General features: G+C 38.7%; 2 protein-coding genes across 2 annotated transcripts; both read right to left on the bottom strand.

Moving 5' to 3' along the window:
* Positions 1-26,273: 26,273 nt before the first annotated feature.
* LOC120528737 (kelch-like protein 10) lies at positions 26,274-64,637 on the bottom strand. Its single transcript, XM_039752886.1, has 4 exons — positions 64,203-64,637; positions 28,163-28,783; positions 27,841-27,990; positions 26,274-26,648 (listed from the first exon to the last, which is right to left on the bottom strand). Exons 1-4 carry the CDS (start codon positions 64,620-64,622, stop codon positions 26,274-26,276), a joined length of 1,566 nt encoding a protein of 521 aa, XP_039608820.1. The 5' UTR covers positions 64,623-64,637.
* A 21,433-nt stretch (positions 64,638-86,070) lies between these two features.
* Positions 86,071-215,381, bottom strand: LOC120527562 (alpha-synuclein-like). Its single transcript, XM_039751128.1, has 6 exons — positions 215,041-215,381; positions 214,282-214,424; positions 213,901-213,930; positions 211,831-211,976; positions 92,973-93,062; positions 86,071-87,700 (listed from the first exon to the last, which is right to left on the bottom strand). Exons 2-6 carry the CDS (start codon positions 214,400-214,402, stop codon positions 87,668-87,670), a joined length of 420 nt encoding a protein of 139 aa, XP_039607062.1. The 5' UTR covers positions 214,403-214,424; positions 215,041-215,381; the 3' UTR covers positions 86,071-87,667.
* Positions 215,382-253,830: the final 38,449 nt, after the last annotated feature.

Genomic DNA, 253,830 nt, shown 5'->3' with positions numbered 1-253,830 from the left:
TAGTTGATTAGTTGAGAAGAGGTGTCAAGACAATATAAACTGAAAGGGCCCATGTGACTGATAGGCACAATCAAATGTATTGAACATACAGTACGTTGTGACATGGTATTAACATAACTGGTAATTATTTTAAAGTGGCCTAATCAACACTAAAGCTGTTAACTAAATATACATTGGGTAAAGAAGAAAAAAAGAATTCTAGTAACTTCAGCACTTGCTGGATTGAATGACAGTTCAAGTCAAGCTAATTTACATTGTATGTAAACTTATTTACACAAAAACTTCACTTTGAAATTGTAATCAATAATTATATAAGGAGGAAGTAGTCCAGTGGTTAGCACTACTGCCTAACCACTTCAGGGGCTTAACATATTTGCTGTTCTTGTCGCACACTTCCTACAGGAGTACAGTGGGATGCAAAAGTTTGGGCAACCTTGTTAATAGTTATTATTTTCCTGTATAAATCGTTGGTTGTTACGATACAAAATGTCAGTTAAATGTATCATATAGGAGACACACACAGTGATATTTGAGAAGTGAAATGAAGTTTATTGGATTTACAGAAAGTGTGCAATAATTGTTCAAACAAAATCAGGCAGGTGCATACATTTGGGCACCACAAAAAAGAAATTAAATCAATATTTAGTAGATCCGCCTTTTGCAGAAATTGCAGCCTCTAAACGCTTCCTGTAGGTTCCAATGTGAGTCTGGATTGTGGTTGAAGGTATTTTGGACCATTCCTGTTTACAAAACCTCTCTAGTTCATTCAGGTTTGATGGCTTCCGAGCATGGAAAGCTCTCTTTAACTCACACCACAGATTTTCAATTATATTCAGGTCTGGGGACTGAGATGGCCATTCCAGAACGTTGTACTTGTTCCTCTGCATGAATGCCTTAGTGGATTTTGAGCAGTGTTTCAGGTCGTTGTCTTGTTGAAAGATCCAGCCCCGGCGCAGCTTCAGCTTTGTCACTGATTCCCGGACATTGGTCTCCAGAATCTGCTGATACTGAGTGGAATCCATGTATCCCTCAACTTTGACAAGATTCCCAGTCCCTGCACTGGCCACACAGCCCCACAGCATGATGGAACCACCACCATATTTTACTGTAGGTAGCAGGTGTTTTCTTGGAATGCTGTGTTCTTTTTCCTCCATGCATAACGCCCCTTGTTATGCCCAAATAACTCAATTTTAGTTTCATCAGTCCACAGCACCTTATTCCAAAATGAAGCTGGCTTGTCCAAATGTGCTTGAGCATACCTCAAGCGGCTCTGTTTGTGCTGTGGGTGGAGAAAAGGCTTCCTCTGCATCACTCTCGCATACAGCATCTCCTTGTGTAAAGTGCGCATGGTTGAACGATGCACAGTGACTCCATCTGCTGCAAGATGATGTTGTAGGTCTTTGGTGCTGGTCTGTGGGTTGACTCTGACTGTTCTCACCATTCGTCGCTTCTGTCTATCCGAAATCTTTCTTGGTCTGCCACTTCGAGCCTTAACTTGAACTGAGCCTGTGGTCTTCCATTTCCTCAATATATTCCTAACTGTGGAAACAGACAGCTTTCTGCATCCTTCCCCTAAACCATGATGGTGAACAATCTTTGTCTTCAGGTCATTTGAGAGTTGTTTTGTGACCCCCATGTTACTACTCTTCAGAGAAAATTAAAGGAGGAGGGAAACTTACAATTGACCCCCTTAAATACTCTTTCTCATTATAGGATTCACCTGTGTATGTAGGTCAGGGGTCACTGAGCTTACCAAGCCAATTAGAGTTCCAATAATTAGTTCTAAAAGTTTTGGAATCAATAAAATGACAACGGTGCCCAAATTTATGCACCTGCCTGATTTTGTTTGAACAATTATTGCACACTTTCTGTAAATCCCATAAACTTTCATTTCACTTCTCAAATATCACTGTGTGTGTCTCCTATATGATATATTTAACTGACATTTTTTATCGTAACAACCAACGATTTATACAGGAAAATAATGACTATTAACAAGGTTGCCCAAGCTTTTGCATCCCACTGTAAGTATCCTGCTAGTAGTTCGGAAAAGACCAGGACCGGGAGTCAAAGCAAAATATGGCATAAAGAATGTTTATTACAACAGTCTCTTGGACATAAAAATTCTGGTGAAGAAATATGGGCAGTGCACTCACACACATACACACACACACACGCAGTGCACTCACACACATACACACACACACAATTAGAAAGGGGAAAAAGATATATAAATAATTTGAAGGAAACAAAAACCAAAATACCCAAAAATAGGACTTTATCACCAAAGGCAGTTTCTCCTGTCTTGGGGGAAAAAACTGCCTGAACACTATTTTAAAAATAAGTCTCTGAAGCAGTCTTAAATAATTCAGCTCTTCAAACCTAGAGAAATACCAGGAGTCTGAACTGACTAAAAGGAGTCTGTTACTCGACACTGAAGCAGCCAGACGCTGAGCCACTCTCTCACTATTGATGGCTCATCAACACCTCTCTATCCCTAAGTCAGATAACCAACCCCTAGCACACAATGTCTCAGACCTTATAAAGCCAATCCCATTTCTCTCTCGGACTATGCTAGTGCTGGACAAAACTAACTCTATTCCCTTAAAGGGGAAAAAGACCTAATTGACTCACAAACAAACTAAACCTAATCCTACCCAATAGAAACATTAACACCAAAACTAATATCACTTTTATACATCTGTGCTCACATAATACAAAGTAAAAAAAAAGTTAAACCATCATAAACTCAGTGCCTTTAAAAGACCTTCCAACTCCTGGCAGTCTTTTTCCTGCTTCATGAGCATGGCACATGCGCCCGGCCAAAGTGCCATGTTTAAGGTGGCAACTGGACTGGCACACACTATTTGAAAGGAGACGGCTGGAGAACAAGGAGTTATGGTAACCCCCTCCCTTCTGGTGCCAACAACTGACGTTAAGTCCTCTTATATAAATGCGTTCATTCTCAGCTTTTCCCTGTTACAATGACTGTGCTGTTTAGATACTTCGTTGTGCTGCTGTGCACTCAGAGTCATGCCAGTTTCAGATACATGTTTTTATGGGGACAGGTCTCCACGTCACCCAACCCCCACTGAAACTCTCTATGCCTTTGACACAGGATATATAATCAGCCACTTTGTTCTGACCCCCAGGAATGTACTTAACCTCAAACTTGTATGGTTGTAATGACAAATCCCACCTGCTGATCATCCTAGCATTAGAATCTCTCATCCGCACAAACCATTGCAATGCACAATGGTCTAACTCAATGACAAATGGGTGTCCTAAAAGGTAGTACTTTAGTGAGTCTACTGCCCACTTAATAGCTAAGGCTTCTTTCTCCACAGTGGTGTATTTTATTTCCTGTGGAAATAACTTGCAGCCAATATAAACAATTGAGTGTCTATCCTTGCCCTTCCCCTGTAACAAGAAAGCACCCAGACCTCCTCCTGAGGTATCTGTAGATGAAAAGGTAAGTTACAATCGGGACATTTCAAAACGGGATCTTCGCAAATGGCATTTCCAAACTTTCAAAACCCTTCTCACATTTATCAGTCCAACAAACTTCTATTTAGTTCTGCCTTGTGGAGAAGGTTAGTCAGAAGAATGACCAGTTCTGAAAACTGTGGAATGAACAGCCTGTACAATGCAATTAGACCTAGGAAAGTCAGAATCTGCTTCTTCGTAGTTGGTTGCTGTCGATCCTGGATAGCAGTGACTATCCACTTGTGGCTTAATTTCTCCACCACCTATGGTGTACCCTAGGTACTGTATTTCTTTACAGCACACACTTACTGGGATTTCCCACCAGACCTGCTTGTTTGAGCCTATTAACACTATAATCACTGAAGCCTACAAAAAAACAACTCATGATCCCAAGCCAACGTAAATTTCTTTGCACCTCTCCATTAGTGTCTTTTGATTTGCAAATGTGTCAATCAGCACAAGCAGCAAGTAGCCTACTATCCCATCCCCCCACCGCCACTGCTCAACTTGAGCAAAAAGTTCTCCCAGCTCAAGTCTTGTTTATCTGGGTGTGTGGAGCCTGGAGTTGTATAGGGTAAACAATATATCGGTATTTGGAACACATGCATTTCACAGGAAATGACAGGAAATGCGAGAAATGTTCAACACATACCTAAAATAGAAACTTTTTTCATGTTATAGTACTAATGACAGAATTTTGACATGAAGTGTATAATGTGTGAAGACTGAAGTCTAAATATCAAATAAATGTATAACAAAACAAGTGTGCGTTTATTCAAGAATATAACCAAAGGAAAAGAAATCAGGTTAGGGTACAACGCTGACATGAATTCTTGGGTGGTGCAGTAGTAAGAACTACTGACTCATAATCAAGAAATTGCCGGTTCGATTCTGGGCGCTTCCCAGAACTACCGTTTTGAGTAGTGAGCTGCTCTTATTGTTACTATTGTACAATAAAATCATACATTTGATTTGAGTCTGTAACAGACTCAATTTTTTTTTTATTCAGTTTTATCCTCTGTCATGTTCATGTATCCCTCCCCCCTAACCTCGATCTAACACTGCTGTTTTCAAATTAAACATGTGCTATAACAGAGGTGAACTCAGATGAGGATGATGATTCTACATTGGAGAAAGAAAACAGAATTTTTGACCATTCTTACAAGAGAGCATTTCTGAGGTCAGCACTGATGTTGGATGATAAGGTCTGGCTCGCAGTCTCCGATCCAATTTATCCAAAAACTGTTCTATCGGGTTGAGGTCAGGGCTCTGTGCAGGCCAGTCGAGTTCCTTCACACCAGACTCACTCATACATTTCTTTATAGACCTTGCTTTGTGTACTGGTATGCTGTCATGTTGGAACATGATCACACCATAATCCCCACCACCAAATTTTACATTTGGCACCATACAGTCAGGCAAGTACCCTTCTCCTGTCAACCGCTAAACCCAGACTTGTCCATCAGATTGCCAGACAGCGAAACATGATTCGTCACTCCAGAGGACATGTCTCCAACTGCTCTAGAGTGGAGTAGAGCTTTACACCACTGCATCCACCGCTTTGCATTGCACTTAGATACAGCTCCTCGGCAACGGAAACCCATTCCATGAAGCTCTCTACAAACTGTTCTTGAGCTAATCTGGAGGCCACATGAAGTTCTGCAGAAAGTATGTGACCTCTGCACGCTGTGCACTTCAGCATGTGATGTCCCTGCTCTGTGATTTTACGTGGCTGAGTTGCTGCTGTTCCCAATTGCTTCCAATTTGTTATAATACCACTAGCAGTTGACCATGGAATATTTAGTAGTGTGAAAATTTCACAAATGAACTTATTGCACAGGTGGCATCCTGTCACGGTACCACAGTTGAAGTCACTGAATGAGTGACCCATTCTTTCAGAAATGTTTGTAGAGTTAGTGCTTGAATTTATAGACCTATGGCCATGGAAGTAATTGGAACACCTGAATTCAATGATTTGGAGGGGTGTCCAAATACTTTTGCTAATACAGTGGTACCTCGGTATACGTCTGCTTTGGAATAAGTCCAACTTGGTATACGTCCTGTTTAGAGGTGAAATATTTTGCTTGGTATACGACCTTTGTTTGAAATACGACACGTGTGGTATATCGGGCGCGCGCCTTCAAAAAAAAAAGGCCAAGTTTTAACCTGTACATTAATCCCTCGCTATATCGTGCTTCGACTTTCGCAGCTTCACTCTATTGTGGATTTTATATGAAAGCATAACTAAATATATAACGAGGATTTTTAGCTGCTTCGCGGGTTCTGTGGACAATGTGTCTTTTTACTTCCTGTACATGCTTCCTCAGTTGGTTTGCCCAGTTGATTTCATACAAGGGACGCTATTGGCAGATGACTGAGAAGCTAACCAATCAGAGTATGCAGTTAAGTTCCTGCGTGCTGAATGCAGTGTTAACCATGAAGTCTCGTCTCGCTCATTCAGCATCAACGTGTTTCACTGTGTAAAGAGTTAACTTTTGTACTCTTTTGTGTTTATCTTTGTGCATAGTCAAGCCCTTCATTATGGCTCCAAAATGATCTGCTACTGCTTCAGGGGCCGTGCCCAAATGCAAACGGAAGATGTTAATGATTGCCAAAAAGGTAAACGTTTTGGATTTGTTGAAGGCTACAATTCATTTTATTTAAAAAGTAGGAAAGGAATATAAGATCTACGGCCGCAGTGTCCTTTTAAACAGGGTGCAAAACGAGTTGTATGTGGATGTAATAAGACAGTAGTTTGGATGGAATCTGCTTTAGGGATTTGGATTGAAGACTGCCAGAAGAAGAACAACGGCAGTGCTTCACAATCGCCTGAAGAGGCTTCTTTGGAAGAGCTGTAACGCTTTCTTTTGTTGTGCAGTAAAATTAAACTCATTGTTATCGGACAAGTCATTTTCATTTATTTAATCTAATTGCTTTTGTATTTATGTATTTTAGTATTAAGCGGTGTTTAAATTATTTTATACAACCCCATCAATGTATAATATGCCAATAACAGTAGGATTTTTTTTTCATGGGAACGAATTAATCATTTTCCCATTATTTCTTATGGGAAAAATTCGTTTGGTATACTGGAAGTCCTGTTTGGTATAAGCCCAAGGATCTGGAACGGATTAAGGACGTATACCAAGGTACCACTGTATAATGTATCTGCAAGATGACACACATGATCATTCCAAGAATTACTATATATAGCAATGTCATCCATATATACCTAAGCATATGTCTTCACCCCTCCTAAAACAATGTCCATAAACCTTCTGAAAGTTACCAGCAGTACCATGACCAGACCAAATGGCTTTACATTAAAATGAAACAAACCATCAGGCGCCTTTAAATATGGTAAGTGGCTCTGCTTCCCGCCATAGGCACTTGCCAGTATCCTTTACATAAGTCTAATGTGGTTAGAAATTTTGCAGGACCAAGATTTTCAATCAGTTCATCTACTCTATTCATAGGGTAAGGATCAAAAGATGAAATTGCATTCAGTTTCAAATAGTCCATGCAAAACCTGATCTGCCCATCCTTTTTGGGCACAAGTACAATGGAACTACACCACTTACTTGTTGAATGTTCAACAGTCCCAAGTTGGATCATGGTTTGCTATTCCTCCTGGAGGGTTTTTTGCAACCGCGCTGTAACCTTGCATCATGTCTGTCAGATAGGACCTGGAGAGGTATCTTACCAAACAATCTCTGCAGTACAATGTGCTTTACTTCAGCTTGTCATTCTGGAGACTGATGATCTAGCTCAGGAAGGCACCCTTGCAAGGTTTTTGCTGGCAAAATCTGTTCAGGTAGCTCCTCTTCATCATGCTACCTGCGGATAAAAAGCTGAATTAAAGTATTAGACTTCTTGTTCCATTCTTTTAACACAGGGGTTTGCAAACCCGGTCCTTGGGACCCACTGCGGATGCAGGTTTTTGTTACAATCAGATTCATAAACAATGATAAAACCTGATATCACTGATCTCATTTGATTAGCTGGTATTTTTTTCTCTTATTCTACATTCAGAAAAACTCAGCAGCATGATTTTTACATTTTTAAGACATTGAGAAATATTTCTGCTTTTGCTGTAGATTTAAATGCTTAACTCTATTTCGTTGATTTCATTATATTTTGCCCTTTCTCTGTGCAGTTTTCCCCCTTCGTTGTATCTTATTATTGGCAATTAAAAACCAGCAAAGCAGATACCCATGCAAACAACACTGAACAATAAAAGGCTGCAACTACTTAAGCGTCGGACCCACTATTTAGTAAATAATTTAATTTAAATAATTAGAAGACCTGTAAAAGCAGAATTAAAATCAAGATGAAAATATTGTTAATAAAAAAAACAAACATTATTCCCATATAACTGCTTGGTACATTTTAATTTTTTTTTTAACCAAACTTAGTTTTCTAATTTCTATATTGTGCCCAAAACATAGAACTTGGGAAATAACAGTTCACTTAATGAGCCCAGGAGTCCAATTAAAAAACAGAAGCTGGTTGGAACAAAAAACAGTAGCCACAGTGGGTCCCCAGGGCCGAGTTTGGGAACCTGTTTTAACAGGTTTTTATGGAAAATCTGTCTTTAATGACGAAGTCTGTCAGGCATGAAAACCTCATAGTTTACTGGACCCTTTTGTGCCACTATTTCATAAGGACTCTGACACTTAGCTAGCAGACTGTTGTTGGAAGTAGGTAATAACAATAAATCTTTTTGTCCAGGTTGGAAGAATTGGCTATGAGAAGTTTGGTCATACCATCATTTTTTGCTTTTGTTGGGCAAATTGAGACATCACTGTAAGCTTGTCTCTCATTTTAATTACGTAGCTTAGGATGTTCATCTGCTCCCTAGAGTTACTGTTCTCTAATGCCTCCTTTAATACAGCCAATAGCCCTCACACATTATGTCCATAAACCAGCTCAAAGGTTGAGAATCCTGTAGATGCGTGAGGAACTACTTATAAGCAAACACCAGGTAAGGATGCCATTAGTCCCAGTCAGCTCCCGTTTCAGACACAAACTTCAACATTTGCTTCATTGAAGCGCTCCACCAGGTCCTCAGTTTGTGGGTGGCAAGGTGTGGTTCTCAATCCCTCTATACCTAACAGCCTGCAAACCTGCTTAATCAAGCCTGCAGTAAGGTTAGTCCCCTAATCCGTTATCATTTCCCTGGGAATACCTACTTGAGAAAACAGTTAAAAAAGGGCATTCGCTACCTGTATGGATGTAACCTTCTTTAATGGAAATGCTTTGGAATATCTAGTAGCATAGTCACAAACAGCCAGAATATACTTGTGCCCATTCCTATTCCGGAGCACAGGACCCACAATGTCCATGGCCATTCTGCTAAAAGGTTCCTCTATTACAGGCAGTGGTATCAAAGGTGCCTGGTTTCCATTCTTTACAGGACCTACCAACTGACATTCTGGACAGCTTTTCCAATGATTAGCTACATCCTTTGACCAACCTGGCCAATAAAAATGTTTAGCAACTTGGTGTGCTGTTTTTGTTTGACCCAAGTTACCGGCCCATGGGATATCATGTTCTAGCTGGAAGACCCTGTCCCTATACATAAAAGGTAGCACTTACTGTTTGCCTTGGTCATCCTGGTGATACAATAGTCCCTGGACTAATGCAAAAACTTCCACAGTTTCAGATTTACGTTTCTTTTCTGCTCTATCAAAGCAGGATTGCAGACTGGGATCACCACGCTGCAAAGTCCCTATATCCCCTCAATTGAAAGATGGGCTATTTTGAGCTTCAGAGACAGGAGCAATGCTTTGTTCCATATTCGGGGTTCCCAACATTCTTGTTTTCTTTTACTATGGGTCTTACGGCCGGTACTCTCACCCTCCGAGGCAAATGGCAGTGTGTCCCAGGCCAGCTGGTCACTTTTAACAGCAGCAGGTGCTTGAGCTCCAATTACAATCCAGATATCCTTCACCTGGCTCTGTTTTCTGTTACAACTTTCTATCCAAATCCAGCACGCCCATACCAATAGGACAGGATAAGGCATTTCTTCAACAACCCCAACAGACATTGCATACATCTGATCTCCTAGCTCGATACCCAACTTCACCAGGGGGTAAGAGACTTCATTGCCATGGACACACCTCAGAACCACTCTACTAGCTGTCGGCAGTATCTTTTCATCAACCATGTCCCTTCTCACAAGGGTCTGAGTAGTCCCAGTATCTAGAATTGCTTTTCTGGAACGACTGGACATTTTGACATATACTTCCTTTTCCTGGGTCAATATAGTTAGCTTCCTAGGCAAGGGGCATGTATGTCCCTTCTGGCCACACCCATAAATTATGCATGCTAAGTCACTTCCCCTCCTGACAGTAGAGGAAAGAGAATCACAACCTACCCGAACCTTTAATGCACCTGTAAGGTCAGGAGGAGGTGATGGTGATGACTTCAAATCTTTTGATCTCCATCGCCGCAAGCAATCAGGAAGACCGCTGCCCATCATGTGGCCTGGTGTGATGGCTGTGGACTGTGTTCGAGAATCCAAGTGTTCATCTCCGGTTCAGCACCTGTAAAGAGCAGGTCCTCAGAAATTAACACGACGCGTGCACGAGTTGCAGTACCAGCAAAAAGTCGAAGGGCGCTGTGTGTTCAATTTGGAACGTGACGTCAAGTTTTTGTTTAATCAACATGGCTGAACGCTTTGAGGAAGAACTGATAGAGGAGGCAAGAAAATATTGTCATCTTTATGATGTCATGACCCCTCTCCACAGTGACAGACACGCATGCCAGAACAGCTGGCATCAAATCGCCAGGTCTTTGGAAATAGATATTGAAACATGCAAGACGAAGTGGAAGCAAATTCGGGATAGATACTTTTGTGCAAGCCGGAGAATGGCCAGGAAAATAAGTGCCGATTCTGTGTTTTGTCCTGAGATCATCGGACGTCTTGCATGGCTGCATAACTTCATGACCCATCGTACAACTGACACAAATTTCGATACTGTAAGTGTTAAAACTTCGTATTTAACATATAGTGTATGTTATAGTGTATAATATAGTATACTTTATGTTAATGTGATGCTTAGCTATCATCACCTAATCACAGAGCAATTTTCTGTTAACTCTGTTTTCTACATGTATACTATCCTAATTGTTTACTTTTTAGCAACATGATACTGTATATTTACACATAAGTTGTGTATACAGACAGTGTGGCGCCGTGGGTTTGAACTTCAATCCATGACGTTGTGGGTTCAAATTCCACCACTGGTACTGTGTGTCCCAAATCTGTGTGTCACTTCACCCACCTGTGCTCCGACTGGAAAGCAAAAGAAATGTGACCAACTGTATTTTAAAGGTGCTGGACAAAAAATAAATGTAAAGGTATATTACCTCCAAGTATTTTTTGCTCCTATGTTGCAGTCAGTACAGTTTATTGATAGAAATAAATTGTATTATATATTGTGGTTACAGACAAACAACCAGGAAATCCCAAGACCAAGTACAACACATGTGCCTTCCAAGTCCAGTCAGTCGTCAGCACCTTCAGAACATTCAGGGAAGAGAAAGTGAAACAAAGTCAATCCTGTTGATGCTGCTATTCTTCAGACTTTGTCTCAACTGCAAAATCAAAGTGTGAAATCCTCAAACATGTACAGTGCATTTTGTAACTACTTAGAACAGTCCCTTCTACAGCTTGCAGAACCAGATACCAAGAAACTAGTAAAAGAGATAAAGCAACTGATGCTTTCATATGAGTAGCATTATAAACCCACTGATGTTTTGCACTTACACCCTTATTTTTTTCTCCTTGGGTTTTATATATTGATGTTTTCATGGTTATATTTGGGAAACTGCATATATATTTGTGTTCATTTATTGGACTGTTACTTTTATTGGTTTATGTTTAAATAAACACTGTGTTCTGATTAATTACATATGTTTTTTGCATGTCACACTCCTTTAAAAAAATGTTTATTTAAAGATTTACACATATAATACAAATCCATGTTAAAGATCCTACATAACTGTTTAGCATTACTGCAACAAAAGTGAAGTATTTCTTCCAAAAATGTCACATAAGTTAAAAAATAAATGTACAATCTCCTAAAATCTTGTTGAATATTTACATTCTGGACCTTTGAGGGCCAAATAATAACAAAGAGCATAAAAATTGCCTTCATTGACTGTGCCTTAGTGGAGCACAGCATCCTGGAAAGTCACTTTCTCTGCAACAGTCTGAAAATATTCTTTAAGACAGTCACGGACAAGAGTGCCAGTCCTCGTAGCCCGGCTGGCAGTGAGGCAGGCGTCCTGGATTTGTTAAGTTGGTATCGCCATCAACTGTCCATCTCCATTCTTCTGGGATGTCACTCTCATCCACCAGTTTTCTAGACACATATCGTGCCCCATCAGGCTCCATACTGTCACCAGCGCAGAGGTAATTGTTTAGACAAATGCATGTTTTGGTGATGTCTTGTGCTTTGTCAACTGAACACTCCATGGCAGCAAGAATTCCAAATGCATTCTCTACAACCCGTCTTGCTCTAGAGTGCCGATAATTGTAGATGTGCTGCTCAGGAGTGAGATTGGTTCCTGTAAATAAAACATAAAACAAAATCATAATTACATTTCTATATAAGTATCTATTAAAAAGACAAATGCACACCAAAAAAGGAAACTGTGTGTGTGAGAGAGAGAGAGAGAGATCCAAAAAACACATTCCCAATCCTAATATTAATTTTCATTTAGGCAACTGAGAAAAAATATTTAATGTCTTAATTCACTCTCTCCTTTTTTTTCAAAATGTACTATGTGAAAAATGTGATAGAGAGCTGTATTCTTAATTTGGCTCTCCATCAACCTGAGATGCTAGATAAACCTCGCTTTTAAATGAAATTTTTGTATCTCTCCAATGTACAGTATACTGCTCCACACTCTGCACATTGAATTGCATAAATACAATTTTGAGTTTACATTTGGATTTTCTTTTTTATTATAAATATTGTTGTTGCTAACAAAAAGACTTCCTACAATAGTACATAAGGCATGCACTACAATATCTTTTAATTTTTTTTCCTGTGGGCAGCGACTTATTTGAAATTCTGTAAAGGTGAATAGGTCTGTTATAATTCTTGAAAGTGTGTACTCTCACAAAATGCTGTGTTTGGAAAGAAAATGTAAACACCACTGGAATATTTGTAAACTGGATATTTATAGGAGAATATGTATGACAATCAGGCTGTGGAACAAGAACATCCAGAGGTCTAATTCTTTCTGTTTGCTCCCTTTTCAAATCCATATCAATCATACTTGCTACCATTATTACATCCAATCTATCATTCCCCCATCCACTGATCAGGATTAGGTATGGATATCCTATCATCTGCAATTGTTCATACTGACCTGAATAGGGTTGCATCAGGTTATCCTTCAAAGGGAATGCATCATCTGCGATGAACACATGGGGGCTTAGGACTTCACTGCCAGGCAGAGTACATGGAGGCAACAGGCACAGGTTCCCTTGAATAAGCTATGAGTCAAATTGGCTTCTCACAAATACTCCTGCGTCATTGTCTCGGCCATATGCTCCCATATTCACAACAGTGAATCTGGCATCACACACGGCCATTAGGATGAAGCTAAAGTATCCCTTGTAATTACGTACCCTCACATTTCCCGTCTATTGCGCCAAGGCAGTTTGGAAAGTTCCAGAAATCTTGTTTTATGTTCTTCCAATGCTCTGTATCAGGGAAAGCCACAAACTCACCCTTTAGGACAGCCCATATGGCTTGGCAGACCTCGTGTTAGACCACGATGTTAGAAACTGTTACTGGGCCAAGCTTGTAGCTGGCTGCTAATGCTCATAGACTGATGCCTGTTGCAAGGTAAGGCAATGTAACAGCAAGCCGGACTGCAGCTCCAACAGAATTGATGTTTGATGGATGGCTTGATTTGGTGAACCAAATCATTAAACTTAACTGCTGACATGTGAAAGTGTTCGTGGTGTTTTTCCACATCCATTTGTCACAATAGAAGCGATACGTATTCCCCATCATAATGGCGCAATACATTTAAAGGCCTCACATTCCATCTCCTGTGTCTTTGTTTCCGTCTTTTTTTCACCCTTCACAACAGCATCAGAATGCAAAGAAGTTTCTCCATGGACATCATTTTTCCCCCTCAACTCACAACGCAATGAAACTGGACGTTGTTTACTCTTCGTGATGATTTCTCACACTGCCACCTGGTGGATTCCTCCAGATTTACATAAAGTACGCACACAAATATAAACAGTAAAATGCTTGCGTAGCAGGAGTGTCCACTGCAGCATGCGTCACGATGCGTTGTGTGAAGTATAAATCCGGCCTAAGTGTGAAGCTTCTGGCTATCTACCCACCTTAATCCACCTTCAGCAGCCCCAGTTGGATTGGCCTCCACTACCCATGTAATAGACAGACTTCCGCTCTATGCTGAAAGACAACCTGTACCTTGTACTGCTGTGTGTGCCTCCTCACGTCCATGTTGTATCTTCTCCTGTAGTAAAATAAATCAATGCTGCACAGCTTTCCATATTTCTTCCTGTTGCTTCTCCTTGTGCTCCTGCGCAGACAGGAATTGTTGAAACATCCTCTCCAATGCCTTCATCTCGGATGTAGTACATTCAGCTTTATCAGGGGATAGTAATTGAGCTCCTGTACCTTCATCTGCTCCTGAGACTGTTGTCACTGACTTTTTAGGTGCCATCTCTTCCAGGTACCTGAGTTGATCCCACCGCTACTACCAAAATGTCACACACTGCCTACAGGAGTAGGTAGCCTGCTAGTAGTTCAGGATCAACCAGGACCGGGAGTTGATTCAAAACAAAATATTATGGCAGAAAGGATGTTTATTACAACAGTCTCTTGGAAAGAAAAATTCTGGTGCAGGAATATATACAGTCTACTCACACACACACATTAGAAAGAGAAAAAAAAATTAAAAATAAATAAATTGAAGAAAAAAAAAATACCCAAAAATGGCTTTATCCCCAAAGGCAATTTCCCCTGTCTGGAAAAAAAATGCCTGAACACTAGTTTCAAAAATAAAGGTCTGAAGCATTCTTAAATAATTCAGCTCCTCAAACCTAGAGATATATCAGGAGACTGAACTGACAAAAAGGACTCTGAAGCAGCCACACACTGAGCCACTCTCTCACTATTGAAAGCTCATCAACACCTTTCTATCCCTAAATCCCTTAACCGACGCCTAGCGGACGATATCTCGGAGCTTATAAAGCCGATACCATTTTTCTCACGGATTACACAGCTGCTCGACGAAACTAACTGTATTCCCTTAAACGGGAAAATGACCTAATTGACTCACAACCAAACTAAACCTAACCCCACCCAACAGAAACAATAACACCAAAACTAATATGTTACTCACATAATACAAATTCAAAAAAACGTTAAACCAACATAAAGTCAATGCTTTTAAAAGACCTTCCCCCTCCCGGCTATTTCCAGCTTCATGAGCACGGCGCGTGCGCCCGACCAGAGCGCCAAGTTTAAAATGGCAACTTGACTGGCGTCTCTATTTGAAAGGAGATGGCCGGAGAGCAAGGAGCTGCGGTAACCCCCTCCGTTCATGCGCCGACAACTGATGGTAAGTATTCTTATTTAGTGATGGGCGGAGTGAAGCCTCACAAAGCATCCAAACGTTTGAAGCAATTGTGTCGGAAATCGTATCGAAGCTTCGAAGCATTTGACACCACTCTAGTGACCCCTCCTGGCCATTTTCATTAACATTACACAAACTCATGATCCACTTAAATGACGTCTGATATAACTATTATTGCTTTTATTTTTCGCTGCTACAGACTGACAACGAAGAGAAGGGTTCGTCAGCAACAGTGCCTGATGTCTACAAAATCTAAATAAATATTTATATTTTATATAACTAATGCTGACAGGCAGAATGCACTATGCAATAGCAAGAGTTAAACAAAATAAGATGCCTCACTCATGGATTCCCGGCTCTTTCAATTAGTATTTACTTTTGCACTGTATCACTATAATCGGTCCTGTTATTAGTATTATAATTAACCCTTATCTTTTCTTGAGATCACATTTAATAGCCTTAAATGTTTTCTGTGGCCTGACATAATTAAAACGGAGTAGACGGAAAATAAAAGTTTATCCCTGTACTTTGCCATGATATTTGTAAGCACATTTGAGAAAGAAAATATGAAATCCTTAAATCACAGTTGTTATTATTCGATCAAATATTGAAATATTTCATTTATTAATTTGTTACAATATTTTGTGGAGTTCAGAAATAACGAGTTTGCTACAAAAAAAACTGGCTTAACTAAGACGGTTGTTTTTTTTTCAAATTCTGAGCGTATTGTAAGCACGAGTTCGATCCTACTTAAAGACTCATCAAAATTAACAATAATAAAAAAAATGATCAGGAGTGAAATCTTTATAACCAATTTGAACTAAATAATTTTGAGAGATACTGTGGAAGGAACGCAAAAGAGATCTGTTCTGAAATCCTCCCCACTCAAAATCGCCATCCAAATACGATGTCTAATTGCGGACAGCAGTTCACTTATTTACATTAATCCATCTTCTGTTCATTGCCATTTGACGTCCATGAACCCCTTCATTGAATAAGGTGATAACAAACCCACTGTGGTAGAGCAGGTTGAATTTGCTCTGCTGCACCAAACATTCAAAGGTTTCAATCCGGAGCACATCAGATCAGTCGCCGGCACACAGACACACGAGACACTCTAAGACGAACATTGCACATATGAAGTTCGGCATTAAAGATCCTCTTGAGTGCTGAGGCAACAAAAAGCAGCGGGATAAACTCATCTGGACCTGCTGTTGAAAAAGCATTTGCTTTTAACAGCAGCATCCCTCCCTCGTGAACACATCTTCAAGGTCCGGATAGGTGATCAGTAAAACGTTGTCTTAGTCACAGCACAGTGCAATAATAAAACATTTCCTAAAACATATAGTTGTCCAGTCTGTATCATTCCTAAGCAATCTTCCAGTAATAGAGACGCAATCCCAGTTACTAACACATTTACTGTGTAGAAAACACTCAAAGAACACATTCCACCTTATTAATTTAATATTTAAAATTTTAAACCGCTAAACCCGCCATCAACAAGTACAAAGACAGTTGAAATCGTTACTCAAATAATTTTTTTTGTTACAGACTTAAAACAAGATGCACATTTCCACTTGATATATCTTTACTAGTGTTCTAGTCTTGCTCGCTCCCGGTCCACGTTGGAATTTGCTGCTTAATAAAAAAAAGAAAAAAAAAAGAAAAACAGACTCTTTTGGGTCATAATTCACAGTGGGTGGACGTGGGACCTGAACCCACATATGCCTTATTATGAAGCAGTACCGCTACCGTTGCACCACTACTATTTTCAGCAGATTAGATGTATATAATATATGTTTTTAATGTTTGCATGTATGTATGTAATGAAGACGAAAACAATTATATATAGATATATACTGCAAACTGGATTCCAAAAAAGTTGGGACACTATACAAATCGTGAATAAAAACTGAATGCAATGATGTGGAGGTGCCAACTTCTAATATTTTATTCAGAATAGAACATAAATCACGGAACAAAAGTTTAAACTGAGAAAATGTATCATTTTAAGGGAAAAATATGTTGATTCAGAATTTCATGGTGTCAACAAATCCCAAAAAAGTTGGGACAAGGCCATTTTCACCACTGTGTGGCATCTCCCCTTCTTCTTACAACACTCAACAGATGTCTGGGGACAGAGGAGACCAGTTTCTCAAGTTTAGAAATAGGAATGCTCTCCCATTCTTGTCTAACACAGGCCTCTAACTGTTCAATCGTCTTGGTCCTTCTTTGTCGCACCTTCCTCTTTATGATCGCCAAATGTTCTCTATAGGTGAAAGATCTGGACTGCAGACTGGCCATTTCAGTACCCGGATCCTTCTCCTACGCAGCCATGATGTTGTGATTGATGCAGAATGTGGTCTGGCATTATCTTGTTGAAAAATGCAGGGTCTTCCCTGAAAGAGATGACGTCTGGATGGGAGCATATGTTGTTCTAGAACCTGAATATATTTTTCTGCATTGATGGTGCCTTTCCAGACATGCAAGCTGCCCATGCCACACGCACTCATGCAACCCTATACCATCAGAGATGCAGGCTTCTGAACTGAGCGTTGATAACAACTTGGGTTGTCCTTGTCCTCTTTGGTCCGGATGACATGGCGTCCCAGATTTCCAAAAAGAACTTCGAACCGTGACTTATCTGACCACAGAACAGTCTTCCATTTTGCCACACTCCATTTTAAATGATTCCTGGCCCAGTGACAACGCCTGAGCTAGTGGATCTTGCTTAGAAATGGCTTCTTCTTTGCACTGTAGAGTTTCAGCTGGCAACGGCGGATGGCACGTGGATTGTGTTCACTGACAATGGTTTCTGGAAGTATTCCTGAGCCCATTCTGTGATTTCCTTTACAGTAGCATTCCTGTTTGTGGTGCAGTGTCGTTTAAGGGCCCGGAGATCACGGGCATCCAGTATGGTTTTACGGCCTTGACCCTTACGCACAGAGATTGTTCCAGATTCTCTGAATCTTCGGATGATGTTATGCACAGTTGATGATGATAGATGCAAAGTCTTTGCAATTTTTCGCTGGGTAACACCTTTCTGATATTGCTCCACTATCTTTCTGCGCAACATTGTGGGAATTGGTGATCCTCTACCCATCTTGGCTTCTGAGAGACACAGCCACTCTGAGAAGCTCTTTTTATACCCAATCATGTTGCCAATTGACCTAATTAGTGTTAATTGGTCTTCCAGCTCTTCGTTATGCTCAAATTTACTTTTTCCAGCCTCTTATTGCTACTTGTCCCAACTTTTTTGGGATTTGTTGACACCGTGAAATTTTGAATCAACATATTTTTCCTTTAAAATGATACATTTACTCAGATTAAACGTTTGATCTGTCATCTACGTTCTATTACAAATAAAATATTGACATTTGCCATCTCCACATCATTGCATTCAGTTTTTATTCACAATTTGTTTAGTGTCCCAACTTTTTTGGAATCCGGTTTGTATATGACATACGTTCAGTGTTGCATGAAAACGTTGCATGAGGCAAAGAATGGATATTTATGAGAGTATTATAGTGAGAGATGTGTCGTCACCCATATTACTAAAGCTCTTCTTTCCAGCATTATGCATTCTATAAGTTGGTATTGTATTATCAGGCACAATCATTTAACATGTATTGATCATCTACAAACATTCATTTCTGTCGAGTTTTTTAACTCTATTGATGCCATATGTACTTCAAACGGGAGCTCGATGAATAAATAATGAGTCGAAGCTTTAAGCAGACATGTGTAGTACTGAGATTGTGTCATGACAGGCTTCCAATGGGGCTCCGAAGCCTCAGACATGCCAAGTACTGAGATCACGGCGGAGCTCCAAAGCCTCAGACATGCGTAATACTGATATTGCATCGTTACGGGCTTCGAACGGGGCTTCGAAGCCTCAGACAATCCTGACGGGACTCCGAAGCTTCAGACATGCCTAGTACTGAGATCATGACGGGGCTCCGAAGCCTCAGACATGCGTAGTACCGAGAATGGCTCATGACGGGGCTTCAAACAGACATGGTCACGGGTTACTGAATCGTTGTGAAGCCTCAGCACACTCAAAGGCACTGACCTCTATATTTTCTGACACTTAACTCTCTAGTTATATTTTGTAATTCGTATTGACATTACACACTTCAGTTGATATAGTTAAACTATAATTCAGGTACTTAATGAGAATTAATTATTGTTCTTGTGGATTGCTGTGATTTCCTTTGTCTGATATATTGTGTCAAAGATATATTGTCATATATCAACTTTATATATATATATAAAAAGATTAGGTAAATCGTGCAACCTTTTTATGGAACGCTTAATTTTGTTCAAAACCGTACGTCATATAGTATACATCTATAAATATAATTTTTTCGTCTTCATTAGAAGAATATAACAATGATACTCTCATGTCAATTATACCAATTTAACGTGTATATGTCAAATAACATATTTCTATATCCGCCACAGTAAGAACAGTAGTAGTAGTTTAGTTGTGGGGAGCTTGTTAATTATCCCGATTAGGTGGCTCAATGGTATTGCAACTGTCTCTCAGTAAAAACACTAGGGATTCGCGTCGTTGATCATCCTCTTGTGAAAGTTTTTTTTCAGTTCCTCCATTTAACAATATTTTCAGCTTGGACGAATAGCGAGCGAATCGAGCTATCGAGGGAAGGTTGGGCCACCGTAGTCGGGCAGGGGGCACACGTCCCTAATTATATTGTGTATATAAAGAGTTTCACTGTAAAACGTAATAAGCTTCATATTTGTGTGTTTGGAGACCCTGGTGTCATACTGAATTTGTATTGTGCAGCATACCTCAATGTGTCTTTTCGTTTCTGATCACTATATGGCACTTGGGACAATTTGGAGAATTCCCTATAAACAGTTTCAGCCAATCAGCGCCTTCTAAACATGCAGAATGACAGTGTGAACTTTTATTGTAGCGGCGCAGCATCTTCGTTTCAGTCAGTCATTGTCCTGTTAGACTATTTACTGTTAAGTGCTGCTTTGAGCTACCGTTTATAGTACAACAGGTAGCCTACGTAGTTCTTAAATTGATATTGAAATGCACACACAAGTCTCCTAAATTATTTATTGAAATGCCTACATTTACAGTGTCTGTTTTAGGAAGTCGTAGTTTTTACTTGTTCCCGTTATTAGGAGTTATAATTTCTCAGTGTCACATATTATTCGTTACTACTCGCGAGTCCCGTATCATTGTGATTCTGTTTTATAATCTGTATAAGCAAACTTTTTAAAAGGAGCGTTAATTGAACTGACTATAGCAGACTTGTCATCTTCTTAAATGACTTTATTCATTTGATATTGACAATTAATCATAAGGTCAAAAATCAAGGAAGATTTAAGTTTGCATGGACTGTGCTGTTTCTTTTTTTTTCGTGACATCGCATTGCGTAAGTAGAGAGTGCGTCACGTTAACAATGCATTCTGTCCTAAATGACAGCGCACACGCTTTTTTACATTTTTCCTAAAGGCTAATGTGTCTCAATTTGCTCATTAATATATTTTGACAGTGTATTATAGTGAGAATGTGACAAAGCACATTCTCACCCTGATGCCGAGGCTGTTGTCATGAATATTCCCATCTTGTGCTTTTCCTCGTTCTTGCCAGTTTACTATTATTATTGGACACGTATGTAGAGGAAATGTGTGTCGTATTTTATGTCTATGACAGGAAGAACGGTAAAGCCTTGAATAAAACTAAGTGTTGATGCTTTGGGAAACAAGAAAGGTTAAGGAGCAGGGAATGTTAAATGTAACAGTGACTGCGGCGGATTGTGTAACTGGAAGATGGTTTAAGAATACAGAAACGACAAAAGCTTTGTCTTTAAATAATTCTATTTACATCAATGATTTACTCTGTTGTGCTACAGTTCGGAAGATTACTTATTTACCAACCCCCCAGCGCAGCCTTTAATAAGATGCATTCAGAAGGGAAGGATGTTGCTGACAAAGTCAGGTGCTTTTTTGAAAGTTTTGCTCAGATGTGCTTATCCAGCTGCTCCTTCTTGTCAGTTCTTGAGTGATTTTTAGGTCAACCTCTGAATGAATTCGCAGTTTCTTTACAACCTTTTTGTCTCATTAACACAGAAATCCCGAGGCTTTCCTAAAATTGGATGACACTGTTGATGGCGCTGATTCTGTTTTAAAGACAGTTGTGATTAGTTATGCAGCACACAGTTTTACTCACATTGCTTTATGGAAATCAATAATACAAATCAGCTACAGATCTGGCAATCAATGAATATTAAAAACTTTTAATGAGGAGTGTCTTGCGCATACACGTCGACTTTAGTGAAGCGTTTCTTAGCCTTTCTGATATGATCGACAAGGGGTAGAATTGATTCTGGATTATTATAATACGTGCTACATTACGTAAAATATGCTCATCAATTTGTTACAGATTCTAGGTGGACACAATTCCACACCAAGGAAAAAGGTGCCCAATGTAAATCGTTCATAATGTCTCCAAAATATACTGTATTTGTTAACTTACAGACAAGTACTACATAATTGTTTTATACAAAATCCTTATTTCAACATAACCGAGCTCCAATTAAGATTTGAACTCGTGTTAGCGTACCTTATCACCGTAGCACGAACAATTGCTTTTACGCTTTGAGCCAAAGCAGGGGCCTCATGTATAACGCCGTGCGTAGAACTCGCACTATAACATGGCGTAAGCACAAAAGCCGAAATGTGCTTACGCACAGAAAAATCCAGATGCAGGAAACTGTGCGTACTCCAACTTCCACGTTCTTCCACTACATAGATCCCGATCAGCATGAAAACTAACGCTCGTGCACGCGGTTTATGTAACGCCCCAACTCCTCCCAGAATTACGCCTCTTTGAATATGCAAATGGATATATATCACCCTTAAACCCAGCCTTCTGTGAAAAGACAATGGGAAAAGCACGGAGGAAAATATAAGAATTTCAGTGAATACCAAGTGGAGGCAAAGGAAAAACATACTATTTGTTCAAATAAACTGTGGTATAATCAACAAAAGGAAGTTGATCGAGTGACATAGCGTGCTGGAGAAACTTGAAAGCTCACGTTCACAAAATCGCACAGTGCTGGAAATAAAAAAGAAGTCACATATCAAAGTCGCCGTGAAAAGCCGAGTTGTAGCCCACTGTCTGAGTGTCATATGAAAGCTTATTAGGGTACAGAGAAAAAAAGGCACACAGTGGGGAAAAAGCACGAAATGTCAACTTCAATCTCGACATTTCCACTTTAATCACGTAGTTTATTTTGTCATTAAAGTACAGTAGAACATCATAAACTTCATCTTAAAATCGTTTAATTAACCAGTTTCTCAAATCACATCGTAATTAAAGTAGCACGTTAAATGCTTTGATCTTCTATGTGCCTGTTTGTGTGAATCACTACTTGCTTCTTAAACCGGCTCTCTTCCTCCAACTGGACACAGAATCCATTACATTCGTGATATTACAGCTCTCTGAATAACTAAAATACTGAGATGTATACGTGATATCATTTTCATGATGATAGGAGTTAAAGCACGTTATTAAACGTGTTTCACTTCGATGAAATAATTTATTGCAGCAGTACTCAGGGGTGGCTCTAGGCTTGTGGTGGCACTGGGCAGAGGAAGAATCGGTGGCTCCTTCGCCCGCCAATGTCAGTAAAGTAGCTTATGCACGGTGGATGGCCATGTCCGTTGTGGACACTGCATAGCTGCCTCGTGCTCATGACACAAGCATTTCACTTTTGCCGAAATTTGTCGCTGCGTTATTAACTGTGTTGTTATTTTCTCTTTCTGTGTTATATTCAATATATATTGGCGTAGCCGTCACTGCAGTCAGTGCTTCTCTTTCCCCAAGTAACCGATCGCCACACAATCAGCTCTGTAATAGAAGTTAAGCCATCTGTAAGCTTAGCGCCGATTCTTCAAAACGTTAAGGAACAGTGAAATATCTTCGTAGTACATGTTTAATTATTCTATCCTCAACGACACTCCCAGTGAAAAATATACATTATTTAAATGAAGTTAAAGTTTTATCTGTATAATTTAATAAACATGTTTTGCTGCATTTCACCTTAAAAATGATATCGTCATCATATGTAAATACGCGCTTTACAAAGTGGCTCAGGCTGTGCGATATTATAACTGTAGTGCAAGTTTACAGTGGGGTGATTGTACTTATAAGTACTAACAGTTCTACAAGGTGCAATTGATTGAGTGCATTTAAAGTTCTTGGGATGAAACTGTTTCTGTACAGGAAAGACTTTAAAACGTTTTGCAGTGGCTGAGACAGCGTGTCCTTGAAGCTGTATACCGATAATTCTCTTTCCGATCAGCTGCTGCTGTGATTCACACTCAGATACAGTGATATAAATACTCCGAGTCGTGCATAGAGAGTAATATGGAAAAAGATGATCCGCTGTGGCAACTCCTAACGGGAGGAGCTGAAAGAAGAAGAAGAAGAAGGAGAAGTGAGAGTAACAACGCTAAAGCAGTTATGGTATTTGGAATACTATGGCTGTTCCCTGGACCATTATATTGTTACAAGTTAATTACAATCAGATGCGTTACACTAATAAACAATATGCGGTTAGTTTCAGTGTATTTATAAAGCCGCGTCATGAGTAACCACACAGGAACAGTAGCATTGCTTTGACGCTGGGTGTTGCCAGTCTGCAAAACCGAGCGGAGAACTTGCGTACGACAAGGCATGAGGTACCGTGGAAAAGTGTGTGGCTTTACGCCAAGTGTAGGTTTTATACATCACGATTTGAATGTGGAAAAGTTCTTACGCAACATTTCTGTGCGTACGCACCGTTTAAACATGTGGCCCCAGGTCAGCGAACAAATGATCGACCAAATTGACTGCAGACTGCACGAATATCAATGACGTCATTACACTAGCGCGCCTCAAAATCACGTGACGGGTGCATTTGAAACAAGCCTTTGAAAGATCGATACAGTGTCGAAACCTATCGAGCGGCCCATCACTACTCTTATTTAAATGCCTTCATTCTCAGCTTTTCCCTATTTACAATGTCTGTGCAGTTTAGATACATCATTGAGCTGCTGTACACTCAGAGTCGTGTCGATTTAAGCTGAATGTCAATATGGGGACTCGTCTCCGTGTCACTTTTCTTATTAATATAAATGTGGCATTATTAAATGTTCTTTTTGACAGGGTCAAAGATTTCGGTTTGCATAATGCCCAGACATGTATCAAACTACTACAGGTGATTAGTAGAGTTGTTCACAGAATGGCAAAACAGACATGTCCTGTCAAAATGGTACCCGGTGTCTGTTTATGTGTGAGGCTACAATCTTAGCAATTGTTTTGTCTTGTTGCAAAAATGTTCAGCAATTTTATGTGTTGAATCCACGTCTGATACACGTCTGTTGAGTGCTTCTATGAGCAAGCAGCCCACGTTAATCTGTGGAGCGGTGAAATATCCCTCCTTAGATAGATAATTAAATGAATGGTAAGAAACGGGGGTGCTTTTTTTTCTTAAATAATTCATAGTCTAGTTAAAATGTATTTTGACTTGTCAAACTGATTTTTTTAAATATATCCTGTCCAAGATTTTGCAAGTTTCCCAGTTTATTGACTGTAGTCATAATCCATGTAGACTACAGTATTGAGGGGAAAGAAAGCTTTAAACAATATTTACTTTTCATTATCTGCTTGATGTAATCTGGCTACATACTATAGCCTTCATCTTCTTTATAGTGAATAGTATACCAGGATTTACATGTAATTATTATATTATCACTAATTCAGTATACAACATATAAATGAATAAGATAGCTGGTAATTTTGGAGGACTGAACAGTTTATTATTCAGTTTTTCTCTTTGTAAATTATAATGATTACACAGAAAATGCCCTCCACATTTGTGAACATTTCTGTCAGATACAATATAATTAAAATACAACATGATTATGAGTACAGCTTTGCAAAAATCTAAATATCAACTGCTCATATTCAGTCATCAAAATGTTTAGGCTTATGTTTGCTTGAATTTTGCTTCAGTTCTTTTGTTAGCAGTGCATAAAAGAAAAAGGTATTAATTGAAACAACAATAATGGCATAGAGAACAAAATAAGTGCTTGTTGATCAAACTTGATTTTCTTGTTTGTTTAAGTTTTGTAAAGACAATCATATTTATAGCAACTCATTTCTGATTCTCTCAATTAAAAATTCACACTTCTAGTTGGTTACATTTATTTTAAATGCTAAATTTTTGTAAAATCTTAAACTTTCCTAGTTTTGACACGTCTGGCCTCTTTGCTGCATGTATATACATTATTGTATTACCCAAGGGCCTTTTGTAAGTCTTGTAAAAATTTCCACAGATATCCATAGAAACAAATGAGTATCACACTAATTAAATATACATTGATAAGAGTAGTACTTGTTGAATGCTATATTTCTACCGAATATCTTGATTTTGATCATTCTACAAATCATCATTTGGAAGGCTTATTTTTGACTTTAAACAGTTTACTACTTGAACAAACCATAGTTATCTATCTGCCCCTTTCCTTAACTCACTCTTTCCGTTACAAGGTCACAGTGAACTGATGCCCATCCTGATTGCACTGGGCACAATGCAGGAACTAACTGTAAATAGGACACTAATTTACAGCAGTGTGCACACACACAGTCCAACTCATTTACTCTGCACTAATTTAGGTTTATTATCTAAACTAATAATAAGCATATCTTTGGGATATGAAAGAAAACCAACAAAAAAAAAACAGACTTGAGAAGAATGTGGAACAGCGCTTATATATGCCACCTCTTTCCATTCATCCCTACCTCAATACAGCTCTGATACAGTTATCTGCGACCTTGCATTAGATTAAGTGGGTAACACAATAGATAAAATAAAACTACAGCTTTCTGGAATTATTTAGTTCAAAATGTACATACACAAAGTAAACAGGACCTTAAGATCCCAGCTTGGTTATTGGCTTTCTTGCAATTTGTTAAAAAGTTTGTCATTGTAGGTTACTTTTCACCAGTATTGGGATTAATGAAAGTTGGTGTATAATCAGATAAAAGAGTTATTAGCTAGAAAAAAAGAATTTATTTTGTTTTTGTTACATTTTCCACTGATTTTAAAAGGATTTGGTCACAAAGGTGGTATGTTATAGAATGGGGACATCCTACTCTCTTCTGACTGTGTGACTGCTTCTGGGGAAACACGGGATATAACATATTCCCTTATATTTGGCAGTCCAGATAACACACAACAGCTTAGTGCACTTCGATCTATAGTCATATTTGGCACTTCTTTCCATTCATTTGTCTCTTTGTTGTAACATTCCACCTTCGAAGATGTAGTGTGCCCATCATATCCACCCACTGCATATAGGAGATCCTCCATCGTCTCAATTCCAAAGTTACTGCGTGGAGTAATCATGGATGCAATTGAGCGCCATGTTCCAGTCTGTGGGTTGAAGGCTTCTGCAGTTTCCAGGCGGTTCTCCCCATCAAAACCGCCTACCTAGTACGAAGTGTAAAAATCATTATGATCACCGAGTACTTATTAAGAGAATATTACTACATTCACATGCTATGGGAGTTTTCGGAGTTCCAGCTTGACATCTCAACCTTCCAACAATTATTATGTTGACAGTAATGTGTGATTATTGTTGGCTTATTTCCTCGTCACACAAAAAAAAAATAAAGCTCTCCTTAGCTTACGTTAAGTTCAAATTAAACATGTTTAAAGTGTTTCACATTACTCCTCATTCAATTTAGCCACAACAATGACATTTTTTTTTATGTTCATTTCTTGATTGATCTAAAAGATCAGTATTATGTCACATCTTAGAGAATTCAAGTGGCTTTGTTTTCTCCAAATTTAAGGGCATTCACGTTAAATTTCAGACTGGGGGACTATACTTTCAATCTGGCTGATAGCATGTGAATGCAGCATATTACAAAATCAGGATGAGCTGGTTGGATTTGAAAACCATTTTGTGTACCATACTGCAGCTTCAATCAGTGTTATTGTTATAGTGTTCACTCTGAAATAATGCATGCATGGATACAGCTGTTTTAACATAGCCTTACTCTTATTTCTGTTATTCTGTTTCCTTCATTATCAACAAGATTGAAAAAAGAATATGCAGGTTTTCAGAAAATGGTCACAACACTTAAGCCTCTCCACTTAAGAAGCTGCCGTTCAATTTCCAGCCTTGTGCTGCTGTATAGACATATTTTTCTTTCTCTTCTGTCCACACCTATTGTAAGAGATTGGCTTGGGTTTGCTTGAAATGTTCTGTAGTAAGCAAAATGAGCGAAGTATATTTACCAAACGATTGGAGCAATAATATGGTCAGGAGGTCAAAAAATCAAGAACATACAATGTAATAAATTTGAGAAGTGCAAAGGATAATCAGAAGAAAAATTTAAAGAAAAGAAAACTGAGTATGAGGAAAGAGTAACCAAGAATTCATAATTTTCTATACATCAAAGACAAAAGGGGCTGTCTCAAATTGGACTTGGACAAAGCTAACACCGTGCTTAAAAATACACCAGTTAAAGTAAGGCAAGTATGTTTTCTGTTTTGGTTCTACGTGTTACAGTGTGTTGAGAAACTCAGTCAGATAATTCCTTATGGTAAGTATTCCTGGCCCTGGTTTAATTCTAGAAATAAAATGTGAGGTGAGGTAAAATACATGATTACTCACTGCATATATTTCATCTTTATATGCAACCACTCCAACTCCACTTCTTTGGATCATCATTGGAGGAATCATGGTCCACTGGTTCATGCTCGGGTCATAGACCTCTGCTGTGAAAAGGTAATCCTCCCCACTGAAACCACCACAAATATAAATCTGTAAGAGGGTAAAAGAAAATATTTGTTTTCAAATTAACAAGCACATGGTAATCATGTGGATTACATGCATCCATTATGCCAGAATGTTTGCAGCTTCTTTTACGTAGACATTTGCTTGCTTTGTTTTCACCCATTAAGCCTGCATCCAGCAACTTGGAAGAGTACCTTACCTTTCCATGAAGTGTGGTAGCACTGGCATCACTTCTCCGCTCATTCATCGAGGAGAGCAGGGTCCACTGATTTGTTTCTGAATTGTATTTTTCAGCTGTGCTGAGGCGATTTAGACCATCAAAACCACCCATTGCATAAATAAAGTTATTTAGAACAACCACACTAATGTAGCAACGGCGAGAATGAGTAGGAGCCACCTCCTGCCAAACCTTCCGTACAGGGTCAAATCTGCACACTCTGTTGTAGTATTTTACTCTATCACAGCCTCCAATTAAATAAATGTACCCCAACACGAATGCAGTTCCATGATAGGCTCTGGGTGTTTCTTCTAAGCACATTACATCTGTCCAGGACTTTGCACGTGTATCATACACTTCAATGGCATTGGTGGGATGACTGTCTCTCCAGCCACCAATGGACAGAAGGATGTTGTAAGGCAGACGGGTTGAAGTTTTGGGAGAGCTGTGGTGTGGAGTGGCCGAATCGTTGATACCAAGATCATATATCATTTGTAGCAAGCATCTGTAAGCACACAGTTTATACTGAGGATCATCTTTCATGTACTCCGATTTCTTCACATTGCTCACAAAAACACTTGAGTCCTTCAAAATTATGCGCACCTGAAAGGGAAAACTGAATGTTAGTTTTGTAAATTTCATAAATGTTTCAGTTTGTAATGAATATGCAAGGAATAAAACATAGCACATAAGGATATTATACATTAATGCAAATCTCAGCTGCTTTTCTCCATAACCTTTCTTATTAGACTGAAGGTACCCAATAGCATCAGATATTTTTTGGGGTTGGTAACAAGCTGAACATTCACCCCTATGTACTGGGTTTGCATAACTTTTGACTGGTGGCAGGGGGGGTAATACCTTATACAGACAATAAACTAAGGCCCCCTTTGCATATATGTTCTGGCATTTTCCAACTTTAACAGTGTTGACATGTGAAACTCGCATTCCAAATGGGACAGGGATTCTGAAATATGCAAAAACAATTAATGACATCTGACTGCAATTTTTCTCTTAAAAGAAAATGAATTAGTGAACAGTAATGGTTGAGTGATGCATCTATTGGATGCCAGTTTAAATTTAAATGACTGTCTTTATTAAAGGTTTGAGAAAATAGATGTTAGCAGAGTTGGGGCCATTCATAAATTGAATTGAGAGTGTATGGTCAATTCAAGTTCACTTCCTAAAATGTGAATGTGATGTGGAATTGCACCCAATTCAACAGAAAGATAATTGCAATTGAATTGGAATAAATGGCTAATTGTCTTGATTTGTTAAATATTAGTACTGTATTAGTGAATGCACCTATCACAAAACACAGCACCTCAGGTCACTCTGCTGAAGCAGGTGAAATGTCTTTCATTGCCATCTGATGTTGCCACAACTATTTTCCTGACAGACATGCTTGATTTACGTGAAGCTCACTAATATGACGTAGAAAGTCTGCACCTCCAGTTCTTTGGATATGCATGCCTTTTAGTCAGCCTGTGAAATGTTCCTCACTGTGACAGTGACGGACACAACTGAGCTGTTCCTGTCAGTGCTCTGTGTGACTGTGCTGTTCCTGTCAGTTCCACATGTAGCTGTGCTGTTCCAGTTGGTGGAGCATGTCTGCATCACTGCCTGCTGTGAGAAGGAACTGAAGTCCATGCTGTGCTGTTTCAGTGTTGCAGACTGCCGAGAGAAGGATGTCTTCTGTTTGCCATGAGGCACGTGGCCACATCACTGCCTAATTTGAGAAGGACGCCAATCCACAGTTCTCAGGCAAGGTGGCCCACACATCTAATTCATGGGTTGTGTTACATGTATCATAGCATAGGCTGTCAAATGAGACCAAGATCAAGGCCTAAAACCCAGGGATGTTGAAATTTTGTGTATTACCATTAGCATTTTTATGTACTGTATTTATAATGAACACATAAAAAGCAAACACATCAAATACAGTCAAGCATAATGTATTACATGTTATCCAAGATAGTTGTGATGGCAAAAATACAGAGGCTTAAAAATTTTTGTCACACATCAACAAGGACAATGGAAATCATTAAGGAACATTTTAAGCTTCCAGCTGCAAATGTAACTAGATGGAATAACCAAATTACAATGATAAGATTATATCTTCACATGTATTGTCAGAACTGCAAACCCCTGTTCAGTTCACAGTAAACGAGATCAAGCTTATCAAAAGACCTCTAACACTAAAGCCTGGTATGTTTCAGCCAGGGTTCCTCCCTTGGTTATGGTTTCATTTCCTGTTTTGTGTATTTTTTTGTCCATTGTTGATTCTTTTGTCTTTAATATTGTTACTTTTGTTATTTATTTGCATTATTCTATAATTTTTTGTAGTTTTGTGTATAATGTTATTTCTCTGTACCCATGTCTGTGTTACCATCTTTCATCTCGGTGGTTCCCCAAGAGGCTGGGCCATCTTTCCACATCTGTCAAGGGACTGTCCTCATCCCTATGAACACTGGAAACAAGTAGTCCCTCAAGGTTCATCAAATGTGTGAAATAACTATTTTTATTTATGAAGATTGTTTACCCCTTTTTGCTTTAAAGTGAAGGTTCTCATATCCTTTCACTTGTAGGGTGATTTGCAATAGTCTTTTGATACTTTATGCTAAGGTACTACCAAATTCATAACAGGGGCTTTTGAGGAAAGAACAGATCACATCCAGGCTGATAAAGCTGTATCTAGAAGTTATGTTATGTCAGAGGTCTTTGATGTGCTGTGGCAACCATGAGACCAAGCAAAGTTGTCACAACAATAAAATGTTTAATTGTAAAATGCCTGGCTGAGTTTGAAGGTATGCCATGGTTTCAGGTGGCTGCTACCTTGGATCTAAGGTTCAAACCTGATTTGTGCATGAGTGGAGAAAGACATATCATCAAGGACATACTAGCAACACCCATCCAACCCCTATATAAACACATACAGTGCATCCGGAAAGTATTCACAGCACATCACTTTTTCCACATTTTGTTATGTTACAGCCTTATTCCAAAATGGATTAAATTCATTTTTTTCCTTAGAATTATACACACAACACCCCATAATGACAATTTTAAAAAAGTTTACTTGAGGGTTTTGCAAATTTATTAAAAATAAAAAAACGATGTTGACAAGCAATAAGCAAAAATGTATCACTGAAAACCACCAAAAACAAAAACATCAAAAAGAAAAAAAAATTAGAATGTTTCTGTTTGGGGGATCTGCTGAATGTATTTTGTAGTAATGAGATTTCAATAGACTCATGTCATATACATACACATATTATATAAAAAAAATATATATATATATATACACATACATACACATACATACACACACACATTTATATATATATATATGATATATATAATATAAAAGAAGGTCTGTGATACAGTTTGCATATTTTAAAATGAATCACGTATCAAAAGTAGTTTTTTTTTTTATTCCTGAGCTTTCAAGGTTGTGAATACTTATGTACATATGATTTTCTCAGTTTTTTTATTTTTAATAAATTTGCAAAAACCTCAAGTAAACTTTTTTTGTGTTGTCATTATGCGGTGTTCTATGTAGAATTCTGAGGAAAAAAATTAATTTAATCCATTTTGGAATAAGGCTGTAACATAAATATAATATATGGAAGAGAAGGTTTGTGATACGGTTTGCATATTTGCAGCTACAATAATAAACAAGACTTTACACCCAATAACCCCTCCCCCCGCTCCTGACCACACTGACTTAGACACCCCACCCCATGTAATTTTTTGCTATATATTGCCTTTGATTCTTGTTAGTCTAAGCATTATCCTCTGATGAAGACCCCTGGCAGGGGTTGGAAGCTCAGGAATAAAAAAAAAATACTTTTTATACGTGATTCATTTTCAAATAAGCAAACCGTATCACAGACCTTCTCACATATAATCTATACTAATAAAAGGCAATACCCTCACTGACTGACTGACTGACTGACTGACTGACTGACTGACTGACTGACTGACTGACTCACTCACTCACTCACTCACTCACTCACTCACTGACTCACTCATCACTAATTCTCCAACTTCCCGTGTAGGTAGAAGGCTGAAATTTGGCAGGCTCATTCCTTACAGCTTACTTACAAAAGTTGGCTAGGTTTTATTTCGAAATTCTACGCGTAATGGTCATAACTGGAACGTACTTTTGTCCATATATACTGTAATAGAATGCAGCTCGATAGCCATGGGAGGTGGAGTTTCATATTAAAATATTTTACCAATCACATTTCAGCCATCATTTGTTGCCAGGCAGAGAGAATAGACTGCAGCTCGATAGCCGTGGGAGGCAGAGTTTCGTATTAAAGCATTTAACCAATCACATTTCAGCCATCATTTGTTGCCAGGCAGAGAGGCTTTCAGAATCTGTTGTGGAGGCACTCTAACACAGAATAAATGTTGATTAACCTGTTGCTTCAACCAATCAGATTTTGAGTTGGTGTCAGTAGGTCCTTTTAGCAGGCGTACGGCAACGTCACCGTATTCAGACCCATTGATTGGATAGAAGCTGATATGAGGAAGTCTACGACGCCATTGAACGCACCACAAACGCTCCGAGCGAAAGATCGTCACGTGCACTACGGCCAACTCCATGGCAGGATTCTGGGCAATATTATTTGCCAGACACAGACCAGATTTTAAGACCATGAAAACCTAATGTTTGTCACGCTCCTTGAGCCCCAAAAGTTTCGGGAATACAAGAAAAATTTCACGCATGCAGCCTTCTACACTTTAACACAACAGCCACGGAGCACTTTTTGATCTGTCTCGGCTAAAAACAGAACTGACTGTAATGTATGCTATGGATGATTTTGCAGGAGAATCTCCCACTGATCTCCTTTGACTTCCTTCATCAGAAAAATCTGGGGCAGCTGTTCACATTGGTATATTTGGCGGTGAGCATTCCTATATAGATATAGATATATAGATAACAGGGACAAAAAATGACATTCATTACTTTGACAATGTTTCCTTTTCTTTTTCATTACTTCTTTAACACACTACTTCTCCGCTGCAAAGCGTGGGTATTTTGCTATATATGTATGTATATATATATATATATATATATATATGTAGATATGTGTAGATAAGTTTATATGTATATGTATAAATGTTTATATGTGTGTACCTGTGTGTATATATATATGACAGCAACACTCATATCAGTGACAAAACAATTACATTAACAATCATGTTACATTATTTTTAAAATGTTTCCTTTTCTTTTTCATTACTTCTTTAACACACTACTTCTCCGCTGCGAAGCATGGGTATTCTGCTAGTATATATATATATATATATATATATATATATATATATATACAGTATAGTATGTGTGTGTATGTATGTATGTATATATACATATATATATTTTATATAATATGTGCATGTATATGACATGAATCTATAGAAATCTTGTTACAACAAAATACATTCAGCAGATCCCCCAAACAGAAACATTGTAATTTTTTTTTTTCTTTCTTCGAACTTTCCTCATACTGCTTTTTTTTTTTTTTTTTTTTGCTGTTTTTGTTTTCGGTGGTTTTCAGTGATACCTTTTTGCTTATTGCTCGTCAACATCTGAAAAACATCCATTGGAATTTAACTCATTGTCACCCTCCTATAGAAATGGCAGACGCGAAAAAACGATAACAGTTCATATTAGTAAAAAGAAAAACTTTACATTTTTGCAGCTCTCGATTGCAGCAAAAAGAAAAAAAGACGTTGACAGTGAATTTGGAAATTCACCATCGATGCTGTCTACTTTCTTGAAAGACTGAGCAAAAGAAGAAGAAAAATCTCGGGTTGCAAACATTTGCAAACTGTTACATTTGAAGATGTTGAAAAAACAGTTTTTGTGTGGTTCAGTGATGTTCCTTCAAGAAACATTCTTATTAATGCAGCACTCATTCAAGAAAATGTGAGGTTTCTAAACTCTCTTGGGACCTCACCCAGTTGGACAACACGCCGAAGTGCCTTCACTGCTTCTGTGGAAGATTGTTTATCCATTGCCGAAGCAAACAGAAATGTCGTTGGGTGATGCAAGAAACATTGTAAATGCAGGTAACAGTATTACTTGGACACTAACCTGGCCACGACCCTGCCTGACTGCTGTGTCTGTGTATAGGAGAGTGGCAGATCTCGCTACAATAACCGTGCTGTTCCTGTTTCAAGCTGAATAAAGCTGGTTTTGCTAAAGTACAGAGACTAAGCCTCATGTTTTGGGGTGTGCGACCCCGATCTTTTAGGATTTGCTTCTGTGGCACTTCACTACACTACACCACTGTGAACCTGCTGTTGATGGACAAACAGTCTTCCACAGATGCGGTAATCGCGCTTCATATTAAATTAAATTAAATAAAATTATTAAACTTGTTCGGTTCTTGCAAAAGATCTGTGGAGTATCAACAAGCATCAGAGTTGACTTTTTTTTCTCAAAAAAAATAAAAATAAAAAAAGCATTTCCCTTTTTGGCTCAAAAATGGCATTTTTATTTTTTACTGTAAAACATTCAAAATAATAAAAGTACACAGTCAGAAGTATAAAAAGTATAACAAGCGTCACGTTCGGATTTATCAGTCACTGTCAATTTCAATTTTACTGCCTGAACACAGATTTACTTCATCATCACTGCTGATGAGAGGATCCCCCATATCACAGCTCGAATAACTGTCAAGAGCGTGCAACACTTTGGGTGGTGAAAATAGTTTTTTTTATAAGATGCCATTATTACTAGGCATGCCTACAGGTGAGAGGAGAAGACACACCTATACAGTTGCCATGTGACGCTCAGGACACTTGGAGTCTAATGCTAGGGAATGGGATTTTTTTTTTTATTTATTTTTTACACAATACATATAGAAAGTTTGAAAGTGTACTCTATGTACTCCACCCTTAAAACAGACACTGATAATTTTCTATTCAAATTATTGCAACAACCTTACATCAGTTTACAATGCTAATGTTACCTGAGTATTCCCTGCCTTTCCGGTAGTCTTCAAGAGTACAGTGGAGCCTGAATGTATATGCACTCTTCTGATTGCCTCCGTTATAACTCCTTGTGTTCGGCAGCATGACTGATTTTCATTTGTTTTACATGGTTTGTGGTGTTTCCATAATAAGTCTTCTGATGCATATCACATTTTGCTTATTGTTCTCTCTGTGGAGTTAAATAACACTAAACAGCACTTTCTTTCTGTCTCTGCCTTACATACACAGTCCTACTGCTTTGGCTGGTGGACTGCAGCACTGCCAGTGTGAATGCAGGGCAATGAAAAAGTGCACAAGGAAAAACAGCTTCTATTTTGCACAATTGTACAATTTTTAATTGAACTATGTTCTGAGCATCAAATGCTTTTTAAAAATAATCTATACTAATAAAAGGCAAAGCCCTCATTGACTGACTGACTAACTGACTGACTGACTCACTCACTCACTCACTCCCTCATCACTAATTCTCCAACTTCCCGTGTAGGTAGAAGGCTGAAATTTGGCAGGCTTTTTCCTTACACCTTACTTACAAAGGTTAAGCAGGTTTAATTTCGATACTCTACACGTAACGTTCATAACAGTCGACAACGTCCGCCATGTTGAACTTTCTTATTTATGGCCCCATCTTCATGAAATTTGGTAGGCGGCTTCCCTGTGCTAACCAAAACTGATGTACGTACTTATTTCAGAGGTATGACACCACTGTCGGCCACCATATTGAACTTTCCAACTTCACTAATTCTCCAACTTCCCATGTAGGTAGAAGGCTGACCCCATCTTCACGAAATTTGGTAGGCGGCTTCCTTGCGCTAACCAAAACCAATGTACGTACTTATTTCGGTGGTATGACGCCACTGTCGACTGCCATATTGAACTTTCCAGTGTCACTAATTCTCCAACTTCCCGTGTAGGTAGCAGGCTGAAATTTGCCAGGCTCATTCCTTACTGATTACTTACAAAAGTTAAGCAGGTTTCATTTCGAAATTCTATGCGTAACGGTCATAACGGTCGACAATGTCCACCATGTTGAACTTTCTTATTTATGGCCCCATCTTCATGAAATTTGGTAGGCGACTTCCCTGCGCTAACCAAAACCGATGTACGTACTTATTTCGGTGTTATGATGCCACTGTCGGCCGCCATATTGAACTTTCCAATGGTCTTTGTTACTTATGGGCCCATCTTCAAGAAATTTGGTACACGGGTTCCCAACGCTAACTGGATCCTACATACGTACATATATACGTCCATAGCCTGCAGCTCGGTCACCGTGTGAGGCAGCGTTTGGTCCCCCATCCCAACACCTCCCATGTTGTTGGTTGCCTGCCAATATAAGGCCATCCGTCGCTCCAGTCTCTACATTCCCTTCCTTGCTTCACCACGGGATTCATGTATCCCTCCTGATAACTACAGCCTTTTTATTTAATCCACGGCTTCTCTGCTGTTTTATTGTTCATTTATTATGATTATAGTTATTGTTTAGGTATTTTAGACTTACTTTACATTGTTCAGGTACCCATTTCCTTTATCATTCCAACCGTACTCCCATTAACATGTCTATCGAGGTGATCACCATCGATCAAAGAACTGTCACTTACCGAGTGGTTTCCATGCCCGGAGATGGCACCTGCCTTTTCCATTCTCTTTGTTACAATTTGCACGGCCATATCAGGCTCACTCTTGATATCCGGAGGAACATTTTGTATTGAATGACTGGGATAGGTTCAAGGTGTAGACTGATGACGGTACAGGAGATAATTATACTACACAGAAGCACAATAAGAGTGAAATGCTTAAGCCCTTCACCTATGGTTCTGCATGCGAGTTGATGGCTGCCGCTGAATTGTTTGGTTCTCGCTTTCAAGTGTACCAAAATGGCCAAATATTTTACACCTTTCGACAACCGCCAATGCCTCTTAAACATCTTAGATTCACAGGTGACGATTTCAGTACTGAACACTTTAATGTTTATGAATGTTTAAACTCTCAAAAGCTGGATGTGAAGTTATCGATGAAACCAATTCTATGCTTACAATGCTTGACAGATGCCAAATGTCACTTCAACACAAGTCCTGCAAATACTGTTGTAATTGAAACATACCATGAAACTCAAACCGATTATGACAGCAGCAATCCAAGCTGTGAGATTTCAGACAAGATTACTTTTCACATGGCCAACTGTACGTTGCATGCTCAAGAGTAAGCTCAGCGCACAGCTTGGTCAAATTACAACCGAAGGGCCGAACTGACAATGTGGTATACAAAGAGATCCTTAACAAATAATTATTGGTATATTTTCCCTCAGTTTAAAAAGGTTTAATTTTCTTCTTAATATAAATTTTAAGGCAGTACTTCGCCGCTGCGAAGTGCGGGTATTTTGCTAGTTAATAATAAACCTGCATATTATTGAAAATGTGTAATATTGATATTTTTAATGTAAACATCGATGTTTAAATTAATCAAAAGCATTGGTAGTTTTAGTATCAATATAACCATCCCTACTTGAGATGCCCTAGTACGTAGCTACACAAGTGAACAAGATTTGAACAGAATTGACAAAGGTGCTGGAGTATTGTGGGAGTAATTTATCTTGGTTTATGAATTTTCTCAATGTTACATGCTGGGTAGGGGACAGTATCTCTGTGTTAGCATTATCAGATTCTGTGATGTGCTTGAGGTTCTCCTGCATTTATTTTTTTACCTTTGGTTTGTTTTTGAACCTTTGATTAATTTTTATTGTTATTTTGTTATCGTTTCCACTTCATCGTTTTGGTATTTTATCTGAGGGCACTTTCACAATGACCTTTTTTAAATTACCAGTTGACAGAAATTTGGTATGTTGGTTGCAACTCCCACTTAGTTTTTTTTTTTTAACTTTGGGAGTCATTTTCCATCTCCTGATCTTGTTACATTTGTGCCTACTGGCCTGTCATTTCTATACTATGACACAATACTCAAAAAGAAAATGGGGATGATGGCCCCAGTTGAGAAGATGACTAATGGGGAAAATTTTGTTTTTATTAGCCTCCTTGATGTTAACCGTGAACTTGGGCTCAGAATTCTATGTAAGTACGGTAATGTCCGAATCAGATTCAGGTGACATGTAATGTCTTGCTTTACAGTGTTATGCCTGAATAACTCTTGGGACAGTATTCTGCTGTCATGTAGTGCAGTGGTTCTTAATCTGTGGGGCAGGCCCACCTAGGTGGGCACGAAGTAACAAAAAGGGGGGCACAAAGATGTGAAAAAAAGAAAAGAATCGAGAATATGAAAAATCTGGAAGTATATTAGGGCCACGGTGAATAAAAAAAAATGTAAATGTCGAGATTAAAGTCGACATGTTGACTTTATTCTCGACATTTCCACTTTATTCTCGTAGTTTATTTTGTCAGTAGAATGTCGCAAACTAAACTTCATCTTAAAAACACCTTAACATGCACACGTACCGGTCCTGGTACATAACGACGATTGGACGACGTCACAATCATGTCACAGCCATGTGTGCATGCCCCTCTGTCATGCACCTCGACATACTACACATCAAATTAAAATTCAGAGTCTCGTCTTTCCGATGATATAAACCATTTTGACACACAACAACCACAGCACTGACACTAAATCCTTTTTTACAGAGAAGTAAATACTTTTAAGAGCTGACTTTTCCTACCTTTGACTACCTTTGAAGGCTCTCTGCAAGTCAAACATCAATATTTCCGAGCAATATTGATCTCATTCTGTCTGTAAGGCTCCAGGGAATATAATCCAGTAAAACGATTAGGTCCAAAACACACGATACATCCTCAAAGGGACAAAAACTCCAGAAAACGTTTTTTAACTCGAGACTAGCTCCGACATTTTTTTTCATCTCTATTGGTCATATCAGACGTAATTTGTTTCTGTCGGCAATAACCATGCTAAAGCATGTTACACGGAAGTGTTAGCTTCTGATTGACACCTAAGTTGGCCAATTACGAGGGGTCTGGGGCGTGACTGGCACCTCGTATAGCCAACGAGTGTCACAGACAGCTGAACGATGACGCACAACTCCAAACCCTGGTAGAATCTACCAGTTTGATTGGACGCTGTGAGTGACACTCCAAACCTACAGCCAATGAGCAGCTGAGCACGCCGATATGTAACTTGCCATACCAACTTGTAAACAAAACTGATCGGAGCTGCGTGAAGCTGGCATTTGTGCCAGTCTGCAGACTTGGTGCGTGGTTGTTTATTGTGATTTCACCTAGTTTTTTTGCATTTTAAATATGGGTAAACGTACAGATAAACGTAAATACACTCTCGATTAAGTCGTAGACGAATGTACGCGGCGTCACAGTTTTCAATCCAACACTGGATATGTCTGAGGCAGAAAGCAACATGTGACACGCCCTTGTGCTTTCTATCTGCTAGGGATTGCTACAATCAGTGGCACATGGAAAAACACTGAGCTGTGTTGTAACAGTTTGTAAAAAATGTATATAGTTTGTGTGCATTTTATTAAAAAAAAAAGTAAAAAATAAAATATATATATTTTTTTGGCCCATAAGACTTGTTTTGACTATTTTTATATTGAAATGTATATTTTTTATTGTTTTAGTATGGAATATGAATTTCCATAACTAATAGAGTGACACTGTGTGTAGATATAGATTCCTTTAGGTGTAAGCTTTCAGTAGAGCCCTCATTGATATATGTGGGTTGAATCATTCAAAAGTTATTACACTTTTTCCATACGTTCCAAAATGTGGATAATGGATAAACCATAGGTCCCTCTAAAAAGCACCTGGACATGCCCACATAAAACTGGTGTAAAAATGTAATTTTTACAGGTATTCTTTTCAAATTTGAAATGTGAGTAGTCAACAAGTTATTCTTTTGGTACATAGTGTGTTTCTGTCCCCACCTACCTACTGCAGCTATAGAGGCCTTTATTTTCACAAAAAAACTTAGGCGAGAACAAAAAAATTCATTTTTTCTGTGAGTTCTAATGTGCATAACTTTTGATCAGTCACACCTACAGAGGGTGAAACTAGAGAATGTTACCTTTACAAAGAGACCAAACATGTGTTTATACGTACTCCAGATAGTTCAATAACAGCAATGATTCTAATTTGGAGAGGTCAAATTACAAGCGATTTAGCAAAAATGACCCCGCTTGATAAGGGGTTTTAATGAATGTTTAATTTACTAGATTCTCTCAAACCCCTTCATAAATTAATGTAGCACATTAAATGATTTATATTAAGTGTTCCCGGACCCAGTTGTTAATCTCTAAGCGCGTCTTAAATTGAGTTTCTCTTGCACTGAGGAAGCGCCAGCAGCGATCGCCGCACATTGACTTCATGATATTCCAGCTCTATGAATATTCAGAATGCTAAGATAAATACCTTGATATGTTTTTCACGATGAAATGCATTAAAGCATGTATTAAACATGGATGGCGGGGGGCATGGTGGCTGCTCCGTTGCATTAAGGGGTCCCCAGGTGTACGTTCAGTGCAGAGTTATGGCAGGTGTGACGAGGCTCCAAAAAACTGGATACAGGAATGGGTATCGCACAGGTTTAACTGACATATTGTGTAAATGTTGGGTTCGTGATGTGGTGGTCGGAGACACGAACTCAGAATTCAATTGATGTTCTTCTGAGTGGGGTTTCTTTATTGCATGCGTGCTGTCTGACGTACTAAACTCTTATTTCCTATTCTTCCTTTTTCTTTCTCCATATAACCAATCACCACGCGATAAGAGTCTTTGTGAAATTAAAACTAGTTATAAACCCAGACCTCAGAGTTTTCAGAACTTTAAAAAAAATCTACGTTATACATTTTTAATTATGTCATCCATTCAGGGTTGCGCCCATCCCAGCAAGCATCGTGTGCGGGGCAGGAGTAAATCCTGAATGGGGCGCCGGCATATCGGAGCATGAATACGAGCAACACATACAGTAGCAGGTTCAATAATACATAACAAAACCCCACATCCTACATTACTTTGAAAGGAAACTGAAGCACGCCGAGTAAACTCACCAGAAAAACGTGCAAATTCAAGGTAGAGAACACCCGGGACCCCATTGCTGCGAGGCAGCAGTGCAACCACCACGCCACCGTGCCCCCACATGGTTTAATACATTTAAAGTTCTAAAAACTCTGAGGTCTGAGTTTATAACTAGTTTTAATTTCACAAAGGCGTTTATCGTGTGGTGATTGGTTATGTGCAGAATTAAGAAGGAAGGACAGGAACTCTAGGTTTAGTACGTCAGATAGAGACAGCATAAATGCAATAAAGAAAGCCCGCTCAGAACAACATCCATTGAATTCTGCGTTTGTGTCTCTGACCACCACATCACGAACCCAACATTTAAACAATATTTCAGTTAAACCTGTGCCATACCCATTTCTATATCCAGTTTTGTGGAGCCTCGTCACACCTACCATAAAGTTCACCACACTAAACGTAAACCTGGGAACCCCTTGCAAGCGAGCAGTACTACAGCCACGCCACCATAGACCCATGTTTAATACATGCTTTAATGTATCTCATCGTGAAAAAGATATCAAGTATTTATCTTAGTAGTCTGAATGTTCATAGAGCTGGAATATCATGAAGTCAATGTGCGGTGATCGCTGCCGGCGCTTCCTCAGTGCAAAAGGAAGTCAGTTTAAGAAGCGTTTAGAGATTAACAACTGGGTCGGGGAACACTTAATATAAAGCATTTAATGTGCTACATTAATTTATGACGGGGTTTGAGAGAATGTAGTAAATTAAACATTCATTTTAAGATGAAGTGTAGTTTGCGACATTCTACTGACAAAATAAACTACGAGAATAAAGTCAATATGTCGACTTTAATCTTGACATTTATTTTTTTTCTTCACCGTGTCCGTATTTTTTTTCACCGTGGCCCTAATATGCTTCCATAGAAAAATACATCTATTGAAACCAAAAGAAATGAACTTAAACTACATTCTGATACTAGAAAAATAAATATAGACTTAGATGAATGTTGATAAAAGTTAAGTAGGTATAATAAAATATGCATCTATGATATATCATCAATTTAAAAAAGAACAAATTGGTATTAGTTGGCTCATTTAAAAAAAAACGTTAGGTGGGAGCGATTAAAATTGTTATGAAAACTCGGGTCACAAATACTTAAAGGTTGAGAAACGCTGATGTGGATAAAATAACATAGCTGCAAAAAAATGAATATTTATGCTTTGTGGTACTTTATGGCAACTCTATGGTAATTCATCAATATTCATTAGAACATTAGGACACTCTAGAAGAGAACAGGCCATTCAGCCCAACAAAGCTCATCTATCCTATCCACTTGATTCTTTTAAAAAAAGTCATCTAGTTTTTAAAGTACCTAAAGTCTTATTTTCTACCACACTACTTGGTAGTTTATTCCAAGTGTCTATAGTTCTCTGTGTAAAGATAGACTTAATAATGTTTTGTGAAATTTACCCGTAAGTTTCCAACTGTGTCCCCTTGTTCTTGATGAATGAATTTTAAAATAAGTCTTGACCCACTGTGCTAATTTCCCTTCATAATTTTAAACAATCATGTCACCTCTTAATCTTTTTTTTTTTTTGCTTAAATTGAAAAAGCTTAGCTCTTTTAATCTTTCCTCATAATTCATCCCCTATAGCCCAGGAATGGGCCTAATTTCTCTTCTGTGAACATTTTCTAGAGCTTGTTTGTAGCCTGGTGACCAAAACTGTATACAGTACTCTAGATGAGCCCTCACCAGTGCATTACTGTATAAAGCTTGAGCATAACCTCCCTGGACTTGTACTCCACACATTGTGCTATATAACCTCTAACATTCTGTAAGCCTTCTCGAAGTCGATAGTGTGGAGTCCTAAATTCTTCTCATGAGGTGTACTGTTGATTTTAAGACCTCCCAATGTGATCTCAAACTTAATGTTTTTACTTCCTATGTGTAATACTTTACATTTACTTACATTAAAATGCATCCACTACAAATCTGCCCAAGCCTGTATGCTGTCCAAATCTCTCTGTATGGATGTAATGGACTCCAGGTTCCATCTGCCAAACCACCTATCTTGGTATCATCCATTATATTCCTATCCAATTCATTTATATATTAAAAATAGCATCAACCCTAGCACTGACCCCTGTGGAAGAACCCTTTTAATATCAGCCAATTCTGGCAACTTTCCTTGCACCATCACCCTCTGCTTCCTGTGTCTGAGCCAATTCTGCACCCATCTAAAAACATCACCCTGAACTCCCAGCTCTTTTAGTTTGATGCCAAACCTCTCTTGTGGCACCTTATCAAATGCTTTCTGAAAGTCCAGATAAATAATATCATATGCTCCATTTTGATCATACCCTTTTGCTGCTTCCTCATAGAATTCCAGCATGTTGGTAAAACATGATTTCCCTCTTCTGAACCCATTCTGACTGTTCAGAAAAATACTCCTATACTTGCCATGTTGCTGCTCAATCTTATCCTTAATAATTTCTTCCATTAATTTTCCTGTGATGGATGTTAAGTTTACTTGCCTATAGTTGCTTGGATCTGCCTGCTCATCCGTTTTACATAACGGGGTAATATTTGCAATTTTCCAGTTGTTTGGAATTTCTCAAGTGTGCAGTGACTTCCTAAAAATATGTGTCAAGGGTTTATATATGTACTTACTAACCTCCTTAAGAAGTCAAGGGTAAATATTATCTGGTCCTTGAGATTTGTTTGCTTTCAGTCTCTGAGCAGTACTTTTCCCTCTACAATTTCCGAATCAATCAGCACCTCCTTAGTAGTTGCATTTACCGCTTTCCCTATTGTAATCGTCCAAAGATTCAATGTCGAGATTGTAATGAATCTTGATGTTTTAGACCTCCCCGAATCCAAAAACGGTATCCGTGTGTGGGTGTGTGTATGTAAGTAAACAGGATGTACATAATATTAAAATATCATCATTGTCTTGCGGTTTACTCCTCAAATATCCATCCCCATATCTGAGTATACGAGAAAGTCTAGAGGAGACCACTCCCAATTTTATTATTTTTAATTTTTTTAATTTCTCTTTACTATTTCTGATGCACTTCACCTCTCCCTATCCTGATCTTTTACTACTAAAATACTGAAAGAATCTTTTTAGGGTTGTCTTTTACTGTATCTGCTATATTCCTCTTCAACTATCTTTTAGCCTCCCTAATATCCTGTTTAATGCTTTCCCTCATGTTCTCATAAGCCCTGCGATTCAAATTGGATTTATTAGTCATATATGCCTTATACAGCTGTTTTTTTTCCTTTGCAGCTTTAACTCTTTATTAACCCATACAGATTTTTTTTTAATTACATAAATTTGGAATTAGTAGGAATGTACCTCTCCTGCATTACATGTAAAACATTTTTAAATCTGTTCCACTACTCCTTAACTGTCTCTACACTTAAAAGCTTATCCCAGTCTATCCTCCTTAGACATTGCCGCGTTTGCTCAAAATTTGCTCTACCAAAATCTACTAGTATATGTAAGACATTCCTAAAATAAGGCCTTTTTCACTAATGCTTTCCAGGCAAAGCCACGTGTCCTCGCTAAGATAGAGCTCATCATCCAAATGAGGAGAAGTTCCATTTAAATTCTGTTTGTCATAAACCTGACATCCTTTTCTGTTCTGTCTTTCCTAAGAAATGTGTATCCCTCTGTTATACTCATCTCCACCTCTATTATTTAGCCAGATTTATGTTATTGCTATAATATCAATTATTCTCTGCTACATACAACTCCAACTCTTTTTTTTTTTATACTTCTAGCATTAAGGCAAACTATTTTTAATGTGCCACTCCTTTTACTTTTACATTTAAATGTTTTACCAGAATTTACATTACTATGCATTTTTACTTTTACACTATTGTTTATTCCTCCATGTACAGTTCTAAACCCGGCCTGTCCTAAAATCCCACTATAAACAATCCTCAACTAACCTACTTTTATGCCTCCCAACACACGGGTGCCCCTCCAGGTTCAGATGTAACCCATCATGGTGGAACAGGTCCCATCTGTTCCAAAAGGATCCCCAGTGCCTATAAACCTATACCTTTCTATCACCATCTATACCAAATTTCAGCCATGCATTAAGCCTTCAAATCTCCTCAGTCTTACCTGGACTGATGCGTAGCACAGGCAGAACTTCAGAGAAGACTACCTTGTCAGTTCTGCTCCTCAACCTGGCACCTAATGCCTTAAATTTGGATCACAGAACTGATAGACTACCCTTTATGTATGTCATTTGTTCCAACATGGACAATGACAACTAGATCCACCCTTGCTCTGGTTAAGGGCCTATCCACCCTTCCAGGGAGGTCTCCTACCTGTGCACCTGGAAGGCAACATACCATGCAAGACTGTTTCTAGAGCAAACCTGCATTACAAACCCCCAACTATCACTACTTTTGTTTTTCTGGGAACTGGTTTTGAGGTTGCCCAGTGGGGCTTCTCATCCCTCCCTATCACCTTAGAATCTTCAAAGATGCTGCCCAGCTCCCCAAGGACCTGAAAACATTTTTGGCACTTCAAATACTGGGGTTGCTGGGGTTGACCCCCCACCCCACAGTGTGCATCCTTTACCTTGTACTTTATGAGCTTGACCTATTTATCTCTAACTGTCTGGTCTGGATTGTCCTCCCGCAGAAATTTAGGGGTGCATACTTTCCCATGAATGGGGTGGAACCTCCACCTAAAAACACAATGACAAACAAAAGCTGTTTTACCAGTTTTAGAGAAAACTGCAACAGAACCATTCCTTGAATCGAGCGATAGTGATGAAGATGTGAATTGGTTATCAGACATTGACACGAAGAGTGAAACTTTCAATTCTTCAGTAAATACTGACCTGCCAAGTTTCATGTTTGTGATTGGTGTTGGCTTCATAGTATTGCTGATAATCTTGCACCTCGTTATTGCAATGAAGTAAGCAAGTGAAGCGAGGACAGCTGCTGTACAGGCTTTGAAACTGTTGACGCGCAGTGCGAGAAGCAGAACACTCCGCACGGCAAAAGGAGCAGTAAGCAAGCAGGTGATCCATCTGCATCTCTAAAGCGTTGTGACGCCCCGTTAGTGGGAAGTAGGGTCACCAGCCTATACTCTAGGTGTCTACTATGTGAGACCGAGCGTGAACAGGATGATAGTGTAAGACAGGGAGACACGGACCCAAAAAGGTTTGGGTTTTTTGAAAAATAAACTTAGGTTTTATTTACAGGTGCACTTAAAGAAAAACAAAAATAATATCCTGTGGAATTTATATATTAATACACAGTCCAATACCGCAAAGGACATATAAAAACGGTAATTAAATGGAGCCCAAAAATAGTGAATACAGTGGGATGCAAAAGTTTGGGCAACCTTGTTAATAGTCATTATTTTCCTGTATAAATCGTTGGTTGTTACGATAAAAAAATGTCAGTTAAATATATCATATAGGAGACACACACAGTGATATTTGAGAAGTGAAATGAAGTTTATTGGATTTACAGAAAGTGTGCAATAATTGTTCAAACAAAATCAGGCAGGTGCATAAATTTGGGCACCGTTGTCATTGTATTGATTCCAAAACTTTTTGAACTAATTATTGGAACTCAAATTGGCTCGGTAAGCTCAGTGACCCCTGACCTACATACACAGGTGAATCCTATAATTAGAAAGAGTATTTAAGGGGGTCAATTGTAAGTTTCCCTCCTCCTTTAATTTGCTCTGAAGAGTAGCAACATGGGGGTCACAAAACAACTCTCAAATGACCTGAAGACAAAGATTGTTCACCATCATGGTTTAGGGAAGGATACAGAAAGCTGTCCCAGAGATTTAAGCTGTCTGTTTCCACAGTTAGGAACATATTGAGGAAATGGAAGACCACAGGCTCAGTTCAAGTTAAGGCTTGAAGTGGCAGACCAAGAAAGATTTCGGATAGACAGAAGCGACGAATGCTGAGAACAGTCAGAGTCAACCCACAGACCAGCACCAAAGACCTACAACATTATCTTGCAGCAGATGGAGTCACTGTGCATCGTTCAACCATTCGGCGCACTTTACACAAGGAGATGCTGTATGCGAGAGTGATGCAGAGGAAGCCTTTTCTCTGCCCACAGCACAAACAGAGCCGCTTGAGGTATGCTCAAGCACATTTGGACAAGCCAGCTTCATTTTGGAATAAGGTGCTGTGGATTGATGAAACTAAAATTGAGTTATTTGGGCATAACAAGGGGCGTTATGCATGGAGGAAAAAGAACACAGCATTCCAAGAAAAACACCTGCTACCTACAGTAAAATATGGTGGTGGTTCCATCATGCTGTGGGGCTGTGTGGCCAGTGCAGAGACTGGGAATCTTGTCAAAGTTGAGGGACGCATGAATTCCACTCAGTATCAGCAGATTCTGGAGACCAATGTCCAGGAATCAGTGACAAAGCTGAAGCTGCACCAGGGCTGGATCTTTCAACAAGACAACGACCCGAAACACTGCTCAAAATCCACTAAGGCATTCATGCAGAGGAACAAGTACAACGTTCTGGAATGGCCATCTCAGTCCCCAGACCTGAATATAATTGAAAATCTGTGGTGTGAGTTAAAGAGAGCTGTCCATGCTCGGAAGCCATCAAACCTGAATAAACTAGAGATGTTTTGTAAAGAGGAATGGTCCAAAATACCTTCAACCACAATCCAGACTCTCATTGAAACCTACAGGAAGCGTTTAGAGGCTGTAATTTCTGCAAAAGGCGGATCTACTAAATATTGATTTCATTTCTTTTTTGTGGTGCCCAAATTTATGCACTTGCCTGATTTTGTTTGAACAATTATTGCACACTTTCTGTAAATCCAATAAACTTCATTTCACTTCTCAAATATCACTGTGTGTGTCTCCTATATGATATATTTAACTGACATTTTTTATCGTAACAACCAATGATTTATACAGGAAAATAATGACTATTAACAAGGTTGCCCAAACTTTTGCATCCCACTGTATATACAGTATTTATAGTGTTCACTGAAAGTCCCAAATGAAAAAGAATACTGCATACAAACTAACTTTCGCCTGGGTACGTCTGCGAAAAGTGGCGTCTCCTGCTTTGCAAAAATACTATAAAAGTTCAAGCAGCTGGCGCGCACGCGCATAGCTATGCCGGCTTTTGAGACGCAAACAGCACTTCTCCCAAAAGTGAAAGTAAGCATTTTTCAATGTTTCCTCCTTCCCTGAGCTACAGCTACAACTACAAACACGGGATCCCTTTGCTAGACTGTGTTTGCACTTATAGTGTTATGATACGTGTGGTATCACGCACAGGAGTGGAGGGCCGACAATGCCATCCCGGCCAGTCAATGGCAGGGCTGTCTCTCCAGTCTACACGAGACCCACCACAACGCTCCCTAAAAGGCGCTAATATGGTCAGCGAAGACGTCTCTCTACACTATATAAAAGAAAAAGGCAAGTTTCCTTTCTTTATACCTTTTTTCCTTTTATCCCAAACCAAAGCCTCCCTCTTAACACTGCAAAGGACACTAAAAAAATGTTATTTACTGTAATTACTGGTTATGCCAGTAAGGCATATTACCACAAGCGTGCATTTAGCCACCCTCTTCACAATGCTAGCGGCAGAGTCGTGAAGTTGCTGGCACGTGGCGCACTCTGGGGAGGAGGTGGGGTCATGAAGCGAGCAGTGGGCAAAGCCCCCCCATTATATATGAAAATAAATACTGTGCCTATTCTCACAATTTAAAATGGGATCATTTTATATATATATATATATATATATATATTGTCAGGGATGCCAGGAGCCACGACCCGGCTGGGACGCCATGAGGGACTGGATGTGGGTCTGCGCCCACTCTGGATCATGTGGGGGCCACCTTTCTGGTTGCTTTGGGGGCCACAGGTTGAGGGCATGGACCCTGTAGGGGCCCGTGGTCACCGCCCGGAGGTGCCCCAATGCCTTGGGGACCTGTTACCTCAGCACTTCCGCCACACCCTGAGAGCTGCCAGGAGAACAGCCGGCACTTCCGCCACGCTGGGGCGTGGCCAACGGGGGAGTGTCGGAAACACCTGGAGCTCATCCGTGGAATGGATAAAAGGGGCCGTCTCCCTTCATTCGAGGCTAGAGTCGGGTGGAAGACGACAAGGCAAGAGAGGAGAGTGGAGGCGGCCCGAAGAAAGGCATTTGAGTGGCCAGGACTTAATATTGGGGTTTGTGCACATGGGACTGGGTCTGAGTGACCATTATTTTGTAAACAATAATTGTAAATAAATACGTGTGGTGGTGAAATTCAACATGTCCGCCTGTCTGTGTCTGAGTCGGCTCCACAATATATATATATATATATATATATATATATATATATATATATATATATATATAAAATATGGCAAAGCCGACTCATCACTAATTCTCCCACTTTCCATATAGGTGGGAAGCTGAAATTTCGCATGCTCATTCCTTGTAGTGTACTTACAAAAGTTAGGTATGTTTCATGTCCTATTGCAACACACAAGGGGAAACGGGTGTACCCCCAAAACTGTGTATATATAGATAGGGGAAACCCCTCCTCACTATTTCTGTGACTTCTTCTTAAGTATGTTAAGTATGTTAAGTATGTTTCATTTTGCGTCATGCCCCGTAACGAAATTTCGAAAATAACGTCTTTTTGGCAGTTCCCACCATTATGCCATAAGGAACATTTGGAAGTGACCTCTCCTTTTGACGGTTTCATTCCTTATTTCCTTTAACAGAATTTATTCTGAGACGCACAAGGGCCGCCCCTGGTCCCCCTTCATTTATCTGCATAGCCGCTGTCCGCGCACCTACCACGTGGTTGGCTCCCTGCCTATATACATTAACGACATCCTGCTCTCATGTGCCTACTCACTCACTTCCTTACTTTCCTCAGCTGTTTGTCATGCTCACTGCTCCCTTCTTCTTTACTGCACCGTTTCAAGCCTGTTATTGTTGGCCTTACTTCACGTCTTCCTGCTGGTGACTCCTGCCTTTTTGTTTATTCCACTGCTTTACTATGATATTTACAACCACCAAAACTTTGTAACTGCATCAGGCTTCAGATCAAATCTCTGCACAAGAACCTCATTGAGACAACTGTTTTCACTGGAACTGGCTCAGGAGAGACTGTATTTATTCCTCGCATCCCTCTCATACCCTCTGACCTCCCATTCCAATTCAAATGCCTCCAATTTCCAGTAAGTGTCTGCTTCGCTATGACAATAAATAAGTCACAGGGCCAGACACTAAAAAAGGTTGTGATTGACTTGACACAAGATTGCTTCTCACATGGCCAACTGTATGTTGCATGCTCAAGAGTAAGCTCGCCAGACATCTTGGTCATTTTACAGACCGAGGGCAGAACTGCAGACGTCTTTTACAAAGAAATCCTTACATCCTAAAAATGTGCATTTCACATACACAACATTTACAAACATAAATTAAACTCTTTACAATCATCAGATTCACTTGTAATACTAAAATAAGCCTACGACAATTACATTAAAAATCATTTTGCATTATTTTTAAAATGTTTCATTTTCTTTTTCATAACTTCTTTAACACACTACTTCTCCGCTGCGAAGCACGGGTATTTTGCTAGTATATATATGTCTGTCTGTCCGCTTTTCACGAGAGAACTACTAAACGGATTTAGATCAATTTTTTTTCTATAATTCACTTGAACATTTCGGTTGATTTTTGTGACTTCTCTCATTTCACTAAGTCTCATAGTTCAGTTGCGGCACTGATTTATTCGCATGAATCCGAGAGACAGGCTGCGGGCCTAGGGGAAGGGGAGGCCGGACTTCAGGAGAAGGAAGCTGAGCAAGGCCATTCTCACTCATGTGCCAGCCTCTGTTTGAGTCTCTGTACCTCTCACCATGTGTTGGAGCATACCTTGCTTCCGCTAAGCTACCGATACCTGTGTGTTCAACAGACATTATCATCTATAGATTGTTAAAGAGTAACGTTTGAAGTTTTTGAGAGAAAGATCACAGCTACATGTGTTTTAGAGGGTATCTGCTCATTGGCATAGATATCACGGTTGCGTGCTCTTCTCCCCATGCGGGGGATGCTCCCCCATCAGAGCTGAACACGATCAGATACAGTGGCAATGTTTGATGTTGGAGCGTACCTACCTTCAGCTTGGCCAGTGATACCTTTCCAACTTTTTTACATTTTTGGCAAAGAGATCACAACTATATTCTTGCCCCAACAGCAAAACCTAAAATATTATTTTCAATATAAATTATTAAATTTAAAAAAAGCTGTTTTGATTGATTTTAAAGTTTGTCCTGTGTGGGCAGAGCTACGGGGGAAAGCTAGTCATTCATAAAATGGAGCATCAGTGCAAATTGTGGAAAAGCCTTAAAACCTGGCAATACTATATAGCACATTCACTTTAAAATAGCAAAGTTTTCAATTTTAGAAAATGGTGCTTCCTCCCAGGTTCCCAAATAAGCACTGGTTAAATGAATTGGCAATAACAAGTTTTTGTGAATGGTAATGGGTATGCATGTGAGAGGGTATAAAATTAGAACTACTCTTTCTACATTTTATAAACCCTGCCTAAGCCATGGCTCAAAAAACTATGGCAAGTATAGGCTTATTTTTTTTTTTTTTGTTTCCAAACACACATCAAGTTTAGGCTACCTTTAAGTGTACAGGCTCACTCACACAGAAACCCAACACAAATAAATGAATATATGGTTTTGTATAATGGAGGATTATGAAATGAAATAAATGAAGGCATACAAATTCAAAAATTACTCTTCAACAACTTAGTCTACCACTTCATGCAAGCAAAAAGGGATAATGCCAAAGATGAACTGTCTGCTTAGTGGCTAGCAAACATTTTCTCCCTAAATAATGCAGAATTGCACCAAGACAAATTATCACCGAGGGGTGATATAGTTTTTACCATTTATATACACACACACACAAAGTTGCTCACAGGGTCCCAAATGAGGCACATTACCTGCATTATGAGGGGAGAGTCAGTAACGACACTACAGCCACGTGGCAGGATTCTCCGAGGGTGATTTTCATTGATGACCTGAGCTGGACCAGTTCATGCTCCACAACCAGACCAGACCTGACACAATTGAAGACTTTTTATATCTGTTGTGTCTCAGTACTCAGGTCATGACTTCTGAAGACATGTCCTAACAATGGGTACCCAACAGCGTGGTGAAATTCACATTTGCCTTTAACAGAATAGTTCCTATCATAATAACCAGTCATGGACATTGGACACAGAACGTGTCCATCTGGCTTTAAAGGGATCTTTCTCTGGAGTTGAAGAAGTAGATGTGTTTCATAAAGGGCATCAAACCAAACTCAGGAACAATCCTAAGATCCATCGCTTTTCTAGTGCACAAGATACTGTTTTTATTCTCCTCTCTGCTTAGAAATAACAATGGCCTACACTTCATATTCCTCAGAGCCATCCAGAGACAAAGCTAGCGATGGGAAGGTAGAACAGTAAAGGACTGCTGTGAACCGTTCACAGCCATGAAATATGAAAAGTAGAGTGGATTTTCAAATGAATGGGCAGAGGAGGACTATATGACACTGAACCAACACATCTCCCAATGATGTATGATGCAATATAAGGGCGTGCTAATTTAAGTGAGAGTACCCGCAATCAAATATCTCTAGTCGCTAACCACACTCTTTGCCCTCTACTCTTATGGTCCACATAGAGAGAGTGAGTGAGTGACTGTCATTCTGCCTGTCTGTCTGTCTGTCTAGTTCACTTGCTGTGTTAAAGGTGATTTTCCATTCACTACCCTCTCAAATGTGTATAAGATTATAAGCACTCCTATGGTATAATTTGAAGAAAACAGTTGGCTCAGTTCAGATGTTTATGTTGACCACAATAATTATTGAGAATTTTTTGTTAAACCCTTATTTGTCTTTCAGCGATTGAGTTAAATTTTATGACTGTGGTGCATTCTACATGTTCTGTTAAATTTCAGCAGTATTACTGTGGTGCATTGTAAACATTTTATTAATTTTTATTAGTATTATTGAACTGACCCTTATTATTACTGTTCAGCATATTATTCCTGGCTGCAAAATTATTATATTTCACTAAATCTTAAAATTTCACAGTAAAATTTTGCAAGAGCCTATTAGTAAGGTCAGAAGCTCTAGATGATAAACACAAAAAAATGCATGTCTTTCTGGAAGTCATTAAGTGTAGGGGCTGTTTTTTTATTTATTTTAAGCATGCAACATATATTTTATTACTATTCCAGGCATGACAGATGCCCAGGGCTGGGTGAAAAGACCACATTTAGGATATTGTCTCCCCCAAGACACTAAAGGGCAGCCTCCCTGTGTTCATATAGCGCCATGGATATCTGCAGGGCATCTCAGAACTTGTACTTTGGAACAGCCCTATTGGGCTCCATGGGTGCAGCCAGGGGGGTGCTGCAGGTGATCAAGAAGGTCAAGAAACACCTGGTGCACTTCCAGGTGTGCTATAAAAGGAGACGTAACACCACCAATCGGGGAGCCAGAGTCAAGTGGCGAAGGACAAAGCTTGCGGGAGGAGTAGTACAGGAGAGAGAGAGAAAAACGGACAGACAGACAAGGACTGTGATACATTTGGTGCTTTGTACTGTGCTGCAAAGTGGGGAGCAACAGAAAACGCTTTCCCACTGAGTAATAAAAGTTTATTGTGTTGAACTTGTGTCTCAGCCTGTCTGTATCGAGGTTGAGGGAGCTGTACGCCCAACCCGGTGGACCACACAAGTGAAGCGGGGCAGAACACAGTATATGCTTAGTATATACACACTGTATATAAATTCAAATAGAATAAGTTCTTTTTTGATTGACAGGTGCCCTTCTATCAAATACGATTACTTTTCATACTCAGATTGGTTAGAAGCTGGTGGAAACTTTGTGTTTGCTTATGCAGGCACTTGTATTAATGTCCAACATTGTTAAAGGTCATTAATAATCACAAAATACCAACACAGAGACAGTATACAACAGCAGGCATAGTTGCCACTATTTCCAGAGGAGGTTGAGCTATTTGGTGTATGCAGGCCACTCTTGTATGTTTTCTACCAGTCTCTTGTGATCAGTGTATTTTTCAGTGAGATAATGTGCTTTGTAAATGACATTAGTGCATGTCATATCATCAGACTAAATAAACTGATTAAAAAGGCTAGTTCAATATGGAAATCAGGTTGAACAACTCAATGGAGAAATGGTAGAACTGAGGTCACTCAGGGAGCTGCTTACTATTCTTGACAATGACTTTCATTCACTGTATGAGGTTTTGGCTCAACAGAGGTGCATATTTAGCAACAGACTGAAACTACTTGAAACTGGATGGGAACAATTAGAGGTTAACTGAGTGCACATTTCCAAACCAATCCAACACCTCATGAAGGCAGTGCTCAAAGTAGCAACAATGAAGCAAACTTCTGATTATGATAAACTGTTAACAGACAAAAAGTCTTCTGGAAAAAATCCTATTAAACATATAAATGTGTGTCATTAAAAATAAACAAAACCTTTTTGTAACATCAGATTATTCATTGGCTTTCAAAGACATTAATGGATGTTTGGTGTCGTGGATGCCAGGGGCGATGACCCGGCCGGGATGCCTTGGAAGACCGGAAGTAGGCGTGCGCCCATCTAGGACCACGTGGGGGCTGCCTTCCTGGTTGCTTTGGGGGCCACGGGTACAGGGCATGGAAGCTCCACCCTGTAGGGGCCCGTGGTCACCACCAGGAGGCGCCCCAATGCCTTGGGGACCTGTTGCCCCAGCACTTCCGCCACACCAGGAAGTGCTGGGGGAGGACTTTGGGAGACACCCGGGGAGCTACCGGAAGGACAGCCGGCACTTCCGCCACGCTGGGGCGTGGCCAAGGGAGGAATGCCGGGAACACCTGGTGCTCATCCGGGAACCATATAAAAGGGGCCGTCTCCATTCATTCGGCGTTGGAGTCGGGAGGAGGCAGGACAAAGCACAGAGGAGGTGTGGAGGCGGCCCGAAGAGAGGTATTTGTGGCCAGGAATGTGTTTGGGGTGTTTTGTGCACTAGTGAATTGGGTCTGAGTGACCATACTTGTAAATAGTTTTGTAAATAAACGTGTGGTGGTTTGATGAACAACATGTCCGCCTGTCTGTGTCTGGGTTGGCTCCACAGTGGTAAATGTGAATGTTACATTGTTGCAGTTGTTATGTACAGTGGTGTAAAAAACTATTTGCCCCCTTCCTGATTTCTTATTCTTTTGCATGTTTGTCACACAAAATGTTTCTGATCATCAAACACATTTAACCATTAGTCAAATATAACACAAGTAAACACAAAATGCAGTTTTTAAATGATGGTTTTTATTATTTAGGGAGAAAAAAAATCCAAATCTACATGGCCCTGTGTGAAAAAGTAATTGCCCTCTTGTTAAAAAATAACCTAACTGTGGTGTATCACACCTAAGTTCAATTTCCGTAGCCACCCCCAGGCCTGATTACTGCCACACCTGTTTCAATCAAGAAATCACTTAAATAAGAGCTGCCTGACACAGAGAAGCAGACCAAAAGCACCTCAAAAGCTAGACATCATGCCAAGATCCAAAGAAATTCAGGAACAAATGAGAACAGAAGTAATTGAGATCTATCAGTCTGGTAAAGGTTATAAAGCCATTTCTAAAGCTTTGCGACTCCAGCGAACCACAGTGAGAGCCATTATCCACAAATGGCAAAAACATGGAACAGTGGTGAACCTTCCCAGGAGTGGCCGGCCGACCAAAATTACCCCAAGAGCGCAGAGACGACTCATCCGAGAGGTCACAAAAGACCCCAGGACAACGTCTAAAGAACTGCAGGCCTCACTTGCCTCAATTAAGGTCAGTGTTCACGACTCCACCATAAGAAAGAGACTGGGCAAAAACAGCCTGCATGGCAGATTTCCAAGACGCAAACCACTGTTAAGCAAAAGAACATTAGGGCTCGTCTCAATTTTGCTAAGAAACATCTCAATGATTGCCAAGACTTTTGGGAAAATACCTTGTGGACTGATGAGACAAAAGTTGAACTTTTGGAAGGCAAATGTCCGTTACATCTGGCGTAAAAGGAACACAGCATTTCAGAAAAAGAACATCATACCAACAGTAAAATATGGTGGTGGTAGTGTGATGGTCTAAGGTTGTTTTGCTGCTTCAGGACCTGGAAGGCTTGCTGTGATAGATGGAACCATGAATTCTACTGTCTACCAAAAAATCCTGAAGGAGAATGTCCGACCATCTGTTCGTCAACTCAAGCTGAAGCGATCTTGGGTTCTGCAACAGGACAATGACCCAAAAGACACCAGCAAATCCACCTCTGAATGGCTGAAGAAAAACATAATGAAGACTTTGGAGTGGCCTAGTCAAAGTCCTGACCTGAATCCAATTGAGATGCTATGGCATGACCTTAAAAAGGCGGTTCATGCTAGAAAACCCTCAAATAAAGCTGAATTACAACAATTCTGCAAAGATGAGTGGGTCAAAATTCCTCCAGAGTGCTGTAAAAGACTCATTGCAAGTTATCGCAAATGCTTGATTGCAGTTATTGCTGCTAAGGGTGGCCCAACCAGTTATTAGGTTCAGGGGGCAATTACTTTTTCACACAGGGCCATGTAGGTTTGGATTTTTTTTCTCCCTAAATAATAAAAACCATCATTTAAAAACTTCATTTTGTGTTTACTTGTGTTATATTTGACTAATGGTTAAATGTGTTTGATGATCAGAAACATTTTGTGTGACAAACATGCAAAAGAATAAGAAATCAGGAAGGGGGCAAATAGTTTTTCACACCACTGTATGCTCTCTGTTGTTCAGTTACAATGATAGTGTAGGAGCTGATGTAAGGTTAACAGCTGTGTTTGTGAAAATATGACCACCAAAATGCATGTTTGAAATAAAGAACTGTTGCACCCTGTCAAAAGGACTGCCATTAAAAGAGGTGATACTCAAAACACAGAAACAAACATGCCCAATTATACCAGTAAAGTATGGACAAGGCTACACAGTACTCACCTTATAACTGCACGTCTAAACAAGTATCTAAAGTAAGTTTACATGGCAGTAATTACTTAAATAAAGGTAATCTTTACAAACTGAAACAGAACACTTTGCCTATTATTGCTTGTAAAAGGTATTCACATTACCACTTACTATGTTACTTTATTAAACCATGCAAATACACACCAGTAGGACAGTACAAGTTCCCAAATGTCCTTTCAGTAAGAATTAACTCAATAACAATAAATGTGAATTCAACAGTTAAACTACATGACTTACATTAGCAATTTGCTATTTCAAATATATGATGCAGAAACTAGAAGCCTTTACTTCACAAAAAGTATAATAAATAAAAATGATTTAATCATGTGTAGACATGGAGTTGGTAAAATGATTGCTAGTGCAACAGGCAACAGATAACTTATTGCACTTCTTGATCAGGTGTGCTCAGCTACCCCCAGTACTTACTGTGTAACACAATAATGAATACTGTGTCTTAGTCAAATAAGCTAGTGGTACTTAAAAATAAAGTATTTACAATTTATAAATTAGTATTACATTCACTAGTAATTAAGATAAACATTCAGTTAACTTACCTGTATACAGACAACTGTATTCCAGCAGTAACATTAAAGAGATGCAACAAAAAAATCAATATGGAGATTGGGATATGGTACTACATTTTACAACTCCGTGCTTATAGTGTTTTGATTGGTTTGTGTATCACAGAGCTTTTTAGTGGCTGTTAATTTAATTCTTAATGAGCTATCACAATGATAAAAATATTAACATAGCTGTTGTACTTTTAATTACAAATATTGCGGATACATACAATGATTTTGCTTTTTTCCCGTAATTTTTAAACTAAAATTACATCTGTCTATTATTTAAAAAAATCCTGGGACGCGATGTGACTTTTTCAGAGAAAATACGTTCAAGTCCCATGAGAAGAGACTTTGTGCCAAGAGATTTTAACTATGCCCGGGGCCGGAAATAAGTCAAAGATTTGATGACAAAGTAGAACGTTATAAAGAGGTTCAAAAACGGCGCGATACACATGCAGAGCAGGTTAGAGGTAATGAAGTATTACAATTCGAGTCTCAGAAAAATGACACAGTAAAGATTGCATTAGCGCAAATAAATGAAAATGATTACACGGTGAAATAACAGAACAGTGAAAAGAGATCGAATAGATTTTTCAGATTTAAACTTTAAGTCGGAGACATGTAGATCGTCTAATTTATTTTCCTGTCAGGGAAAAGCAGTGTTTCTTCCCAATGAAGAGGCTTATCCGCGAGATAGTGAAATCCACATACGCGAGCAGCGGGTTAGGGGGGGTATGAGGAGAGATTTTGGGGGCGGGAAGGGGTTTGATTTTCGGGTTGGTTTGCTTGGTGAGCGAAGCCTCCTAGTTCTCCATTAATAAAATTCTTTCAATGCATTTAAAAAATGAAAATTTGTTCTCTTTCAATGTAAAGTAAAGCTTAAAATCTTTATTTCTGACCTTAATATGATCTCAAAGTAAATTGAACTTTCGTGTTGTAAAACAGCACATATCTCTGGTGCAACACTCAAAGAATATTTAGTTAAATAGTAATGTACTCTATGCCTGGTTGAAAATAGTGCATATTTTGTTTTAGTTAATATTTTGTGCTGTTCTAATCTGTAGGCATAATTTGTATATAACATAATAAAACACTTAGCTTGTGAAGAAAATACTCAATTGTTATAGGGAGCCACATTAGTAAATTATATGGAGAATAATGTGAGTCTAATTGCCTGAAATAAGCTTGGGGTAGAGTAAGATGGAATGTTTGAGTCTAAATCCAATAAAATATAGTATGAAATTGCAGCAGGAATCAAATAAAACTGGGCATTTTTATTGCATATATTTATAAGATTGCATATATATTATTCAATTTAATGTACTGTATATGTTTACTGATGAATTAATTTAAAACAAATAATTGTAGAAAACTATAAAACCGAGATCCTGAAGACAAGCCTGCAAAGGAAACATCTGCCAAACAACCCCAATTTATAATATCAGTAAACTGCCCAAGATGTCTGCTCAACTCTAGAATTACAATGGTGCTTTGGTAAAATCACGCAAGAAACAAAGAGATTGAAGACTTTCTTATCAGCATTTATTTTCATATAGGTTCTCTTTCGCTGTTGTTGTTGGACACTGGCATTTTCAACATTAAAAGAAAATAAGTTCATATTTTAGGAAGTATGAGTTCTACTTTGTGCTTGTTGTGTGTTAAGCTGCAACATCAGTGAAAACTTGGGACACAGATCGCATATTGAAACTTGCCTCCTCAGATGTTAATGTGAAATGAAACGGCTGCCTTCTAGACATTTATGATATTTACATACAGTATTATTCACTCACAAACATGTGTAACACGAGTAATAAAATTCTAATTAAGTTATCAACTATAATGTAATTATAAATCCATTGCATTTATTGGAAAATGTAAATAGGTTAAAGCGACATGTTAGTTTGTACCGTGCTTTCCCAAACCTGCTACCAACAGCTCAAAAACTGGATAAGACTCTATAAAAGAAAAGATGCAGGGAAACATTGCAAATGTTCTTTTAATTAAGTTTAAAAACTTAAATTTTAAAAAAGCACAATTTTGAAAGTAGATTGAAGGTAAAGACACATAATGAGATGCAGCAAAAAACGGACATTGATAGATGACAGTCTACAGAAATTGACCTAAGAACAACATATAAGTGTAATAGAATTGGGGAAATAAGAAAATACTGTGGGTAAAATATATACCCATTATAAATTGTTAGATGCACATGCATTGAAAATGCTGAGATTGAGATGGTTTACAGTGCTGCTGTTGATGGTCAGATGGCTCTCAATGTCCAGTATTTCTTTACGATTATATGTTTACAGTATGTAAATGTATGATTAAGTTCATATATATATATATATATTGTCATTGTTTCACCTTGGTTGCTTCAGTGAGATATCATGGAGGCAGGGGAAAGTTATTGGGAAAAGGTTAAGGGTTGCCTCAGAGTTTTTTCCTTCCTTTCTTTCTCTGGAAGGAGCTGGAATCCAGGAAACAAGGAATGTTTCAGAAAGACCACAGGATGTCCAGGAAGCTTGGATGCGCCCAGGAAGAACAAGACAGCCTCAGAAGAACTATCAACTTCTAGTAGTCCCCCATCCAGGACTATAAACTCTCAAAACTCCTTTAAATAGCCATGTATAACATAAGAATTTAATATTTCACTAACAGGATGCTACCTGTATTTCATCTACTCTGTTTTTTTGTGGAGCTGGGCATTGTTGTGCCTTGGAGCCAATGGAGATTTCTTTTTTCTAGTATCTCCAGTTTATCTTTTCTTCTCCTCCTTGGCCATGTGACCTTATGACACTGGACCTTGACTTTGCTATTCTAACTATTGTAACTACTGGAGACTTAAAACCATGCCTAGAGTGAACAGTAATTTAATTCATGCTTAATTCCAATAGGGCTCTTCTATTATGTATGTATTTGTTTGTTATTTTATTTTACTTTTTATTTTAAGCACTTACAGCTACACTTTGGGTTAAAATGTGCATAATAAATAAGCATTGTTATTGTTTTTGTTACATACTGAATCTAAATTTATAGCACCAAAGTCATTAGAGGTACAAAAAAAAAAACACCCTCAAAGGTTTTTCCTTGGGAAGGACTAGTACCACAGCCTGAGTTTATGGACAATAAAGATTAATAATGAATTTGACTTTAAGACATATTTTATTTTACCCCTGGCATCCAGAGTATTGGTGTAGTGAGTGCTTTTTATTATTTGTAATAAATGTAAATCAATAACAAAACTAATATGCATGTATTTCTTGTCATTTGATGGCTCTAAGAACATTCTTATGTCGCTGTTCTAACGACGACAGGGATTGTACATTCCTGGGTGGTCCTGAGTTTAATTGCTATAAGGTAACAGCACCAAAAATGATGCCACTTGTAAGAAGTAAACATGATGTCACAAGAAGAATATTTTCAGCAAAAAATTAAGAAATATTAAGAATCCCAGAAGTACAAAACCACTAAACAAGATGCATCTTTATTAAAAATCCATCCAGGAAAGGCTACGAAACAAATTGATGAAGACTGCCAACCATAAAACCAAAGGTTAATAAGTCACAGTGGAGAAAAGGCAAAGGTTCAACTTCACAACTGCATCATACAACGTGGTTTTGCACAGCTTGTAAATGAGTGAGGTATGTTGTTTTTGGATCAGTGCAGTGTTTTTTTAAGAAATTCTGCTTTACTGCGATTTCAATTTAAATTCACCCAGTTGGAGGGTGTAATGGTGTCTTAAAGTACAGTATATGTTTGGTATTTTTCAAGTCAAAGTTATTTCTTCACAATCATGGTATATATTCATTTGCCAAATGCAAGTGAATCATATCTTATAAATTAAAAAAATAACTAGCGCTCTCCTGCTTTTTATGATGGAGGTAAAGGGTACTAGAGTCTGATTACTAAGAGAAGCCTTAATATTTAATTTGTTCATGTTTCAAGCCAGAAATGTTATTGAGTATTGATCCATATCTCAAGATTACATGCACATTGCAAAACAGTGTATCCATGTCATTTTAAGAAGGTAAAAAAAAAAAGTTCAAAGCAGAACATTTTAAAAGGATACTTTACTCCACCACTTGGTTTACTCTGCAGCATCTTTCAGCCCCAGGGGTGTGGATTCATTTCTGAAAATAATCAAGCACCTTTATTGACATCATTTATCGTTGATGCCCAAATGTGAATTGCTGTATTTGTTTTGTATACAACTTGGCAATAATAACTGAAAAAATCACAATAGAATATATTTTTTTCACTATAAGGAACCTTATTTCATTATTTCAGAAAGATATTCCCTGCTTCTCTTGGACTGATAATGCACAGTGTGTTTCAGTCAGAGAGAATATTGTAATGACAGAGAAATGAAACTATCCACTTTATGTTGACTGCTGATAAGGTGGCCCTAAAAAAGAGTTTCTGGATTCTTCAGTAGCCACTTCCACCACACTACAACATCCAATCCTTAGATGCTTCATCCATTTGCCTGCTCATGCATGCCACCTTGCTCTACGTCACTTTGCTCACTCACGGTCAGAGGCTACCCATATGCTGATTGTTCCTCCCTGCTCTGTACTGGCAGCTACACATTAGGGTTGAAGTTCTCCCTTAGTGCTGTGTTTGTGTTCACCCACTTGCCTGCCTCTGTTCTGCTTGTGCTCGCTTTTATGCTTGCTTTTCAAAGTAGTGCAGAACTGTCATTTCTGCCTCACAGTGATAGGGTCTTCACGAGTTTTACATGTTCTCCCCATGTATTTAGTTAGTGATTTTAGTCACTCAAACATGCTATTCTAAGTTATTTTATTATTATATCAAAGGTCAGTCATAGGTGTGTGGCATTTCAATCTTTTCTGGTGCAAATTTTGTCTTTCATTTTTTTTGTGCATGTGCTGAATACATCAAGGAAACTGCAATATGCTGGTGGCTTGGCTAAGGGCTTTAAGTGGGCTAGATCGCATCATGTATACCCAACATCCTCCCATTCCACCCAGTTCTACGATCGACTTTTTTGTATATCACACCACTGTAAACTCCCAAGGTGTATCCCACCCTCCCCCTGCTCTTCAATCAAATGCAAGGGTATCGCACCACTTGAAACTACAAGGCAGACATGCCCACACTGTTCTTGGAATGAATATTGTTGAATTGCAGAGCTCAAAACATAAGGTACTAGCACATACAGTATGTGTATCCACCTGAGGCACTGGCTTGGCTCTTTCAAATATCAAAAGCTTTTATGAAAAATTCAATGCATCTATTGTTATTTGTACAAGTACAATGAAATTCATAAATATTTATATGTGAACTATGCTGTTACTTGGTGTAAATCTCGCTGTGTAGGCTATGTAAAATAATGACAGAATTCTTTGCATTTATATAGTGCTTTTTTTCTCACTACTCAAAGCGCTCAGCAATTGCAGGTTAAGGGCCTTGCTCAAGGGCCCAACAGAACAGAGTCCCTTTTGGCATTTTATGGGATTCAAACCGGCAACCTTCCGATTGCCAGTGCAGATCCCTAGGCTTAGAGCCATGGGTGAAAAGCAAGCAGTGCTTAGGAAAAAACAGCTGTTGAAAAAATAAAATTGCAGACGCAAAAGTAGGATTATGAGTAGAATAGAACTTGGTGCTGAGGGCTTGTTGGGGTTGTCGCACCTTCAGCCACAATGGAAGCTGTAAGCAGACAAACAGACAGAAAATGTATTCTTACCTCAAGAATAACAGTTCCAGGAGTCTGTGATAAAATAATTATTTCTAATTACCTTTCATTATCACAAGGAGTTCTTAATAAACATGGAAGGTATATTTTCTTAAATTTAAACCTTCAAAATTGACATATTTGGAACATTTAAGGCTTTTTCATTCAACCGTGTACCCTTCATACCCACTGTAAACGATGTGCAGACAAGTTATTTTTAAAATATATAAAGAACACTTTACTTTAGAACTCAATTTTAACTGGCAAATCAATATATACAATGACTAAGAGAGAAAAAACTTTAACTTGAAAAACACCAAACTTTAAAGGAATGTTTCTAGTGTTGTAAAATTTATGGAATAACTTGTGATAACACAAGGATTAACTGCAATCACAGTCATTTGAAAAATACAACATTCTTGTGTTTCTGGATGGCATGATGGTTAGTATTATTGCACCACACCTTCAGAGCTCTGGGCTTAGATCCCTGCCTGAGAACTACTGTATGCAGGTTTAGCATCTTCTTTCTATGTTTGTGTGATCTTTAACCTGGTTTTCCTTCCACATCCCATAGGAAGCAGACCTCTATGGTGGCTAAGAAAAGTACTAGTTTTTCAAGTGCATATATTCATGGAACTGTCATTATGATGAATATAACAAAATTAATTAAAACCCATACCTTTGGAAGAAGGTCAGCAAGGAACTTTTTACGTTCTGCAAACTTGTGATACATCCACTTCATAACAGCATTGAACACATGGCTCTCATTTCTAACATTGAGTTCATCCCTTTCAATGATTCTACACAGTTCAAAGCAGCTCAGCTGCAGAAATTCCTCTGACACCCTGACCAGTTCCTCAAAGTTATGCACAATGAATCTGAATGCTTTGAAATGCAGCTCAAGACAAGAGTAGCAATAGGCAAGCTTACAGATGCCAATACAGTTCTTCACAGAGAGCTGAGAGTCAAGGAAGTTACTGCAGAAGTTTATCGTCCCCAGGATGTTAAGCTGGTCAGCTGCAGCAAGCAGCTGCTCCACATTTTCAAATGTAACAGGTACTCTTTGAGTATATGCAAATGTAATGATCATCTCCATCATGTCAGGGGAAATTCCTGAAATATTATATACTTTCTTCTCCTTGTTGTTCCATCTCTTTGAGAATAGGGTTCTGCAAAAAAAAGTGTTATTTCAATATGAGAATGCAATCAATATGACAAAGTCCTGGTGATGTCAGGTTAAAATCGACATCTTCTAGAATGCTTGGTAGATGAAGTAAATTACTTCCCATCTAATATCAGAATTATTCGATAAGTAACATTTTCTTGATCCAAATGTATAAAACGTTTAAATGATTTGAGCTTTTCTTTTCTCTATGATGCATGTACTTTGCCACCTGAAAACACACTCTCTCCAATAACACACAAAATGTTTTTGCTCACCTGAAATAGGGGCTACAGCAACAGAGGACATTTTTATGAGCTGGGAACTCCACTCCATTAACGTTGATGATAACATCGAGGAATCTCCCTTCCAGCCTCAGCTCATTCAGCACATTGTAGTCCACTGAATGGATATTACTCTCCATATTATTAGTTCTGTGACACTGTTTGCAGGAAACTGCAAATCCCACATGGAGCAAAGAGTTTTTCAGACAATGTCAAGAGTCAAAACTGGGAAGTTGTCCAGCACCAGAGCAGCTTCACAGTCAGCCCAGATGCTAGATTTTGTTTCTGCTGTGACGCCACCATCAGTCTGATCATGTCAGAGTGAGGGAGAAACTGTATATTTGACAAATCTGTGAGGCATTCAATGTCAATACATTACTTTAATTAAATAATATAAATGATCCATTTCTTTTTAAATTTTTTTAAATAAACTATTACTAATACAGAGCCAGAAAGACTGCTGTGCTTTTCCTTTTGTACAAGTTCAGACATTTAAAATTTGAAGATCTGACTGTGTACCTTTTTAAGTGTGCCTATTCTTTCTATGAAACATTTTTGTACAATTTTTTTTTTGCCATTCATCTGTCAATACTCCTTATCTCTTGCAGATTTACAGGGAGCCAGAATTTTATTTCATATATATGACACTGAAAACATGCCTGACTTTCTGCTTCTTCCTTATATATAAATATTATGCTGCTGCTTAAATATTAATTTAATTCATCCATACATTATCAGATTTTGCTAAAGTCCACCTTGGCATTGGTGTAAAAGGAATCATACCAGCCAAGGCACTAGTCTATCCCAGAGCACATGTGCATACCAACACTTACACTCAGCCAGTTTACCACCAATCTATCATGCATGTCTGTGGGAAATGGAAAGAAAACCAGAGTATACATAGAAAACCCCACAGACACAGCTTACGAAGTAATGCACAACCTGGATCATATTACATGCTTTGTCTGAAATATTTTCTTAGTGGTTTGCTCAATTTCCCCACGTATGTAATGCAAAATGCACATACGGTAGAAACATGATACAGTAAACAATTATTCAGCCATGTATTCATTCATTTTTAACTTAACCATCTTACCCATTTTAAAGCAAACATTCATTCAAAATTATGGCTTCTTTATGACAAAAAAACAGTATAAATTTCTGAATTCTGTGAAAGAAAACACAACATGCTTACCTCAATGTAACATCAGGAATGGAACAATCTTAAGGGCGCAGAAAGGTTTTCTAGAGTTTTTTGGCATATTCTATTTTTAGCAGGGGTGTTGCAGTAAATTAATATAAATAATAGTGTTTATTTGTTTTAATCAAAATAAAATATCATTGCTTTTTTTTTGACTCACAGATATTTAAGATAATGTACTTTTTCTAAAGAAATATATAGTTTGGTGCATTTCAGGAAGACGATATGGACTTTTTAGACTACCCATATGAAGCAGTAGTATGTTGAAATGGCCAACCAGCTTTTAATACAGATTAAAATCAACCACAATGCTCCTCAACTGAAGCATTTTTATTATGCAAAAAGATATATCAACTGTTTACGGGGTCAATATTATCTAGTGTGTAGAGTGCAGTGAATTTCTTACTTGCACATGCTAGTCAGTTTTGTTAAGCGTTGGAAAATATGTATGACAGTATATAAGGGCTGAAATGAAGTGACACTGAGATAAAACTGTTGCTGAAAGAAATCTTAAATACTGGTCTGAAGTCCTTAATGTGATATCAATGATTTATTACATTATTACCAGCAGAGTAAGCCAATGTTGTTCAGGGAAGAGATTGGAAAGGTGGAATTACAATTACTAATTTCTGATTATTTATTACCAAACATAAAAAAAAAAAAACATTAAACCTTATTCCATTTTGCATCTTTCATTCCAATATTCATGGTTTTCTCTTCATGTGCAAAAAAAAAAACTCTTAATTGGAATACGCAGCTTTAGAGGCAATAAGGCCCCATCTGGGGAGGCTTAGAACCACGACAAAAATGGTTAGGGAAACTACTCAATTAATGAAAACATTAAATGGGATGGGCAGGAATCAAACCCTAATTTCTTGGTTGAAAGATAATTGTATTAACCCATTACACTACCACTATTTCTTAGTTGATAGATTACAATGTAGTATATCTGGCCTCTTGATATAATCCAACTGCTTTCTCCTCTTCTTGGGAGAAAATGCCAACAGGTGTATATCAAAACCTGATATCCTGTATGGTGAATAGCATCTATGTGCCAAATTTTAGGTCCATGGCTTGACAAAAAAAAATGTTCATAAAGAACAAACAACAGGCATTGTGCTTTATAGCTCTACTGTAGAGTATAACAATATTGTAATATTAAGTGCTTGGGGAAAGTATTCTGACATCGTGTTCATGGTCTTCTGTCTTTGCTGATCATATCTGATGATGTCTTCTAGCAGTAGTGTTTATTCAAAGTGGGAGAAAACAGAAAAGGTAGATTAAGAAGATGGGTAAGGATGCTGTTTCTCACCTTCTGTTGGCTCCAGGCCTTTTAGTACAAGCTGTTTAGTTTAAGGCAGGGTCTGATGTCTGACTTAAGTTAGCTCTCATTTTAAGTTTTTGTTGTTTATCAGATATTATTTTATGTTAGTTCTGTTTCTTGTTTAATTTTGTATTTTTGTTTAGTTTGTCCTGCGAATATTTTATGTGGAAAGCCAGAGATCACATGTTTATATGAAATTCACAAAATGTGTATTTTTTAGATGAAGGTCTCACAACAACTCAATGGATGCTTTACATCAAAAATCATGAAGTTGTTCCTCCAGATCCAAACTTTGTGACTGGGATTCAGTGGAGTGTACTAGGAACAGGCATCTTGGACACTTGAATTCATTGAAAGTTAACAATATGTTTGTTATGGCGTTCAAAGGTTAGTTTTATGGAACTGATTTGCAGGTGTTGAAGAAAAGAGCTCAGGGGAATTATAATATTGTATGTCATAGTGTGCAGATATTTAAATGTAAAAATATTTTACAAAAATACACTGATTTCTTAGGTTATTTGCAGCATTTTATTGGCAACTTGAATTGCCAGGTAAATATGGAACAATAAATCAAGAAGATTTTAAAATGAATGTAAACTGAATGAAAAGTACAATAACTGTTAAAAAACATCAGTTACAGGAAAAAAGGAGCTGTGTTTTAATTACATAAACAAGTTATACATTTAAATCCAATATTGCAATTCTTTTTGCTGTAATTAAGAACAGTTCTACAGTTTATTATTAACATTTTTGCCATTATCTGTAAATTCTACAGTATACTTTACAGTGTGCAGCAGCAAATTGATATGTTTTTAATTAGTTTTAATTTTTCGTATTTATGGCATTCTGTTGGAAACTCATGTTGCCCTGTAACTACTGTGAATAAAGAAAATTTCAAAAAACTGGTGTAAATGCTATTACAAGTATAATATATAATGATACTGTAAGAAAACAAAGCTGTATTTCAGTTGCAAGAAAAAGCTGTAAATTTGAATCTAGTAATATTATTCCTTTCACAGTAATTAACAATTTCATAGTATATTATTGGCAACATTTTTGCCTTATGCTTTCAGTGTGTAGTGTTTCTGTGTCACATCGTTTTGTGAACATCACTATATATATATATATATATATATATATATATATATATATATATATATATATATATATATATATATATATATATATATATAATTATTATTATTATAAATTACATGAGGAGCCATTCAGGAAAAAAAGATTGGTTTGTAAATATATACTGTACATTAGTTCAGATATATATCGGTTCAGATACATTGGTTTGAATATACAGTATACATTGGTTGAGATATATACATCGGTTTGAATACATCCAGTCAGATATATACATTAGTTTAGATACTGAAATACTTAGTTTGCTGAAAGGATGTTATGGAGGAAAACACTGGAGTTGCTCTGTTTCTTTAAATGTTGATCAGGGATCAAAATGACCAGAATATTCCCGCTTCACAAATAACTGATGTTTAACTGTTTTTATAGTAAAACTAACACAACCACACACAAGCAGTACACACTCACACACACACTCAAACTCACAAATCGTGGGTCGCACGCACTACTGATTAAGCGTATCTGTTAAGGACGATTATTTCTTCACCCCATAAAACAGATGCTTCTCAAAAGCTGAGTTACTAGGAAGCATTAATAGCAACCGCAGTACCTCCCATTTTTTCACCTCAACAGACGCTAGTTTATCATTGACCGAAAGCCGCCCGGTGATTTCTGTTATTCCACATGGGCAGCATTTCATTAAAGGGCGATCTGGTTCAGCAAGGAACTTAGTCCTGTTTGCTGAAAGGATGTTATGGAGGAAAACACTGGAATAGCGTTGTTTCTTCTGAATGTTTATCAGTGATCAGGGACCAGAATGATCAGAATATTCCTGCTTTACAAATAACTGATGTCTGTTTTTATTGTAAAACTGAGAAAACCACACACACACGCGCGTACACAACACAAACACTCAAACTCACAAATCGTGGGTCGCACACACTACTGATTAAGTGTATCTGTCACGGACGATCATTTTTATCACCCAATAAAACTTTAGTTCGTCAAAGTTAGAAAGCAGCGCGGTGATTTCTATTATTCCTTATTGGCAGCATTTAATTTAAAGATGATTTACGTCAACAAGGTGAAAGAGTCTCTTATTTTGACAGGACGATCTTTTTTTAGGCTTAATTTAAGTATTTTTGATTGACCTACAAAAGAAAATAGTTATTACTTACCCTCTTTGCTTCAAATTGGCTTTTTAAAAAACCTTTTTGATATAATTTGTTTATGACAGTATAAAAAAACAAAAGTAGTGCTCAAAATTATAATGCGCCTATCTAACAGGAAGAGGTGGTGGTAAGAGTAAGATTGCTGACTCGCAGTTAAATGATCACTGGTTTGTGTTGGGGGCGGTTTGGCTTCCTTTCTGTTATTTTATTTATTTATTTTTACAAATTGCTTTGAGTAGTAAGAAAGGCGCTATAAAAAGGTAAGGAATTAATAACAATAATAATAATAGTATTATTATTATTATTATTATTTACTATACGTGTGAATGCGTGATCAAATTCAGCCGCTGCGTAGTGGGGTATGAATAGAGACACTATGTGCTTGACAATACCACGAGTTCATTGAAATAATTACACAGCAAGGTGCACTAGCAATACAAACATAACGTTTATATTATTGAAGTAAAGGTTCATATAAGTTGATTATAAACAAATTTTTAACAAGTTTAGAGATGTCAACTGGTTAAAATGCACGAAATTATACATGTATTGCTTTATAGTCCACATATAGTGTATGTATATTATTAAAATAATGATATAAAAATCATACAAAATGGTATAGAATCTGCGTCGTAGACGTATTTTGTGTCATATTTCTTCAAATAAGTTTTTAATTTGTTTGCAAACGTGCAAAATGCTGTCATATCTGTTAGTAAACGTGCACGCGCAGCGATGTCCTGATGTCTGCGTTCTAAGGCTGCAGGTGTATTAAACGCTATTGCCGTTTTACTGGGGTGCTTTGTGATTGAGGGCGGACAGTAAACTTTGTTAAAATGACATCTAAAAATACCAGTCGTCAGTTGTGTTTTCAGTCGTTTTGGCGTGTTTACTGTTCTGTTACCAAAAAATTCTTCAACGGGGCTCATCAACAAAGAAACGTAGATAGTAAGGTTTAGTAAAATATCAGTAATAATAATACATTGCTCGACACCCAGTAACACTTTACAAAGACATTTAAAAGACAGCTCGTTAAAATAAATGTAGCAATCCATTGTCATGCTATAAGTGACAGCTTGCTCTTAAACATTTACACAGGAGGTTTTTCCTGGGAATAAAAAAGGGGGAAAAAATCCACGGGAAACGTTTTGTTGTTGAACTCAAATTTCACCTCCGCCATGTGAGTCATTAAAACTATTGGAATGAAAACGCCTGTCTCATCCACTGGTCGGGACGCTCGTTTTCCATGGCTGCTGTAGAGCCGTAAAATGTGTGCCCTCTGACTGCTGATTACAAAATGAACACCGGAGAGGTAAAAATATGTAAAATTGATTTTAAAAGGTTGTAGATATAGTTTTCTATATAATCTTCTCCATTATGTGTCTGCATCCTATCCCCTACAGGGAACACTAATTTCCTTGGCTAGAGCAGATCCATGGGCTTGTGTGCACACTGTCTGCTGCTTTCAAAATGAACCCTGGATAACTAATATTATCTGAAATCCATGGTAAAAGATTGTTGAAAGTCTTCTACATCACTTTCAAGTCTACTGTGTCCCATTGTCCTCTTCACTCAAAGGGACACTCACTTCTACAGCTCAGCGTTTGCGTCAGAGTTGTGAGCCCCAACTGTTGCTTGCAGAATGAACATTAGACAATTGTTATTGAATTGGCTGTTTTTTTCATTATATTAATATTAATTTATTTATTCATTCAGCCTCTGTTAAAAAAAGAAGCACATTTTCCCTTAGAGGACCAATTCTATCTATCTATCTATCTTTCTGAAATATTTGAGACTTAGAAAAATTAATATTATTTGTCAAATGAAGTACCAAATATCCACTGATACACATTTGTAGGACAAGTCAATTAAAGAGTCCGACAAACAGCAACTGAGATATTAAAACATTTTATTGAATGACAATTATAGTCTTTTAATTAAAATAATGATTATAATTATCAGAAAACGTAGCTATTTTAATGTCAGCATAAAACCAGGCCAGTAACATCTTTGTGAAATAATATCAGCAGTTTTATAAATTCCAGAATGTACACCGAATACACTGGCATGAACTTCCTTACAAGTATCCTTTGTCTCCTAAACTTAACAAATAACTTTCATATTCATCCTGTTGCCCTGCTTGTCTTTTTTGACAATAGTAAAGGTCATCCCCTTGAAAAAATTATATTCACGCAGCGATTAATAATATGGTTATAATGTAAAACACTTTAAACAAACCTGCAAAATGTACATTTTCTTTGTTTAAGTTGACTTCTTCAATGGATCTAACACTTACAACATGGGGCACTACAACACACATACACAAATAAATTTTAGTATTGTTTTAATATAGCCTTGAAAATTGTTAGTATCTGTCCTCTATACAAGCCACCCATTTACAAAAGAGATTTACAGGCTTGGGCCAGAAGAAAAAAAATTAAACGGACAGAAATGCCAGTCTAGTGCTTGCCATACTGACGCTCGCTCATACTACTACAATTTAAAAGTGCCACCCAACCTGATGCCAACTCTTTCAGATGGGTAGTGAAACCCGGAAAATGTATAAATGGATACAGGAAAAAAGTTGAAAGACTTATTCTGACAGTGACCATGTTGGGGATTGTTCATCTGTGAAGTGGCAGTAAAAATCCCCCAAAAAAATTTAAAAACCTGATTACAAAATATATCAAGAAACCTCAAAAGGTATATAATGATTAATTTATGAAAACTCCATGTGAATTTCCCCTTGGGATTAATAAAGTATCTATCTATCTATCTAGAATACTTTCTAATACATGTTTTTTTCTTCAACAGTCATACTAATGTCAGAATTTGTGTGTTTTATTACCTATACTTTGTACACATATTGAAGCTGTTTTATGGAAATCACAAGCACACGAGTAAATAATTGTCAGCGGTTACAATTTAAATGTATATTTGCAGTTTTTACTGTATCCTGAAATGCCAAATTAGAAATGACAAGAGGATGAAAAGTTATTTTTTGCTTAATATACTTTAAACAAACTGATCACAAAATTTCCTAATCAATTTGACATTGTTGGTACCCTAGAGTGGCACATATCTTGGAAGTCCTATCAGGTTTATTTGGATTTAAAAAAAAAAACCTAAATAATAATAATAATAATATCTTACATTTTTATATAGCATTTTTCTGGCTACTCACAGCGATTTTCATAGACATACTTGAAATAGTAGACATAGTAGACAAAAAAATGATATAGAAGACTTTCTTCAATCTCTTTAAATAAACTGTGGACAGTTTTGTAACTAAAGTATTAATTTACAAGCAGAAGACAGGGGGCACACATTTCTACAACATAGACCAAGCTGTGGAAATAAGTGTCTCCTCTACTAGAAGGGATTAAGAGACACACTCGATATGAAAGTGCTATAAAAGACTGTCTGATAGGCTTATTAAAAAAACTGTGCACAAATTTAACTGCCTGGTGTTCATTTTATAATGGACCACTGCAGAAGAGGAATGCCACAGGCTGCTAAAAGTTTTATAAATACATTTGATGAGTTTTAATCTCCAATGAAAAACGGTGCACAGAACTCCTATGCGTTTTATAGGATAATTGCACCTGCTGTGAAAATGAGATTCCTCTCCAATGTACAGGGTTGAAAGGGTGGGTGTGATAGGAAATGTATTTATTTATATAGAACTATATTTCATCCCAATAGTTTTAATGACTCACATGGCGGAGGTGAAATTTGAGTTCAACAACAAAACCTTTCCCGTGGATTTTTCCCCCTTTTTTATTCCCAGGAAAAACCTCCTGTGTAAATGTTTAAGAGCAAGCTGTCACTTATAGCATGACAATGGATTGCTACATTTATTTTAACGAGCTGTCTTTTAAATGTCTTTGTAAAGTGTTACTGGGTGTCGAGCAATGTATTATTATTACTGATATTTTACTAAATCTTACTATCTACGTCTCTTTGTTGATGAGCCCCGTTGAAGACTTTTTTGGTAACAGAACAGTAAACACGCGAAAACGACTGAAAACACAACTGACGACTGGTATTTTCCGATATCATTTTAACAAAGTTTACTGTCCGCTCTCAATCACAGAGCACCCCGGTAAAACGTCAATAGCGTTTAATATACCTGCAGCCTTAGAACGCAGACATCAGGACATCGCTGCGCGTGCATGTTTACTAACAGATATGACAGCATTTTGCACGGAGCATGCGTTAAAACAAATTAAGATCAGCGATTTTCAACAGTTCACATGTTTGCCGTAAGATTTTTTAAAGCAAACTAATTAAAAACTTCTTTGAAGAAATATGACACAAAATACGTCTACGACGCAGATTCTATACCATTTTATATGATTTTTATATCATTATTTTAATAATATACATACACTATATGTGGACTATAAAGCTATACATGTATAATTTCATGCAGTTTAACCAGCTGACATCTCTCAACTTGTTAAAAATTTGTATATAATCAACTTATATGAACCACACGTTATGTTTGTATTGCGTGTGCACCTTTGCTGTGTAATTATTTCAATGAACTCGTGGTATTGTCGAGCACATAGTGTCCCTATTAATACCCCACTACGCAGCGGCTGAATTTGATCACGCATTCACATGTATAATAATAATAATAATAATAATAATAATAATAATAATAATAATAATATTGTTATTAATTCCTTACGTTTTTATAGCACCTTTCTTACTACTCAAAGCAATTTGTAAAAATAACTAAATAAAATAACAGAAAGGAAGCCCCCGGACACAAACCAGTGATCATTTAACTGCGAGTCAGCAATCTTACTCTTACCACCACCTCTTCCTGTTAGATAGGCGCATTATAATTTTGAGCACTACTTTTGTTATTTTATACTGTCATAAACAAATTATATCAAAAGGTTTTTTAAAAAGCCAATTTGAAGCAAAGAGGGTAAGTAATAACTATTTTCTTTTGTAAGTCAATCAAAAATGCTTAAGCCTAAAAAAGATCGTCCTGTCAAAATAAGAGACTCTTTCGCCTTGTTGACGTGAATCATCTTTAAATTAAATACTGCCAATAAGGAATAATAGAAATCACCGCGCTGCTTTCTAACTTTGACGAACTAAAGTTTTATTGGGTGAAAAAATGATCGTCCGTGACAGATACACTTAATCAGTAGTGTGTGTGACCCACGATTTGTGAGTTTGACTGTTTGTGTTGTGTTGTGTTTTGTACGCGCGTGTGTGTGGTTTTCTCAGTTTTACAATAAAAACAGACATCAGTTATTTGTAAAGCAGGAATAGTCTGATCATTCTGGTCCCTGATCACTGATAAACATTCAGAAGAAACAGCGCTATTCCAGTGTTTTCCGCCATAACATCCTTTCAGCAAACAGGACTAAGTTCCTTGCTGAAACAGATCGCCCTTTAATGAAATGCTGCCAATGTGGAATAACAGAAATCACCGGGCGGCTTTCGGTCAATGATAAACCAGCGTCTGTTGAGGTGAAAAATGGGAGGTACTGCAGTTGCTATCAATGCTTCCTGGTAACTCAGCTTTTGAGAAGCATCTGTTTTATGGGGTGAAAAAATAATCGCCCCTAACAGATACGCTTAATCAGTAGTACCTGCGACCCACGATTTGTGAGTTTGAGTGTGTGTGTGAGTGTGTACTGCTTGTGTGTGGTTGTGTTAGTTTTACTATAAAAACAGTTAAACATCAGTTATTTGTGAAGCGGGAATATTCTGGTCATTTTGATCCCTGATCAACATTTAAAGAAACAGAGCAACTCCAGTGTTTTCCTCCATAACATCCTTTCAGCAAACAGGACTAAGTTCCTTGCTGAAGCAGATCGCCCTTTAATGAAATGCTGCCAATACCGAATAACCACCGGGCGGCTTTCCACCAATGATAAATCAGCGTCTCATGAGGTGAAAAAATGGGAGGTACTGTGGTTGCGATTAATGCTTTCTGGTAACTCTGCTTTTGAGAAGAATCTCTTATGGGTGGGAAAAGAGGGAGCGAGTGAGGCGGGTACAATGAGCCGGGGCGGGACGGAGCGAGGCGAAGAGGCGGGTATCTGTGCGAGTGTTTTAAATAATGAAAGGAAAAAAAGTGCTTTGAAATCGAGGACGCCCAACGAAACAAAACGCGACAGACAGGCATATGTTACTTGTATAAAATGTGCACAATAATTACAACAGTGTTGAAGCAAAGATGAAGCGAAAGGGAGATGCTAAACATGGGTGGCCGCGTTGTGCCTGCCCATAAATCTCAACCAATGTATATATCTGAACGGATCTATCTGAACCAATATATATATCAGAACGGGTGTATCTGAACCGATGTATATATCTAAACCAATCTATTTTAACCAATATATATATTTAAACCAATGTATATCAATCAATACTATATATATATCTCAACCAATGTATATATTTGAACGGATGTATTAAAACCAATGTACATATTCAAACCAATATATCTGAACCAATATAGATTTCTGAACCAATGTATATATGTACGAACCAATCTTTTTTCCCTGAATGGCTCCTCATAATATATATATATATAATATTTGTGTATTGTGAAAGAAACATTAAATTGCCATTACAAGACACATTGAAAAGGAGTTAATTATTAGCAAACACAATAACAGCCATTCACCGCAAACTGCAATTAGTTTTTAAAAGCAATATGAATGGCCCCTCATACATGTCTAATAAGAGTATGCTACTCTAAGAAAGACTGTGTCATGAGTCTTGATTTAAATACTGACACAAATGGGTTATCTCTTCTGCTGGCAAATAGATCATTACAGGATAAAGTTGTGGAGACCTATCTATCTACTAGAGATTCTGTCATGCATAATTGTATTTTATTTAACATAACATTCTCAAACTTGCTTTATTCAATTCAGGGCTACAAGGAGATGAAGCCTATCATAGCAGAACTGGGTGCAAGACTGGGAAGAAGCCCCTGTCCTCGTGATCTTGTGATCATGAGGCATAGACATGGTTTAGTCATGTAAAAAACAGCAATGAAAAGATCATTTGTAGTTTTATATCACACAGGATGTATTTTAATATTACCTTTATACTTCACTGTAAGCCAAAGGGTAATTGTCAGGAACAGAGTTATTGTGCTGTACTACAGTGTTAGTATTGAATAATCTGAATGTTAGTTCTATTTCATAAATAAAGAAAGGCTCCTAACATTTTACATCCATTTTCTTACCTGCTTATTCAGTTTAGGGTTGTGGGGAGCCAATGCTAATGAATAAACTAGTATTTAAATTTCTGACATACTAAGAAGCCATTTATTATATGGTGCTTTTCAGCTGTGGAAAGCAGATTTATAGAGTGGATATACAATGGCTAAAGGTTAGCTCTTGGTCAACAATAACATACATTTTTTACGGAATTTTTTCAACTGAACTTCAAATCCTTCTAATTAACCATTTGTCATTGTGGTTTTCCCTTTCCCAGAATTTCATCCCACTGAAAGAGCTTTTTTTTTCTTTAGTTTATTTTCATTTTAACAGAAATATGAGAGTGAGTTTAGCCTCACATTATAATAGTCACAGGGACCTTGGTCTAAACCCTGGTCTGTGTCTGTATGGACTGAGTACATTGCCCCATGTCCACATGGTGTCTTCCTTGAAAGCTTTCCTTCTACATACCAGAGAGCATGCCAGCTTGTAATTATGCAACTGCTGGCACTCTAAGTGTGGGTATGATTGTACCTTGTGCAATTTTCAGTGGTAAATATTTAGTTCATCTCATGGAGATGTGTTATATATATTGCCTGAATATCATATAGGCATTCTATTGATTAATGTAAGGATATATTCATTTGCAACAAAGCTGAACCAATTTATAGAAATGTAATGACATTTTACAGCACTTGCCAAGAGCACATGCACATATAGTTTGGATTGGCCACCTTGAACTCTTTTTGATAACATGACAATATGAAATGTTTGTTATTGTTGAATTATTTATTTAAAAAGTACAATCTAATTTTTCTTTAGACTTGAGATAAGTAACAATGGAGTTATGGTCAGAACTTTGGAAGAAGTTGTGGGTGATGTAGGAATTGTTGATATCCAGTAGATGGCAGAAGGGTATAGTTAATATAAAAAGACTCCTGTTAGAAATGGTGCGTAACAAGTCAGGCCAGCTTAGGTATATATAAAGCAGTGAATATCTGTCTATAAATAAACAGAGAGATGATTATTTACCAGCTTACGCTACCATTCTATTAATCGCTAAGATCTTATGGACTAAACTAAATCTAACAAATATACATACTTTACCTAGTGTGGTTTGTTCTAAAATTGATTCCAATACATTTGTTTTCAGCAAGCATCTAGACCAAGAAATATAAATTTGGTGCTGTATATGTTTACATGTAGGTTATATTGGCTTATTATCTGCTGCCAAGCTTACAATTTGTGCACAATGTATGGAATCCTGCCTCTTACTGGGAGATAAGTGTAAGGAACATTAAGTATAAATATGTGACTGGGTGCGTGGTCATATTAGGAAAAGAATAGAATAATATTGTTTGGTGGGTTGTATGTTTATTATTTCAAGCTATGAATGTTTATGTATTTCTAGATTTTCTTCCTGCTTTTCCTGTAATGTGTGCATTTAATAGTCTCAAGTGTGACCAAATAACACTGCATACTGATGTGACCTTGTTACATGAAATAAACCAAAATGGCAGTATATATTAATAGTTGTAGGAAATTTATCACATGGGGTGTAACTTCAGCAAATTAGAGTCTCCTAATTTATACTCTACATTTGGACACTGAGTACTTTAGAACAAGCTGAAATTTGGACTGGCCCTGTTTGTTTAGATCATTTGGCATCTGTTTATTATATGTTGGTCACTCTGGCAAACTAAATCTGCAGGGACATCATATGAAATGCTTTACAATCAACTTAAGGTCCATGGCATCACAAGCTAGATACTCAAAAAGATAAGTATGTTTCATCTCGAAAAAAAAGTAAAGCAGAGAACAAAAAATACATAAATTGTCCAACTAAATTATATCAATGTATTGTATGTTTCTTTTCACCAAACTCATCAGCATTACTTAGATAGATAGATACTTTATTCATCCCCCTCAGGGAAATTTAGGTTTCTAGTAGCTCAAACACATCAGTAAAAAGTGTTACAAATTATTAAAAAACAAAAAAACAAGGAGAACAAAATATTAGATAGATCGATACTTTTTTTAATCCCAAGGGGAAATTCACATACTCCAGCAGCAGCATACTGATAAAGAACAATATTAAATTAAAGAGTGATAACAATGAAGGTATAACAGACAGACAATAACTTTATAACTTTGTATAATGATAATGTTTAACCACCCCAAAGGGGTGGAATTGAAGAGTCACATAATGTGGGGGAGGAACGATCTCCTCAGTCTGTCAGTGGAGCAGGGCAGTGACAGCAGTCTGTCACTGAAACTGCTCCTCTGTCTGGAGATGATACTGTTCAGTGGATGCACTGGATTCTCCATGATTGACAGGAGCCTGCTGAGCGCCCATCGCTCTGCCACGGATGTCAAACTGTCCAGCTCCATGCCTACAATAGAGCCTGCCTCAGCAGTTTGTCCAGACATGAGGCATCCCTCTTCTTTATGCTGCCTCCCCAGCACACCACCGTGTAGAAGAGGGCACTTGCCACAACCGTCTGACAGAACATCTGCAGCATCTTATTGCAGATGTGGAAGGATGCCAGCCTTCTAAGGAAGTATAGCCATCTCTGTCCTCTCTTGCACAGAGCATTAGTATTGGCAGTCCAGTCCAATTTATCATCCACCTGCACTCCCAGGTATTTATAGGTCTGCACTCTCTGCACACGGTCACCTCTGATGATCACGGGGTCCATGAGGGGCCTGGTCCTCCTAAAATCCACCACCTGCTCCTTGGTTTTGCTAGTGTTCAGTTGTAGGTGGTTTGAGTTGCACCATTTAACAAAGTCCTTGATTAAGTTCCTATACTCCTCCTCCTGCCCACTCCTGATGCAGCCCACGACAGCAGTGTCATCAGTAAACTTTTGCGCGTGGCAGGACTCCGAGTTGTATTGGAAGTCCGAACTCTATAGGCTAAACAGGACCGGAGAAAGTATAGTTCCCTGCAGCGCTCCTGTGTTGCTGACCACAATGTCAGACCTGCAGTTCCTGCAGATAGATTGGAAAAAGTACAATGGTCAATTGTTACAGTGTTGGAATGCAGAGTGGTGACCAGGTCATAAATCACTTGTGTTGACGACAAAGTTGTAAAATCTCAAGGCAGAAGGAACAAATGATCTCCTAAAGAATTCTGTTGTAACAATATAATGAAAGAAGACAACTGCCACGTTTACTTCTCTGACCTGCCAAAATGTTGTGAAGAGGTTGACTACTGTTGTCAAGGATGGCCTGTACCTTCTTTCCCATACACATTTCCACCACAATTCCCTGTGAGTTCACAGTCCTACCTAGCACTGAGCCAGCCGTTTTCATCAGCTTGTCTAGCCTGTTTTTGTTCTTATCTGTGATACTGCCTCCCCAACATAAGGCAGCAAAGAAGAGGACACTGGCAACAACTGTCTGGTATAACAAATACAAATTTCACTACATATGCTGAATGCTCTGAGTCTTCTCAGGAAAAAGAGCCTGCTGTGCACCTTCCTTTAGAGGACATCTGTGTTAACAGATGAGTCCAATCTGTCATCAAGGTGGATACCAAGATATTTATAAGTTTGCACCAACTCACTTTTCACCCCTCATATGTTAACAGACTGAAACGGGAGCTTAGACCTGCAGAAATCCACAATCATCTCCTTGGTCTTCATTGTGTTCAGAACCAGGCAATTATTATTGCTCCAGTCACTGAAAGCTCCAATCAAATCCCTATAATCCCATTCCTCCTCACTCCTTGTACAAATACAATAGCTGTATCATCGGAGTACTTCTGAATGTGGCTATATATAGTGTGTACAGGAATCGGGCCAGAACAGTCCCTTGTGGGGCCCCAGCGTTGTTCACTACCACCCTGGAGACACACTTCCTCAGTTTGACAAACTGCAGTTGTCCATTCAGGTACTTATGAATCCAGGAGGTGAAGGTTGAATTCAAACCCACCTTCTCCAGTGTATCTTTAAAATGGAGGGTTGGATGGTATTGAATTCACTCAAACAATCAAAAAAACATAATCCTCACATAACCACCTGGTTGATCTCAAAAGGAATGAGTCTGGTGTTACATGTAGAGGACAGCATCCTCAACAACAATGTGCTTCTCATATGCAAACAGTGCATTGTGGACTTGTGGTCTGTGGTAACGCAGAAGAAGTCAGTCGCGTGTCTTCAAGATGTGTGATGAGAGGGTCACCGGTCTGTAGTAATTTATTTCAGTCGAACGCCCAACTTTGAGAACTGGCACAAGACATATTTTCCACAGAGCTTGGACCCTCCTACCTTGAAGACTCAGGTTTTACAATCTCTGTAGAGGCTCAGCAAGTTAATCTGCACATTGCATAAGCAGTCTGGGACACACATCATCCAGACAGCTGCCTTTCCAGTTAGTCGACCTCACGTCATCTGCTGTGAGGAGCAGGGTGGTGCAACCTGGTGTAGCAGATGATGGAGCAACAATGTCAGGAGTGCAGCAACATTGAGGAGCAAAATCTGCCTATGCAATGGTTGGAGACAGAACAGGTAACCCATTCTATGACACAGAGCAAGTGCTGGACCTCATGTCAAACCTGTTGTAAAACAGGTTAAACTCATTGGCCTTGTCCTATTCATCTGTTGTTGCCTGGCTCCTGTTTTCTTTATAGCCAGTAATGGTCTTAATTCCCCTCCACACCTCTTTGATGTCACTGTGTTGAAACCTCATCTCCAATTTTTCTTCATGGTCCATTTTTGCCTTATTTTAAGATCCTTTTCATGTTGTGCTATACCAGCTTATGCTTCTCCCTATCACCAGCCCTGAAAGCCCCCTTTTTAAGTTGGGTTTCTTGATGTTACTAGTAATCCAAGGTTTATTGTTAGGAAAGGACTAAACAGATTGTGCAGGTACAACAATATCCCTGCAGAAATGTACAGTAATGTCTGATGTGCAGAGAGCTGCCCTGTCAATATTAGTGTCTGTACAATTCTCCTGTAATTCCAGCAGTATATTCCAAGATGTTCACTCAATGCAGTCCCTAAGAGAATTTCTGGCCTTGGGTGTCGACTTCCTGAATGATTGGATAGTTACAGGCTGCCTAATTACACAGGGTTTGTATACTGGCCACAGCAAAAACAGATTGCTGTGTGATTTACTAAGTGGTGATAATGCAAAAGCACTGTAGAACAACAACATATTTTCATAATATTCTTATTATGATCAGCAAATGTATGCCACAAATGAAAATACTGCAAGTTTTTTTTTTTATTTAAATGCATGAGGGGTGCAAATGTAGCTGACATTTTGACATTATGCATGTACACAACAGATCAGGTAGCAAAGAGTAAGTAACCTTATAGTACACATATGTGAAAGTTCTGCCTGCAGTATCGACAGCTCTGTCATGTCACGCTAGCCTCATAAAGTATCATGAGGCGCTAGAAAAAAATGTTCTTCTAAACTGGCTACATGGTGAATTTCCAGGATATTATTCAGTGAACCAGGTACTGGCAATTACAGCATTTTCACTGCAAAAATTAATTTTTTTGAGTTTCACCAATCAATACTAATTGAGAATAATATTCCAATATTATAATAATACTATTATATATTATATTATTATATATATATATATATATATATATTATATATAAAATATAATATAAAATGTTTTATAGTAATAAAATATTACAGAAACACATTAACAGTAATTAGATATGGAATAACTTTTGGAGTATCTGTAGAATAATAATTAGATATCCATGTGAAATTTAATAAAAATTGTAGTCTTCTAATTGCTGCTTATCTTAAAACGCATATTACTGTCTATGGTTATAGTGTCACAATATTTAGATTATACACTGATCCATTTCTCCAACCAGCGTAATGAAATTCAGGGGCAAGGGTTGGTGGGCTCACATGGACCTGGGAGAGAAAAATGGTAAAAGAAACAGAGACATCCTGAGTAGCTTTAAAGAAGTTATTTGTGAATGTGTGTAAAAGTGTGTGTGTGCTGGGGGTTATCATGTACTTAAAGAGCAGCACTTACAAGATTTTCTTTGCAACTTAAATCCTTTGGCCTGGGTTCTTGGCCACTTTTGTGTCAACTTATGGAGTTGGGGAAATTCCCATCGGAGGGTTCACCCAGCAGCCCTTCAAAGAAACCTCATTTATGCCGCTCATACTCGTAATCTCATTCTTTCAGCCATTACCTGCAGTTCCTGGCCATAGCTAAGGACAGGAATGTAGAGTGACCTGTAAACTAAGAGCTTTGTCTTTAGACTTGGCTCCTACTTTATCACCATAGACTGGTACAGTGCCTGCAGAACAGCTGCCACTACTCCAGTCTGCTTCTTGTTCTCATGTTCCCTTCTACCATCAGTTGCGAACAAGATCCCGAGATACCTGAACTCCTCCACAAAGGGTAGTGTCCCCTTCTCATCTGAAGAGAGCATACCATTATTTTCCAAGAGAAAGAACCATGATCTCAGACTTGGAGACGATGATCCTTATCCCTGCCGCTTCACACTCAGCACTACATTGCTTGAGTGTGTGTTGAATGTAGCAGTTTAATAAGTTAAAGAAGAGAACATAATTTACATAAAGAAATGGTGCCACCCCAGCCTCCCCACCCTTGCATCCTCAGCTTTGTTTTGACATCCTGTGCATGAAAACCATAAACAGGAGTGGTGACAAGATGCAGCCTTAAAGCAATCCAACACCCACAGTGAACAAATTTGACTTAATGGCTATGTATTTGAACACAGTCCTCATTGTGTTAATATAGAGAATGAATGGCACTCAAAAAAGTCCTGCTACCACATGTTCCTGTAGCACATCCCACAAAACATGCCAAGGGACACAGTCATATGCTTTTTCCAAATCCAGAAAAACTCATTGTAGACTGGAATTGCATACTCACATGCACTGTCCAGCAAATGCACCATGGAAAAAACTGGTCTATTGTTCCACGGCCAGGATGGAATCCACATTGTTCCTTCTGTATCTTTGGCTCAACATTAGCCAGAGTCTCTTCTCCAGCACCTTGGCTTAGTTTTTACCTGGGAGGTTAATTATATCGTTGTATTAGGAACACTCCTTGTGCCTAGCTGGCAATATTGAATTTCACTTTCATAAGTGGAGCAGCAAGATAGATCAATTGTGTGCACTGTTTGAATGTCAGCCCAGTGCCTTCCTGTGTGAAGTTTGCATGTGCTTCTTGTGTTTGTGTGGGTTGTTCCTCTATGTACTCCTGTATTCTCCCACTTGCAAAGTGTGCTAGTTATATTACTTGATAACTATAAATTGGCTCAGAGTGAGTAGGTGTGTGTGAAAGTATACTTTGATGAACTAATGCCACATCCAGAGCTGGTTCTTGATTTTCATCCATTGCTGCAGAAAATAAGCTCCATCCCCACAATATATCCAATCAGGTGTGAAAATGTGGAGTATAGAGATTCATATGTATTTTTTGTTGGGATAGACAAGTCTAACAAAAACATAATTTCGGTAAAGAAGATTATGGTTGAACATCACTAGTTTAGAGATTTAGATAACCCCATAATAAGCTAATAAATAACATTCATCCATTCCATCCTTCCATTTTCTGATCTTATATTTACAATTACAGGATGGAATAGAGCAAAAGCATTTATTTATGCAGCATAGGCAGGAACCAACCTTGCATGGCATGCCACTCACACTAATGCATAATTGTGTAATTTAGATCTGGCAGTCACCCTAATACACAAGTCTTTGGGACAATGAAAGAAACCCAGCTACCAGGAGAACATCTGTCTGGACATAGAGAGGCTGTACATGATGTGGAAGCAGGCCACAGTTTGAATAAAAATATATAGGGCTCTTAGGTAGCAGTACTAACAACTGCATCAATATGCTCCCTAATGAGGTTAATCACACTATAATGGTCCATCTCATTTTATCTGATTTGAGTTCAAAATGAGAATGTTATACTCCAATGGTATGTCACTCCTTTAAGAACATGTGCCTGATTTGTCTTTCCTTGTTAAATAAAATCAACAACAGCAAATTAATGATGTTCAAGGTAGAAATAAAGTGCCTCACTGAACACTGAAATTGAGTTTTTTTTAATTTATTTTTTAACCTGAAACAATCCTCATTTAGACGCACAAGTTTTTAATGAAGCAAAGTGACATACTGTATTACCGATTCTGAGCAGTTGGATAGGTAAGCACTATTACAGGAAATCTGGTTGAATTTGTAACGAAAATGCTCTGTACAGGAAACACTACACATATCAACACAACTGTAGGACAAAGTGGGCAAAGTTTATCAATTAATTATATTATTTTGTATCTTAAATGAGTGTGCTTCAGTAACCTTGATATAAGTCTAAATGTTGGAGACCCCTTCCTACAACAGAGAAAGGTAAGGTAAGTAAACTAGGAGCTTTGTCAGATTATTGGATTAATTATTGCCAAAAATAAGACTGATAATTAGCCAAGTTAAAATTAGTCTTTTCATCCCCAACAGTTTTGGGGTCCCCTGGGTGGGTGTAATATTGATTATCAGTTATTAATTCCTATATTTTATTGGAATCCCTCTGGGTGGACACAAAAACATCAGACTCATTCCTACATTTATTGGCTTCCGTATTGGTGTGTGTTTTAATTATTAATCATCAATTAATTATCAATTCCTAGATTTAATTGGCATCCCTCTAGGGTGGACACGATAAATCAGACCCATTCCTACATTTTTTGGAATCCCCCTGGGTGGATGTATTATTGATTATTAATTATCAATTCCTACACAACCCTGACATGACAAATTGTTAAGTACTTAAACAGAGAAAAGATAAAGTGTACAATAAATGCAAATTTGATTTACTAAGCAGTATCAAATTATAGTCTTGACCATATAGCTGCATGCCTTCAGGTTTAAAGTCATCTAAACACAATACTGACCATCTTTAGAGAAGTGCTGAAAACATCAAGAAATCACTGTTTGAGACAATGTGCTGCCATCAGGCATAGCGTGAAAGTGATGACCATCAAAGACAGACTGTGGTGAATTTTCTTTAAACAATTCGAGATACAAGACAGGTGTTATATTGCTTACAGTCACTTCAGGTCTGATGTTTGTTTAACATAGACAAAAAACTGTTGTCAGCATTGTTAAAACATGGACTTTATTTAATGGGACAGACAACCAGAGAGTAACAGAGACATAGTCAATAGAAAAACCTCAAAATCAGTTGATTAAAAACAAGAAACAGGGAGAAGTTAAAGATGTAGTAGAAAGTACAGATAAAAGATCTAAACACATATCAAGCAATTTCAAACACAAAATATAAAACTGGTCATAAATATAGGAAAACCACAAAGCAAAGCTTAAGAAACTGACTTAATGAAGGAGTGCTGCATAAGTATAAAGAGCTTGCTTAAATGATAAAACAGATAAAGACAACACAACCTCGGGAGATGGCAAATGTAGCTATGTGAGGTATGGCATGGACAAATAGCAAGTGAGTGGCAACATCAAAATTTTAACTGTGAGAAAGTTTAACAGCATAAACATTACACAATAATCAAATGTTTAGTGAATTCATTATGAAAGAGGACAAAAGCATAAGGGGCATCAAGAGGAAAGCAGAAACATAGGAGTGGCTTGGACTCAAACTACAACTGTAACCCTTTAATAAGCAGTGAGTGAACAAAAAAGCTTGTTACAATACTTAGCCACATATTTATTTAATTATTAAAGGGTTTCAATGAGAGGAAATGAGCTGCAAGTTATATGACAGTTAGTGCTTGCCTAAGTTGGATGTGGCAAAGGGTAAAAACTGGCATAGTGTGTGACAGCAGAATTCTGCATTGGTTCTTAGTTAATTCCTATGACTTTGAAAAAAGAAGACAAAACAACACTTTGTGTTAACTTTTCAAACTTAAGTTGCATTAAAAGCTGTACTTTCATGAAAGGAATGGTAATTTTCACACCAGACCTTTTAAACTCATCACTATAATACTCTTCAAAGATTAATGTTTGAAAGAGAAATGCTGAGAGTGAACACACTTTCATTGCCAACTGCTGTGGTGGGAAACTATACAGAAGTAGGTAGAATAGAAGAAGCTGGAATAGGCTTCGGGCCTGCATATTTAAAATTACTTTCACATTTCTGTCCAACATCAGTTATGTATTATTTAACCCAAATTTCCTAGTATTTATTTCCTAGTGTGAAATCAATAAATCAATGCAAATCAAAAAATGTCATATTGGCTCCCCTAAAGTCACAAACAATATGCCAGCATTGCAGACGTGATAAAGACATGACAAAGTCAGTTTCAGTGTGTCAGTAGTCACAGAAGTATTAACACATATACATGTTTGGGTCTCATACATAAAAAACATACAAAATCAGCATTGTGTAACCATTTAAACAAATACAGATCACAAAATATTTTATTACATATTCTTTTTAGGATTTACAAACCATTTTACACTTAAATTATTATAATTACTTTTTTTTACTCTTAAAGCCACAATGTCCACAGCACAGAAAAATCTCTCCCTGATCAGACTTACATTTCAGTGGGAGGGAATCACTGAAATAGCAGCTGGTCAGAAGTGTAAAGACTCCATTTACCACTGATGGAAGACTTCAAAACACACTGTACGGACAGTATAATAATTCACTGCTGCACACCTAGAAATTTGTTAGAAGATATTAAATGTCTTCCTATTTGCTTTTCTGTTTTGTAGTCTTCATGCATTAGGCTGATATTCTTGACAGTCATCCTGGAAACAAAAATACAAGACTAAATTAATAACATTTTGCTTTATTGTATTAATTTGGTAGAACAATATTTCCTACTCTGGGCCACTTGTTTCAGCCATATATTCCATGCAGTTGAAAAGGGTCCATTAAATAGACTGACATTTAATCATTTATTCAACTGTCCATTCATTATAATAAAAAATTGAATTAACTTCAGGATAAGACCACCAGACCAGCTAACTGGCAGCATCTGTTGCAAAGCAGGAATCTACCTTGGATGAGAGTTAACACAAGGTAAATATTTATATTTGCATCATCCAATTAACCTTACATGTGTACATGTGGGGTGTGGGAAGAAAGCTGGAGAACCCAAGGAAAAGTCCATGCAGACACAGGTAGAACATGCAGACCCCACACAGACAGTGAGGTCTCTAAAGTACTACTTTGGGTCTGCTATTTTTAGATAGATAGATAGCAGCATACTGATAAAAACAATATTAAATAGTGATAAAAATGCAGTGCAAGTTAAAAAATGCAAAGTGGAGAGTACAAAGCAGGTATAACATACAATAACATAGTGTAATGTTAACGTTTACCCCCACGGGTGGAATTGAAGAGCCGCATATTGTGGGGGAGGAATGATCTCCTCAGTCTGTCAGTGGAGCAGGACAGTGACAACAGTCTGTCGCTGAAGCTGCTCCTCTGTCTTGAGATGATACTGTTCAGTGGATGCAGTGGATTTTCCATGATTGATGGGAGCCTGCTGAGCACCTGTCACTCTGCCACAGATGTCAAAATTGTCCAGCTCTGTGCCTACAATAGAGCCTGTCTTCCTCACCAGTTTGTCCAGGCGTCAGGCATCCCTCTTCTTTATGCTGCCTCCCCAGCACACCACCACGTTGAAGAGGGTGCTCGCTACAGCCATCTAATACAACATCTGCAGCATCTTATTGCAGATGTTGAAGGATGCCAGCCTTTTAAGGAATTATAGTCGGCTGTGTGCACTCTTGCACAGAGCATCAGTATTGGCAGTCTAGTCCAATTTATCATCCAGCTGCACTCCCAGGTATTTATAGGTCTGCACTCTCTGCACTCAGTCACTTCTGATGATCACGGGCTCCATGAGGGGCCTGGGCCTCCTAAAATATCACCACCAGCTCCTTGGTTTTGCTGGTGTTCACTTTTATTTGGATTGAGTCGCACCATTTAACAAAGTCCTTGATTAAGTTCCTATACTCCTCCTCCTGCCCACTCCTGATGCAGCCCACGATAGCAGCGTCGTCAGCAAACTTTTGCATGTGGCAGGACTCCGAGTTGTATTGGAAATCCGATGTATATAGGCTGAACAGGACCGGAGAAAGCACAGTCCCCTGTGGCACTCCTGTGCTGCTGACCACAATGTGACACCTGCAGTTCCCAAGACGCACATACTGAGGTCTATCTGTAAGATAGTTCACGATCCATGCCACCAGGTATGAATCTACTCCATCTCTGTCAGCTTGTCCCTAAGGAGCAGAGGTTGGATGGTATTGAAGATGCTAGAGAAGTCCAGAAACATAATTCTTACTGCACCACTGCCTCTGTCCAAGTGGGAGAGGTATGATGGCATCCTCTGCTCCCACCTTTTCCTGGTATGCAAGCTGCAGAGGGTCGAGGGCATGGCAGACCTGTGGCCTCAGGTGGTGAAGCAGCAGCCACTCCATGGTTTTCATCACATGTGACGTCAGAGTGACAGGCCTGAAGTCATTCAGCTCACCAGGACGTGATACCTTTGGGACTGAGGTGATGCAAGATGTTTTCCAAAGCCTCGGGACTCTCCCCTGTTCCAGGGTCAGGTTGAAGATGTGCTGTAGAGGACTCCCCAGCTCCAACGTACAGGCCTTCAACAGTCGTGGTGATACTCCATCTGGACCCACTGCTTTGCTGGCACGAAGTCTCCTCAGCTCTCTGCTTACCTGGGCTGCTGTAATTGTGGGTGGGTGGAAACTCTCTCCTATGCTGGTATCAGCAGAAGTATGGGTGGAGGATGCAGTACTCTGAGGTGAGAGTGAGAGTTGGTTAGGGTGATCAAACCTGCTAAAAAAGTTGTTCATCATGTTTGCTTTCTCCCTGTCTCTCTCGATGGAGGCACTCCGCTTTGAGCTGCAGCCAGTGATGATATTCATCTCATCCCACAATTCCTTCATGCTGTTATTCTGCACCTTTTGCTCCAGTTTTCTCCTGTATTTACCCTTAGTAGGATACATTTTGAACAAATACCTTTCCGGAAGAGTTCAGATGTTTTAAGGTAATGTTCATGTGTTGTATGTTGGTCAGATGTGTACATACGTCTTTTACTGTACTTTGTATATGTGATGATATGCTTGTTTTCATGGCAGCAACAGTATTCTATCAAGTGAGTCTTGATATCTAATGTGTTTATTGTTGTGTCTATTGCACAGATGCAAAAGGGCCACAGATTAACAACACATGCCTGTGACGATGTGGGTTCGGCTCCACACTCCCATCACTGTTTGGAAGCCCTTGAACCCTACACCATCGATAATGTCACTGAGTTCAGCTAGACAGTTGAGGCAATAACAATTGAGCAAGGGGATGGTTCAAAAAGTGCAAAAGTGCTTTTATTTAAAAAACAATCAAAAACAAAGTGTTCAATAAATAGTGCAGTAATTCAAAGTCTTTCAATCATTAAATAAATAATCCATTAAAAGAAATTGTGGAGGTTAAAAAATACTACAAAAAAAACACAGTCCTTTAAAACCGAGGTTAGAGCGTTCCTCAGGAAGCAGTCTTTAAAAAAAACAACAACGACAAGCCTGGTGCTTCTTTTCTGTTAGCGTCTCACTTGCTTCTCCCGACTAGGCTTTGCAGCAGGCAAGACGCTCTCTGCAGCTGCCCTTTTCTCATGCACACATACACAGTTCTGGAGACCTCCTGATCCTGGCTTCGGTCTGGCACTCATCCCAGACCAGAGACTTGGATTCCTTGGTCTCCAGGACGCCCATACCAAGGACTGTAACACCAAGCCTCGTGACTCCCGCTGCCTTTCCGGCCTTCTGCGGCCAGTCGCCTTTCCCTGGTCACTCCCGCTACCTGTTCGCTCAACGGAAGTGACTACAACTCCAACTCCTGGGCCTAACACCCAGGCCCTCGCAGCTGCCTGCGAGCACTCGTTAGCTCGCTCACCCACACGCTCTTCGCCGCTCTCCCTCTTGCACCGACATGCTTCCTCTCTCACTCCCTGCAACCTTCGTCCTTTTCGTTTCCTTTTTTCTCCTGTTTTTTTTTACTTTTCATCCATCTCAAGCTTCTTTTATATTGGGAGGGGCCATAGCAGCTGCAGCACATTAGCCACGGGAACAATCACGGATGTGGGCAGTTCCTCACCTGTGCACTCAGTGAGAATGCCCACACCGCAGATCGCCCCATGGCTTGCTATGGCCCAACACCCCCTCACTAAGCCGCGAGTGCGGTGATTATTTATTTACAAACGGCCTTTGCTAAGCGAGCTGTGGACCCATAACACCACAATGCCATCTTACTTTATTCAATATAGCAAGAGAAATAATTGAACCTTCCACAAAAAAAAGAACTACACCTTAATTGAAACACTGCAGCTTCCTGATTGTCAGAAACTGAGTTTCTCCCAAAATTCAGAACACATTTACAAATTCAGCCTCTCAGGGGCATGCACATTTCTTTTTGGCCTGCCTTTTATTGCCACTTCTGGTTCAGCACTTTTCTGGTCTGTCATTGTTTTCTATGCAACTGGGGACACTGCTGGCACCTGTCTTTGACTTATAGTCAGAACTTTTCTATATTGGTGGATCATCCCAGAAATTAAACTATGATTTTTTTCCAAATTTGTGCTAATCAGCTATTCCACATGTCTCTTACATATTACACCCTGTACTTCAGCCAACTACATTACTGAACCAAGTGCCTTTACTCACTTGCATTTCCCACATTTTCTTTTTAATCTCATCCTTTGAATTTTCAAACCTTAGAAAATGTCACTTAAACTGAACCTTTCTTTATACTGTATACACAAACACAGATAAACAGTAAAACATACATTATTATAGTCATTATATTAAACATAATCTAAAATATTATAAATATATACATGTACACTATAGTTGTTTTTTCATACATATCATTTTTATTGCTACAGGTTTTAAAAACTTAGACCAGATGCTTATATTAACTTGTCATTTACAAGCACTTGCATAGGCAAGACTTGATTCATTCCATTTAAGTATGTGTGGAAAGAATAAAGTTCAATCAAGAGAGAGAAAACGTGGATATGATTAAAGGAAGTTTCAGTCTGTAATTCATAAGCTTTTGTATGACTTTCGCAGTTTACATGCATCATGAATACCGCTGTTCTCAGTTTCTTTTTAGTGACTGTAGGAAACTTCTGTTGCTCTCCTGTGGACATTTCTTGTTTTTACAAGTCATTAACCTGAAATGCATTCCTTTGAACCTTCAGTAAATTACTGTGGTGATCCACAGTTTTATATTAGGAAAAGAGCAGATTATTGTCCTAGGCATTTAGCATTCCACACATTTTTTGATTAATCCAGTGCCAATGATTGCATATTCATGCAGATCTGAATGGAAATCTCTATGCATGTCACAATTTTTAAAATCAAAGTAATCCTACAATTTGTCCACTCTCTCTTTAGTTCTTAAAAATAACCATATTCCTTGCCAGCTTCATTCCCTGTGTGTAAAATAAAAGATACTGATTGTGGCAGGTAGCTGCTAATATGAGTTTCTTATTGGGACACAGCATGTCTAGCATAACAGTTGACATAATGTTGATATTCAGGGTAAATATTCCTTAAATCTGATTTTTTGAAATCCACAGCAATAGTAAATAATCTCTCAGGTTCAATAAGTAATTCAATAAGTAATACAACATTGACAAGTATTTGTGTTTTTCTTTCTTTTACTGCCATATGCTCATGCTTTTTATTTTGATCCCCAATGTTAGATTGATTTTAAATAAAACTGGATATCTGAGTTTTTATTCTGGGAATGATAACAGCTTTTCAATAATTAAAGAAAGACTTGGTAATAAAGATTAATAGCATTCCCAGTTTTCATTAACCTAAATGCCTTATGCATTTTATTTCATTTCACTTCATAATTTATGGTCTGCTGTATTTTTCCTTAACACAAACAGTGTCTAACCCATCAGAAAATACATAAGAAGAAAAAAGAATTCTTAAATATATGAAAGACACTGCTGGAAAGGAAATGATAACATATATATAATAACTATACCTCTGGTGGCATGTCATATGTATCATCAGGATCCAAAGGATAATCTGCTGTATTGTCCATTAGTCCTTCTTGGGAAAGCATATCTTCATTCTGTAGTAATGAAAGCAATGCATTTTAGAAATATAAACCCAGCTAATGTCTAATAATAATAAAATAATGCTGTGTCAGGGTACCACCAGGATGAGGAAGGGCAAGTTTGGGACCTTCCGACTGCTTCCAATAGAAAGCAAGAGTCATATTGACAGCAAGAGAAGTATTTGTACCAATAAAGGAATCATTTGAGAGCAGTAAGTTCAATGCATTTTCTGTGCTTCGGAATGGTAACAGGGCGGCCTTAGAAATATGTGAGAGAGGGAGACAGCCAACAAGAAAAAGAGAGACCAAGAAGAGACTGTAATGTTCATTTATTATACTGACCAGAATGCCTGATACTCTTTTTGTTAGAAAAGTGAGGAAGATAAATTCTTCCCACTAGAGGGCAAATGGTCTAATTGGGGAACATATGAAATCAGGCTACTTCTTTGACACAACAAGCAAATAGGTAACTGCCTTAGAAAGGCCCCTTTAGAGACAGTTAAAGGATAAAAGGTTGCAGGGAAATCAGAAGCCAAAAGAAGGAGTTCTAGCTTGATACCCCTGGTGCAACTATAATTCTGAGGATAATCAGAGATGGCTCCAGAATGGAGTTTAACCATCTCATAGAGGATATTTAAGTGCAAAGAGGGGTGGATGGTGAGGCAAATACTCAACTAGTAAGATGAATAGAGACCATGGTCTAGAAAGAATGAACGAGATTGATGGAATATGATGAAGGTGCTCTTTGGTTACTTGATAAGTCGATGAACTAACCACAGGATCTACAGGAGTTCAACATCATTTCGAAATGCCCAGGCTGGCAGCAGGTTTGTGACTTTGCGTCTGTTTATTTCTATTTTGCATTCTCGTTGCATCACAGAGCATACCCACAGACTCATAGTGTGCCACTTCAGAGTTACTAAATTACCTTAGTACCAATTGGGTGATCAGTGTGTCAGCAGAAAAAACATTGCATTAACATATTTCATTAATTCATATTTCCTTTCATTCAAATGTACAGTATTATGAATGAACTAGGTAAGGAACTGAGAAGTACAACTTAGTATCTTCATTATTTTCTGAAATTTTAATTTTGGCCTGTTGCACCCAAGGGAATCATTTGGGCCATGGTATGTGATGCCTGATTCCAAAGTATAAAAAACAGCTCTTACATGGTTTGACAAATCAAGGTCTGTTAAGGTTTCATGAATACTTGCAAATTTTAAACCACCATTTAGATGTGTATGGCCTGTAAAGGAGAAGGAAGGTAGGCAGTTTCCAAAAGTCAGGTCACTGTTAAGTGGTGACTCGAAATTAGGCCCTGTGTGACAGAATGTGGGTGTGTGAATTAGTGTGCCCTGTGAAAAAATAGCAGCTTGTCCAGGGTTGGTACCTACCTTGTTTTGGTACTACTGGCATAGGCTCCAAGACCAGTCTTTGTAAACTGGACGTGGATTCGATAATTGATTTAAGGATACATTTAAAGCATCTTATTGAGAATGACAGTGAAGGAACTCCATATCTGGCAAGCTCAAAATCTCTGTCAGCTCTCTGTTCAATATAATTTTTAAACTAGACTGGAAGAACTGCAGTAATTGTCACTCACAGTGAGCACTCCATTCTGAAGGTCCTAATTGGTAATAGTATTTCTTTTTTACTGTCAAGTACTGATGTTGCTAATTCCCATCTTTTTCCTTCTTATTTCCACCCAGATTTCCATTGGGATCATTGTCTAAAAAACTGGCTCCTAGTTTGAGAATAACTGTATACTGTATGGGGTTAGCAATTCTGCATAATCCTCTGTCTTCATACTTTGTCCTTTAATTTACTAAGGAAGACATCTGTGCTATATATTTTTAGCATGGTTGCAATGGTCGTTGTAGTGAATATTGTAAACAATTTATTACTATGTGATAGGGTTATTTAGATGTTTTAAACTGCATATTGTCATATAATGTATCATTTGTGAATTACAAAATAAGGCTAAATAACTACCTTAACCCTTAGTCCAAATGGATGGATATATTAGCAAGATCAATTTGCATTGATTATTGTCAGGTCTTATTGGCTACAGTGTACTATAGACTATATTAGGCTACAGTAGGTTAACATACAATTATTTACACAACAACAACAACATACCATGTCTGCTTTGGGGGAAGTCTGAGTGAGGTATAAGGAATCAAGCGATTCTGCTCTTTAGGTGCTCAGATAGGTCAGGTGTCCCTTCTCGGTCAACCAAAAAAGCTTGTTGGCAAATGCCAAAGACAGGGCTGACCCACTGATATTCTATCTCCCACTCCTTGCCTTGATGTCCTCATTTAGAAGCAGACTTCGATTAACAGACATCATTATAGTAATTTTTGCATTGAGTGTCATTGGAATGGCCACACTGCCTCTTTATAACAGCTAGCTTTCAGGATGCTGGTAACTAAGAAAAATAAGTTAATGATTTGCACATTTTATTAGTCATAAGGCTGGGAAGCTATGTTATCTTTTCGGATGCAGGTATTTAGCCACCTTCATTTTTTCATAGTAAATAATATAGACATTATACAAATGCATGCTTTACATCTGTGGACGCTGGCCCGGACAGACACAGTCGGACATCTTATGTTCACCCAACACACGTTTATTTTTGCAAATATTTACAGTTCAATGCACTCTCAAACCCCAGTGCCTCCAGCACCGATTCCCCCAATGTCCAGGCCTCTCAGTCTCTGTGCCTTTCTCCTGGCCGCCTCTAGTCCTCCCTCCAGCTCCGTCCTGTTCCACCCGACTTCTGCCGATGACTGGAGGGAGGCGGCCCCTTAAATAGGAACCCAGATGGGCTCCAGCTGCTTCCCGGCATTCCTCTGTAGCCACGCCCCAGTGTGGCGGAAGTGCCAGCTGCGCACCCGGAAGCCGTCCGGGTGTCCCCTGTCGTCTTCCCCCCAGCACTTCCTGGTGTGGCAGAAGTGCTGGGCTCCTGGGATATTCAGGCACTGGGGTGCCGCCTGGCGGTGGCCACGGGTCCCTACAGGGCTGGGCTTCCAAGCCCTTCATCCGAGGCCCCCAACATAACCAGGATGGATGCCCCCTCGCGGTCTGGAGGAGGCACAAGCCCTCCTCTGGTCCTCCTGGGCGTCCCGGCCGTGGGACCACACATCCTAAGAGCTGATCGTTAATTTTAGAAATTTTATATGTATTATATTTGTTTTAGATAATTTGCTTCTCTATACAGTCATAAATTAGAATAATTTATGAAGGGGCTGGAGTGGCAAGGTTGGAGCAATACAAAGCACTGTTGCCTCATGAATCCAGTGTCCTGGGTATGAATTACATGACCAGTTTTAGGTTCTGTTAAGTTTGCATGTTCTTCTCATGGTGGCACAAATTTTGTTCTGGGCAGTCTTGCTTTCTTATCATTTTGCCAAAACATACATGTTAGGTTAATCGATGATTTCCAATTGGCCCAGTGTACAAGTGGGTGTGGCAATGGGTCAGCATTGCAGCTGACTGGTGTCCTGTCCGGGAATTTCTCCAGCTTTGTACCTCATGCTTCCAAGATAAGCTCTGGCCTTTATTTCAAATAAGCTGGCTATTAGAGAATGATATGTGTGCTATGTTTCAAACTCCCACAGGCAAGAATGCTGCATAAAACATTTCAGTATGATTTTCTGTGCTCTGGTTTGCTGATTAGCCATGCATGAGTTGTTGATTACTATATTATATGCCCCATCAAGCACAATATGAAATTGAGAATGCTTTCAAATCCAACCTATGGTAATTCACATTGTAAAGCCCATACTAACAACTATCTACTGTTAAACTTATTAAAAATAGCAAAATCAAAAAATGCATTTAAAAATTAGTATTGGATGTTCTTGGAGGAGTAGGAGAAGAGTTCTTCTTTGTATCTAGCAAAGGTAGTAGATTTGACTCTTAGACATACAACAATCTAAGAACACAACTTATCACTTATCTCATCATGCTAAGTGCAGCAAACCACTTTTCATAATGGAATGGCTGAGAAATTTCAAAACCAAATCAAGCACCACCTTATGAAATAAATGAAGCTATACACAGAAGATAAAATGGTAAAGGACTTCATGTACTGCAGTATGTCCTGAGAAATATACTTCTGTAAGAGAAAACATTTCAACTTTAAGATTTGTGTTGATGGAGTTGGAGAAAAGCGTGGCAGATTGAGTTGGCAGTAACTCCTTGGTGAGTGGTGTGAAGAACGGTTGGTGGTAAGATTGTGCAAGGGAAGGATGAGAGACTCTCAGAGAGAAGATCGGGACCTACAGTGCCATTTACAACATCAGTTCAGTGAAGAAAGACTGCATAGAGACCGATACATCTGCAGACCTCTGCTTTACAAAATCCTCTGCTGTGCTACCTGAAAATGAAGCACATATGACCACTGTTCATGTGTCTTTTTCACCAGCAGTGACCGCAGTGAAAACGAAGATCAACCCACCATTTTAAAGACTTTGTGTGTCGTTAGAAGGACTTGGAATTGGTCACTTGAGACAGCAGCTTTGAACAGAGATCTATGTAACAGCACTGGCAAGGTGCATTAATCTGGGGAAGAGTCACCAGCAGAATAAAATGCCATTCTATCATACAAATGAGCCGCTTCACAACCTACTGCAGGGGAGCCTATAAAAACAACAGGTGTGCCAAAGTCACAGCTAAATTCCAACTTGTGCAGCAAAAGCAAGTGGTCCTTGAGGTCCATTGGCACCTGCCACTGGTAAGCTCTGCATTATGACAGCTACATCAAAAAATTTAATTATTATGATATACAGCCTCTTGTTCAAAGGGCTGTTAACACTAGAATTCCTGAAGCCCACGAAAAAACTTGTAATCCTGGCCCACCTTAAATCCCTTTGCACCTCTCCATCAGCGTCTTTTGTGTTGTAAATGTGTCGATCAGCACAAGCAGCAAGCAGCTTGCTATCCCATCTCTCTTCGCAAAGAAGGTTCTCAGTGCTCAGTGTTTATCTTGGAGTAAAGTGCTTGGAGTTGTAGAGGGTAAATAATATATCATCATTTGGAATACATATATTTCATATGTGTTCCGTGTTTACAACAATCTATGTGAACACATCGTTAAAACAAACGTTTTCATGTTTTAGCAATAAATGACAAAATGTAGTCATGAAGTGTATAATGTGTGAATCCTGAAGTCCAAATATCAAATAAACACTTTCACAAAAGGTACAAGTATAACAAAACAAGTGTGCTTTTATTCAAGAATATAACCAAAGAAAAAGAAAGTGGGTTAGGGTAGAGTATTGCTAAGATAGTTTCTGTGGGGCAGTGGTAAGAACTGTTGTCTCGTAATCAAGAGGTTACCGATTTGATCCTGGCTGCCTCCCATTTCGAGTAGTGAGCTGCTCTTATTGTCAATATTATACAATGAAAACATACATTTGATTTCCATCTGTAACAGCCGGTGTAAATTTATAGTACTTGTAAAAGTTAGAGTTTTTTTCAGTTTTATTCTCTCAGTCACGATCATGCTCCCACAAACTCCTGATGTAATGTTGTTTTCAGATAAAGACCTGGTATAACAAACTTGTTTTGTTATACCACCTCTTTATTTGAAAACAGTGTCAGATCTTGTGCTTAAACGAGACTGGGAAAACTGTGGACGTGGGTGTGAGTGGTGTGCATGACTGGGAATGACTGTGGATGTGAATTTTTTTTATTCGCTTTTATTCTTGAGTGTTCCTGCTCACACTGAATTAGTATGGACCTTCTGGTCCATGATGTCAAAGCCGCACTAACAAAAAAGAGAGACATAGGTATATATGGCATTCGTAATACAGGTAAAATTCTGTTCCAATGAACTTCCAGGGACCTAAAAATATTTTGTTGTAATGAAAATTTTGTCGTAATGAGATTCTGTATTTGTTGCTATAGTGCTTTATTTAACTTGCATTCAGGCGCCTGCAATCATTTCAATAGCTTCTTTCGTGTTAATTTTAATCTTCTCCTGTCTACAAGTTATGCTGACGAGAATTTGTCGCAGCATTTCCTTGCGATTACAGTATACACCTTCAGGGTGCGAATGATGCCCAAATCCAATGGCTTAAGCACTGCTGTGCAATTGGGTGGGAGGAATTCAACACGAACATTATCTAAATACGGAAGCATGTTGTGGGCAGCACAGTTATCAGTCAGAAGCCGAATCATCCTTTTCTTCTTCTTCATATTGTGAGGTTTCTGAACTCTTTTGGGATTCCCCACACCCAACAGCAACATCACGCTGAAGTGCATCCCGAACTGTGATTGCCGTGTCTGTGTAAGATTGTTTGTCCATTGCCGGGGCAGGGCAACAGCAGACTCACAGCGGTGCAGTGAGGCGCCACAGAAGCAAATCCTAAAAGATCTGGGTCACACTATAAGTCCCTGTCTTACACCCCAAAACACGAAGCTGGGTCTCAGTACTTTAGCAAAACCATCTTTATTCAGCTTGAAACAGGAACAGCATGGTTATTTATTGTAGCGGGATCTGCCACTCTCCTATACACAGACGCAGCAGTAAGGCAGAGTTGTGGCCAGGTTAGTGACAAAGTAATCCTGTTCCCTGCATTTACAATGTTCCTTGCATCACCCATCGAGTTTGCTTTGGTGGAGAGACACAGCAAAGCTATGAGCCTGCTGTTGCCCTGGCAACATAAAAAAAATCTTCCACAGACATGGTGATCACACTTCGGGATGCTCTTTGGCATGTTGTCCAGTTCGGGGAGGTCCCAAGTGAGTTTAGAAACCTCGCATTTTCTTGAACGAGTGCCGCATTAATAGGAATGTTTCTTGAACGAGCATCACTGAACCACATAAAAACGGCTTTTTCGACATTTTCAAATGCAGCAGTTCGCATACATTTGCAACCTGAGATTTTTCTTCTTTTTGTTGCTTGGTCTTTCAAGAAAGTTGACAGTGTCAATTTCAAATTCACTGGTAACATCTTTTTTCTTTTTGTCGCAATCGAGAGCTACAAAAATTTTACGTTTTTTTTTCTAATATGAACTCTTATCGTTTTTTTGTGTCTGCCGTTTCTATAGGAGGGTGACAATGAGTTAAATTCCAATGGATGTTTTTCGAAAGTTGATGAACAATAAGCAAAAGGTATCACTGAAAACAAAAACAGCAAAAAAAAACAGTATGAGCAAAGTTTGAAGAAAGAATTTTTTTTTTTTTTACAATGTTTCAGCTTGGGGATTGTTGTGCACAACTGAGCTGAGACCACAAAACTAACTGCTCTGTGGATGTTTTATTCAGGTATTTCAAGGTCTTTTAGGTACTTTGTTTTAATGAAAGTATCTGCTGAATGTACTTTGTAGTAACAAGATTTCTATAGACTCGTGTTATATGAGGAAACTGTAGGGACCATAAAAATACTTCGTTGTAATGAACATTTTGTTGTAAAGATATTTGTTGTAACGGAATTTTACCTGTAATTCATTTTATGACCTGTATAGTACATTTCGGAAAAAATTGTTGCACAAATGCAACACTATATTCATTCACATACCTTCATGTGGTTGTAGTCAGAGACCTTGTTTGTTTTTATTTCTGATCTTGCCCAGTCTCCACATTTTGGTACATGGTGGTGTTTCTTTTATACTCCAGGAGATGCATAAGTCAGAATAGTTCAGAGAGGTCAGTTCCGCACTATATACAATCATCAAATTCAAGTTCCCACACACCCAAGGACCTTCTTCCTACATTTATGACATGTGTAACTGTTGCAATGTACACACCTCTCTATGATCGCACATGTGCTGTACAAGGCATGCACAGGGTCCACTGAAAAAAGAAGCGTGTTCACCTTGTAGAGGAACTTCGTCGTTGCTTCTTATAAGAAAAGAGACAATGGAAAAAGAAAAGAGGATGCAACATCGACAAGCTTCTGTTCCAAGACCTCCTCTTCCCCCAGGAAAGAAAGTTCAGTGTTAGGTACTCCATCAGTATAATAGGAACCACAGCACAGAGAGGTGTATAATATTAGATTATTTACCCTCTACAATTCCAGGCACTTCACTCCAAGATAAACACTGAGCACCGAGAACCTTCTTTGTGAACTGAGCTGCGGTGGTGGGTGGAGGGGTAGGATAACAGGCTGCTTGCTGTTGGTGCTGATAGACACACTTACAACACAAAAGACGCTGATGAAGAGGTGCGAAGGGATTTAAAGTGGGCCGGGATTACAAGTTTTTTCTTAGGCTTCAGGAATTCTAGTGTTGAGGAATTAGGTTTACAGTTGAAAAAAGTCTTTGATATCCAGTCTGATGAAAGTTAAATAATTGTCATGTGTCATAAAATGTAGCACTATGTTAAAACATGTATTTCTTTTTTTGTTATAATCTTAGCTTAGTTGTTAGTGAATGTAAACACTTTTTTTGATTCCCATATAAGCACCAAGACATGAAAGACCCAGGCATATTTATTATGTTACACTATAAGCATTGCAAGAAGCTGGCTCCTCCTGTTCAATAGGTGCTCTCATCTGTTTGCTGCTGCATTAGTAATTTTACATTTATAGTCACCATGTGTTGGAGTGGTTAAATCAGTTTTATTTTTAATTATTGAGATTTATTTTGTTATTAAAAATGCTTTTTAAGTAAATGGTTCTGCTTTATAATTCATATGTTTGAAATGGTGCAGTGCTAAGGTACTGTGAATCATGCACTTATTTAATTGCTGAATTCACATTCACAGTTATTGGTTATTTCATCCTTACCAAAATGCTGAAAGGACATTTGGGTGCCATCCTTGTACTTTTCAACTGATATTTATTTGCAAAGGTTTGGAGAGTAACAAGTAAAGTAATTCAATTAAAAGTTGAGAGAAATTATTACAAATTTGTAATGGATTACTTTCTTTAAGTAACTACCCCACTTCTGGTCTTGGACAAGCAGATTACAGTTGCATTTTTAATGATAAAGACTGGATAAAAGGCCTGGCATTTTTATAAAATTTTATGCAACAATATAAGAAACTGTATATGGTTTTCATTTTGCTTAGGTTCAAACAATTAGTCAGGGAATCAAAGTCCAGCCCCTAAGCTACAATACATACAGTACAGCCTATGCCATGAAACGGCAATGTGTAAAAGTTTTTTTTTATTTTACCTTTTTTGTGCAGTACAAATAAGAATCTTTTCCAAAAGTCAGTGTTGTTTATGTATAGTATGCTGACAAAAATCTCTGTATGTACTTGTGACCACCAGGGAGTGCTGCCAAGCCCCCAAACCCAAAAAACATCTATGCCAAAACTGTCCCAGGTGCAAATAAACATTTTCTTATTCATAAAATACCTTTTCACAGTTCACACCACCATGTTCAATTCATGATACTCCTTCCCCTCCAGTTGAGTTTTGTTATCTGCCTACCAACTCTGAGTCAATTTTGCTTGGATTTGCTTGGATGGCTTCATTTTATGTTGGACCTGGGAGTACTTCCATTGCCAGGTCATAGCCCAATGGAAACACTTCTAGGTCAAGCGGAAGCCCCCTTAAACAGGGAGTCCTTCTCCCCGCAGCAACATCTGGTAGCATCCAAGGACCCTGACAGGGTTGTCCCTCAGGACTATGAATCCCATGAATCCCTGTGAGTGTCCAAACTGGGTCTAAGCCAGGGGAACATTACCATCTATTGTACTGGAGAAGGAACCACTCTTGATAAACAACCTCCACCAGCCTATCCATTAATGTTTCCCTCCAACTGGGGTAATTACCTAGTTATATCAGGGCTGGGCTATTCCTTCTTTCATGTTTTCCTTCTGTTATGGCATCCTCAGCCTGACAAAAATCCACTTTCCATTCCAGTCAGGATGCCAGTCCATCCACCATGGCGCATACAGTATATCTGAGGTTAGTGTGCAATTGTTGATCTCTTAAATTATTCAGTGATATTGTGTTATGTAAAATTTGATGGTCGTCAATATATCTGCAAAAGATGTGCTGAATGGAAGTGACAGAACCTATTAACAAAGTGAAGTGACACCAAAGATACCAGAGTCAGAGAGGAGTCAAGTGAATGTTATGAGACCCTGTCTCCAGGGATTGTTGTGTGACATAGAGAAAAACCAGGAGATAATAATGAGAGACAAAAAACATTGTGAGTGCTAAGTGGGGAGAAAACCGGAGATCAAAAAAGTACATGACAGTGTACACAGGGGTTCAAAAAAAGCTCAAGAAACTGAAACTAAACCTAGCACTTGGCCTTAAACTAACTACCACTAGCAGGGATAACATAATAACATAAATCCCAAATGATAAGAAACCTTGAAAAACTAGTCTTTAAAAGGAAAAAACCTCTAACAAGTATATTAAATTGAGAAGCAACAAAGCCTTAAATCTTCCAGAACAAATCTTCCTTACAATCCCGATCTGGAATGGAGTTTCAGCATTTGCACAATAGTAAATGTGCACGTGATACACAAGCACACCAACATCCTGTTTACTTGTCTGTTGTTACATAATGTTGACTTTGCACAGCTCTTTAGATTTAGCTGATGTGTTAGTTTTATTGCCATATGTCAAGTTTGCTAGAAAGGTGTTATTTTTTGGTGTGCAAGCTCCATTATCTTTAGTAAATTTGCTACATTTTTGGCACTGCTCATAAAAATTCCTCAGCTGCTTCAAACACCTACAGATATTTCACAAGGACATCACAAGAGCTGCAAAAAAAGCTCACTAAGGTAGCAAATTACACACTCATGTAAACTTTAAAAATATAACAATACTTTGGAGAACATAATTTAAAGTTTATTTAAAGAGACAAAATCTATTTATAGAAAAGAATAATTATGAGAAGCTACGTCTACACGCACACCTCAGAATACACTTCTGAAAATTCAGAAAATAGAACAGAGCTTTTTCATGAGGCCTGAGGAGAAAAAGCAGGAAATTAGATACAACTGAAAGGAAACTGTGTTGAGAGAAGAAAGAAGAAGCAAAATGAATTCTGGGAATAAGAAGAAGAAACTGGATAAAAATAAAGCAAGAGGCAATGTGATTTTATGTAGCTTTATACGAAGTTGCAAACCCTCACATTAAAAAAAAAAAAAAAAGCTGTAGTACACGTTAAATGAATGTGTCAAAAATACACTGTTAGGGGACTGCTTAGGTACCAGGAGCAAACACCCAACCAGGATGCCACAGGGATGAACTAAAACCCCCTGTAGACTCTGAATACAGAGAAAGAGTCACACTTGCAATACCAAAAGATGTCTGTGAGAGCACAGAGATGGGAACATGACCCAGACATGGATGTCTGGTTCTCTGACCAAAGAGAGTGAGGCCAGGGAGGAAATGCCAGAGGGTTGCTCTTCTAGAAGCTTTACTGTCTCAGAAGAGAACACGTGGGATTGGATTGTTTTTAATAGAATGGGCAGCATGCAGACTGCACTGAAAACTATGTTTTTTTTATAGCTGAAGGATGCTGGGTCACATGGATCCACTGGAGGGAGCCTGGTGTCCATGGAGTGAATGGCTATACCAGTGACTATAGGAGTGTTTCCCAGGTGCTTCCATAAATGACCCTTGTAAACAGTTTAAAGCGGCCTCACAGCCAGGAGCATTCTGAGATTTTAGCTGTGGTAGTTTTGTTGAGGGCGGCACGGTGGTGCGGTGGGTAGCGCTGCTGCCTCGCAGTTAGGAGGCCTGGGTTCGCTTCCCAGGTCCTCCCTGCGTGGAGTTTGCATGTTCTCCCCGTGTCTGCGTGGGTTTCCTCCGGGCGCTCGGTTTCCTCCCACAATCCAAAGACATGCAGGTTAGGTGGATTGGCGATTCTAAATTGGCCCTAGTGTGTGCTTGGTGTGTGGGTGTGTTTGTGTGTGTCCTGCGGTGGGTTGGCACCCTGCCCAGGGTTGGTTCCTGCCTTGTGCCCTGTGTTGGCTGGGATTGGCTCCAGCAGACCCCCGTGACCCTGTATTCGGATTCAGCGGGTTAGAAAATGGATGGATGGATGGATAGTTTTGTTGACCAAAGGAAGAAAATCTAAGGTCTAAAAAGGAATGAGAGGGAGATGGAAAAGGGAATGTTTTGGTGAACAAGTAAATAAGTGGGTAAGCCAACCATTAGATAGACAGGCATCCAACAGCTATATAGGCAGGTCCAGAGAAGCTGACAGCTGGTTTATTTGAGTTCTATATATTTACTTTTTAGATTATACCTTACAGTATAAGGGTGGAGTGGTAGATCAGAGGCTACGGATCTGTACCAGTAATCAGAAGGTTGCTGGTTTGAATCCCGTAACTGCCAGAAGTGACTCTACTCCGTTGGGCCCTTGAGTAAGGCCCTTAACCTGCAATTGCTCTGTCCTGGGTATGATGTTAATCTGCAAGCAGCTCCTCCAATTTACAGGGAAAACTTGGGGTTTGGTGGCAGGATTGACACTCAAGCCACCGTAAAAATAACCTCACGCTGTTCCAGTGTGGTGCTGAGGTGTCACCTGCTGCACTTGGGTCCCATGCAAAGTGATTCATTGTGTGGTGGGTGAGACAATGCTCTATCAGCACATGCTCCCAACCTCTCTGTATACATTTTCCCCTTGACTCACCTTGCTAACAAAGGTATCATGTATTAATTTATGCTTCCTGAGTATTTTTTTGGTTGAATAAGGTACCAGGTAGGCTCTCACAATATCTTTGAGTAAAGGATGTCACTATTCTTGCTGTCCCTGGTGGAAGACTACTCTTACATGGCCATTTGCATAATTCCAGTCAGGATTTAGGCATGGAGACTTAGCTCAATGATTAAAATAAGTGTAACATCTGATGACTAAGATTTCACAAGAGCAGCTTTCCATCATTGAAAAATCATACACATAAGAGTTGTGAGAAAATACTTTTCTATAAGTGGTTCTAAAATTTTTATTCTTGTGACCCAATTTTGTGTCTTCATCACCCGTAATCACCACAGAACATCAGTTAATCATCATGCTGTTGTTCTGGGATCCCCTTGAAGAATTGCCGGTGATCATTGTCTATTGGGCTGTACCACCTTGGAGAACTGATGACGAACAGTGTTGGGGGTTTGTTTCAGCAATGCAAGCGGCAACCCATAGTTTACTATCCTGACTTGGTCTTTAAGCTTTATTTTATTTAACTTCAGCCAAATGTGTTATTCTTTTATTTATTTAAACAGCTTAAATAAAGAGACAGTCTATGAAAGGAACATTGGAAGCAAAATAATATGCCGATGGAAACAATCACTTTATAGGAAACATGTAAAGGTAGCTCTTTCAGTGTCACAACTGGGCCACAAGGTCCATACCCATCCACCATTAATCAAACAGTTTAACAAACACAAAATGAGCCTGTTATAAAAACACAATCCATCACAAAGGATTTAAAGAAACTTATAATATAGTTACACCACTTCACACATGTGTGAAGCCTTGTCTCTTTTCAGGTGAAGTCACTTTCATGTTGTGAAAAATATTTGTAAATACAGTACACTTATAACCTACAAATATTATAGACAGAGCTACAAAATGCAGTCAAAAGTAATCTAAATCTACCACATTGTGAGAATTAAGGGAGATCTTGTGTTGTCTCTACTCATACTTGTCATTTTCTACTAATTTTTACAATAGTGATTCTACACACTTTAAACTGCATGGGCTGTATCTAGGCTTGCAAACAGAAAATACTTTGATTTTTGTGGCCAAGTAAATGACAATAATATAATTTTTTTACACTTTTCTCACTTTAGTTCTTTACATGGGGAGGGGGGAACCACTTCAACCACCACCAATCTGCAACATTCACCAGGTTGATGCAATGGCAGCCATTTTGCACCAGTACGCTCACCACACATTAGATATTAGGTGGTTAAGGGGTGAGAGATATAGCCAATTAGCAATAGGAGATGATTAGGGGAACAGAATGCCTAGGGCATGGTGGGAAACTTAGCCTGGATATCAGGATGAACATTACTCTTTACGAAGGATGCCCAAGGACCTTTAATGAACACAGAAAGTCAGAACCTCAGTTTTATGTCTCATATTATGATGAAAACCTCAAAAAAAGGTTCAGGGACACTACTCATTCAAAACCAATTGGCAGAGATTTTAAGGTTAAGCAAAAGGACTGTCAGACATTGTCAAAGTTATAAGATTCTGTTTGGCAAAGTGAAAAGAGTTCAATAAATTGTAGTCAATAAACAAAATCTAAGATGTAACCAGAATGCTTCAAAACATAGGTTGCTCAGGAACAACATTTCTCATTAAGGGTTTCTTTTATATTGTAACAAAGTTCAGACGCTCCTTGAACTGCACAGCCATTTTATATTACAAGGTCGCCATGATGTCAAAGGTCACATGACAAGCACTTGTCTAGCAATTATCTAGCATCACAGGAACTAGACGCACAAAATTGCAATACCTTTAAAATAAATAAACAAAATGGAGGTGCTTATGAAATATTAATTTTACAACATGGCAATGACAATGATTTCACAACTGCAGGTATAAAATTATAAACAATCTTTACAAAAAAAAAAAAAAGATGTTTACTGTATTTATGCATTCCTGGCGTTACCTACTTTCACATAAAATGGTGTTTTTCTAGGACAGGGTCAACTGGAGCCTACCCTAGCAATCATCCAGGCAAGGACAACAACTGGACAGGTCACCAGTCTATTGCAGGGTGAGCACACAGCATAACCAATATACTTATCCTGCATATTTTGGACTGTGCACCTAGAGAAAACCCAAGTAGACACGTGGAGAGCATGCAAACTCCACACAGGGAGTGCCTAGCAAGTCAACCCTGGGCTCATAGTTACAAAGCAGCAGCACTGTCACCACATCATCTTGTTTTATTTATCTCTTGATTAAAATGTGTGATTAAAATGATTGACACTGACACCTACAGGCATCTTCCTCCCAGCTTTATGTGTGCTTTGTAATTTGCCAGCTAATGCTGCTTATCTTCTCCTAAATGATGTGTATCTTATTTATGACAGCAAAGGTAGCCATCTCCCTCAACAGACTCCAATCATTCACATCATCACAGTTGTCATCTTCAGCTCAAAATATAAAATGTTGCCATCATCTTTGACTGTACTGCATATGATAATAAAATTGCCATATAAAACTATGGCTCATAATAGTGTAAACTGTGCTGCCATACCCATGGGTATTGTAGTAGGCATTTTTTAAATAATTGGTCATCAGTGTCAATTTGTTATTGAACAAAATAGGATATTCCAAATATTTTGTAACTGACCATTTTTAAATTGCTTGTCCCTGTAATTGAAGACTTTGCTGCCTACAATATATATTTTTAATTTATATTAGGGTAATAATAACATAAAATCTGGTGCAAAACGTAACTGACTGAAGAGACGTAGGAATTGGAGTGATGTGTTTATAATTTTAGTGCTTGTAATTTAATTTTCCATCAGTTCTTTTATTATTTTAAGGCCAAAAATTACTTGAGGTGTCTCACAGTAAACCATTATACATGTAGTATTCAAGTCTTTTCAGTATAAATATAAGAATTCATTTCTTGCATATTTAGCAGAGACAATACTCTTACATTTTAAGAAGCAGAATGATGAAAAACTGTCCCAGTACATTGATGAAATTTAGAGATGACAGTAGTTGAACACTTATTCCACGAAAGACCTACTCTTTCTACATGACCTCTCAGTTCAGCTTCCATTACCTTTTGTATATTTTACATTTTTTGCAGTCCATTGGTCACAAAAAAAAATAACTGTACCAGTCTAATGCATTCTCTACCCAGATGGCTTCTGAGCTGCAGTTTAAAAAAGGACACATTACTTGGCATTTAAATACTTTTAGTAAAGGATAATGAATGCCTAGAGGGATGTGAAGCTAGTTATAGAGGAAAATTAGCCTCTTTATAAATCTCAGCAAAAAGTAGAAATGACTGGAAAAAAACTAAATATGCAGCCTGTCAGCTTCAGTGGTGCTCCTCTTTTGCCACAAGAGCCATGCCCAGTATCAGCAGAAGCTCTAGAAGGGAGCTACTCATTGAATCAGTAGTAGAATGGTTGGAGAAAGATGGCATAATTTTGAAACCACAATCACCATGTACTAGCTCCATATTGGCAATAAGGAATCCAAATAGCTCTTGGAGAGTAACTGTAGATTACTGAATTTTGAATAAATGTGTGGATAACTTAACATCACTATTGGCTAATCCTTCCACTGTATTAATGGTTTTGAAACCAGGACATACTTTCTTTTGGGTAATGGACATGTCTAATGGGTTTTGGTCAATACCATTGCCAATGTACAATCATGATTTGCCTTTATTATATTAGATATGCAGTATACATGAAATTGTTCACCTCATGATTTTCATAATTAAAAAAAAATTGATCAATGTATAGAATAGGCAATGATTCAGTAAGCAGATGACATTTAAGTAGCCTCTGTGCAGATCATATTCTTTGTTTGGAAAAGCTGTAACAACAGCTGCAAAACAAAGAAAATTAAGCTAGCTTGGATAAAGAGCAATTGTGTAAAATGGAGGCTGTTCATTTAGGCTGATTGACTTCATAAGAAATGATGGATAGAAGATGTGCTATTGCAGCAGTTTGTTCAGACAATTCAAGAATTACAGTCCTTTTTAGGATTGGGGAACTTTAATATAATGTGAATTGATGGTGTGGCAGAAAAGTAATGAGACTGGCAACACTGCAAGCGATCTGGCAATGCTGCGCTGTTGTCCTTGATAGAGCACGTGTATCAGTACCTTCCCATAGCTCAGTGCGAGTTTCAACTCCTTCCATTAACTACGTGACTGCTATTAGCGAAGTTGTGTTTTTGGTTGTGCGTCACGCAAAATGGAACAGCAGAATTTGGAGCAACGTTGTGCCATTAAACGGCAAGTGTGACGTTTGAAAAGTTGAAACAGGCCTATGGGGAACTTTCTTTATCCCGAGCTCAAGTTTTTCGCTGGCACAAATCATTTTTGGAAGGCAGAAAACACGTTGAAGATGAACACCGTTCAGGGAGGACTTCAACTTCGAAAACCAATGAAAACATCGAACGTGTAAACACTCTTGTGAGATCAGACCATCGTTTAACATTAAGAATGTTGAGTGAACAATTAAATTTGAACAGATTTACCGTTCATCAAATTTTGACTGAACATTTGCACATGCGAAAGGTCTGTGCCAAAATGGTGCCGAAAAACTCCCCTCTCCATAACAGAATTTTTGACCTCAAAAGGCATTCCTGTGGTTCCCCAGCCCCCTTATTCACCTGACCTCAGTCCGTGTGACTTTTTCCTTTTTCCTAAACTGAAAAATGTCCTCAAAGGACGTCATTTCGGGACTTTAGAAAACATCCAAAAGAGTGTAACGGACATGCTGAAGACCATACCAGTTGAAGACTTCCAGCGCTGCTACCAACAGTGGGAACAACGTCTCCATCGGTGTGTAGCTGCCCAAGGGAACTACTTTGAAGGGGATAACATTGATGTTTGAAAAAAATAAAAACTTTGGTAAATAAAAATCAGTCTCATTACTTTTCTGCCACACCTCGTACACCAGGAAAACACAACTACTGACTGTCAAGTTACAGTATATGGCGATCTTGATTCTAAACAAACAATTGTATTTTTCTGTTAAAGAGATATACACTTTTGAGAACCTTAAAAGGGAATTTGGTTTCAGTACTTGGTTTTGGAATTATGGAAATTAAAAACCTATTCACCCTCTTGAAAATGACAGATTTATAATAATGTAATTGTTTGCTGTGTCAATGCTTATTTAAAAACTATCTCTCACAACTTCAGGAATGTGATAGCAATATCATTCTAACTGTTTGATGTGCAAATGTTGATTACAACCTGTTTAACTACTTAGACTGCTTCACAATAAAATGTTTTCTTTTGGCAAAAGAGTTTTGAGACAATGCAACAGTATTCTTTACTGCTGGCTCCAAAAGCACTTTGTAAATAAATCTTGGTCAAAGTGGGTGTCATAATCTCTTTCAATAAAGACTCTGAATGACCTCTAATCTACTGGTGATTCAAAAGAACAAGAACATTTCTCACATATTTTTTGAGGCTACTTGTACCAACATTAGAATTGTATACTGACAAGTCTGTTTATACTGTACAGTGGGATGCAAAAGTTTGGGCAACCTTGTTAATAGTCATTATTTTACTGTATAAATCGTTGGTTGTTACGATAAAAAATGTCAGTTAAATATATCATATAGGAGACACACTGAGTGATATTTGAAAAGTGAAATGAAGTTTATTGGATTTACAGAAAGTGTGCAATAATTGTTCAAAGAAAATCAGGCAGGTGCATAAATTTGGGCACCGTTGTCATTTTATTAATTCCAAAACTTTTAGAACTAATTATTGGAACTCAAATTGGCTTGGTAAGCTCAGTGACCCCTGACCTACATACACAGGTGAATCCTATAATGAGAAACAGTATTTATGGGGGTCAATTATAAGTTTCCCTCCTCCTTTAATTTTCTCTGAAGAGTAGCAACATGGGGGTCACAAAACAACTCTCAAATGGCCTGAAGACAAAGATTGTTCACCATCATGGTTTATGGGAAGGATACAGAAAGCTGTCCCAGAGATTTAAGCTGTCTGTTTCCACAGTTTGGAACATATTGAGGAAATGGAAGACCACAGGCTCAGTTCAAGTTAAGGCTCGAAGTGGCAGACCAAGAAAGATTTCGGATAGACAGAAGCGACGAATGGTGAGAACAGTCAGAGTCAACCCACAGACCAGCACCAAAGACCTGCAACATCATCTTGCAGCAGATGGAGTCAATGTGCATCGTTCAACCATTCAGCGCACTTTACACAAGGAGATGCTGTATGCGAGAGTGATGCAGAGGAAGCCTTTTCTCCGCCCACAGCACAAACAGAGTCGCTTGAGGTATGTTCAAGCACATTTGGACAAGCCAGCTTCATTTTGGAATAAGGTGCTGTGGACTGATGAAACTAAAATTGAGTTATTTGGGCATAACAAGGGGCGTTGTGCATGGAGGAAACAGAACACAGCGTTCCAAGAAAAACACCTGCTACCTACAGTAAAATATGGTGGTGGTTCCATCATGCTGTGGGGCTGTGTGGCCAGTGCAGGGACTGGGAATCTTGTCAAAGTTGAGGGACGCATGGATTCCACGCAGTATTAGCAGATTCTGGAGACCAATGTCCAGCAATCAGTGACAAAGCTGAAGCTGCGCTGGGGCTGGATCTTTCAACAAGACAACGACCCGAAACACTGCTCAAAATCCACTAAGGCATTCATGCAGAGGAACAAGTACAACGTTCTGGAATGGCCATCTCAGTCCCCAGACCTGAATATAATTGAAAATCTGTGGTGTGAGTAAAAGAGAGCTGTCCATGCTCGGAAGCCATCAAACCTGAATAAACTAGAGATGTTTTGTAAAGAGGAATGGTCCAAAATACCTTCAACCACAATCCAGACTCTCATTGGAACCTACAGGAAGCGTTTAGAGGATGTAATTTCTGCAAAAGGCAGATCTACTAAATATTGATTTCATTTCTTTTTTGTGTTGCCCAAATTTATGCACCTGCCTGATTTTGTTTGAACAATTATTGCACACTTTCTGTAAATCCAATAAACTTCATTTCACTTCTCAAATATCACTGTGTGTCTCCTATATGATATATTTAACTGACATTTTTTATTGTAACAACCAACGATTTATACAGGAAAATAATGACTATTAACAAGGTTGCCCAAACTTTTGCATCCCACTGTATCTGCTTGCCTTTCAATATGTATGATCAAAGTCTTGTTATAGCAACAATAACGTCTGTCTTATTTTATTTTTTGGAATTTATATAGAGGTTTGTGCTTTCATGTGTACTGCCTGTAAACACAGTATCAACTGGAATTCAGACTGCATATGGTACAGAGAGAAATACTGCAGAACGTACTGTATCTTTTTGACATGAGGATGGACTTTAAAACAATTGTTTGGTGTGATTTGCTTTTATATTTTATGTATAATATTGACTAATGTATCTTTTGTAGTGATGAAACATGTATTTAGAAAAACCTTTGCTTATAAGAAATACCTTTATTTGTAACCTTTCTTGTCTAACAGAATAGAAAAGGTCTATTTGTTCTAGTCAGAGATACCAGGTCAGAACCAGTAAAAATAATAAACTATGAACTAGGGACTTCTATGTGCACATTGATCACAGGCTCAAGTCTTCAAGGTCAAAAACAACTAGAAGATTTAAAGATGTAAGTCGTGTTTAGCCAGGATTAGTCAAAGAGCGTAAGGTATGGACATGAAGGAGGAGTTGGCCCCTGCACTACAATGTTCTATTGGTCCAAGAAGTGCAACAAGGAAGTACAAGACACATACATTCAGAGCTATTTAAGCTCCAGATGCACAAAGCATACAATTATTCAACTTAAAATCTTTTATCAAGCATACCTGTCTTGTTTAAAATGTTTCCAGGGCAAGATCCAACCTGTAAATGTTGCAATCAAGTTCCATCCTCATTAGGCCACATGTTTTGGGTGTGCACCAAATGAACATCATTCTGGACCAACATTTTTAAATGTCTTTCAGACAGCCTTGATGACACAATCCCTCCTAATCCATTAACAGCTGTGTTTGGTATACTGCCAGATGGGCTTAAAGTGGAGAAGGACAAACAAACTGTAATTGCCTTTACTTCACTATTGGCACGTAGACTTATCTTGCTCAACTGGAAGAATCCTAACTTACCTTTACTACTACACCATTTGAAATGGGAAAGAATCAAATTCTCATTTAGAGAATATGTTACAATTTTTTTATACCTGGCACAATCTAACCAATAACATTTTAGAATAAGCATGTTATTTTTTTCTACTCTTAAAGTTTTATTCTGGCAGCTGGCCTTGCTCTCTTTCTCAAGGGTGGAGGTGGATTTGAATTTATTTTTGTCAAGCTTGACTTGTTTGTATGGAATGTTTAATACAATGTTAAAAATCTAAATCAGAGCTATAGAGAAACTGGAGATATCTTATTCAACCAGTTCTCTCCAGAGACAATGTCAGTTCAGGAGACTGATCAACTAGCTACATAATGGAAGACATAGAACCACTTGACCATTTAACAAATTGAATGCCCAGACTCTTAGCAAGAAAAACTGCCTGCTCTCCATCTAGGTTTGTATTGTTATAATGCTGTTGCACTGAACTTCCTTTGCGCCTGCTTTAGACACATTAGGAACTTAAGTTAGAGAATGTAAATCATGAATAAAAAATGCTGAACATGGATGAAACTGTAAACCTTCTCTCCTTTATGTTTTGGTGCTTTATGTTTTTGCTTGAAGTCATAAATATAGGAAAAAGTAAGAACAGAGTCACCCAAGGATTCTTCTTCCATAAAATACTTTTTCTTATCAGTTTCCAAAACAGAGATGAATACAATACCAGCAGTTTTATAGTCTTCAGCTTCCACTGTTTGTGTGAGAGAGTGCTTATGAGAGAAAGTAAGATGCTTTCAAATCTGTAGTTGATTTGAGAAAACAGTGAGCCCATGCATTATTAACATTTGGATAGATAAGTAAATAAGTAAGTAAATAAATAAACAACAAGATTATAATTTTCATTGTTCTGAACCATTCATTTAAAACTAGGAATACATGAGTATATTTGCTTTATTTTTTACACACTGGAAATCTATCTCCCTCTTCTTTAAATAAATGTCTTATGCTGGCTTCTTATGCCACATTTATCGATTTATATATTGTTCTAAAGGAGCCAAACTGTGACACTGCCAAAAACTCAGACATTTTTAACCCGAGAGAAAGGGATTAATTTCCAGCACAGAGGACAGTTACAGTAACACAACTTAGTGAAATAATAAAGGCATCACTGTTGTGCGTGGGCTTAATTACATCCAAATAGACATTTCTAAGTGGCCTGCCTGCCCACTCAGTGCACAGTAATTCTCTTTCTTTATCTTGCTTCCACTGTTTCCCGTTACCTCTGGTCACACTTCCTATTAGCAGTGTGCTGTCAAACAGATCCCCCTGAATCTAAATGTCAAGAATCCTGGCATTTAGTTTCTACCTATGGGGCATGAGTCACATGAAAATCCAATGATTCTACCTTTTGTCCTTCCTAAAACACATTATGCCCATTATAACCAGCTATACTGAGGAACAACCTTGACCTGCTTAATCTCCGACCTATTTATCAGGTCCAAATGAATCTTTCAATAAATTACTGGGAAGAAGATGGAAAGTATGATGACTCCTAGAACCTTCATCTTATAGGAACTGTAAATCAAGCTGTTGTTTTCTAAGCTAAAAGATGACCAGCAGGCATTTATCAGTGGAACCAGATGAAAAATTAAGTGAGCAAGAACTCATCTTTCCAAGCCTTGATGCAATTCACCACTTACACATGGGTGGGTAGAATACTATCTATCACAATGGAAAGCAGAAGCTCACTTCAAAATGAACACCTTTAGTGCACAAAAAAAAACAAGTAAAAAAAGAATACAGTAGATTTGGAAGTTGAAATCATAAATCTAAACATCTCTCATTTCTGGAAGATAATCTCCTTCTCTACAAGGAGAGACATTTAATGAATTTAAGATTACAAATTTGGATGCCAATCTTGAGCAAAAGTACTGAATGAAAAATCTTGGTTTCAAAGGAAATCAATTAAGAATGTTACTTTCTCCAAGAAAAGGAACAGTTGACCATTGTTGAAAAACCAAATACTTGTGTGTTTTTGTTCCATATAGAATAATTCAAAAGAAGCAATTACATGGTATGTTGAAAAGAAGTGCAGAGTCACAAAAAAGGCTATTGTCCTTTCATAATCTGTAACTTTTCAAAAAGAGGATCGTGTCTAGTCAGCAAAACATTGTTGAACCTATGACCTAATTTATGCTAATGTCGCATCTATAGGAACCATTGTGAAATGTGTTGATGCATTTGTTCTGTTAAAGGAATTTGAGTGAAGATTAGTGTATATGTTGTCACAATTCACTCCATTTTAGATTTGTTTAGCATGCTTGAGAGTGGCTCAAGTGTATGAGGAAGTAGCAGAACTGTTCAGAAAGGAGCAGAACATTTCCTGTAACATTTAACCTGTGACTAAAGACTTTTACAAACACACTTTATTCGTTTAATTTGTTGATACTTAGGAAAGGAATGTAGTTTTCTGTTAAAAGCAAAATGTATCTTGTCTGTTAATGCTTTTGTATTTAGATAAGAATTGTTTGAATATTTTAGCAAGTAGTTTAAGTAGAAAGTGTCAAAGACCCTGTGACACTAAGTGTCCAGTGATGTTTTTAGGAATGTTGTGTAGAGTGCCACTTGGTTACTGATTTGAGTGGAAAATTACCCCAACACGTTACACTATAGCTGCCCCGTTTCTGTCACCACAAGCATAAGTTAGTTTTATAAGCTACAAATGGCCAAGCCCACCACCTTTGGAGATAGAAAACTTTTTAAGAGCCCTGGGTTAAAAATTCAAATGGTGCCTTTAGGGTCAGATAAGATTTTTGAACCCCTCTGCGACAGAATGACCACACCAAACCTTGGATTAACTTTGTAGGGCTAATAAGGGTGTACCAGCACCATCAAGAATAAGATGCCAGTGTAGTGTAGAAGTGGCTAAGGTAGAGAACAGTAATGAAAGAACATAGCATCATGGAAGATTAAATATCTAGAACTACCAGGTTGTATGCTTGATTGTCACATCTTTATTTGCTTTTGCTTTGGAATATATGATTATATAGTATTAATATTTTTAATTATTTTGAACACCATGATTTTGAAAAGAGTTAACTGCCTACTTCCCTGGCTTTCTGTTTACTGTACCATTGGGGCCTAAGAACATTAGTTAGGTTAGTTGGGTGTGGGATAAAATCCAGAATTGTAATATGACACATATTAAAGTGTAGGTTGTATAAAATGGATACCATAAGCATAATCTATACTAATAAAAAGGCAAAGCCCTCACTCACTCACTCACTCATCACTAATTCTCCAACTTCCCGTGTGGGTGGAAGGCTGAAATTTGGCAGGTTCATTCCTTACAGCTTCCTTACAAAAGTTGGGCAGGTTTCATTTCGAAATTCTACGCATAATGGTCATAACTGGAAGCTGTTTTTCTCCATTTACTGTAATGGAGATGAGCTTGAACGCCGTGGGGGCGGAGTTTCGTGTGACATCATCACGCCTCCCACGTAATCACGCAGTACATAGAAAATCAGGAAGACCTCCAAAAAGCGCTGAAGAAAACATGCATTATATAATTGAGAAGGCAGCAAAACAATAAGAAGCGAGCGAGTGACATATACAACCATATTGATGAGTTCTGCTACTTCAGAAACAAAGCACGATGTAAACCTACACTTTAAATTAAGTTCATAGACAGGCTGCCGCTGGCGTTTGTAATTTAGTGCCTGCCCATATAAGGCCGTCCGTCAGCGGCAATCCAATAGCAAACTCCCACTAAATATTCACGGATTAAGGACTGTGCTTATGCAGAGGAAGATGAGATGGTCAGCGTGGTGTTTGGCACAAACTCAGCGAAACTGCGAGAGAAAGTTTTAAGTGCCACGACTAAGGTAACATTAAATACAGCCATGGACATAGCACGAGATGGCACCAGCACAACTGGGGAACTTCGATGCATGTACACCGAGCGGCTCAGCGTGAACTGGCGCAGTGCACTGATAAAAGCAACAGTTCCAAAGAGCGCTGAACAAAACCGAATTACCCAATTGAAAAGGCAGCAAAAAATATGAAGCGTCTGATACATACAAGCATATTCATAAATGCAGCTACTGTGGAAACAAAGCACACGGTGGAAAAAGTCAATGTCCCGCTAAAGGAAGACAGTGTAAAAAAAAAAACCTGTGCATGCAGTGTGTCAGGTCTCGGATAAAGAAAAAGACGAGCTGTTTATTGATGCAGTAAGAAACGATTTGATGAATGAAACCTGTCATCTTTACAACGATTGACAAACACGGAATGTAACTTGAACACAACACATCCTACAAATACGAACCTGATTGAAAGAAATAATGATAATCAAATCATTGATGACAGCAACACTCAGTAACACTCACAAAACAAATACTGTATATTGACAGTCATGTTACGTTATTAACACACTACTTCTCCGCTGCGATATGCGGGTATATATATATGTATATATATATCCCGATCTACATACTCGAATAATGGATACTTTATTCGCCATCAATGATTGTTTTGGTAAAGCCATACTCAGTGTATTCATTAGATGAACGGTAAAAAAGTAAGAGCGAGGGGAGGATGACTTATTGAGGCATGCAGGCTGTAGTGCGTCAACTCTATCTGAATTGCGCAATCACATTTGAAAAATATATCTTTTCAAGTTCTATTTAGTCCATATGTGTCAAACTCAAGGGGCTGGCCACATCCGCCCGGCGTGTAATTATATCCAGCCCGCGAGATCATTTTATATACTGTATTATTGTTATTAATGGCCCGGGTATATGAAGCGCTGGTAACACAATAAACTACAGATCCCATAATGCAGCGCTTCAGCTGCCTTGCCGAACACTTACGCGTTAATCAAGTCTAGCTTATGATGCTGCAAGTTATTGCAAAGCTAGCTCACACGATGCTGAAGAGAAAAGTTGATTCTGAAAATAGAGCCTTTAAAAACCAATGGGAGGCTGAGTATATGTTTACTGAACCCGTGTGTCTCATTTGTGGAGCTAATGTGGCTGTAATTACAGAATTTAATCTAAGACGGCACTATGAGACAAAACATCAGGGAGTTCTGTGTTGTGGAGATTCTCAGGATGGATTACAGGTGCTCATCAGTGAGGCTGAAAGACCTGAATGCAATGCAGAAGATACAGAAAGCAGAAGAATTAAATTAGAATCTGACACTTCAGCGGACGCTTTTACCGTGCACAATCACAAAGTGATTTCAAGTGAAGTTGCTTTTATGGGAGACACAAATGCACCAGTGCAACTTTCCCTGTTGCCAAGTAATGTTAAACCAAGTCGTCACTACGGTGTTCCCAAATACGCACTTTGCTGATAAACCGAGCGCACTGAGTTTGCACGCCGCTTTGGTGACTTTGAAGAACAAAAAAAGTCCGTCTACATGCGGCTCGAACCTTGTGCATGTTTGGTAGCACATATCTGTGTGAGAAGCTCTTCTCAGTGATAAAGAATAACAAAACAGCACACAGGAGTCGCCTCACTGATGAGCACCTGCAATCCATCCTGAGAATCTCCACAACACAGAACCTCACACCAAACAGAAACGAACCTGTGGCCAAAAAAGATGCCAGGCGTCCAGCTCTAAAATGACATATGAGCAAAGACAACTGAATGATTTGATTTGTTATTGCTGAAAGGAACACATTTTATTTATATTTCCAGGTTTTGTTATGCAGCATGTTCATATCTGAATTTGTATAATTTTGAAAGGATATATTTTTATGGAGAGCAAAATCTTTGGGATATTTAAAATCTAAGTTTATTTTTTATATAAATTTACATAAGAGTAAAAGAAATTTGAATGTTTGTTCTTTTAACGTTTACTGTATTTCTAACTTGTATAATTTAGACAGGATATATTTTTATGGAGAGCAAAATATTATAAGTTGTTTAAGGTTTGAGTTGATTTATTCACGAATAATATTCCTGTCTGTTTTTACCATTCCTACCAAAGATATTTCTGTCGACTAAATAAAAATTCCTTCTATTTAAAATTTAAATAGAACTTGAACAAATACGATAGTTCATAATATCCACGCAGACTTGCACGTAAGAGCGGGAGTTATCCGTTTTAACAAGCAGCGTATTGCACTGATAGCTGTGTGTGTATATATGTAGATATATATGTATATGTATATATATGTTATATGTGTGTGTGTATGTATATATATATATATATGTGTGTGTATGTATGTATGTGTGTATGTATATGTATGTGTATATATGTAGGTATATATATATGTATGTATATATGTGTATGTGTATATATGTGTATATGTATACATATGTATATATATATATGTTTATGTGTGTGTGTGTAAATATATATATATATATATATATATAAATATATAAATATATATATATATGACAGCAACACTCATCACTCACAACAGTGACAAAACAATTACATTGACAATCATGTTGCGTTATTTTCAAAATGTTTCCTTTTCTTTTCATTGCTTCTTCAACACACTACTTCTCCGCTGCGAAGCGCGGGTATTTTGCTAGTATATAATAAAGTGCAGGCTGTATACTGTACCATAAGTGCTGTTAACATTACACTGTGGGTTCACATTAAAAATAATCTGTGCAGGTAAATAAAGATATATGTTTTGAGAAAAGATGTGCTCCAAAACCTTTGTTTGATAAAGCACAAAGGATTATTGTGAGCAGTAAAATAGACTGGAACATGAATACTGTATAAAAGAGTTTACAAAAATAAATGTCAAAAAGAGGCAAATGTCTAAAAACACTGTGGAAAAAGTCTTTTAGAGGGGAAAAGGGCAAGTTGGAGGTTTTAAGTCAGAAAACTAAACCAATCCAACATTAACTGAATATTATTTTGCTATCTAGCACATATAGATTTGAAGAGGTTATTTCTTCCAGAGTTACTTAAAGTGAAGGGAGTGACCATTTTATACCCGATGGCCTTCTGAAGTCATGATGTACATTTATCCTGGTCTTGGGTAGCAATGAGCAGAATGTGTCTAAGCAACAAATATTTAAAATGGCGACAATGTAGAAAAACACATTATGTTGATGAAATAAAATAAATAGGCCTTAAATAAAACAAAAGTATCAAATAAAAAATGAAAATATATGATACAAAACCAAAAAAAATTACAAGGAAACAAAAATTCCCAAAGCAACAAAAAAATGTATATTTGCAGAATTATTAAATGTTTGAGGTCTGCAATGGAAACACAAGAGAATCTCTAGGGTTACTGATATAGAACCTGGAATGCCTTTAGGTAAGTTTAACTTTCTTTTCAGGTGAGGACCAGAAGTCCCCTAAGAAAGTCCACAGCGGGTAAGGAATGAAAGCACACAATTTAAGGTCTCAAGTAAAAGAAAAACATTGCTTACAATCATGATTGTGATTCATATTCAAAACAAACTGAGAAATGGCAGTTCATTTCTGCCAATTTTTTTTGGTGAGAAACTCCACATTATATCATCAATGGTGTCATTGTTGGAATGGGCCTACTATTCTACTAAATGAAACCAATGCCAGCCTTGTATGTACACTTTTATGAGATTAACCTCAAACATCACAACTATACATCTCTCACCCCACTCACAGTGTATACATAGGCCCTTCATGGGATTGTTCCCATCCAGGGTTATTACATAACAATAGGCTTCATTCCCCCCTTGAATCTGTAGTAGATTAAGTAGATTTGTTAGCGGACGGATGGTACTGTGACATTGTATGCCGAACCAATATTTACTCAACATAAACTTTTCATACTGAAAGTCAGGGAAAAAAGAGACAGCGTTTGAAGAATTGTACAACATTGTGTTTGGAAAATTTTATGGTTCAAGAGGCTCCACACACATTTGCACTCCAAAAGAGAAAAAAAGTAAACTTTCTTAAATTAGATGAAACATGATTGCAGATTATAGGTTTGTGCCTTTAGTGGTTAATGAAGCCAGGAAAACCCTATAACAATTCCATCAGTTAACTGGATCTTCAATGATATTTGACAAAGGTTTAATTCGATGATGAAAAGTTAAAGAGAAAACAAGCTTACAAGACTGTGCACTCTTAAATGGAGAGAAGAGCTGGAGGGAGGCAGATTACTAAAACGTCATTCACTGTAGTTTATGGTGTTTGGTTGCTATTATTGTATAAGTATATTATAAAGAACTTTTATAATCCTTTTTGTAAAAAAAAATTAATGGTTCTTCTTGAAACAAGCTTGATTGAATTATGTTTAAACCACATAACAGTGTGTGAAAATGTTGTATAGACACTGAAATATATAATTAATTAATAAATCTCACTAAAAACGAAAATCACAAGCCTCTTACACTACAGAATTTTTCATATGTTAGGTTTGTGAACTTTAGTAATGGAGAATGTAAACATGAAGGAGCTGGGAAAAGTCATAAAACAAGAGGAACAAAAATCTGCTTTTCTAAAATGTTAGCAAAGGCTTAATCTTTAAGATGTTTCCGCTGGGACTGAAGAAAAGGAATAACAGGTGAACCTCATGAAGGAGATCAATGGACCTACATGTCTGTCTGCTTCTTCTCTAGCTCTGAAGCAATCAACCTAGAAGAAGACCCATGACCCCAGGTATTTTCAGCGTACTTGTGCTCACCTGCCATGATGCTTACCTTTTTAAATAGCTTTAGGAAGACATGTTTTCTATCGTTCAACTAAGGGTGAATGAATACTCATTTTCCAACAGTTCTGTGTTTGTTGTGAGAATGCTGGCAGAGTCTTTGCACACCCCTTCCTATAGCTCACCATTAAATGGGATTTCCAATGTGGAACCTAATGTCTTTCATTGTCTGTTCTCTGCTGTTTTAACAACACCAACGCACACACACTCACACACACACACATAAACACACTCTCTCTCTCTCTCATAAATAGTGACTCACTGCTAAAACAAAGCAAATTTTTAAAAAATCATAAATATCTCATTTGTGCATACAAAGTAAGCCTTACAGAAACAGCAGACTTTTTTATTCTCTTTATAATCCTTAAAGGATCCTTCTATTGTTCTTTCTCATGAAGCAGGTTTTGAGTAATATGAAACATAAATGCAGCTACTCTTAGACGTCTCCTAACTTTTGTCTCATGACTGAAATGTGTAATTTTTAGGAACCCATCTGCATAAATCCATTTCTTAATAGAATTATGTTCAAGTCTCTCCCTCTCTCTCGTCTTCAGAGTTTTAAGGCCATAAAAGTACTACATCATATAGGAATATTATTTATTTTTGGAGTTTTCAATCAGGTTGACATTACTATAGTAGTATTTTCTCTGGAATATTGATATTACTAAGCCACCATGCTTTTTAGGTTGAGCTACAAATCCAATAAATGTCTACATTGGCCAATGGCCTAACATACAACTCCTGTAATTAAAAGTTTCTGGCCATCCATGGCTAACATTTGGCTTTCAGTTTAATTTGTAAAGTGCTGTTTGGGAAAGTAAGAATCCAGAGGTTTCAAGGTTATGTCAATGTTTGACTTTAACATTAACCCTTCACGTAATTCATACAAGTTACAATAACAGCTCAAACATCAAGCATCATTTTAAATCAAGCAGCTGGTAGAATTGCTTATTAGTGTTTAACAATAAAGACTCAAATAAAGTAGGAATTTAAAAAACAGCTTAGATCCATTTTTGGTTGTTACATTACACATTTTAAAAATCTTTCCTTCAAAAATCCTTTGAGATGGCTGTGAGACTTCCAAATTAGTTATCACGTCTGTCCAGTAATCTAATGCTGTTACACCTGGTTTGTCGTGTACTGAACCTTCTTATGGAATATAAATATTGCGACAACATGCTTAACTGGGAAGGAGAAGTGTGAGTTAAAAGGAACAGAAGGGAGGGAAAGAATATGAGGGACTTTCAAAAGTTCTGTACTTTTTTTAACTCTATTTATTAGGAATTTTGAAAACAACTTACATCACTTTTCTACATCACCTTCGTTTGTGATGCAGTTTTCCCAGCGTCATACCAACTTTTTAGTGCCCAATTTCTACTACTCCCACCTTCACTGTTTCCAAAGAAAATATAAGAGTGTGGAAACCTTTTGAACATCCCTCGTAGATGGTAGACTAGTGTGGTCTTTGCCTTGCTATGAAGTCCCATAGTACTTATTATATTATTTGGGTTGGTAGTGACTACAGGAGTTGAGGGGTATACCATAATTGTGGGTTACAGCCATTAAAAAGCTGTGTACTGGGGAGTTGGTCTCGTCCGATGCGGGAGATGGACGTCTGAAGTGGAGCTCCGCTAGCAGTGGTGCTATTTTTCATATTATTTGCTTATTATTCTGAGATATCCTGTATTTATTCGACCCGAGAGGGACCGCTACAGTATATGTAAACACATATAAACATGGCCAACAAGAAGGGGAATCCGAAAGAATCGAAGACTAAAGCTACATCCAAGCTGCGATCAGCAAGCCCTAGTTCGAGATACGGCCTCTCAGAGACAGACCTGGATCAGATGGGCGAAAGTACAGACTCCTCGGGACCACGGTCCGCTACATCGCGTCGCCGCTGAGAGCGAAAAGGGGAGCGAAGGTGCGATCGTGAGTGCAGATGTGGATAGCTCGCCGATTGGAGAGGATTACCTGAAACTGGAAAAGGCCGGGAGGTCCGCGGCTTCAGTTACGCAATACGCGGGACTGGAGCAGCGGGACACCGCTTCAGCAGAGTCTGCTGCTTCATCTACGGTACAAGAAGGCACATTTGAGCTATCTGAACTGAAAGTGTTGCTCGCTGAGCTCAGGCAAGATATAAAGAAAAGCGAGAAGGCTAATGAGAAAGCAACGGCAAAGGCACTTGAGAGACTGAAACAGGAATTAAAACAGGAGATGAAACAGGCCAATGAATGTCTGCGACAGGAAATCCAACAGGCAAATGAAAGGCTGCGTCAAGAGGTACAACTTGAACTTCGACAGGTGCTGGGTAAAATTGAAGAGCGCATTGAGAAAAACTCGCTAAACTGAGCACGCTTGCTGATCGATTGGAGCATCTTAGTGAGACATTCACGAATCGGATCGAAATACCCGAACATCTAGCTGCCAGTGCCGAGGAAAGAGCAGTAAATGTCAGTTCGGAATGTAAAAAACTCGGAGAAAAACTTGGAGACAGACTGGCTGCTTTAGAAGATGGGAATAGAAGGTATAATGTCAGAATTGAAGGCCTGCCGGAGAATCGAGAAAGTTTAAACCCGTGAAATTCGCAACTGAACTTTTTCTAAAATAATCGGGGCGACTTTAAAGCAGAATCTGAGATAGCAGCGCTTACGCGTCACAGACGCGGATCAAACACCGTCAGACCCCGACCAAGATCTTTTATAGTTCGTTTTGAACGATTATCATTTAAGTTAGAGGTGATGGAACTCCTCAGGAAAAAAGGGGAAGATATTATATATGAAGACTGCCACATTCGCGTCTTCCCTGACTTCTCTCCAGCAACAGCTATTAAAGCGCGCCTTCTATAATATTAAACAGCTGCTACGGCAAGCCAATGTCAAATACGGCCTCCTGTATCCGCAAAACTGAAAGTGGAATGGCAGGGTCATTTCTATGTTTTCGCTAGCAAGGAGGAGGCAGAAAATGAGTTAAGAAAGCTGATCCCGGACTATTCTGATACATAATTGTGAGTCATGGCGGTAAATGATAAAGCTAGGATTAATAATCTACTGTCTGATCTATTTGTTTTAAAATACGGGTTTTTATCAGCATATATTCTCTATATTCTTATTATTATTATTACTTACTTATTACTTATCATTACTTAGTATTACTAGGGCTAAATGTTTATGTTTTATTGTGCTTAATTACGTTTTCCTCCTCTTTTTTCTTTTCTAATTATTTCATGTGTACCCTAAATGAGACTGTTCAATATCATACCCTTGGTTTGCTGTTATTGCTATTACTGCATTAAGACTTGTTATGCTTGTTTTGGACACATCTTTAACACCATCACCTGGGTTTATTATCTGGGGATATCATCTTAATGCACTAAAATTGATGAAGATTATATGTATGTATGTATGTATATATATATATATGTATGTATATATATATATATATATATGTATATATATATATATATATATGTATATATTAAGTGCAAAATTCTTTTCTTTTTTTCTTTTTCCTCTTTTAAAGACTATATTGGTAACAGATATCTCTATCTTTTAACCTTAAAGCGCCACTGCATGGGGGCTTGATGTGCTTTGGACGTGCTCTGTCTCTGGGTATGTCAGAGGACTGGGACTGCATGAAGTGGGTTTTAGCCTCACCTGGGGAGGCAAAAAGGGAGGGTGGGGGTTAAGGGGAAGAGAAAGAGAGCAGGCTTGATCTATATCTAATCTATCATCTCAATCTTTATAATTATAACTATCAACGTAATAATAAGCTGCATGGCAACAACTCTTGGGGAATAGGAAATTAAGACCTAAACTATTTCACTTCCAGTTAAGACTATAATATGACACCAAAAACTCAGAATCAGTGTCTCCATGATGGGACAGTTAACTCGTAAGCTGGAATGTTAAAGGCCTGAATCACGAATTAAAGAGAAAGAAAGTACTTTCTCACCTAACAGGTCTAAATGCTAAAATAGTATTTTTACAGGAAACCCACTTACTAAGTAAGGATCAGTTCCGCTGCAAAAGACTGGACTGGCCAAATGTTCCATTCTAGTTTTACAAAGAAAACTAGAGGGGTGGGAATTCTCATACATAGAACAGTACCATTTGTAGCATCAGATGTAGTATTGGATCCTGAAGGGAGATATGTGATGGTCATGGGAGACTTATCTAACTGTAAAATGATTTTGATAAATGTTTATGCACCTAATGTTGATGATAAGGAATTTATACAAAATTTATTTGCATCCATTCCCAATCTGAACACTCATAAACTTATAATGGCTGGGGACTTTAATTGTGTTCTAAATCCACTTTTAGATAAGACTTCCTCCACAGGGGAACGCAACTAACACCGCAAAGATAATTACAAAGTTTATAACTGATCACAACTTATCAGATCCCTGGAGGTTTTAAACCCAAATTCAAGAACATATTCTTTCTACTCACCAGTACATCATTGCTACTCAAGGATTGATTACTTCTTTATAGATAATAACTTCTTGCCTAAGATTAAATCTTGTAAATACGATGCTATTGTTATTTCAGACCATGCTCCGAAGATCTTGGAGCTGAAATTACTAAGCCCCATACACTCACCCGCAGATGGCGCCTCAATCCGCTTCTATTAGCTGACGAGAATTGTACTGAATTTATATCCAAACAAATTGAATTCTTTCTAGAGACAAATACATCCCCTGAGATCTCTGCAGGAATACTCTGGGAAACTCTTAAGGCCTTCTTAAGAGGACAGATTATCTCATATCTTTCCCACAGAAATAAATCCGAAGCGAAGAAAGTAGCAGAGATAAAAAGCGAAATTACTAAAATAGATGAAGAACATGCCAGACTACCAAGCGAGACTCTACATAAGAGGAGGCAGGCTCTACATTCAGAATTAAACCTCTTGACAACTAAAGAAACCGAACAACTAATTTACAAATCCAGACATCATTATTATGAACATGGAGAGAAAGCTAATAAGCTTTTAGCGAAACAAATTCACAAGCAAGATGTAGCGCAATCTCGTAATTACTAACACGAATGGAGATAAAATCATCGAACACAAAAATATAATGTACACTTTTAGAGACTACTATAAATCCCTATATACTACTGAGTTTAAAGAAGACAATATACAATCTAATGCATTTCTGGATAAATTACAGATACCACAAATTGACGCTTTAGTGTGGAGGAGCTCGATAAACCTCTGTCATTATCAGAATTACTGGATGCTATAAAGTCACTCCAAGGTGGAAAAGCAGCAGGCCCTGATGGCTACCCTGCAGAGTTTTACAAGAAATTCTCCGCTCAGCTAGCTCCCTCCTATTAGCAACATTTACAGAAGCCAGAGATAACCAATCTCTTCCACAAACCTTTCGCCAAGCACTAATCACTGTCTTTCCAAAACAAAATAAGGACTTATTACAATGTGCATCATACAGACCAATTTCACTTCTGAATAACGACGTTAAAATACTCTCTAAAATCATAGCTAGAAGGATGGAGAAAGTGCTCCCTCAGTAATATCACAAGACCAAACTGGATTTATTAGGGGCCGACACTTATCTTCAAATCTTCGACGCCTGTTTAATGTAATATACTCACCAACTAAATCAAACACCCCAGAAATATTATTATCATTGGATGCAGAAAAAGCATTCGACATGATTGAATGGAAATACCTTTTACTATTTTGGAGAAGTTTGGGTTTGGCCCAACATTTGTGCATGGATTAAATTACTGTATACTAACCCAGAAGCTTCAGTTTGCATCAATAACATTTGCTCAGACTACTTTAAACTAGAACGTGGCACAAGACAAGGATGCCCTTTGTCACCACTGCTGTTTGCAATTGCCATTGAACCACTGGCAATACATTGTCGAAATACTGATCAGATAAAGGGGATTAGCAGAGAAGGACTGGAACAGAAAATCTCATTATATGCAGATGACATGGTACTGTATATATCGGACCCAGAAAATTCTGTGCCTGCAGTCTTAGCAGCACTCACAGAATTTCAAAAGCTCTCTGGTCTCAGAATTAATCTGAATAAAAGTGTACTCTTTCCGTGAATTCGCAAGCATATAATATTAGATTAGACACCCTTCCTTTTATCATTGCAGAACAGTTTAAATACCTCGGGGTAAACATCACAAGTAAACATAAAGCTCTTTATCAACAAAATTTCGTCGTCTGCATGGAAAAAATTAAACAAGACTTGCATAGATGGTCAACCCTTCATCTCACACTAGCTGGAAGAATTAACACTGTTAAGATGAATATTCTTCCTAAGCTCCTTTTTATTTCAAAACATACCAATATACATTAATAAATCGTTCTTTAAGCAATTAGATTCAACAATAACCTCATTTATTTGGAATTCTAAACATCCACGCATCAAAAGAGCGACCCTACAAAGACAAAAGGCAGAAGGTGGCATGGCTCTACCTAACTTCCAGTTTTATTACTGGGGCAAATATACAGTCGATAAGAACCTGGACACAAATAGAAGAACATACACAGGCATGGACCGCAATAGAAGTAAAATCCTGCAGTACTTCTTTGTATTCCTTGCTTTGTGCTCCAATAAACACACGCTATCGGCAATACACTAATAACCCAATTGTGCTCCACTCACTTAGAATCTGGAACCAATGTAGAAAGCATTTTAAGACGGAGAAGCTTCTTTCTGTGGCACCCTGCAAAAGAACCACCTCTTTCAACCCTCACAAACATATGCAGTTTTAATATCTGGAAAAATTTGGAATTAACTTGCTTAGAGATCTTTATATAGACAACGTCTTTGCATCCTATGAACAATTACATTCCAAATTTAACATTCCAGCTACAAATTTCTTTCACTATCTTCAAATCAGGAACTTTGTTAAACAGAACCTTCCAGATTTTCCTCATCTTGCACCCTCATCCACGCTGGAAAAATTATTGCTCAATTTCAAGGAGTTAGACTCCATCTCTACAATATATAAAATCCTTTTACAATCCCTTCCTTTCAAAGATCCAAGAGGACACTGGGAAAATGACCTCTCAATTAATATATCAGAAAAGGAGTGGAAAGTAGCAATGCAGAGAATTCACTCAAGCTCCATATGCGCAAAGCATACAATTATACAACTCAAAATTATATATCGAGCACATCTGTCTCGACTAAAACTCTCCAAAATGTTTCCAGGGCATGATCCAACCTGCGAACGTTGCAACCAAGCCCCAGCCTCACTAGGTCACATGTTCTGGGCCTGCACCAAATTAACATTATTCTGGACAAAAATTTTTAATTACCTCTCAGACAGTCTTGGACTCACAATCCCTCCTAACCCATTAACAGCTGTGTTTGGGGTTCTTCCAGAGGGTCTTAAAGTGGAGAAAGACAAACAAATTGTGATTGCATTCACTACACTGTTGGCACGCAGACTTATTCTGATAAACTGGAAGAACCCAAACTCTCCTCTTTAAGTCAGTGGGAAACTGATGTGTTATATTATTTAAAATTGGAAAAAATCAAATACTCAGTTAGAGGATCTGTGCAGACTTTTTTCAAAACATGGCAGGATCTAATCAGTAATATTTTGAAATGAGTTTATAAAGCACAGAGAATTTGTTGATTTAGGTATTTTTAAAGCCTTAAATTTTACACCTTTGGCTTGCTCTCTCTCTCAAGGGTGAGGATCGATCTGTTCTTAACATAATTCTTTTTTTTGTAAAACTTGATTACTATGTATTGATTATAATAAAAAATTAAAAAAAAAAAAAAAAAAAGCTGTGTACTTCAGACATTAAGGATGTGCCCAGACAGTAATTACTAGCTTACCTGGAAGTTTATGCAAGACAGACAGAAGGCCTTAAATTTCTGGGTAAAAGCAGGAGACCTTTATGCAAAATGGATCAGTCCTATTTCAGAGTTTATAGGATAAAAAAAAACCTACTTGTTCCACTAAGCATGGCAGGGACATTAACTGTACTGTAGGGCTTAGCAATGCAAAGAGACCTTGGGATCGCCATTAAAGAGAAGGCCATAAGACTTGTTGAGATCACTTCCGACTCTAGAATTAGCTCCAGCTGTAATATATTGCTGACTTTTGGCCAAAGGACCTCTGAGCTTAGAATTGTAAGCTGAGTTGGGCAGAGGATTTTCTGATAGGGAGGCAGTGCCACCAGAATGGGAAGGAAGGAAGACTGGCAGTGCCGCCAGAATAGAAAGGAAGACTTTTTTTCTTGCATGGGCGCCTGTTCAGTGAATTTTGGATGGAGTATCCATCCCACATGGAAGACAGTGGTCCAAAGGTTCAGTAGTTTCTGTCTGTTTTTTTTTTGATGTTTTAGAGCTCCCCATCAATTTATCCTTGTGATTTTTGATAAAAAAAACATACCTTTTAATTAAGGTTCTTGTTTTGGTAGTTGTCCTAAGCTGATGTGGCACAAAGTGATGGCCACTATCTCAATGGCTATATTTTATTTGTAATGTTTAATCTATGTGATTGCATAATTGTCATAATGTTTGTTTAAATAATATATTGCAATAATTTATATAATGACTAGTGATTTTTACTAAATTACACAGCATGGAGCAGTACATCACATTGCCATGTACTATACCAGCAATTATGGCCGCTCATGTAATAAAAAATGAGCCCTTGAGTACATCCATCCATCTATTTCCTAACCCGCTGAATCCGAATACAGGGTCACGGGGGTCTGCAGGAGCCAATCCCAGCCAACACAGGGCACAAGGCAGGAACCAATCCTGGGCAGGGTGCCAACCCACCACAGGACACACAAACACCAAGCACACACTAGGGCCAATTTAGAATCGGCAATCCACCTAACTTGCAGCAATCTTTGGATTGTGGGAGGAAACCGGAGCGCCCGGAGGAAACCCACACAGACACGGGGAGAACATGCAAACTTTACGCAGGGAGGACCCGGGAAGTGAACCCAGGTCTCCTAACTGCGAGGCAGCAGCGCTACCACTGCGCCACCGTGCTGCCCTGAGTACATCATATTCTTAATTTAATTTGAGGTGTTAGACTGCCTATATTTACTTGTAAATGTGATTATTCTATACTGTAACTATTAAACTAAAGCAAAATTGAATAACTATTAAAACAAAGCAGTGGGGGCCAGATTCTGAGTAATAGTGTCAGCTACATTATAGCACTTGAAATATTTGCTTTGTACCACAAAACTAAACTGCTTGGCTGCTATAGCTACTGTGTGTCTGGTTAAAATGATGCATCACAAAAAGATTGAGCTACATTAGCAAAGCCATTTAAATGTGTTAACAATTCCATTTTGATGTTTGTTATTCTACACTGATTAAAAACTTAAAGCTAATGATTAACTATATGTATAGTCTAGTACATCTCTTTTTTCTTAATAAGGAAGCCTTAGAAATTTGAGGAAAATGTATTTAATACTCTTATTAAAGCTCAAAACAACAACTTCATTTTTGTATGAAAGTAAAGGCTATTTGCAGTCTAGAAAGGAAACTCCTGTTGCTGAATGAAAACAAACTATATTGTTCTGTATTTTTCTTCTTGTCTTTGCATACTTCTAAATGTAAAAATAACTGTGATCATGCTGCTTATATAAATGTCCTACTGTCACACATTCATCTTCAACCCCATTTCTTTATTTTTTTGTCATCTAACACTTTAATGCATGACCCATAGCTGTTATCAGCCACAGTGGAATAGAAATGTAGTCAACAAACAAGCCAAGATATAAGCAACCATTTTCTAGTTGAATGGTGTAAGCACAGATCAATTTGACATTAGGTAAAAACAAAAAATGGCCTGAGGCTGCTACACAATGCTACTCTCTGAATATTTCAGGTGACAACGGACCATTTTTCAGTTAAACATTAAACTGTCAAGCTCTCATTTTGCTTGCAGAGCCAAATATTTTCAGCTTACAGACTCTACTGTAACCAGAACTGATCAAAGGTACTCCTGTTTCAAGTCAGTGGTTTGGATCCTTTTCTTTAAAAAAGGAAAACATTCTTCCTGACCACCTCTATTGTCAAAATATCATCTTTACTCACTTATGCCTTATCCACAATAACCAAAATAAATATGAAAGCACATTTTTTTTTTATTTACTGGGGGCTCTGCCCCCTGCTCGCTTCGCTCGCCCACCCCCAGGTTTGTTTAACTGGATATACAATTTAAAGAGATTGTTAGTTACATGGGAATTGTTACATATGCATTATTTTCACTTTTATTTAAAAATTTTTGTAAAAACAATACTTTATTTCCGGCCCTGGGTGTGGTTACATCTCTTTCTCGCAGGACATATAATGCTGCCCGCATTGTGAAGGGGGTGCTGCTGAACACATGCTAAGGAGATGCCGTCGGATCATCTGCTGTCTTTCTGCTACTGGTGAGCTGCCTGTTCTGCTTGTATCGCTGCCCGATCATTTCAAAGCCTGTACAGCAGCTGTCCTTTTGCCACTTCGCATCTCTGTTGCTAGCGTTGTGAAGGGGGGGAGGCAGGGTTAGGTTGGCTGAACGCATGCTAAGGAGAAGCAGTCTGATCATATGCAGGCTTTTTGCTGCTGGTGAGCTGCGCGTTTAGCTAGTCTCTTGTCATTGTTTTAAGAGCTGGGAGCACATGAAGTGTGTCTGCCAACAGCAATCCAACAACTGCTAGGTCAGATTCCGTGGACTTGTTTTAAATGATGTCTCACTGCCTTGTCTCTTGTGACGTTGTAAAAACAATACTTCTCCTTTATTTCTGGACCCCAGGCGTGGTTAAATCTCTTTCCCAGGAAGTATAATGCTGTTCGTGTTGTCAAGGGGGAGCGGCTAAGGACCATCTGCTGTCTTTCTTCTGCTGTCATGCTGCTATCAGTCTTCTGTGCTGTACTCTGCAATCCCTCAATCGGACCTAACAGTCACGTAAAACAAAAAAGGCTTCAACTTGGCTGGGACTCTACAATACTTTCGAATTTTACTGCTTTCATATTCTTTACCTTTCTCTGAATGTGTATCGTGCCATCGTTTGTTTGAGCCTTTTGAATTCCACTGCTTTAATAATCTCTTATCTGTCTTTACTCTCCAGTGCTTTTGGGTCTCTTTTCTCCATGCTGCTCGTTCTTCTTTGCTTAATTGTTGACGTTTCATGTAAAATGTATTGTCCTTATACGCTTTATATGTGCTGAGAGCACAGGATCTGTGTGTGCTACATGCCTTTACACGACTGAGTGCTCTTATTTGGGTCTTTTAAGTGTCTTCCGAGAATTTCTGAGAAGATCACGTATCGTTGCCCTTTCCAGGATTTTATTTTATAATAGAAAGATTTTGCCATTTTGTATCATTTTAAATATGCTCTCCAAAGTTTACTGTACAAATCTGAAGAAGCTGGGTCTCATACAGCATTGTGGCTGGGCAAAAATGGAGCTTTTCAAAGATACTTTACAAAAAAAAATCATCTGATCAGGCACTGACATCAGTCTGCTTTGATAATTCTCTTTGTGATCTCATCTTTACAATGGCAATACTCTTTTCCCAACTATTTTGCATCAGCTGATGCATACTGCACCTTGAAAGACTTGAATATTCTAATGTATTTATTTTGGCAGGACTCCCTAAATGCATTTTCATAGGCTTTGGCAACCTTATAATCTCTCGCAACTGTTAAAATGAGTTGTATTTTATCATCTGTCAAGGCAAAGAAGTTTTGTTTTTTTTTCCCCATTTTTTTGTCATTTCAATTTACTTTCTTTCATAAAGAAATGGTGTGCTTGGATGTTAAACCATGCTTCCCCCAAAAGGAAAGATTTGCACTTTTTTAGCATTTCGGTGTGGATGACAAACATTTACAAAACCATCTGAAAACAATTTTTCAAATTTATCTGTGTTAGTGAGGACTGAGTCTCATTTGACTTTATCAGAAATATGGTCTCCTGAGCCTTTACATTGCATTTTATCTTTGTAACAAAGTTGTAACTATTAAAGAGTTAAATACAAAAGAAAATGAACAAAAGAATAAAACAAACTTCCAAATAAATAGATGAAACAACAAGGTCTAACTAACATGTCACTTCCTGTTCCGGCATCTAGACTGATGCCACTTCTGGCACCCAGCCTGATGTCACTTCCGGTTCCGGCACCCAGACTGAAGTCACTTCCGGGTTACAGACTATAAAATCCTCCATCGTGCCTAACTAATATATATATACATTATATAAAAAATCTTGGGTCGAGATGTGATCATCTCGGAGAGACACTTTGAAGTCCTGGGAGACTATTTGCACATCACGTCCTACTTACAAACATGCGGAACACACAGTACGGTAGCAGCAGCTGTTCTGTCTGCATCTCCTTAGCGTGGAGATGTGGACAGAATAGCTGAATGTATGTATTTCTGAACTCACCTCCCTGATGTTTTGCTTTCTTCCTCTATATTTCTTTTTAACATGGATTTTTTTTGTCCTCCTAAATGAGCCCTGGCTCTTAAATTACCTTCTCACTCCAAGATCAGTAAATGTATGGGCTTTAAACTGAATTTTTGGTCAATCTGAATTATTTCTGAGGTCAGGGCTCATGCTACATTTGCAACAGGAGCTTCAAGTGAGAGATACATCTAGTTGACCCTGGAACACCTGCACCCTTAAACCATAACTTCAGAAAATCACATCTCCAGAGTAGACCTCTTGGATGCTTGACTACTTATAGGGACACCATGGCCTCCTGCTCTCATGGCCTTGGACCTTGTGCCACCCTGTATTGTCCAGTCTCTTATCATTTCCTCTGCCCTCACTGTATGTTTTACCTAGAATGCACGTGAACAATAAATTTAAACAAAGCCAAAACATGAATAAAAGTTGAAATGAGCAGATTGAGATATAGTCAATGACAGGCAGAAAGAAAAGAACACAAGAAAAACACAACTGATGAAATCAAACTGCAAGTGCAAGAACTGAAGTAAAAAAGTAATGGATCTGTATAATGACTAGGTTAATTCAGACAAAAGTACTTGAAACTTCAATAATCAAATCCCTTCACCCTTTAAGGAATCAGATTTGTTCTAATGCTAAGAATTAATGCAATGCTCTGTTTTAATCAATCACTTTTACAATCTTGCATTTAAGTGAAATACCAGAGCAGCCTATAATATATGCACCAGAAGGAGAAGCTGTGTTTGTGTGAATGGGTTTAGCCCTGCTGTGAATTGTCATTCAGTGTAAAATATAGTTCTTCACTGTATCTATTGCTTGTGGTCCTTCACTCACTGCAAACTCCAGTAGTATGTGTCCTTAGTATATGCTTCTCCATTTAGTAGTGTCTCAGACCATGACAAAGTTACTCCCAGCAAGTTTAGGCATACTTGTAGTAGAGTGCACTAATACATATGTATTGAAACAGCCATTCCTTAGCAACAAGTGACATTGCTTGAAAAGCAGGCTCTGGCCAAGGGCAAATCAAGCACAGGACATAACAATACCTGTTTTTAAAGTATAACCTCCTGACAGGTCTACTCATGTTTATTAAACAAATGTTGGCATCAGAGCCATCAAAAGCAAGGCCATATAAATCTGCACCAAAAATGTTCCAAAGAAAATTTTCCCTACCAAAATGTGAGAAAAGTGAATAATTTATGAGCATACTTGAAATATGACCATCCCAGAAAAATTGTTCTTTACTTATCAGAGATACACCTGAGCTTTAAGCTGAGTACTTCAACCTGAAATCTTTCTGTTCTCAAAAGACAAGTCATCCAAGTTTGATTCCTGCCTTAGATAGGCTTCAGCCCCTGTGGCTCAATTAAGCAGGATAGATTATGGATGGATAAAAACAGAGTTTCCGCTCTAACCTCTGTAACAGGATGTAGCTCTCATCTCTTAAATGGAGGGTTATCTGATTTTATTTTAATTCTGTGAGTGAAAAGGAAGTGTCTTCCATTATGGAATCTGCTAAACTATTACCTAGGAGTACATCAAAAGAAAAATAACGTTTATGAAGGAAGATGGAATGTCCTAAATAGCTGCAAAGTGACAGACATCACTGGGATTTCTGCATTGAGGCCCAGTGGGGCTAAGCACCATCAGATGTTTTGCAAAATAAGCAATTAGCTTCCCTCAGTATTTTAGGTTATTATCAGAATATGTATAACAAACCTCAGCTTTGTCATCCTGATAATTGTTTTCCAAATCGTCTATAACATGCTCAATGTAATTACTTTTCTACAAAAATATTGCTTCTTGTAGCATGTGAAATTGTCTTTGAGTCAAGTTCAGCAAGCCTTTTTCTCACTAAGGTTCTGGTCTAATTGGCCCTGTACTGTTCTCTGTATTCTTTGGTTGATATTTTTCTCATGTGCAATTTACTATATATAATATAATATACTTTCCAGTTTAGTAATGGGGATTGAATGTTTAATTTTTTTAAATCATGCATTCCTGTTTGAGCTTTTCCCAGTTGTGTCCATAGAGCTCAAATCACCTAAAGGTAAAAAAAAAGTCCAGTATCATTTTCTTCCTTAAAGGTAGCTAGAGCTATCTGAAAAAAGAAAGATACATTTTAGGAATGTATTGTTCACAAGGCATTATGCTGTATCTTGATTTTCTCCCACCACTGAGCAGGAATGTACAATTTTTGAAAAAGCCACCAAATTGACCTATGTGGAAGAGTAGCCCATAGGATGAAGAGGCTGAGTTGAACTGCTCAATACTGATTACTTGCAACACCAACTTGGTTGGATTAGCTCATTAAGCCTTGACCTTCATAGACAGGTGTGTCCAATCATGAGAAAAGGTATTTAAGGTGGTTAATTGTAAGTTGTGCTTCCCTTTGACTCTCCTCTGAAGAGCGACAGCATGGGATCCTCAAAGCAACTCTCAAAAGATCTGAAAGCAAAGATTGTTCAGTATGATGGTTTAGGGGAAGGCTACAAAGAGCTATCTCATAGGTTTAAACTGTCAGTTTCAACTGTAAGGAATGTAATCAGGAAATGGAAGGCCACGGGCACAGTTGCTGTTAAACCCAGGTCAAGAAAAATACAGGAGCGGCATATGTGCAGGATTGTGAGAATGGCTACAGACAATCCAGAGATCACCTCCAATAACCTGCAAGAACATCTTGCTGCAGATGGTGTATCTGTACATCATTCTACAATTCAGCACAAACAATATCTGTATGGCATGGTGATGAGAAAGAAGCCCTGTCTGCACTCACGCCACAAACAGAGTCGCTTGTTATATTCAAATGCTCATTTAGACAAGCCAGATTCATTTTGGAACAAACTGCTTTGGACTGATGAGACAAAAAATGAGTTATTTGGTCATAACAAAAACCGCTTTGCATGGGGGAAGAAGAACAGTGCATTTCAAGAAAAACAACTGCTACCTACTGTCAAATTTGGTGGAGATTCCATCATGCTCTGTGGCTAGTTCAGGGTCTGGGGCCCTTTTAAAAGTCAAGGGTCGGATGAATTCAACCCAATATCAACAAATTCTTCAGGATAATGTTCAAGCATCAGTCACAAAGTTGAATTTACGCAGTTGTTGGATATTCCAACAAGACAATGACCCAAAACACAGTTCAAAATCTACAAAGGCATTCATGCAGAGGGAGAAGTACAGTGTTCTGGAATACACACACTAAATCAACAGGACAAACATTTAACTGGGACAATGTACAAGTAAAATTTAAAGCCAGTACTAAAAGTGCCAGGGAGCTGGCTGAATCTTGGCTATCAAATGAGAACGCCATCAACAAACACTTGGACATAAATCCAGCATATGCAAACTTAAGATGAACATGTTCATAATAAATAAAACTTTACAACCAATACCCCTCCCCCGATCACACTGACTTAGCCACTTCAACCCACATACTCTTTTAGCTATATATTGCCTTTGATTCTTATAAGTCTAAGCATTATCCTCTGATGAAGACCCCTGGCAGGGGTTGAAAGCTCAGGAATTAAAAACTACTTTATGATACGTGATTCATTTTCTTCCTTTGTGGATCTCCAGCTGCAAATACGCAAACCGTATCACAAACCTTCTCTTCCATAACCTTCTCTTCCATACACACATATATATATATATATATATACATATATATATATATATATATATATATATATATATATATATATATATATATATATATATATATATATATATATATATATATATATATATATATATATATATATATATACTAAGAAAAGGCAAAGCCCTCACTGACTGACTGACTGACTCACTCACTCACTGACCCATCACTAATTTTCCAACTTCCTGTGTAGGTGGAAGGCTGAAATTTGGCAGGCTCATTCCTTACAGCTTACTTACAAAAGTTAGGCAGGTTTCATTTCGAAATTCTATGTGTAACGGTAATAACTGGAACCTACTTTCAACCATATATACGGCCATAGCCTGCAGCTCGGTCGCCGTGTGAGGCGGAGATGCATCCCGCATCATCACGCCTCCCACGTAATTGAGTGCCTGCCCATATAAGGTAAATATTCGCAGGTGAAGGACTGTGCTTATGTAAACGAAGATAAGATGGTCTAGTGTTTGGCACAAACTCAGTGAAGGTGCGAGAGAAACTTTTAAGTGCGGGGTCTTAGCTAACATTAAATAAAGCCGTGGACATTGCAAGATCACACAAGAGAGCGGCTCACGTGAACTGACTGTGAACGCAGTACGTAGAGAACAAGGAAGAGCGCCAAAGAGCGCTGAACAAAAAACGCATTACACAATAGAGAAGGCAGCAAAAGAATATGAAGTGAGTGACGCATACAAGCATATTCATAAGTGCAGCTACTGCGGAAACAAAGCACGGTGTAAACCGTAACTTTAAATTAAGTTTACAGAAACGCTGCCGCTGGCATTTGTCATACCTACAACGAATACAATATTCGCGAGATACAAGTTTAATGAGAAGACACAAGGTATAAACGAGACTGTTATTTTTAAAATGTTTCCTTTTCTTTTTCATAACTTCTTTAACACACTTCTTCTCTGCTGCTAAGCGCGGGTATTTTCCTAGTATATATATATATATATATATATATATATATATATATATATATATATATATATATATATATATATATATATATATATTGTCACGCACGCGCGAGTGGGAGACCGCGGAAGGATCTTAATACACCTGGGAAGACATTCGCCGGCTGGGAATGCCGGGATACTAACTTTCTCCCCCTGCTTTCTCATAGGAAAAAAGACACTCCGCCACCATAAGCCGGGTTTGCCCGCACTGCATTACTTCCGCCCTTCCTCCTCCATCTTTTCCTGACGCTGACTTTATATATTCCGACGCTGACTTTATATATTTAAATTTTGACTTTATATATTCCAGCGCTTACTTTATATATTCAAGTTTTGACTATATATTGAGAAACAAGTTTTGACTTTATATATACTGACGCTGACTTTATATATTCAAGTTTTGACTTTATTTATTCCGACAGTGACTTTATATAATCAAGGTTTGACTTTATATATTCGGGAATGACTTTATATATAAAACTTTTGACTTTATATAGTTAAATTTAGTCATCATTGCATAACTTTTTCTTTACCATAGAAATTTAAAGACTAAATTCAACTTCCATTCCTAACAAAGATATTTCTGGCGACTAAATAGAACCTACTTATATCCCAATTCGAGCTATTGAGCCATCGCCTGCCTGCCTGAATAAGTCACCCTCGCTTCGCTCTTACTTTTTTACTGTTCATTTAATCATGGCTAGTGGCGGAAAAATTATAAAATGGAAGGAGGATTACACTGAGTATGGCTTTACCAAAACAATTATTGATGGCGAATCGATTATTCATAAAGCTTCAATTGGTGATCTGTTTTTCTGTGTTAACCTCATATTTTGTCATACTTCTTCTCAAACCAAGGGGGTGCGAGGGTAAAATGAATCGGGAAGCGTTGATCAATGTAATCGGTGTACCAGGAAATCATGCATTGACAGAAGTTCCCCTTTGCTTGTATTGCAAAGTGTGATTAAATGCGTGATTGTTTAACGTGTTATGGAGCACATGCATAACGTAACACGATTGTCAATGTAAACTTTTGTAAGTAGTGCCTGGAGGATTCAGTGTGGAGAAACTGTAGAGACAGCGTGTGTATTAACTTGTGGATAGGATTACATTGAGTATGGTTTTACCAAAACTATTATTGATGGCGAATCGTATATTCATAAAGCTTCAATTGGTGATCTGTTTTTCTGTGTTAACCTCATATTTTTCATACTTCGTCTCAAACCAAGGGTGTGCGAGGGTAAAATGAATCGGGAAGCGCTGATCAATGTAATCGGTGTACCATGAAATCATGCATTGACAGAAGTTCCCCTTTGCTTGTATTGCAAAGTGTGATTAAATGCGTGATTTTTTAACGCGTTATGGAGCATGTGCATCGAAGCTTCTCAGCTGTGCTTGTGCTAAGAAAAGGAAACATTTTAAAAATAACGTAACACGATTGTCAATGTGACCTTTTGTAAGTAGTGCCTGGAGGATTCAGTGTGGAGAAACAGTAGAGACAGCGTGTGTATTAACTTGTGGATTTTTCTGTGAGTATTTGGTGGCAGCGTCACAAAGTCGCTTCTGTAACACTGCGTGCGTTTAGCTGTGGAGCTCAGCTCAGAGCGAAATGAGGTGAATGGGAGGGGAGATGATGACGTGACCCCCCCCACCCGCCTTAACTGTCAATCCCCCACAAACACAGTCTCTCGGAATTTGCATAAGCACAGCTCTTCACATGCAATTTTAACTTAGTTACAAAGTGATCAAAACTCTCGTTTATATCCTGCGTCCTCTCATTAAACTTGTATCTCGCATTACCCGTGGGCATGACAAATGCCAGCGGCAGCCTGTCTATGAACTTAATTTAAATTTTAGGTATACACCTTGCTTTGTTTCCGAAGTAGCAGCACTCATGAATATGGTTGTATATGTCAGTCGCTCGCTTCTTATTGTTTCGCTGCCTTCTCAATTATATAATGCATGTTTTCTTCAGCGCTTTTTGGAGCTCTTCCTGGTTTTCTACACACTGCGTTGACAGTCAGTTCACGTGATTACGTGGGAGGCGTGATGATGTCACACGAAACTCCGCCCCCCATGGCTTTCAAGCTCAACTCCATTACAGTAAATGGAGAAAAATAGCTTCCAGTTATGACCATTACGCGTAGAATTTCGAAATGAAACCTGCCCAACTTTTGTAAGGAAGCTGTAAGGAATGAGCCTGCCAAATTTCAACCTTCTACCTACACGGGAGCTTGGAGAATTAGTGATGAGTCAGTGAGTGAGTGAGTGAGTCAGTGAGGGCTTTGCCTTTTATTATTATAGATATATATACAATCATTTTTCAAATATCATCATTTTTTCATTGTTTGCTTTTTTACACCTGGACATTGATTCATCAATCACTATGCATAAACGATCATTGTCTGGCACCTGATTTTATGATGTTCTCTGCCAAGATGTGAATACGATATGCAGCTGTCAAAGGTACCTGTTTCACAGATTCAATAACATTATCTATTGATTTGCCACTAGGAAACTCAGATAAAATTACTGTAATGCACTCCGTTGATACCTCTTCATCTGCTGTGCCACCATACTGTATATGTACATTTAGGAGATACTCTTGTTGCTCAGTATTAATAGTTAGTGAATAGCTGATCATAGTTTGCTTTCAAGGTCTTGATTTTTCCACAATGAGTCTAAAAATATAATGGAATAGAGTCTTTGAAAGAGCCATACACTACGTCAAAGGGTTTCAGTTGCAGTTCAGAGAAGTTAGCTTAGTATTTTAAAATGATGCCCTTATAAAAGCATATCTTTTAATCCATTCAAAACTGAAATGTTGAGTCTTGGTATTGACTTTCCTCATTAGACATAGCAATATTTTTCCTAGATAACCTGTTTTGATAGGTAACTTGCAATGTGACTTTTAAAATCACTGTCTGGCTAATCAGAAAAGCTATAGTGAGGGAGTACAACCACTGGGGAGTTTCATGAGAAAAAAATAATTTAAATGATTATTCTTATTAATTAGTGATGGTACTAACACCATTAATGCAGAAAATGTTTGATGAATTCTTATCTTATGTAGAAATAAATTCAATAGATTTGAATACTTACTGTATATAATATGTATGTGATGTAAATGGCTTGGTGATCAGTTGAGAATGTTCAGGCGTAAATGGTAGAGTGTCTGTCAAATTGCATGTGCGAGTGTATGTGTGTGTGTGTATTTGGTTAGAGCTGGATCTGGCCTTAATGGCATTTACTCTGTGAAGATTAGGCTCCAGATCAAATTTAGTTAATGACCTCTAACATAGACATTTCTTTGCAAATGTCAGGAAAAAGTATTTTTAGTCATTGTTTTATCTCAAAATGTCACCAGAAAGTTCTTCACAAAACAGCACACAGGCCGTTGCTTATTGCTGTATGGTGAAAGCATCCCTAACTTACAGGAAAGTCAAGTCAGCATACCACACCATGGTACACCACCATTCTGTGGCACTGAAGAATGCTGTATGATTTGTCTATTTAATCTTCATGTCCAAATCCAGTGATGATCAGCCTTTAATTTACCTGTCCAAATTAGTGCTCATCGGTCCTATAAGGGTTTCTAAAATTTTGAAGGAATCTGGGCTGCTTAAGCCCAACATTAACCAAATTTGGCATTAGCAAATAGCCAATGTGACGGACAGCCGGGTCCCATGCCCGGCCGGGACGCCTCTGCTGCATATGTCCCGGGGGAGCCACCATGGACAGTGCAATGCCTCCCCTGGGGTGCCTGGGGGCAGCCTCCCTGGCTGTAGGTCCTTCCTCAGTCTCCCCCGTGGCTCCATGGGACATGGAGTCCACCACAGCCCGGTTGGGAGATGGGGTGGCCGCTAGGGGGTGCTGCGGAGAGCCAGCCGCCACTTTGTATGACTTACCAGCCCCACCCGGAGGTGCAAATAAGACCAGCTGGTCAGGCACCTGGAGCACTTCCGGGTGGGCTATAAAATGGGCCAACCTCCCTTCATTCTTGACCAGAATCGGGAGGAAGAGGAAGAGGTTGCCCGGGAGGAGTGGTGGTGCCAGAAAGGCTTGTTTATAGTTTGTGTTTTGTGCTTGGGACTGTGTATTGCCTGTGGGTCACGGGGAAGACGTGCTCCCACGGGGTGGACGAAAAGAATAAAGCCTGTGTGTTTTATACACGTGCCTCTGCGTGGTCTGTGCCGGGTCAGGCGCTATATAGCGCCATTTACACCAATCATACATGTCATTCAGAATTCTGTGAATGGAGTCTCTAGTGATCTGTCAGCCCAAACTCCAAAGTGTTACTTGATCTGTATGTAGATATTGCTCAGTCCTGCTTAACATATTGGAATTGGCTATAGTGTGATACTTTTGCTGTGCCATAGATTTGCTTCTGTGGGGCACTCACATACATCCCGATAGGTGTTAGGGCCTTCTTTCAAACACTATCAATAGTATCATACCACTGTCACATTTGTACAATATTAGGTAAAGCTCAAAAACAGACCTCTTGATAACTAATACTTTAATAATGAATGTATTGTTAAAAGCATTCTTAATTTGTTATTGTAGGAATACAAGCATTCAATACTGCAATCTCACATTTTTCCGATGATTCCAAAGCATGACCATGAATGTAGCAGTTGTGTAAACCTAATTGTTTATATATCTGGCTATGCCAATTTCCCATGTAGGATTTAATGAGGATTGTACAGGTACTTCTTTCTGACTATAACATTTTTTGTCAGCTACTATATTTTCAGTGTATGCGGTTATAACAAAAAAGTTGTTTACACAGGTTATGAATGAGCATTGATGGCACAATAATAAGCAACAAAAGTCTGATTATACTATTAAACAAGATTCCAATAAGGCGATATTCATTCTTTCCTATTTTATTTATTTAGAAGGATGTGACTATTCAGTTTCTCTTTTTTTTCATTATACGAAAATATGAGAAGAAATTTGCTACAGATAAAGGTATAACATCTATTGTCTAGAATCTATTGGCAATGTCAGGGCTGAAAATACAGAATAAGGTAGTTCGTGGGGAAGAAAGAATGATAATAAGTGGGCTGTAATTATTATCCTTGAGTGGGTAGGATGTAGCACTGATTAGAGGCTTTTTTATTCAGAAGCCAGGTTCTTTGTTGCCTGAACAGAATCTTTGCACAATGCTTTCTTAGTCAGCATGTTTTGGTGTTCAGGCTTAGCAAAGCACACAACATTATTTGCAATATGAGCATTAAAAATTTTGGATAGATGTAGATTATGTGCAGTATCTGATAATAAATACAAGTATTGAAGTCTAAGAAACCCATGCCAGTGTGTTATCTTTAATTCACAGTATAACTAATTCAGGAATAACTTTGAGTGTAAGCCACTTCTCAAGTGCCAAATATTGATTTGTAACATTTAAAGGGTTGCATTGATGTTAGTGCCATATTACAGATTATGTGTCCAGAAAAAGTATAGGGATGTAAATTATTCTATGACATATAGAGAATATAGAAAGGGTAAGTGAAAATGAATCGGTCTATCTATCTATTGTGAGGAACAGCCGGAATCTTTACCCTGCCAGGATGCCCAGGTGGAGATGCCTTTTCAAGGGCGCTATCTTCCCCGACCTGCTACTTGGCGGCCCTCTTGGATTGCAACAGCACCTCGGATTCCCACAGGGCTGTATGGGAATTACTATTTGTCAGCAAAGCCCTGTTGGGTTCCATGGATACCGCCAGGGGGAGCTGCGGGGGCTGCAGAGCCATACTTTGGGCTTCAGCCACACCTGTTAGCAATTCCAGACTTCCCTAATGAGCCACCAGGAGTGCTCTCAGATGTGGCTTAAAAAGGAGCCAGCTGCCTCACAGAGATGAGCGAGAGTAGGGAGGAGAACGAGAAGGATGAGGATGAGGATGAGGACGAGGATGAGGACAACGACAATACTTGTGAGGAGGAGCAGAGGAGAAGGAAGGAAGGAAGGAGAGAGAAGAAGTGTTGTGGGCTGTAGTCCTGGGTTGTACTGTGATTGGTGCTAGTGAGAAATGACTGGTAAACGTTTCCCATGGAATAAAAGCCTTCTATATTACAGCACTTTTGTCTGTGTCTGTTGTGTCAGGTGTTTAGATGGCTGCTGCACCCCCTGGTGGTCAAGATTATCTATCTATCTATCTATCTATCTATCTATCTATCTATCTATCTATCTATCTATCTATCTATCTATCTATCTATCTATCTATTAATTTATGCAGTCACCATAAATTTGGCAAGACCTTGAATACCTTGTGTCTAAGTGATCCACATCTATAGCCATATACTTAAGGATGATGATGAGAAGTAGTTACAAAGGGCCGAGTATTTTTCTGCCAAATAAAACAATTAAAGATCTGCCATTTGATGGAAAGCTGAAAGCCCTAATTATGAATGGTACAAATAGAAGAATACAGTAAAGTGTAGTCTATGGTTTCACAAAAAAAGGATTGTTATCATTGCAAAAGTAAAGCCTATACGTGGTCCATAGTACTGTATTATTATTATTATTATTATTATTATTATAACAACAAAAATAATAATAATACTGTATATCTTGGTAATTGTCTCTACAAAAGGTGATTTGCAAGGCCTAAAGTTTTTTAACACATAGTTTTACTGAAATTGGAGCACAAGCAGGCTATGTGACTTGTTAAGAGTCATATAATGAATCAGACTGCCTTGAAGTTTACACTTGCTATCTGCTAAAAACAGAAACAGAGGTACTTGAACATTTAATTATCTTTTAGTCAGCTAAGATTCTAAAATCAATAGCCAGTTGTTTTAAAAAAAGTTTTCATAACACAGGAAAACAGTGTATAGTACAGTGCATGCATATGAGTTAGGTTTCATTCCACTGTAGTTAGGGCACATCAGCTTTTATATTTTGTTTGAAGAGTGCCATTTAAAGAAGAGACCATGGAGCATGGGTTAATAACATCAACAACAACATCATTTATTTATATAGCAAATATTCATACAACAATGTAGCACAAAGTGCTCTACTAGATGGAAAAGAGAATTACACAAAAAGAAAAACAGTTAAGATTAACCAATAATATTAAAGAATAAGTAACAACAAAACAAGGTAAAGTCAGATTTGTGGGAGGACAGAAAAAAACAAAGCAAATAAACTCCACAGGGGTTCCAAGGCCAAAAAGACCACCCAGCCCCCAATGGGCATTCTACCTAACATAAATGTTCCTGGATCAGTCCTTTGTGGATATGTGTGTGGATATTTTGGCTAGGCTGGGAACTGAACTCAAGTATCTGGAGCTGGTGAGAAAAATCACTGAACCACCATGCTCCATCCCACCTCTATTTAATTATTCCTTTTATGTTTTGTAATGACACCATAAATATAAGTAAGAATTACAGTGTAATAATTGCACATAAAAGTTGCCCTTGGAATATCCATCTATGTTGAAACCCACTTAATCTAGTTCAGGGTCATTGGAGCCTGAGCCTATCCCAACTGCATCTGGAGCAATGCAGGAACCAACTACTTCATAAAGGGTAAATGTATTGTAAAACATTATATTATTAATTAATTATTATACATATGAAACTTATTTTTAGCACAAACTATTTTAAATACATACAACAATATTACCCTATGTTGTTTACAAATATTTCAGCATATACCTTAGTGGAGGTTAGCAACGTTATTATAATAACATTAGAGTTTCTATATGGCGAGTGGGTTTTCAAGAGAGATCTGAACATTGTCTTTAGTGGAGCTGCATCGCCAGACAGACTCCAAGAATAGAGATTCATAAGGCAGGAGCCAGAGAGGTATAGAATTCTTTTCTGAGAGCTGTGTGCTGGGGCTTTAGGATAGTGTGAAGAGATCTCATGTGTCTAACAGGTCTATATAGGGTAAGAAGTGATGACAGGTGGGGTGTTAGAATTTACAGTTTTATCAGTTAATTATACTGTGGCATTGCAATGAGATGGCGAGGCAAGCTGCAGCCTTAAGGAAGACTTTGTGAAAAAAGAAAAAATTAGATTTTTGTCATGTTTTCCTTTTTTATTTCACAGGATAATTCTTCCTTTAGGCTGACATACATGCAGTGTCTTCTTGCTTATATAAAGAGGATAAGTTTTGATTGCCAGCAACTTAATTGAACTAACAATAGCTACCACCCAAATATTTAAGTATTTCAGATGTTTTTTTCATTACTAATCTGTTGGTTGATTAGACGCTTTGAGTAGAGAATAACGTATTTCTTTTATTATCCACCTACCAAAACAGAAAGCCAATTCTTATAAGTAAACTTTATAAATTATAAGCTAATTAATTGAAATGCCAAGAGAAAGAAGTTATTATAAATTCATTCAAAATGCATACTTCCAAAGCTAAATTAGTTTTCTAAGGTTTTGTGGGGCATTGTTAAATCGAATGTCACTTAAGCAGAGGTGACTGCAGAGTCAGGTCTGGAGACTTCAATCGTGATTTGTGTAAGCCTCTGTTCCTTCCTTGCACATAAATCACATCAGGAAATGACTGGTGTGATGCCTTCCTTTATGTGTCCTGTCTCTGTATTATTGAGTTAAAAAGTAAAGGACTGCATACCTTTAACACATCTTGTAAGTGGGAGAGGCCTCAACTGGCCATTAAGGTCTGTCATATTTGTAGGCTAAGAGTCTGGCGCAATTCATGAGCTTATGGTTCAGAATAAATAACACTGCTTTAATTCTATTTCACAGTTTTCAGCTTTATCTTTTCTAGTGCAGCAATATATTCACCATTTCAGAATACTATTAGATTATGCTTCATCTGCTCCTATACTTGTCAATAAAGATGCAGACTAAAAGCAGTACAGTATGACATCAGGTTTCTAATATTCAAACCCACTTTATTTCAATAAAAGCTTGTCGGATGTATTATTCAAATTCAACAAAATTCGTTGACATTCTGTTTAACTCAGACCTTATGCTCCAAATCAATAAACCTCCTCTCACATATCAATGCAACTTATCTTGGAAACAGGCTTCAGATATAGCAGCTTTTCTTAAATCAATGGTGGTTATAGCCAACAGTGAATATCACATGCACAATTTAACAAGAACAGCAAATATGTACACCATATATGGAGACCAAAATTAAATGAAGCTTTCAAAGTACTAAAATCTGAGAAAATTAAATATATAAACTGTAAAAAATCTCCAAGTACAGTATGTCCCAACATGACTGCAGTACTCCATTGCAAAGGAAGGAGAAATATTTTCAGCTGTTAGTTACTTTTCCTATCTGCTTTAGTACATGCTAATAAATTACTGTTAATATGAGCAGAACTATGATAATAGAATTCCATCATTCCTGTCTGAAATTGGATTTGATGTCCCAATGGCATTGTGCAGGGACCAGTACAATTTCAGCACTATATCTTTCAAGGATTGATATATTCAAAAACATGTTGTAAGTGACAATGTCGGCTTAGCCATTTGAGCTGCTTGTCTTTTTTGTCCATGACAAGGCTGTGAATGTAAGAGGTGGTGTAAAGTCTTAAGAGAGTAAGGAGGTATGCTGACCGTAAGAGCTAATCAGGTCTAAGTTAAAACCTAAAGTCAGGTTGTGATGTTATGAGTGAATGAATGATACCATTTTGTCCAATAACATAGTTTGCCACAAATTTGTTTGTGTTAAAACTGTAGGTATATTAGCATTAGCATTAGCACAGTATAATACAGAATTAATGACAACAACTTTAAAACCACAGTTCATTATAGTATACCTAGGGCACTCTGTTTTAGAATTTAAATATCTCTTTTCATTTATAGTTGCTTGCTGAGATCTCATAGCAGCAAGTAATTCAAACATGGGTGTTGTGATTAAAAGTCCGGAACAAAAAAACAAACAGGCCAGGAGCTTCACTGGCTGGTCCAAAGTAGCCTCATCCCAAACCAGCCAGCTTCCGACTACTAACAGTAGGCTTTAGCTTAAGCAGGCCCCACAATGGAGGAACTGGCTTTTAAACTTCAAAATATATTTTAAAGTTACAAAATATCACAAATGCCTCACAAGAGGGAAAACCCCTGTAGGGACAAACCAAAATGATTAATCTTTATATAACAAGGATTAATTATCACAAAAAGAAAAACAGGGAAACCTGGGAAAAATAAGCCAAAAGGAGTCACCTCAAAGCTGGGCAATCCACCCCAACTTGGCGTCAGTTCTAAGCCTGCATAAAGAAAGGATTAGTGTCAAGAAGGGCATCTGCCTGCAAAACATAGCCAAGACCAATCAACTAAATCAACCTTGTAAAATTCTAGGGCATACCCCATAGGTGACACACATGGGCCTACCTGACTCCTGTGGACAATGGGCAGACCTGGCTAAAGAAGTTAGCTCAGAAGAAGCAGAAGAAGAAAGGGAAGGGAAAGGGATGGGTAAGCTAAATTAAGAGTGGAGTTACTGAATGTGTGGGCAATGATTGGGGAAATAAGAGTTGGCATATGTGATGGCAGGGAGGACATTGAGAGTGTTGTTTGTGTAGGTAATTAGATGGAAGGGAAATAAAACAAGAGAACCGGGAGGAGGCTTAAAGTTGTTGTACACTGGAGCAAATGAGCATGAGTGAAACAGTGTAAGTATACAGGTATTGGTATATAAAAGTTAGTCTTGTCAGTGTGAACAGGAGGAGTGATAGGGTGATGAGTGTCAAGCTGGGCCTCAGTGAGAGTGAGTTAATGTACTATAAATTGTGCATATACTCCTCAAGGGCTGTGAGGAAAAGGAGAGGGATGCATTTTGGATACAAATGGATAAAGAGCTTAGGTATAAGAAGGAGAAAAGGTGATTGCTGGAGATGTTCAAAATAAGCACATAGGAGAGAGTAGAGATAATAGAGAGGGTAAATGGAGAGAAATGAGGACGGGTAGAGGATAGTAGATTTTGCCATAGCATCTGATTTGGTAATAGTTAAGACATTTTCTGAAAAGAAAGTAAATCAGATTGTAACTTAGAGCAGAGGAGGAAGGGAAAACCATAGAGATATTCAATGTGTTAATGATCTCATTTGAAATAGATTAAGAATTGTAAGGTCGTAAGTGTGGAAAGTGTGACAGTGCAACATAAAGTGATTGTGATGGACTGGGAGATCAGAATCAGCAGGAGAATAAAATCAGAGCAAGCAGCACCAAGAATAAAATGGTGGATGAAGGTCTTAAGAACATATTTAGGTAAGTTTTAAATTGAATATAGTCATTTGAGTGTGTGGTGGGAGAAAAACAGCAAAGTTGTATGAAGAATAGGTGAAGAGGTGGGTAGGACAACAGGAATGTGCCACTTGGGGACAAAGAGACATGATGGTGGAACAGAGAGATGCAGGATGTGATAAAGTAGGAGGCAAAGAAGACATGTTACCAAACAAGGGGGTGGTTAATAGAAAATAGGACAGGATAAAATACCAGTGGAAGAGTTTAGGAGAAGAGTTAGTAGTTGTGCTGTGGGATCTAATGCATAAGATCTATGAAAAGGAGAGAATACCAGAGGAGTGGAGGAACAATATTGTTTTACTCATTTATGAGAAGAAAAGTGATATTTAACTATAGAGGGATAAAGCTGATGTCAAACACAAAATTTAGGAAAGGGTTACAGGGAAACGGCTTTGGGAATAGACCACTATAAAGAAGGAGTGTTTGGTTTTATACCAGGGACAGGAACAACTAATGCAGTCTTTGCATTGAGACATCTCATAGAGAAACACTGAGAAAAACAGAAATAGTGTTTATTGATTTAGAGAAGGAATCAGGAGGTCTGGATGTGCGTGAGAGAGAAATGAGTATGAGAGAAATATTTCAGAATTATTCAGGATATGTTAAAAACAGTGTTGAAGGAACAGACAAGAAAGATCTCAGGTATGCAGAAGGGATCTTTTCTAAAATCTCTTTAATCTGGTTATGGATGTGTTGAGTCATGTGATAAAAGATCAATCAACCAAGTGCATGCTTTTTGCTGATGACATTGTGTAGCACAAGAAAAGAAAAAGTGTAGAGGAAGTTGGAAGAATGGAGAAGGGCTTTGGGAGACACATGATTGAAGATAAGCAGGAAGAAGAAAGAATATATGAGAATGAATGACAATCAGGATTCAGATGTTAGTCTGCAGGAAGAGCTATTGAAAGTAGTGGATACATTTAAATATCAAGGATCAGTGATAGCAAAAGTGGGAAATTAGAAGCAGACATAACCCATAGAGTTCATTATGGATGGTATAATCAGAAGAAGGTATCAGTAGTATTGTGTGATTGAAAATTAAGGTGAAGATTAAAGGTAAGGTTATTAAGACAGCTGTAAGACAAGCGATGGTTTATGGAGTTGAGACATGGACAGTAAAGGGAACACAAGAAAAGAAGTTAGATATTGCGGAAATAAGCATGTTGAGATGGTTTAAAAGGACAGATTAAATAAATTAGGCAAACAGACATAAAACAGAAGCAGGGGAAATATCTATGAAAGTACAGGAATGTATGTTGATGTGGTATGGACATGGGATGAAGAGAGACAATGAACATGCGTGCAAAAGTTTGATAGGAATGAAAGAGAAAGTGAGGGAGGCCAAAGTAGAGGTAGATAAATAAAGTAAAAGAAGACCTGAAAGAAAAATGTTTGACAAAAGAAGAGGTGCAGGATCAAGCTGTGTGGAGAAATTGATTTGGCACATCAACACCACATATAAGTGGGAAAAGATGAAGAGGAAGAAGAAGAACTAATATAACAGTTAGTAACGAAGAAGTCATTCCACTCAGCTGCCCTGATAATTTTTATATTTTCTTTATTAGATGCTGCCCAATATTTCAGTAATGAGTCATTTCATAAACTCATTGATGTAACAGAATCTAAATCACCTGATAGCTAACCAATAGACAGCATATTCTCACTAGACCTAGAATGAAAAAATTTAAAAAGTCAAACTTTTATTACTGAATCAAACACTAATTGTGGTACTAATTTATAGAGTTCTTGTGGCATGTTTGTTATTCAGGACTGTATTCAGTAAAAAAATTTTTCTGATTAAAGTAGTGGTAGGGATTTTATGTCAATGTGCATCTTAAAACCAATGTTGTATATCTGTAACATAGATGACATCTTCATAATCTTGTCTGCCAGTGAGAAGAACCTCCTCTATTTTCATAACGAATACAGTTCTTTCCACCCCAACATAAAACTGAAGCTTAATAACTCAAAAACCAAAGTCAGCTTCATTGACACCGCTGTTCACCTGAAAGATAACAGACAGATGGACATACCTGAGAAATGATAGCTTCCCCCCAAGCATATAAGGCACTCCATCATTTTTAACCAAGCAATACATTACAATCATATTTTCTAAGACCAGACAGACCGGGATAAACAACTACAGGAGCTTAGACAAGACTTCATTAGATAGGGATATACTCCCAAAACAACAGACACTCAAATAAGAAGCGCTACTGCCATACCCAGAGACAGCCTTCGGGAATATAAAAACAAGGAAAACAAGAACCAAATCCCCCTTGTTGTCACCTATAACCCACATCTTGAAGTACTTCGAAAAATTATAAAAGAACTTCAGCCAATTCTAAATAACGATGAAACGATAAGAGATGTTTTCCCAGAACCTCCTCTCCTGATATAGAGACAACCACCAAACCTGCAGGAACCAATTGTCCAAAGCTCCCTAAGTGAACCTATAGATAATGATACATCTCCCTGCCTGCAGAAAAGATGTAAAACGTGTGCTAACATTTATAATACAGATTGTGTAGTTATACCATACAGCCAACAAGAACTTCTCATAAAGGGATAATTTTCTTGCAGATCAGCCAATGTGGTCTACCTAATTCTGTGCATGAAATGTCCTGACACTGCACTCTATGTGAGAGAAACTGGATAAACACTCCACCAAAGCATGAATTTACACAGGTTCCACATCAAGCATGAGAGATTTTACTGTAGGAGCTCACTTCAGCAGCAATGGGAACTGTGAGAAGGACTTTAAAGTCACAGTGCTTAAGGGCAACTTCAAGACACAACAAGAGAGAAAGGAATAAAAATGTAAACTGATGCTAAAATTTAACATATTACAACATGGTTTAAATAGAGACAAGAGTTTCATGACCAGATATGAGGATTGTTTCCATTTCTCTGATTAGGCAGCTTGATTACAGATCCACATTGTATGGAAAACTCATCAAAATCTTCAAAAGACTTTGTTGGACAGTTATCATATCAAAAAGACTTGACTATACATCATTCTTGTCTCCTTCTAAAATTCAGCGGTTAAATGAATCTTAGGCTGAAGGGATCTGTCATTTTTTTACTTTGAAGGTGACCCACTTAATGGTTTTCCAATGCTGACTCTGTCCCTGTGTCTATATAAACACAGGGAACTGCAGTTTCTGTATTACAAAATGCCTGAAGAAGGGGCCTGAGTTGCCTCAAAAGCTTGCATACTGAAATCTGTTCAATTAGCCAATAAAAGGTATCATTTTGGTTGACTTCTGATTTAAGTAGCAATTCTCAGTATTTCCCCAAGAAACTCTTGTTTACTACGGTGGGCTGTCGCCCTACCCGGGGTTTGTTCCTGCCTTGTGCTCTGTGTTGGCTGGGATTGGCCACAGCAGACCCCCGTGACCCTGTAGTTAGGATGTAGCGGGTTGGATAATGGATAGATGGATGGATGAACTCGTTTATTTGTAGTTTTTTTGGATTGGTCTTACTTATCTTTAACCTTTTTATCAGTATGACGATGTTGTCACTTAAATGCCATTTTAGACTGTTGGGTGCTGCCATGATGCTGGTATCAATGGCACTTCATTATCACTCATTTGATTGCCATCATTGCAATGCATGATGTTATCACTCAAACCTCCTAGAAAATGGCAACTTGTTAACTCCTGTGTCCACTTATTGATCTCTTTTTCTAATCTCTCAACATTTTGCTTAAGTGTTCATTTATAAAAGCCTGGATGACCTACAATGTAAAGTAATATTCATCCGGGAAGCTGGCATGTCTATTTGAGTGAACATTTCTGTTTTTAACTCTTTACAGCTCAATTATAATATTAATGGATATTGTATTACCATGATTTCTGTTAATCATTGTGATTTATTTTATTTTACTATGTTTAATGTAATTATGCATTATATAATTTAGTATTAGTGCATTAGAGCTTAAATATGTGTTAACCTGTATTCAGTGAAGAGCGGCATACAAGAATGAATTGAACTGAACTGAATATGAGTGATTACAATAAATTGTAAATGTACGCACACCCTAAAATGTTCATTACTGCATAAAAAAAATAATTTCTACAGAGTAGAATACAAAAAATTAATAAATCAGCATCTATAATTAAGAAAAATAACAAATGAAAGTTCTGTGTCAATCATCTTTAGAATACTTCCACAAATTTGACTACTGTAATGCATCAGAAAGCTCTGCATTGACATGTCCCCTACATTTATGTAGTTTTTGTGTCAGTATGAAGTTATTTTCTGGTATCTGTTGTAATCATGGAATTAAACTGTCATTTGAAATGTTAATTTCAAAGTGTGATTAATCCCAAAATATGATATCTGAGAATCAAAGCAAAAAGCACCACTCATTCAAACTAGGTCAAATTAGAATTGATAAAAAACAAGAAAATATCTTTAGGAGGCAGGAGGAAACACATAAACGTATTTAGATACAGTATGAATAAATATTAAAACTTTTTGTGAATATACAGAGTAAAGTACTCTGAGCCTATCACCTTTGACCACATTCTACCCACCTCTTATTAACATGACATTTCTACCTTGAACAAACGGATGGTCCAAAATTCTGCTCTCTTTTTTATTGAAAAAATGGATATTAAAAGTAAGACTAAACTTTCTAATAAAATAATCATTTAAAATTAAACCAGTTGATGTAAAGTAGTATGACATTAACTAAGTTTTCAGTACACGTTCTGAACCCACTTATTCATTTCAGGGTGGTAGGAAGCCGAAGCCTGTAATGACACCCACCAAACACAAAAAAGTACAAATTTGTTAGAGGAAACGACAGTGCCATTATTTGGTCCCAGATGTGGAGCATGAGCAACATCACTGATCGCCTTGTCACTCTGCTGCCCATCTCATTAAATCTTTTAATGGAATTTAAAAAAAAAAACTGTTCTCATTTGTGCCCAAGTAGAGCTAGTTATGTAGATTCTCCCAGGACTATTAAACTGTTACTAATGTAAGCATTAAGAGCTATTTTTAATAGGCTGTATAGTTTATTTAGATGAAAATCATTGAGCGTCTACCTTGGATAGTTTGTTTTGTTTTTCAAGGCACTGTGCTGAGATCAGTGGACTGTATTTAATCCAAAGTGATGCATGTCTGTTACAATAAAAGTTGAAATAATCTGATGTTTTCTAGGAAAATCTATATTCATTTCACACGTACATAATGTATCTGTAATAATGACTAAAATAAAGCACATAACAGGGATTTCAGATGTTGTGCTTTTGTCATTAGAACATCTCATGCTATAACAACATGGTTAATACATTTTATTCAGAAAGAAGAAGATCACTAAAGATTAAGGTCATTCCTTGGTAGCATGTCCACATGATATATTCAGGTGAAGTACATAAAAATGTAAACCTTGAAGTTAAATTATTCTGGACAAAATCTATATATATAAAACTAGCCGACGCCAGGCGTAGCATACGGCGGTGTAAGAATAGGAACGGAAAACGGTGAGAAAGGAATCCAGAAATCAAGAAGAAAGAAATACTTCTTGAAAGATGCAGTTCTGAATAGGTGTTTTGTTCGAGACAACAGATAATCAATTCGAAAGATGTAAACCTAGAAAAAGCCGCGTACAACAATAGTTTTGTTGCATGTATCTTAGACATCCTGGAAATGTGGACAGTAATATGATCATTTTGTCTACATGTACGTTGTTATTTTCAGCCTTTGCTTGCAGTGTGTCTGATAGTCCTTTGTATTGTTCCACGCGCAGATCTTGTTGATAGTAATCTGAAATAGTTGAGACGCGCGCCCTCTGTTTTTAACATACGCATCTTACGATGTACTGTTGGGATAGTTTGCCGCTGGAGTGCAAAATACTAAATGTATTCCGCATTGATAATCTGTACGTGTAAAATTGGCATTGAGTAAGCCCGATTCGGTTGGTGGCTCTTTTATCGGAAACATGTTGTAAATCTTTGTGCCAGCCAATGTCTCTGTAAGGGAATAAAAGAGAGTAAACCATAGGATCGCAATTCATATTGAGCGTGGAAATCTGTTTACAGGATTTGCCTCTGGGATAGATTCAAACGTCCATTTCGACAGGGGGTTTGAAATTCGCTGCAACATCGGTGTGACATGTCGGGGCATTGTATCGTCGCAAATCTTGCCCAGGGTTTTCCTTGAAAACCATTCATACAGATGCTGTTGGATTGGACTGAGCGATTTCATACATGTGTTTGTATGATTTAGCAAAGGGGTTGATGGTTCTGAACATGGAATCTAGCTGGAGAAGTAAATTTTTGCCTCATCCAGAGTTTGCTTTATTTTGTAAGCGTACTTCAGGAGCTTGCGCTGTGTCAAAAACATACAACTGTCCATATCCTGAAGAGGTAGAAGTGTTGCCCGTGTATTTTAAAACAGTATGGTCCGTGGCCAGGAGGTTGAGTTATCTGTGCACCTATGGAAGAAAACGCTAGAGAAGAGTTGTATTCTCGAATGTGTTCACAATAATTATTACCTTCTGTTGTTTGCTGTGTAAGAAGCTGTTGTAAAGACACTGGTGGCTCCTGCAAAGGTGGTAAAACTACTTTACCGTCGTGGCAGCACCTCGAGTACTTGTTGGATGTATTACGTCCAGCAGGCTAGTATAGTGCATAGCAGTGTTTGCACTGCTGGTCTGGAGTGCCAATGTTGTACTCTTTGACAGGAAGACAGGAATGAGGTGAAGAAGTACCTGTGGTAACGGGAAGAGGACTGTGTGTATGTCTGCTGAGACTGTAATTGGTTTGGAAACATTGCTTTGCAGATGTCAACTTGTGAATGAGTTTTGTTGTGTTTAGACAGATAATCCTGTGTGGTGAACTTCTTATTACATTTCTGGCACTCATATACTGTAGTTGTTGGGAAGAATGCCTTTTCTTGTGTTTAGCAAGTGAGGTTCACGTTTGAAAAGTTCTGTTGCAAGAATCGCACTGGCAGAATGTGTTACTGGAGTGGGAGCAGTGGCGGCTGCTATAGCTTTTGAAACAGGGGAAGCTCATATTAGGCCTTCATCATAAAATTCATTATGTTATTTGTACGTAGATTCTGCCCTCCATTCCTTTTACAGAAAATGGTCTGTAACCCTGTTGGCCGTCTTTTCCAGGGACTTAACCAGTTTCCTCTCAATGGCCAGGAGAGCAAGGATGCTCAAACGATCTTGGCCCATCACGTTGTGGATGTATGACTTTATCCGTTTTAAACAGGAGAAGCTCCTCTCTACACCTGCTGATGTAGTGCCAATTGTTGCCACTAACGACAACAGCTTGTATAGCTGAGGCATTGCACTATCCAACTCCATGTCTTTAAAAAACACCAAGAAATCACACAGCTTACCCTTGCTCCCCTGTAAGTCATGATCTGAATATAGTACTTGAAGTTCAGATCTCAGTCACCCTGAGTCAAAGAAATGGCCATAACTTTTCAGCACATTTTCAAATGCCTCCTCTGGAAACACTTGTCTCACTTCATCAAATTTCCCTGGATTGACTAATTCTAAGAAGCTCATGCTTTCCAAATTTGAAAAACGCTGAGAAATCTGCTCCATGAGATTGTCTAAGATGGCCATGTACAAATTTCTGTAGCGGTCCTGGGGATCCTGTAATTGTGACAGCCGGCACTTTCTAATAGGTTCATCTTGATGGTCTGATGTGAGATTTGCTGCTTTTGTATAAACTACTTGATAAGCCTCCTCTGACCTCTTCTCCTTGACAAAAGCAAGGAGAGACCCAATTCTTTTCTTGCAGTAGAGAACATCCATACCCCTTTGCTGGACAATATCAAAGACAACATCTGTCTCAGAGAATATTTGTTTATATGTGTACAACATGAACACAAACTCAAAATCCTCCAATTTCATTATGAAGCCTTTGGCAGCATCTAATGTGTCATCATCCATACTCTCATCCTGGGTAATCTTGTCAAAAGTCTGTAGGAGGCCATCATAATTGTTTGCCACAGTGCTCACTATCCCTGATGTGAAATTCCATCGAGTAGGAGCGTTTCTGGGCAATCTTGAAGACCCTGCAGACTCAAGACAAGACATCCTTTTTGTGGACTTTGAAAAAAATGTGGTGAACCCAGAGAGAGATGCAAAAAATATTCTTGACTCAGGCAAGCATTTAGCACCCTGGGACAACACCAGGTTCAGTCTGTGTGCATAGCAATGCACAAACACTGCACTAGGGGCTATTACTTTAACTTTAGCCTGTAGGCCATTGAGAGATGAAGCAAAGACAGCAGCCCCATCGTAGGTTTGTGTCGCAAGTTTTTCTCTAAAACTGTAGCCCTGCATGTTCTCATTTAAAACTTCAAACACAGACTGAGCATCTCGACCCCCTGACACATCCAAAAATCCAATGATGCACTCATTGAATTTTGCCTGCACTATCCCCATATCTAACAATGACAGACAGTTGGGCATGGAAAGATATGTCAGTTGCTTCATCCACCTGCCATGCAAAAAAAGGAGCAGTCTGAATTTCACCTTTTATATGATCAGAAACAGTGGCTGCGAGAGCAGAGATCAAGTCATTTTGGATTGAGTGGGACATACCAGAAAACACAGCTGATGACTGAAATTGTGTGGCCAAGACAGAGTCATATTTAGCTAATGTTTCTGTAAATTCCCTGTAATTCCCCTTATTTGCTTATTCACTACTCTCATCATGCCCCCTGAATGCCAGCTCCTGATGGCGAAGCAAGGAAGTCACATCAATTAGACGGTTTGGGAAGGCCCTGTTTTTTTTACTGTTTCATTATGTTTTGCCACCTGAATGGGAAGACCTTCATTGATTGCATGTTCAACCCTGACCCTGCCCAGATAACTTAACCTTGCACATGAACTCACATGTTCTTTGCACTTTTCATGCCTTTTGTATTCCCTGTCAAAGTTACCCAGGTCCCCAAAACCCACGTTTGAAGAAACACATCCCATCCCCTGAGAAGGTTTTGTCAAGAGGCATGGCCAACAGTACATTTTCTTTGTCACAGCACTTAGAGTCAGCCAGTTCACCTTTGTCATACTAGAAGAGCTGAAAAGACCTGTTATTTTTTCCGGATTTTTGCACCAGATCAGTCTTGGGCGTTGGTCTGCCCTGCCGTTTAATTCTGAGTCTCTCCTTGTAAGAAAAACTACTAAATGGTTTTGCCAAAAGCAGGTCAACAATATTAGCACCGTCTGCCATTATGCACAGCTTGCTAGCTGGCTAGTTTCCCCTTCCACAAGCTACTTTAATTATATGAACGAACTAACTTTACAATGCTGAAACAAGGAGCAAAGTCAAGAACGCTATAATTTTTTTTTATTATTATTTAAAGAATGATTTGTACAAACAAAAATGGTTTATATCACCAGCAAACAATACAGAGTGCAGCAGTTTGTCGCACGACTTCACCTGCAAATCCGCATGGGACTGAACTCGAATCTCTGTAGTGCTGATGTATACTGAAGACATGCTGTCAATCAAAAAAGGGGTTCCGCCCTTTAAATAGCTCCTCCAATCATCATGCAGCATCCCAACGTCCTGGCCCGCCCACTGCTCCATTCACTCCCAGAGCAGCCGAGCTTCCCTGGAAGTGACGATTTAGGTGCATTTATCCAATTACCGTCCAACTTTTCTGCAGTGAAAAAAGCTCCTCTGTACTTGCCCATAGAGCTCCAGTGAAGCTGCTTTCAAGAGGGTTTAACACGCTGTGCTGCACGGAAATGCATGGCAAGAAAATCGCGTCAAACAATCTACAATAAATACCTGATTCTGAAGAAGCTAGTCATGAAGTTGAACGTGTTCTAGCGCACTTTTATTAAAAACAATATAAATACGACAGTGCATATATGAGCATTTATTTTCTGACATAGTAGAGGAAGTGGAGCTTCCCTTGTAGTCTTAGAGCAGTTGCCACTGAGTGGGAGTCAGGTAATTTTTCAGCAGAGTGACTTTTTGTGTGTTTGTGAAACATTTTCTGCAAGTGTGACACTGAAACAATTTGTTGTTGCAGTGAATTTTATTGTGTTTGGCAAGGCTGTGTTTTGTTTTGAAAGGTTTACTACAAATGTCGCAGAGGAAGGTTGTACCAGTAGATGAAACTGTAGTGTTTTGTGGAAGAGAAGAGTGACTGAGGACTGATGTGTTGGTGTTATCAGACAATATATGCTGCTGTGGAGACATGATCGGAATCGGTAGTAGGGCTTCATAGTGGTGAAGAGGACGAATAGGAATTGAGAAATGGCATGTCGGCTGCGTGTGGGCGTGACCGGTTTTGAAGCAGAGCAACAGGCAGCGTGGGGTAGGGTTTGGAGGAGGACGAATAGAAATTGAGAAATGCTGTGTCGGCTGCGTGTGGGCGGGACTGGTTTTGAAGTGGAAGCAGGACGAACCAGAGAAATATATATAAGAGATGGTAATCGTGTCTGTTTATCACAGGATTACATGCAAACCACTGGACCTAGAACCTTGTTTCTTGTCTCGATCGAAAGTTTATGACATGATATGTGGTGGTGAAGCAAAAAATACAACATCTGCTGAGTTTTTGGAGTTTGCGTATTCCCTGTGGCAAAATTCATAAGCAAACTGATTGAGAAGATGAAATGGCAGAAAGAAAAATAAGAGCAGTGACATCTGCTGAGCATGAAGCCAATATCAGAAGCTGATTATGTGATAGGAAGAAGAATAATAGCAACTCCAGCATCAACTGCACGTCAAGTACATGCAGCATGGCAACCTTCTCGTATTTGCGAATTGTAGGATCTAGAACCTTGATCATTGGAGGACCAGAGGTTCACTTGTTTTTAGTATTAGATTTTATTAGTGTATGCTTAATAAAGATGTGGGATGAGCCCTGTGGTCAACCAGCCATTTAATTTTGAAATATGATATCATCAACTGAGGTCTAACTTCCAACACTGATAATTAGGAATGTAATTTAGTGAGAGAAATCTGAAGAAACCTGTTTTGACCGGCATTGAACAGAATGATGATTTTTCTCAATTTATAAAGCAATTTATTAACACGATTTGTATATTTATTACATTTTTATGAGCATACAGTATATGGACAACAACAATAATTTAACCAACCCCCTTAATCCAACTCAGGGTTGTAAGGGACTGAATCATATCCCAGCAGAAGTGAGAGTAAGGAAGAAAGTAAGATGAATGGGGGTATCAGTCCAACATAAGGCCCATTCTAAAAGCAGGGTCAATTTAAAGTGAATATTTATCTCTGTATGCACATGCTTAGGTGCAGGAAGGAAATTCACCCACAGACAGGGAGAATGTGCAGAGAGACAACAATTGAGCAGAGATTCAGAGCAAAATTTGAAACTGAATAAATTGTTTAAAGTTTAGAATGTACAACAATGGTCAATAGGAAGTCCCGGTAAGAGCAGAATTGGCTCAGTTTTGTTCAGTTCAGTTCAGAATTGTTCAGTTGTGAAGAACGGGAGCTTAGCTTTGAGAATTACCAATCAAACTTCTTCAATAATAGGACTGCCATGGGGATCTGTTAATAACAATGTTATGACAAAGGTTTCAGAGACATCTGCCTCTAGTATATTCATCTGCCATTGGTTCAATTGGAGGGCATCCCATGACCTGGAAGGTGGTTTTAATGGGGACAAAAGATTTAAAGGACTTTCCAGCTATAGGACTGACACCTTGGGAATCAGAAGAGGAGTTAAAGAAGGAATTAACTGATAAGTGGCAATGTGATCTGGGAGAGTGTAAAGAAAGGCATTGTTGGAGATGAGAAAGGAGTGTTACAGGCTTCTCATCCCATAGGAAAGCAAAATCTGTTAAATCTGTTAAAAAGGCTATGGGAGCCAGCAGGATTATTGATTTTCTTTCTGTTTGATGCTTTGTTCTCTCCCTTGTTCTAACTTGTATTTAGTGTTTATTTAATAAAACACCTCTAATCCACTTCATATCTTGTGTTTGGGGACAGTTTGACAGCATCCTATTTAGGTAACAATAGTTATTATTTTAGGACATTTCCATTAACTAATATTTTTGCTTGTTCGTTATGAAATGTGTTTATAAAACAGATAAAATATATGTGACATTTACTGTTTCTTGTGTGGATATTTCTGTGCTGCTTGATTTATGTGTTTTTTCATGACATAAATGTAGTTATGAGTGAAAATAGAGTTCATGCCCCCAAACTCCTGAGAAGCCAAAGATTAGATGAGATAAACAATAAACATTTTAACAATTAAAAACAAACTGCCTCCCCTTCCACTGCACAGAAACTGACTTGTAGATATTTTGTGCTTACAGGTTTTTCATTCACAATAGGTCATAAGACTAATTTGCAGTTTCCCAATTGCTGTAACGTGATTTTCATTGTTTCCAGGTAAGGGATATTTTTCAAGATACCTCATGTAAGTTATCAGGATTTATGTGAAGTTTGCCATTGTTTCAGTATACACTTGGGACATACACTGAGCCATCCATCCTTCCACTTTTATAAGCTGTTTATCCAATTTAAGTGATACTCAGTGGCACAGTCTAAGATATATAGTATTCATAAAATATAAACATATTTGTCCTAGCAGAAACCATTTCTAGAGAAGTAATCCTATTTGCGGTGCCTCATTCACCTCATCTAAATCAAAGATAAAATATAACTATTTAGGGAAGCAGAACTTGAGTGATATACTGCCATATGACATTTTATTCACTATGCTATAGAAAAAAATAACAATCATTAAGCTGACTTAATGTAATTCAGTTTACCATTTTAAAGAGTTCACCATAAGCAGAAGTCATGTTTTTGGAATGAAAATTCAGGTGTGACCACATGAACAGAGAGGCAGTGCAAAGATGTCCGCACACCATGAGAAGGAGCAGAAACATCTTAAGAAGCCAGCCATAAAAGGAGCCCATGCAGAGAGTGTGTGAATGTGGGGGTGTGAATGTGTGAGTGTTAGAGAGAGATGATGGGGAACTTAAAGAGCTGTATTTGTGAAACTTGGCCTGGGTACATGGTCCTTGCTAAACTTCCTAAAGGATCCTGCCTTTGATTGGCTAATGTGATTGGGGAATGTGAGTGCAGAAGTTGTTGTCTATGACCTTAAGTGAGCCAGCGGTGCAATGTACTGACAGTGGGCATAACAGAAAAAAGATGGTACAAGCCTCATGGAAGGAACTGTGGAAGATCTGAGTGGTATATATGAAATAAATATTAAACAATATTCCATTTTTCATACAGAATAACAACCAAATGATAAATGATATCTCAGCATAAACATCAAATATACAACCCCGAAATGTAAATTATCTGTCTTTAATGTACAAAGTGTTAAGCTGTATTGTACATATTGGACATAAGTTATCAACTTGATTTATTATAATAATGGTGACTATCCCAAAATAGTGAGATGTACAATTTCATGTACCCACTATGTTGTATCACAAAATATCAGTCAATTGGTTGATTAAAACAGTTTGGTCCTTCAAGCCCTAAGGTGAAACTGAACAGTTCAGACTACCCGTATGTATACATGTTCAAATATAGACCAAGAACACTGTGAGGTCAAAGGGCCAGCCCACAACACCTGGGGCCTCATGTATAAACGGTGCGTACGCACAGAAATGTTGCGTAAGAACTTTTCCACGTTCAAATCGCGATGTATAAAACCTACACTTGGCGTAAAACCACTCACTTTTCCATGGTACCTCATGCCTTGTCGTACGCAAGTTCTCTGCTCGGTTTTGCAGACTGGCGGCACCCAGCGTCAAAGCAGTGCTACTGTTCCTGTGTGGTTACACCTTATTTTCCTGACACGGCTTTATAAATACACCGAAACTAACCGCATATTGTTTATTAGTGTAATGCATCTGATTGTAATTAACTTGTAACAATATAATGGTAGAGGGAACAGCCATAGTATTCCAAATACCATAACTGCTTTAGCGTTGTTACTCTCACTTCTTCTTCTTCTTTCAGTTCCTCTTGTTAGGAGTTGCCACAGCGGATCTTCTTTTTCAATATTTCTCTCACTGCACCACTCAGAGTATTTATATCACTGTATCTGAGTGTGAATCACAGCAGCAGCTGATCGGAAAGGGAATTATCGGTATACAGCTTCAAGTACACGCTGTCTCAGCCACTGCAAAATGTTTTAAAGCCTTTCCTGTACGGACCTCGCGGTTCAGAAACAGAAACGATATCATTTATAAGGTGAAATTCAGCAAAATATGTTTATTAAATTATACAGATAAAACTTTAACTTCATTTAAATAATCTATATTCTTCACTGGGAGTGTCATTAAGGATAGAATAATTAAACATGTACTACGAAGACATTTCAATGTTCTTTAAACGTTTTAAAGAATCAGCGCTAAGCTTACAGATGGCTTAACGTCTATTACAGAGCTGATTGTATGGCGATCGGTTACTTGGGTAAAGAAAAGCACTGACTGCAGTGACAGCTACGCCAATATATATTGAATATAAAACAGAAAGAGAAAATAACAACACAGCTAAAAACACAGCGACAAATTTCGCAAAAGTTAAATGCTTGTGTCATGAGCACGAGGCGGCTATGCAGCAATCCACTGAGCATAAGCTACCTTACTGACGGGCGGGAAGGAGCCACCGATTCTTCCTCTGCCCAGTGCCACCACAAGCCTAGAGCCCCTGATTGTATTGCTGCAATAAATTATTTCATCGAAGTGAAACACATGTTTAATAACGTGCTTTAACTCCTATCACCATGAAAATGATATCACGTATACATCTCAGTATTTTAGTTATTCAGAGAACTGTAATATTACAAATGTAATTGATTCTGTGTCCAGTTGGAGGAAGAGAGCCGGTTTAAAAAGCAAGTAGTGATTCACACACATAGAGCAAATAGAAGATCAAATACAAAACAAAGCATTTAACGTGCTACTTTAATTACGATGTGATTTGAGAAACTGGTTAATTAAACGATTTTAAGATGAAGTTTATGATGTTCTACTTTAATGACAAAATAAACTACGTGATTAAAGTGTAAATGTCGAGATTGAAGTTGACATTTTGTGCTTTTTCCTCACTGTGTGCCTTTTTTCTCTGTACCCTAATAAGCTTTCATAGACAGTGGGCTTACAACTCGGCTTTTCACGGCGACTTTGATATGTGACTTCTTTTTATTTCCGCACTGTGCGATTTGTGAATGTGAGCTTTCAAGTTTCTCCAACACACTATGTCACTCGATCAACTTCCTTTTGTTGATTATACCACGGTTTATTTGAACAAATAGTATGTTTTTCCTTTGCCTCCACTTGGTATTCGCTGAAATTCTTATATTTTCCCCATGCTTTTCCCATTGTCTTTTCACAGACGGCTGCGCTTAAGGGCGATTTATATTGAATTGCATATTCAAATAGGCGTAATTCTGGGAGGATTTGGGGCGTTACATAATGCGCGTGCACGAGCGTTAGTTTTCACAATGGTCGGGATTTATGTAGTGGAAGAACGTGGAAGTTGGAGTACGCACAGATTCCTGCATCTGGATTTTTCTGTGCGTAAGCACATTTCGGCTTTTGTGCTTACGCCATGTTATAGTGCGAGTTCTACGCACGGCATTATACATGAGGCCCCTGGAAACTAACTAGTTGTGACAGACACAAAAACTGTTTCACAAACTTCAAAAAGAAATATTTTTCTCTATCAGAAATTGCATGAAGTATGTAAGGCAAAATATGAAAAATGTGATTATGGTGACTGATTGTTATACCTCCTTCAATGTATACCTGCTTACAAGGAGAGATTTAACCAAAAGGCCAGAGTAGGCAAGTGCCTAGGCCCCCAAAGTAGCTCAGGGCTCTATGACAAAATATATTTATGATTTTTTTTTTAATTTCAAACGTATCAAACTTGCAGTTATAGCTGTTATTTTCAATGGCCTTATGGGGACTCGGGGCTCCACTGTGTAGTCCAGACTACAATGGACTGGACCATGTTCTTCCACACTACTGCAAAGCTCTAAGTGAAGCCTGAAGCTATGAAAAGAGGCCTGTAGTGCAGCAGGGTCAATTATGACTAGAAAATTAAACAAAGTTACCCAAGCGGAGCAGAAAAACCAGAACAAAAAAAAGTTGCAAAGCTTCCAAAGTTAATCTTTTTTACCTGAAATAACCTACAGTTTGATACTAGATCATTTTTGTAGAGAGCCTTTTTAAAATGTTGAAACAAAGGCAACAGCCAAAGAGATAAACAAAAAGCCACTGGCATAGTATGAAACATCATAAACCACCACATCATACACTTCTGATGGAAATAATGACGGCAATGCCTCGTACAGTCATGGATGGGCAAACTATGACCTGTTGCACAGGTGTAAACAGCCTACTTGAAGAAGTACCTTAATATTCTGTACCTCATGAGGTGCTCTTAACAGAATGATGCAGCAGTTTCTTGGTGTAAACTAAGCTTTTACCAATGGAATAAGGATAGTCTGAAGAGGAAGAAATGTTGATGTTTTTAGCTGGTTGCTTGCCGTTGCATGCTCATTTTTAAAGTACATGAGTTTATGCAGGGTGATTTTATCAAAGATGGATTTTGTTGGAAGCACCCAGAAAGTAGAACTTCATGTGTCACTATGGCTTTGTGCATACATTAGCATAATGAGCACCATTTTACAAATGTGAAGATCTTTTACAAAAGCAGATCTGTAGAAATGGATTATTCCTGTTCCTGCTAGATATGCAAGCTCAAGGACTTGTCATCCCTCATCATGAATTTGAATTTGGATTTCAGGACTTTTGAGGGTCACAAGACAACATGCCAAACCTGGGCAACAGGGCAAATTCAAAATAAGATTACCAAAATTTCTTTTCATGATTTCTGCAGACTACACATTGCTTAGGATTTTTTTTTTACTCTAAGGCTTTGCAAACCTACTGGCATGGCATCATTATGAGGCATTCATTTCAATTGTGCTCTGGTCTTTTAACAAATGGAATTACTAAAAGCATGTATAGAAGAAGTGACTAAAGGTTACTCATCTTCCCAATAAATTGTTGCAACATCCAGCATTTTATTTGACAGTAACCATTTGTGCAGAAGCAAGTAGCTTCAGGTTCATGACCAGAACATTGGCATAAAATTACTTTTACTGATTTGTTTCAGAGTGTTGCCCTTAAAAGCTTTTAATTACAAGTTTTATCATTCAAACCCATTTTTAGAAAAACTACAGTATTTATAAAGTTAATGTTTGAGACACATTTGCTACTTTGCCTGGGTTCGTATGAGTCATTATTAACAATTTGTCGTGCTCCAAAAAAGTTTGCCCCCACAGTTTTACACTAATAAGTACAGACATTTGATCAATGGGATTTATGAGGGCCCCATTCTATTTTTGCCTTAGGCCCCCAAATCATTAAATCTGCCTATGCTGCTTAAATACAGGTTTTATGCTTAAAGAAACTGGAAGCAGATATAAATATATTTAGTAGGAATGGGAAAAGACTAGGCTGAAAAAAAAATCAGTGGTGTTTCCTTACCTAATTTTCACTTTTGTTATTGAGAAGCAATTGCTTAGCCTCAGGGACTCTACAATACTTTGCACAGCTCATGCAAAAAGAGATTTAACAACCTGTTATTTTTTTTCTCCAAGACATACTTATCACACACTGCCTTGGAAAGGTAAAACAGTATTATTATACACCTCAGCAATTCAGCAAAGTCACTCTTCTTCTTCCTCCATTATTTTAGCAACCATTATAGGACACTAGCATTACACCATTAGTTTCAGAGACACTTTCCATCCCTAGATCATAAGGATACTCAATAGCCACTCATAGTGACACATGCAGGATATATTGTGGCCTGCAGTGGGCAGTCCTGCCACCGAAACCCAACACAGACAGGTGCATGACACAAGTTCAGCACACATGTTATTTATTTATTTTCTTGTGGGAAACACCTTCCCCCGTCTCCCACCTGTACAGCACAGTCCCAAGTCCCACTAATAAACACTTTAACACAGCACACAGCACTTTCTTTTCTTTGTTTTCTTCTGTCTCGTTTTCTTCCTTTCCCTCCTTCCTTTTCCCTTACTTCCCGTCTCTGGCTTCTGGAGTATTGGAGGCTGGCTCCTTTTATAGGGCACCCAAAAGTGCTCCAGGTGCTTAATGACCTTCTTCCACCAGCACTTCTGGGTGTGGTGAAAGTGCTGCCACACAGGGCTCAACAGTAACTGTAGCACCCCCTGGTGCTGCCCATGGAACCTAACAGGGGTGCACCAAAGTCCAACTCCCATGGAGCGAGCCCTGTGGGAATCCAAGGCACCGCTGCAACCCAGAGTACCTGTCATCTGTCACTATTTTCTCTCCTCTGGTCCTTCCAGTATAGGACTGTTGCATATTGTCACAGGCGGCTGGGGGTGGAGCCCAGCCGGGACGCCCGAGGGGATCGGAGGAGGGCTGGTGCCTCCTCCCTTCCACGAGGGGGCGACCGCCCTGGTTTTGTTGGTGGCCTCGGGTAGGGGGCTTGGAAGCCCAACTCTGTAGGGGCCCGTGGCCACTGCCAGGCGGTGCCCCGGTGCCTGAAGAAACCCTGTAGCCCAGCACTTCCACCACACCAGGAAGTGCAGGGGGGAAGAAGACAGGGGACACCCAGTGGGCTTCCAGGTGCGCAGCCGGCACTTCTGCCACACTGGGGCGTGTCCACGGAGGAATGCCGGGAAGCAGCTGGAGCCCATCCGGGTTGTGATAAAAGGAGCCGCCTCCCAACAGTTGAGAGCGGAAGACGGGTGGAAGAGGACGGAGCTAGAGAGAGAACTTGAGGCGGCCAGAAGGAAGGCAACAGAGACTGCTGGAGGCACTGGGTTGTGCACTAACTTCTACATATTGTAAATATAATAAATTGGTGTGTTGGGTGAGAAACCATTGTCCGCCTGTCTGTGTCCGGGTCCCGTTCCACAGTATATATATATATATATATATATATATATATATATATATATATATATATATATATATATATATATAGTGAAAGGTGCTATATAAGCGCCCGACCTGGCAAAGACTGACGCAGAGGCACGTACAAAGTCATAACAAAGTTTTATTTTTTCTTCAGCTGTGGGACATGTCTTCCCCGTGCCACACAGCCCAACACAGTCCCAAGCACAAATACCACCAAAATACTCTCTTTCTCCTGTTCCACCACTCCTCCTCAAGCTTAGTCCTCCTCCTTCCGACTGTGACTCCTTGAGTGGTGGTGGCTGGCACTTTTTATAACTGGGGCTGAAGATTCGTCCAGCCAGGCTGCTGAGTCATGCAGCTCCACCTAGCGGCCATCCGAGCCCCCAACCAGGCTGTGGAGGACTACATCTCCCATGGAGCCATGCGACAGGCTGAGGAATCACCGTCCGCCAGGGAGGCTGCCACCAAGTGTCCCGGGGGAGGTATTGGACTGCCCATGCCCGGAACATAAGCAGCAGGGGCATCTCTGCCGGGCATGGGACCCGGCTGTCCTTCACAATATATATATATATATATATATATACTGTATATATACTAGCAAAATACCCACGCTTCTCAGCAGTGAAGTACTGCCTTAAAATTTTTATTAAGAAGAAAAGTAAACCTTTTTAAACTGAGGGAAAATATACCAATAATTATTTGTTAAGTATCTCTTTGTATGCCGCGTTGTCAGTTCTGCCCTCTGGTTTTAATATGACCAAGCTGCGTGCTGAGCTTACTCTTGAGCATGCAATGTACAGTTGGCCATGTGAACAGTAATCTTGTTTCAAATCTCACTGCTTGGATTGCTGCTGTCATAATCGGTTTGAGTTTCATGGTTTGTTTCAATTACGTTACTTTTTGCAGAACTTCTCGTGTTGAAGTGACATTCGGCATCTGTCAAGTGTTGTAAGCATACAACTGGTTTCATCGATAACTTCGCATCCAACTTTTGAGAGTTTAAACATTCATAAACATCAAAGTGCCCACTACTCAAATCGTCACCTGTGAATCTAAGATGTTTAAGAGGCATTGGCGGTTGTCCAAAGGTGTAAAATATTTGGCCATTTCGGTACACTTGAAAGCGACAACCGAACAATTCAACGGCAGCCATCAACTCACATGCAGAACCATAGGTGAAGAGCTTGAGCATTTCACTCTTATAATGCTCCTGTGTAGTATAATTATCTCCTGTACCGTCATCAGTCCACACCTTGAACCTGTCCCAGTCATTCAATACATAAGACACAATGTTCCTCCGGATATCAAGAGTGAGCCTGATATGGCCGTGCAATATGTAACAAAGAGAATGGAAAAAGGCAGGCATTATCTCCGGGCATGGAAACCACTCGGTAAGTGACAGTTCTTTGATCGATGGTGATCACTTCAATAGACATGTTAATGGGGGTACGGTTGGAACAATAAAGGAAATGGGTACCTGAACAATGTAAACTAAGTCTAAAATACCTATACAATAACTATAATCGTAATAAACGAACAATAAAACAGCAGAGAAGCCATGGATTAAATAAAAAGGCTGCAGTTATCAGCAGTGAGACGTGAATACTGTGGCAAAGCCTTCTGCCTACACGGGAAGTTGGAGAATTAGTGATGAGTGAGTGAGTGAGTCAGTCAGTCAGTCAGTCAGTGAGGGCTTTGCCTTTTATTAGTATACTAGCAAAATACCCACGCTTTGCAGCGGAGAAGAAGTGTGTTAAAGAAGTTTTGAAAAAGAAAAGGAAATATTTTAAAAATAACGTAATATTTGCTTTCTATTCATTTGCATAAGCACAGTCCTTCACCAGCAATTATTTAATGTTAGCTCAGACCTGGCACTTAAAAGTTTCTGTCGCACTTTTGCTGACTTTGTGCCAAACATGTCCTCTCATTAAACTTGCATCTCGTGAATATCGTATTCGTCTTAGGCATGACAAACACCAGCGGCAGTGTGTCTATGAACTTAATTTAAAGTTAAGCTTTACACCTTGCTTTCCTATTTGTTTGCATAAGTACAGTCCTTCACCAGCAATTATTTAATGTTAGCTCAGACCAGGCACTTAAAAGTTTCTTTCGCACTTCTACTGAGTTTGTGCCAAACACTATTCTATCCGTGACCATCTCATCTTTGTTGGCATAAGCACAGTCCTTCAGCAGCAATTTTAACTCAGTTACAAAGTGATCAAAAGTTTTGTTTATACCCTGCGTCCTTTCAGTAAGCTTGTATCTTGTGAATATTGTATTCGTCTTAGGCATGACAAACGCCATCGGCAGCGTGTCTATGAACTTAATTTAAAGTTAAGCTTTACACCTTGCTTTCCTATTTGTTTGCATAAGCACAGTCCTTCACCAGCAATTTTAACTCCGTTACAGTAATTTTAAATCCGTTACAAAGTGATCCAAAGTCTCGTTTATACCCCGTGTCTTCTCATTAAACTTATATCTCGCGAATATCGTATTCGTTGTAGGCATGACAAATGCCAGTGGCAGCATGTCTATAAACTTAATTTAAACTTACGGTTTACACTGTGCTTTTTTTCCGCAGTAGCTGCACTTATGAATATGCTTATATGAGTCACTCGCTTCATATTCTTTTGCTGCCTTCTCAATTGTGTAATGCGTTTTTTGTTCAGTGCTCTTTGGAGCTCTTCCTTGTTCTCTGCGTACTGCATTCACAGTCAGTTCACGTGAGCCACTCGGAGTACATGCATCGAAGGTTCTCAGATGTGCTTGTGCTATCTCGTGCGATGTCCATGGCTTCATTTAATGTTAACTAAGACCCGGCACTTAAAAGTTTCTCTCGCACTTTCGCTGAGTTTGTGCCAAACACCACCCTGACCATCTCATCTTCATTTGCATAAGCACAGTCCTTCACCCACGAATATTTAGCGGCAGAGTGTTTCTATTGGATTGCCGCTGATGGACGGCCTTATATGGGCAGGCACTCAATTACGTGGGAGGTGTGATGAGGAACGCAACTCCGCCTTATACGGTGACCGAGCTGCAGGCTATGGCCGTATATATGTACATAAGTAGGTTCCAGTTATGACCGTTACGCATAGAATTTTGAAATGAAACCTGCTTAACTTTTGTAAGTAAGCTGTAAGGAATGAGCCTGTCAAATTTCAGCCTTCTACCTACACAGTACCTACACGGGAAGTTGGAGAATTAGTGATGAGTCAGTCAGTGAGTGAGTCAGTGAAGGCTTTGCCTTTTATTAGTATATATATATATATATATATATATATATATATATATATATATATATATATAAAACCTGGGACAAGATGACACTTTTTCAGAGAGATAATTTCAAGTCCCGTGAGACGAGACTTTGTGGAAAGAGATTTAACCACACCCACAGTTCAGTCACCTCTCATGCGTATGAATGCTATTGTCAGAGACAGTTCCTTTGCTCTCAGCTAGTATATTTTTATGTTTTCCTCATTATAATATAAGATATACAATCTATTTGTTTCCTTCGATGTAGTCGTTTTCTGGACAATAATTTTATATGTTCTAGATGAAATGTCTATGACTAAACGAAGAAGAAAGGGCAGAGCGTCAAAAAAAGGACAAAAAGCATTGGAGAGAAAAGAATTAAAAAAAGAACAATAATAATCTAAGTGCAAATCTGGAAAATAAGGAAAGTTATAATCAGCTCGGACCAAATGCAGCAGGTCAGATATTATGAAGGTACTAAAATTCGAAGGTCTCAAAAAACTGATAGTAAAGATCGCATTAGCGCTAACAAAAAGAAATTATTACTTGGTGAAATAATGGAACAGAGAAAAGAGATTGAATATATGGACATAGGTGATATGACAGAAGTATGTAGATATTGTTTGGCTTTTAAGTTTAAGTCGGAGAGTTGTAGATCATCTAATTTGTGCTGCTATCAGGGAAAAGTAGTGTTTCTTCCCAATAAAGAAGTGTATCCACAAGAAATAAAAGATTTGTTATTTGGTGAACGTGAAATCCACAAACACTACAGGCAAAATTTCCGCATCTACAATAATCTACAGTATTTGCATCATTCAATGCCCTAAACGTAGATTTACACGATTCAGGACCATATGCTATGAGAATCTGTGGTCCCGCAACATTTAAAATTACTACAAGTTTAATTTCAAAGAAACCAAAATTTGGTCAGGTTTATATTTATGATCATGGAGAAGCACTGCAACATAGACTCGAAAGAGTTAAACGATTGGACGTATTAGAAATTCTACAATCAATAATGGATACAAATCCATACACCAAAAGTATCACACTTTACACGAAATTTATCTGAAAAACACAGACAAAGAAATTTTCTTGGATTACTATATGAATCAGAAGGTTCACACTCGCATATATAATAAGCCAACATGTGATGAATTGTCAGCGATAATAGTTTCAAAAGATACGAAAGACAGAGTTAATACTTTTGTTTATCCAAAAGCACAGCACGATTCGTTGCAAGCAACCGGGAAATTACTAGCGTGTAGGGCCTGCACGGGGGGTTGGCAAGCAAAGCGAGCAGGAAGCAGAGCCCCATAGTATATATTGCGAAGGAAACTGGGGCAACAATGAGAACCAGACCCCATGATGAACACACCAAGAGTCCCAGATTCAAATAAAGGATGATTTATTAACCATAATTCCTTCTCACAATACTTCAAAGTACAACAAGCACACGTTTTTCTCTCTCTCTTCCCCACAATATTCTGTTCTCCTTCCAACTCCTCTCACCACTGTACTGCTCTCCTCCAGTTGAATGTTGCCTTCCTACCTCCCGGGAGTGTTTCCAGTTCCAGGACCACTGCCAAATGGAAGTACTTCTGGGTCATTCAGAAGTCCCATTTTAGGGGGTGCTTCTCTCTTGTGGCACCAGGGGCTTCAGCAGGGGTGTGTTGCTGGACTACACTCCCCAGCATGCCCTACTGGTTTCATACTGGACATCACTATCCAGGGTTGCTGCCATCTAACATGTTGGTGGAGTTCCGGTGTGCTATCTATCTATCCTGCCTGATCCCCTCTTCTGGGTCTGATCCCTTTATACACTCTCTATTATAAAAAAAAAATCCTGGAAAGGAAAAGCAAGGTGACGAGACGTGATCTTCTCGATGCAAACAATATCAAATAAGAGAGCACAGCCAGCAAACACTCAGTCGTGTAAAGCCATGTAGCACACACAGATCCTGTGCTCTCAGCACATGTAAAGCGTATAAGGACAATATGTTCTAGATGAAACGTCAACGACTAAGCAAAGAAGAAAGAGCAGCGTGGAAAAAAAGAGACCCAAAAGCGTTGGAGAGAAAAAAGGCAGGTAAGAGACTATGAAAGCATTGGAATTCGAAAGGCTCAACCAAACAATGGCGCGATACACATGCAGAGAAAGGTAAAGAATATGAAAGCAGTAAAATTCGAAAGTATTGTAGTGTCCCAGCCAGGATGAAGCCTTTTTTGTTTTAAGTGACTGTTAGGTCCAATTGAGGGAGGGCAGACTACAGCACAGAAGACTGATAGTGGGGTATTGACTGATGCGGTAAATTAGGGTAGACCCGGGGGATGAGGGGTTGGAGAGGGTGCTAGAAAGTTGTGTTTGGGGTTACGAAGTCGCCGATTGTTCAAGTAAAACTTTTGTGACACTTTATTACGTCAGTCGCTACAGTATCAAAAAGAAAGAAAGTAAAAATCGCATTAGTGCCAACAAAAGGAAATTAATCATCAGGACCAGGTGGAATTGAAAAAATAGGACAAAGCAACATCAGAAATAAAAGGCAAGGAGCAGAAAACAAAGTCTTTTCACCTTTGCATCATTCAATGCACAAAACGTAGATTTACACAATAATGGACCATACGCTATGAGAATCTGTGGTTCCGCAACATTTAAAGCAACGACAAGTTTCATTTCAAAGAAAACACAATTCAGTCAGGTGTATATTTATGATCACGGAGAAGTGATCACAACGCGAGCAGCAGAGACACGAAGTGGCAAAAAGGACAGACTGCAAGAAAGACATTTAACCACGCCCAGGGCCGGAAATAAAGGACAAGCATTGTTTTTACAACATCACACGAGACAAGGCAGTGAACCATCATTTAAAACAAGTCCACGAACATCTAACCTAGCAGTTGTTGGATTGCTTTTGGCAGACACGCATCATGTGCTCACAGCTCTTAAAACAACGACATGCGACAAGCAGAACAGGCAGTTCGCCAGCAGCAGAAAGACAGCAGATGATCCGACGGCATATCCTTAGCGTGCATTCAGCCACCCCCCGTATGGTCCATTATTGTGTAAATCTACGTTTTGTGCATTGAATGATGCAAAGGTGAAAAGACTTTGTTTTCTGCTCTTTGCCTTTTATTTCTGACCTTGCTTAGTCCTTCTATTTTTTCAATTCCACCTGGTCCTGATGATTAATTTGTTTTTGTTTGCGCTAATGCAATCTTTACTATCTTTTTTTGATACTGTAGCGACTGACGTAATAAAATGTCACAAAAGTTTTAGTTGGACAATCCTTGGACTTCGTAACCCCAAGCACAACTTTCTAGCAGCCTCTCCAACCCCATCATCCCGTTGGTCTCGCCCAATTTACCGCATCAATTAATAGCACGCTATCAGTCTTCCGTGCTGTACTCCGCCCTCCCTCAATCAGACCTAACAGCCACTTAAAACAAAAAAGGCTTCAATCTGGCTGGGACACTACAATACTTTCGAATTTTACTGCTTTCATATTCTTTACCTTTCTCTGCATGTGTATCGCACCATCATTTGTTTGAGCCTTTCGAATTGCAATGCTTTCATAATCTCTTACCTGCCTTTTTTTTCTCTCCAACACTTTTGGGTCTCTTTTCTCTGCGCTGCTCTTTCTTCTTTGCTTAATCGTTGACATTTCATCTAAAACGTATTGTCCTTATGCGCTTTACATGTGCTGAGAACACAGGATCTGCGTGTGCTACATGGCTTTACATGACTGAGTGTTTGCTGGCTGTGCTCTCTTATTTGATATTGTTTGCATCTCGCAGGTCTTTTAAGTGTCTTCCGAGAAGAACATGACTCGTCGCCCTGTTTTTTCCTTTCCAGGATTTTTTTTTTATAATAGAGAAATGTCCTCAACTAGCCAGCTTGTTTTGTAGCCAGCTTGATAAGCAGTAAAGCTTTATATTTCTCTTTCTCTCTAGTCCTTTTAGATGGGTCTGTGGGAAATGATTGGGACCTTGCTGTATGAAAATGAATATATGAGGAATTTTATGGCAATAACTGACCTTTGAATTCTTTAACACGTTATACTTATTTTTCTCATATCTAATATACAAATAAACGCAACAAAAAAAAGGTTCTTGAAAAATGATTTGAGTGATGCCCAGATATCATACAATACTGAAATTAAAAAAAAAAAAATCACAGAGACAGAGTGTTCTGAAACTAGTAAGACAACAAAGAAGAAAAAAATAAAACAAGACTTCACACTGACTACTGCCTAAAGCCCCAAGAGACAATAAAACTCTTATGGTCTAAATTACAAAGAAAAGGCTGAAGAAATCATTAAATCCTCAAATGCTGAAGGACTGGAGAAAACTCACAGATACTCTTTTTAAGTACTATAGGGTATTATGCAGAAAAATGCTTCACATATTTAAGTGAACAGGGGCATACACACATATATGTATATATATATATATATATATACAGTATATATATATATATATACAGTGGTGTGAAAAACTATTTGCCCCCTTCCTGATTTCTTATTCTTTTGCATGTTTGTCACACAAAATGTTTCTGATCATCAAACACATTTAACCATTAGTCAAATATAACACAAGTAAACACAAAGTGCAGTTTTTAAATGATGTTTTATTATTTAGGAGAAAAAATCCAAACTTACATGGCCCTGTGTGAAAAAGTAATTGCCCCTTGTTAAAAAATAACCTAACTGTGGTGTATCACACCTGAGTTCAATTTCCGTAGCCACCCCAGGCCTGATTACTGCCACACCTGTTTCAATCAAGAAATCACTTCAATAGGAGCTGCCTGACACAGAGAAGTAGACCAAAAGCACCTCAAAAGCTAGACATCATGCCAAGATCCAAAGAAATTCAGGAACAAATGAGAACAGAAGTAATTGAGATCTATCAGTCTGGTAAAGGTTATAAAGCCATTTCTAAACCTTTGGGACTCCAGTGAACCACAGTGAGAGCCATTATCCACAAATGGCAAAAACATGGAACAGTGGTGAACCTTCCCAGGAGTGGCCGGCCGACCAAAATTACCCCAAGAGCGCAGAGACGACTCATCCGAGAGGTCACAAAAGACCCCAGGACAACGTCTAAAGAACTGCAGGCCTCACTTGCCTCAATTAAGGTCAGTGTTCACGACTCCACCATAAGAAAGAGACTGGGCAAAACGGCCTGCATGGCAGATTTCCAAGACGCAAACCACTGTTAAGCAAAAAGAACATTAGGGCTCGTCTCAATTTTGCTAAGAAACATCTCAATGATTGCCAAGACTTTTGGGAAAATACCTTGTGGACTGATGAGACAAAAGTTGAACTTTTGGAAGGCAAATGTCCGTTACATCTGGCGAAAAGGAACACAGCATTTCAGAAAAGAACATCATACCAACAGTAAAATATGGTGGTGGTAGTGTGATGGTCTGGGGTTGTTTTGCTGCTTCAGGACCTGGAAGGCTTGCTGTGATAGATGGAACCATGAATTCTACTGTCTACCAAAAAATCCTGAAGGAGAATGTCTGGCCATCTGTTCGTCAACTCAAGCTGAAGTGATCTTGGGTGCTGCAACAGGACAATGACCCAAAACACACCAGCAAATCCACCTCTGAATGGCTGAAGAAGAACAAAATGAAGACTTTGGAGTGGCCTAGTCAAAGTCCTGACCTGAATCCAATTGAGATGCTATGACATGACCTTAAAAAGGCGGTTCATGCTAGAAAACCCTCAAATAAAGCTGAATTACAACAATTCTGCAAAGATGAGTGGGCCAAAATTCCTCCAGAGCGCTGTAAAAGACTCATTGCAAGTTATCGCAAATGCTTGATTGCAGTTATTGCTGCTAAGGGTGGCCCAACCAGTTATTAGGTTTAGGGGGTAATTACTTTTTCACACAGGGCCATGTAGGTTTGGGTTTTTTTTTCTCCCTAAATAATAAAAACCATCATTTAAAAACTGCATTTTGTGTTTACTTGTGTTATATTTGACTAATGGTTAAATGTGTTTGATGATCAGAAACATTTTGTGTGACAAACATGCAAAAGAATAAGAAATCAGGAAGGGGGCAAATAGTTTTTCACACCACTGTATATATATATATATATAAATATACAGTATATATACTCTCTTCGCTAGCCCACCCCCTCTCTCCGGGGAGGCGCTTCATGCTCGCCTCTTCGCATCTCTGCCACTCGCGTTGTGAAGGGGGGGCTGAACGCATGCTAAGGAGATGTAGACGAATCATCTGCTGGCTTGCTGCTGCTGCTACCGAGCTACGTGATCTGCATGTCACACTGCGCGATGATCATTTAAAAGCCTGTACAGCAGCTGTCCTTTTGTCTCACTTTCTTGTCTCCTGGGATGTTAAAGTGTCTCCGAGAAATTGTTTGTAAGTAAGGTGTGACGTGCAAGTAGTCTCGCGGGACTTCAAAGTGTCTCCCCTAGATGATCATGTCTCAACTCAAAATTTTTGCATATATAATATACATATATGTAAAACTGCTCAAAAAAATTAAAGGAACACTTTGAAAACACCTCAGATCTCAATGGGAAAAAAATCATGCTGAATATCTATACTGACATGGACTGGGTAATGTGCTAGGAACAAATGGATGCCACATTGTTTCATGGAAATGAAAATTATCGACACCCTCAAAATCAAAGTGAAAAAATGATGTGGCAGGCTAGTCTATTTTGCCGAAATTTCATTGCAGCAATTCCAAATCGTACTCAATAGTTTGTATGGCCTCCACGTGCTTGTATGCATGCCTAACAATGTTGGGGCATGTTACTAATGAGACAACGGATGGTGTCCTGGGGGATCTCCCCCCAGATCTAACCCAGGGCATACTGAGCTCCTGGACAGTCTGAGGTGCAAACTGGCGGCATTGGATGGACTGAAGCATAATGTCCTAGAGGAGTTCTCTTGGATTTAGGTCAGGCAAGCGTGGGGGGCAGTCAATGGCATCAATTCTTTCAGAATAATGTTCTCTACGGCTTCTCCTGTTACGTCTATCACACGTACTCAGGGAGAAACTGCTCTCTTCTGTGAAAAGCACAGGGCACCAGTGGTGTACCTACCGATTCTGGTATTCTATGTCAAATGCCAATCGAACTCCACAGTGCTGGGCATTGAGCGCAGGGCCCACTAGAGGACATTGGGTCCTCAGGTCACCCTCATTAAGTCTGTGTCTGATTGTTTGGTCAGAGACATTCACACCAGTGGCCTGCTGGAGGTCATTTTGTAGGGCTCTGGCAGTGCTCATCCTGTTCCTCCGTGCCCAAAGGCGCAGACACCAGTCCTGCTGATGGGTTAAGGACCTTGTACGGCCCTGTCCAGCTCTCCTAGAGTAACTGCCTGTCTCCTGGAATCTTCTCCATGCCCTTGAGACTGTGCTGGGAGACACAGCAAACCTTCTGGCAATGGCACGTATTGATGTGCCATCCTGGAGAATTTGGACTACATGTTTAATCTGTGTAGGGTCCAATTATCCCCTCATGCTACCAGTAGTGACACTGACTGTAGCCAAATTCAAAACTAGTGACAAAACATTCAGAAAAGATAAGGAGGAAAAAATGTCAGTGGCCTTCACCTGTTAAACCATTCCTGTTTTGGGGGTCGACTCATTGTTGCCCCTCTGGTGCAAAGCAGCTGAAACTGATTAACAACCCCCTCTGCTACTAAACTGACCAGATTGACTTGATGCTATACTCTGATTAAAAGTGTTCCTTTTATTTTTTGAGCAGTATATACAGGGTATATATAATTATTAGGTGCTCTTGTTCAACTATTTTAATGTAAATATCTAATCAGCCATTTAAATGGCAGCAACCCAGTTCATTTAGGCATGTAGACACTGTCAAGATGACCTGCTGATACGTATATTGAGAAATATCTGGCTAAGGCTGAGACATGCTGGCCGTGTGCTGACATCAGCTTTGCAAAGAAGAGCAATTGCTTAGTGTTTTTGAATTTTCTGTGGTGTGAGAGTTACTTAAAAATATATTTTCCTCTTATAAACTTGGTTTTGGTTGCTGCTAAGGAACTTTTTTTCCCTTTAAATTATAGGGGTTTTTTTTTGCTTTTTTTTTTCGCTGCTCAGGAGCAAAAGTAGCTGGGTGTTTGGAAGGTGCTCTTGGAAAAGTTACTTGTACTTATACGTATAGTTGTTCATGTATTTGTATTTGAACTGGCATCGAAGAGCCAGAGCAGAAAGCAGCAGTAATTGATACCCACAGTATCCACAGTAAGTAAATAACCGAGTTTTAGCAGTAAATAGTTAATAAGTAACTGAAACAACGATTACTTAGTTTAAAAAAAAGGCCATGGCTGACTTCAAAGCAATAAAGGACAAGGCTCAGCTATGCATAGGTAAGCGGCCAGCGTTAAGACACCCGATCATTCACTAGGGGTACAAGGGGCTGTAGGAGCAGATAACATAGTAAGAAATTAAGGAGCAGCTGATATTCACTAAGCAAGTTTTATTCATTTAGTTTAGACTGAATGGTTTTAGCGGTTCAGAAGTAGAACAGATAAGTGGGTAACATCGAAAGGGTTCGTTAAGATGGTGAAAAACAAACAGTGCGAGTGGAGAGATTTTAATTAAGGTATAAGAGAAGCGCAAAGTTAGGAAAATAGACAAGAGAAAAGTAAAGTTAATTTCATAGAAGGACAAACAGCTGACAGGCCAGAAGGTGTAAAATAGCAGTATCAGTAATGTGATTTCTTTGGCTTAATTTTTTTTTAGATTTACCTTTAAGTTAAATCATTTAATTTTAATTAAAAAAAAAGAAAACTTTATGGCAGTTTTAGCAATCCTACATCAAATTTAAAAAATAAGGCCAGTACAATGCAAGTCCTTTTGGATGTTGGACTTTTTAGATGATGGCTTGGAGGAATTAGTCATCTACAGGAGATGCCAGCTGATCCAACACCTCAAGCTCAGGGTTGCTGAACTGGAGGAGAAGTTGGCTGGCCTGTGTTGCAGTAGAGAATTCATTGATCTGGCCCAGGTGTCCTTTAGAGAGATAGTGTGCACCCCTAAAATGGCACGGGAGGAGGCTCCAGACTAGACAGGTAGAGATAGGTGGGTGATGGTTACAAGGCGTAAGATAAAGGGTGCACACTGTCCGGGGGCATCAACCGCAGAATTAGAAGTGTTAAACCATTTTCAGGTCTCTTTTGGAGCTGGATGGTGCCTCTGATGATTCTGAGGTGGCAAGCAGGGATTAGGAGCAGCAGCAGGCCACCACAAAGCCGCTTCCTAAAAAGAGAGAGTTAGTGATAATTGGGGACTCAATCATTAGGGGGGATCGAAGCATAGGTTTGCTCCAGAGGCAGAGAGTCTTGCACGGTGTGTTGTCTTCCGGGTACACAGGTGAAAGACCTCCCTGAAAGGGTGGATAGGCTCTTGGCCAGAGCGGGAGTGGATCCAGTTGCCATTTTCCATGTTGCAACAAATGACATACTGTACATAAAGGTAGTCTGTCAGTTCTGCGATCCAAATTCAAACAGTTAGGTGCCAGGCTGAGAAGCAGAACTGATAACATAGTCTTCGCCGAAGTTCTGCCTGTGCCACGCACCAGTCCAAGTAAGACTGAGGAGATTAGAAGGCTTAATGTGTGGCTCAAATATTGGTGCAAGGTAGAAGGTTATTTTTTTTATGGGACATTGGGACTCCTTTTGGAACAAATGGGACCTGTTCTGCCAGTGATGCCCTGGTCCAGGTTACATCTGAACCAGAAGGGCACCAATGTATTGCGGAGGTGTATTGTGTATGTTAGTCAAGGACCGTTTAAACTAGGGAATGGGGGGCAGAGAATTTAGGCAGTCCTGGTTTAGAACTATACATGGAAGAACAAGCAATAGTATAGAAATAAAAATGCACTGTAATGTAATTTCTAACGCAATGTTTAAATGTGGAAGGAGTAACACATTTAAAAAAGCTTTCCCTAATGTTAGAAGTATCAAAAACAAGCAAATGAGTTGGAGTTGCATGTAGCAGAGCATAATTATGATATTATAGCAATAATGGAAACCTGACTAAATAACAAAGATGGGGATGAGTGTAACATAGAGGGATACACATTTTTAGGAAGGATAGACAGAACATAAAAGGAGGTGAAGTTGCTGTTTATGCCAAACAGAATTTAAATGCAAGTCCTCTTCAGTTGGAATATGAGCCCCATCTTAATGAGGACATGTGGCTTTGCCTGGAAAGCATTAGGGAAAGAGACATTATTTTAGAAGTGTGTTATGGACCACCCAATGCAGACAGTAATTTCAACACACATCTTTTTAGTAATATCAAAAAGGCAAGTTTACAGGGGGATATTATAGTCATAGGGGACTTAAATTATCCAAATATTAACTGGGATAAACTTGGAAATGGTGGAGCACAAGAGCAGGAGATTTTAGAAGTAATCAGTGACTGTTTTTTTGACACAGTATATTAAAGCACCAATGTGGGGTGAAGCTTATCTGGATTTAGTATATTGTAATAACCAGGATAGAACTGAGGGGTAGAGGTGATTGAACAATTTGGATCAAGTGACCATAATATAATACAGTTCTCAGTGTTTTATAAGAGTACAGATGCAAAGACTAAAATTGTTAAGTTCAACTTTGGTAGTGCAAATTTTGACCAGATGCGGCAAAGTCTAAGAAGAATAGACTGGAATAAGCTTTTAAGTGTAGAGATAGTCGAGGAGCAGTGAAACAGGTTTAAAAATGCTTTACATGTAATGCAGGACAGATACATACCTAAATTTGGAAATAATAGAATTTTTAAAAAAATCCACAGTGGGTTAATGAAGACTTTAAAAAGAAGCTGCAAAGGTAAAAAAAACAGCTGCATTAGGTATACAAGACTAATAATTCCAAAGTGAATTGTAGGGCTTATGAGAACATGAGGGCAACCATAAAGAAGGATATTAAGGTGGCTAAAAGATAGTTGGAATGGAATATAGTAAATAAGGTAAAAGATGACCCTAAATGATTCTTTCAGTACAGTATTTAGTAGTAAAAGAATAGTCAACGAGGAGACGAAGTGTATCAGGAATAGTAATGGAGAATTAAAAGATACAGACAGTAAAATTGCAGACAATCTAAACTTTCATTTTTCTGAGGTCTTTACAAGTGAGGAAGTTCAAAGATGCGCGTACCAGGATCCCAGTGGTTTCGGCCAGCTGAGAGCCGTGCTGGACATCTTCTGATTTTGAAGGAAAGTAAACTTGAGATATTTCTTGTTTGCTGCACTCAGTTTCTGTGGTCAACCACTGCTTTTGTAGTCCTCAGCCTTGTCCATGCCTTTGTACTTCTGCAGAAGAGCTGGGTAGTACATAGGAAAGTCCTGTCTGCTGTGAAATTACTGTTTGGAAGAGACGTTGATAATGCACAATTACTACATTTTGTCTTGTTGCTATGCTTACTTTTGCCATTGTATAAGACCCCATGTCCTCTAATGGGCCCTGAGCTCACTGCCCAGCAGCATGCAGCTCGATTGGCATTCGCCATAGAATACCAGAATTGGCAGATGCACCACTGGTGCCCTGTGCTTTTTACAGATGAGAGCAGGTTCATCCTGAGCACGTGACAGAAGTGAAAGGGTCTGGAGAAGCCATGGAGAACATTATGCTGCCTGTAACATCATTCAGCATGAACAGTTTGGTGGTGGGTTAATGATTGTCTGGGGAGGCATATCCATGGAGGGTCACACAGACCGCTACAGGCTTGACAAAGGCACCTTGGCTGCCATTAGGTATCAGGATGAAATCCTTGGACTCATTGTCAGACCCTATGCAGGTACAGTGGCTCCTGATGCACGACAATTCCTGGCCTCATGTGGTGAGAGTATGCAGGCAGTTCCTGGAGGATGAAGGAATTGATACCATTGACTGGCCACCACACTTTCCTGACCTAAATCCAATAGAACACCTCTGGGACATTATGTTTTGGTCCATCCAATGCCACCAGGTTGCACCTCAGACTGTCCAGGAGCTCAGTGATGCCCTGGTCCAGATCTGGGAGGAGATCCTCCACAACACCATCTGTCATCTCATTAGAAGCATGCACCGATGTTGTAAGGCATGTATACAAGAACACAGGGGCCATACAAAGTGCTGCGTACAATTTTGAGTTGCTGCAATTAAATTTTTGCAAAATGGACTAGCCTGCCACATAATTTTTTCACTCTGATTTTTGGGGCGTCTTTGAATTCAGGGCTCTGTAGGTTGATCATTTTCATTTCCATCAAACGATGTGGCATCCTTTCGTTCCTAACACATTACCCAGTCTATATCAGTATAGATATCCAGGAGGATTTCTTTTTCCCATTGAGATCTAAAGTGTATTTAAAGTGTTCCTTTAATTTTTTTGAGCAGTTTATATATATATAGGTCCTTCTCAAAAAATTAGCATATTGTGATAAAGTTCATTATTTTCTGTAATGTACTGATAAACATTAGACTTTCATATATTTTAGATTCATTACACACAACTGAAGTAGTTCAAGCCTTTTATTGTTTTAATATTGATGATTTTGGCATACAGCTCATGAAAACCCCAAATTCCTATCTCAAAAAATTAGCATATTTCATCCGACCAATAAAAGAAAAGTGTTTTTCATACAAAAAAAGTCAACCTTCAAATAATTATGTTCAGTTACAGTATGCACTCAATACTTGGTCGGGAATTCTTTTGCAGAAATGACTGCTTCAAGGCGGCGTGGCATGGAAGCAATCAGCCTGTGGCACTGCTGAGATGTTATGGAGGCCCAGGATGCTTCGATAGCGGCCTTAAGCTCATCCAGTGTGTTGGGTCTTGTGTCTCTCAACTTTCTCTTCACAATATCCCACAGATTCTCTATGGGGTTCAGGTCAGGAGAGTTGGCAGGCCAATTGAGCACAGTAATACCATGGTCAGTAAACCATTTACCAGTGGTTTTGGCACTGTGAGCAGGTGCCAGGACGTGCTGAAAAATGAAATCTTCATCTCCATAAAGCTTTTCAGCAGATGGAAGCATGAAGTGCTCCAAAATCTCCTGATAGCTAGCTGCATTGACCCTACCCTTGATAAAACACAGTGGACCAACACCAGCAGCTAACATGGCACCCCAGACCATCACTGACTGTGGGTACTTGACACTGGACTTCAGGCATTTTGGCATTTCCCTCTCCCCAGTCTTCCTCCAGACTCTGGCACCTTGATTTCCGAATGACATGCAAAATGTGCTTTCATCCGAAAAAAGTACTTTGGACCAATGAGCAACAGTCCAGTGCTGCTTCTCTGTAACCCAGGTCAGGCACTTCCGCTGCTGTTTCTGGTTCAAAAGTGGCTTGACCTGGGGAATGCGGCACCTGTAGCCCATTTCCTGCACACGCCTGTACACGGTGGCTCTGGATGTTTCTACTCCAGACTCAGTCCACTGCTTCCGCAGGTCCCCCAAGGTCTGGAATCGGTCCTTCTCCACAATCTTTTACTCAGGGTCCGGTCACCTCTTCTCGTTGTGCAGTGTTTTCTGCCACACTTTTTCCTTCCCACAGACTTCCCACTGAGGTGCCTTGATACAACACTCTGGGAACAGCCTATTCGTTCAGAAATTTCTTTCTGTGTCTTACCCTCTTGCTTGAGGGTGTCAATGATGGCCTTCTGGACAGCAGTCAGGTCGGCAGTCTTACCCATGATTGCGGTTTTGAGTAATGAACCAGGCTGGGAGTTTTAAAAGCCTCAGGAATCTTTTGCAGGTGTTTAGAGTTAATTAGTTGATTCAGATGATTAGGTTAATAGCTCGTTTAGAGAACCTTTTCATGATATGCTAATTTTTTGAGATAGGAATTTTGGGTTTTCATGAGCTGTATGCCAAAATCATCAATATTAAAACAATAAAAGGCTTGAACTACTTCAGTTGTGTGTAATGAATCTAAAATATATGAAAGTCTAATGTTTATCAGTACATTACAGAAAATAATGAACTTTATCACAATATGCTAATTTTTTGAGAAGGACCTATATATAGGACCTATACGTACAAATATACGTATATATATATATGTATGTATATATGTGTGTGTGTATATATATATATATATATATATATATATATATTTATATATATATGACAGCAACACTCATCACTCACAACAGTGACAAAACAATTACATTGACAATCATGTTATGTTATTTTCAAAATGTTTCCTTTTCTTTTCATTACTTCTTTAACACACTACTTCTCCGATGCGAAGCGCGGGTATTTTGCTAGTATTTAATAACATTCAAAAATCTTATTGCCTCACTTTTTGCAAAAGGAATGTTTCAAATTGTAAAATATGCTCTTTTCTATTGTCACATTAATCCAGAAGACATAAAATAACCATATAGGAAAAATATTTGTGAGCTCTCTTAAGGTTCTTATGACTTTTACACAGTACTATATACACACACATAGATATATATATATATACCTGTATATATATACAGTAGTGGGAAACCAGCCCAGTCACCAACACAGACAGACACAGGAAATCCCGAATCACACACGTTTTTTTTAAGTCCTACACACAACACAGTGCCCCAACACCAAACACCCTTTCAACGGCATGAGCACCCGGAAGCACTCCAGTTGTCCCTGGTATTCTTTCCAGCAGCACTTCCAGGTGTGGCGGAAGTGCTGACATCCAGGGTTCCTCAATCCTCCGGGTGCTCCCTGGTGGTGGCCACGGGCCCCAATAGAGTTATGCTCAGTTCCCGAGGACCCCATAAAGACCAGGGCGGCTGCCCTTTCATGACCCATGGGAGGTATACTCCTTCTCCTGGTCCTTCCAGGCATCCTGGCTGGGCATAAGCCCCCAGCCGACTGCCACTATATATATATATATATATATATATATATATATATATATATATATATATATATATACTAAGTGGGGCAACCCCCCCCGGTGCCCAACCCCCATTTGCAGCCAGTCTGCCGCTTGCGTTGTGAGGAGTGGAGCTGAACACACCCCAAGGAGATGCGGACACTCCGAAACTCCCTCTTAAACGGTAATACAGTGGGAAACAAATAGTTTTATTTTTTACCTCCTCTTTGCTCGATCAACTGCTGGCTTGCTGCTGTTGAACTGCCGCATGATCTGCATTTTGTGTGGAGCTTCAAACATTTAAAAGCCTGTACAGCAGCTGTCCTACTCTTTGTCTTTTATTTCTGGCCCCGGGTGTAATTAAATCTCTGGGCGCTCTTGGTTAAGTCTCGTCTCACGGGATTTGAGTTCTTGATATTTTTTAGTTTATAATTTAAAAATGGAATAAGAATCTGAAAATCTAACAACATCACATTAAGGTTAGATGAACTCTGAAAAGAATGATATCAAACATATATATGTAGGTTTTAAAATTAGCCCGATTTAAAACGTGACAGAAAAGTGACACAAAAAATCACATAAAATCGTTGCACAAAATCATTGCACTTTTAGGCTTAAGTACCCAAAAATGATGGAATCTGTACCTGGCACGCAATCTAGACTTAGTTGCAAATTTTGCTGCTAGGTGTGGCATACTTTACAGTATTCTGTGGCAGTCTTCCAAGTGGTGTTGCTCTCTATTGTTCATACGGCATTCCATGTCCGTTTTTCTTGGTGCTTATTAAACGTGTTCTGCAAGTTTTGTGATGGGTGATCATAAAGAACAGCAAGTCTGCCTTAAATTTTATTTTCTCTTAGGGAGAACAGCTGCTAAAACTGTAATGATGCTTGAAACTTCTTTTAAAGAGGAAACTTTAAGTAAAACATAGGACTACGAGTGGTTTTCGTGTTTCAAAAGAGGGGAAATGTCACTTCATCTTGCTCTGTGTGACTTTTTCTTGTTTCTGCACATGGAAAAAGAACTCAAAGGAAAGTGCTTTTGTACCGTGGAGGAAGTCAAAGAAAAATCGCTGCAAGCATTGGACAATGTTCCTCTTCAGCAGTTCCAAACATTTTTCCACCAGTGGGAAAACCATTGGAACAAGTGCATTCATTCACATGGAGAGTACTTTGAATTTTTGGGTACCCCCTTGTTTATATATAAACACAGTATATAAACATCAATCAGCCACAGTGTTAAAACCTTCTGCCAAAAATGCTCTAACCTTTCGAGGCCTGAACTTCGCAAGACCTCTGAAAGTGTTATGTGGTATTTGGCACCAAGGCAAAAGTTCCTTTAGGTTGTTTAAGTCAGTGTTTTTCAACTGCCAGTCCACAGACCACGTCCGGTCCAGCTGGTCCATCAAAGTCATTGCCATTTATATGCCTGGATCATGTAGTGGGGTGCAGCAGGACAGTGTTACCCAGAACAATGAGCATAGGAGGCAGTGTGTAGGGATACATATTGTATGCCAAGGAAATATGGAGGGGACAGGTTCATTCTTTTGATTATAGTACATTGTTTTGCTAGTATTGCATCAGCTCACCTGTTGACAACATGTGCATATTGTTTGCAAATACTTTGTTGTGGTATTTCGGAAAGTAAGTTATTTCTTGTGTCATTGTGCTGCAAAATTTTAAACACTATAAAATTGAAGGAAAAAAGCAAATAACAAAACCTTTTAACCTTCTTTAAACCTGGGAACCTTGGACCAGTTTTGATAGGTACTAACCACTAAATACCAGGAACAACCCAACAAGACATGCAGTATTGAAGATGCTCTGACCTAGTCATCTCACTGTCTTCAGTTTGACCATGGTCAAAGAAGTTACAGATCCTTACACTTGCCCACTTTTCAGCTTCCGACACATCACCTTCAAGAAATGACTGCTCACTTGCTGCCTAATGATTCCCACCTATCACAGGTGCCATTGTAACAAGATACACAATGTTATTCCTTTCATATATATAGATATATAGAAGAAATGACTCACTATCATTGATCTATATGAACACTAAATCAACAGGACATACATTTAACTGGGACAATGTACAAGCAAAATTCAAGGCCAGTACAAAAAGTGCCAGAAAGCTGGCCGAATGCTGGTTATCAAATGAGAACGCCATCAACAGACACTTGGAAAAAAGTACAGCATTTGCAAACTTAAGAAGAACATATTCATAATAAACAAGACTTTACACCCAATACCCACCCCCGACCACACTGAATTAGCCACCTCAACCCCAACATAATTTTTTGCTATATATTGCCTTTGATTCTTGTAAGTCTAAGCATTATCCTGTGATGAAGATCCCTGGTAGGGGTTGAAAGGTCAAGAATAAAAAAACTACTTTTGATACGTGATTCATTTTCTCCCTTTGTGGATCTCCAGCTGCAAATATGCAAACCGTATCACAGACCTTCTCTTCCGGAAGTCAGCATTCATTGTGGATTCTGCTTGCATTGAGGACAGACCTCCAAGGTATGACAAGCTCCTTCATACCATTTGTTTTTGGTGCATGATGGACTTTTGTTGATTATTATTTTTCTTGTCCTTTACAGTGCATCCGGAAAGTATTCACAGCGCATCACTTTTTCCACATTTTGTTATGTTACAGACTTATTCCAAAATGGATTAAATTCATTTTTTTCTTCAGAATTCTACACACAACACCCCATAATGATAAGGTGAAAAAAGCTTACTTGAGGTTTTTGCAAATTTATTAAAAATAAAAAAACTGAGAAATCACATGTACATAAATATTCACAGCCTTTGCTCAATTCTTTGTCGATGCACCTTTGGCAACAATTACAGCTTTAAGTCTTTTTGAATATGATGCCACAAGCTTGGCACACCTATCCTTGGTCAGTTTCGCCCATTCCTCTTTGCAGCACCTCTCAAGCTCCATCAGGTTGGATGGGAAGCGTCTGTGCACAGCCATTTTAAGATCTCTCCATTGATGTTCAATCGGATTCAAGTCTGGGCTCTGGCTGGGCCACTCAAGGACATTCACAGAGTTGTCCTGAAGCCACTCCTTTGATATCTTGGTTGTGTGCTTAGGTTCGTTGTCCTGCTGAAAGATGAACTGTCGCCCCAGTCTGAGGTCAAGAGCGCTCTGGAGCAGGATTTCATCCAGGATGTCTCTGTACAATGCTGCAGTCATCTTTCCCTTTATCCTGACTAGTCTCCCAGTTCCTGCCACTGAAAAACATTCCCACAGCATGATGCTGCCACCACCATGCTTCACTGTAGGGATGGTATTGGCCTGGTGATGAGTGGTGCCTGGTTTCTTCCAAACGTGATGCCTGGCATTCACACCAAAGAGTTCAATCTTTGTCTCATCAAACCAGAGAATTTTGTTTCTCATGGTCTGAGAGTCCTTCAGGTACCTTTTGGCAAACTCCAGGAGGGCTGCCATGTGCCTTTTACTAAGGAGTGGCTTCCGTCTGGCCACTCTACCATACAGGCCTGATTGGTGGATTGCTGCAGAGATGGTTGTCCTTCTGGAAGGTTCTCCTCTCTCCACAGAGGACCTCTGGAGCTCTGACAGAGTGATCATCGGGTTCTTGGTCACCTTCCTGACTAAGGCCCTTCTCCCCTGATCGCTCAATTTAGATGGCCGGCCAGCTCTAGGAAGAGTCCTGGTGGTTTCAAACTTCTTCCACTTACGAATGATGGAGGCCACCGTGCTCATTGGGACCTTCAAAGCAGCAGAAATTTTTCTGTAACCTTCCCCAGATTTGTGCCTCGAGACAATCCTGTCTCGGAGGTCTACAGACAATTCCTTTGACTTTATGCTTGGTTTGTGCTCTGACATGAACTGTCAACTGTGGGACCTTATATAGACAGGTGTGTGCCTTTCCAAATCATGTCCAATCAACTGAATTTACCACAGGTGGACTCCAATTATGCTGCAGAAACATTTCAAGGATGATCAGGGGAAACTGGATGCACCCAAGTCCAATTTTGAGCTTCATGTCAAAGGCTGTGAATACTTATGTACATGTGCTTTCTCAATTTTTTTATTTTTAATAAATGTGCAAAAACCTCAAGTAAACTTTTTTCACTTTGTCATTATAGGGTGTTGTGTGTAGAATTATAAGGAAAAAAATGAATTTAATCCATTTTGGAATAAGGCTGTAACATAACAAAATGTGGAAAAAGTGATGCACAGTGAATACTTTCCGGATGCACTGTAGGTATTGGCAATATTAAATGGGGTTTCCCCAAGGACCCAAGCACTTTAGCTGCCTTCTTATCTTTATTTTGCAATATACATTTCAGCTTTTTTTCTGTTGCACTAATTAGGAACATGTTTTCCCTCCTTTCCTTTAGGAAAACAAATATAAAGTACCTGTTGTTGTATGCTCATTATGTTTTTTTAATTTCTTAAAGTCTCTGGCATGCAGGAAACCTATTCAGGACAGAAGCATTAAAAAAGAATAGTTGAAGTGAGGACATGAATTTAGTCATGAACAGATATAATCAGCTGCCCTCAGAATTCATGCTATATTGTGTGGTAATAGATAAAGAAAAACTGAATAAAGAGCTAGGACAGAGCAGAAAAGAGTTGCATACTAAACTGGGATTTGAACTGTTGCCCTATAGATAATTCACAGACAAAACAATAAGGAAAAACTGAGGAAAAGGAAGTAAATGGGAAAAATAGATTCTCTTTGCTGCTAATAAGGGTGTATTTATTCTGAAGGACAATTAAGCTGCCCTTTACCCGATAATTACAAGCATTGTGCTACTTTGCCATTTCCATAATCAAAGACTTAGATACAAAAACTCTGTCCTGTCTTTGAAGGAATATTTAAAACTTGAAACATACAGATACATTAATTTTTAAAAAACTAAAATTATTGACCTATGTTCCTAGGTGCCAGTTTCTCATCATTTTCTGTCATAATTTAGTTCAATTTTATTCTGCCAACAATATCTTTACATTTTGCAATTAATTTCTGTTCTGGTAAAGACATCATTTCCATTATATTGTATATATGATGTATTTTAAAAGAGTTTTTAAATAAATTGCTATGTTATTTATATAAATCCAGATATTACTCAATTAGCATAATGGTAATAAATCAAAAATTAACAGCAAATATACAGTACTGTATTACACTGTGTAGAGCAATACCTCTTCCCTGTATAGAACATAACCATAATGAGGAAGATATGAAAGAAGCAATGAAGATATAAAAGAACAAAGTTCTAATGACAGTCAAATACTTAAAATAAAATTATTTAAAAGAAGGATAAAAGAGCTCATAAATTTATTTAAGATAATTCTTTCCCGATCTTTCCATAAAAGACAACGTAGCAGAACATTGAACTAAATGCCATCCTAAAAATGCACATTCATCCTTAAAGAATACTTAAATCATGTTGTTGTGCTAGTCACAAAGAGGTAAAACAGATGCTTGAACAATTACAAATGAGAGATTCACTGGTGTAGTCCTGTAATAAAATGCAAAACTACACAGCTTCATACACATCTGTATTAACCAGACGTCTGAATAAAGCTTCACCCATATTCAGTAACACTTGAAGAACTCTGAAAAATAGAATTGAAATTAAATTCTTGAAAATGAGTGAGGATTTTTTATTTTATTTTTTGGATTAACATAAATAGCATGGCACTCACAATGTCACAAAATAATGCTTGCATCCATCTCATCAGCCCTACAAAAAACAGGAATTGATTAAAATGTTCCTCTAATTATCATCGCATCTCCCAAAGATGTGAAGGTTGTTTTTTGGAGATTGCAAACAGTGGGAGTGTGTTAATGGCCCATACAATGCTGGGTCCTGCTTTACTCCCTGATTCCACCAAAGTAATGTGCAACTCACAAAGCCCCAATAATGCAATAACTGGGCTCTGGAAATAGATGGACACACTAAATTAACTAAAACAGTCATTAAGGGCTTTTGTAATATATTCAAATGGAAATAATGACCATAAAGGCCTGGAAATTAACACACAGTAACTTATAATGCAGACAGGTTAGCAGCTATACAATAAAATATGCTTCAATGCAAAGAAATTTCTATAGAAATGTTTTAAAGGCAGATAAATATATTTGCAGATCTCTTTAAATGTATTGGGGTTAAGATTCCAGCTTGGAGTCTCACTCCCACACAGGCTACACCACAGATATACAAAAAATAGCCACACCATATAAAAGATGACTTTACCCTAGTCTAGAAAATCAGCAGGTGGCGTGAATGTTCGCTACTCTCTGCAACCTTTAACTATTATTTCAGTGTCAAATCAAAGAAGAATTTTCTTCTACTGACGTGAACATGAAGGCCTCAAAGTATTCCTGTGCAACAGAGGTCCTCAGATTTTTTTTCAGCAGTTTTAGTATGGAGAAATGTCATTCACAAGCTACTTGTGTCACAGACAAGGTCATCAGGTACTTGTAGGCAGAGCCAATGATATGGTACTCATCAGTCAATAGGTTGGAGTGAGACAGTATTACATGGCAGCACATGGCACAGTTTGTGTAAGCAGAACAATTTCTGATCATCATCTGCAGGGTCTCATCAGAGTCCCGAGGATTATTATCTGATCCTGAGAGCTCCTTCACTGCCCTCAAAAAAGCCAGCCCATTGTATAACATCAATAAAAACATTAAAGCACAAATTTCAAAGGAACAAACCCAAAAGATATCAAATAAAGTGCAAATATATATCAGGACTGTGCCCATAAATGGGATGTTAATACATTGTTATGTGTAGGCCATCTTTTAAAAGTGAATTTTAGGGAGGAACTGAAAAGCTACAGTGAGTCTATCATCCAATATGGTGACAGCAATTAAGCTAGGCCTACTACTGCTTATGAAAATGATTTTTATTCATATACACACAGTTCGTCTGAGAGACTATCTTATAAATATTCAATGACATACAGAACACATTATGCAAAAATAGGTTTAGTTGTATAATAATGGTTATTATAAAACCAGTTTTGCCTACTAAGAACTTAAAATGTGTTTAGGTTATATACATTACTCTTATTTTTAAGCATTAGTTGAAATATACTGCAATTTCCCAGACATTCCAACTAATTTGAGGGTGGTTTTCATGTGGGACTTGTGTTGATTTGGAGGGGGAGGGGCCAGGTACCTTCAAATCAATTCCAGAAATATAATTAAATAAATAACAGCTGAATCACTGCTCCCATTAACTTTGTTTTAAACTTTTTTTTATAATTATACATACAGCATGTTTAGATGGATAACAAATCGTCAGATACCAAAAAATCATAGTAGTATGTGACGATGAATTTATTGATTTTGCAAAACAGTAAATTCACAAGAATATAATGTCTGAGCTGACCTTTTCTTTAGACTTTTCTGTTGCTGTGTCATTAAGAAACATGCTGAAATGTCCTTACAGCTGCCCCCAAGCCTTGCCACCCTGCTTGATGAGCTCCCTGAAGACATACAAAATAATTAGGCATTTTCTAATATTGTACCAGAGTTTTTATTCATAATGCATCAATGGATTAAAATAGATCAATAGCATATTGTTCTTTCCATTTCTGCCATTACTGTTATTACTTTATCAAGGAAGTAAAATTCATTTGTTTCATTCATTGAAGCAATACATCTAACGCCTCACTCAAAAATATCTAAATCCTCACATCCCTCAGCATGTCTTATGCAAGTGCTTAAACACTTAAAGCAACACTGGCTACAGAAAAATCATTGCTACAAACAGTGCAATGAGCTAATGTAGTATTATTATTAACAGGTTGTCACACACATGCGCTTAGGAGGCAGTCAAAACGCCTGAAGGTGAGTGAAACATCGCAAGACAAGGGGTTATTATATGGTACTAACCTGATTCTCTCATTCTTCTCAGCAAGAAATCCGAAGAAAAATAAAAAATGTATTTCTGGGTTCTAAATTGGCCACTGAGACGTTACTTCCGGCGGCTGCTACGACACTCCCTGATGACATCACTTCCGGTCCTCTGTTGATGACAACGGTTCCATCTCACAGCATCTACGTCATATCCTGCCAACCATTTCCTGTCCCCATTTTGTTTTCTGTATATAAACACCATCTTGTCATGTGCCATTTATCAACTGCTATATAAACTTGCTTTTGATCATCCAAATGTCTTTTTTTGTGTTTTTTTTCTTGTCCTAAGGACAATATACGGGGACGGTCACCAAAACTTTGTTTTTGTGACGCTATCACAAGGTATAAAACAAGTATAAAACTTTGTGTGGTTTTGTATTTTGTTTTTTAGTCATGATTTATATGGGAGTATTGAAATAATAAAGTACAACAATTCAGATACATGGCAGGCATGCTATTTCCGTGAAGGTATTCATTTCGTGACAGGAAAGAATAGTGGAAATATTTTTTTTTTTGTCAGGGGACTCATGAAAATAATTGAGAAGAAGAGGGATTTCTAAGAGATTGCAAATCACTTGCAGGAATCTGGGAGAAGATGATGACTTTCGGATATGGGGTGTCTGATTACCTGTGCTTCATAGTGCTGCAGATTTAAATAAATTTGTGAATTTGCTGCATTTTTGCATCATTAACATGCAGGGCTTTTCTTCTCACTCTCTTTCAGCTTCCCCTGTCCATATTCTCTCCATCTCCTACCTTTTCAATTCATTTAGCCTACTGTCTTCCTGGGAAAAAACGTCACCAGGGTGCAGGCCAAATCAGTTAAAAGACAGGCCAGGCCATTAGGATGTCTATTGAACCTCCACGTGTACCATCTGGACCTACTTATAGGTATATATCAAAATTCAGATCTGATGCTCTACTAATGTTATTAGAATTTAAAATACAAACACTCAAATATATATGTAACTGTTTAGTAAAATGGTGCTAAGGCAACACTTACCTGGCATCAGTTTTGGGAAAATGCAATCATGAACATTTGGTCTTTTTGAATATTACTATGTATGTTAAATTTTGTTTAAAGAATAGTTTAAGCTGACAGCTATATAACCATTTAATACTACTGTATTTGACTGGCAATGGATTCAATAAACAGTATGGCCGCAGCTATCAAAGACAACCAAAAATTTATCACAGATAATGAATGTTCTGTCCAAAAATGGTACAGAAATAACTTCACTATGAAAATGCTAAAGCCAAAAATGCTGTATGTTGCGTGAAAGACAGCAAAAGTGCCTCAGGACTGGCAGAACAGAGAGTGTGTGTGTGTTTTATTTTTTTTTTTTAATTCATATGACTTTAAACACAACTAGTACATATTTACAAATTAATGTTTAGATTTTGCAGGTAGTATTTTTCTGGGGCTGGAGCTTGATGTAGGACATTTAGTCCACTATCAAATTGCCTATTTGGACATGCGTCTAATATGTGCTGAACTGTCTGCCTCTCAGCTCCATAGTCACAAAATATTGTTTCTGCAATGCCCCATTTGTGCATCAGATAAGTGCATCTTCCTTGGTCTGTTCTAATTCTATTCAGCAGTTCCCATTTACGTTGTCTTAGCTCAAACCCAGGCTCTCGGGTAGTTGGATCATTGATGAGGTGGGCAGTAATAGGGTTTGCAGAAACCCAAATTTGTTTCCACGTCTTGTCCAAACAAAACCCATCAACAGTCAAAGCTGGCTCTACTAACCAGGATGGTATATGTGAAAAGAATCAGAGGTCATGTAGATTTTGAATCTTTTCAAATAATAAAGAGTTGGCAAACTTTCAACATTTAGTAAACTCTCATATGGTGGCAACTTCATGCCTTCATTTCAGCGGTGCTGTATTGGTTAGCACTGGTAACCAAGCAAGCTGGGTCAATTTTACTGTTCTAGAGATAAGCCATATTGCATTATTTAGTTGAACGTCAAATGTTAAGTAACTCAACAGAGTGGCGATTCTTATTTGTAAAGTAGTGGACATGCTACCAAGATGTCAGACTTTAAACCAGGGAACATGGACTGAGATTCTTTTTTATGATGCTTGGATCCAGGAGGAACAATGTAAATTCTGTTCTGGGTATGGAATACTGAACCAACTCTTTACCTTTGCACAGATATTTGAGGGGACACAGGAATTACCTAATTCAATTTGCATTTTCTTCATCAATTGGGACAAAGCACATAATCATGTATCCTATAATTATGTTGTGGAAAGTTCTTCAATGTTTCAGGAACACAACAATATGCAATTTGGTCCAATAATTGCAGCACAAGAACTTATTTACTATTTGTTACATCATAACCATTCCTATTTCTGATTTACATGGACAAAATTTCAAGGTTCAGGTAAGTATTAGGGATTTTATGAGAACCTGAGACCTTCCTCTTGTTTTTATTGATGAAGTTGTACTGTTGACATTATCAGACTGTTATCTGTAATGCACAAAAAATGGTTTGCAGTGGAGTGATAGGTGATATTAGAATCATCTCCTCCAAATCTGAGTTAAATGTTTTCTCCCATAAAAGAATGGATTCTCCCCTTCCTGTAAAGGGGTAAAAAATTGCCCTAATTGGATGAATTCAACTACTTTGTTCACAAGTGAGGGAAGAAGTGATTGTGAGGTTGATCAATAAATCATTGTAGTGACAGTAGTTTTTCCAGAAAATGTGCTGGACAAAGTAGTAGCTATGTCACTGTATGAAATTTTCAACTTAGCAGTGAGTCTATTCCCACCCTGACCTATGGGCATGAGCGCTGGGCAGTGAGTTAAAGTTTTCAATCACAAGTACAAGCTTCTGAAATGAGGTTCCACAGGTTCTGTTGTGGGTTCACTCTGTAATAGGATGATTAGCTCAGCAACATGGGAGCAGAACTGCTTGGAGTAGAACTGCTGCTTCTCCAGAACAAGAAGAACCAGTTCAGTTGGTTTGGGATGTACTTAAAATGTCTCCTTTACACCTCTCCAGGAAGGTGTATGAGGCATAGTCCACTGGAGGAAGACCTGCAGAAGACACAGAATGCAATGAAGAAGCCTATATCCCTCAGCTGACATGAGAGCACTCTTATAGCACCATGTTGCTGAGGACAGTTTGACCTGGACAGTCCAGTTCACCTCAGTCAGACAAGTGGAGTGTAAATGTGTTCTCAAAGTACTTGTTTTATTCTTGTAGGTTGTAAACTCTATTTAAATATGATAACATAGGTACTATTATGAAATGGTCTACTTAGAAATGGACTATACTGTATAAGAAGAAACTGAAATAAATATTTCACATTTTCTTGTCTGTGCAGGTGAAAGAGCTTTTTTGATAAATTGAGTAATATGTCTCTGAAAGCCTCATAGTGTACTGTAGCATAGTATATTATGTATATTTTTTATTGTGTCTTCTATTTTTCTATTCATTTTGTAAAGCACTTTGAGCTACATTTTTTTGTATGAAAATGTGCTATATAAATAAATGATTGATTGATTGATTGATTGATTGATTGATTGTAGCATAGTATCTAAGATCTTTATTTTAATTACTGAATATATCACTTAGAGGGATAATCTGTGTAAACCTTACTTCAGACCTTGCTTTTATTCTATGTTAATTAGTGTTCCCTAATTTTAATTATTTATTCCGTCTTTTTTCTCTTTCTTCATCATGTAAAGCACTTTGAGCTATATTGTTTGTATGAAAATGTGCTATATAAATAAATATTGTTGTTGTTGTTGTACAACATAATCTGCTCTATATAAATAGTACATCTTTGGACTCATTGAAAACAGTTAAATGTTTTCATTCTGGTAGTTGATGTATGCATATACTGTAGTAGTCAATAATTATTAATACAATTCAAAATGTCTGCAATGATATGCTTGCATTCCATAAAAGTATACTTTTTTTTTTCAACCAACTTTAACATGGTTATAAAGAATCTATCTCAGCAACATCAGGTACAGAGCAGGAAACTGAATTAAAGAAGACCAGGAAACTGGAGAATATACACATTAATGCAGTCTTCATTTAAAGGTACAAAATTGTGTTAGGAATGTTTGTAGAAATCAACATAAACATGAAAACGATTTGCAAATTTCAAGCGTTTGGCACCCTAGTGAGAATTACTCTGAGGTCATTTCCAATGTCTTTCTAGAAAGCCTTCTTTTCTTATGATGCAATTCAAATAACTTTAATCGGACTTTGAGAAATTCTAGTTTACAAAGATAAACCTGATGGTGTCCTGCCTTGATCCAAATACTGCTAGAATGGTCCACATCTTCATGTGATTCTGAACTGGATTGTGTGGGTTTCAGAATACCTGCAAGTTTTTTTAGCCGTCCTCAGTGTCCATTATAGGCAGTCTTTGTTCCTAAAAACATTAAAATTTCAATAATCTTTATGGATTCTGTTCAGTTCAGACATTGTTCCTGCCTTGCTCTTGTTGACTGCTGGGACAGGCACCTGCTCAGGATAAGCATATTAGGAAGATGTACGGATGGATAGCATTTCTTTACATTTCTGTATTCACTTGGTTAATTAAGTTACAACGAACTCTTGGTCTTTTTTTTTTTAGTGGCAATGATAAATTCCTCTAATATAAAATAAACAATATTGTTTAGAAATAATGTAATGTTTATGTTATTCCTAATATGAAACTTAATATCAACTACATTAAAGTGAATTAACAAATTGTTCTGATTGTTTTAATAAAGCTTGTTGCTTTACTATGGTTAGGCCAAATGGGTAGTATTTTACTATATTGAATAGCTTTCCCAGCTGTTGGTCAAATATTTCCAGTATTTTATATATTGCAACTAGTGTCAGCCATGCTGTGTCCTCATTGAGATTTAGCTTATACTAACCTGTTTTTAACATCAATTTCCACAGCCCCATCTTATTCCCTTTTGCTATCATATACTAGATATCAGAATGATGCTGCTCTAGCTTCAGTTCAAAGCATGATCAAGTCTCGCTTATCATACTCACCATTAGAAACTCTAGCTGTTATGTTATCATTATTTAACCAGACTCTAGGATGCTCTGCAGAAAAATGGCTACTGTCAATGTTATCTTACAGATATTATTGACCCATGGTGGAACTTGATTCTCAGATTTGAACGTAAAAGAAAAGTATGACAAAATCATTTCCAACAAGCCATATTACATAATTATATATTACTGCTGTCTGGCACAAAGAATTAAGCTAACCTACACGTCTTTTTGAAAGTTAGTGGAAACCAGTTGCTCACAGAAAAGTCTGTATAAACACAGGCAGTATGTGGAGACTCTGCACAAACAATGACCAGGCATGGGATTCAAACCCAGAAAGCTGCTTGTGAGAGGCAGTTGTGGGAATCACTGCACCACCCTGGTAAAAATGGATAGAGCTTAAATTGGTCACCTGAGGGTGGACTATCCTTCCTCTTCCTCTTAACACTAGAATTACCAATGCTTACAAGAAAACTTGTAAATCTGGCCCACCTTAAATTCACTCGCACATTTCCATTTAGCGTCTTTTGTCTTCTAAATGTGTCGATAATCCCAAACAGCAAGCAGCCTGCTATACCATCCCCCCACCACCGGAGAAACTGCAAAAACCTCTCCCAAATGAAGCCTTGTTTATCAGTGAGTCAGGTACCTAGGCTAAAAAAATATATTGTTATTCGGAACACATGCATTTCATGTGTGTTCTGTGTCCACAAAGATCTGTGTAAGTGTAGGATGACAGAAATCTTAAACACATACCAAAAAGACAAAATGTACTTGTAAAAAGTTAGCGTTTTTTTTATTCAGTTTTATACTCTCAGTCACATTCACGCTCGCCCTGATCTGACACGGCTGTTTTCAAATAAAGACATGCTATAGCAAAGGTGAACTCCGATCGGAGTGCTCTCTTAGCCGTGCTGTTCCTTTGACTTCGTCCTGTATCCAAACAGTGCATCTTTCGCCTGGTGCAGCTGCGTTGTTCTTATATGTGAGTGGATGTTTCTTGTGGGGAGGGCTTCTGTTCTCTTTCTCCGATCTGAGTTCACCTCTGTTATAGTGTGTCTTTATTTGAAAACAGCAGTGTCAGATCAGGAAGAGCGTGAACGCAGCTCTGTACTCAAAACAGTAAACTTGAGAAGCTGCCAGCATCGAATCCAGAACCTCTTGATTGGGAGTCAGCAGAACTGGTTCAGGTCATATTTAACTGGTAGACACTTTTCAGTTACTTTAAATTCCTCTTTTTCATCTACTGGTCCTCTTAAATATGGTGTTCCTCAGGGATCCATTTTGGGTCCTATTTTATTCTCTGTATACCTTCATCCTATTGGAGGTACACTGATCCCTCGCTATATCGCGCTTAGACTCTTGCGGCTTCACTCCATCGCGGATTTTAAATGTAAGCATATCTATACTAACAAAAGGCAAAGCCCTCACTCACTCACTCATTCACTCACTCATTCACTCACTCATCACTAATTCTCCAACTTCCCGTGTAGGTAGAAGGCTGAAATTTGGCAGGCTCATTCCTTACAGCTTACTTACAAAAGTTGGGCAGGTTTCATTTCGAAATTCTACGCGTAATGGTCATAACTGGAACCTATTTTTCTCCATATTCTGTAATGGACTTTAGCTCGATGGCCGTGGGGGGCGGAGCTGCGTGTCACATCATCACGCCTCCCACGTATTCACGTGAACTGACTGTGAATGCAGTACATAGAAAAGAAGGAAGAGCTCCCAAAGAGCGCTGAAGAAAAACACATACAAGCTTATTCATAAGTACAGCTACTGCAGAAACAAAGCACGGTGTAAACCGTAAGTTTAAATTAAGTTTATGGACACGCTCCCGCTGCCGTTTGTCATGCCTTCGTCGAATACTTTATTCACGAGATACAAGTTTAATGAGAAGGCACGAGGTATAAACGAGACTTTGGATCACTTTGTAACGGAGTTAAAATTGCTGTAGCGAGAAACTTTTAAGTGCCGGGTCTTAGCTAACATTAAATAAAGTCGTGGACGTCGTAACATCACACAAGAGAGCAGCTCACGTGAACTGACTGAACGCAGTACGAGTGATCACTTCCATGCATCAAACCTGTTCAAAAAACGCATTACACAATTGACAAGGTTGGAAAAGAATATTCTCTGAGCTGAGCTCCACAGCTAACGCGGTCTTGCGGAAGCAACTTCGTCACACTGCCACCAAATACTCACAGAAAAATCCACAAGTTAATACACACGCTGCCTCTAGAGTTTCTCCACACTCAATGTATTCCTCGCATCCCCGTTATATCCTCTGATCTCCCATTTCAATTCAGATGCCTCCAATTTCTAGTAAGGCTCTGCTTCGCGATGACAAGTAATAAGTCTCAGGGATTCTATAGTCAAGAGTTGCTTTTTCCAGCTTCGACTATTAGGTAAGATCAAGCCTTTTTTATCTTCTAGGGATCTTGAGCAAGCTACTCATGCTTTTATTTTTTCTCGCCTCGATTACTGCAACTTGCTGTATTCTGGGATTAGCAAATCCCTGATACACAGGTTATAGTTGGTCCAGAATTCTGCCGCTCGCTTTCTGGTTGGGGCAAGAAAGTATGACTCTGTTTCTCCTGTTTTAGCTTCTTTACACTGGCTGCCTGTCAGTTTTCGAATTGATTTTAAAATCTTGTTGCTTGTTTTTAAATCTTTACATGGGCTTGCTCCTGCCTATTTATCTGAATTGAGTCCAGAGAGCATCCAGAGTGCTTAGATCTTCCGGTCAGTTGTCTCTTGTTGTCCCTCGTACCAAGTGTAAAACTAAAGGAGACAGGGCTTTTGCAGCTGCTGCCTGTGGAACTCTTTATCTCATCACATAAAGGAGTCGTCTACAATTGGCCTGTTTAAAATGAGATTAAAGACTCATTTCTATTCACTAGCATTCCGTGACCTTCAGTAATACTAATGGTTTCCTCATTATGTATTTTATTTATGTTCTTATATTTTATTTCTATTTATGTAATTTATGTTATTTGTTTGTTTTATTTTATTCTATTATTGTAAAGCACTTTGGCCACAGCATTCCTATGTTGTTTTAAATGTAGTATATAAATAAATTGACATTGACATTGCAATACGCAAGCTGTCGCATCAACCACCTATCATAACCTGCTTTCTTTTTTCTTCGGTTATACAGTATTCTTGAATAAAAGCACATTTGTTTTGTTATTCTTGTACTTTTTGTGAAAGTGATTATTTGATATTTGGACTTCAGTCTACACACCTTATACACATGTCGTAAACACGGTCCTTGGGTGTGTGTGGAAACTGTTAACATTTGAATCTGATGATTGGATATAGCGCGGAACTGACCTCTCTGTACTATGCTGTCCTCTGCATCTCCTGGAGTTCAAAAGAAATACCAACATGAAGAAACAAGATCAGAACAAAAAACCAAATGCGGTCACTAACTACAGCCGCATGAAGGTATGCACATGAATATAATGTTGCATTAGTGCAACAATGTTTTCCGAAATGTACAATACAGGTCATAAAATGAATTATTCCAAATGTCATATATACCTAAGTATATAGCATTGCACCACCAAGCTGGCGTATCAACCGCCTACTGTAAACCTACTTTCTTTTTTCTTCAGTTCAATTCTTGAATAAAAGCACACTTGTTTTGTTATACTTGTGCCTTTTGTGAAGCCTTATACATTTCATGTCTATATTTTTTCAATTATTACTAAAACATGAAAAACGTTTTACATAGATTGTTGTTGACACGGAACACACATGAAATTTAAGTATTCCAAATGATGATTTACTATTTTACCCAATAAAGCACATTTAACTCGAAGATAAACACTGAGCACTGACAAAGTTCTTTGTGAAATGAAGTGCAGTGGTGGGCGGGGGGATGGGATACCAGGCTTCTTACTGTTTATCGACACATTTACAGGACAAAAGACACTGACGGAGAGGTGAGAATGGATTTAAGGTGGGCCAAATTTACGAGCTGTCTCGTAGGCTCTGGTAATTCTAGTGTTAAGATGTCATTGTAAATTATTTATGATTGCAAATTTTTGTATGTTGGGAGGAAAAGCTTTATTTCTACACTAGATCTAATGGGTACCTTAAATGTATATGGCATGAAAAAGACTTTAAAATTGTAGTGGACATCTTTATGGAAGTAGTAACAAATACTGAATTATAAATCAAAGTGTACAAATACAAATTTAGACAATATTAAAAACCTCAACTTTAATACAATATGTGGTTTGGTTGTGTGTCATAAAAATTAAAATTACTGTATTGCATTTTAAAGATTCCTAAAATCTCATTCCATACTCTCACAAGAAATAAAATTTTAAACAAAGCTTAAATGCCAAGGTTTAGTCATCTTGAAGTCTTCACATTTATAAAAAGAATAATTCATCTTCTTATCAGCTTTGAGATTAGATCCTCCAGAGTAAACTGAAATTTGGCATGTTGTGTTAGAATAAATGACCTGTTTTAGGCAATGATTATCGTAATATTTATATTGTTGTCAAAATGTTACTAATATAGTTCTTTAAATTAACAGTATACTAGCCTAATCAGGCCGGTTTCTTAATGATTTTTAAGTACAGGGAGAAAATTAACATTTGAAAAATCAGTAATGATCAGCAACATTGTAACAATGCACGGAACGAACCAACACACAATCGTCCGTGACTGAAAACTGGCTGACCGCCCTCACGCCTTCTCCTTACAGACGGAGAGATGGGGGTGCACGGCGTGGAGTGTGGAATGGGAGAAGAGGAGAAGACGTCCATTCAGCTCCGCCCATCATGCTAGTCTGCTGATTTCTCGTTCAGTATGCACTGCCCACTCATGTGCCCACCTCCAACTCGTCACTTGAGTCGTCGTCTTTAGACAGTCCAGATGCACCTGTGACTGACGTAGACGTTTCATTGCCCTGTGTGGTTTTGGCTGCTTTTCTATATATAATCTACCAAGACACCCGACCACGGTAGTAGCGAGGTGGGAGGGGGGTGTGTACAAAGGGTAGGGACGCAACCAGTGGGAGCGTACGAGCGTACGAGTCTCACTTAGTTGGAATTGCATGGTTTGCAGCCCGAATGGTATTCAACAGCTTACCCATGCCTCTCTGCATCGGGTAGACACATGCTCAATGTCATGCATAATTATTTATTGAATGCTAAAAACTTCTGGAAAGACACGGTTGTCTAAAACGGGTTGGTGTGAGAATACAACAGTAAGCGAATGAAAAGATGGAACTCTGGAGAGAGCAAAATACAACACAATAGTGAAGCCGCGGCATAACAAACACCGGATAATTATTTATTGATGGTTGAACACTTCTGGAAAGACACAGTTGTCTAAAAAGGGAGGGTTTGAGGATACAACAGAAAGTGAATGAAAAGATGGAACCCTAGACTTTTCATTGCTCTGTGTGGTTTTGGTTGCCTTTCTATATATAATCCACCAAGACCATGGTAGTAGCGAGGTGGGAGGGGGGTGTGTAGAAAGTGCAGGAGCATCTAAGAAGATGCATGTTTGTCGCGGATGCGAATTGCTGTATATAGCGTGTAAAACAGTTTGCTATGGTGCGGTCGTGCGTCGTAACCGAAAACTCGTTTTTTAAAGACTGCTTACTTCATTGTGTTTTAACCTCAGTTGTAAAGGATTGTTTTAAGGATCCCATGGGATACCCCTCGCAAACCGTTTCACACGCTGCATTTGGCGATTCACCTCTGCGAGAAACATGCCTCTATGAACAGTCAATGTAACTCAAAGGTGCATGACATTAACCTGACCTGCACTGCATGTGGCCTTTACAACAGACGAATATAAATGACGCCATTTTTTCTGTGTCATCACGTCTGAGTTGGTGGGCTTGGCCCTGCGAGTTGTCATCGTATCCAATGGTCTTGGAGTTGGTGGGGATGGCTCCTTCCTGCGTGCGCCATAGGTGTCTCACTTGTCGGCGGCTTAGTGAATCCACGCCCCTTTCCATGGTTGTCTTGCCTTAGTGAATTATATACATAGATGGTGAGACTGAAATTAAATTAAAATATAGAGTAAAACTATGTTGCCTTTACCAGTATAATATTAACATATAAATTATCGGTGTGAGTGAAAATAAATTCTGTTTTCTATTTTGGGTAATTTCTTTAGAGGGCCTTACAGCACAGCCATTCATACACTTTGAGAATGTATCTCATTTTCCCATTGCCCTTGTCTTTTATTTCAAGTTGACTCAGATTGAACCCTACAGTTCTCGGTGCTGATGGATGTGAACATCAGAATCAGGAAACTAAGGGGCGTAGGGTTTAGCTATTTTGGCCCTTGAGTTGAAAGAGTTAATTTGCAACATCTGTTTACAGTTTCACTGCTCTGATTGGCCTGTTAGCAAATGATCTGTAATTAAGAGATTATAATAGAGATAAATCTTGGAAAGCAAATAATATTTATGTATATATGCACACTCACTTGCCAGGTTGTTAAGCATATTTATCTAGTCAAAGGTAGAATCTATTTTTTCCTCCAGAACAGCCCAAATTGTTGGAAGCATGAATTCAACAAAATGCTGGAAACATTCTTTAGGGATTTTAGTCCATGCTGACCTCTTAGTATTACAATTTTTCACAGACTATTCAGCCACACATTTATGCTGAAAACCAACCAGTGCACCCATTCCCAAAGGTGCTCTATTAGATTGTGTTCTGGGGAGTGTGAAGGGCATTAGAGTATATAGAGAATCTGCCATGCTCATGGGACTGGTTTGAGATGATGTATACTTTGTGACAAGGCACATTATCCTGGTGAAAGAGTATATAAGAAAAAGTGTAGACATAAACAGCTCCACATGGTCAGGAACAAAGCATAGGTATTCAAATGAGGGTCACCTGATATTAGGAGCCCAAAGGTATCTCAAGGAAACATTGCCCACAGCAATTACCACTATCAGTCTGCACTGTTGACACAAGGCAGAATAAATACATCAATTCACATTATGCATGCCAAAATTTTTATCTCAGAGCAGAAATCAAAATTTGTCAGTACATTTTTTCTATAGTCACTTGTCTATATTTACTAATCACATATATAGCCTGTAGTGTGCAGCCGGGGCTCTTGCCCGGCTGTGATGCATCCATGCTGGGAGAACCTGGGGAGCAAACATGGCCAAAGTATTACCTCCCCTGGGACGCTAGATGGCAACCCCCCTGGGCTGCAGCGCTGCCTCAGACTCAGGTCTTCATGGGAGTTGGAGTGTGGTGCAGCCCTGTTGGGTTGCGCAGGCACCGCTAGGGGTGCTGTAGCATGAGCTGCTGAGCCCTTATGGGCAGTTCTTCCACCAAACCCGGAAGTGCTGCCAGAAATGAGTAATCAAGCACCTGTAGCACTTCCGGGTGTGTTATAAAAGGAGCCAGCAGCCATTACTCGGGGAGACAGAGTCAGGAGGGGGAGCGATGAAGCTTGACCCGGGGAGTGACGGAGGAGAAGGAAAAAAGTAAAGGAAAGGATTAATTGTTTGTGCTGTGCTTATACCAGGACAGTGTTATACTTGTGGGGAACGGGAAAGGCGTTTCTCACAAGGGAAAAAGAAAATAAAATCAGGGTGTGCATTGAACTTGTGTCCAGCCTGGTGGACCACAAACCTTATCTTTCTGTTCTTCACTGACAGGCATAGAACCCAGTGAGGGCCTTAGTTTCTCCAGTCCATTTGCTTCCAAGTTAAACTTGTTTGCATTAATGAATTCCCTTCTGTACACTAATGTTATAAAAACTGTTATCTGAGGATTTGTAGCCTTTCTCTTAACCTGAATGAGTCTGACCATTCTCTTCTGACTTCTCATTAGCATATCTGCATGTTATATTGAGTTGGTTTGCTGGTTGGAGTAGCATGTTAAATTTATTAACATGCAGGTAAGTATGCAGTCTTTTTTCTCGCCTTCTCTCTCTTCGTTGCCTTCTTTTCCACTGCCCCAATACATTTTTGCTCTTACTCACACCTCTGACATTAGACTCGTTGCACGTCTGGTCTATTGCACTTGTAAACAATTTTCTGGGTTCACTTCTGGTTAACCCCTAAAATCACATCCAGGGTGACAAGTAACTCTGTTTTACTAAAATAGACAACTGGCTAAAGATAACCCCCTTTTTGCCTCATTATCCCTGTCCTAATCAGACAGTTCTCCCAAGCAGCCATCTCTTTCTATTCCAGCTAGCAGAGTTTTATCTGTTATAGGTTATAGCTGTCTGCCGTCAGCCCTAGTCCTTAGGTTTTCATGACCATCCCCCCATACACTATATACATATTAAACATAAAGTGTATATAATAGAATATTACGCACATTTGTCTCTTGCTCTGTTGCTTATTTCTGCCATTTTTGTGGAACTTGCTGTATTGCTGTCTAGAGAAACAACCCTGTCTTTCTCTGGATGTTTCATTAACAAGACTACATATATGAAAACATTCTATTACTCTGCAATGGCATGCAGAGATAGATAGATAGATAGATAGATAGATAGATAGATAGATAGATAGATAGATAGATAGATAGTGGGATGCAAACGTTTGGGCAACCTTGTTAATAGTCATTATTTTCCTGTATAAATCGTTGTTGTTACGATAAAAAATGTCAGTTAAATATATAATATAGGAGACACACACAGTGATATTTGAGAAGTGAAATGAAGTTTATTGGATTTACAGAAAGCGTGCAATAATTGTTCAAACAAAATCAGGCAGGTGCATAAATTTGGGCACTGTTGTCATTTTATTGATTCCAAAACTTTTAGAACTAATTATTGGAACTCAAATTGGCTTGGTAAGCTCAGTGACCCCTGACCTACATACACAGGTGAATCCTATAATGAGAAAGAGTATTTAAGGGGGTCAATTGTAAGTTTCCCTCCTCCTTTAATTTTCTCTGAAGAGTAGCAACATGGGGGTCACAAAACAACTCTCAAATGACCTGAAGACAAAGATTGTTCACCATCATGGTTTAGGGGAAGGATACAAAAAGCTGTCCCAGAGATTTAAGCTGTCTGTTTCCACAGTTAGGAACATATTGAGGAAATGGAAGACCACAGGCTCAGTTCAAGTTAAGGCTCGAAGTGGCAGACCAAGAAAGATTTCGGATAGACAGAAGCGACGAATGGTGAGAACAGTCAGAGTCAACCCACAGACCAGCACCAAAGACCTACAACATCATCTTGCAGCAGATGGAGTCACTGTGCATCGTTCAACCATTCGGTGCACTTTACACAAGGAGATGCTGTATGCGAGAGTGATGCAGAGGAAGCCTTTTCTCCGCCCACAGCACAAACAGAGCCGCTTGAGGTATGCTCAAGCACATTTGGACAAGCCAGCTTCATTTTGGAATAAGGTGCTGTGGACTGATGAAACTAAAATTGAGTTATTTGGGCATAACAAGGGCGTTATGCATGGAGGAAAAGAACACAGCATTCCAAGAAAAACACCTGCTACCTACAGTAAAATATGGTGGTGGTTCCATCATGCTGTGGGGCTGTGTGGCCAGTGCAGGGACTGGGAATCTTGTCAAAGTTGAGGGACGCATGGATTCCACTCAGTATCAGCAGATTCTGGAGACCAATGTCCAGGAATCAGTGACAAAGCTGAAGCTGCGCCGGGCTGGATCTTTCAACAAGACAACGACCCGAAACACTGCTCAAAATCCACTAAGGCATTCATGCAGAGGAACAAGTACAACGTTCTGGAATGGCCATCTCAGTCCCCAGACCTGAATATAATTGAAAATCTGTGGTGTGAGTTAAAGAGAGCTGTCCATGCTCGGAAGCCATCAAACCTGAATGAACTAGAGATGTTTTGTAAAGAGGAATGGTCCAAAATACCTTCAACCACAATCCAGACTCTCATTGGAACCTACAGGAAGTGTTTAGAGGCTGTAATTTCTGCAAAAGGCAGATCTACTAAATATTGATTTCATTTCTTTTTTGTGGTGCCCAAATTTATGTACCTGCCTGATTTTGTTTGAACAATTATTGCACACTTTCTGTAAATCCAATAAACTTCATTTCACTTCTTAAATATCACTGTGTGTCTCCTATATGATATATTTAACTGACATTTTGTATCGTAACAACCAACGATTTATACAGGAAAATAATGACTATTAACAAGGTTGCCCAAACTTTTGCATCGCACTGTAGATAGATAGATAGATAGATAGATAGATAGATAGATAGATAGATAGATAGATAGATAGATAGATAGATAGATAGATAGATAGATAGATACTTTATTAATCCCAAGGGGAAATTCACATGCTGTCAAAATCAGTTCAGTTCAGCTTAATCATAAATCTTTGCTAAGTACATGCACAGTCCACTTACACAGATATAATATAGCATGTACATAATCATACAGAACTTAAAAACATACAGTACATACACGCATCTAGTTAATTAAACAGTTATAGAGAAGCGTTTGCTTAAAATAGAGTTAACTTATGCTACCAAAGTGTCCTAGCTAATGACAATTAAGGCCAGTAGACAACAAAGTAAATGAAAATAAAACAGAATAGCAGTATTCCCTGATAAAAGTCTAAGGGTGGGGTGGGTTCTGGTCCAAAGTCCTTTGAAACAAACACAGTTAAAGATCTGCCATATAGTTCACTTTGTTGTCAGAGGTTAGCTGGGAGAAATTTCCCTATCATTTCTTACCTGGTTTGGCTCTCATGTATATCTATCTATCTCTCAAAAAATGTAGATATATTCATTTGAGAGGAACAGGATTCCTTGCAGACACTCTGGCAATGTACTGGCCACACTTGAACCTTAGAGTTGTTACACAGGAGCATTGTCCACTGCTCCACCATTCTTTTGTAAGCAACAATTTATCCCTCTCTCTTCATTTTTAAGTGTTATGAGATTTCAGATTAAAAAGAATTATAATCATCTGTAAGTCAATGTTGAAGTGTAAGTAGCTGGAATTAAATCTAGGCTAGATAAACAAAATACTGAAAAATCATTGCATCTCACACTCCAATATGCCCTTTAGATTACTAAGTAAAATTGCACAATGATAAATATACATTTTCAGCACAGAAGACACAATACAGCACAGATTAGCACATCTGAAGACATCTCCGAGGTCCTGACCTGTTTTCCCAGGTGATCCCTTTTCACCAAACCTGTAGCAGCTGCAATGTTTCCTGCTCCTTCCACTGTTTTGTGTGCCACGGCTGTCACTCCTGTGACTACGGCGCCTCCTACATTGGAGACTTGTTCTTTCGTCTTTTCTGCAACTACAGATGAATATAAAAATAACACAAAGTGTAAAAGCAGCTAGTCTCAACTGACTTCTTTTTGCCTAAAAAACTAATTAGACTTGCAACAAAATACTGTGTACTTATCACAAAAAAAGCATTTCATATTCTAATAGATGGTACAGATGGTTTTTGTTTGCTTCTTTTTTAACCTTTCCAAGCATAAGATATATACTGGTATGCCACTTATGTCTCTCATAAGTAAAATCTACTTTTAAATTATATGTTTATTTAACATGGAGAAAAAACGTGCAAGATATGTAAATATAAAAAAATTATATAAATAACATATTATCTGAACCGCCTGAACTTTGGATTATACAATGTGTGCCTTGAACATTAAAATACTCATGTAATGGGAAGAATATGCTCATCTGACCTTCAGACATGTCACTGCTCTTTGACAGTTATAGGTATATATTTTCATTTTTTTTTTTACTAGACTAAAATGTTTCAGTGGGCCTTTTTGATAGTTTCATGGCACTCTTTATAAAAGGTGCTATATGAAAAGCATTTCCAATCTGATTTACTCTAACTCATCATCTTACATGGGTTAATGTGACAGTTGGCAGTGCTAACTCACAGCTCCCAACTATCTGGTTTTAATTAGCAGTCTAGTCATTATCAATGTGAAATTTGCCTTTTCTATAAGAATTTTATTCTATATATGCCAGTATTTCCTTCCACATCAATAAAATGTGCAATTTAATTTAACTGGTGACTCTACATTGACCAACATCCATAATTAGATCTTGCTTTTTACCCAGTGCTCTCAGGATATCCTCCAGCTTCCCACATTCCTGGAAAATTACATTAAAATAATGTACATGGTTGATGGGCATATAGGCATTTTTATGTAGTCTGGCTTTCAACAAATCTATCACTCTTACTACATTAGCAGGTTTTTCTTTCCTAGCAGCAATAGACAATAGGCAGAAATCAGCAATGGAACAAGTGCCACACCATTCCAGAGTACACTTGTGAAGACTCAGCAATTTACTCAGGTAGCAGCAGGTAACCACACCTGTGTCTCTTTTTGATGTGAAAGGTGAAATGCATTGTTTTAGACATCTTTTATTTTGGAATGTTCTACATTAATGTGTTTCATTTGGCAGCTGCACTTAGATGTGCTTCTGTTGTTGTCAGAGGTGTTAGTTAGTGTAGACCTGGGTCATAGGTTTAGAGGCCCATTATTGTTATGCGTACAGAATACAGTGAAATTCAAATTTGTATGTGCTTATCCACATGTAACATGTCACCACATACTGTAATGCTAATATTCTCTTATATAATATTAAGAATACCCAGGGGGAAATCTATTGAAAAGAAAAACACAGCCTTGACAAGTTATTTCTAAACTTTACACAGACTGGACTGGGACTAAACCTGAATTTCCAGAAAATCTGAAGGAGCAGTTATAACCACTGTATCATCATGCCGGCCCAAAATAAATACAAAAAATAAAATAAAATAAAAAAAGCAAATGAAATTTGCAGAAACTATATAGTGTGAAGAAAAGTGTCCTTTAATCCTTACAAATGAATTTGTATAGCAAATGATTTTATCAACAGGTATATTTATCAAAGTGCATAAACACATTATTTAAAAAAAAAATATATATATATAATTCTTTTTTTTCGGCCTTAGTTATCTTTGATGCTGCTTCTGTCTCAACAGAAAAAGTGTAGTGAAGTGTTCATCAAGCTTCTAATCCACAACTAGAGTATAGTCAACTATGTATAAATAAATATATAAATAAGCAAAATGGTCTTGTTTCTAAATGTATTTTTGCACACCGTAACTCAGTCTTCGAACGTATTAAAAATAAAACCTCGCAGTCACACTGGTCTATGCTTTACTCTACGTGTTGTATACAAGTGCATACATGTCTATTTATATTTACCTGATGTTACTCCATCTTTGGTCTTGGAGCCTGCAGATTAAACAAAATATTAACATCAGTGAACAACGAGATGGTGCTGCATCATCAGAATCATATTTAAAGAACACATTTAAAAATATTTGTCTTTACGGTATCAATCAATAGGATTGATATGAACGCGAGCAGAGAAAAGGGAATAGTAGATACGTGCATTGACATGCATGAAACGCGTGAGCAGTAATTCATGTCGTGTAGTCTGTGTGAGTCGGAGTGAGCACGTTAGTCAGTGTGTGTGTGTGTGCGTGCGTGTGTGTGTGCGTTTGTGTGAGTGCCTATGTGAGCGCCAGAGTGCGCTTCAGTGTACGTGACAGAGAGAAGAATGCATGTCCTATTTTCACATACCCACATACAAAACGCCTTCTTTTGTCTTGCCCGCTGCTTCGGCCACTCCCTGCTTAGTCTTTTCTGCAGCTGCCACGACCCCTTCTTTGGCTTTGGACAGTCCTTTCATTAGCACGTCCATCCTTAAAGGTTTCCGAAAATTCCTATGAAATAACAGAGTGAAGTAACCATACTAGACGTGATACAGGCATATACACCAAAACCTTCCACTTCCACCTCAGAAATGTTTAGAAAAATCCCTCACAGTATATAATCACTTTGTCATAATTCTTTAGAAAAGCACTTAGTCGCGTAATTTGATATCGATTAATATTTCGTTGCACTTCACTCCCTTCCATTATACAAAACCGTTTTTTTTTCCACTGGGAGCGGCAGGTATCTGGTACGGACGCGATCTTATAAAACGCAGATCCCGATGCTATACTTTTCTTCTCCTTTAAAACTGAATGCAAACCTTCACATTTTCCCTGTACCTGACAGTTAAGAAGAAAATCTAATTCAGAACAACAGACTTTGTAATGTTCTCGAAATACCGCGTTTTAGCAACGGCGTGTAACTGTAAATACATTTGCTCGGCGCTTTCAATATGTATTCGACTTGAATTAATAAACAAGAACTATTTTACATTGATATCATACAACAAATGCCACTAATATGAAATATTTTACAGAAAAATTAGTGACTTTAGTATCTAACTATAAAGTAAAATGAATCAAAACAGTGAGTGTTTCAGTATCACTTATAATTTGTAATACTTACCCTCTCTCTCGTTAATTTACACGTAATGATGCCCTTTCTTCTTAGCTCTTTAGTACATAACTGCGTGCTCTTGTCCCTTCCTTCAACGATCCTGTCAGTAAAGGAGTGTTACAGCCACATACAGTTTAGATTAGGAGTTGCTCAAGCCTGCTGTTCATGGTGCTGAAGCCGAGAGCGGGCGTCTCGATCCACTTGGGTTGGGTTACTGCGTGCATCTCATATCGTCTGCCTTAAATGTGCCTCCTGATTTGCTACAACGTGTGGCGAGCCTGCATCAGCGAAGTAGACTCTTCCTAGGCTATAGCTATCATTATATATTGCCTAACATATTTCTGAACCCAAAAATTTCATGTAGAATTGGTCAGTTTTTTAAACTATGTCATCGTTGTGGTCATTCGATTATTACTCAGTCTTTAGTCTATTCAGCCTTTGTTATCATTCAGTTGCTCAGCGAAGCAATTGCATTTATGGGGTAAATAATTAATTTCATGTATCCATAAATATTGAATGAAATGTGTTGAAAATTCTGGTTTTATATAAATAACTTATTTTGAAATAATTAAGTGACGCATATTATTTATTTCAGCAAAAATAAAGAAAAAACAATGATCTCAGTGGTGTTTGCTTTGCATTCATTATATGTGTGTCATTATTTTCCAGATATTGTAGTCATTTTATTTCAGAAAGTGTTAAAAATAAATAACTAGAGTTATCTGATAAACAGGCTAGCTAGCTAGCCAAACAGACAGATAGACAGACAGACAGACAGACAGACAGACAGATAGATAGATAGATAGATAGATAGATAGATAGATAGATAGATAGATAGATAGATAGATAGATAGATAGATAGATAGATAGATAGATAGATAGATAGATAAAAAAGAGCATGTAGCAGACCTTATTGTTATAAAATCTTGCCTTATTTATCAGACATTCTTGGATTCACATTAATTTCTCTAATAGAATTGTGGACAATTGTGGGCCCCAATGGTGTCTTTAAAGCATCTTGAAAAATCTAATATGATAACTCCCCATGCACTGCTGGCACTGCCACCATCTTATCTTACTCAGCTATAAGAATCCTTACACAGATTCTACAACACCACAGGAAAAATATAACCTGTGTTACTTAAAATTAGAAATAAAATTAAATTCACTTTAAGAGAGAGACAATCAATTTTTTTTTTTAATCCCCAGTTAGCTTACTTCATTTAAATGTTTTAAGATTCACTGTAGATAAGGAAGGAAAGGGACATACTCATGCCAAATATGGAAATGATGATGTGGATATTGTGGATGTGGATATTGCATCTGTAATTCACTGGTATAGAGCAATGAGTTTTTTTTTTGTTTTTTTTTTTATTTTTAGTACCGAGTTCTAATCTTGGCCTCAGACACTGCCTGTTTGGTGTGTGCATATTTTTCCTTGTTTTATGTGAGACTTTTATAAAGATGAACATATTAATTTGATGGCAAGTTTGAAATGGGCCAGGACACACAATTCACACTAAAACATGGTGTATGGACGAAAATAGAAATGTGCATATGCACAAAAATATCTAGATGCATAAATCTGTGCATACATCAAGTTCCATGCAATTCTCCTTCAGAGATCCCAACAAACGTGAAATTTAAATCACCTGCACACACCTACAGCCCCACCCCGACTCCTCTCAGAATTTCACGTATTTTAATATGCAAATCAATATAAATAGCCGCTTTTCTTTAGTACTTTGTTAAAAGACAATGGCAACAGCACATGAAAAAAAAGAATTTCAGTGAATGCAAAATGGAGGCCAGGAGAAACATAATATTTTTTGGCTTAAGCAGTGGTATACGCAACAAAAGAAAACTGATGGAGTGGTACAGCATGGTGGAGACACTAAAAAGTTAAAGTTCAGAAAGTCACGCAATGCCTAAAATAAAAAAGAAGTAGTCAGATATCAAAGTCGACGTGAAACTGAGTTGCAGCTAACCATCTGTTTATTTTGTGTCAGCCAATATTACAAAAGCTGACCCCCATGCTGTGGATGCAAATCCATGCAGTGATGGTCCTGTTGCACACACACACCTCTGTCTCAGAAACCACCGAATGATGATCTGGCTGTGTGCTGAAAGTCATTGTTCTGGAGTCATAAAAGGCAATAGTGGATGCTGTTAGAGATGTGGCCAATTAATTTAGGAATATAAGTGCTGCACCATGTGATATTGACCAGAAATTAAATGAAGTGGTTAAAAAATAAATGCTGCATCTGATTACCTGTTTTTACATTCTGCTAATTACGTTCAAACAAAGTTGTAATCTTGTCCAATGCACAATATGACACACTTTCTGTGGGCTATAGAGCAGTACATTAATAGTGTGGAAATACTTTCTATTTACATAACCAGATTAATTCTCTGAAGACACCTTTGCAGTATAGCGAATCGATTCTCTGCTCTTTACACAGATCTTTTCTGGTGACTCGCTATCCGTAAAAGGACTGCTCGCCTTTTACCACACTAGTTGGAAAAAGCACCTGCAACTGAGCAGAGCTGCCATTTTTATTGGTTCTCCAGCTATATATGATGTAATACCAGCTCATTCTTTTTGGTGATTCATCCCTGACTGATGTAACTTGTCTAGCCCCATTGCAATAACATTGTGCATGGAGTTGACCCTTCCAATTACTTTTGGAAAACTGGACGTTGCTGCAAATTGCTCTTTCATGTTTCCAATTTTACCGTAGTGTAAGGAAATTTTATATATCTATAATTCCATCATATACAGCTGGCTAGGCGTGACTCAGTAATGATTTAGAAATACCTGATTGGTCAACAAGTTTACAGTTAAAAGCTCCTGTTGGTAAAAACCTGAGAGTGGACAGAACTTGCAAAGGAACAGGTAGGGCACCGTTCCTCAAAGTCTGCCTTTGTAAAGCCAGCTCTGGTTTAGCACACAGCTCCAAGAGGATAGCTCTTAGAAATTGAAATCAACTTAGAAACCAGTCATAATCATTTCTAAATGCATGCTCTGTTCTAATTCTTCCATTTGCTATGTCTTCTAACAACACTAAAACAGCCATGGTAGTTGGAATAGTTTGGCCATTCCGTGCACCATTATATTGTTACAGAATAATTACAATGAAGTGAATTAAATTTGTAAACGACTTCAATTCATTTCAGTGTATTTGATAAAACCTGCATCATAGATGCAAATCTAAAAAAGAAAAGCAAACCACAGAAACAGTAGTACTGCTTTGATGCTGGGTGCTGCCAATTTGCAAAACCAAGCAGAAAAATGCGCTAGCAAGGGGGGACGCTACCATGAAAATGTGCGTAGCTTTACAGCAAGTTTGGTTTTTACACATCTCAAAATGTGTATGGAAACAGGCGGATGCACATTTTTTATGCATACGCACCATTTATACATAAGGCCCCAGGACAGGTTTCTGAACTGAATAAGTGGGTAAGAAAAAGAAGGGCTATTTAATTATATTTTGTTAGTAAATATAATTTTTGCAGTGGAATGGATTGATTTCAAGGGCTCATGTTTACATTGTGCATATTAATATAATTGGCACTCCAGCCACCATAAAAAACCTCACACTGTTCCACTCCATCTGAACTAGTGTGGTGCTGAGGTGCCACCCATTGCATGACTGCACTTGAATTCTTGAATTCTGGGAGACTTAGTTGGTTTGTCATGTGGTGGGAGCGGCAATGTGCTGTATCAGTGCATGCTCCTAACCTCTCTCTATTAAAATCAGTATAGATTTGTTTGTCTGAAAATGTGCATATGGCTTGATTATTAATGTATATTGTACTCGTATTTTATAAATTTAATATAGTAGACATAGCAGCTATTTTGGAAGTATACAGTTCAAATAGTTTTATTGCATATTGTGTTCTCTAAGTAAATGTATTTATAGAAATAGTGAGTTAAAAAAAAAAAAGTATGTTGCTGGTGACCTGCTAAGACACTTACATTGACAGCACTGTCTTGGAGGCCATTCTAGTCTCTAAACTATAAAAATGTATTATGGTATATTTGGTAAATACTCAAGGTGGATATACTACACATGTTTAACAATATTGTTTTGAAATTGGAACACAAGTATTTAAGAATTATGTCCAGGGTCAAACAATGAGTCAGAGAAAGGGACTGAAGTGGCAGCCTTTGTGCTTTAAAGTTTTGATGCCCTAGCTAGCACCCCACACAGCTTCCTCTGCACAATCAATAAACCTTCAGACTACTACCATAAAATGAAAATGATAAAGTATATATTTATAAAGTAAGATAACACTTTTATTCATGAAACATATTGTACACATACACGCACTGTACATACCAAGCTGATTAGCTTATTTATGTATTTGTTTATTTGGGGCATTTTCTTCCACGGTAACTTGCATTTGGTCATGTGTGATCAGGTCATGGATTGTTCTTCCAGTTTCCTATTTTATTCAACAACTTGACCCCCAAGGTCACTATTTGAACCTGAACAAAAACAGTCCTACAGTACATGCTCAAGTCAAAAAGGCTGTCTAATTTATACTGCACAAGTAATAGATTGTATTCATTATAAATGTAGCATAATAAAATAGACTTGAATGTAGACTAGCTGTTCATTATCAAAAATTTAAATGTTTTGTTTGCTGTCAGACTAAGGTATTTTTGAGCAGAAGTAGTTGGTATGTATCCAGTGAAAGTCCTATAGATGTTGTCTGATTTCCTTGGTGGCCGATTGTACCTTGAGGGGTTTTTTTTCAGTTTACAGGGACATTTTTGACAGAGGCACACAAACAGAACAGTAGAATTTTTACTTGCATGTGATCATCAACATGCAACATGTCATCACTCACCAACACCATGATTAATTAGCATAAATATCTTACCTCAAAACTTCTGTCTCAAAACATTTCAGAACATTAGCATTATTAAAAGACAAATAGAAAAAGGACATCAACATTCTACATATTATGTGTAATTCGCTTGTGGTTTAAGGTATTACCAATTACTGAGTTGTCTTTGTACTTCTAATAGTTTGTATGAGACACCTCTAACAGTGGTGACATGCTTCATGTTGGTCAAACATAAAAGAAAGAATTTTACTGAACTCTGTACAGGTGACAATGGTCCTACTACTGCATTGTCAGTTCCATATAGTGTACTCTGATAGATACAAATAACATTCTCTTCTCGAGATCCAGAAGAAGACTTTAATCTGCTGTTGAAGGCTTGTATTTGCATTCACAGTTCTTAATAACAAGTCTCTATTCAATAATATCATAAGTAACGATGTATTGAGTGATGAAAGAGATTGGTATGACCATGGCTGCAAAATAACTACACACAATTAAGGATAGGATTTGGGCTGTGAGATGTTAAATAAAATGAAGGTAAATACTTTAACATTCTTGTTTATGATGGTCCTGGAGAGTGGTGACATATGTCATGCTGGATGGACCTCCAAGTTGGAATTTTACTGTAATTTGTACACATGACTACTACACCTATTCATACATGTGTGACCAATAAGAAACATGATGGTGGTCATATACGAAGAATAAGAATCATACCGTAAATCTCACTATGAATGATTGACAATATATTTGCCTTGCTTGTGTATTAAAAATTAGAACTCTCCAATAATTTAGTTTCAGCATATATAAGTTATAATAATAATAATAAAAATAATAATAATGCCTGTGCCAAAGTACAACTTTGTGGTCATTAACTGGACAGAGAACAGTAAATCCAGGAGATGGACAGGAAGACCAAAAAACTACCAACTAAGTATGCATCCAAAAGTTAATGAATGCACATCCTCCAAAAAAGTGGTGGCCATGGACTCATTGAGCCAAAAAAATGCATACAAAAGTACAATTGTTGGCCTAAGCAAACATATCAAGCTCAGAAACAACAAATATACCAGACATGAAAAACAAAAGAGGAAGTATTCACTTTGTCAAAATTGGCAAAGAAATCACACATTGATACTTTAAATCCAATGTTTGTCCCATCAAGAGCAGGATGAAAGCTTCACCAATCAATGAAAAAATCAACAACCTCTTGTCAAAACCACTCAATGGTCAGTTCTACAGATAGACATTGAACATCAATGTCAACAAAAAATTTACCTTTGGTTGGTTGCAAGGCTATGTGCTGAAGGGACAGACAGAGAGTCTCCTCGTGGCAGCTCAGGATCAGGCACTTAATATTATCATCGGAAAAATATTCTCAAGATGGATGTTGATAACAAGTGCAGCATACACCACACAAAAGAGAACATAAGTCATTTTGCTGCTGCATGCTTATTGTTAGCAAAAAAGAATACATTCATCAACACAATCCGATAGCTACTGTAGCTACCTGCACTGGTCAATGTTCCGTGAACTGAAGTGGTTTTGATAAGTGAACTTATAGGTGATGAGGTAGATGATGAATCAAAAAGGACACCTAAATTGAGGCTGGAACAGCACAATATCATTGTAAATGTTGAAATTTTGGAGAGAACTCACTTGGAGTCATCTAACAAAACTTAACTCTCATTATTAGCATTCAGTTTAGACAATTATCATCCAACCAAGTCTTTAAATCAGAATAACATTCTAGCAAACAGCGATGTTGAAGGTTAGTGGTAGGCCTGGTATTAAAATAGATCTGAGCGTTTTTAGTATAACAGTGAAAGCTGAGAACATTACAATGAATAGTTTGTCCTAAAGAGAGCATATATAACAGAAAAGAAACAATTGATCTCTGCTCCCAACATTATTCAAACCATATACTGTATGACTCTCGAGTCAGAAGGGATGAAGCCTTTCAAAAGGCGTACCCAAGACTGATCATGAAGAAGAATTGGAATAATCAATAACAAGAAGGGACACAGAGAGAGAAATCAGGCCAGGACAGTACAGTTGAAGGCATATGAGCTGAACTGATGAATGTCATAAGGAAGTTTTTTCCATACTGGTGACACCTTAGGCTAGTGAATATTGGTTTCTAGAATCCATCTAAAATAGGCTGTCCCTTTGGATTCAGAGGCTAATTATGATTAGACCGTCGCTAACAATGTTTTTTTTTTCAACAATTCACAAACTCCACCATTTACAAGTTGATTAGTCCACAATTCTAGAAGAGAAGGAACCAAATATTACATTTAGGTGAAGTAACGCCCTACCTAACATGCAAATGTTTTATCAAAAGTGTGTTAAATGCAACAAATCATTGGGAAAGATTTGCTTCATTGAGGTTTGGTTAGAACTTTTTTTTTTCAAGCACAATACCCCAAGGCAAACTGCAAGGAAATCCTTTGATTAGAACATTAGAACATTAGGACACTCTAGAACAGGCCATTCAGCCCAACAAAGCTCGCCAGTCCTATCCACTTATTTCTTCCAAGAAAACATCAAGTCGAGTTTTGAAAGTCCCTAACGTCTTTCTGTACTGTCTACCACACTACTTGGTAGCTTATTCCAAGTGTCTGTCGTTCTTTGTGTAAAGAAAAACGTAGCTTTTTTCTAAGTTTCCAACTGTGTCCCCGTGTTCTTGATGAACTTATTTTAAAATAATAGTCTCAATCCACTGTACTAATTTCCTTCATAATTTTAAACACTTCAATCATGTCACATCTTAATCTTCTTCTGCTTAAACTGTATAGGCTCAGCTCTTTTAATCTTTCCTCATAATTCAACCCCTGTGTCCCTGTAATCAGCCTAGTCTCTCTTCTCTGGACCTTTTCTAGTGCTGCTATGTCCTTTTTGTAGCCTGGAGACCAAAACTGCACACAGTACTCAAGATGAGGCCTCACCAGTGCATTATAAAAATTGAGCATAACCTCCTTGGACTTGTACTCCACACACCATGCTATATACCCTAACATTCTGTTAGCCTTCTTAATGGCTTCTGAACACTGTCAGGAAGTCGATAACTTAGAGTCCACTATGACTCCTAAATCCTTCTCATAAGGTGCACTCTCGATTTTCCAACCACCCATTGTGTATTCAAATCTAATATTTTAACTTCCTATGTGTAATACTTTATATTTACTGACATTAAATTTCATCTGCCACAAATCTGCCCAATTCTGTATGCTATCCAAGTCCTTCTGTAATGATATAACGGATTCCAAATTATCTGCTAATCCACCTGTCTTGGTATCATCTGAAAACATAACCAGCTTGTTACTTACAGTATATTCCTATCTAAATCATTTATATATATTAAAAAAAGCAGCATCCCTAGCACTGACCCCTGTGGAACACCACTCTTAACATTGGCCAGTTCTGATGAAGTTCCTCACACCATCACCCTCTGCTTCCTGTGTCTGAGCCAATTCTGCACCCATCTAAAAACATCACCCTGAACTCCCACTGCTTTTAATTTGATTCCTAACCTCTCATGTGGCACCTTATCAAATGCTTTCTGAAAGTCCAGATAAATAATATCACAAGCTCCACTTTGATCGTATCCTTTTGTTGCCTCCTCATAGAATTCCAGCATGTTAGTAAAACACGACCTCCCTCTTCTGAACCCATGCTGACTGTTCAGAATAACTCCTGTCCTTGCCATGTGTTTCTCAATCTTATCCTTAATAATTCCTTCCATTAACTTTCCTGTGATGCATGTTAAGCTTACTGGCCTATAGTTGCTTGGATCTGCCCTGTCACCCTTTTTATATAATGGGGTGATATTTGCCATTTTCCAGTCATTCGGAATCTCTCCAGTGTGCAGTGACTTCCTAAAAATATGTGTCAAGGGTTTATATACAGTTAGGTCCATAAATATTTGGACAGAGACAACTTTTTCTAATTTTGGTTCTGTACATTACAACAATGAATTTTAAATAAAACAACATAGATACAGTGGAAGTGCAGATTTTCAGCTTTAATTCAGTGGGTTGAACAAAACAATTGCATAAAAATGTGAGGCAACTAATGTATTTTTTTAACACAATCCCTTTATTTCAGGGCCTCAAAAGTAATTGGACAAATTAAATGACGAAATAAAATGTCCATTTCTACTACTTGGTTGAAAACCCTTTGCTGGCAATGACAGCCTGAAATCTTGAACTCATGGACATCACCAGATGCTAAGTTTCCTCCTTTTTAATGCTCTGCCAGGCCTTTACTGCAGCGGCTTTCAGTTGCTGTTTGTTTGTAGGCCTTTCTGTCCGAAGTTTAGTCTTCAACAAGTGAAATGCATGCTCAATTGGGTTAAGATCAGGTGACTGATTTTCCACTTCTTTGCTTTAATAAACTCCTGGGCTGCTTTAGCTGTATGTTTTTGGTCATTGTCCATCTGTATCATGAAACGCCGCCCAATCAATTTGACTGCATTTAGCTGGATTTGAGCAGACAGTTTGTCTCTGAACACCTCAGAATTCATTCAGGTGCTTCTGTCCTGTGTCACATCATCAATAAACACTAGTGTCCCAGTGCCACTGGCAGCCATGCACGCCCAAGCCATCACACTGCCTCCACCGTGTTTTACAGATGATGTGGTATGCTTTGGATAATGAGCTGTTCCACGCCTTCTCCATACTTTTTCTTGCCATCATTCTGGTAGAGGTTGATCTTGGTTTCATCTGTCCAAAGAATGTTTTCCAGAACTGTTCTGGCTTTTTTTAGATGTTCTTTAGCAAAGTCCAATCTAGCCTTTCTATTCTTGAGGCTTATTGAGTGGCTTGCACCTTGCAGTGCACCCCCTGTATTTACTTTCATGCAGTCTTCTCTTTATGGTAGACTTGGATATCGATACGCCTACCCCATTGAGAGTGTTGTTCACTTGGTTGGCTGTTGTGAAGGGTTTCTCTTCACCATGGAAATGATTCTGCGATCATCCACCACTGTTGTCTTCTGTGGACGTCCAGGTCTTTTTGCGTTGCTGAGTTCACCAGTGCTTGCTTTTTTCTCAGGATGTACCAAACTGTAGATTATGCCACTCGTAATATTGTAGCAATTTCTTGGATGGGTTTTTTCTGTTTTCGCAGCTTAAGGATAGCTTCTTTCACCTGCATGGAGAGCTCCTTTGACCGCATGTTGTCTGTTCACAGCAAAATCTTCCACATGCAAGCACCACACCTCAAATCAACTTCAGGCCTTTTATCTGCTTAATTGATAATGACACAACGACGGACTTGCCCACACCTGCCCATGAAATAGCCCTTGAGTCAATTGTCCAATTACTTTTGAGCCCCTGAAATTGGGATTGTGTTAAAAAAATGCTTTAGTTGCCACACATTTTTATGCAATCGTTTTGTTCACCCACTGAATTAAAGCTGAAAGTCTGCACTTCAACTGCATCTGAGTTGTTTAATTTAAAATTCATTGTGGTAATGTACAGAACCAAAATTAGAAAAAAGTTGTCTCTGTCCAAATATTTATGGACCTATGTACTCACTAGCCTCCTTAAGAACACGAGGATAAATATTATCTGGTCCTGGTGATTTGTTTGATTTCATCTTATTTAATCTGAGCAGCACTTCTCCCTCTACAATTTCCAAATCCCTCAGTACCTCCTTAGTAGTCACATTTACCTCTGGGAGGTTATCCACTTGCTCACTTGTAAACACCTCAGAAAAATGTAAGTTTAGGGCATCTGCTATTTTACTGTCTGTGTCTTTTAATTCCCCTTTACTATTCCTGATGCACTTGACCTCCTCCTTGACTGTCCTTTTACTACTAAAATACTGAAAGAAACTCTTAGGGTCTTCTTTCACCTTATCTGCTATATTCCTCTCCAACTGTCTTTTAGTGGTTCAATCACCTCTACACCCTCAGTTCTATCCTGATTATTACAAAATACTAAATCCAGACAAGCTTCACCCCATGTTGGTTCTTTAACATGCTGTGTTAAAAAACAGTCACTGATTACTTCTAAAAACCCCTGCTCTTGTGCTCCTTCACCTGCAAGGTTATCCCAGTTAATATTTGGATAATTAAAGTCCCCCATGACTATAATATCTCCCTGTAAGAGAGTCAAGGCTGGGGAGCTGTCAAGAGGCAGGGCCTGTTAAAGCCCATTGTGGCACTTCCTGTATGATTTTGGACTATACAAAAATAAACTGTATTGTATTGTATTGTAATAGCACGTTGCCGCACCCACCACAAGACAAACCACCTGGATTGGGACCCAAGTGCAGCGGGTGACACCTCAGCAACACACTGGTGTTAGTTGTTTTTATGGTGTGCCATTCTTGCCAGCAACCCCCAAGTTTCCCTGTAAATTGGAGGACCTGCTTGCAGGGCTGGGTGCAGATTAACGTCATACCCAGGATGAAGCAATTGTAGGCTAAGGGCCTTGCTCAAGGGTTCAACAAACCGGTGGTTTTGGAGGAGGGCAGTTCAAGAAACTGACTGATGTAATGTTCTTTCATGCACATATTAAGACTTGTTAGTGGGCAGATGTACAATTTTCATAAGTGAATAAAAGCTGAATCTCAAGGGATATTAAGACTTTAAATTTAGGCTAGGTGTGCTCTATGCTAAAGCATCTCATGTCTTTTAACCAATCAGAGTATGATATGTAAACATTAATTCAACACTGTTATGCAAATTCATTTGATATAAAACAGACTTTATTTCTCTGACCATTCTGAACATGCTGTAACAGACTGCTATGATGGAAACTCCCTCTTCAGCATGGTACTGCAAGAGTAAATAAATGATGCAGATGGACAAACTTTCTCCATCCTTATTACTGAATCAAAAATGTTGTATCAAACTTGTCCTGGTAGAGGATAAATTTCTTTCTTTAGTTAATGTTTAATTTCTACCACAGCTTACACCCCAAGTAATTTCCTATCCCTGCCTATTGTCATTTAACAAACACGGATGGAAAGGACCAGAAAATACAGAGAGTCATACAGAAAGACACGATTTACCTTTATTTATTTACTTACTTCCTAAAGCCTAAAGTGACAAGTATTGTGCAGTGTCAGATGTGGGGGTGGGGTGTGTTTGGGCTCGTGAACACAGCTGAGATAATAAAACTGACTAAACAAAAAAAAAACAAAGCTAACCTTTACAAGTATCATAAATTACACTGGCTGTTACAGACTGAAATCAAATGTATGTTTTTATTCTAAAATAGTAAGAATAAGAGCAGTTTACTTCTCAAAATGGAGTGGTGCAGGATCAAACTCATGACCTTTTGATTCCCAGTCGGCAGCTGATTCTATTGTGCCACGGAGGCAGTCATAATAAATGGGTGTCAATGTCGCATGTTAAGGCAGCTTTTTGTTTCTGCAGTTATATTTGTGAATAAAAGCGCAATTGTTGTGTTAGATTTGTACCATTTGTGAAAGTATTTCTTTGATATTTGGACTTAAGGCTTCATACATTATATAGTTTATGCCTACATTTTGTCATCTACTAGTAGAATATAAAAAACATTTCTGTTTTAACAATGTGTTTACACAGATTACTGTAGAAACGGAACAGACATGAAATGCATGTGTTCCAAACAACGATCTATTACTTCCACTTTAAAACTCCACTTCACTCCCAGAAAATCAATCAAGGCATGAGCTGGGAGAAGTTTGTGCACGTTCTAAGTCGGTGGGGGGATGGAATAGCCGGCTGCTTGCAGCCTGATTTTATCAGCACATTTAGATGACAAAAGACGCTGGTGGACAGCTGTGAACGATTTTAGGAAGCGATTTAAGGTGGGATGGATTTACAAGTTTTTTTGTAGGCTCTGGTAATTCTAGTGTTAAGAAAGACAGGTTAGATATTGGTCTAAAATTGTCAAAAGCAAAGGAGTCGAGATTATTTTTTTTGAGCAGGGGTTTGACAACTCCAGTCTTAAGCCAGTCAGGGAGACCCCCTATATCTAATGATGAGTTCACTATTTCAAGTACACTATAAATTAGCTCAACCGAGACTTCTTTGAAAAAGTCAAAGAAGTTGGTATTGGGTCAAGTGTGTTGGTGGAGGGTTTCAGCTCAGAAATTATTCTAAGTAGTTTGGGTAGAACTATTCTGGTGAAATTATTTAACACACTTAAAATGGAATACTGGGATTCGGTCATATTAACTTTGGGGGGATGTACTATATGATTTTTAATGTCATTAATTTTGTGTTTAAAAAATATAGCGAAAGCCTCGCAAGTTTTACTAGTAGATTTTAAGAGGCATTCGATGAGTTAGCTGAGATTAGAAGACAATCAATAGTTGTGTAAACAACAAATAGGTCTTCTGGTCCTTACGCCAACTACTTTCAGCCTTGATTTTACTATGAGCACTCCTGACTCCTGACAAACCAGAGGACAATTACATAATAAAACTACAGGATTTTCATTTTACCACCCAAACGAAAAGCTTGGAATTAAAAGTAGCCAATTAAGTAACATTAAGAAAAAAAGAAAATCTGCATATTTTATTTGGCTCCTGTTACAAACTGTAAATGGGGAGCCCTCTGTTGACCAAACAAGATATAAAACATAAAAAACTAAACATATTGTGATTGGATGGGACCCTTATAAGCAGTGCACAGCACTTAGGAAATACACAGGTGGTAGAAGGTTAAGAAAAAAAACACATTTATTAAAGAAAATAAAAAAAATACAGTATATATTTTTCTTCCGCTCTCTGATTCAGGCTCTTCAAGCTACCAGTGAAGTGTTTATTCCACATCCTCCTGACACTGCACTCCACTGGCTTCTGAAATCAAAAGATTTGGCCAAGTCCCAAATTAGTTTCAGGGTCAGTGAAGGTCCAGTGAATGGTAGGCCAGAACAGCGCTTCTCAACCTTTATTCTTCCAAGGTCCCCCAGTGTACCATAAGAATGCGTTGGGGCCACCATACACAGATCATAACATTTACCCTCTTGTACTGCTGCTGCAGTCTTGTCAAACATGCTTGTTTTTGAACTTGAATTAATTAACAAAACATATTTGCTGCTAGTGTTATTACATTGCCTTTGTTTTTCAAGCATAATTAAAAATTAAAATGTTGTTTAAAAAAAAAGCCTGTGTTTTACTTAATAAAGTTACTAGTGCTTGAATTTCTTTTTCAAAACATACAATGAGCAGGCATTCTTTGGAATAAATAATAATTAGTACCTATTTCCCCTTGGGATTAATAAAGTATCTATCTATTTACCAAAACGTGGAGTTTGTCACTAGAGATATTTTTGATAACAAAAGCTGCTTGCTACTCGAGTTATTAAATTAAGCATAAAATGATTAAGTACTTCAAAAAAGTCAAAGGTGATTTTTACAAATGTAGAATTAGATGTAGATATTTTTCATTAACTTAATTATATAAGCTACTTCGTTATCTTCTGGACTTAGCATTTCAGTGTTTCCATCAGCGATAGCCACATTTACCACAAGTAGAAATGCCAATGCTTTTCTCTCCTCATACAACAATCAAGTCAATGGAAAAGGTAGAAGAACTGTGTGGGTTGGCAGCAGCAGTCAGGGATGCCATGGAAGGCTGGCCAGCCCTAACACTTGGGTAACTTTAAAAATGAAAGACAGCAGTGGTGCATGTGTGAAATGAAGTTACTGTTTCCTTCATAAGATTGTCAGACCTTTGCCATCATGCTAGAACACTAATGTTTTTCATTGTAGTGAGGTATATCGCTTTCTTTTCGTTTTTCTTTCTTCTTGTATCACTATGAACATCCCTTTCTAACTACAAGTTAGTAGACGCAATGTGCTGTGCAGCCACTGAACTAGAATTGCTTTGCATATGTGTCCATCCAATCTTTGTATTTTATATATTTTAATACCAGGTATATATATATATATAGTATTAGCTACACAATATACAGATACTGTTTTTTAGTGGCTAGGAGGTGTTTCTTTGGTTTTCCATCCCTGGCCATAGTCTCTCTCTGTACAAGGAGAGGGTCAAATATCATTTTCAGCAAGAGAGACTACCCCAGTGTCCTTGGAGAGCATTACAGGCTTCTCTTCAGGAAGTTTCACCAAATCCAAACATTCCCTCATATATTCTGGACCCACTAATTAGTCCTCATCCAGGGCACATGGTGCACATTGGGTCACAGTAGGTCAGCGTTTCCACAGTGATATTTTTGGGAACTCTCCTGCGGTTAGTGTAGCTCTCACTATATATCTCTCTCTTGCTGGGAGAGGTCAAAGCAATTAATACTGTGAGGTTGCTAAGGGGTGACTATCTCGGTAATGTGAGGCCTGTCCTGGAGCTAAGGAATGGACACCCAGATTAGGCATAGTCCCCTATTTTAGGGATGTCTGGGGTGATGTCTTCATTTAAGAAGTGTTCCTTTTCACTTTAAATCAAGCTTTCCTCTATTCATGGCACTTTGTAGAACAAATGAAATACTTAAGCCCCTTTTCCTCTCTAAAGTAGTGTGGAAACAAAAACTCCATACCACATTTTCAACCTACAGTTTTCTTAAACTGTCCTGACCTACCACTCATTTTAATGACCCTCTAAAATTCACTTGGCAGTCAAGAGCTCCACTGCATGTAAATCTTCTATTGCTTCTGATGTGGAAGCATTATAGGAGACACCCTGCATTCTTCCACAGGTATCATCTGAGTGACCTGCTCTCACAAAGGCAAACAGGAAGAAATCTGCACTTCCAGGGAACATTTCACTAGAAGGCATTTCTCCTTCATATTTAATAACTTCATAATTTTGCTGTGTATTTGTTACTTCTGTCCCTGTAGCTCTTGCTGCTATGACTTTAAAAGGAATCCTGCAATGTCAAAAGGCAGACATAATGTTGGCTCTCCAGCAGCACAGATGCAATTGGCTACTCTTCTGTCCCATGTGACCATTGTTTACTGATCCTGCATTAACATTTGTCACCTGCTATATACTGAAACTAGCCCTCTGGTGAACTGCTCCACAGCCATCTAACATTTGCCTATTGAGAGAGAAAAGTACAGTCTCTCAGTATGCTGTTGTCCACTAGACAATTTTATAGCCCTAGATCAATGCAATCCAATTTCAAGTGGAGACTACTTAACTGCTGCAATTTTTTGAAGTAGTTCATGGGTTCCACTGCAGGAAAGTACAATTCACTGACATCCCCTCATTGCTCCAGTATCTTGTAAACAGTGTCTGACTTTCTCTTTGCCGCTCCTATTTGTTTGACTATGTTTAGTAAAACTCTTGATTTCTCCCCAAAGTTATATGAAGACTTTCCATTGTCCAGAACAATTGCAAATGTGGTACATATCTCATTCTGACTGTTCTGCTCACCCCGACTGCATTCACTGCTCTCACTATGTAGTGAATAGAGAAAGACACACTAGCAGTTTCTTAATGTTAGCAATTAGCTTGTTAAGAATTGACCCACTTGATTTACATCAGGGATGCCCACACTTTTTCGGCTTGCAAGCTACTTTTAAAATGACCAGGTCGAAATGATTTACCTACTTTAAAAATGCTATATATATATATATATATATATATATATATATTGTCAGAGACGGCTGGGGAGGCGACCCGGCCGGGATGACCAGGAGGACCGGAGGAGGGCTTGTGCCTTCCCCAAACCATGTGGGGGTGACCACCCTGGTTGCTTTGGGGACCACGGGTTGGGAGCTTGGAAGCTCAACCCTGTAGGAGCCCGTGGTTGCCGCCAGGGGGCGACCCGCTGCCTTTGGAGCTCTGGACCTCAGCACTTCCGCCACACCTGGAAGTGCTGGGGGGAAGAGGAAAGGGGACACCTAGAGTGCTTCCGGGTGCGCAGCCAGCACTTCTGCCACACAGGGGAGTGTCGGCGGAGGAGTGTCGGGAAGCACCTGGAGCTCATCCGCATGTGGATATAAGGGGCCGCCTCCCTCCATTCGATGGCTGGAGTCGGGTGGAAGAGGACAGAGCTCGGAGGAGAGGAGTGGAGGTGGACCAGAGACAGGAAAGGCATAGTGAGAAGGTCTGGACTTGAAGGGGTGATTGGTGCTGCAGCACTGGGTTTTGTGCACTCTATTGTACATAATAGTGAAAATAAACGTGTGTGGTGAAACATCATGTCTACCTGTGTGTGTCCGTGTTGTACATTCATTCAAAGTTTTGTCTTGATGACACCAATGCATTTATCGCACATGGGTCCAGTATTAAAAATCATCACAGGCCTTTGGTGAGAGGAGCTTCCACACACAATCAAAGTCTTTTGAATAAAGGACATCACAATTCTCTTACTTAGGAACTTGCTTCTCTTAATTATGAATTGAAAGACAAAAAGCAAACTGGAAGAAAAAAAGTACTTCATGTTCTAGGCTATTTTAGGGGTATTATGGCCAGCAGATGGCTGATTGTCCTGGTGACTCTGTTATACATGATAGGGGTGTCCCTCCTGGCAGCTCTCCACATTTCCTATTCAAAAATGTAGAAAAGGTATGTAATGGTCATCTGGCATATGTGTGTGTCACTGTGAGTTTGCACCTTTCCCCATTCCTGATAATGGTGGAATGGCTTAATTTGTAAGGTCAGCCAATGGTACATGGAGAGGAGAGCACCTGGATGGGACAGTCCAACAGACCGTTGGAGGAGCCAACGGTATGTACAGTAAATGGGTGTCGGGAAAAAGGAGAGAGGAGCAGAGAGCCAAGAGAGAAGCAGACACCATAAAAGGAAAAGGCAAGTCAAAAGAGATTGACACTACATGGAAAACGTCAGGTGAACCCGGGTTCTTTTCAGGACAGATTATATTGCCTTTCTGGTGAAGATATTCGGGAGAGGAGCTGACGGGCCAGCACCAGGGACTATTGATCTGTACCTTTCTCGGAACAGGAGGTATGGTTTGGCGCATCATTCTCCACCACAGACTGTAGATGGTCATCCCCAACAGAGAATATTTAAAGGACTACGAATACAATGTATTAGTGGCGTATGTGGTTAAGTGTTTTATGCGGTGATATGCTTGGGGTGGGAAGCAATGCAGCGCGATAATATGTATACAGGGTTTTTTGTTAAGCGTGTGTAATTTCTTCCAATAATCATTTTTTAACTTAAATCTACATTTACTGGTGTGTTTCAATACTTGAGTTGGTGTTGAAGGAAAGTAGTGTTGGCCGTTTGCGCCCCAGATTATTTATTTATATATTTGATGCTGTCCTAGGACGGCAGCGCATATATAATCGTGCCGGCTCGAGGAGAGGTACAGATTATTGGTGGCCCGTACGGGGAGCCGGTTCACTGATCTTCATCCACCTTATTTCATTTTGCCACTCATAAGTGTTAAGAGCTGCTAGTTAGCGGGCTGGCCCAGCACATGATGATGTTATCAGTGTGAGTCAGCACCGGCTTGCTTTGGTGTGTATTCTTACAGCAGTTTACAACACGACCAGCTTTGAACTGATTGCTCGACTACTGTCGTTATTAACGTGAGAAACAACAAGTACAGAGAGAAATGTTCATCGATAGCCTTGAGCAGCGGTTTGCTGACTCTTGTGCAGCGCCGGAGCGAGCTGCTAGATACTTTATATATTTCGACTCTCACGAGCAAAAGCCAGGATCAGGGATCTATGGATGACTCCCTGAACTTGCAGCCGCCATGGGCAGAGGTGCAGATGCAGCTGGATGAGCTTCAAGTCCGGCTAGCGGAAATGGCCGAGGGTAAGGTAACACAGGAAGAAGCTCTTCAGGGATACATGGATGCGCCGGTGGCCGATTTGCCTGAGTGGTGCATGTACGTCTAAGAAGTCTGGAACAAAACCTGGCAGGCTGCTTACGGAGGCGCGATCAGAAATGGGAGGTAAAAATACAGGACGCGATGATGAGGCGTATTGCTGTGTACTTTCAAACTTCATGCCGATCGACGCCATTGGTTGAAGCGCGGCCATCCTACTCCTCTGCAGTTGTAGCCGCTGTGCGCCTGGAGTTTCCAAAATTGGAAGCTTCCTGTAAATCGGCGGAGGTACTTCAATTTATTGCACAGGCACACACGTGTGAATACGAATACGAATAATATTAAGGACTGGGCATCTTTCCGTACGGCTTTTCTGGAAGCCTTCTTACTGGCTGACTACCAAACTGAAGTTGAATAACAGCTGCTGGCTGCTCGACAGGGTCCCTCGCAACCAATCAGAGACATTTTTTATGAATATCGCGTGGTCTGTCTAAAGTGGAACCCCATTATGTCAGAAGAACACATGATTAGATGCATTCTTGGTGCTTGTAACCCGCAACTGTCTGTAGCACTTAGGGGCGCGGTGAGTTCATTGCAGTCACTAGTAAAAATCGGATCCTTGACAGAGAAGGATTGGGCTGCTATGTGGGATAAAAAAGATTCACCCGGAGGAACCTCTAGTAGAGATACACCCAAGACAAAATATCAGAAGGACAAGAATTGGTCAGCTGAGGCTGAGCGCTCCATGTTGCCTGCATAGTTGCTCATACTAGTGGTACCAGTGAGTCTGCGGGGCATCATCAGGGATGCTGTAATTGATACAGGGAGCACCTTTACCTTAATTAATCGCTTGTGGGAAAAAATATAGTTGCCCGGTAAGCTGTTTAAGAGAGGTGGCACAGTAAAGTTTTTATTGGCAGTTGGGTGAGTGTATAGGGATAGTGGCAAGGTTCTGATGCAGTTTAGGCTGCAAAATGTATCTTGGGAAGTCAAGGTGTACGTCTTGGAGGATGCATTCCTGCCTATGTCACTGCTCTTAGTGCTAGATTCCATTGTGGCAGCCGCCATCATTTTACACCCAAGGACTCATGAATACATAATGCATGGGGTGGGGTCGTGAAAGATATCAGCCCTGTGGAGTTCAGCATTTGTTTTCAGCATTGCGAGGTGCAACCTATTCTAAGAAGATGGCCCATGGTATGGACAGACAAACTTAGGTGTACGGATGTTATTCACCATCATATATATATATATATATATATATATATATATATATATATATATATATATATATATGGTGGCAGGTGGCCAGGGACCTTGCCCCACTGGGACGGCGCCTGGGTCAGGGAATGACCGGGAAGGGGGCAGTGTTTTCCCTGGATGCAAGAGAGCAGCCTCCCTGATTTCCATCCTGGACCACGACTACAGAGCTGGGAGACGCAGCCCCGTGGGGGTCCGTGGTCCAACCAAGGGGCTGCCAGGATGGTTCCTGAGCCCTGGAGGACAGCGCTTCCGCCACACGAGGAAGTGCTGCCACTCCAGGAACTGTGTATGCTGTGTGCTTCCGGGTGCAAGGGCAGCACTTCCGCCACACAAGGAGGTGCTGCCGGAAGACCATCATCAGCACATGGAGCACCTCCGGGGCAAGATAAAAGGGGCCGCCTCAATCCAGTGGAGGAGCCGGAGTCGGGAGGAGATAGACGGAGCTTGCGAAGGAGGAGTGGAGGCAGCTGAAGCGAGACGAGAGTTAAAATGACTGAGGAATCGTGAGTGTAGGTAACCAAATTGTAAATAAGAAGCAGAAATAAACCCATGTGTTTTGAACTGTTCTGTCGTGTTTGTCTTTGGCTGGGCTATCTTTTACTATATATATATACCTGTACACACACACACACACACCGTCGATGAAGTCCCTGTCCGTCAAAGAGCTTTCAGGGTTTCTCCTGTGAAGAGAAATGTCATCAAGGAGTGGGTTGATTGTATGCTATTGGAAGGTATTCTTGAAATCTCTACCTTGGCCCTGGGCATCCCCGGTGGTTTTGATGTGTAAGCCCAATAGATCCTTTCGCTTGAGGCCGTATTAACTCAGATCAATGAGGGAGAAGAAGGAGTCATTGCCTGTGTGTCAAGGTCTCTGCGGTGCCCCGAAATCAACTAGTTGTGTGGGCAGTGGAACAGTGGCGTCACTACCTTGAGGGAACATTGTTCAAGGTGTATACAGACCACCATGCTCTGGCCTGGGCATTTAATTGCTTGAAGATGTCCTCACGACTCAGGTGGGTTCATCATCTCCAGCAGTTCACCTTTAAGGTTTTTTTTCAAAAGGGTTGTGGAAACGTGGTTACAGATGCGCTCTCCTGGGTTCTGGAGCCTCAGGAAGTATCTTTAATAGCCCTGATCTCGACTCGGGTTGTGACCTTCCAATTGACATATCAGATATAGCTTGAGCCCAGGCCAATAGTCTGGCTTGTCGGGAAGTATGGGAGAATTCTGGGTTGCAAACTGGACATATTCATTACTAAGAGCTCCAAAGGCTATTGCATTGCTGTGTGCCATCAAAACTCCAGGGTGAGAAATATCAACTAGTCATCCCTGAGGCCCTTCTCCCAGAGTTCTTGGCCTGTTTTCATGACTGCCCTTTTGGCAGTCACCTTGGCAGATTGAAGACCCTAAAGAAGATATTAGACGTAGCGTGGTGGCCCACAGTGAGAAAGGACGTGTGGAGGCATGTTAGAACCTGTACTATCTGCCAACTGTACAGAAACCCACCTGGTTTTACTGCAGGACAATTACAATCAACAAATATCACTGAACCTGGAGAGATGTGGGGAATTGATATTATGGGTCCATTGCCATTGGTTGGTTCACAGCCAATTGGAGGTGCAATAGCCAACAAATTAACCTATCAAAAGGATTTTTTTTTATGTATGGCAAATCTAAAGCATACCAGCCGTACAAATGAAAAAATTCTCAGCAACCCATTATGAATGATGATCCTATCACTATGATATGAAGATAAAATCATTCTCTGTAATCTGATTACAGTGAAGCCTTCTACAAGTACTTTGATAGTCTGACACAGACAGGTTTGAATTGTGTCATAATCCATGTCAGAAAATTTAGGAATTCTTGCAATGTGGGCACATTTTGGTTTAATCAAATATTGTAAAAAAGTGAAAATCCTCTAAATTGGCTTTAGGTAGCAGTTAAGATTAACTATATTCAGTGCATCACTTTGGTCTGTGTACGTAAGAATCTTTGTAATCATATGAGTAACCTGCATATGAAATATGTTTCCATCATTTACTACAGTGTTTCCCAACCTTGGTCCTGGGGGCACACTGTGGCTGCAAGTTTTTGTTCTAACCAGTTTCCTAATCAGTGACAGCACCTGATAATACTGGTCTCATTTAATTAGCTGGTATTTTTCTTTTATTCTACATTCAAAAAAGCACAGCAGCATGATTTTTACATTTATAAGACATTTAGAAAAATTTCTGCTTTTGTTATAGATTTAAATGCTTAACTCTTTTTTGTTGATTTCATTATAATTTGCCCTTTCTCTGTGCAGTTTTCTCCCTTCGTTGTATCTTATTAATGACAATTAAAGATGAGCAGAGCAGATACTCTGGCAAAGAGCACTGAATAATCAAAGACTGCAACTACTTTAGCATCAGACCCACTAATTAGTGAATATGGTTTAATTAAACAATTAGAACACCTAGAAAAGTAAAATGAAAATCAAGGTGAAAATGTTGTTAAAAAGAAAAAAATACATTATTCCCATATACCTGTTTGGTACATTTTAATATGTATATATTTTTTTTACCAAACTTAGTTTTCTAATTTTTACTTTTTTCCCAAAAAACAGAACTTGGGAAATAACACATCACTTAATTAGCCCAGGGGAGTATTTTCCGTACGTGGATTACTCGTTAAGCCGGATGTAATAGCTGACGATTTGGCCTGATCCTGGATCTGTCGGTTTCTTGAAACTCTTTCTGGATGTGTTGTCATAGCAGCACATCCAAATCCCCAAACCTGCTCGGTTTGTTCTATGTAGACAAGGATTAGCTCACAAACTTAATCTTAACTTTAAAAAGTAAAGTTGGACAGTTTAACATCTGTGGCAGAGCGATGGGCATTAAGCAAACTCCTGTCAATCATGAATAATCCACTGCATCCACTGAACAGTGCCATCTCCAGGCAGAGGAGTAGCTTCAGTGACAGACTTTTGTCACTGTCTTGCTCCACTGACAGACTGAGGAGATCGTTCCTCCCCCACACTATGCGACTCTTCAATTGCACACGGGGGAGTAAATGCTAACATTAATTTTATTTTTATTTTTTTCATTTTTTTTTTTTTTTTCATTTTTTAATTTTTATTACTATTTAATATTGTTTCTTTGTATCAGTATACTGCTGCTGGATTATGTGAATTTCCCTTTGGGATTAATAAAGTATCTATCTATCTAATCAGTGTCCATGCATGGAATTCATTCAGTCATAGCTTCGCCGTTCATGAATGAGCGACCAATTGCTATCGGTACGCAAATTATAAGAGAATTTCATATAGAGAGGGTTTAGCAAGACCCTTTATTGTTTCCGGATGCAATTATTTTCGAAAGATACTTCTTTAGCCGGGTGGGAATATTGTACCTTAAAGATTTATTAGCAGCTTATATTCGAAGTCAAACTTCGCGAAGTCGGGCTCTCACAACTACACAGACAGTATGCATTGCTTTGAGGTTTTTTGGAAGTGGCACTTTTTTATATACTGTAGGCGATGCGGAAAATCTATCTAAAAGTGCAGTTTGACAGGCAATTCGTAAAGTCTGTTTGTCTCTGAAATATTTCCTTCGGGCTTTCATAGTGTTTCCTGGACTCCTGCGTGTGCAGAAAATAAAAGAGGCGTTTCATGCCATTGCAGGTACACAGGCAAAAACACCCACAGTTCCGTAAAGAATCTCACAATCTGCCTAACATTCTCATTACCCAGGATTTCTAAATGTGATTGGGGCACATGGGACTGATCAGAGTGGAGTTTGATCAAACATTATTTGGAAAATGTATCTCTCCTCCTGATGAATAATCAGACACATTGTCTTCATCAAATATTTGACCTCCGTCAATATCTCGTTGGTCAGACACAAGTTCTAGGGATATGACATTCACTGCAACTGACCCAACAAAAAAGAGGGCTATATGGAACATACCTATAGCACACGTTGAGGACAAATATATGCAATGACCACCCTTTGCCTGAAATGAAGTGACCACTGCATCCTGCCACTGGTTCTGAGGAGGAGCTTCCCACTGGAATGTCCTCAGAAACAGGGTGATGGGCATTTTGCTGGAGCCAACTCTTTCTCAGGGGTTAGGTCTGGACCGCATGGATCTCCGCCTGTTTTTTGCTTGTCTGCCTTCTTATTAGCTTTAAAATTAATATTTTTTATATTATATATGATTCTTTATGTCAACAATTCTTTAAATAGTTATATATCAATATTTACTAGTTTGAAGTATATTCTTGTACTTCACTTTAACCTGTCCCCATGTTCTCCTTGTTCTCACGTTTGATCTGGAATTATGACATATTAAATAATAATTAATTTGACACATAGGAAATAAAACTCTGCTTTCAGTAAGTTCAATGCACACACGCTTAATCTGTCAGCCACTTTTTGCCAGCCGTCTTTTCTGGTTTGGGCTGCTTTTGCAGTGTTACCCCTTGTGCATACTAAATCTTGAAATCCTTCGAGTAACACACACACAGGCAAGCCCGCACAGCTTGTGTGAAAAAAATGCGTCCGTTCTTTCATCATTTTGTTGCAGCCTATCAAAGACTTGCTGATCATGTTTTCTAGACTCAATATATATGGGCTTTTCACTCAGCGCGGGCGCGAGCATTAATCTCGGATGATTAGATCCAGCTAGACTAATCTACTACACCGCTGCATTTAAAAAAACAACTTATTCCGGATGAGTTTCACTGGCATTAACTCATCGAAGATGAGGCATCTGATCTTGGATGATTTAACACTAGAATTACCAGAGCCTACGAAAAAACTCGTAATTCTGTCCCACCTTAAACTGCTTCTTAAATCCCTTCACACCTCTCCGCCAGCCCCTTTGTCTTCTAAATGTGGTGATAAAGAGAAGCTTGGAGCAGCCGGCTATTCCATCCCCCCACCAATTTAGAACGTGCACGAACTTCTCTCAGCTCATACCTTGATTGAGTATCTGGGAGTGAAGTGGAGTTTTAGAGTGGAAATAATAGATTGTTATTTGGAACACACGCATTTCATGTCTGTTCCGTTTCTACAGTAATCTGTGTCAACACATTGTTAAAACAGAAATGTTTTTTATATTCTAGTAGTAGATGACAAAATGTAGGCATAAACTATATAATGTATGAAGCTTGAAGTCCAAATAGCAAAGAAACATTTTCACAAGAATAACACAATTGCGCTTTTATTCAAAAGTATAACTGCAGAAACAAAAGCCGCCTTAACATGCGACATTGACAGACATTTATTATAACTGCCTCTGTGGTTCAATAGAATCACTTCCTGCTTGGGAATCAAAAGGTCACGAGTTCGATCCTGCGCCACTCCGTATTGAGAAGTAAACTGCTCTTAGTCTTACTGTTTTAGAATAAAAGCATACATTTGATTTCAGTCTGTAACAGCCGGTGCAATTTATGATCCTTGTAAAGGTAAGCTTTTTTTTTTTTAATTCACTTTTCATTCTCTCAGCCGCGTTCAGAATCAATCCATACAAACCCATCTGACACGGCTGTTTTCACTAAAGACGCGCTATAGCTCTGCAGTGTACCACGATGCATACTAACGCCCCCGACCCACCAACCGGGTTCTGACACACAAACGCTGGCGAAGCTGCCTTCTTTGTATCTCACCGTCACTTGCTTTTCTTTTTATTCAGTTTTATTGAGTGTTCCTGCCAGTCCCCGCATGTTGCTGTATGCTGTTTCTTTTGTACTCCAGGACATGCAGAGGAAAGAATGATAAAGAGCAGTAACTTCGGCGCTATATGCAATAATCAGACACTCCCCATCTGCCCGTGTCGTTCAAACACAGGGACATATATTGGTGTAAAAGTATCACAAAAGTGCACTTTTATTCAAGTGCACTTTTTCCATCGCCTTTTCCTGTGAGAAGCAATGTACCTCACCTGTGGGGCATGTCTTGTACCTCACCTGTGGGGCATGTCTTCCACGTGAACCCCACAGGCAATACACAGTCCCAAGGCACTTAATCACAACGCACACCCTTCTTCTGGCACCACCATTCCTCCCAGGCAACCTCAACCTCTTCCTCCCGATTCTGGCCACTGAGTGGTGGTCGCTGGCTCCCTTTTATCAGGCACTCGGAAGTGCTCCAGGTGGTTGATTGCCAACATCCAGCTGCACTTCCAGGTAAGGCGAAGTCAGTGCCCAAAAGGGACCAGCCGCTCCTGTTGCAACACCCCCTGGCGGCGCCTGTGAAACACCACAGAGCTGCACAGAACTCAAACCCTCATGAAGCCCTGGGGGAGTCCGAGGCACCACTGCAACCCAGGGAGGCGGCCATCTAGTGTCCAGGGGAGATACTGGGCTTTCCCCCCTTGTCCCCCTGGCAGATGTGGTGAAGAGGCCCCAGCTGTCTGTCACAACAGTAAGTGAAGTACAGACTTATTGTTTGTGTTCTGATTGCTTTGAGGTGGCACTATAAACAGAGTGACCTTTTCCTAATATGATTTCTAGCAGTGAGACTGGTCTGTCTAAGGAGCTAACACTCCCTGCCAAAAACAGTGCCAAACAGTTACTATTTGTGTTATTTTAAGCTATGAACAATGATATTAATGTATCCTCTAGTCTATCTGTGATAATGAAATCACAAATATACAGCATATGTTGTATATATTCTGATGGATCTAACAACTTATTTAAAATATTATGTCACAGTAAAGGATTAAAGAAGAGAAGACATTTTCTGAATGGTAATATAATACAATATGTATTCCTAATCCAATGAATTGCTTGTGCAATATTTGCAAAAGCTGAATAATAAATTATAAATATAAGGACTGGATCTAGGTTTATATTCAAATTAGAAAATGGAATTCAAGAACTCTTCCAGGGAAAGATTTTGCGTAAACACATATTGTTAAATATAAATTCATCTTCTGAACCTAGGTAAATTTGACTCATCCAGTTCGAGGAAATGGGCATTACTGCTGCCAAATTTGAAAACAATTACATTAGTTTGGACAGAATCTGCAGGCATTGTTCTTTTGTTTCATTTATGTGGCTAAAGCATGCTTTGACTATTGTTGGTTTTATTACTGATGCATGGACTTATCACGGACATAAATACAGAAGAATATAGTTTCAAAGTGGTTCTACTGCTTCTATTTAAGGAAAAACAGCAGGTACAGAAGCCACCTACTCTGCTCCAGCATTAACTGTCACTGCTTAGACAAGTGGAAGTGACCCCACCAAGGGATTGAATCATTAAGAGTGTGTGTATGCATGCTTATTAGCCAGCCATAAAAGAACCCCCAAAACTTATGTAAGGAGTTTGATCATCCTGGATGGAGAGAAGAATTGGCTACAATGTAGATACAGAAGGAGAGAATGACAAGAAATAGATGGAATATGCTGTCAGCCCCACCTGTGATATGAACCCAAACATTCTGTAGAGATATTTTTCCCTATTTGTCATCCCACTCACTGTAAATGGGGACCCCAGTATATTACCACTTCTTTTTGTCACCTTTGGGTCTCTTTCCAAATTCTGATTAGTATATTGTAGTTTTTAATCTTTTAATTTTTGTACCTAAACTTTTTCATGTCTTACTATAATAAAAATAAATCTAACTTTACTGAAATCATGCCATCATATATATATATATATATATATATATATATATATATATATATATATATATATATATATATATATATATATATATATATATATATATATATATATATATATATATATATATATATATATACACAAAGTTAGCCAGACTATTGCTAAAACCACTTTTACTGTTTTGGTTGTGCAAATGTTCAGTAGTTGTTTGAATAGGAACTTTAATGCTCAGTGTTTCTATAAAAGTGCATGTAGAGCTCTGCTTCACAGCATTTACAGTTTGTCACCTTGTATGTTAATTTGTAGCTAGACTTTCTTTTTGGCTTCTCAGCATCAAGTAATCATCAAACCAATTCCAGTGTCTTAGATGCCAAGCTGTAAGTCTACCCCCCATAAAGTAGTACACTACATCAGAAAGGGTCTCTGTCGTAAACATTGGTGGGTGGGCAAAAATTAAAGGCTACAACACTAATGATGATAATAATGATAAATCCTCAAACTGTCATAGTTTTGGAGACACAGACACTACAATATGAATGAGCAGTGCATTGCTAAAAGCTTATTTAGTTCAAAGTTCAAGCATCATTCCAATGTGCTTACAGTAAAGTCTGCTTTAAAACTCTGCAAATATTGTCCTTGCATGCTAAAAAAGCTTTCCATAGTTGGTCTCTCACTTCAAAAACTCCCTGATAAAATACGTTGATTGGGTGATGATACTGCATTTCTTCTATACAATTATAGTTACACAGTTATCAGGAATAATGGATAGATGTACAAGATAATCATTATGCTTTAATCCAATAGAATTTTTTGAATATAGTCAGAATCAGAAAACTTTATTAATACCAAAGGAAATTACTTCTGTTATAACTGTACAGATAGACAAAGGCACAAGTAACACAAAGAACAAATATAAAAAAATAGGCATGTAAAATAAAATAGAATACAAATATCAAAATAAACCACAATATATCCTCATTCACTATGCTGTACAGGAACGTGGCGAATGAAATATACTAGATACTATACATCTGAGTCTCTTACAAAATCCCTAGTTTACTAAACAGTACTAGCACACTGAGCTTGCAGTACTTCACAAAATCATACTGCACACATAAGAGAAATACTGGACATTCCAAGAACCAAAAAGTTATTCAAATGAGAATCAACAGATTAATTATTGCACATCTGAGTAGTTTATTAAGGATGGAGGGAACAGCTCATTGTGTGGATAATTTACTGGAAGAGGAGTTATTGAGTCTGATGGCTGAATGGAGGAAGGATTTTCTTTGACGTTCAGTGGAGCACTTTATGTTAGTCAGGGTACTGCTAAAAACACTCCTCTGTCCAACCACAACACTATGAAGTGTGTGATTAGCATTTTCAAGAATAGACTGTCAAAGTTTCTAGGCTGTCCAGTTTCTCTACTACCACAGTCTTCCGAATCAGTTTGTTAAGCCTCTTAATGTCTGTAATCTTCATGTTGCCCACCCCCCCAGCATGCCACAGCAAAAACAATGACATGGGCAACCATGTACTCATGGAACATCTGCAGCATAGTATTGCAGACCCTATATAATCTGAGTCTGCATAGGAAATACAGCCTAATTTGACCCTTCCTATATATGGCCAGTGTGTTCTTAGACCACTCTTATTTACTGTTTATATACACCCCCAGATACTTGTAGTCCTGAGCGTTTTCCACATCCACACCCCTATTAGACAGGGGAGTAACTGGAGGTTGTGATCTTCTCAAATCCACTAGTAGTTCTTAAGTTTTACTGCTGTTGACCTGCAGCTGATTCAGCTCACACCAGTCTAAAAACTTTTCAACACCCTCCTATATTCCATCTCATCATCATGCCTGATACTTCCCCGTATTGCCTAGACAACAGAGAGTATCTGTAGCTAACCGCCCTCTGTGTTTTAAATAAAATATGTAGTGTACAAGGGGAAAAGGAATGGTGACAGAACTATCCCTTGTGGAGCACCAATGCTACAAAGCACACTATCAGACACACAGCCCTGTAGCCACACATACTGCGGCCTTCCAGTCAGAAAGTCCATGATCTGAAAAACTAAGGGAGAATCCACTTGCATTGCTGACAGCTTATTCCCCAGTCTGGCTGGCTGGATGGTGTTATAAGTACATAAGAAATCAAAGAACATAATTCTAAGAATTCCTCCTGGCTTGTCCTGGTGACTGCAGCCACGGTGCAGCCTATAGATGATCAAATATATACCTAACCAGGTGACAAAATATTTCCAGCATTTCCAGTTTCCAATTCAGTTTGGAACTGCTTTGTTTTACTTTGTGTTTCAAAAAAAAAATCTTTATGTATATGCATTATTTAAGTAGTTTTTTGCAAAGTTTTTAAATGCATTTTACCTGTGAACTTGTTACAGCATTTTGAGCAGGCAGTCAATGAAGTGTGCCATACAAAACAAACTAAAGTGAATTGAGTTATGTATCTATGTGATTACACCTTTCATATGTCATGGGGTTATAATATTCATTCACTTTAGTTTCTCCCAGTCCATTTCTTGCTGTTTCATTTGTTGCTACTATGCAAAACTGTTACAGTTCCCTCGCAATGCATGTAACTTTTTGCCGACCTATTTTCTTTTGAGATTAAGCACATATTTATGACAACTGTATGTATATGTTTTATCTTTGTTGGTTCTCCAAGTTGTTTTGGTTTTTAAACACTAGCAGTTCTCATAGATAACATCACAATAAAATGGCTACTTTGCTGTCACATAGCTCCAGGAGTTGAGATTTAATTTCTTGCCTAGTAGGTGTATAAATTGAGTTAACATATTCTCAACATCTGCGGTAGGCTGGCACCCTGCCCGGGATTGGTTCCTGCCTTGCGCCCTGTGTTGGCTGGGATTGGCTCCAGCAGACCCCAGTGACCCTGTGTTCAGATTCAGCAAGTTGGAAAATGGATGGATGGATGGATATTCTCAACATGTCAGCAAGGACTTTTACCAGGTAAACTGACTTCGTATAAGTATCAGTGCAGATGTGTCAACGATAGACAGGTTTGTCATTTAATTAATAATTAGTGTGTCACTGTGATTTAAGTATTAAATAGTTTGGCAGACACACAGTTTATGCTGGCTTCATACTTATTTGCACATAGGTGCATGCATTCAGACACAGAAAAGCATTTACCTTGGATTACGGAAAGCATTTTACTTAAAGTAGTCAAGATATGAGGATTGATAAATAACCTATAAGACAAGGCCCTTTTTCAAGATAACTCTAAATGTTAAATACTAAATGTTTTATAAACCATAAACTTCCTAGTTATATCTCATACAGAGAAACAGTAAGAAAGGTGGTTTATAAAAATATATTGGAATAATGTTCTTGACAATGTTTAAATAATATGAAACATAAGAGCAGTTAACACACCCTGTTATCCGTGTCTACGTGTTTCAGTGCAATATATTAATCTGTCCGGCCTTTGGAAATTCTTTCTGAATCAAGTAGCTTAGACACAGCTATGTGTGGTGGTGCAGGTTAGCTCCTACCTCCCTACTGCATGTGGGAGCCTCTTGAACCCACAACTGCCAGTAACATAACCACGACAAACCAGGCGGTTGTGACATGCACACCCATAGCAAGGGGTAGGTGAAAAAAGGTACAAGAGATTTTATTAAAATCAATCAAAAACAAAGTGTACAAAAGTGCAGAGCATCAACAAAAATCAGTAAAAAAAATAATCTACTAAAATAGTGGTTATCCATGAGGTAACATCAGACTTAAAACACGAGTAAAGCACAGTCATCAGATAATGTTCTGTCTATTCTTGGACGAGTTGAACCAAATTCCTCCTTCATCATCCCGGATCACCCATGACTCGCTGTGTCGATGGAGACTTAGCAGCCACATCCTCACTACTTGAGCCCCATTTTGTCTACCTCACGTGGCTCCTGCCAGACCACTCAGGATTGGTTTACCCATTTTCATTCATACTCCAGCAGTCATACCTCGGATCCCTGGGGACCACCATGCTTACACCAATAGCACACAAATAATCAGAGGTGGGAATCAGCCCATAAAGCTCCTATCCTTTGCTCCCTTGTGGGACCCATGACTCCTCTGCCTTTCCTCCTTAGCTGGCTGGCTTGTCCTGCCTGATACTGCTCTGTCGGGTCTTCCCTTATGCTGTTAATTCTTTCTTCCCCCATTTCTGTCTTGTGCTCCATTTTCATACACTGGGATGAATTGTAGATGCAATCACCTGATTGCCACCCTGGGATGATAACGAGACAATCAGACCAACTGCATGTGCCAACAAGGCAACACACTGCCTCACACCAACCCGAAGACGAGACATTCTTTCTGTAGATTGCCTGCACCTGCTCCACTCCCCAGCGCGAGCACATCAGTTTTTTTCTTAAAAGATGCCAACAAGATGCAGAACTCTTGTAACACAAGCTGAAGCCTCAAGAAGTCAACCACAGACAAGGAACTTGTCTAGGATTCTGTTTCTACTGTACATGTACTTTAAAAGATGTTTTTTTCAAAAATGATTTAAAGTCCAGCAATGAGCCATTTTCTTTAATTTCTGACTATTTCTACCCTATTTTTATAAAATACAGATGTGTTTCAAGCTTTCTATGCCCCAGTAATGGAAAAATATATTGTTCAAAAAAATTAAAGGAACACTTTTTAATCAGAGTATAGCATCAAGTCAATGAAACATCTGGGATATTTATCTGGTCAGTTAAGTAGCAGAGGGGTTTGTTAATCAGTTTCAGCTGCTTTGATATTAATGAAATTAACAACAGGTGCTCTAGAGGGGCAACAATGAGAAAACCCCCAAAACAGCAATGGCTTAACAGGTGGAGGCCACTGACATTTTCCCAACTCATCTTTTCTGACTGTTGTTTCACTAGTTTTGCATTTGGCTACGGTCAGTGTCTCTACTGGTAGCATGAGGCGATACCTGGACCCTACAGAGCTTGCACAGGTAGTCTAACTTCTAAAGGATTACATGTCAATATGTGTCATTGCCAGAAGGTTTGCTGTGTCTCCCAGCACAGTCTCAAGGGCATGGAGGAGATTCCAGGAGACAGGCAGTTACTCTAAGAGAGCTGGACAGGGCTGCAGAAGGTCCTTAACCCATCAACAAGACCATTATCTGCTCCTTTGGGCAAGGAGAAAAAGGATGAACACTGCCAGAGCCATGCAAAATGACCTCCAGCAGGCCACTGTGTGAATGTCTCTGACCAAACAATCAAAGATTTTATGAGGATGGCCTGAGGGCCCAATGTCCTCTAGTGGGCCCTGTGCTCTCTGCTCAGCACTGTGGAGCTCGATTGGCATTTGACATAGGAAACCAGAATTGGTAGGTCCACCACTGGTTCCCTGTGCTTTTCACAGATGAGAGCAGGTTCACCCTAAGCACATGTGATAGAGGTCACAGGGTCTGGAGAAGCCATGGAGAACATTATGCTGCCTGTAACATCATTCAGCATGACCGGTTTGGTGGTGGGTCAGTGATGGTCTCAGGAGGCATATCCATGGAGGGACACACAGACCTCTACAGGCTAGACAACAACACATTGACTGTCATTAGGTATCGGGATGAAATCCTTGGACCCATTGTCAGACCCTATGTTGGTGCAGTGGGTCCTGGGTTCCACCTGGTGCACCATAATGCCTGGCCTCATGTGGCAAAAGGATGCAGAAAGTTCCTGGAGGATGAAGGAATTGACAAAATTGACTGGCCCCCATGCTCGCCTGACCTAAATCCAATAGAACACCTCTGGGACATTATGTTTTGATCCATCCGACACCGCCAGGTTCAACCTCAGACTTTCCAGGAACTCAGTGATGTCCTGGTCCAGATCTGGGAGGAGATCACCCAGGATACCATCCTTCATCTCATTATGAGCATGCCCCAACATTGTCAGGTATGGATACAAGCACATGGGGGGTCTTTGAATTCAGCCCTCTGTATAGGTTGATAATTTTCATTTCCATCAAACGGTGTGGCATTCTTTTGTTCCTAATATGTTACCCAGTCCATATCACTATAGATATCCAGCATGGTTTTTTTCCCATTGAGATCTAATGTGTTTTCAAAGTGTTCCTTTAATTTTTATGAGTAATTTACATTCCTAAAATGAATGGTTGAATTGGAATGATGGCAAATCATTTGATCCTTGTCATCTTCTATTATTGCATTAATGTACTGCATTTGTAATTCTTTTTTAATTTGCTCTAAGTAGAGTGTTGCATCTGTAAACAGCCCTTTAGAAATCCCCTTTTAAACAGTTTTTCAATGGGGAAACACACTCACTCTTACAGCTCCTCTTTGCGGGATCAGCTGCCAGCTTCCAGGTGTCCTAAAAAGGAGCCAGCCACCAGTATTTGGGGAGCGAGTGTTGGGAGGAGCTGGACGAAGCTTGCTGGGAGAAGAGTGGAGGCGGATAAAGAGAAAAGGAAAAGAGAAAAGAAAAGGACTAGGCTCTGGTGATTTCCATATCTATACTAATAAAAGGCAAAGCCCTCACTGACTCACTGACTCACTCACTCACTGACTGACTCACTGACTCATCACCAATTCTCCAACTTCCCGTGTAGGTAGAAGGCTGAAATTTGGCAGACTCATTCCTTACAGCTTACTTACTAAAGTTGGGCAGGTTTAATTTCGAAATTCTACGCGTAATGGTCATAACTGGAACCTATTTTTTCGTCCATATACTATAATAGACTTCTGCTCGATGCCCGAGGGAGGTGGAGTTACGCCTCCCACGTAATTTAGTGCCTGCCCATATAAGGCCGTCCGTCAGTGGCAATCCAATAGAAACACTGCAGCTAAATATTCACGGGTAAAGGACTGTGCTATGTATACACATACACCAAAGCCCTTACCCAGTCAGGACACCTCTACAGTGGAAGGACCAATGAAGATGGAAGCCTCCCTGGGTTGCAGCAGTGCCTTGGAGTCTCACCGGGCTACATGGGAGTTGGAGTTTCACACAGCCCTGTTGGGTACTGTGGGTGGCACCATGGGGTGCTGCAGATACCCCTGAGCCCTTTGTGGCAGCAGTTCAGCCACACCCGGAAATGGTGCCCGAAGAAGTTTGTGGAACGCCTGGAGCACTTCTGGGTGTTCTATAAAAAAAGCCGCCCCATTCCAGTCAGGGAGCTAGAGGTGGAAGATGGACTGGCACCACTTATCCTTTTCAGGTTGTAGACTCTGCCCACCAGTCTTCATCTACCTAAAGGTAATCTGAAGAGTGCTTGCTTTGCCTGCCTGTGTGACCTTTGTCATTGCAGTCTCTAGCCTCACCCCTTCTCTCAGCAGCTGACCAGTGTCTACAATATCATGATTTAAAATTGTCATACATTATATCACATTCCATTCAACATTTCATTCAACATTTCATTCAGTCTTTATGCTCCTTAATTCTCATATTTCTGGATCTTGCTTATTAAATCAATACTTAATGATGATGTGGCAGTGAACAGAGCATTTTCCTGAGTGACAGTGACCAAGTTCAATAAGGGTTTGGCAGCACTTGCATTTCACAAGCAGAAGATTCAAGAAGACAGGCAGAGACTTTCAGATGAGTACACATAAGAAGCGTATGTCCTCTCAAGAAATGGTCTTTGGGGAATGCTAATACTACACAGCTTAAATTTACTTTATATACATGAGTGTGTTTTAAGGCTTTATGTATCTACAGCATTTCAAATATATCTGCTATAAATTTTATGGTGGTTACATTCTACAGTAGAATTTATGTAGAAGCAATACAGATGGGTTTCATTGCTTTAAACACCAACACCAATTAAAGAAATAATTTCTAAAGTAATTACAATTACTCAACTGCCTTAGGTTGTCTTTACCCAGAATGGACATGATTTTAAGCTTTAAAAAATTATTTTGGGAAAACATACCATTACACATTTATGTTTATGCAACTGTAAAATCAATATGCTTGTAGGCTTTACATATACTAGTACTTTACTAGACATTTGACATAATTTTGTAACATGTCAAAATAACTAATTTCATGTACACCTAAACAAAGTAATCAAATCTTAATCACATAGAATCACTAATCTTAAAGTATCACATAAAAACATTGCCATTTGAAGAGGTTTTCACCAAGTCAGGCGGTTTTTAACATGTTCTAGTGGGGTAAAAGGAGTTAAGGTAGACTACCATTTTTGGGAATATTTTAAAAGAATGTGTAGTATTTCAGTTAGTTTTCTTGACATAAATTCTCTATTAGCATAAATGTTGTCATTTGCATTAAGGGACCACTGTTTTTGTAATGATATTACAGATTTTAGAGATCTCCACCAATTCATACGGTGTCAGGGTAAGAAAGGGACTGTACATAACAGTAGCTTATCAAGTACCAAAAAAATGTGTGGAATATGAAAGTGGCCTTGGTCTAGGCTTGTCTTTGATAATATGGTATAGGAATTAATAACTAATAATAATAATAATAATAAGACACCCATCCAGGGGTGCCAGATTAACGTGGGAAAGGTGAAAATGATTTTCAACTTGTCTACTGCTGGGACGACAAATGAAAACCGGTAAGAGGGTGTAGGATCTCAGTTTCACATTCTGGCCAGGATTCCAGAAATACGAAGAAATCTGTAGATTGTATGAACAAGATTAATAAATTGGTGAAACTCTGAATTAACACTTTAACTTTGTCTGTTGTGATTCAAAATATGGCCACATACTTACTTTCACAATTAACACAAACACACTTGTTGAAATAAGCAAAATAATAATTAAAATTTATTTGTAACAAAAGGATAACAGGAGATGTGCATATGCAAATATATATGGTGAGGTTTCTGAACTCTTTTGGGACCCCCTCCCCACCCAAAACAGGATGACATGCTGAAGTGCATTCCAAATTGCGATTGCCATGTCTGTGAAAGATTGCTTGTCCATTGTTGGGGCAACTGCAGGCTCACATTGGACCGCCAAGGAAGCAAATCTGTGACAATCGTGGTCGTGCTATAAGCTCCTGTCATCAACGGGTGATGCAAGGAACATTATAAAAGCAGGGAACGGTATTACTTGGCCACCACCCTGCCTGATTGCTGTATCTGTGTATAGGAAAGTAGAAGATCTCACTACAATAAATAACCCTGCTGTTCCTGTTTCAGGGTGAAAAAAGCTGGTTTTGCTAAAGTACTGAGACTCAGCCTCATGTTTTGGGGTGCAAGACAGTGACTCACGTGTTACAATACAAACACTCACCTAAAGGATTATTAGGAACACCTGTTCAATTTCTCATTAATGCAATTATCTAATCAACCAATCACATGGCAGTTGCTTCAATGCATTTAGGGGTGTGGTCCTGGTCAAGACAATCTCCTGAACTCCAAACTGAATGTCAGAATGGGAAAGAAAGGTGATTTAAGTAATTTTGAGCGTGGTATGGTTGTTGGTGCCAGACGGGCCCGTCTGAGTATTTCACAATCTGCTCAGTTACTGGGATTTTCACGCACAACCATTTCTAGGGTTTACAAAGAATGGTGTGAAAAGGGAAAAACATCCAGTATGAGGCAGTCCTGTGGGCGAAAATGCCTTGTTGATGCTAGAGGTCAGAGGAGAATGGGCCGACTGATTCAAGCTGATAGAAGAGCAACTTTGACTGAAATTACCACTCGTTACAACCGAGGTACGCAGCAAAGCATTTGTGAAGCCACAACACGCACAACCTTGAGGCGGATGGGCTACAACAGCAGAAGACCCCACCGGGTACCACTCATCTCCACTACAAATAGGAAAAAGAGGCTACAATTTGTACAAGCTCACCAAAATTGGACAGTTGAAGACTGGAAAAATGTTGCCTGGTCTGATGAGTCTTGATTTCTGTTGAGACATTCAAATGGTAGAGTCAGAATTTGGCGTAAACAGAATGAGAACATGGATCCATCATGCCTTCTTACCACTGTGCAGGCTGGTGGTGGTGGTGTAATTGTGTGGGGGATGTTTTCTTGGCACACTTTAGGCCCCTTAGTGCCAATTGGGCATCGTTTAAATGCCACGGGCGAGCATTGTTTCTGACCATGTCCATCCCTTCATGACCACCATGTACCCATCCTCTGATGGCTACTTCCAGCAGGATAATGCACCATGTCACAAAGCTCGAATCATTTCAAATTGGTTTCTTGAACATGACAATGAGTTCACTGTACTAAAATGGCCCCCACAGTCACCAGATCTCAACCCAATAGAGCATCTTTGGAACGGGAGCTTTGTGCCCTGGATGTGCATCCCACAAATCTCCATCAACTGCAAGATGCTATCCTATCAATATGGGCCAACATTTCTAAAGAATGCTTTCAGCACCTTGTTGAATCAATGCCACGTAGAATTAAGGCAGTTCTGAAGGTGAAAGGGGGTCAAACACTGTATTAGTATGGTGTTCCTCATAATCCTTTAGGTGAGTGTATATGTACTGTATATAAAGACAAAAGACAGTAACAAAGAACATAAAACATAGAATTATGAAAGCTTAGTTTAATTTTTTTCTCTTCTATAAAAAGGCTTGCAACTTATCAATTCTTTTTTGTGGCTCAGAGTAAGAACTTTCCTCTCCTATAGGAAAAGCCACACAACCTATGAACCCTGATTGTTCAATTCATGAGGTAAGGATATATAAATTCTCTGACTAGCTGGGAAGTTTCTATTTCCTGCAAGTGGCATTCTTTTGTTCACAACACTTAGTCCTTGTGCTAACTTAGGACCAAACCTCACCACACAGAGTTCTCTCTCTCAGTGTGTCAGTGCATGTGTGTGTGTGTGTGTAAGGTGTTGCTCTGCCCCTTCCTACTGGATTTAGGATGAGAAGACTATAATAGCCAGAATGTATCCTTCAGAACATTGTTATCTTTAGCTACAGTTACACCAATACAATATTTTATTAGTTGCAACGTAAGAGTTAAAAAAAAAAAAAACTCAGCTGCTCACAGGATATCTTAGCATCATCACCAATATGATAGATTAACCTGTGGAAAAAAGACACAAAGAGAACTGAAGATGGGTTGAGATTCCAAGTTGGAAGACCCCATGTAGTGCATTTTGTATACTGGAATGATAAAACACTGATTACATTTCCTATTTGCACCAAACAAAGTGATGAGAATGATGCTTCTTGTGGTTACCTGGGATGACTCCTTATTCCAATTTAAGTTGTATTGTGAGGAGAGGTAGATAAGGTGTACCAAAGGGTCATTTATCTTCCTCCACGTTTTGTGATTTTGGATCTGCAAAGGAAGTAAATAGACCTATGAGTCCTCTTCTAATACTCTGTGCTGTGATGTCCTTGGCTAAGTGTTGG

Source organism: Polypterus senegalus, chromosome 4 (assembly GCF_016835505.1).
Source record: "Polypterus senegalus isolate Bchr_013 chromosome 4, ASM1683550v1, whole genome shotgun sequence".
Lineage (NCBI taxonomy): Eukaryota > Metazoa > Chordata > Cladistia > Polypteriformes > Polypteridae > Polypterus > Polypterus senegalus.
Note: the sequence above shows the minus strand (reverse complement) of the source record. Positions and strands in the feature narration are given on the sequence as shown.

Bases quoted from the DNA above. Each gene is read 5' to 3' on its own strand.
- LOC120527562 (XM_039751128.1), bottom strand. From the start codon at position 214,402: ATGGACGTGCTAATGAAAGGACTGTCCAAAGCCAAAGAAGGGGTCGTG. The intron at 213,931-214,281 runs GTATGTGAAAAT...TTTAATCTGCAG, and splicing joins AGAAGGCGTTTTGTATGTGG to GCTCCAAGACCAAAGATGGA. The intron at 87,701-92,972 runs GTATAGTTATTA...TTTTGTTTCCAG, and splicing joins CATATGACATGCCACCAGAG to GATGACTGTCAAGAATATCA.
- LOC120528737 (XM_039752886.1), bottom strand. From the start codon at position 64,622: ATGATGGAGATGATCATTACATTTGCATATACTCAAAGAGTACCTGTT. The intron at 28,784-64,202 runs GTATGGGTTTTA...TTTCCCTTTCAG, and splicing joins TTGCTGACCTTCTTCCAAAG to GTGCGCATAATTTTGAAGGA. The intron at 27,991-28,162 runs GTAAGGTACTCT...ACCCTCTTACAG, and splicing joins CTACCACACTTCATGGAAAG to ATTTATATTTGTGGTGGTTT.